We start from the raw sequence: 231,659 nt of genomic DNA on the forward strand, positions 1-231,659 counted from the left end.
CAGGGGCTGGATGGAGCTCCAGAATAAAGCAGGGATTCATTCAAAGCATCTCCTCCATGGATCCACCTTGGGCAGCACCAGAGCCCAGCCAGGGCTGCACCCAAGATCAACCAAAATGGCCCCAAAATGCACGGCCGGGCATGGGCTCTGTCCCTGGGATCAGTTCTGCTCCATTTGCACCTTGCAGTTCATTGTCCCATTCCAGCTTTAGCCCCTGCAGTCCCACCCTGCTTGTTTTTCTCTCTCCAGCCCACGGGGTTTGTGCTCCTGGGCTGAGATTTGGGTCATTTGTCTTTGGTGCCCAGCTGGAGCAGGAATTGTTTTGTCTCCCTGCTCTGAGTTCAGAGCTCACCATCCCCTCATATGAAGCCCAGACCCTCACACTAAAGCAGCACAGAATGTGAAAAAATAGAAAAGCTAAACCTGAGGCATCATGATCAGCAATTGTAATTAAAGTCTGACAGAGGATAAAACCATTAAATCAGTTCCACAGTTAATGTTGCCATTAGAGCTTCTCAGGACCCTGTGCCAGAGCAAGGAGCAGCCTTGGACACCTCCACAGCTCCTTGGGAAGGGTTGGAGCAGTCATGAACCAGGGGTTGTTTCACACCCACTCCGTGTGGGTGGTGATGAACAACTCTGCTGGTGTTGCTCATCAGCCAAACCAGCCCTGAGTGTTTGGGGAGAGAGAGGGGGAAGCAGAGAAATCCCTGAATCATGGAATGGTTTGGGTTGGAAGGGACCTTCAGGATCATCCAGTGCCACCCCTGCCATGGCAGGGACACCTTCCACCATTCCAGGCTGCTCCAAGCCCTGTCCAGCCTGGCCTTGGGCACTGCCAGGGATCCAGGGGCAGCCACAGCTGCTCTGGCAATTCCAGCCCAGCCAGGAATTCCCAATTCCCAATCTCCCACCCATCCCTGCCCTCTGGCACTGGGAGCCATTCCCTGGCTCCTGTCCCTCCATCCCTTGTCCCCAGTCCCTCTGCAGCTCTCCTGGAGCCCCTTCAGGCCCTGCCAGAGGCTCTGAGCTCTCCCTGGAGCCTTCTCCTCTCCAGGTGAGCACCCCCAGCTCTCCCAGCCTGGCTCCAGCCCTGGAGCAGCTCTGTGGCTCCTCTGAACTCTCTCCAGCAGCTCCACATCCTCCTTGTGCTGAGCCTCTTTGTCTGCCTCCTACACAACAGGAAAAATTCTGAGTGTTTTGCCATTGGGAAGCTTTCCTTTAACTTCCACAATCCATCCAACCCCAGGAAACCTCAGCAGCTCCTTGCCAGCAGTGAGGCAGCAGAGCTGGCATTGCCCTCAGCCTGCAGCAGCCCAGAATGGTGGGAAGGAACCTGTCCTGGGTGAAGGGAAGGTGATTCTGGAGAAATGGGCATCAAAATGGTCAAAATGCCCAAAACCTGCAAGGTCTGGCTACAGGCACAAAGCCTTTCCTGGATCCTTCATGTTTGTGATATTGGACAAAGATGCCACCTGTATTCAATGGATTCAATCATCCACAAAAATCTGGCATCTAAGGAGACTTTAGAAACAAATGGGAAAGGTTTCCAGCTTTCTGAGCTCCTGAAATGGTGCTCAGAGCAAATGATGTCACCAGCAGAAGCTCTGGAGGTTGTTCTGGGAGGCAGCTCCTGCCAGAACTCTGGGAGCCCTGGAACCTTTCCAGGCACGGTGCCAGCATTCCTGACCATGCTCCTGGCACCAGAGAGCAGAGTGACCTCAGCTGCTGTCCTGCTGCCAGGAGCTGTCCCCAGGACAGGGAAATCAGGATGTGGGTTAGCTGAGGGAGCAGGATGAGCTCAGGGATGCTGATTTCAAGGTCGTGCACACAGGGACTCACAAACGAGGATTGCTCCTGTCAGCCAAGAGCTCATCCTCTCAAAAGGATGGAGGAGGAGGAGGGCGTATTGGTTGGTGACAGGATGAATTATGAGCTGCCAATGTCTTGGAGTCATGAAAAGGCAGCTCCAAGCTCTGGCTGCATCTGCTGAGGGCACAGGGAGAGGTTTCCAGCACAAGGGGTTCTACAGGAGCAGCAGAGATCCTGTGTGGGGACCAGGCTGTCACAGACATCTTTTATGGAAAATCCTTTCCTTAGGATTTCTCCTCCTGAGAAGCTGGAGGCCTCAGGAACAAAATATAAACATTGATTGTCTGCTGCTGTGGAATGCAACAGGTGCATCTGTGATTGGTCTCATGTGGTTGTTTCTAATTAATGGCCAATCACAGTCAGCTGGCTCAGACTCTGTCCAAGCCACAAATCTTTGTTATTCATTTCTTCCTATTCTACTCTTAGCCAGCCTTCTGAGATGAAACCTTTTCTTCTATTCTTTTAGTATAGTTTTAATGTGATATATATAATAAAATAATAAATCAGCCCTCTGAAACATGGAGTCAGATCCTCATCTCTTCCCTCATCCTCAGACCCCTGTGAACACCGTCACACCACACACCGCGTGTGGGACCTCCAGGGACAAGAGGAGACACATTCCCAGAGCCTGGAGCAGGTTTCCCTCATGGCAGTGGAAGATCTGCTTGCATCAGACACCTGAGGCCTCTCTGGAAAGGTTCTGGCACTCCCAGTTCTCTCCTCTGAGGAGCTCTGAGCCTTTGTCTATTCTCTGATTTATCTGCTCAAGGTGTTCTGGGCATGGGATGAATAAAGAGACTGCAGAGTTGTTGTCTTGGTTCATTCCTCTTTTATTTATGAGCTCTAGCCCGGCTCAGATATTTATTACCATTCACCAAGAGGATCCAACAGCACTTATAGAGTCTAAATGACTTTAATTTATCTCAGCCCAGAGGTGGCTTCCACACTCTCCAGGCCAGAGCCTGGTTACAACAGGAGATGCACCAACAGCAGGAGATGGAGGAGCTTCTACAGCAGGAAAATCCAATAATTTTCATCATGGAAAGGGGGGTCAAGCATTAGAAGGGACCCCTGGGGTGGTTTGGAGTCCCCGTCCCTGGAGGTGTCCAGGGAATCACTGGGGGTGGCACATTGTTATTGTGGGGACCCAGATGAAGGAAGGAATGATGAATCTGACTCCATGTTCTCAAAAGGATAATTATTATTTTATAATACTATATTATATAAAATAATACTATATTAAACTGTACTAAAGAATACAGAAAGGATACTTACAGAAGGCTAAAAAGATAATAATGAAAACTCACGACTCTTTTTAGAGTCTTGACCCCAATTGGTCAATAAGTCAAAACAATTCCCAGAAAACCAATGGAACAATCACCTCTTGGTAAACAATCTCCAAACACATTCCACATGTGAGCACAACACAGGAGAAGCAAATGAGATAAAAATTTGTTTTCCTTTTTCTCTGAGGCTTCTCATATTCCCAGGAGAAATCCTGGGCAAGGGGATTTTTCCAGAAAATGAGATTGCCACGGTGGCACTGAGTGCTCTGGGCTGGGGACAAGGTGGGGATCAAGGCTGGACTCGATGATCCCAGAGATCTTTTCCAACCTCACAGATTCCATGGCTCTGTGTGAAGGTGAGAGCCACAGGAGAACAGCAGGAGCCAGATGAGAACAAGACAATTTCTCCACCCTCTAACTGACCCCAGCCACGTCAGACAAACCAATACTGAAGCTGGGTCAAGTAATTATTGAGAGCTGTGCAGCTCTCAGGGCAGGGACAAGTGTGACAGGGGCTGTGTGACAGCTGTAAATAAAGCACAGCCAGAGTGCGAGCAGACTCAAGCTGCAGTGCCAAGCAGAAATCAGCTCCATGTTCATGACCAAGGGCTGCTTCCAAAGGCACTGGCTGTGCTCCTCTCTCTGCCCATTTCCATGAGCAGCAGCATCACTCCAGCAGGAATGGCAATCCCAGACCTGCCAGGGTGAAAAATGGCCACAGGAAACAAGAGGCAAACGAGGAATGATGGTTTTATTTCAGCAAAAGGGCAGCTCGAGGAGGGAGAGCAGGGGAAAAAAATGAGCAGCTCTGAGCAGAGACACCATCAGGGAGCAAATGAGGAATGTTCAGCAGAGTCCAGGGGAAGCCACGGCCAATACAGAGCCTGAGGAAACAGAAAGGGAAGAACAAAGCACACTGGAATGGAAAAAGGAAGCTCTCAGGAAATCCTTTTCTCCTTATCATTTGTCCTTCCTTGTCAGGCTGAGAAATGGTGGTGCCTTCCTTGGGCATCTGGGCTTTTGGGCTTCCCCCCTGCCTGAATATCAGTGCTGGGAATTGCAGCTGCTCCCTGAATGCCAGGACCTGCCTGGCCCCACGGCAGAGGGGAAGGAGCCTCTCAGTGGGTCCTGGCAAGCAGGGGACTCACAGCCCTGGGTGCCAACCTGGCCTGGAACACTGCCAGGGATCCAGGGGCAGCCACAGCTGCTCTGGCAATTCCAGCCCAGCCAGTAATTCCCAATTCCCAATCTCCCATCCATCCCTGCCCTCTGGCACTGGGAGCCATTCCCTGGCTCCTGTCCCTCCATCCCTTGTCCCCAGTCCCTCTGCAGCTCTCCTGGAGCCCCTTCAGGCCCTGCCAGGGGCTCTGAGCTCTCCCTGGAGCCTTCTCCTCTCCAGGGAACATTCCCAGTTCTCCCAACCTGGCTCCAGCCCTTGGAGCATCTCCATGGGCTCCTCTGGACTCACTTCAGCAGCTCCAGCTCCTTCTGATGTTGGGTCCCAGAGCTGGACAAAACCCAAAGCCATCACAGGGGGCACAGAGCATCTGCACCAACGGGCAGCCCCAGATTTGAGCACAGAGAGAGGGAAATAGGAGATAACACAGCGGCATCCCGAGCAATCCCATTTTTCCATTGGCTGAGCAGGACCCGCTGTGCCGCTCTGTTGCCAGGAGGGCTTAAGACCTCAGCCGACCTTGGCAGCGAGCAGGGCTGAGAGGCAAAGCCGCGGGAGCCCCTCGGCGCCGCTGTCCCCGCTCTCCAGTGGCGGAGCGCGTCCCCACGGGGGCGTCCCAGCCTCAGCGACCGCGTCCCGCTGCCCACGCCGGGATCACCGCAGGGCACCGGGCACCGCTCCGCTGCCATCCACGGAGAGCCGCGGCACCGCCAGCACCACACGCGTGCGGTCACGCCAGTCACTACAATTACTCCCTCACGACCGCATCCGTCAGCGGGTCCCTTGCACTGCCTAAGTCACCTCGTGAGGGCAGAGGGGAAAGCGCAGGAGCGCTCCTGGATCCCGGGGAGGGGATGCTGCGGGCACCGCGGGGCTGTGGTGTCGGTTCCCGGGAGCCGGGGAAGGGAAAATGAGCGAGAAGATGAGAGGGAAGAGCAGCGGGAAGAGCGGCGGCATGCCCGGGACCGCCGCTCGCCCTCGCGGACCCCGCAGCGGCGCCGCAGCCCCGAGCGCAGCCCCCGCAGCTGCGCCGCGGGGCGGGCCCGCGAGTTGACGGACGGGCGTATCAGCCAATCGCACCGCGCAGCGCACCCCCGCGCCGGCGGGCGGGCCAATGGGGGGGCGGGGGGGCGGGGCCCGGCGGCGCGCGCGGCGGCGGGCGGCGAGCGGGCGGCAGTCGGCGCCGAGGCGCGGTGCGGTGCGGGTCGCTCCTCGGGCTCCTGCCGCGGCCGCCGGAGCCGCGCCGCCGCCCTCCTCCTTCCCTCCCCTATGGAAGAGATGGAAGAGGAGCTGAAATGCCCGGTGTGCGGCTCCTTTTACCGGGAGCCCATCATCCTGCCCTGCTCGCACAACCTGTGCCAGGCGTGCGCCCGCAACATCCTGGTGCAGACGCCCGACTCGGAGTCTCCGCAGAGCCGTCGCGCCTCGGGCTCGGCCGTCTCCGACTATGACTACCTGGACCTGGACAAGATGAGCCTGTACAGCGAGGCGGACAGCGGCTACGGCTCGTACGGGGGCTTCGCCAGCGCTCCCACCACACCGTGCCAGAAGTCCCCGAACGGGGTCCGCGTGTTCCCGCCGGCCGCGCCGCCTCCTCCCGCCGCGCTGGCGCCGCCGCCGCCGCCGCGCAACGCGTGCCTGACGTGCCCGCAGTGCCACCGCAGCCTGGTGCTGGACGAGCGCGGGCTGCGGGGCTTCCCCCGCAACCGCCTGCTCGAGGGCGTCATCGACCGCTACCAGCAGGGCAGGGCGGCGGCCCTGCGCTGCCAGCTCTGCGAGAAGGCGCCCAAGGAGGCGGCCGTGATGTGCGAGCAGTGCGACGTGTTCTACTGCGACCCGTGCCGCCTGCGGTGCCACCCGCCGCGGGGACCGCTGGCCAAGCACCGCCTGGTGCCGCCGGCCCAGGGCCGCGTCAGCCGCCGGCTCAGCCCCCGCAAGATCTCCACCTGCACCGACCACGAGCTGGAGAACCACAGCATGTACTGCGTGCAGTGCAAGAGCCCCGTGTGCTACCAGTGCCTGGAGGAGGGCAAGCACTCCAGCCACGAGGTCAAGGCGCTGGGGGCCATGTGGAAGCTGCACAAGGTGAGCCCCGGCTTGTGCCAGCAGCCCCAGCAGAGCCGCCTTGCGCCCACAGGTTCCATCTTCTCCGGCTGGCAGTGTGGGAGCATCTCCAGCCTCGGTCATCCTCATCCCTGGCCATCCCATCCTTGGTCATCGCATCCTCTCCTGTCCCATACTCGGCCATCCCATCCTCAGCCCATCCCATCCCCGGCCATCCTCATCCCCGGCCATCCTCATCCTCGGCCATTCCCATCCCCAGCTGTCCCATCCTCTCCCGTCCCATCCTCGGCCATCCTCATCCTCAGCCATTCCTCATCCTCAGCCATCCTCATCCTCTCCCGTCCCGTGTTGTCCCCTCGGCGTGGGGACCTTGGCATCGTGCAGATGATGCTCCCTGATGTGGGTCCCCAAAGGAGCTGGCAGGGTCCACGGGGGTTGCTCGGGGACATCCGCGCCGCAGGGCTGGGAAAGCAACAGGAGCGATGGTTTGGGGAGGAGGAGGAGGAGGGAGGCGTGAATGCACGGTGGGAGCCGCGGGGAGCCACCTCCTGCCGCACTCGGAGTCACCGGGAGGAGGAGGCAGCGGGCAGCCGGGAGCTGTCCATGAATACTGATCAGCTGCACTCGCTCCCCACGCGTCCGTGCTGGAGCTTGAGGCAGGGATGTGGCCATCATCATCATCTTCAACTCCTCCATCCTCTGCCTCCTCGCAGCAGGGGCCGAGGGAACTGGGGCAGAAGTGAGCGGGACACGGGCGGACAGGGATGGGCATCATTCCCTGCATGAACATCGCCCAATAATTGGCCCCGCTCCAGCAGATGGGAGCAGGTGGGGGAGACCTGTGACAAGGGGTTGGGGAGGGTGTGACCTCCCGGTGGGAGGGACCGGGCTGGGATTGCTTTCCAGGAATAATTCGGGATGCTCTGGCTGGATGCAGATCTCTGGGATGGAGCTCTGCACCCCAGTTGGGTCAGTGGGTGCATGCAGGGACAGGCTGTCACTGTCACAGTGCCCCAAAAAGGGGGTAAGCACGTTATGCTGTGGGGAGAAGGTTTGGTGGCGCTTTGGAAGGGTTTGATGGTGCTTTCCCGACCACCTTGTGCTGCGAGGAGAAGGTTTGGTGGTGCTTTGGAAGGGTTTGATGGTGCTTTCCCGACCACCCTGTGCTGCAAGGAGAAGGTTTGGTGGTGCTTTGGAAGGGGCTTTTCCTGACCCCTTTGCTGGGAGCAAACAGGAGCAGCTCCTCTCTAGGTTTTCAGAGCTCTTGTGGAGGTGTGCCAGACCAGAGCAGTTTGGTGCCCTTGTCCCCATCCATGGGGTGCAATCCCTGATCCCAGAGTGCTGGCACTGGTGTGGGATGACCCTGGGTGTTTCCTGACCCAGGGTCAGGGTGGCACAGGTGACAGGGGAGCTGCTGGCAGGAGGCAGAGGATGGAGCCAGGATCCTGTGGAGTGGTGCAGAGGGATGAGAAGCAACAGGCAGAGTTTGGAACACAGGAAATTCCACCTGGAGAGCTTTACTCTCATTGGAAAGGGCTTGGATCAGCCTGGTCTGCCCTGGTGGGAGGTGTCTGCCCATGGCAGAGAGGTTGGAATGAAATGAGCTTTAGCTTTTCCTTCCAAATCCCTTTTCCCAGGGGAGAGCTTTAGCCAAGTGCTGTTTCATTGATGTAGCTGACAGATGAGGATAATGTAACATTATTTCAAATGATGATCTTGGACAGTGGAGCCTCATCGGTCTTGAGAGAGCTGTGGTTCTGCAGGGGTTCACTGGTATTACCTGGTGCTAGTTTGCTTTTTTGGGGAGGGGAGGAGTCTATGGAATTAAATGGGTGTTAAGGAGCAATTGAAGGAGTGATTTCAGGGCTAGAACTCAGATTGTTACTTGAGATGCCATCTAACAAAGTCAGGGGGCAAGCTTATTTACCTTAATTTTTGTTGCGCACACACACACAAAAAAAAAGAAAAAAAAAAAAAGCCACCAAAAAACCAAAACAACCAACCAACCAAGGGAAAAAACAAAACAAACAAACAAAAACCCCAGAACCAATACCCACGATTTCCAAGTTTGATCCTGGTTGGGACTGGGCATTAGGAACCAAAGCACCTGTGGGCTGGAGTGGTGATCCTCTTGCAGAAGTGTCTGGTGGTGTCATTTTTTGAGAGCACAGTCCCTTGGCAGTGGGACAGATTTGCTGAAGGGGTGACTGTCTCTTTTTGCCTGATCTTTTCTCTGTGATGAGCAGTGTAATGATACCTGCAGCTCACAGGAGGGAATTATGGAATGGTTTGGGTTGGAAGGGACCTTTAATCCCATCCTGTTCCATCCCCTGCCATTCACAGGGACACTTGCACTATGCCAGTTTGCTCCAAGCCCTGTCCAGCCTGGCCTTGGACACTTCCAGGGATCCAGGGGCAGCCACAGCTTCTCTGGGCACCCTGTGCCAACCTCTCACCACCCTTCCAAACAATAATTCTTTCCCAATATCCCACCTAAACCAACTCTCTTTTAATTAACACCCATCAGGCAGCTCCTGAATTCTCTTGCGCCATTCCAGCACCTCTTGGTGTGAATGTTCTTTGGGATGCTCTTCCCTTGTGGCCCAGGGGGGCTGGGATTGTCCCCGGAGCCTGGCTAAGCTGTGGTTCCTGAAGGCAGCTCTGTTCATGCCCCAGTAGGTGATTGCCAGAGCCAGGGCGATCAATCCCTGCTAATTGCACCGTGCTCCCCTTGGAACCAAATCCAAAGGGTTTTTCACAGCCCTCTCTGGGAGCTGCCCCAATTTCCCCTCTCCTTCCTGAAGGTTCTCTGGGATGATCATTGGAAATAATCTCTGCTGAGACACAATCAGTTGTCATTCAGGGAGCTGGGCTTTCTAAGCTGGACACAGATTGTGGCAAATCCTCTCTGCCCCCGTCTTCCTCTCACTTGTTGGGAGCAGGGTGAATATTCAGAGAAGCACAGAGGGAAATGGGTTTTTAATCTGAATTGTCCCAGTTTTGCACAGATATTGCAGCTGTCTGGGTTTTTATCCTGACGAGCTGGAATGCTGCTTGGCATGCCAGGAGCAGGAGCACAAGATGGAGCTGAATCATTTATTCCTCACACATCTGAGTCCCTCTTCTGCTGGAAATGTGTGCAGAGTGCAGGCTCAGCAGCTGGATGGTGTTTTCATGGATGGATGGATGGGTGCATGGATGGATGCTTGTGTACAAATACAAACAGGCTGGGAGGGATCTCACTGATGCCTTGTGCAGGCTGCCCCAGAGCAGAGGCTGGATGGAGCTCCAGAATAAAGCAGGGATTCATTCAAAGCATCTCCTCCATGGATCCACCTTGGGCAGCACCAGAGCCCAGCCAGGGCTGCACCCAAGATCAACCAAAATGGCCCCAAAATGCACGGCCGGGCACGGGCTCTGTCCCTGGGATCAGTTCTGCTCCATTTGCACCTTGCAGTTCATTGTCCCATTCCAGCTTTAGCCCAGGCAGTCCCTCATTGTCACAGGTGTCATCTCATTGTCACAGGTGTCACCTCACTGTCACAGGTGACACCTCATTGGCACAGGTGTCACCTCATTGGCACAGGTGTCATCTGGGCTCAGCCCCTCCTGCCCCAGCACAGGTGCAATGAGGGATGTAGGTGATTCCTATTAAGAGCCAAAAATCCCACACTGGGACTTAATCCTGGCTGGCTTGGACGTCTGGGGAGAATCAGGGATGGGAAGCACTGCATGGGTCCCTCAGTTTGTGCCCAGGGGTCACCAGAGCCAGGACAGGGATGAGCAGAGAGGATTTTTCCTGTTTTCACTTGCCAGGGCTCTGTGTTGGCTGCCAGAGGAGCTTTGGAGGGGAGATTTGGACACTGAGAATGTGCTGCTCTGGTGTCCATGGCAATTCCTGCTCCCACAGCACTTGGGGAAGTATCCAGGGAGTTGCTGTATGACCAAGATCTGTTTGCACTTGCAAAGTAAAATATTTGCTGTTTAAAGAGAAGCAAGGAGAATCCTTAATGCTTCCCAAGCCTTTGTGTGATGGCCTGAATCCCACCACCCTTTTTCCATCTGCAGCAGCAGGATCCATCCTCCAAATGCCCTCCCCACCTCCTCCATCCCTCTCTGGCCAAATCCAGAGGGTGCCAAACGGCCTGAGAGGCTTTGAAGTCAGAAAAAGCCAAGAAATGTCAGGATCTGGAGCAGAAATGTGATGAGGAGAGGCTGAGGGAGCTGGGCAGGGGCTCACCTGGAGCAAAGGAGGCTCAGGGGACCCTTGTGGCTCTGCACAAGGAGGGGACAGCCGGGGGGGGTCGGGCTCTGCTCCAGGGAACGGGGACAGGACAACAGAAACTGTCACAGACACATTTTCTGAAAAATCCTTTCATTAGGATCTTTTCTCCTGAGAAGCTTGGAAGCTTCAGCTTCTCCATGTTTTGCTGCTTTGAAATGTGATTTGAAGAATTGTTTACCCAGTATGTGAATTGTTTTTACTTGATGACCAATGACAGCCACCTGTGTCGAGGCTGTGAGCAGCCACAAGATTTTATTATTCATTCTTTTTTTTTTGCTAGCCTTCTGATGAAATCCTTTCTCTATTCTTTAATATAGTTTTAATAAATAATTTTATCATTTTCTTTTGATATATATCATAAAATAACAAATCAGCCTTCTGAAACATGGAGTCAAGATTCTCATCTCTTCCTATGTTGAAGTTGCCTGCAAATTCCACAGGAAACCATCTCAGGCTGCTCCAGGTCAGGTTCAGGTTGGATATTTGGGAACATTTCCTCATGGAAAGGGTGGTTAGGCACTGGATAAAGCATCCCAAGGCAGTGCTGGAGTCCCCATCCCTGGAGGGATTTAAAAGCTGTGTGGGTGTGACACTTGGGGACATGGGGATTTAAATGACTTAAAAGCCTTTTCCAGCCTGAATGATGCTGTGATTTCCACCAGCCTGTGCCTGCCCAGCATCCAGAGGTGGTGCTGCTGATCCTGTTCATTTATTTGGATAAAAGTTTTCTGTCAGGTGGCTCTTTGCTTTGCACTCCCTGCAGTTGATGGAGTAAGGAGCAGCCCCAAACCCCCTGTAAATCAAAGGTGGTGTGGTACAGCAAGTTCTCCAGGGGTTTGTGGAGCCCAGGGGTCAGGGGGTGACCTCTGGGTTATCTGCAGATGGAAATGGGCCCAGGGTCATCTCAGAGTGAGTGGAAATCACTGCAGATTTTATTCCATTCCAGTGGGAAGGTTAGATTAGAGATGAGGAACAAATTCGTCCCCTGGCACAGGGTGCCCAGAGCAGCTGTGGCTGCCCCTGGATTCCTGGAGGTGCCCAAGGCCAGGCTGGAGCTCCCTGGGACAGTGGGAGGTGTCCCTGCCATGGCAGGGGTGGAATGAGTTGAGCTTTGAGTTTCCTTCCGACCCAAACCTCTCCATGGTTCTGTGTCCAAAAATACACAGATCTGACAGAGCAGAGCTCTGTTCCACCATCTGCCTCAGGCTCTCCACAGGCTCCACAAGCAGACTGAGCTCTGGTGGGGTCCTTCTTCATCTGTAAATATCAAACCCTTTCCTTTCTCTCCCCTATCTTCTCTTCTCTTGGCCAATTTCAAGGAAATTTCTGCAGTATCCATACCCAGAAATTCCCCTGTTAAGGTTTTTATTGACTCAGAGGTGGTGTTTTAAAAACGTTTATTCTGTTTTCAGTCTCATGTGAAGGATGAGGCAATCCAGATGTTATAATTGACACCATTATAATTAGAAGCTATTTTCTAATTACAATGCATTAAAAGTGGTTTTTAGCTTACATTACTTGAGAATTAAAATATATGAGAAAACTTTTACCAGAAAGTAGCTAAACAAGAACAAGTTTGTATACACTTACTATGTGAGCCTCCTATCAAGCTTTAAGAATTCTCTACAGATTCATTTCCCACAACCATATCCCTAGCCTGGAAAAACAGGAGAATGAGGAAGAGCAAACACTGTGCCTGGTGTTAAATAAATTACTTGAGAGTGTGGAAAGGCTTTGCTGTTCATTAGGCAGGTTTCACAGGATGCTTTCCAGGAGCTGACATTGCTACAGGGTGGATCTTTGTTGGGAAAATGTTCTCAGGAGGCTTTGGGGCTGCTCTGCATTGCTGATTCCTGTTCCTCTAAGTAATCCAGCACCCAGAAGTTTTGGCTTTTAAGGGGAAAACTTTGCTTGGTGTCACAGAACCCCAAAATGGGTTGGGTTGGAAGGGACTTTCAGGATCATCTCATCTCAAACTCTGCCATGGCAGGGACGCCTTCCACTGTCCCAGGCTGCTCCAAGCCCTGTCCAGCCTGGCCTTGGACAGAATTCCTTCCCAATATCCCATCTAAATCTTTCCTGTTTTTTCTTCTTGCCACCACCCTTTCCCCTATGACCACAAATTCCTTTTTGGAGTCCTGCTGTGCACTTTCTAGCAATCCAGCACATAGCACTGGGAGATATTTCCCTTCCCTGGACTTGGAAGGAACTTCCAGCAGCCTTTGATTAACTCATGTAACTCACACAAATTCATTTAGTTCAGAGTGCCTTCAAATTGCATTGCTCTTCCCAGCTGTATGAAAGAGTAATTAAAGAAAAATGTGCCTGAAACATAACAACTCTCAAAGCTGCTCTTTTGTCAGCCTTGGTCTTTGTTTTGTTTGTTCTTGGGACGAGGCATTTTACACTGGTAAATTGGCTTATAAATAAGCCAGCTCCTTCCCTGTTCATTCAGCTCATCCTGCAGGGATGAATTGGATAAATTTCTATTTAGAGCAGGCCCATGAGGCACAGAGAGCTGGGGGGATAAATCTCTGGTGACCCTGGCTCAGGTAAAGTCCTGGAAGAGATGGAATTACTGTGAGGAGTAAAACTCTGAGGGTGAGTTTCTCAAATCCAGTTGTAGCTGGGAAGAGCAGGGATGGTTTGGGGTCTGGGATCATAAATGGGAAATGTATAAAACTCTTCAACAGGGAGACAAATAAATAGAAATGAAGCCCAGCTCTCACCCATTCCAGTGGCAGCTCCCTGATTAATGCAGGAAGGAGAGCAGAGCTGAGAGCAGCAGGGCAGAGAATTCACCTTGCCTCTGTTGGAAGGAAAATTTTGTTTGCAGCCTGAACCAGCTCATATTTTGCCTTCAGAATTGGATTCAGCTTTGGGGGCAGCCTGACCTGGAGCTGGCTGGAAAAGCTCAGCAGAGGCTCTGATCAGGGCAGAATTTCTGGGTGGAAAGAACAAGACAGAAGTTGAGTTTGCAATTTTCTTGAGCAGCAGAGGGGTGACTGTGAGGGTGATGCCAGCCTCAAACACCATATGCACAGCATGGATTGAGGTTAGGGCCATGTTTTTGTATTTAATTAGCCATTAAATTCCCCGTGTCACAGAAATAGAGGGCTGTTAATAGGAGCCTGCTCAGTTCTGTAGCAGCAGAAATTGCCCTGGGAGGGATCTGGCAGTTGAGGGATTTCCCATCAGTGTTAATTACCCTTTGCCCTTTACTACCCTTATAGGAATTGATGGGTTTAGGATAAAAAAAGCTGGAATTGGATGTGAATAAGGCATGCATGGATGCTGCCTGGAGGCTGAGAGTGGAGCCACAGTTGCCATTCCCAAGGGGAGTGGGCTGGATCTGCAGCTGGGGTGGATGAAGGGAGCTCAGATCCATGGAAGCAGCTGCAGCAGCCACTGGCGTGGAAGATCACATTTGTGACTTCCAATGCCTCCTGAAAATCCCAGGAGATCTGTGGAGATGCCAGCCTGGCTGCCCACACTGGGGCTGCTGCTTCCTGCTTGGTGTAAAGCCAAAATACGTGGGAAATATCAGTTAAATTATTTGCACCACCCCCAAAAATGTGAAATATCTTTCAACCAGTGATCCTTTTTATTTCTTTTTGGTCTCCAAATGTACAAATTTAATTTGTATTAAATTCTGTCATTTTTCCCTTGCTCCTGGCCTCTCTGGATTTGCACGGTCAGTTCAGTTCCCTTCTTGTTGCAGTTCCCTGTGGCAGGATTGGGGTTTTTGTGTGTGAATTAATGATGGGTTATGGCCTTGCCTTCAGCTCAGTGCTGCATCCATGGCATCACTCCTGACAGCCTGTGCTGTGGAGCTGCTTTCCACCTGCAGCTCTTGGGGTTTTCTCTGGTGAAATCCCTCTGTTTTCCCAGATAATCAGTGTCAAGATGTATTAATTCACTGCTTCTGTTAACTCCACCATTTTCCTTCTCCCTCCTTCCTTTCCATGAGAGTATTTCAGGCCAGGCTGGACAGGGCTTGGAGCAGCCTGGGACAGTGGAAGGTGTCCTTGCCCATGGCGGGAGGTGGAACAAGATGGGATTTAAGGTCCCTTCCAACACAAACAATCCTGGATTCTGTGATTCCCAGGGTCTCTGCTGTGCCTGTGGGATTCCTGCTTGGGCAGGACCTTTCTGCCTGCAGTGGCAAACTCAGAGGTCTGAATGTGATCCTCCTTTCAAAACACATTTCTGTGACTCTGTGCCTTGGTCTCTCTGGCAGACTCAGAGGTCTGAATGGGATCCCCCTTTCAGAGCAGAATTCTGTGATTCTGTGCTTTGCTTTCTCTGTCAGGGGATGTAAAGCTGGCAGAAGGGGGGGTTGTGTCAAGCTTTGAAATGGATTTTTCCTAACAAGGCACATTTATTGATTTCCAGACACAGACTGCTTTGGGGGCAGAGTTCCCTCCCTTCCCTCTGTTCTTGCCCTGTTTCACCCACATCACCCAGGGATCCAGGCTGGAGCAGGGGTGGACTGGCAGGGAATTGGGGCAGCATTTCCCTGAGGATGCTGGAAAAAGGGAAGGGCTGGGCTGGAGATCTCCCTGGCAAGGATTTGCTTCATCCTGCTGGGCAAATAATTGCACAAAGCCCCTGTGTGTCCTCTCCCAGGAAATGTGTGTTTAGCACCAGTGCCCTTCCTCCAATTATGGTGGGAATTCATAACAGAACACGTGGAGATGAAGTGGGAATTTCCAAACTTGTGAGAGCTGGGTGAAATCCCATCAAGGACACAACGGGAGCATCAGCCTCCCTCCCTCCCTGGGAAAGCAGTTCCAGCCTTGCTCAGACAAGGATTGAAGTCACAGAGATTTGAGGGCATGACTGAAATGCTTTCTCACGTTGGAACATTGGAGATGATAAATTGGGAGAGCCCTGGATGTGCAAGCAATGCTGGATTAACGAGGTGCTGCGTGAGGCTGGTGCTGTCCCTTGGCTCGGTGACAAGTGCCACCATTCCCTGGGTGGCACAGCACTCATTCTTTGGCAGGGTACAATGTTATCATAGGGATTTGTACTGAGTAAAAGAATTTACTCCTTTTCTAGAAAAGGAGGGACGGAGACATGGGGTTAGGAATTAACTTGGGGTAGAAATCAATTTGGGATTTACATGAGGTGTGCTGGTTTGACTTGTTTAGTCTCTGGCTTGCTCACATTGATGCCTTGTGCAGGCTGCCCTAGAGCAGAGGCTGGATGGAGCTCCAGAATAAAGCAGGGATTCATTCAAAGCATCTCCTCCATGGATCCACCTTGGGCAGCACCAGAGCCCAGCCAGGGCTGCACCCAAGATCAACCAAAATGGCCCCAAAATGCACGGCCGGGCACGGGCTCTGTCCCTGGGATCAGTTCTGCTCCATTTGCACCTTGCAGTTCATTGTCCCATTCCAGCTTTAGCCCCTGCAGTCCCACCCTGCTTGTTTTTCCCTCTCCAGCCCACGGGGTTTGTGCTCTGGGGCTGAGATTTGGGTCATTTGTCCTTGGTGCCCATCTGGAGCAGGAATTGTTTTGTCTCCCTGCTCTGTGCACAGAGCTCAGAACTGCACATCATCAGAACAATCCCCTGATATGGAGCCCAGACCCACACACTAAAGCAGCACAGAATGTGAAAAATATAAAAGCTGAACCCGAGACATCAGCACAGATGAAGTGTGCTGTGTGTTTAACTTTAGTCTGTGAGCTTGCTGTGCAGAAGGCAGAGGTGTAGAACAAGCTTCAACCTCCTCAGCAAACGCTCTGCAGCTCAGCCCTGCTGTGTGAGGGAGCAGTGACAGCACCTCTGATTGTCCCCACGTCCCTTCCCTGCTGCTCCTTTGTAGCTCAGCCAGCTCCCTCTTTCTTGTGCCATTTCTGTTCTTTGTGGGGCTGTTCCCTCAGAGGAGCAGCAGTGCTGTGTTACTGTCATTTTTTGAAAAACTTCTTCACTAGGATTTTTTCTCTTGGGAAGCTGAGAAGCTTTAGAGAAAAATGAAAACAAGATTTGGAGTTTTTTGTGTTTTGTTTTTTTGGGAATGTAGTTTGGACATTGTTTACCAACTGGTCATTGTTCCATGTGAATTGTTTTAACTTAATGACCAATCACAGTTCAGCTGTGTCAGGAGTCACGAGTTTCATTATCTTTGTAGCCTTCTGTCTGTATCCTTTCTCTATTCTTTAGTACAGATATAAATAATATAACATAACATAACATAATCCTTTTAAGAACATGAAGTCAGATTCATCTTTCCTTCCAATGACAGAAACCCCAGAAAACACCCCAATGGAGGCTCCTGTCACGCTGTCACACCAAACCCACACAGCCCAGGCGTGGCTTAGCCTGTGCTGCCTCCATCCTGCACCAACACCTCTCCCATCCTGACGTTCTGTTCCCAGGAAATGAGGACCTCAGAGGGCATTTGCTGAGGTCTGTGCTGCCAGCAGCCCACACCTTGGTGAATCAGAGAGCTTAGACACCGTTTCTCACCTCTGAGATGATTTCTCACCTCCCACAGAGCACAGCAGTTAAAATTCGTGAATATATGAATTTTTATTTTTTTCATTTATCTTGATTTGGAAAGCCAGGTCTTTGCTAAGCAAGGCAGGAGCCTCCCCTGTAATGGAGAATGTAAACCCCTTCCCTCTGAATTGCTATAAATGTTAAATTAAGGGGCTCTCAGGCAAAAATATGGGAGCAGGAATAACAGTTCTTTATTAGAGAAGAAAATAAAGGATAAAATAAACAATGCAGTACACTAAACCAACCCTGACAGAGTCAGAACCCAACCTGACACCCTGTGGGTCAGGGTGTTGGCAGCAGTCCCACTGGAATTGTGGCTCAGCCCTCCTGCAGGGTCAGGGCTGGTTCTGCTGGAGCAGGGATCCTGGAGAAGGGTGCAGTCTTCCTCTGGAGATCCAGGGGAAGAGGGAAATCCTCTGGGAAATCCAGTGGAGAAGCCGTGCTGGTGTTCCAGAATCTCCAGATTATATCCAGGCAGGAATGCTTGGTTGGTGTTCCAGAATCTCCAGATCATATCCAGGCAGGAATGCTTGGCTGGTGTTCCAGAATCTCCAGATCATATCCAGGCAGGAATGCTTGGTTGGTGTTCCAGAATCTCCAGATTATATCTGGGCAGGAATGCCTGGCTGGTGTTCCAGAATCTCCAGATTATATCCAGGCAGGAATGCTTGGCTGGTGTTCCAGAATCTCCAGATTATATCCAGGTAGGAATGCTTGGCTCCTCCCTCTGGGCTCACATCTCCCAATGGGATGCTGTAGTTCTTATCAGCCATGCAGTGACATTCAATAGCTGTTATCAGCAGGTGTCTCCCTAAGGGAGGAATGGGTTTGAAAGAGATAAGGAAAACTGCCCGCTGAACAGAAGACAACTGCCATAAAGATGGCAAATAGAATAAAATTCGCTTGACAATCCAGGACATATTTTTAAATAAAAATTAAATAATTTTTTTAAAATAAATAATTTTTTAAATAAAAAATAAATAATTTTTGCCCCCTGGCAGTGGATGCTGCACCTTCCCTCTGCCCTAAGGACAGATGGAGGGATGGAAGGTCAGGGAGGATGGACAGCCCTGATGGAGGGGCACGGAGGTCACATCTGCTGGGCTTGGTGCTGGGAGCCTTGCTGTGCCCCTGGAGCTGCGGCCAGATGATCCATCTGTGGCTTGGGCTCTGCACTGACCTCCTGCCATGGTGCCAGGCTGTCAGATGGACAAGGACAGGCCACAGGCAGCTTCAGGAGGATCTTGGCTCCATTCCTGCCTGGCAGGTGCTTTGCCCATGTCTCTGCCAAGCTGCCAGCTGAGCACTGCCTGTTGCAGGTTTCTGGCTCCTCTTGCCATGCTGTGCTGTTTGATGGTGGCTGGGTGGCCTGGGATGGGATTCCTGCATGAGCTGGAAGGGGTAGGAAGGGGCCAGAGGAGCAAAGGAGGCTCAGGGGGGACCTTGTGGCTCTGCACAGCTACTGACAGGAGGGGACAGGGACAGGAGGAGAGGGAACGGCCTCAGGCTGGGCCAGGGGAGGTTTAACTTGGATATTTGGGGAAATTTCTTCATGGAAAGGGTGGTCAGGTGTGAGAAACACTCACATCAGATATTGAAAGGAGCTGCCTGGAGAGGTTTGGAGTGCCCACCCCTGGAGGTGTCCCAGGAATTCCTGGAGGTGGCACTCAGAGCTCTAGGCTGGGGACAAGGTGGAGATCAGCTTGGACTCCATGGGCTAGGAAGTCTTCTCCAACCTCAGGGATTCTCTGGGATGTCTCATGATGGTGGGAAGCCTGAAGGAACTGCAAGGTGGAAAGGTGGAAGAAGGAAAGGGGAAAGGAAATGGGATCCCACCCCATTCTCCATCCCCACCCCGCAGGGCTCCAGCACCTGCAGAGGCTTCAGGGGCAGAGATTCTGCTCAGTTTGTTCCAAACTGGGCTGAACTGGGCTTGGGGCAACCTGCTCTGGTGGATGGTGGCCTCAGACATGAGCTCTGAGCTGGGGAACACCTCCTGCCATTGTGGGATGGTTCTGCAGCTGAGGGGGAAAACTGGGATTGCTTTTATGGTGTGGTGGTGTTTGCAGGAGTCCCAGGATGAGGCAAGAGATGAGAATCTTGACTCCATGTTTTAGAAGGCTGATTTATTATTTTATGATATATATTACATTAAAACTACACTAAAGAATAGAAGAAAGGATTTCATCAGAAGGTTAGAAGTGAAAGGAATGGAATGATAAAATAAAAAATCATTAAAAAATGATAAAATCTTGGGACTGACCAGAGTCTCAACACAACTGGACTGTGATTGGTCACCAAGTAGAAACAACTCACACGGACTAATCAAAGATGCACCTGTTGCATTCTACAGCAGCAGATAATCATTGTTTTTCTTTTCCTCTGAGGCTTCTCAGGAGAAAAAATCTTGTCCAAAAGATTTTTCATAAAATATGTCTGTAACATTATTGTTTTTCTTTTCCTCTGAGGCTTCTCAGCTTCTCAGGAGAAAAAAATCTTGTCCAAAAAAGTTTTAATAGAATATATCTGTAACTTTATGGAGCTGCTGCAGTTCCTGGGATGGTCTGGGGTCTGACAGAGGCAGCGACAGGAGGGTGGTGCTGCACAAGGTCATTAGTGGCAATTAACACAGATTGTCTCCCAGAGACCTTGTGCCCTCAGCATTTGGCACCTGGGTTCATCTCCTGCTGCATCCAAAGGAGAGGCAAGGAGGAATAATTGATGGCAGGGCTGTGTGTGGTGGGATAAAACCCTTCCTGCCATATGCCAGGTTTGGCTTCAGCCAGGCTGGAACTGGGGAATTCTCATGGATCACAGCAGGTCCCAGAGCTTTGGGTTTCACCAGCCTGACAGTGAGCCTGGCAGGGAGGGACAGACTTTGTGACAGGGCCTGTTGTGATGGTTTTAAACTAAAAAAGGATGGATTCAACTTAATTTAAGGACAAAATTATTTATTGTGAGGGTGGTGAGGCACTGGAGCAGAGCAGCTGTGGCTGCCCCTGGATCCCTGGCAGTGCCCAAGGCCAGGTTGGATGGGCTTGGAGCAATCTGGGATGGTGGGAAGTGTCCCTGCCATAGCAGGGTGGGATGGGATGAGCTTCAAAGCCCCTTCCAGCCCAAACCAGTCTGGGATTTATTCAGAGTTAACATCAGGTAGGTCATGGCTCAGTTCCCTCCCAGCGAATGTGTTACAAACAAGAAAGTAAGTCTAAGTTAAACCAGCCAGTGGGGTTTGTGTTTATGCAGCCCTTCCTGAAGGGGCCACATCCCAGCAGGTCTACTGATCCCAGGAAAAATATACTTTCTTTGTACATGCCCCAGAATACAGCTATTTTAAATAAAATATATTATTCTATTAAATTATTGTAATTAATTATATCTATTATTACTATATAAGTAATATTATATAATATATCATAATATAAATATATAATTATATTAAAATATATTATATGTTATATATTATATAATACATATATAATATTCATTATATGTTATGTGATAATTATAGAATAATCAATATTTCATAATATAGAATGTAACATAATTTAAATATATAATAATATTTAATATCATTAATATTTATAATATATTACACATTATATGTTGTATAATTATAAAATATTTTTGATATTGTATTAAAATTATTCTATAATAATTGTGTAATTATTATATTGTTTATGTTATATTTTTAATTTTTTAATTATTATATTTTTTAAATTTTAAATTAAATATAACAAAGCTTATGGAGCCAACACCATCACATGCTGCATGTGGAGTTTAGGGGGGCTGTGCTGGTTTAGCCTGATTCAAACTCCACTATAAATCATGACCTGTTCCTAAATGTGCTTCACAGGGATCCAGAGCAGGGTTTTAATCTCCATCTCTGGGAAAAGCTTTTAACCTTGGTAAAACATTGATGAAATCAGTAATTATTATTTTATTGCAGCCATTTGATTTAAGCAGATTGCGTGGTTTGGGGTCTCCAGGTTGATTTGCAGTTACAATTTGAAGGAGCCAGGAGATCTCTGAGTACAAATAATGTCACAAATGTCACAAATGGGTGTCCAGGGTGGGATTTAAGGCCTGATTCTGCCTCCTGCATTTCTCCTGGCTGTCAGGAATATCTGTGGTAACTTGCAGTGATTGATTCCTTCAGCATGAGGTTGGTGGAGTTGGACTCTGAGCATTTCTGTGGGGTTGGGAGGTAATTTATGTAACATTTTATGTAACAGCTTGCTGCCTTCACCGCTTTGCATGTGCACAAATCCATCAGCCGAGCTCTTCCTGGAGCAGAATATTTTAAAATCAGGTGGTCTTGGTGGCTGCACAGCCCTGCAGCAAAAAATAGGTGTTTATTCTGAGGCTGGGGTGATGTAGAGATGCTGATTTTGGATGCCTGTTCCCAGATATTATGATCTGCAGTTAAATAAATGAGACATTGCTGGCCCTTGAGGGGATATGGAGATAATCCAAGGCTGGGAGAGCTGGGAATGTTCTCCTGCAGAGGAGAAGGCTCCAGGGAGACCTCAGAGAGCCTAAAGGGGCTCCAGGAGAGCTGGAAAGGTATGGTATTTTCAGGGTCACCAGGGTGAAGGAGGAATTGAGAATCTGACTCCAATGTTCTCAGAAGGCTAATTTATTTTATTATAATATTACATTACATTTTATTACATATTATATTACATTTATATTATAGAATGCTATACTAAAGCTATACTAAAGAATAGAGAAAGGCTACATCAGAAGGCTTAATAACATACTAATATTACATTATTATATTATATTATATTATATTCTCATTTCATTATATTGTATTTTTGTTACATTATATTGTATTATATTTTTATTCCCTTGTATTATATTTTTTATTATATTATGCTATATTAAGCTATAGTAAAGAATAGAGAAAGGATACATCATAAGGCTTAATAAGATACTACTTAAAAACTCAGAGTCCCGACACAGCTGGACTGTGATTGGTCATTAGCTTAAAACAATTTACATGAAACCAATGAAACAATCACCTGTAGGATAAACAGTCTCCAGACCACATTCCAAAGCAGCAAAACACAGGAGAGAAAAATGAGATCTTGTTTTCCTTTTTCTCTGAGGCTTCTCAGCTTCCCAGGAGGAGAAATCCTGGTGAAGGGGTTTTTCCAGAAAATGTGACAGTGACAGAGAGGGACTGGGGACAAGGGACGGAGGGACAGGACACAGGGAATGGCTCCCAGTGCCGGAGGGAGGGATGGATGGGAGATTGGGAATTGGGAATTCCTGGCTGGGAGGGTGGGCAGGTCCTGGCAGAGGTGCCCAGAGAATCTGTGACTGTCCCTGGATATCCCTGGCAGTGCCCAATGTCTCTCTAGGGCACACAGGTCCCTCCTTGGTGGCTCTCCATGTTGGAATTGCCAGTGAGAGCTCAGAATTCATGGAGCTCTTGGCTCCTGGTGCTGCTCCCTGTGCAGGGAATGGTTTTGGTGCTGTGCACGGAGCCCCCGCCCTGGGCTTGAGAGAAGCATGGGCCTGGACAAGCTTTGCTTAATGAGCTGCTTCTCCTTTGTGTGTTCAAAACTGGTTCTAAGTTTAAATGGAAACATCCTTAAATAAAGCAAAGCCTCCAAGGGAAAGGAACAGGCCTTGGCACTTCTGTGACTCAGCCCTCACCTTGGAAAAGCCAAGGAAAAATGGAAAAAAGCCACTGGAAAAAGGCCAAATTTCACATTTTGGGGTTAAATTGAAACCCCTGGTTCTCTGTGACATTTGTGTGCAGACCCTTTGTCCCTGTGAGGGGCCAGCAGAGCCTCCTGGCAGTGCCAGCGCTCCCAGGCTGGAGGTGAAGGCACAAGGGCTGGGTGGGACAGACAGGACAAAGGGCACCCATGGGACAAATCCAGGCTTGTCCTGTGCCTCTGGAGTGTCACTCCAGCGGGTCATGGCAGGGACACTCAGGCTGACCACCTGGGAGCTAATTAAAATCAGGGCTAATGAGATCAGGCTCACTGGGCTAATCCTCCTGTGCAGTGGACATCCCACACAGGGGACAAGAGGAAACAGCTTCCAAATGCACCAGGAGAGGTTTGTGCTGGATAATAGGACAAGTTTTTACCCAAAAAGGGCTGTTCAGTCACAGCACAGCTGCCTGGGGCAGTGCTGGAGTCCCCATCCTTGGAGGGACCAAAATCCATGTGGATGTGGCACTTGGGGACATGGAGCAGTGGTGACTTAGGCATCCTCAGCACTGTGAAAAATGCCACTTTAAAAAAAAAAAAAGTTGGTTTTTTTTTCCACTTGTTTTTAAAATTTTAAAAGTTTAATAGTAATAAAATTGTTATAAAAATAGCAATATAATTAGAGTAATAATTTAGACAATTTGGATTAGGACAATATGAGACAACAGAAACAAAGAGTTACAGACAGTCCGGGTACCCTTTCTGGGCAAAATAAGCCTGAAAAAGGCCCCACATTAACAGAGGATTAACCCTTAAAAACAACAGCCTGTTGCATATTCATACAGCTCATCCATGATGCATAAATTCCATTCAAACACAGGGTTCTGGCTGGGCAGTGTCAGCTTCTTCCTCTGAATCCTGACAGCGCCTTTGAGGACGGAAGAAGTTCGTTTCTTCTGATAATGGAGCAGTAAATTCTCTTTCTCTGAAAGATTCAGGTGTCCTGTGGCTGCTATCTCACTGCCAGTCCTTTCTTTAGAAAAAAACCTATCTTACATAGCACAGTTTCTATTTTAACATTGTGTTATAACCTGAAACTGTATTTAACACACTACGTAAGAGAATTAACATAGCATCACTTTCTAAAACAACACATACAATATTCGTTTGAATATTTGCAAAAAGCCAATCATAAAATACACATTTTTCACAAGCACCATGTTGTGTTACACCTGTATCTGTGACTCCTTTCCTCCTTAGCCTGGTTTTTGGTTTTTTTTCTTGAAAGGGTTTTCCCCTAGAAAAACCCACCTCTATTACTGAGGTAAATGTGAATTTTCCCTCCACTCCCGTCCCCTGATATTTCCTGGGTTCTTCTCCATAAATGCTCATGAATGATTCAGTGAGCCCAGCACTGGCTTCCCTGGTGACACCAGGATGGATTTCTCTGCTCCAGTGGTTCAGATTGTGGGGATGGAACCCCCTCACTCCTCCTTCTCTGTAGAAACACTGACGAGTTATTCATTACTTCCTAATTAGCCAGACATCCCTTCTTATTAAAGATTAATTTTTTTTAAAGGCAGTCATTATCTCAGCTCTTCCAAGGGTTATTGATTTATTCTTCTTCCTTTTTTATTAATGGATCTACAACCTCCTCATAATCCATCCAGTGCAGTGGTTGCCCTGCCTCTCATCCTCCTTTCCCTACACCATTAATGTAGGAAACAGATTTGTAGAGAATTTTAAAAGTTTGATAGAAGGTTTATATATGTAAATTTTGAGATAAGAAATGGTAACTTAGAAATTATATGGAATAGGATAGTCATTGTTGAGAGAGAAATGGAATTAGAAATGTTTGAAAAGGTGGTTTTATAAATAAGATTAGATATTTTGGAGAAATAGAATTATGAAAGATGTATTGTAGTAGGACTTAGGAAAAGTAATTTTAGATAATTAAAACATTTACAACATAGTGTAGCTAATGCTGATAGGCCAATAAATGCTTATAGTGTATTATAAATAGGAAATAGATGGCTTCTGATAGTAATAGCATAAATTATAACATCTGTATTCTCTCACCCTTCGCATGAGACTGAAAAAAAGTTTTTAAACACCTCTCAGTTACTCCATCTGTGGGTCAGAACGGGGAATAATCCAACACATTCCCAGTCTCCTGCTGCCTTCAGTGCTTTTCTCACTCAGTGCCTCTCTCTGGGCTTTATTTTCCTTGGGAATCTCAGTGTGGGTTCCCAAGGGGCCACTTCCAAACATCTGCTGAGCTTGAGGGAGTGGGATTTCCAAAGAGAGCTTGGGTTTGTTTTCCTGCGGCCATTCCAGCCCCCCGCCAGAGGAGGAAAAGGTGAAATTCCTCCTGTGCTCCCTGTCTCAGGTGGGATTTCTGTTTATTCTCAGTCTGGGAATGAGTTGCTTTCCCATCTCTGTAAATCCATCTCTCTCCATGTTTTGGAGCCCCTGTAATCCAGGCTGCCTTTTTGGGTATCTGCAGCACCAAATCTGCAATCTGTTTGCTGTCACATTTTGGGATAAATTCCAAATTCAGCCCTTTCCAACCTGGGATGCTGGCATCCAGCTGCAGGGGCTCAGACCCAGTGCCAGGAGGAAGGAGTTAACAGAGAAGAAAAGCTGAATTACTGTGTTTTTCCTGTGATTTCCTGCATTTGAGGGGAGATCTGAGCTCCCTGGGTGTGTTTTCCTGGCAGCATCCACCCAGCCCAGCCGTGGTGAGTGGTGCATTCCCAGTGCTCCAGTATCCATGGTGATGGGAAGGATTTCTGAAGGGCTGCTCTGAAGGAAATGTGAAATCTGCTCCTTGGACCTTCCCTTCGGTGTCTTGCAGAGCAGGACTGTGTGGGGCCCAAGGGGACTGGGTGGGCCTGCTCAGCTTTGTCCCCTCTGAAACCACAGTGGGGACAAGGTGGGAGCAGCTCTGCTCAGGCAAAAATGTTCCTGGCAGGAAAAATCTTTTTTTTCCAGTCACAAAGCTTTGGTCATAAAAAACTTAACATTAGGAGGGATCTCAGAGCTAAAACTTCTGCCCAAAAGCAGCAGCAGTAACTGAAGGAGTTTTCCAGAGTGATGTGGGTTGGAAGGGACCTCAAATCCCATCCAGTGCCACCCCAGCCATGGCAGGGACACTTCCCACCATCCCAGGCTGCTCAAAAACCCCAATTTCCAACCTGGCCTTGGACACTTCCAGGGATCCAGGGGCAGCCACAGCTGCTCTGGGCACCCTGTGCCAGGGCTTCTCCATCCTCACAGGGCAGAATTCCTTCCCAATCTCCCATCCATCCCTGCCCTCTGGCAGTGGGAGCCATTCCCTGTGTCCTGCCAGCTCTGCTGCTGAGAGCTCCACATCTTTCAGGCTGCCTGGAATGTTCTAGAGGCTCCTGGCCGAAAGCTCTCTACTGCTGAGATCTCCACATCTTTCAGGCTGCCTGGAATCTTCCGGGTTGTATTTGTCCTGCTGAAAGCACAGATCCAAGGTGATGCTCTCCAGGGAGCATTTCCCATCCTGTTAGAAAGGGGAAGAAATGCAGCAGCAAGAGCAGGTGATTCATATTTTCCTCCTCCTCCCTGCTGCTGTGTGAATCCAGCAATGTGATTAAAAGTAGCATCAAATTAGTGATAATTAGCTGATGAGCAGAGCAGAGATGCTGCAGTGGCTGTGAGTCAGGTGGGCAGAGCTGCTGGTTCCTGGAGATGTGAGGGGGAGCACAGGGATGCTGCTGGGGATGCTCAGGTCCCTGAAATGTGTTTTGCTGCTGGCTCTGGGCATCCTGGTTACAGCAAGGGCTTGAATGAGAGATGTGGGATTTTAGGCAGCTCTTCAAAATGCAGTTTATCGCATCTAAGACATTACAGCAGCCCAGGGTTGTGGGTGACAGAGCTGTGCCCACAGCTGTCAGCTCCAGCTGCAGGCAGGCCTGGAGTCACCCATTCCTTATTCAGGCCCTTACTAATGGTGCCCCACGTTGGGCGCCACTGTAAGAGCCTAAATGAGGGATGTGGGACTCCAGGGGCTCTCCAAATGCAGTTTATTGTACCCAAGGTGTCACAGCAGCCCAGGGCCGTGGGTGACAGAGCTGTGCCCACAGCTGTCAGCTCCAGCTGCAGGAGCCCTGGACACCCTTAGTTTAGGTTACAATGCATTATAGACTTTTCCGTGCTGAGCATCTTCATACAGCAGAACCAATCTATACCTTAACTTTTACCTATAGCCCATCATAACTACTGTAATTACCATAACTACTGTAATCACCATATTCATGTCACTGTTCTCCAGTCACTAAAAGTTAGCACATTACAGTTTAAGCTAGAAGATATTTTTCAGGTTTTTTGCAGTAGAAAATTCTGAGACCTTTTTTCTACTAGCAACATCAGCAAGCTTGTTTGCTTGTGTTATTTTTCTGCCTAGTAAAAACATCTTCTTGTTTGGGGTGCATTTATCCTTTGCTCTAAGCCATAAAAACCCCTTCTAACTAACACACCCTTTGCCTCCTTGGTCATCCAGTAAGACTGGCTCAGCAATTCTTTTCTTCTGGATCAAAACTTGCTTCCATCTCTAGCCCTTCTTCAGACTCTACATCCAAAAATCTTTCTGCTAAGCACACATATCTGTGAGACTTTCTTGTCAAACTTTCATCCTTCCCAACATCCTTCCTCCTTGGAGGTTGCAGCACTGAGGATTCTTTAGGAAATGCCAGGAGATGAGTGCAAAACCCCTTGTGGGGATGCTGGAGGATATTTGTGCTCCTTCCTGTCACCCAGAACATCTCAGGAGGTTTAAGGTGTCATTTTTGTGCTCCTCGGGCACTCACCATGGAGCACCAGAGCTTTGAAGCACTGGCCTGGCCAGGAGCAATGTTGAGTGAAACACCAAAAATGATGTTTTTAAGAGAACCCACATGGTCCTAAAAATGTGCCAGGCAAGCAGAGGGAGGGGCTTGCTGTGTGCTTGGAGGTCAGGGACACCTTCTGCTATCCCAGACTGCTCCAAGCCCTGTCCAACCTGGTCCTGGACACTTCCAGGGATCTGGGCACCCTCTGCCAGGGCTTCCCCACCCTCCCAGGGAAAAATTTCTTCCATATAGCAAACCTAAATCCCTCCTCTTTCAGCTGAAATCCATTCTACCTTATCCTGTCCCTCCATCCCTTGTCCAAATCCCTCTCCAGCTCTTTTGGAGCCCCTTCAAGCCCTGAAGAGGGCTCTGAGGTTTCCCTGGAGCCTTCTCCAACCTGTACACCCCCAGCTCACCCAGCCACTCACAGCCATGGGATGTGTTCCTTCCCTTCTTGCCTCAGTGATTGCTCATAACTGGAGAATCCAATACAATTTGCATTTCTAAGCAATTAAATGTCAAAGCAAAGTCAAGATGCTGGCGAGCTGTCAAGGCTGTTTATGGCTGAGGCTGGCTCCAGAGCCCAGATGGTAATTAAAGCTGTAGGACAAGACAAAAGGATGGTCAGGACACTCCCTGCAGGAAGAGGAATTGCCCCACAGGGCTCTCAGCCCTGGGTTAGGGCCAGGACTGGGGAAAAAATCATTGTTTATGCACTTAATCAGGTTTAAATTTAATGTAATCAGATTTCAAGACTTAATGCAATAATGGGATGGGAGAGCTGAAGTGTGAGTAACCACTGGAGAGGGATTGGAGCAGATGGAGCAGAATTTTAAGGCAGGAAGCAGCAGATCTGCAGGGTGCACATTCCTGGGTGTGCCTGGACCACAAACACTGCCTGGATGGAGTTGGAGGAGAAGCTGCTTGGTGCTCACAGGCAGTGGTGACCACATCTGTGTGTTCCTGTGCTAATTCTACCCCAAAATCTGGGTGTGCCCATCCCCTGACAGCTTCATGGCCTTGTTTTTTCCACAGCACCTTTATCCTGTACAGGACACAGATCTTTACTCATGAGATCATGACCCAAGTGTTTGCTTCCACTTGGTTTTCTTCATCCAGCATGGAGAAGAGCTGTGTCTGAAGAGACAGTGTTTGCCTGCTGAGACTTCCCTCACCACTCACAGCAATGTCCTCCAGATTTTTTTTTTTTTTTTTTTTTTTTTTTTTTTTTGAGTAGAAAGATGCAACAGTGATTTGTGTCCTTCAAACTCAGCAGGAGCCAACCCTTTCCCTAGCACTGACCTGGTTGGGAGTGGTTTGGGTTGGGAATGGTTTAGGTTGGAAAAAATGGTTTGGTTGGAAGTCATTTGGGTTGGGAATAGTTTAGGTTGGAAATGGTTTAGATTGGAAGAAGTGGTTTGGGTTGGGAGTGGTTTGGGTTGGAAATGGTTTGGGTTGGAAGAGATTTAGATGGGAAGTGGTTTAGGTTGCAAGAAGTGGTTTGGGTTGGAAGTGGTTTGATTTGGGAATAATTTAGGTTGGAAGAAGTGGTTTGGGTTTGAATTGGTTTTGGTGGAAGTGGTTTGGGTTGGGAGTGGTTTAGGTTGGATGTGGTTTGAGTTAGAATTGGTTTAGTTTGGAAGTGGTTTTGTTTGGGAATGGTTTGGGTTGGGAGTGGTTTAGTTTGGAAGTGGTTTGGGTTGGAATTGGTTTTGGTGGAAGCGGTTTGGATTGGAAGAAATGGTTTAGGTTGGGAGTGGTTTAGGTTGGAAGAAGTGTTTTGGGATGGAGTGGTTTAGGTTGAAAGTGGTTTAGATTGGAATTGGTTTAGGTTGGAAGAAGTGGTTTGGGTTGGAATTGGTTTAGGTTAGAAGAAGTGGTTTGGGTTGGAAGTGGTTTGGGTTGGAAGTGGCTTATTTCAGAAGTGATTTAGGCTGGAAGTGGTTTGGGTTGGGAGTAGTTTCGTTTGGATGTGGTTTAGGTTAAATGTGGTTTGGGTTAGAACTGGTTTAGTTTGGAAGTAGTTTGGGTGTCACAGATATATTTTATGAAGAATCCTTTCGTTAGGATCTTTTTTCCTGAGAAGCTGAGATGCCTCAGAATCAAAATGTAAACAATGATTATCAGCTGCTGTGGGATGCAACAGGTGCATCTGTGATTGGTCTCATGTGGTTGTTTTTAATTAATGGCCAATCACAGTCCAGCTGTCTCGGACTCTCTGGTCAGTCACAAGATTTTATCATCATTTCATTCTTTTCTATTCCTTGTTAGCCTTCTGATGAAATCCTTTCTTCTATTTTTTTAGTATAATTTTAATAAAATATATATCATAAAATAATAAATCAGCCTTCTGAAACATGGAGTCAACATTCTCATCTCATCCCTTGTCCTGGGACCCCTGTGAACATCACCACAGTTTGGGTTGGGAGTGGTTTAGTTTGGAAGTGGTTTGGGTTAGAATTGGTTTAGGTTAGGAGAGGTTTAGCCTGGACATGGTTTAGGTTGGAAGTGGTTTAGGTTGAAATTGGTTTAATTTGGAAGTGGTTGAAAGCTCCTTGACCTTCTCTGGCAGTCATTCCCCCAGCACTCATTTGTCCTGCATAAATAGGAGCATTTCACAGCAATCCCTGAGGAGCTCATTTCCTTCTGGATGAGCTCAAACCCTCAGGCCTGAAGCAGAAGGGAGGTCAAGTGGAGCAGTGCTTTTTTAGGGAGATGACAGCAGGTTGCTGAGGAAGAGAGAGGAGTTTGCTGCCTCCAGGATATAATTAAGGATGGCCATGACACTATCAGTGCTTCACATCCTACTTTTCGTGTTGTGGGAATCCTTGGGAAGAGCTGAGAACCATGGCTGCTCTGTCCCTAAATCTTTTTTTTCTTTTTTTTTTTTTTTCTTTTTTTGTTTTTCTCTTAATTCTAAAACTGGTGGGAGTTCATAGCTGGAAACACAGAATGGTTTGGGTTGGAAGGGATCTTCAAGCCTGTCCCATTCCAACCCTCTGCTCATGGCAGGGACATCTCCCACTGTCCCAGGGTGCTCCAAGCCTGGCCTTGGGCACTGCCAGGGATCCAGGGGCAGCCACAGCTGCTCTGGCAATTCCAGCCCAGCCAGGAATTCCCAATTCCCAATCTCCCACCCATCCCTGCCCTCTGGCACTGGGAGCCATTCCCTGTATCCTGTCCCTCCATCCCTTGTCCCCAGTCCCTCTGCAGCTCTCCTGGAGCCCCTTCAGGCCCTGCCAGGGGCTCTGAGCTCTCCCTGGAGCCTTCTCCTCTCCAGGGGAACATTCCCAACTCTCCCAGCCTGGCTTCAGCCCTGGAGCAGCTCCGTGGCTCCTTTGGACTCTCTTCAGCACATCCACATCCTTCTGATCCACTTCCCTTTTGTTCAGCCTCCTCCACTGCCCCTTATTTAATCCCAAACCTCCTGCAGAGGCAAATCCCTCTCTGCTGTGCCCTGGGATGTCCCTGGAGATGACACACTGGGATTTTTTGTGTGGCCACTGGTCCCTGTGAGGGTGACCCAGAGGGAGTTGTGAGCTCTGCACCTCAGAGGGCAGCACTGGAGGAACCAATGGAACCCCTGGAGCTGACCCTGGAGCTGAGGCCAGCACAGCTGAGTCTTTAATACCCATTCCCTTCTGTCTGCTGCCCTGTGGTGAGGGGAATCCAGGGCTCTGAGGCTTAGGAGTGAAGGGAAAATGCCACAAGGAGCAGGGATCAGCCATGGGGGGATTAGCTGCTAAGCAGCCTGCTCAGGAAATGCAGCTCTGGCTCCATTAAGGGCCTTTCTCTCTAATTAAGGCTCTGCAATGAATTTTTTGCTTATTAAGAACATCAGGAATGCTCTTTCTGTGGCTGCCTGAGATGGGAGAGATCTTCCTTGAGGATCAGGGATATTGGGAACTGGGATTCCTGGCTGGGAGGGTGGAGAGGGGCTGGGGTGGAATTCCCAGAGAAGCTGTGGCTGCCCCTGGATCCCTGAAGTGTCTAAGGCCAGGCCCCTGCAGGATCCCAGGACACAAGGAACAGCCCTTAGCAAAGTTGGGGCTCTTCTTGCCAGGGCTCAGCTCCCCAAAAATGCCAGACTCAACTCCAATGGATTTGGAATTCTCTTGTCCTGATTCTCCACCCTGATGTCTGTGCAGGGCTGCAGCACCTCCTCTCAGGGACACAACCTAAAGCATGGAGAGTGAACTTCATCACCAGCTCTCTCAACAAGGAGATATTTGGAGTTTTTACTTTCTGTCCTTACCTCATTTCCCCTCTCTGTACCTGTGGGAGAGCAGCAGCTCCTGGCTGAGTTTTTCTCAGCATCCTTGTAACAGATCCTGCAGTTCTGCCAGTGCTTTCAAAGGGTCCTGTGTCAGGTGCTGGCAGGGAAATCTAAGATCATTTTCTGTTGATCATTAGTGAAGCAAGCCAGGAATTAATTGGACAAAATCAAAGGGCTGTTGCGAGGTGCTTACATTTCTTCTCCCCAGAAATCAAAGCAAAGACTGGATCCTGTATCAAAGCAAGGACAGAGAATCTTTAATACATCCTCACAGCCAGGAGCAGCCAAGGACATCCCAGAACTCTGGTATTTGTTCGGCCTAAACACCAAGGACAGCCAAAAAAGTCAAATTAGTGATCCACACTGAGTGTCCCTGAGGGCAAAACTGGCCTTGCTTGGCTTCAGCCAACCTGGAAGTTGGACTTGATGATCTTGGAGGTGTCTTCCAACCTTTTAATGATTCTTGGATTCATCAAGGAGTCCTCCTAGAGCATTTTCCAGGGGGATGAGATAAAATGAGGCTGATCCCACTGCAGTGCTTGAGGTGGAGAGGGTCACGGCAGCTCTGATGCAATCTGGTAACTTCACCTGGTGCCTCCATGGGTTTGGAGGGCTGGTGTCTCACAGGCCACTTGGGTTTGTGTCTTCTGCTGGGGAACTCACAGAATTCACAGAATAATCACTGGGTTGGGAGAGACCGTCAAGATCATGGAGTCCAGCCCAGCTCCAATAGCTCAGCTCACCCCTGGCACCCAGTGCCACATCCAGGCTTTGTTAAACACACCCAGGCATGGGGACTGCACCACCTCCCCAGGCAGCCATTCCAGAACTTTATCACCCTTTCTAGAAAAACTTCTTCCTAATATCCAACCTATTATCTCAGCCTGTCATATCAACCAAAATCTCAACCACAGCTTGAGCCTGTGTCCTCTGGTTCTGTCACCAGAGAACCTCTGGTTCAACCCCATCTGAGAGTTTTGCATTCCTGGTTATTGTATTTTCAGGGTCCCCCGAGGCAGAGAGGAAGGAATGATGAATCTGACTCCATGTTCTTAAAAGGCTAATTTAATATTTTAAGATACTATATTATATTAAAGAATACTAAACTAAACTATACTAAAGAATAGAGAAAGGATACTTACAGAAGGCTAAAAAGATAATAATGAAAACTCCTGACTCTTTCCAGAGCCCCGACACAGCTTGGCCCTGATTGGCCAAAGAGTGAAAACAACTCACAGCAGAATCCAATGGAACAATCACCTGTGGGTAAACAATCTCCAAATTCCAGTTGAGCAAAACAAAGGAGAAGCAAATCAGATGATTGGTTTCCTTTTTCTCTGAGGCTTTTCAGCTTCCCAGGAGAAAAACTGTGGGTGAAGGGATTTTTCCAGAGATTGTGAATGCCACACCTGGTTTGCCCCTCAAAGAAATGGGATCTGAGAGCAGGGATGCTGGAGTTTGGGGGTTCTTTCTCCCAAATCCTGCTGAGGAATCACTGCAGGCTGCAGGGCAGCAGCTGGCCTGGCCTGGGAGCCAGGGAATAGCAGGTCCAAGTGAGCACAAGGATTCCCAGCAGGAACAAAACACTTTAAACACTTTTGCTGTTTTATTTCTGCAGAGTGTGACCTGTCCCTGAGCATCCCAGGCATTCCAGCCAGGCCCTCACCCATATGGCTCCTGGCAGGAGGGCTGCAGCCCAGATTTGTTCTTTCACAGCTCTGACATAATTGTTTTGTGCCTCAAAATCCATGGCAAGAGAAGAAATGCTGGGTTTTACCCTCCTGCTTCCAGGAGATTGCAGTGCAGGGCTTGGCGACCAAATAATTTTTAAAATATTAAAAATCTCCTTTCAGGGATGACCCCAAAGCTGGGGGCTGGTCAGGGTGTGGGGTGAGGGGCTCTGGGCAGGCAGCTGGCCTGGGCAAGCACAGATGGATGGCAGACACTGCCACTGCTGCGGGATTGTCACTGTCACCAGGCTGGATAAACCCTAAACCCAGCATGGCCTGGGAGAGCACCAAGCCTGCCCAGGGCCAGGGGACGCCACATGGGAGGCAGTGAAAGGCTTTCAGTAAGGTCATGCTTGAAAAGAATCTATCCTTGCTTTATTTGCAGGCTGGAGCTTTGAATCAGCTGTGCCTGCTGAGGGAACACAGTGCCCCTGTGTGTGCCTGAACAAAGCCAGGCCAGGGCCATCTGTGCAGCCGAGGCACAGCACACGGGGCTGGGGCTCCAGCTCTGCCTGGGCTCTGCCAGCACCACCCCACAGCGAGCTCAGGCCACCCTCAGGCAGGGGGAATTTTGGAAAGAATTCCATTTATTTTTAATAAATTTTTACAATTTATTTATCTTTCTGTATGAGCAGAAAGGGTGAGTTGGGCTCACATCTTCACTGTTCAGAAGGTCCCAAGACCCCTTTTAAGGATTTATTGACCAATAAAACACAAGGCTATTTATGTTTTTGACCCAATCCTTAAATATTTCTGCTTATTTCTTCTACATTGTAAGCTTTCTTAGTCAATCCTGTTATGGCACAGAAACCCACAGTGTTGCACTCTAAACTCCTTGTTTATCTCTGGAACTACTTTTATTTCTATATCTTGAACTCTAAAACTCTGTACTTTCTTCTTCTTAACTTTAAACTACAAATTCACATTCTCACTTCTAGCACCTCAGTTTGGAGCCTTTTCCAAGGCTTTATGGAGCTGCTCTCCCAGGGGCTGTCCCACCTGAGGATTTATATTTCACCTCCCTCCTGCACACCTCAGATTCCCTGGGGGAGCTGCAGTGAAGGAGGAGAACCAAGGCCCCTGTGGAAGGCAGCAGGGGAGTGGGATCCATGCCTAAAAATTCCTTTTTCTCCTACAGTTTGCACCCAGGTTTGTGCTCACAAACCTGCCTCTGTCTGTGTGTCCTTCTGGTGACAAGTGTAGGCACTTCCTTGATTTGTTGTTTGATTTGCAGCTTTTTGGCAGGCTGGGATATTGTATTTGGGGGGTGCCCCATGGCAGGAAGGAATGATGCATCTGACTCCATGTTCTCAGAAGGCTAATTTATTATTTTAAGATACTATATTATATTGAAGAATACTAAACTAAACTATACTAAAAAATACAGGAAGGATTACTTGCAGAAGGCTAAAAAGATAATAATGAAAACTGGTGACTCTTTCCAGAGCCCTGGACACAGCCTGGCCCTGATTGGCCAAAGAGTGAAAACAACTCACAGCAGAATCCAATGGAACAATCACCTGTGGGTAAACAATCTCCAAACACATTCCACATAAGTACAACACAGGAGAAGCAAATGAGATAAGAATTGTTTTCCTTTTTCTCTGAGGCTTCTCAGCTTCCCAGGAGAAGGATCCTGGGTGAAGGGATTTTTCAGAAAATGTGACTGCCACACTGGGATCACATCTTCTTGTGGAAAACCAGGGAAAGCTGAGCTGGAGCCATGTGAAATGCTCAGCAGCAGTGGTGGAGCTTTGGCAGAGGGACAATTCAGCCCCTGTTCCTGTCATCTGCTTTGGCTCCGTTACACACATTTGCAGCTGAGATTGCAGAATCACAGCATCAAGGAGTGGTTTGGGTTGGATAGGATGTTCAGGACCATCTCATTCCATCCCACTTCTGTGGCATTCACATTCTCTGGAAAAATCCTTTCGCCCAGGATTTTTCTCCTGGGAAGCTGAGAAGCCTCAGAGAAAAGGAAAACAATAATTATCTGATTTGCTTCTCCTGTGTTGTGCTCATGTGGAATGTGTTTGGAGATTGTTTACCCACAGGTGATTGTTCCATTGGATTCTGCTGTGAGTTGTTTTCACTCTTTGGCCAATCAGGGCCAAGCTGTGTCGGGGGTCTGGAAAGAGTCACGAGTTTTCATTATTATCTTTTTAGCCTTCTGTAAGTATCCTTTCTCTATTCTTTAGTATAGTTTAGTTTAGTATTCTTTAATATAATGTGTAATGGAATCATAAAAAAGTAAATTAGCCTTCTGAGAGCATGGAGTCAGATTCATCATTCCTTCCTTCATTGGGGCACCCCACAAATCCAATACACTTCCACCTGGTCCAGGTTGCTGCAAGTCTCATCCAACCTTGAGCTGGAGAGGGACTGGGGACAAGGGATGGAGGGACAGGACACAGGAAATGGCTTCCAATGCCAGAGGACAGGGATGGATGGGATTTTGGGAACTGGGAATTCCTGGTTGGGAGGGTGATGTGTCATTATAGGACACAAAATAAAATTACACAGACACACAACGCTCTAAGGTAAAAAAGAGGGAAGTTTAATTTCTGACTCTAACATTTATAGATTTCTAAAAGTGATAGTGGATTGGAGGGTGACAGTGCCACCTCTCCAGTGACACTGGACAAACCAACCATCCATCAAATTTCTCTCCTTCTAGAAAAGAATGCAAAACAATCAGTTATTTACATAAAGAGTGTAAAAACATTTGTTATAAAAATGTAAACATCAGAAGGCTTTAAAAAAACCCAAGTCAACAGTGGTGAAAGGCTGGGATGGAATTCCAGAGCAGCTGTGGCTGCCCCTGGATCCTGGCAGTGTCCCAGACCAGGCCCCTGCAGGGTCCCAGGATGTGGCACTGTCTGACCCCTCAATCTCAAGGGGCAGGATCAGCCCAGGCTGCAGCTCCTGGTTCCTTTCCAAGGGCAGCCTTGAATCCAGAGGTCAGGCACTGGAGCCAAAAGCCAATTAGCAGCAGTTTAGCTTCATCAACTTCCTGACTGAATGCGAGTGTTAATTAAACGACCCATTTTAATTAGGCAGCCAGCATGTACAGGGGGCTGGCCTCAAGACTCAGAGGCTGCAGGTCCTGTGCCTTAATTAAAAGGAAGATTCACATGAGTTCAACTCCAGCATCTGTGACAGCTCCTGATCCTTTGGAGGGCAGGAGAACAGCTGGGAATAGCTCCTGCTCTGCCATGGGGTTCTGTGGTGGTGTTCAGTGAAGGAAGAGATGAGAATCTTGACTCCATGCTTCAGAAGGCTGATTTATTACTTTATAATAATTATATTAAAGAATATTATAATACATGTCAAATATTATTAAATTATTATATTATGGAATACTATACTATACTAAAGAATACAGAAAGGATACTTACTGAATACAAAAAAAAAAAAAAAAATGAAAACTCATGACTCTTTCCAGAGTCTTGACACAGCTTGACACTTATTGGCCAAAGAGTGAAAACAACTCCCAGCAGAATCCAATGGAACAATCACCTGTGGGTGAACAATCTCCAAACACATTCCACATGTGAGCACAACACAGGAGAAGCAAATGAGATAAGAATTGTTTTCCTTTTCTCTGAGGATCCTCAGCTTCCCAGGAGAACAATCCTGGGCAAAGGGATTTTTCCAGGAATGTGAATGCCACATTCTGCACTGGCTGCTGCCATCCCTGTGTGGGGACAAGGCAGAATCAGAGAGTGACAGAAATGCCTTTGTCAGCCTGCCTGGGAAGGAGGAGGGTTATGGAGCTATTAGTGAGCACAAAGAGAGGACAGATTCTCTCCTAAGTGCTCTGGGGACAGAAAGATTTAAATGCTTAGCTGCCATTAATGCTGATGTGAATCACAGAGGTCTCTTCTTACTGCCTTGGACTGGGAGCATTGAGAAAAGAGGGCAGCTTTCCACAAAGAATTAATTCCCTTGATTTTACGGCACCAGGAAATGGGATTTTTCTTCATTTCAGACTCATTAATTCCCCTGCCTACGCTGGTTGAGTGCTGGGCTCAGCTCCACTCCAGCCCCCCATGATGGTGTCCCCAGACCAGGGTTCCCGACCCCAAAAAGCCACAGTGATTTTGTTGTCGTGTGGAGATGCAAAGTGCAGCACTCCAGGTGGCTGCAGCGTGCCAGAAATACTCACAGTTATTTGAATACATCACACAATATTCCTTTTGTGGAGGAATAAAATGCCTAAAGGAGCTCTAGGAGAGCTGGAGAGGTGTTGAGTTTGTGAGGGTCCCCAGGATGAGGTGAGAGATGAGTATTTGACTCCATAGTCTTAGAAGGCTGATTTATTATTTTATTATATTTATGTTTATATTTATATATATAATTATATTAAAATTATGTTATATTAATTATATATTATATTAATTTTATAATTATATTATTTTTAGATTTTATATAAATATTATATTATATTATATTATATTATATTACTATACTAAAACTATACTAAAGAAAGATAAGAATACAGACAGAAGGCTTAACAAGAATGAATAATAAAAAGCTGTGACTGACTCCTCAGAGTCCTACACAGCTGGCTGTGATTAGTCATTAAATAAAAACAATTCACATGAAACCAATCAAACAATGACCACAGTTTCCAGACCACATTCCAAAGCAGCAAACACAGGAGAAGCAATCAGATAATTCTTGTTTTCATTTATTTCTGAGGCTTCTCAGCTTCCCAGGAGAAGAAATCCTGGTGAAGGGATTTTTCAGACAATGTGACAGTGACAGAGAGGGACTGGGGACAAGGGATGAAGTGACAGGACAAGGGGGAATGGATTCCTGAGGGAAACCCATCTGGAGATGGGAATGAAGCTCTGCTGGGGAAAAGCCAAACCTTGGAGCTCCTGTGCCCACCCATGTTTAGGAACGGTCTTGAAAATTCTGGAAATCCTTAAAATTCTGGGGAAATTACACTTTTCACACTAGATAATGCTCTTCCCTCACTTGCCGTGGAGGCATCAGGAGTACCTGGAGCAGGGGGAAGGGCTGAGCTGAGACAGGGGTGCAGGGAGCCCACAGGCAGGGATGCTCTGAGCTCCTGGACCATCTTTTTGTGAGGGCTCCAAGCTTGCTGCACCAGGGGAGCTGCTGTGCTGTGAGTCTGGGGGTGCCTGGGGTGGAGGAACCTGCGTGGACAGCACACACAGGCACCACAGAGCTCTTATTAAATTTTAAGCCCACTTTTAAAAAGCTTTCCCATCAGGAAAGCCTCAAAGAATTATGCTGATCTAAAGATATCCTTTATGAAATTCATGTTAATGGGAAAAAAAAAAGCCTTTTAAAGACATTAAAGTAAAAAAAAAAAAAAAACAACCCCAACATGCTGCAATTTTAATGAGGAGCTTGTAAACACAACCAACCCCTGCTGATTTTTTCCATTAATTGCCTGTGTTATCAGGGACCTGGGCCCTGCAGCAGCACAGCTCTCGGCAAAACACCTTGCAGGGCTTGGGGCATCTCCCCAGACCCAGCAGGGCTGAGGAAGGTGATGGAGGCTCTGCAAGAGGCAGGGCTGGTTGTCCCTGCAGGGCCCTGACCTTGCCTGGGGAGAGAGGAGGGATGGGGGAACTGCTGAGCTGAGTTAGCAATCCCATTTCCATTAGAGATGCATTCCCTGATTAGCTCCACATCCCAAGGATAAATTACAAAGGGAATGCAGGAAGCACTCGGGTGAGATTAAAGTCTCCCCGGGAAGCAGCAGCGAGGTCATTTTCTGGGCCATTATTTCTGGGCCATTAAAGGGCTGCCACGGCTCTCCTCAGTAGCAGAGCTGGGTTTTACTCTTGATTTCAGCCCAGAAGGAGCAGAGCCCTTCTCTGTTGTATTTGTGGGGTTCCCAGACAAAGGAAGGAATGATGAATCTGACTCCATGTTCTCAGAAGGCAAATTTATTATTTTAAGGTATCATATATATTAAAATATTTGTATTATTATATATAAGTATATAAAATAATAAATTTATATACATATATTATATGTATATAAAGTTATTAAATTTTATTTATTATATATAATATGTAGATATTATATGTTATATAATATATAATATAATTATGTAATATTATGTCATATGTATTTATATTATATTATATTATATTATATTATATTATATTATATTATATTATATTTACTAAACTATACTAAAGAATACAGAAAGAACACTTACAGAAGGCTAAAAAGATAATAATGAAAACTCATTACTCTTTCTAGAACCTCCACACAGCTTGACCTTGATTGGTCATTAAGTCAAAACAATTCACATGAGACCAATGAAACAATCACCTTTTGGATAAACAATCTCGAAGCACATTCCACATGAGCACAACACAGGAGAAGCAAATGAGATAAGAATTGTTTTCCTTTTCTCTGAGGCTTCTCAGCTTCCCAGGAGCAAAATCCTGGGCAAAGGGATTTTTCCAGAAAATGTGAATGTGACATTTCTCCCCTTTCCCATCTCATTTCCCCTCTCCCACACTGGCATCCAGGGGGGCACAGCCCAGTGCCCACACCCTGATCCCTGGAAGGATGGGCACAGCAGAATTTTGGAGATTTGGGCACATCAGCCACCATCCCAGCACCTTTCTGTGTCTGCCTCAAAGAAGGATCACCCCCCAAATCCACGGGGTGTCTGCAGCCAATTTGCAGCCCACAAAAGAGGCAAAATCTCTCCCAGAGGAAAATTGCTGAGGGTGGTTTGGGCAGCTCTTGAGATAATCCACACACTGCTGTGATGGCAGAAAGGGGAGATGGGGAAGATTCCTGAGTGAGTGTTCAGAAAGAGCCATGGAAATGAAAAAGAAAAAGCATTTGATGAACATAATGATTGTTATTACCACGTTCTGCTGCTCAGGGCCAGGGCTGTGGGAGTGTTCCCACTCCAAAGGGAGAAGGAACAGTCAGTGTTTTGCAGGAAAACCTTTACCTTCTCTTGGATAATGTTTTTTTCTGACCTAGAGATGGGGTATCTGAGAGGTATTTCAAAACTTTTATTCCATTTTCAGTCTCATGAGAAGGGTGAGACAACACAGATGTTATAATTCACACCATCACAATCAAAAGACAACTATTTCTTAATTACAATTCATTATAAGTGTTTCTTGGCCTATCAGCTTTTGTCACACCATGCTGTAAATGCTTTAAAGCCAATCATCTAAAATTACCCCTTGTGAGTCTTACTACAATACATGTTCCACAGTTCTATTTCTCCAAAGTATCTAGTCTTTTTAGCAAAGCCATGCTTTAAAATTTGTTTCTAGCTCCATTTCTCTCTCAACAATCTCCATCCTATTCCATAACATTTCTAAATCAGCATTTCTCATCTCAAAGTTTTCATACAGATACATACTATATAATCTTTCTGTCAAGCTTTAATTTTCTATAAATCCATTTCCGCCGGGGTGTGATGGCTCACCCTCCTTTTCCTCTCCTTGCACTCAGGCACACCTTGGTGGGATGCTGGAGGCAGGGCTGGGCTGCAGCCCATCCCCAGCCCAAATCCCACACAATCCTATCTCTTGGGCCCATTTCAGATCAAATTAAATCTCCTTCTAGTCTCTTACATCTTGTGGGTGTCCAGTCCATCAGCAGCATTGCAGGAGCTCTGATCTGGGTGTGGTGGGAGAATCTGCCCACATTTCCATAGCTTGCCTGTTAGCAGGGCAGGGTCTGTGAGGATAACTAAATTGTGCATGTTGCTTTTGGTTTTCCCTTGTTTTTCCCTTGTTTCCATGGATTTTCCTGATTGTTACAAGCTCTGTTTCTGCCTGTTAGTTCCACTACTTAGAGGGCTTGAGAGGGAGCTCTGTGGAGTGAATTGTGTTTGTATTGGGGGATGGATGAGTCCTGGACATGGAAATGACCTTGCTCTTTGTTTCCCCTGCAGAGCCAGCTCTCCCAGGCCCTCAATGGATTGTCAGACAGAGCCAAGGAGGCAAAGGAATTCCTGGTCCAGCTCCGCAACATGGTGCAGCAAATCCAGGTACAGAGTCTGAACTGAGGAACTGCCCCTTCCCACCAGGATGAGCCATCCCTGTCCCCCTTCCCAAGCTGGGTTGGGTGGGTGCTCTCCCAAAATAACCTCCTTTTCCATATTGCCCCCCAAACCCTCCCCAAAACTGCTGATTGTGGAGGGAACAGCAGAGTCCTGAGCCCTTCCCATCTCTGCCAAGGGTGGATCCAAACCTGATCCTCACCTGCCAGTGATGCCTCAGGTTCAGCTTTTCTATTTTTCACATTCTGTGCTGCTTTAGTGGGAGGGTCTGGGCTCCATATCAGGGGATGGTTCTGATGAGGTGCAGTTCTGAGCTCTGTGCACAGAGCAGGGAGACAAAACAATTCCTGCTCCAGCTGGGCACCAAGGACAAATGACCCAAATCTCAGCCCCAGAGCACAAACCCCGTGGGCTGGAGAGAGAAAAACAAGCAGGGTGGGACTGCAGGGGCTAAAGCTGGAATGGGACAATGAACTGCAAGGTGCAAATGGAGCAGAACTGATCCCAGGGACAGAGCCCGTGCCCGGCCGTGCATTTTGGGGCCATTTTGGTTCATCTTGGGTGCAGCCCTGGCTGGGCTCTGGTGCTGCCCAAGGTGGATCCACGGAGGAGATACTTTGAATAAATCCCTGCTTTATTCTGGAGCTCCATCCAGCCTCTGTCCTAGCTCAGCCTTCTCAAGGCATCCCCACCTCCACATTTACCACCATCCCAGGCCGTGCAGATCCCACATCCAACACTGTGGATTCATGGGGGGTCACTGATGCAGCTGCACGTGATAAAATGACCCCTGTGGCACCATTAAAAGGGCAAACCCAGTTTTGCAGCTGGCCTGGGTTTGTTCCCCGGGCTGTGACCCCTCTGTGCCCACAGGAGAACAGCGTGGAGTTCGAGGCCTGCCTGGTGGCGCAGTGCGACGCCCTCATCGATGCCCTCAACAGGAGGAAAGCCCAGCTGCTCTCCCGGGTCAACAAGGAGCACGAGCACAAGCTGAAGGTGAGCCTGGGGTCCTGCAGGGGATGAGGACTGGGACGCTGTTTTTTGGGGAGCTCACTCCTTTTCCACGTGAATTCCATCTTGCTGCAGGTGCCCAGCCCACTCACAGCACGTCCCTGACCAAGTGCTGCTTCCTCCAGGTGGTTCCCACCAAGTTGTTGGGTTCATTTCTAGTCCTTAGGTCAGCAGAACCACATGGAAAATTACTTTGTTCATGTCACATGTTGCTCCCAAGCTTCTGGAATGATCCTGCAGGATCTGCTTGTAGCTTCTGCTGAAGCCCTGAGCCACTTGGTGTCCTGAGATGTCACCAGGAGCAGGCTTTGCTCTGATTTCTGTGCTGTCATGGCCTCAGGGTGGAGGTGGCACTGAGGTTTCTGGTGCTGGGGAGCAGCTCAGTGGGAGCTGTGGGAAGGGGCTCCTGGTTTGTGCCATTCCCATCACACCATGTCTTCCCAGCTGCTGTGGGGCTGGGAAGGGAAGCAAAGGAGCAGATCTCACCTGGGAGCAGTGGAACAGGGGCAGCCATGGCCAGAATTGTTGGACAGAGGAGTTGCACCCTGGCCATCAGTGATGGAGTCCAGCTGAGGGGTGTCACACCTACATTTGAGATTCCTCTTCCGAGGTCATTTCAGTGTTCTGCCTTCTGTGTCTCTTGGCCTTGCTTTGGGCCACCCAGGAGCTGCCAGAGGGATTCCTGGAGCTGCCTAAAACGAGGGTGAAAGCCACCAGTCCTGTCTGCATGCAGACCATGGGCAGCATGAGGACATTTCCACGGGACAGGGACAATGGCAGCTTTGTGGGACCATCAGTGCTCATTGCCACGACAAAGCACAGCCCCAAACAGCCCCAGCACAGAGGGACCCCCAGTGCCTGGTGGGCTCCCTGTCCCTCATCCCCTTCAGGGCATGCTTAGTTAAACTCTCACAAAGGCAGGCAGCACAAAGCAATTTCCCTGCTCAGCACAACCCACAGAGGCCTTTGGCTGAGGGAATGGATCTGCATCCCCCTGTTTGCTCCCATCCATGGATCTGCATCCAACTGCTTGCTCCTGTCCTGTCCATGGATCTGCATCCCCCTGTTTGCTCCCATCCATGGATCTGCATCCCACTGCTTGTTTCTGTCCCATCCATGGATCTGTATCCCCCTGTTTGCTCCCATCCATGGATCTGCATCCAACTGCTTGTTCCTGTCCTGTCCATGGATCTGCATCCCACTGCTTGTTCCCATCCATGGATCTGCATCCCCCTGTTTGCTCCCATCCATGGATCTGCATCCCACTGCTTGTTCTGTCCATGGATCTGCATCTCCCTGTTTGCTCCCATCCATGGATCTGCATCCCACTGCTTGTTTCTGTCCATGGATCTGCATCCCCCTGTTTGCTCCCATCCATGGATCTGCATCCCACTGCTTGTTCTGTCCCATCCATGGATCTGTATCCCCCTGTTTGCTCCTGTCCATGGATCTGCATCCCCCTGTTTGCTCCCATCCATGGATCTGCATCCCACTGCTTGTTCCCATCCATGGATCTGCATCCCACTGCTTGCTCCTGTTCCATGTCCTCCATCCCACCCCACCCACCCTCATTATCAGCGGGGCTTTGTCACCGCCCAGGCCTGGTCCTTAAAGCAAGAAGCAGCCCCTGGGTTTGTGACTGGGCTCCTAAATTAGCCCTGGAGCTCCCCAGCTGCACGTGCTGTGGGGAGGGCAGGAAGGGCTCTGTGCTGCCCTGGCAGATGTGGCACCTGGGCCTCATCCAGGCAGAATCAGAATCATGGAATGGTTTGGGTTGGAAGGGACCTTAAATCCCATCCAGTGCCACCCCTGCCATGGCAGGGACACCTCCCACTGTCCCAGGCTGCTCCAAGCTCTGTCCAGGGACATTCCAGGGATCCAGGGGCAGCCACAGCTGCTCTGGGAATTCCATTCCAGGATCTCCCCTCCCTCCCAGCCAGGAACTCCTTCCTCATGCTCATCCTAACTTGCCCCTGCAGTGGGTGAAGCTGCAGTGATCTCCACTCACTCTGAGGTGACCCAGGGCCCATTTCCATCTGCAGAGAAGCAGGAGGTCACCTCCTGGGCTGTGCTTTGGTGGAGCTGTGGGCAGGGAGAGCCCTGCAGGGCTGTGGGATCTGTCCTGGCCAGTATTCCCATCAGCACAGGACACATGGGCCACTTGTGCTGGGAGGCCTGTCCTGGATGTCCTTTTTTCACTGTCCTGTCCTGGAGCATCTTCCCCTGGGAGATGAGTGCCCAAAGAGCCTTGGCATGCCCAGAGAGCCTTGGCAAGCCCAGAGAGCATTGGCAGTGCCAGGGAGCCCTTCCAGGTCCCAGCTGGGACGGGGCCGCCGTGTCCTGGCTCTGTCCTGGAGTCTCCCCGGGCTGCTGCTCCTGCCCAGTGGGATTTTGGCCATCCTGGCACCGTGGGATGGAGGGAGCAGGAGAAGCACAGGGCACAGAGCCCTGGCACAGGGCCACAGGCACCTCTCAGGACACGTTCCCAGCCCCAGTTCCCATCCTTGTGTGGCTGGCACCGGGATTTGGGGTGGCTTTGGGTTTAGGATTGCCCTGATTTGCCCTGACACACATTTCATGGGGAAATCCAGCCTGGAACTGGGGTGGCTTTGGCTTTGGGGCTGCCCTGCCTTGCCCTGACACACATTCCATGGAGGCAGGCACAGATCCAGGCCTGACTCTGGGCCAGCACTAATTAATTGCTGCAGAGCAGGGAGAGGTGTGTGAGGACACCAGCTGGGAAGGGACATCTCCCTGCCCTTGTGCAGCCTCCAGCTACTCAAGAATGAGAACCTGGGCTTTAAAACCCAACATCTGGAGGAGCCCTGGGGCCGGGGCAGCTCCTCCTTGTGTGTCCTTCCCAGTGCTGGGCCTGGTTTCCAGAGGAGCAGTGGGTGATGTCCTCCCTTGGGCAGGTTTGTGCAGGGACACAGAGGCTTCCCTGGAGTGCTGTCCCTGGAAGAAATCTCTCCTCAGCTCACCACACACACAGACTGAGCTCTGGGTGCTCCTCTTGAAGCCCTCAGCAGCATTGTGAACCATTCCAGTCTTTTTCAGGCCATGGGATGCCTTTGCTCCATGATTTCTCCAGGTTGCTGTTTGCCACATTTCCCAGGAGAGCAGATGGCACAAAACACTCCCCAAGGCTTTCTGTCCATGGCACTGCCTCTCCATGGGTGAAATGCTGCTCCTTCTTCAGGGTTTCAGTGAGGATTTCCCAGTGGAACCAGGTTGGAACCTGTTGGATCAGGTTCCTGGTGGTGCCAGCACTGCAGCTCTGCTTTCCCAGCCCCTCTCCTGAGTCACCACGGGAGCACCCACCTGGAAAAAGCTCTGGCTGTGGGGTTCTGCACACTCAGAACCTCGCCAGGGTCTGCCCTGGGGGTTTTCCAGCTGGGATTTTTCCATCTGGGCGTGCAGGTGAGCCAGGGTGAGGAGGGTGACATCCCATCTGTGTCCTCCGTGTGACATTCCCAGCAGGACTCACCCCAGCACTGGGAAGGTTGAGTGCCTTGAAGTCTGTTATCCACCCAAGCACTTGAAAAAGGAGGAGGACACTTAAGTGGAGATGTTATTGCCTTCTAGGAGCTGTATTAAAATTAAAATGTAAATTATAGTTAATGCCATCTCAGGGAAGAAAAGCTCTTGAAGGAACTGTCCTATTTTAAGGTTGTTGTGAACTGCTGTGAGTGCACAAAAACCCATTTTATAGGCTGGAATTAGCAGCCAGATTCTGGCTGTCGCTTTATTTAGCACTTAAAGGGGGGGAAATTGGTATTTGGTAAAAAATGACCACAGAAAAAAAGTGGAGCTTCCCAAATCCCCTCAAAATCTGAGCCAGGCTGGGCTCAGTCTCTTCTCTGAGCAAACAAAGGGAAACAGCCTCAAGGTGCTTCAGGAGAGATTTAGATTGGAAAATTTCTTCATGGAGATGGATTTCCAGGCCAGCAGTGGGATCACCATCCTGGATGTGTTCAAACCCCTGTGGATGTGCCAGGTTTTCCTGAGAGTCCCTCCTGGCCCCAAAGCCTGCCCCTCAGCCCAGCACAGGCTCTTGCACAAATCCAAGGCAGAGGAACCCCCAGATTTCCCTTCCAGCTCCCTCCACCAACAAACTCTGCATTTCTGGGGTCCCAGGGAGTACAAATCCCTCCTGCATGAGGAGAATCCCAGGGTTCTGTGGCTTAGGAATCACAGGATTCAAGTGGCTTCATGCCACATGGAAAATATTTTGGCTTTGGTGACCCCACTGGGTTTAGACCAGGCCCAAATGTGTGAGAGATGTTGATGTCTTATTTCTAAGACCTTTAATTTTACTGATCAAAGTGACTGATGGGATCTTCCTGCCCTGTGTGCATCCCATTTCTCCTTTAAAGCCCCACTAGATCCCAACCAAGAATCCTTTTTATTTGCCTTAAAAGCACTTTGGCGCTGGTGAAGGCAACTTGGATTTCTGCTTTTGGCTTTTGTGCTGTAGAGATGGTGAAATTAAAATGCTGTTTTATGCTCTGGTTCTCCAGATGGGTGATGCTGGATCCCTGAGGGAATCAGAGTTAGAGAAGGGCTGGGACAGGGCTGCAGCTTTGGATTCACCTGGAAAAGGCTGCCCTGGGAGTTTGGAGTGTCTCTGCTGCTGGAGCCTCTTTTTTTCTGGTCTTGACCACCTTAATAGGAAAAAAAGCTTTTATTATGTCTTCACCCAGCAAATGCTGTTTCCTGGAGGCAGCAGATGGCAATTCTGCTGGAAATCCTTGGAAAGCAGCAGCTCCAGCAGGGAGAGGTTCACAAATTCATTATCCTGGGCAAAGCAGACAGAGACTTAAGCTGCAAAGAAGATAAGAAGATTGGTGTAGCAGTCCCATCTTTGCTGCCTTCCCAGTGGCACGTGCGTTTCCCCACAGAGGGGTCGGGGTGGCTTTTCCAGGCATTCCACGTGGGATCCCCTTCCCAGCAGGCAGGGAGTGCAAATCCTGCCTCTGCCATGGCTGGTGCAGCCAGGATGAGCCCTGACAGCAGGGCTGGACCCCACAGATTGGTTTTATCTCATGGTCTGCAGCTGGGAGACCCAAAATCCACACAGGCAAAAACCCTTCCAGGGGCAGAGGAGTCCTGAGCAGGAGGGGTCACACAAAGCCAAAAAGCTGCTTTGCACCTTCTGGATCCTGTCCTGGGGGACTGAGAAGGGAAATCCAGGGGCTTGCCCTCTTCCAGGGAGGTCAGGGTGGGAGTGGGATCTCCAGGAGCTGCTGTTGGCTCTGCTTTACCCTTGCAGGGCCTGAAGGGCTCCAGGAGAGCTGCAGAGGGACTGGGGACAAGGGATGGAGGGACAGGAGCCAGGGAATGGCTCCCAGTGCCAGAGGGCAGGGATGGGTGGGAGATTGGGAACTGGGAATTCCTGGCTGGGCTGGGATTGCCAGAGCAGCTGTGGCTGCCCCTGGATCCCTGGCAGTGCCCAAGGCCAGGCTGGACAGGGCTTGGAGCAACCAGGGACAGTGAAGGTGTCCCTGCCACGGCAGGGGTGGCTCTGGGTGGCTTTTATAGATCCTTTCCCATCCAAACCATCCTGGAATTGTGTGATTCCACCCTGGAATTGTGTGATTCCATCCTGGAATTGTGTGATTCCCTCCTGGAATTGTGTGATTCACGCCAGCAGAGCTGTTCCAGTGCACTCAAGCGTCACAAACTGGAATTGAATGAACTCCCCGCTCTAACAAGAGCAGTGTTTGAGCCAAACCCAGCCTGTGCAGGTCCAGCTCCAGCTCAGAGCATCTCCACCAGCCTCTGGACAGTGTCCAGGGCCAGAGGAGCAATAGGGGAGCTCCCTCTGCTGCCCTGTCCACCCTGCATCCCTTCCTCCCTCTGCCACAGCCTGGCATTGCAGAAAGCAGCGAGGAATGGATGCTCCCTCAAAATCTGCAGCTCTTCGGGAGAGTGGCCTTTAATGGCAATTCTCACAAGCTGTGTGTTGTCCCAGATCTCCCAGGGAACAGGATGAAAGGGAACAGCCTCAACATGCACCAGGGGAAGGTTTGGATTGGGTATTAGGGAAAATTTATTCATGGAAAGGTTTGTCCAGCCCTGACACAGGTGCTCAAGATCTCCATGTCTGGAGGGATTTAAAATTCGTGTGGACCTGAGGACTTGAGTCAATGTGGATTCTTTGTTTCCTTTTTTTGTTGTTGTTGGTTTTGGTTTTTGGGGGGTTTTTTGGGGGGTTTTGTTTTGTTTTTTTGGGTTTTTGGTGGGGTTTTTTGTGGGTTTTTTTTTTTCTTTTTCGTGGTTTTGGTTTGGGGTTTTTTTTCTTTTGTTTTTTTTTCTTTTTTTTTGTTAAGGTTGTGGTTAATAGTGTGAGATGTGTTTGAACTCAGATGTTTATAGGTTCTTATCTATGTCAAAGTCTCACAAGCCCTGAGTTCTACAGCACTTTACCATATTAAAAATGGAGTCATATCTCTCTCTCTACAAGGTCTTTTAAAGATAAACTGTTTAATTAAGCAATTATTAAATTATTTTAACTTAATGGCTAACTACTCATGTCCCACAATATGGACATTTTTATCCAATTACACAATATTACCTAAACTTATGAAGGATTAGCTTCTGCTTTAAAACTTCTGTCTTGTGTTATAAATATATATATATATATTACTACATATATATTTTATATATATTATTACATTATATATATATCACTACATTATATATATTTTTTTTACTACATTTTAAAACTCTAATCTCTACATTTTTTACTCTGTGATGCTACACACTTCTATTCAAACTCCACACCCATAATCTCAGTTCTATCATTTAATTTTGGAAGCTTTTTCTACAGTCTCAGGTCCGTGCAGTGTTCTCTTGGGGGTCAGAGCCTGTCAGCACAGAAATCTGAAATTCTCTGCAATTCCCAGGGTTCCACCAGGGCAGTGCTGGGGGCACAGTTGGCCTGGGTGGTCTTTGAGGGCTTTTCCAACCTGAAGGAATCTGCAAGGCTGGTAATTCTTTTCTTCCTGCTAGGTGATTAAGTAGAGGTGATTAAATCTTAATTAACCAACACGTGATGGCCCTGCAGGACTCACAGGTTCCCGCACTGTAATTCCTTTCCCCTGCCCATCCCTCAGACAGCAGTGCTGGCAGAAGGGGCAGCAGGCACTGAGCTCCCAGGAATGTCCATCTGTGGCACTCACTCATATTTTTTGGAAAAATCATTTTGCCCAGGATTTTTCTCCTGGGAAGCTGGAAGCCTCAGAGAAAAATGAAAACAATATTATTTCATTTGCTTCTCTTGTGTTTTGCTGCTTTGGAATGTGGTTGGAGATTGTTTATCCAACAGGTGATTGTTTCATTGGTTTCATGTGAATTGTTTTGACTTTATGACCAATCAAGGTCAAGCTGTGTGGAGGCTCTAGAAAGAGTCATAAGTTTTCATTAGTATCTTTCTAGCCTTCTGTAGGTATCCTTTCTGTATAATATAATATAATATAATATAATATAATATAATATAATATAATATGTATTATATTATATATTACATATACATAATAATAAAACATGTGTATTATTTTATATACAAAAACATATATTTACATATATTTTATGTATTTTTAATTTATATAAAAATATATATATTATTTTATTATATATATTATATCATAAAACAAGAAATTTGCCTTCTAAGAACATGGAGTCAAATTCCTCATTCCTTCCTTCATCCTGGAACCCCACATATACAACATTCATCCCTGTTTATTGCAGCTTTTCCCATCTGGCTGCAGCTGCCAAGCTCATCCTCACAGCTCATCCTCTCTGTAACACTCCACAGAGCTGCACAGCTTTGTTCAGTGCCAGTGGAGGGCTGTACACAGCTTTTTAAAGCTCTTCCACAAGTGGAAAATAAAAAATCTTCTGTGAGCACTTGAGCACATTCATCCAAGAATAAAATCTTTCTTCCTGAGCTGCTCTGCCAGTGAAATCCTGGACCTGCAGGATTCAGCGTGAAGGAGCAGCCAGCTTCAAATAAATAAATAAAAATAATCCTTGTGGCATCCAAATAAATCCTTGTGGCATGCAGCCTGGGCCCTCTGCTCCTTGCTGTGCTTCAGGGAAGGTCAGCAGAGCCCTGAGGCACCAGCAAACCTCACCCTTGGGATGCTGGAATGTGATTCCTTGGGGAAGGAACTGTGAGTGCAAGAGGTGCCTTAATGTGGAGCTTGGGCAGCCCCAATCCAGGCTGAGCTTGGATTTATTTTATTTATTTATCTCCTTTCCCTCAGAGCTCATCCCCAGTCTGTGGAGGAAAAAAAAGGGAATTCTGCAGCATGGTCCCTGCAGCTGCTGAGCATCTCAAACACATCCTCAGGGATGGAGCTGTGGGAGGTGATGTGTTCATCCCGCTGGCAAAGAGCAGCTGCCAGAGTCACTCCTCATCCTCATGAGTGCACTGCCCCAGAGCCAGCCCCACAACCTGGCTGCACGCCCAGGGATGGATAGGGCAGCTCTGGATCCATGGAAGTTGGCATTTCCTTGGCATGGAGCTCACCAGCTGCCATTTGGAAGCTGGCTTAATTAAAGGCAGGGCATGGAGCTGCCCTTCTGCTTTGAATAATTATGTGTGCTAATGATGATTTTGGGCTGAACAAAGCTTGTTAGAACAGGTTGCCCGGAGAAATTGTGGATTCCCCATCCCTGGAAGTGTCCAAGGCCAGGTTGGGCAGGGCTTGGAGCAACCTGGGATGGTGCAAGGTGTCCCTGCCATGGAAGGGGATGGAACACGATTCCTTTGGGTTGGAAGGGACCTTAAAAACTTCCTGTGATTCTGCACTGTTGTTCCCCAGGTTCTGAAGGGTCTGGAGCCCGGTGTGTGAGTGTTGACCAGCCCTGGTGACCCTGGTGTCCTTGTCCCCTGCAGGTGGTGAGGGACCAGATCTCGCACTGCACGGTGAAGCTGCGCCAGACCACGGGGCTGATGGAATATTGCCTGGAGGTCATCAAGGAGAACGACCCCAGTGGCTTCCTGCAGGTCAGGCTGGGGCCTGGGGGTGCTGCAGGGCTGGGGCTGCTCCAGGGGGGATGGCACCATAAAACCAGGGATCTGCCTCTGGTCAGCTCCACGTTCACAGCAGGGCAGGGACATCTCTGGAGGAGAGTGTCAGAAAAATTAATCCACAAACACCAGAGGTTTATGTCCAAAAAGGAGACAGAGCAGTCCTTCGGCTCTATTCAAATAAAGGGAGAGGCCATGGGGCATTCCCCTAGGATCCCTCACATTTTTGGAGGATACAGCCTCCTTTTTATCCCAGTTTCCTGGCTGCATTTCCCTTCTCTCTTCCCGATTTCTGAGGTACAGACTTCCCAAAACACCTGATACTAGAGATTTCCCTCTAATGTATAACCCTCCCTTTTAATTTTTAATTCTTACATAATTTAGGGGGTTTTCTTCCCCATTGTTTCTTTCATCTTTCAATGTCTAATTTCATTTATTAGCAAACTTAAAGTTTATTTCTAAAGGCAAATATATTTTTCCATTCAGCAATCAGTGGAATCCTTCCCATTGTTTATCTCCCAGTGCTAATTTTATCAATCAGCAGACCCACAGTAAAGACAAATCCACCATTCCTGTCAAGAGGGATGCATCAGGGGGTGGATGGTGCATCTCTGGAGCAGGGATCACACCGTGCTCCTGGCTCTCCACTGAGACACCAATACACCAGGCATTCCTGCGCTCCCTTTGCTGTGAGAAATGGATTTGTAAAGGATTCTCAAAGCCTGGCAGAAAGCTCACACAGCCTTGTACACCTGTGTGCAAATCTGAGATGAGGTGTGCTGGCTTAGGAAGGCCATGGAGTAGAGATGACATTGCTGAGACTGAACTAGAGACAAGTTTCAAACTATGGCCTTGCAAAAAGACCGGACATTTTAGAGAATTAGAACTGTGAGAGACGCATTGTGGGGAAAAATAATTAGGTGATTGGGGTGAAGTATTAGCAGCATTGTGTGGCAAAAGCTGATAGGCTGAAAAACATTTTTAAGGTAATAGGTTGGCTTCTGATGGAATGGCGTTGAGTTTTACATCTCTTGTGTCTCACCCTTCTATGAGACTGATAAGGGGATAAAATCTTGTAAAACACCTCCCAGTTGCCCCATCTCTGTAAAACTGGGGTTTTCCAAAACTTTAGCACAAAACCCTGCCATTAAATAGCAGCCAGCACTCCAGGGTGCCTCCTCCAGCCCAGCCTGCAGGGAAGAGTGATGCTGGAAACCTCGTGTGACATCCCAGCCTTCAGCTTGGGAGGCAGAGGGACAGGGACAGCAGGGTGGGGACAAGGCATGGGACACACCCACGGCAGCTGAGGCTGCTCCTGCCCTGCAGATCTCAGATGCTCTCATCAGGAGGGTGCACATGACCGAGGATCAGTGGGGCAAGGGGACGCTCACCCCCCGCATGACCACGGACTTCGACCTGAACCTGGACAATGCCCCTCTGCTCCAGTCCATCCACCAGCTGGACTTCGTGCAGATGAAAGGTAAGGATCCTTCCAGTGCCTTCCTGCCCGGGTTTGGAAAGCCAGGGGTCTGCTAAGGAGGGCAGGAGCCTCGCCTGAAATGGAAAATGTAAACCCCCTCCCTCCAAATTGTTATAAGTTTGAAATTAAGGAGTTCTCAGGCAAAAATATGGGAGCAGGAATAACAGTTCTTTATTAGGGAAGAAAATAAAGGATAAAATAAACAACGCAGTAAACCAAGCCAACACTGCCAGAGTCAGAACCCAACCTGACACCCTGTGGGTCAGGCTGTTGGCAGCAGTCCCATTGGAATTGTGGCTCAGCCCTCCTGCAGGGTCAGGGCTGGTTCTGCTGGAGCAGGGATCCTGGAGAAGGGTGCAGTCTTCCTCTGGAGATCCAGGGGAAGAGGGAAATCCTCTGGGAAATCCAGTGGAGAAGCCATGCTGGTGTTCCAGAATCTCCAGATTATATCCAGGCAGGAATGCTTGGCTGGTGTTCCAGAATCTCCAGATTATATCCGGGTAGGAATGCTTGGCTGGTGTTCCAGAATCTCCAGATTATATCCAGGCAGGAATGCTTGGCTGGTGTTCCAGAATCTCCAGATTATATCCAGGCAGGAATGCTTGGCTCCTCCCTCTGGGCTCACATCTCCCAATGGGATGCTGTAGTTCTTATCAGCCATGCAGGGACATTCAATAGCTGTTATCAGCAGGTGTCTCCCCTGAGGGAGGAGTGATTGTGGAAGAGATAAGGAAAACTGCCCAATGAACAGAAGACAAGTGCAATACAGATGGCAGACAGAAAACAATTTGTTTGGCAATCCAGGACACATCCCAAAGCTCAGCTTTGCTCCTGCTGGGAGCTGCCATGCCAGGGGAAGGGCAGAAAAGGAGAGTTTCTCCCCTCCTGTAAGATATTAATTCATAGAGAATTCTCCAAGCTTAACAGAAAGCTGTCATAGAGTGCATCTGTATGGAAACTATGAGATGAGAAATGCTGACTTAGAAATGCTGTAGAGTAGGACAAAGATTGTTAAGAGAAAAATAGAACTAAAAACAAGTTTCAAAGGCTGGCTTTGCAAATTAAACTAATTAAACTAAATACTTTGGAGAACTATAAAAGGTGTATTATAGTAGGACCCACAAGGGGTAATTTTAGATGATTGGCTTTAAGGCATTTACACCATGGTGTAGCAAAGGCTGATAGGCCAAGAAACACTTAAGAGTGTATTGTAATTAGGAAATAGTTGTCTTCTGATTGTGATGGTGTGAATTACAACATCTCTATTGTCTCACCCTTCTCATGAGACTGAAAATGGAATAAAAGTTTTAAAACACCTCTCAGTTGCCCCATCTCTGGGTCAGAAAAGGGCCTAATCCAACAACCTCCCAGCAGGGCTGGGCACCCCAGACCCAGAGTTGTGCCCATTCCTGGGGGTTTTGCATCCCTGGGCACCTGTGTGCCAGAGCAGGGTGCCAGGGGTTTGGCTTTGCCTGGAAAAGCACTCCTACTGCATTAAACATTTACTAGTGCATTAAAAAGTGCTATGACAAAGTTATTAGTGCACTGAAAAGTGCTCTGCAGGTCGGGACCTCTCTTTTGAGAGCAGCACAAGGCTTTTCCCAAACCTCTCCTCACATCCCCGTGCTCAGCAGCATCTGTCGCAGAGCAGATGTCCCTGCAAACAGAGCCAGGTCACCCAGCCTGGGCTCTGCCCTCCCTCCCTCACCTCCCTGTTGGTTTAGATCATCATTTTGGCATTCTATTCTATTCTATACTACTCTATTCTATTCTATTCCAGTTCTATTTTTCTCTATTTCCTTGCTGTTCCCCCTTCCCTCTGTGCTCCTTCTCCTGTCCCACCAAGGGCTGCTGCAGCCCATGAGGAATTTGGGGTTTGGGAAGCCCAGGGAAGCTGACAGAGCTGCAGAGGGGCTGTGACACAGGGAGGCTCAGGGGGACACTGAGCCTGGCCTGGACCTTCAGCCACCAGCCAGCTGCAGCTCTGGCACTGCTCTTCCCCCCACCACAGCTGGAACTGCTGGCCCAGGAGCTGTCTGCACAGCCCAGGGTGTCTCAGGGGCCAGGGACAGGCAGGATTTTGGCCACACTCTGTCACCACAAGGAGCATCCTCAGCTGATGGTGCTGGTGGCAGTGAGGAGCTGCCCGTGCTGGCTCTTCCTTAGCCAGGCTGTTCATCTGAAATGTCAGGAATATTTTTGGATAGCAAACCCAGGGAGGGCTGGATTGCTGTTTCACATCCCTGTGTTCCTGCCCTCCCTTCCTGCAATTTAGCCCAGAGGGTTATTTTTAATTAATAAGAGCAAATCTGCTGCTGGTTCAGCCGCCCACCCTCCTCTTATCAAATCCCTCCTCCTCATCCTCCCAGCTCAGCCTGGCTGTGCAAATCAGCTGTTGGTTTTGCAGACTTGCAGAAGGTTGGGTTTGCATCCCAAATCTGTGTCACAGCACCAGGGAAGAGAGGGCAGCACCTGAGGCCTCCATAAAGAGCAATGCCAAAGCATCCCACACCCTCTGCCAGCCTGGAGGATGCAGCCCAGGAGGTGGAGGAGTCACAGAGGGGGAATGCTGGGCAAATCCAGCTTTTTCCCAGGCATCCTTGGCTCCTCTGTGTCTGCTTCCAGTGGCTCTTGTCACTTTGGGCAGTGAGGATGAGGATGGTGGACAAGCAGCTCTTTGAGAGCTGTGTCAGGGCACATCTCCCTGTCACTCTTCCCTTGCTTTTCAGAGCAGGAGTGGGCTGTGGGACATGTGGAGATGCCCAAACACAGCAGGAAAATCCCTGGCAGTCCTTTCTGTCCCCAGTGCAGCTGATGGCAGCCAAAGGGGGTGCTCAGCCCCCCCAGTTTTGTTGCAGTGGATTTATTGAAGGGAAAAGCAGGGCTGTAGATAAGCCCAGAACCTGTGGGAGATTTGTCCCAGGTTTGGGACTGGCTGCATGAAAGGTCCAGGCAGCTCAAAACAGACACATTGTGCTGCCATAATTCCCCAAAATCAATTAGAAAACGGGAATAAAGCAGAAAAGCTTCACCAGGCTGGCAGGGGCGATGAATTCAGGGGGAGAAAAATCCTTTCTGCTGCCGTCCCACCCAGGCAGGAACTGCACCCTGCATCCCCCGGGGTCGCACTAATCGCGCTAATTGGTGATTAGTGTCGTCCCCAGTGCCGGCGCCACCGATCCTGCAGCTGGAGGAGTGCTGCACCCACAACAACAGCGCCACGCTGTCCTGGAAGCAGCCGCCGCTGTCCACCGTGCAGGTGGAGGGATACATCCTGGAGCTGGACGATGGCAACGGCGGCCAGTTCAGGGTACGTGTCTGGGACGGGGCTCTGCCCCCAGGGATTGCCTGCCATGGGATTGGGGGGATGTTCCAGCTCCAGGGATTCCCTGCCATGGGATTTGGGGGATGTTCTGCCCCCAGGGATTGCCTGCCATGGGATTGGGGGGATGTTCTGCCTCCAGGGATTCCTTGCCATGGGATTGGGGGATGTTCTGCCCCCAGGGATTGCCTGCCATGGGATTGGGGGGATGTTCCAGCTCCAGGGATTCCCTGCCACGGGATCTGGGGGCTGTTCTGCCTCCAGGGATTCCCTGCCATGGGATCTGGGGGATGTTCTGCCCCCAGGGATTGCCTGCCATGGGATTGGGGGGATGTTCTGCTTCCAGGGATTGCCTGCCACGGGATTGGGGGGCTGTTCTGCCTCCAGGGATTCCCTGCCATGGGATTTGGGGGCTGTTCTGCCTCCAGGGATTCCCTGCCATGGGATTTATGGGGGTGTTCCAGCTCCAGGGATTCCCTGCCATGGGATTTGGGGGATGTTCTGCCCCCAGGGATTCCCTGCCATGGGATTTATGGGGGTGTTCCAGCTCCAGGGATTGCCTGCCATGGGATTGGGGGGCTGTTCTGCCCCCAGGGATTCCCTGCCATGGGATTTGGGGGATGTTCTGCCCCCAGGGATTCCCTGCCATGGGATTGGGGGGCTGTTCTGCTTCCAGGGATTGCCTGCCATGGGATTGGGGGGCTGTTCTGCCTCCAGGGATTGCCTGCCATGGGATCTGGGGGATGTTCTGCCTCCAGGGATTCCTGAGACAGTATTTGGGGATGTTCTGCCTCCAGGGATTCCTTGCCATGGGATTTGGGGGATGTTCTGCCTCCAGGGACTCCTTGCCATGGGATTTGGGGGATGTTCTGCCTCCAGGGATTGCCTTTCACAGGATTTGGGGATGTTCTACCTCCAGAGATTCCCTGCCAGATTATCTGGGGGGATGTTTTGTCTCCAGGGAATGCCTGCCACAGGATTTATGGGGATGTTCTGCCTCTGGGGAACATATGGGGATGTTCCCTGCCCCAGCATTTATCCTCATATTATTTTTTTAGGTCCTGTCTTCCCTGCTGGGTTGCCCAGGGAAGCAGATGGTGCAGACACACTGTGGGGTTTGGGGTGCAGGCTGATTTGAGGGGGTGTCAATGCCTTTCCCGTGGCCACCTTGACTTGGAAACTCAAAGTTTGAAGCTCTTGTTACCCAGAGCAGCTGTGGCTGCCCCTGGATCCCTGGAAGTGTCCAAGGCCAGCCTGGACAGGGCTCAGAGCAGCCTGGGATCGTGGAAGGTGTCCCTGCCCATGGCAATAGTGGAACAAGATGGTTTTTAAGGTCAATTCCAATCCAAACCATTCCCTAAAATCCATATTTTTAGGCTGCTGAATATTTCATGCAAGGCATGCTAATTGCCATGAAAGCCTCATGGTTTGCCAGCTGCCAGCAAGCAGAGGTGTTTAAGGCCTGAGGGCTTTTAAATTGCTGTAATTACACAATTAAAATAAGATTTTTCTCTGATCCAACACGCCAGTAATTATCCTGGTGTGTTCACATCCACGGAGGGCAGGCACAGGAGCAGCCCAGTGCACTCTGAATTCACCCACAGTGAGCTGAGGGGTGGCACCTGCAGGGAAGGGAGCAGCAGGATGGGTGTGGGGAGGACAAGGTCAGTGCTTGCTGCTGGTAATATTCATCCCCAAAATCCACCCATCCCCACCCTCTGGCACTGGGAACCATTCCCTGGCTCCTGTCCCTCCATGCCTTGTCCCCAGTCCCTCTGCAGCTCTCCTGGAGCCCCTTCAGGCCCTGCCAGGGGCTCTGAGCTCTCCCTGGAGCCTTTTCTTCTCCCAGCCTGGCTCCAGCCCCTGGAGCAGCTCCATGGATTCCTCTGGGCTCTCTCCAGCAGCTCCACGTCCTCCTGATGTTGCACCCCAGATCTGGGGACGGAGTTCCATGTGGGATCCCAACTGAGCAGTGCAGAGGGGCAGAACCCCCCCAGCTCCTGCTGGAGCTGCAGCCCAGGGAACAAAGCCCACCTTGCTCAGCCTCAGCCCTCCCCAGCCCCCAGGGATGCCCAGGGGGCATCCTGTGCCCCCCAAGGCGTGCCAGGCTGTTCCCTGGGCTGGGGCTCACAGGGGTCCCAGGGGGGAAGAGATGAGGGTCTGACTCCGTGTTTCAGAAGGCTTGATATATTATATTATATTATATTATATTATATTATATTATATTATATTATATTATATTATATCATATCATATCATATCATATCATATCACATTATAACGTTACATTACATAATATTACACTATATTATTATAGTATATTATTGTATATTATATTATTATTGTATATTATAGTATATTATATTATATATTAACATATTAATTATTTTATATTTATTACTATATTATATTAGAAGTATATAATATATTAAAACTATACTAAAAGAATAGAATAAAGGATTTCATCAGAAGGCTTCAAAGGAAGGAAAGGAATGATAATAAAATCTTTTGATTCTCAGAGAGTCCGAGGCAGCTGTGCTGTGATTGGCCATTAATTACAAACAGCCACATGAGACCAACCACAGATGCCCCTGTTGCATCCCACAGCACAGATAATCAATGTTTACCTGTCGTTTCTGAGGCCTCTCAGCAGAACAGATCCCAGCGAAGGGATTTTTCATGCCGTGTGTCAGCAGCATTGCCATCCCTGGCACTGACAGGAGCCGTTTCTTGCAGGAGGTGTACGTGGGCAAGGAGACCATGTGCACAGTGGATGGGCTGCACTTCAACAGCACCTACAGTGCCCGTGTCAAGGCCTTCAACAAGTCAGGAGTCAGCCCCTACAGCAAGACCCTGGTGCTGCAGACTTCCGAGGGTAAGGAAGGGCCTGGGCACGGCCTGGGAGAGCCCAGCCCAGCTCCTGCTGCCCGCCCTGGGCCAGCCCTGCAGCAGCACCTGCGCTGACCCGGGCACAGCTGGGCACAGCTGGGGCAGCAGCCTCCAGCAGAGCCAGCAGCTCCATCCCAGCCTTTCCCTGTGCTCTCTGGGGAGGCACGGGGGGAATGTGGAGTGCAGGGACACCCCAAGGTCTGGGAGTGATTGGGGTCGACTCCATGATTCAGGATGCTGAACAATTAAGCTATTCTATATTGCTAATACTAATAAATATATAATTATTCTGTATTATAGAATAGTATTAGTAATATAGAGTATAGAATATGTATTCTATATTACTAATACTAATATATATAATTATTCTGTATTATAGAATAGTATTAGTAATATAGAATATAGAATATATATTCTATATTACTAATACGAATATATATAATTATTCTATATTATAGAATAGTATTAGTAATACAGAAAATATTATATATATTCTATATTACTAATACGAATATATATAATTATTCCATATTATAGAATAGTATTAGTAATACAGAAAATATTATATATATTCTATATTACTAATACAAATATATATAATTATTCCATATTATAGAACAGTATTAGTAATACAGAAAATATTATATATATTCTATATTACTAATACTAATATATCTATAATTATTCCATATTATAGAACAGTATTAGTAATACAGTATATATTATATATATTCTATATTACTAATACTAATGTATTATTAATACTATACTAAACAAATACTATACTAAAGAAAACTGTACTTATGTTTTATATTATACTAAAGAAAAACCCGTGGCTGTCTGAGCCAGCCAGGACACAGCTTGGAGTGATTGGTTAATTAACACAACCAACCATCACCAGAGCCCAATTACCAAATCCCTTCAGGTAAACAATCTTCCTGACACATTCCACATGTGCAAAAACAGCAGGAGCAGTGAATAGAGATAAGAATTGTTTTCTCTCCTTCCCTGAGGTTTCTCACTGTGTTTCCCAGGACAGGTCCTTGGGAAGTTGTGCCTGCTGCTCTCTGGGAAGGGAGTTGTTTAAAGCTGGGGTGATGTGACACAGAAGGGAAGCTCAGATGCTTCCATTGGGCCCATTTAAAGCAAAGCACTGCCAGCACTGCTCCTGCACAATGCCATGAGCACAGGATCCAGGCCTGGCAGGGCAGACAGGGAGCAGAGGGGCCATGGAGCAGTGTTTTGGTGTCCCGGTGTCCTTCCAGAGCCATGGAGCAGTGTTTTGGTGTCCCGGTGTCCTTCCAGAGCCAGGGAAGCCCTGCAGCATCGTCTGCATCGCCCCCACACCCACTCAGAATGTTAAACCCTCCCTTGCAGGCTGCAGGGAGATCTCCCTGCCTGCCTTTAAGTCCATTTGTCACAGCAGGCACTTAATCCATGGTGGAAAATTGGTTTATTCCTGCCGTGCAGGTGGAGAGTGGCGGGGCTGGCTCCGGGGTGGGAGTGGGGAGCTGCAGCTGGGCAGGCAGGGATCAGCCCCCTCCAGGCACAAATCCCTTCTGTGGGAGCTCTCCATGCTTGCTGCAATCCCTTTTCCTTGCTCCCAGGTGAAAATCTCTCCTTTCCAAGCCGTGTGAGGGTTTTTGACAGCAGCATCCAGCTGGCTGGCAGCTGGGATCAGAAGGGAACACACACAGATCATGGGGCTGTTGGGGGGTGGAAGGAAGGGGAGAGCCACAGAGCAGCCCTGGGGGCTTTCAGCAAGGAGAAAAATGGGATTTTTGCTGAAGAAATAGAAGACAAAAGCAGAGCAAGCTTGTTTCTCTTAGAGAAACTAAGCTACTTTCCCCTACTGCCTGCAGATCACCATTCCAGTTTGGAAAGGGCAGGTCAGCCAGGAACAGGATTCACTCAGAGCTAGAGCAGACAGCAAAACTGTGACAAACTTCTCACAGGAGAGGCAGGGAGGGCACAGCACAGCACAGAGGCCTTGGCACATCTGTCAGAGACACCTCAGTGCCTCTTTGCAAACTGAGCACCAGCAGCACAGGAGCTGCAGGAGTTCCTCTGGAGATCCAGGGAGGGGATGAGCTCCATCCAGCCCCGTGCCAGGCTGGCCAGGACTGCTCCCAAAGCCTGAAGGTCAACAGCTCCCACGCCAGCCTTAGCAGGAGACAGCAGAGCTGTGACTTCTCATCTCCTCTGTGCCTCACACCACACATTTGAGGCACAATTTCCTCATCAAAACCAGCTGGGCTTTAAGTTGTCCCGGCCAGGAGTTGACAGGGTCCCCTCTATGATCTTCCCAGCTTTGATTGCCTCTCAGAGGTGTTCTCACATTGAGCCAAGCTCCAAAATTCAAAGGAATCTGGGAGAAAATAGCTGCTTGTGGTCCCAGCAGGGCTGTGCCACCACGGAGAAGTTCCATCTCCTTGGCTGCATTCATTCAGCCTTTTCACTTGAATGAGCTCTTGCATTTGTTATTCCAGCACAAAAAAAAAGAGCAGGGAGAAAAAGTCAAACGGGCCTGGAGCATTTTGTGCTCTTAGAGGCTGCCTGAGCTCTTTGGGATTGAAAGAGAAATAAATCACATCTGTGTGTGCAGCTTCCGGATATCGCAGTGCCTGTGAAAGGAGCACATCACAGCCCTGGCTTGGGCTTTTATTCCTGGCTTTTAGAGCACCATCAGCCCTTCTTAAGAGCTATTTTGTCTGAAGTAGGCTGAGCTTTTCCCTTCAGCCAAGCTCTGCAGCTTCCTGCAAAGTGGTTGTGTGGGAAGAGGGGACAAAAAAGGGACAGGCTGGATGTGAAGAGAGAATCTCTCTGAACTGCTCTGAATCTCTGGCTGTCCTGCTCTAAGTGGCTCTGAGGAATTCTGGCATTGAAGAGCTGGTTTGTAGCTCTGGCCCATGAGATCTTTATCTGCAGCCTGTGGATGGGAACTGACGCCTTTCCTCTGTTTCCTGTGAGCAGAGGGTAGTGGGGAGCAAAAGGCCTTGCAGGGTTCAGCATCTGAGGAGAACCAGGACGAGAAGAAGGGGATGGGTCTGGGGCTCTGCCACAGCAATCCGTCTGTGGCAAACAGCCACAGCAATTGCCAGGTGGAAAATCCCATGGGAAGGCAGCACAGGCAGGAATTTGCAGCAGGAACATCTTCCCAGCCCATGGGAGAGGCACCTTCTGCTCATCCCCAGGGAAACTATGGCAGGTCACTCTTCAGAGCTGGTTCTTGGTGCCACCAGCAGGACAAGGCTGGGAGAAGGTCTGAGCTCCTGAGCCCTTCCGTGTGCTGGGGCTTCCCAGGGATGGAGATCCCTGTCCCCAGCACAGCCAAGGGACAGCAGGGGTGGAAGGTGACGTCCTTGCCTTGGACTGTGTCCCCTCCTGAGCTATTTGGGGCTCTTCCACACAATCCCTGGGATTGCTCTGTCACATCTTAGCCCAAGGCTCTGCCTTAACCTCTGTTTCTCCAGCACCTGAATGAAGCTCAGCTGTGGGCTGGGAAGTGAGTCTGGAAGTTCCCAAGGTGACCCAGGGCACAGACATGTCCCACAGCTTGGCTGGTGGCAGCTCTGCTTGGCTGCCCTGGGCTCTCTCCTGGCCTCCTCCTCCTCCCTGAGCTGGGCAGCCCCTGCTCTCCTGCTTTTCCCTCATCCAGCAGATTTCCTGGCCTCTGGCCAGACTCCTGCTGACCTCTTTCCATGCTCTGGGTGTCAGGATGAAGGACCAGGTGGAGAGGGAGAAATGGAGCTCAGCAGTGCCTCCCAGGCCTCTCTCCAGGCCCAGAGCTCCCTCCTCCCTTCCCCAGCCAAGCCAAGCACCAGAACCTTTTCTTTCAAGCCCAGCTCCTCATCTGGAGCCCAGCTTTAAATTCCTGACCATCCATGGAGTGACCCTGAGCAGCAACCAGGGTTTTTAAAGGTTGAGCAGCCCCAGGGGGACCAGCCTGCAGGGAGCCTCAGGGATGTGAGGGGTTAATCAGGGAGAGCCATGAGCACAGCCACTCGTGGTAGCAGTTACTCTCACTCCTGGTAGGGTTAGAAGCTAAACTAATAAACAAACTTTGAGCTCTGTTTATTGGCTGTTGTGCAATAATTTCTCTCCTCTGACCCCACTGACACCTTTGCTTCCACAGCCTGGGCCACAGCAGCAGCAGCGAATTGCAGAAGTTACAACCACCATGCAAGGAAATGTTCCCTTTTTTATCTGTTTTAACACAATTCCCAGCTCAATCCATTCTCACAGCAGAGCTGGGAAGGCTGGGGGATGCAGTGTGAGTGTGTGGATGGTGGATTCTACATTTTCATGTTAACACAATCCCGGAAGAGGTCAGGGAAGAAACTGTGGGAGGTGACTGTGGTAGCAGGGAACAGGAACCAATGACCCCAGAGGTTTCCTCTGCTCTGACATCATTTTTGCTGTGAATGCCGCAGGTTGAATTCTTGCTGTAAGGCTCAGATGTGTTTTGACAGGTACAAAGGGATACCAAGAACACAACCTCCCGAACAACCCTTGAGTAAGGTGGGTGCTTGGTGGTTCTTAGGGTGCTGGAGCTTAGCACAGCCCTGCAAAATGTCACCAGCTGGGTTTCCCACCCCTGGGAAAAGGTTTGGGATGTGTTAAAGCACGGTGGGACTGTGTGCATGGTAATCTGTGGATTCTTTTAGGTGCATTACTGTGAAGAGATGCAGAACCCTCCCCCTTTACAGAAAACCAGTTGAATTTTTGAATTTGTCACGGGGACACTTTGGAAGATGAACTTGTTTTCCTTGCTGCCAGGCTGCCCTGAAGGGTCTCTGTGGGCTGCCCAGCACCAGCCATTCCTCAGGGACCTCTCAGAGCTGTTTGCTGCTCTGTGCCCAGCAGCAGAGAGCCCATGTCTGATGTGCAGTTTGCCTTGATCTTACGTTTAGACACGCAGTCAGAAGAGCAGACCCTCCCTTTCCCAGTGCCTTTGGAAAGATCGCAGCTTCGTAGAATGAGTCCTTTCTCCTCCACCCTTAACCTGCAACCCAGCTTCTCGGGGAGATCCTACTTTGAGCTAAGATCTTCGGCCCACCAGCTGAGCTTGCATTCCTCCTTACAGTCCCTGAATTCAGCCGGTGAGCTGAGCGCCTCTGGCCTTGCCTCTTGGTCTGTGCTTCTGGGCATCTCCAAACTCTCTGTTTGTTCTGTTCTGTTGTGTTTGTTTTTGCCATGACATGCAGAATGGCGGTGGGAATTCTTTCTGTTTGTCAGTGGCCTGCTCCTGCCGCCCAGGGGGGTCAGTGGTTGCTTCTCCTGGGGTGTTTCAGGTGTGGGCTGATGGAGCAGCACAGTCATTCCTTACCTGGGTGCTGCTCTTGGCAAGGCCGAGCCCTTTGGTGATCAGAAATCCCTGAATGGTTTGGGTTAGAAGGGACCTTAAAGCTTCCAACCTCCTGGTATGGGCAGGGACACTTTCCTCTAGAAGATTCCTCATTTCTGGTTTGTGTTGAGCTTGTGTCAAGGGTTAATCAGAAAAGGCATTCCCTGGGTGAAACCTGAGGGAATATCCCCAAGCTTTCCTTTCTGAGCACAACCAGGAAACACAGCCTCTGCTGGGAGATTTGGTCTGTGAAATGAGTTTGGTTGGTTAAATCTAGACCCCTCTTAGGGAAGAAGCGAGTCTGGACACAGGCTCTGGCTTGTTGCTCAGAGAGACTGAGGACTCCCCATCCCTGGAGTGTCTGTCCCAGGCCTGGTTGGAGCAGCCAGGGATAGTGGAAGGTGTCCCTGCCCACAGCAGGGGTGTGGAATGAGGTCATTTGTGGAATGAGGTCATGTGTGGAAATTAGGTGATTGATTTGTGTCCCCTCCAACCCAAACCAGTTTGGGATTCTGTGATTCCAGCTCACAGCCCGACTTAGGGCCTGGAGACGTGGGCTCTCTTCTGCTCAGCTTTGAGCACTGGGCTCAGCTTTTCCAACCCCAGATGTGCCCATCCCAAGGCCCTGTTTCCTGCAGAGCAGAGGACACCACCCCTGTCCTGTGCTCCCTCTGTGGCCTGGCAGCCCCACACGAGCTCGGATCCGTGTGCCCAGAACTGCGGGCTGCGCTGGGATGGAGGCAGCTCAGGCACAGTGAGGGATGGATGTGGGCAGCCAGAAGGGAGTCACAGGGATCTCTCAGAGCTGTTTTCTAACCAATCTTTGCACATCTTCTGTTGCTAAAGATCCTGGGCCCTGATTCTTCCACCACTCTGGATTTACACCGCTCCAAAGGCGATCATTCCCAGCTTTCTCTGGTGGAAGCCCTGGAAGAATGGGGGCCCCCGATTGTTTGACTTCCATCCCATAACACGGAATGAGGAATGCTGCAGCATGACCCTTGCCAGAATAACCAGGGTGGGGTGGGGAGGACCCTGCAAACTTTCTTTTCTTTGTGCTTTTTGTGTTTGATTTCTCATCGTGCTGCTGTGAGCTGATGGCTTCCAACGCTGTTTTGTTACGGACGTTCCTTCCTTTGTGTCCGGGGTCCCGGGACCCTCCCGTGCTGCCCGTGAGCCAAACCCGTGTGTGCACCTTGCACCTTCTGCAGCCCCACTCTGGGGTGGGGGGACAGGGAAAATCGGGGTCCTGACAGCCACAACAGGGGCTGTGTGTCCCTCATGAGAGGTTGGAGCGCAGCGATGCGCGGAGCCCTGGAGGAGCGGTGCTGGAGTCGGGACACGGGGCAGGATTCATTAAAGCAGCCTCAGGAGGAGCCTCTTGGCACAGCACGGAGCACAGCCACAGCCAGGTGCCTTCCCACCAACACCCAGGGCAGGAGGGAGAGACCAGGCACAGAGCTGGGCAGGGCTGGCCCTAAAATCCAGGCACAGAGCTGGGCAGGGCTGGCACTAAAATCCAGCGCCCTTCGTGAGTGCTGTCCCACACAGCGCCAACACGGGGCTTGTGTTGGTGTCTCCTGGTGAGGATGAGCTCCTGGACCAGGACAAGCTCCTGGATCAGGACAAGCCCCTAGGTCAGGGCAAGCTTCTGGATTAGGGCAAGCTTCTAGGTAAGAAAAAACTGGATCAGGACAACTCCTAGGTCCTGATCCAGGAGGATCAGTACAAGCCCCTAGGTCAGGAAAAACTCCTGGAACAGGACAAGCCCCTAGGTCAGAACAAGCTCCTGGATCAGGACAAGCTTCTAGGTAAGAAAAAGCTGGGTCAGGACAAGCCCCTAGGTCAGGAAAAACTCCTGAATCAGAACAAGCCCCTAGGTCAGGACAAGCTCCTGGATCAGAACAAGCCCCTAGGTCAGGACAAGCTCCTGGATCAGAACAAGCCCCTAGGTCAGGACAAGCTCCAGGGTCAGTCCCTGGCTCCCATGAGGTGCATGCAATGAGGCACAGGAGCATGAAGGGCTTCCCAACACATCCTGCCCTTGGAGCTGATGAAGCTACAGCCCTTTGGGGTCTGAGGCAGGTGTCAGCCCCCAGGGATCTCCATTCCAGCTCCATCCCACCCCAGACCCATCAGGAGCTGCCTTTTCCTCCATCCCTGTCCTTCCAGGAGTGGTTTTTCAGTCCGTTTAGACAATCTTTACCAAGCAGCCAAGATACTCCACCAAGGCTAAAATTTCCTGCCTTTTTCTGGAGAAAAGCAGAATAATTTGGCATCCTGAGCAGTCAGACTTTATCCAGTCCACACTCAAACTCCCAGGCTGTGTTTGCCACCCCTCTCCGTGACCTCTGGCTTTTAATGAATCAGGCCTCCCGTGGCTGCTGGATGCTTAATTAGCAATGAAATGCTCAGAGTGTTTGTCGGGAGGTTGTTGTTCCTTAGCTGTGATGTGTGAAATGTAGTATCTCTTTATAGGATGCAATTTTGACTCACAAGGATCGCCTTACTCCCAATTAGGCAAGTATCTTAATTACAATTAACTGGCACCTCCTGCCTGTTGCTTCATTCTTTTTATTCTTTTTGCTTTTTTATCTTTTCTTTGGCGACTGAGCAGCGTTTCTCGCTCATACCCTGCTTGCAGAGCACTCCTGGATGTGACAGAATCATGGAATTGTTGAGGTTGGAAAAGCCCTCTGAGTCCAACTATTCCCCGGCACTGCCAAGGCCCACTGACCCCTGTCCCCAAGTGCCACATCCACACAGCTTTTAAATCCCTCCAAGAATGGGAATTCCACCACTGCCCTAGGCAGGAGGCAAATTTGGAGAAGTTATGGTGGCTGGATGTTGTAAAGGCATTTTGGTTTTCCCAATAATGGTTTTAAAGGGAAGCCTGAGGTCGGTGCTTTGGAAATGGCCCTGTAATTGAGAACTGATTCTTCTGCTCTCCTTCTCTTTTGAACTGAAAGAGGGCAGGGTTAGGTTGGATATTAGGAAGGAATTCTGGCTGTGAGGGTGGGCAGGCCCTGGCACAGAGTGTCCAGAGAAGCTGTGGCTGCCCCATCCCTGGAAGTGTCCAAGGCCAGGTTGGAGCAACCTGGGATAGTGGAAGGTGTCCCTGCCCATGGCAGTGGGTGGAACAGGATGAATTTTAAGGTTCCTTCCAACCCAAACCATTCCATGATTCTCAGTGCACATCCCTGCTCATTAAGGCACTTGAACATGGGCCAAATGCCCTGGATGCAATTAGCCCCTTTGCAGCTAATTAAAGCAAGGTGGCTGCTGCTTGCCTGTCCTCTTCAGACTGTCTGCAGGGCCAGTCCTGCCCATTCCCCTGGAGAAGGAGCCTGCAGCCCTGTGGGGTTCCCTGCTCACCCTGCACCCTCTCACAGCCCCAGCCCATCCTCGCGCCTCTCGCCCCACCGTGATGCAAACTGCCAACGGTTCCATGCTCTGGCTGGAGTCCCAGACAAGCAGGAATGGTTTCTCCTTCTCTCCCCACCCAACCTGACGTGCTGTTTTCTCTCTGGCATGCCTTTCCCTGGGGATGACCACAGTTGACATTAAAAAAATGGTGGCAGGTACGGCACCCCCGTGCGCGGGGAGCGCGGGCAGCGCGGGGCGGCCGCGTGCATGGCAGCTGTCCCGTGCAACCTTCCAATAAACCAGAGTCAACCAGTCTCACACGAGTGGTTCTGTTTTTCAAGCCGCCAGAGTGTTCTGTTGGATGTGTCAGTTCACGTTTTCAGCTGGAGGAAACCACCTGGGGAACCGGGCTGGTGGCTGTGAATGACTCCCTGTCCGTCTGTCTTGTCGAGGACGTGACACTGTGTCTGTCAGATTTGCAGTAACCAAGTCCTGTGCATTCAAACCAGCAGCCCTACGGAATCCTGGAGGTTTTGGGGCATTTTCCAGCCTTCCCATGAGTTCTTGTCTTAGGTGTGGCTCATTGCTTGGCAGGGAGGTTTCTTTGTGTGACTCCGTAAATGAAGATCTATGTGTGTGCTTTTGGTTCCCAAAAACAGCCCTTAAATACACACACAGAGTTTATCTGCTGATCCTCAGTCCCCTTCCCACACTGACCTGACTCTGCAAACTGATAACACTTGGTCCTGAGAGTAAGTTACATTCCAGGCCAGGCTGGACAGGGCTTGGAGCAACCTGGGATAGTGGAAGGTGTCCCTGCCATGGCAGGTGTTGGAACAAGATGGGCTTTAAGATCCCTTCCAACCCAAACCCTTCCACGATTCCATAATTCTGTTAGAGCCTGGAGACCTGGTGAGGATCACGTCTCCTGCAAGGGCCAAATTTTAGGAGGCCTTGAGGATCCTGCAGGCTCACGAGCTGAGACATTGGGAACCACGGAGCAGCAAGAGCGAAACTCCTCCAAGTCCTGGCCATAAAACCTCAGGCACACTGGCAGCTGCGGCCACAGGAGCTCAGAGCATCCCTGCGTGGTGGAAGTTGTCTCTCTGTGGTGGAAGTTGTCCCTCCCTGGTGGAAGTTGTCCCTCCCTGGTGGAAGCTCCGTGTCCTGCATGCAGCATGCCCCATCCGTGTCGCTGCCCGCGGCCCCGGCGCGTCCCCACCGCGCTAACCCCGCCTTGTTTGTGTGTTCCAGTTGCTTGGTTCTCTTTCGACCCCTCCTCTGCCCACGCTGACATCATCTTTTCCAATGACAACCTGACTGTCACCTGCAACAGCTACGACGACAGGGTGGTGCTGGGCAAAACGGGCTTTTCCAAAGGGCTGCACTACTGGGAGCTGTCCATCGACCGCTACGACAACCACCCCGACCCGGCCTTCGGCGTGGCGCGCATCGACGTGCTCAAGGATGCCATGCTGGGCAAGGACGACAAGGCCTGGGCCATGTACGTGGACAACAACCGCAGCTGGTTCATGCACAACAACTCCCACACCAACAGGTACGTGGGCAGCTGGGGTGGTGCAGTTTAGTTCAGTGGTATGCTCTGTCTCACCCCTTGAAAATGTAGGGGTTATTCCAAGCCTGTGATCCTCTCCCCTGAAGTGTTGTGGATCTGTAATCCCATTGGCCCAAGGCTTATTCTGTGCCCACTTTGAATCTCCCTGTTAAGCTTTGGGGGGAGACCAGACTCTCTCTTGGCCCTTTTGTCCCCAGGCTCTCCCTCTCTCCCCCTCCTCCCCTTTTCCCCCTTCTCCCTCACAAACCATGCTGCTTCTGGGGATGGGACCCCCAAAAAACCCTCATCTAATGAGCACCCTCAGAAGCCGTGTGGAGTCTCCTTGCCTGCCTGCTGCTACCAGCAAACACACAGCTTAGGGGGCCCCCAGGGATCCCCCCAAAGGAACTGCATCAGGCAGGGACAGGGGCTTTCCCCAGACACCACAGCCCAAAGAGCCTGTGCCTTTGAGAGTGGCACCTGCAAGTGTCCACAGGGAGGGTGGCATCAATCCTGGTCATCTCTGTTGGAGGATGTGCCCTTCCCTGAGTGGGGATCAGGCCCTGCCTGCTTGGTGCTGCCTTGTTCAGTGTTCCTTCCCTGCCTGCCACCACTTTTTCCATGCTGGCTCTTCCTGTTGGCATCCCCTTCCCAGTAACAGCCAAATCCTTGCAACTCCTGCAGCAACATTTGCCTTGATCCCTGTGCCACTGCTCGTGTTCCACGTGGGACTGGGGACTTTGGGGAGAGCCTGGGGTCACCTTCCTGCAGGCCTTTCCCTGGTGGATCAGCAGGTTCTGGTGTGGCTTTGCTCCATAGTTCCACCTGCTTTCCCCCGTGGTTGTGTGGCTGTAGCTGCTCTCAGGGTGGCTTTTCATGGCAAGAGGAGAGCAGCTCCATGGGAGGGTAAGAGGAGGGGGTTCCCAGGGAATGGTGAGCATGGCTGGGATGGGAGCAGGTCATGGCCTGGCTCCTGGGTGAGTTGTGGTGTTCACCATCATCAGTCCTTGATCTCCATGGCCTGAGCCAGGAGCCCAGGGGCCACTGAGCCTTTTCCCCCCACAGAACGGAGGGCGGGATCACGAAAGGGGCCACGGTGGGAGTGCTGCTGGATCTGACCAGGAGGACTCTGACCTTCTCCATCAACGAGGACCAGCAAGGGCCCGTGGCCTTTGAGAACCTGGAGGGCCTCTTCTTCCCCGCCGTCAGCCTCAACAGGAACGTGCAGGTACGGCTTGGTCGGGCTCTCTGGAGCAGGTGTGACATTGCCAGCAGTGGGAATGGTGACCTTGCTGTCACACTCCCCCTCATACTGCTGTCACTGCAGGAGCAGGAGGGTTCTTGTGCAGCAAGGGTGGCTTGGAAGGAGCGGAACTTGCACCTAAACCACCTGTAAGTCTCCAGAATCAGGACAGGTTCCCCTGTAGCCTCATCTCTCACTCCAGGTTCCTCCCTCAGGGCTGCTGAAGCACCAGGGTTCTCCAGCCCTCCTTGATAACTGTGTGATGCTCCCTCAGAAGAGCCTCAACAGTTCCTACAGCTCTCCCAGGTCCTGGATGGACCATCACCAGGGAGAGGGGCATCTTGCAAAGCCTGTTTGCCTCTGGGACATTTCAAACCCTTCTTATCTCCCTCTCTCCCAAGCTCTCAGCTCTCCTGAACATCCCCAAGCAGTGCCACCATTCCGGTATTTCCATCTTTCATTTCTCTTCTCACTGACCACATCCCTGCTCTCCTCTGTCCCAGGGAATCCTACACACCCTGGCCTTGGCACATCCCCCTGGCACTGCCTGCACCCCGACCCTGCACAATGCCCAGGCACATCCAAGGACACAGGATGGATCATCTCAGGGTGCCCAGTGGGTGTCAGATCTGGAGAGGGGCTTTGGAACAGAGCCTGGAGTGACAGGAGAAGGGAGAATGGCTTCCCAAAGGGCAGGAGGAGATGGGATATTGGGAAGAAACTCTTCCCTGTGAGGGGGGGGAGGCCCTGGAATAGAATTTCCAGAGCAACTTTGGCTGTCCCTGGATCCCTGGAAGTGCCCAAGGCCAGGTTGGACATTGGGGCTTGGAGCACCCTGGGATTAGTGGAAGGTGTCCCTGCCCATGGAGGGGGTGGAATGGGATGGGACTTGAGGTCAATTCCAACCCAAACCATTCTAGGATTTTATCATCACCTCTGTGCAAGGGCAGAGGCACCAAGTGGCCTCTGTAATCAGGGATCCATGGATTTGGACATGCTCTGCTCTGTCCATCAGGATCCAGGGCTTGCTGCACTGTCACCAAGGCAGTGACAATTTTCCAGCAGCACTGGGACAAAGGTGTGATGGGACCATCCCAAACTTTGGGAGCATCCTTGCCAAATTTTCCCACCCCAAGGGTCTCACTGGCAGGGGGCTCTGCCTGGCTTGGAGTAATGTTTAATTAGGAAACACTAACGAATCCCTTGTTGTCTATGCTGGGTTTAGAGGTGCTGTATTAATTTGGTGTGGTGAAAGCATCCTGCTGAGTGCTGGGTTTAACTCCTACCTCAGTCCTCTACCCTGCCATAAGGGACAAGGCATCTCTGGAGCCCCTTGGCTGTGAGAGTTCCCTGGGCAAGGCAGTGCCTAAATCCCCTGACAGCACAGGAATCCCTTGGGATGCTGATCAAAGGCTGCTAATTGAGCCAAGCCATTTATTATGCTTTTTCAGAGGTATATGCCTAATTGAAAACAACTCTAATTAGGAGGGAAATCTCTGTATTTTAGACAGTTTTCTTCAAATGTGTATCTGAAGGGGGAAATACTGCTGCTGCAATAAGAGGAGGAATTGTGCTCTCCTCCCAAATGAAGGGAGGTAGGAGAGGGAGGGAGCTGAATTTCACCAGTGCCTGTGTGAGCATGGCCCTGCCCCAACATCCTGATGCTGCTCAGCTTCCCCACCACAAAGCTCCCTCCTCCCTCCAGCAAAGAGCCACATCCCTTCCACTGTCCCTGTCCCCTCTCTGTCCCCATCCCCACTCAGCTCAGGGGCTTCTCCAGGATCTCCTCTGATGTCTTCACTGTCCTTCAGGTGCCCCTTTGTCCATCTCACCTGCACAAAGCCCCAGCTCCTGCCATGTCCCACCTCTCTGGCAGCCAGCTGTGGGATAGCCAGCTGGGAATATTTGGGGCTTGCTACCAGCAGTCCCAGCTCACTCCAGCAGCACAGAAAAGTGAGGAACAAGCCAGATGGAGCCACTGCCACACTAGTGGGGACACCTGCATCCCCAGTCACGCCCTGCCTGTCCCCAGCACTGCTCCTGCCCTCTCTGGGGACCATGTGCCAGCTGCCACAGCAGGCACGCTGGGACACAGCTGAGGCCCGTGTCTGTCCCTGCAGGTGACGCTGCACACCGGGCTGCCCGTGCCCGAGTTCTACGCTTCGCGCTCGGCCATGCCCTGAGGATGCTCCCGGAGCCGGCTGCCTCTTCTTGGGCTGAGAGGAGCCAGCCCGTTCCCTCCTGCAGGACAAGGCCAGGTCCCTGCCCAGCTGCCGGGTCCCTCTGGCCGGAGATGGGGAAGGAATCAGGAAGGAAGATCCCGGCTTTGGGCCGCCTCCGCTCTCCGGCCTCCGCGCTGTCCCGTGTGTGTGCGCTTTGCTCTTTAGCTCTCCTTGGCTGATGAAGTACCTAGGTAGCCTGAGCTGTTCTCCTGTGTCTGCTTTTAGGTTTGATTTTCCTGATTTGAGTTGGGGTTTTGGGGAGGGGGGCAGTTCTGTCTCGCTTTCCCCGCCCGTGGGGGCAGCCCGAGGGACCCCACACGGGAACGCTTCCGCCCACGCCAGCCTGGTTACTTTGCAGGATTATTTCTTTTCCCTGTGGCCTTTCTTGCAGAGCACCCTCGGTCATGTGTAGAGGTGGGCCCTGGATTACCAGTCAGTCTCCATGTCCTTACCAGAACACCCCACTCTGTCCTGTGTCCCCTGGAGCACCTGTGTGGGACAGGGGGTGGCCATCCTGTCCCCAGGTGCTCCGGGTGCTGGCAGGCCCTTGGTCGGGTGCTGAACGCCCACGGGGGGCTCTCCAGGGGCCCCCCACACCTCGGTGCACAGCCATAGACCGGAGAGCCCTCGCCCGGCTCTTTGGAGATTAGTGTTTATTTTTTTATAGTTGCCATATAAAGCCTAGCCTTAAATTGAACTGATAGTGTCCTTCCAATCACCGGAGAATTCATCCTGCAGCGAGGGTCTGACCGAGAGCCCGGGGGTGGGGATGGGATGGGATGGGATGGGATGGGATGGGATGGGATGGGATGGGATGGGATGGGATGGGATGGGATGGGATGGGATGGGATGGGACGGGATGGGACGGGATGGGGAGGGGATGAAGGAGAGCTGGCCACAGCCCCGCACTCAGGAACGCGCGCCTGCTGCCGGCAGCAGTTCCCATCGGCCGCCATCCCCTGCTCGACTTTCTGGTAATCCAGAGGCAGGAGAGGAACGGTGCCAGCCCCGTGTGGAGCCGAGAGCGCCTGCATGCGCTGTCCCCTCGCTTCCTTCGCTGTCCCCGCGGAGCCGGGACGGGCACCGGGAGCGCTCCCAGCCCGGCTCCGGGCGGGATGCGACGGGAGCGCCGGCCCAGCAGAAAGACAAATGTAAATAGCCCATTCCCTGCCAGCCTGCCCTCCTCTAGGACAGCCCCTTGTTGCTCTAGCATTAGGTTTTCTTAATTTATTGGATGGGTGCTATCTCGTTGACTCCCAGCGAGGGGTTCCTCCCAGCTGCCCGAGCCGTGTTGCGGGACAACGCCGGGCAGAGCTGCTGGGTGGATTCCTGAGGAGCCCCCGTGGCCGGCTCACCCGGGGCTCCTCCCTCAGCCTAAGTCATCCCCCGTTCTTTAGGGTGTCCATGGTGCTTCTTAGAGTCCCAGTGATTGTAAGAGTCGTCCCCCCGTTGCGCGATGGTAGCCGCACACAGCCGCTGTACTGACGACAATGTCATGTTTGCCGTTCTAATAAAGGACTTTTACCAGAGAAGGGCAGAGCTTCCCGAGCATCTCTGTGCCTCACTTCCCATCTCATCCCCCCCCCCGGTGCACATCCTTGGCCAGAGGCAGCAGCAGAGAATGGACAGAACTCGCTCAATGGGAGGGAATGGGCCGTGGGAGTTGATGGAGAAGGAATTCTTGGCTGTGAGGGTGGGAGGGCCTGGCACTGCTTGCCCAGAGAAGCCCCTGGATCCCTGGAAGGAGGGAGGAATGGATACAGAGCACCATCTCCCCAGGGAGATGAAAGAGATGCAAAATTCAAAGGGATCAGTGGAGGGGGAGCCATTTCCAAGGGAACAGCATGGAGAGTTCTCCCAGGGCCATGAGAAGGACTCGCTGCTGGGATATCAGTGCCTGCTCTGTTTTCCCAGAGTGGCTCAGGAGAGGTTTTCAATGTGCAGCCTCTGAGCTCATCACGGGCTCCAGTCCAGGGCTAAAGAAGAAAATGCTAATGCATGAAGTGCATCTCAGAAGGATGCTTGTTCCTTCCAGAGTGGGAATGTGCCAGGAACACCGGAGATACAGGAAACTGCATCTTCCCTGCAGCATGTAAAACCAGCCTGAAAGTCGTGTACAGCACAGGGAACAGCCCAGGGCCAGAGCATCTGTGGCACTGGGACAAGGGGGAATGGTTTTATACTGACAGAGGAGAGATTTAGATGGGTTATTGGGAAGAAATTCTTCCTTGAGGGTGGTGAGGCCCTGGCACAGCTTGCCCTGTGGCTGCCCCATTCCTGGAAGTGTCAAAGGCCAGGCTGGACAGGGCCTGGAGCAACCTGGGCTAGTGGAAAGTGTCCCTGCCCACGGCAGGGGGTGGAACTGGATGATCTTTAAGCTCTTTTCCAACCCAAACCATTCCATGATTCTGTGAGTCTGTTACTCTCTGGGTGGAAGCCTGTGCATGGATCTAATCTAATCTAATCTAATCTAATCTAATCTAATCCTGCCCTCTGGCACTGCAAAGCCATTTCCTTATCCTGCCACTCCAGGACTTCCTCCAAAGTCCCTCTCCAGCTCTCCTGAAGCCCCTTTAGACCCTGGAAGGGGCTCTGAGCTCTCTCTGGAGCCTTCTCCTCTCCAGGTGAGCACCTCCAGCTCTCCCAACCTGGCTCCAGCCCTTGGAGCAGCTCTGTGGCTCCTCTGGCCTCACCCCAGCAGCTGCACATCCTCCTGATGCCTTCCCAGGGCTCGGTGCAGCACTGCAGGCGGGGTCTCACCTGAGTGGGGCACAGCAGCACAATCCCATTTCCCTGCCTTGCTGCCCACCCTGCTGGGGATGAGGCCAGGACAGGGAAAACAGCCTGGGAAGCCTGGCTGGAGGAGGAGGAGGAGGATAAGGAGGAGGGGGAGGAGAAAGTGCTGCGTTGGAAGCTCATATCGGATATTTTTGCCCTTGGGAGGAACCGGAGGCAGGGCAGGGCAGGGTCCTGCGGGCAGCCACGGTGCGGGAGGCAGCCGGGAAGCGCCCGGAGCGGGGGAAAGCGACCCCACGCCATTTCCAGAGGGATTGCGGGCAGGCAGAGAACAGTGAGGAGACCGGGGGGAAAGGGAGGGGGGCGGGAAATGCTGCGGGGCACGGCGGGGGACACTCGGGCAGGAAGGGGCCGTGACACGGGGGTGGGACCGTGACGCGGGGGGAAGCCGTGACTCGAGGATGGATCACGACACGGGGGGACACAGCACGACCCTTTCCGGGTTTTCCCGTCACCTTCCTCGTACGTGCTCCGGCGGAGCTGCCCGCGGGCGGGGCCACGCGTGGGGCGGTCCCGGCCGGGGGCGGTCGCTCCGTGGGAAGCGCTGGGGGGCGGCGGCCGCGCCCGGAGCGCTCCGCTCCGCCCGGGGGCTCCGGCTCTGCCCCGGCCCCTCCTCTGCACCGGCCCGGGGCACCCCTTTTGCACATCCCCGCACGGGCCCCGTTGCGCATCCCTCTGAGACCCCCGGCATCCCCCCCTTTGCAGACCCCTCTGTGCCCCTGCGAGTTCTTCCTGTCTTTGGCACATCGCTCTGTCCGTACCCGGGGTCCCCCTCCCTTGGCACACCCCTCTGTGACCCTCGGGGTCCCCCCTTTGCACAGCCCTCTGTGACCCAGCCGAGGGGCGGTCCCCGGACACCCCCACACCCCCCGGCCACATTCCTGGAGTCCTCCCTTTGCACCCCACTCCGTCCAATCCTTGGGATTTCCCTCTTTGCACCCCCTCTGTAAATCCTCGGGATTCCCCCCTTTGCATCCCCCTCTGTCCCTCCTCGGGGTCCCCCCTTTGCCCCGCCGGTGGCGGCCGCCGCTCCCGCCCCACTGGTGGGCGGCCCTTGGCGGGGCCCGTCCCCATCGCCGTCCCCGTCCCGTTCCCGTCCCGTCCCCCGCCGGGGCGGTGCCAGCTCGGGGCGGAGGCGGAACGCGGCGGCGGAGCCCAGCCCGTGTGTCCGTGTGCCCCCTCCCCGTGTCCCCGCAGCCCCGCCGCGATGTCGCGGCCGCTGTCGGACCAGGAGCGGCGGAAGCAGATCAGCATCCGCGGCATCGTGGGCGCCGAGAGCGTGGCCGAGCTCAAGCGGGGCTTCAACCGGCACCTGCACTTCACGCTGGTCAAGGACCGCAATGTGGCCACCCCACGCGATTACTACTTCGCCCTGGCCCACACCGTGCGGGACCACCTGGTGGGGCGCTGGATCCGCACGCAGCAGTACTACTACGAGAAGGACCCCAAGGTGCGAGCGGTGGGGTGTTGGGGGAGCCCCCGTGCAGGGCGGGGTGCTGGGATCCCCCCACGGTGGTTGTGGCTGGGGTGGGAACCATGGGAACCCTGTGGATGGGAACCCTCCCTCGGCGCTGGAATAGAGGGATTGGCGGGGCTCGGTTTTCCGTGGGTTTGGGGCTGTTCCGGTAACTTTTCCGAGAGGAGGGACTGGACTTTACCAAGCGAGGCCACTGTCCTTTGCTCTGCAAAACAAACAGAGCCCGGCTTGGCCGGCAGCGGGGTGCAGGGCATGGGAACGCCGCTTGCTGTCCCGCGGCGCCGGCGTGGGTGCTGTCTACCAAAAGCAACTCCAAAGCCTTCCCGGGGGAATTATTGGAAAGGCTTAAAGGCACCCGAAAGCGACGGCAAACAGGTCTTGTTTAACACAAGTGATGCCAAGCGTGAGAGATCCGGTTTGTGCAGGAGTTGTTGTGCTGCTGCTCGTCCCGCTGCCTTGCTCCGGGCTCTGCCGGGGGGGATTAAGCCCTAATCCCCCTCCTGACACCTGGATGTCCCTGTCGGCATCAATTTCCTCCCTGCCAGCGCCTCGCTGGGAGCGTGCCAGCCGCGATAGCAGCTCAGCGCTCCCCGGTGCTGTGTAGGGCTGAGGAAAAGGAGCCTCTTGCGGGGTTTGGGGTTGGGATTCTCCCGTGCAGCCCAGGCGAGCCGGGCGCTGCCTGCCTCGAGTCGCTGCTCCCGGTTCTGCTGGAGTGAAACCAGTAAATCCCAGTGGATCCTGCCCAGCACATCCTGCCCGTGACAGGAGCGTTGGGACGAGGCGATTTGTGCAACCTCAAAACCCGAACCATTTCAGGACTCCAGGATTCTATCGCACCTCCATTCCCCGCCCGACCCCGCGCAGGTCCTGGGGAGGGAAAGCTGTGGAGTCAGCGACTTCCCCAGCCTAAATCCTTCCTTAAAACCTGCCGGTGCTGACGCCGGGGCTCGGCTTATACAGGGCCGGAGCGGCCGCGTCCTGAGCCCGCCGTGTCAGCGGCAGTGTCCCCACGGCCCCGTGTCCCCACGGCCACCGCCTGGCCCCGGCTTTGCAGCCCCGAGTGGCATTAGGGAACGGCTCCTCTTTGAAGTTTAACTTAGTGCTGCCACCGGTGACCGTCGTGGAGCTGTCCCCACCCTGAGACAGGGCAGTGGAGCTTTGTCCAAGTGAAACAGCCTGAGCAGGAGAAAGGCAGGGGCTGCAGGGCCACCCGGGAGCCACAAACCTGGAATTCCTGGTGCAAACCACCCTGCTGTGTTGAAGATGGGATTTTTCCCTGTTTGTTTTTGAGATATCACACAACAGCAGCTTCTGGAGTCCAGGAGAGCCTCTCCAGCCCTGGGCAAGGTGGTGACCACAGAGTGCTTTTCTCTTCCAGAGGATTTATTACCTCTCCCTGGAATTCTACATGGGGCGGACGCTGCAGAACACGATGATTAACCTGGGGCTGCAGAACGCCTGTGATGAGGCTGTCTACCAGGTGAGCATCCCATGAGGGCTGAGGACCTGCCCTGGGAGAGATCCATGTTTCCCAGCTCCTGGGAATGTCCATGTTTTGGTACATTGGCTGCAGACTGCTCCCTGAGCCACTGGGGATGGCTTAGGGGATAAAGGCTGCTCCAGAACCTGCCCTTGAAAGGGCTGGAGCTGCCCAGCCTGGCTGCGTGTTCTGGGAATGCAGCAGGATCCTGGCAGGACACTGGTGGTTCTGTGGATTAGGCTGTTCATGTCCATGATCAATGGCAGGGGGAATAAAACCTTGAATTAAACCCAGCACCAAGTGGCACTGTGGTGATCAGAGGGTTTTGGGTGGCTTCTTTTGTCCCCACCCCTGTCACCTCTTGTGTTCAACATCATCAGATGTGGCCAGGGTGGTTGCACAAGAGCAGGAACAGCTTTTGTGCAAACACTACAAAGGAGAGGAAGTTATTTTTAGGGGGGTTAAATTTTTATCCCCACTCGCTGCGACCAGGGGACATCAGGGCAGGGCAATGACCAAAGGTCTCCACCTGAGCTGCCCAAGGAGTTTTGCATAGGCAAAACCACTTCCTCCTACAGCAGCCTGGGCTGGAAAAATTAAATTTCCATGGAAAAGGGGTGTAGATGCTTCTCACCCTAAAGGGAGATGCCTGCAGTGGGAGGAAGGGCACCAGGTGCCTGTTCCAGAGGATGGAGGTGCTGAGGGAAAGGAGCACAGCACTTGGATCCTGTTCCCAAGGGATTGGGGTGCTGGGACAGCAGGAGGGTGGCACCCAGATGCCTTCCTGCAGGGAATAGGGGTGCTGGGAGTGCAGGAATATTCCATCTGGGTGGCTGCCTCAAGGGGTAGGGGGTTCTGGACCAGGTAGGGAACAGGAACCTGGTGCCATGGAGAGAGGGAGCAGGCCTGGGAATAACCTCTCAGAGCCCTTGGAAGAGTCTGGAACCCCAAGGACAGCACTCTGGTTATAGTTTGGTGCCACCCACCTCCAGATCTTGCCCATGGTGAGGTCAAGGGTGTAAATATCCCTTGTCAAGCCTGGTAGAGTGACCTTAAACATGGGACATGGTCCCTGCCATGGCACAGAGACAGAGCTGAGGGGAGAGCAGCTGCTTTGGGTGCAAATCACAGTGCCCCACCTGCAGAGATGGGTTTTGTGGAACTGGGTGCCTTTCCAGCCCTCCTGGAGCCCACCTGCAAGTGACTGTGTGCCAACAATGCCTCCCCTCTGTGGAGCTGGGCACCCTGACAATCTCCAGCCCTTCTCCTTTTCCCATCTGCAGCTCGGGCTGGACATGGAAGAGCTGGAGGAAATCGAGGAGGATGCTGGGCTGGGCAACGGGGGTCTGGGCAGGCTGGCAGGTGAGTGACTCCCCAGGTGGTGGGGACATCCCTGAGGGCTTTACATCCACTGTGGGAACTTCCTAATCCTGGGGGTTACTGCTCCAGCCTTTCCAGCACGGAGCAAGGTGCTGCTGGGTGGCTGCTGGCCCTGGCTCCTGTGGGACTGGCTGCTGTCCCTGTGGGGCCTGTGGGTGTCCCAAGGAGAGGGATCCATCTCCAAGGAAGGCCCAGCTCACTGCTCTCCCCTCTCCTGGCAGCCTGCTTCCTGGACTCCATGGCCACGCTGGGGCTGGCAGCCTATGGCTACGGCATCCGCTACGAGTATGGCATCTTCAACCAGAAGATCCGGGACGGGTGGCAGGTATGGATGGAGATGGGTGGCCCTCACTGTCCCCTGGCACAGCTGGAACCCCACATTCACCTCCTCCCCCTTTAACTGGGGAGTGCAGACACTTCCCCTCAGCTCAGAGGCTGCTGCTGTTGTGATATTTAAAATTTAGCAGATATTTTCATGGACAAATGTAACTTCTTAACCCAGTGCAAGTTCACAGCTTCATTCCTTGTCCCCATCCTCAACATGGGCCACCCCAAGAGCTCAGGGCCACCCCAAGAGTTGCTCCATGGCTGCCTGGAGCAGGTGAGGATGGAGCAATTGTGTTCCTCTTATGGAAAAGACTGGTTTGGAAATGCAACATTAGCAGTACACCTTGGGTTTATCCCCATGCCCATGGAAGGCAGAGCTCAGGGTGGTGCCTCCAGGTGACCCTGCTTTGCCAAAATCCAGGTTTAGGGTGGGCACACTCAGAGCATCCTCCCCTTTGCCATGAGCAGAGCCTTTCCCAGCCATCCTGCACGTGGGGTGTCCCCAGGCTGGGTGGCCCTGTCACTGCTGTGTCCCCCTGGCAGGTGGAAGAGGCTGATGACTGGCTCAGGCATGGCAATCCCTGGGAGAAGGCCCGCCCTGAGTACATGCTGCCCGTGCACTTCTACGGCCGCGTGGAGCACTCTGCCTCTGGTGCCAAGTGGATTGACACCCAGGTAAGGCTTGGGGACAGGAGTGTCCCTTGCATGGCTTGTCCTGTCATTTGGGGGCCTCTCCCTGGCCGGCTGCACCCCAGGGATGAGTCCTGCAGAATCTCTGCCAGGAAGGTTGGGCTGGGATGGAAAACGCAGTGGTGGGGCAAACTGGGGAGCGGATGGACATGGGGATGGAAAAAGCAAACTGGGGAGCGGATGGACATGGGGATGGAAAAGGCAGACTGGGAGGAGATGGACATGGGGATGGAAAAGGCAGACTGGGAGGAGATGGACATGGGGATGGAAAAGGCAAACTGGGGAGCGGGTGGACATGGGGATGGAAAAGGCAAACTGGGAGGAGATGGACATGGGGATGGAAAAGGCAAACTGGGGAGGGGGTGGACATGGGGATGGAAAAGGCAAATTGGGGAGGAGATGGACATGGGGATGGAAAAGGCAAATTGGGGAGGGGGTGGACATGGGGATGGAAAAGGCAAACTGGGGAGCGGATGGACATGGGAATGGAAAAGGCAAACTGGGAGGAGATGGACATGGGGATGGAAAAGGCAAATTGGGGAGGAGGTGGACATGGGGATGGAAAAGGCAAACTGGGAGGAGATGGACATGGGGATGGAAAAGGCAAACTGGGAGGAGATGGACATGGAGATGGAAAAGGCATCCTGGGAGGAGATGGACATGGGGATGGAAAAGGCAAACTGGGGAGCAGGTGGACATGGGGATGGAAAAGGCAAACTGGGAGGAGATGGACATGGGGATGAGGACAGATTTGGCTGCTCCACATCTGCAGTCAAGCTCTGCATCCCTGGAAGTGTCCAAGGCCAGGTTAGATGGAGCTTGGAGGAATCTGGTCTAGTGGGAAGTGTCCCTGCCCATGGCAGGGGGGTGGAACATGATGGACTTTAAGGTCCCTTCCAACCCAAACCGTTCTGGGATTCTCTGAAATACCAAAAGCAGCTCCAGCAGGAATAAATTAAACCTAAATTAAGCTGCTCCTGACCTTTACAAGCCCCTCTCCATGCCCTGAGCACTTCTGGCAGACACCAGCCAGCAGGCAGAGCCAGAGGGGTGTCCCCATGCAGGGGTACCAAGGACGTGCAGGGACACCAGGCTGAGCTCAGCCCTGAGCAGGAGCCCTGTGGGATGGCAGGGCTCAGGGGGGGCATGGGGGGGATCCCAGCCCAATTCCAGCTGCCCTGGGGATGTCCCAGGTGGTGCTGGCACTGCCCTATGACACGCCCGTGCCCGGCTACATGAACAACACGGTCAACACCATGCGCCTGTGGTCAGCCCGCGCTCCCAACGACTTCAACCTGCGCGACTGTGAGTGGAGATGGGCAGGGTGGGGCGGGCACAGCTGGGGGGGTCCCACGCCCGCCTCACCCTCTGCTCCTCCCCAGTCAACGTTGGGGACTACATCCAGGCCGTGCTGGACAGGAACCTGGCCGAGAACATCTCCCGGGTGCTCTACCCCAACGACAACGTGAGTGGGGGTGTTTTAGGGGGTCCTTTAGGGACGGAGGGGGAAAGGGAGCGGCTCCTTACTCCAGGATGCTGCAGAGATGTTTTGAGTTGTGTTTCAAGCTGCCTGCAGTGCTTGTGTGAGGGTTGCTGCCTCTCAGCAGGATGAGTCTGTTCCCCCGAGCTTTGCCCAGAGTGAGTGGGGATGAGCAGGCCCTGCTGCAGAAACGTTCCTTGAGTCTCAGAATGTAACATGAATCAAACTGCTGAACGCTGCTGGTGTTACCCTGGTGGCTCTTTGCAACCCTGGGACCAGAGATTGTGCCTCAGAATTGCTGTTTGCACCCAGCCCTCTTGCTGTGGGAGTTCCCGCCAGGCTGGCACTGAGGTGTGGTGGGACTCCCAACCCTTCCCTAGCCACAAACCAAGCTGTGGAGCAGGAAGAAAAAAACAAGGGAGGCTCCCCTTGCTCTGCAGTCTGTTTGAGCCAGGCCCTGATGGTGTTTTTCCCATTAATCCTCCTTCAGCCTTCCCAGCTGGTGAGGAGAGCTGGGGGCTCTGCAGCTCCAGTGGGGAGATTGTCTCCTGCAGCTTTTCCTTTGCATTTGATTTTTTTTGCTGCATGAATGGTGGTGAAATCCTCATCTTGGAAACATCTCCTATAGCTTCCCTTCCCATTGCCCTGGTACCTTTCCTTGCAGCCAAAAAAGTTGAAACCACTGAGAACAGGTTTTGACAATGCTCAGCTGGGATTTAACCTGTTTGTACCAGCACATCCCAAACCCTTGTGCTGGAATCTGGGAAGCAGGAAGAGCTTGGGATTACACCTGAAGCTCTCCTTGCCCTGCATCCTGTTTGAGGCAGGTCCTGATGGTGTTTTTCCCATTAATCCTCCTTCAGCCTTCCCAGCTGGTGAGGAGAGCTGGGGGCACTGCAGCTCCAGTGGGGAGATTGTCTCCTGCAGCTTTTCCTTTGCATTTGATTTTTTTTGCTGCATGAATGGTGGTGAAATCCTCATCTTGGAAACATCTCCTATAGCTTCCCTTCCCATTGCCCTGGTACCTTTCCTTGCAGCCAAAAAGTTCAAACCACTGAGAACAGGTTTTGATTTAACCTGTTTGTACCAGCACATCCTAAACCCTTGTGCTGGAATTTGGGAAGCAGGAAGAGCTTGGGATTCCAAGTGATGTTGGGGGAAGCACACCCTGGGAAAACCTTCCCCCAGGAAGTGCAGTGAGAATCCTGCAGCTCCCTGCTCCTCTGCCCACAGTTCTTCGAAGGGAAGGAGCTGAGGCTGAAGCAGGAGTACTTTGTGGTGGCTGCCACCCTGCAGGACATCATCCGCCGCTTCAAAGCGTCCAAATTCGGGAGCACGGACAGCGTCCGCACCGTGTTCGATTCCTTCCCGGACCAGGTACGAGCCAGGGCTGCTCCCACCTCTGCCTTGGAGCTTGTTCCCACACCTTCCAGATGATGCAGATGTTTGTTGGCCCTCAGTGGGGTGCCCAGTGTCCCCACGTGCCACCCTGCTCTCCCAGGTTGCCATCCAGCTAAACGACACGCACCCTGCCATGGCCATCCCTGAGCTGATGAGGATTTTTGTGGACATTGAGAAGCTGCCATGGGATAAGGTAGGGACACCCCACCTGGTCTCCTGCACTGGCACCCAGCTGTCTGTGGTGGAGGAGCCAGTTCTGTGGCTGCTGGGAATGATGTGGAGCAGTCAGGCTGGGTTGAAGTGGTGTGGACTGGGAGGAGCTGGCTGTGCTGTGCTGTTGGGAGTGGTGGGAGGACCAAGGGTGGGTTCTGGCACTTGAGGTGTGACTGAGCACTGGCTCTTCCCTGCCAGGCCTGGGACATCACCAAGAGGACCTTTGCCTACACCAACCACACGGTGCTTCCCGAGGCCCTGGAGCGCTGGCCCGTGGACCTGGTGGAGAAGCTGCTCCCCAGGCACCTGCAGATCATCTACGAGATCAACCAGAGACACCTGGATGTGAGTGCCTGGGAGCTCCTCTGGAGAGGGGCACGGGGATGTACTGTCAGGATGAGGGGCACACACAAACTGGTGATGTTGTGTGTGGGGCTGGGGGAGCTGCTGTTTTGGGAAGTTCATGTGTAGGAGAGCCCATTCCCACTAGCACATTGCCATCCTGCAGTTAGTGACTGTTGAGAGGCTTCACCTGCTGCTTCATGGACTTGAGAGCTGGCATGTCTTTACTCCCTAAATTCATCCTGGGCAAGATGATGTTGGGGGTGGTTTGACCTCCCGGTCTGACAGCACAAAGCTTTTGCCAAAATGGCCTCACTGGCCAAGTGTGTGTCCCCAAACCCCTCTGTGTGGCAGCTTAGGAGGGTCCTCCTATCCAGAGACATCCATGCTGAGAAAGGGATGTCTGTCCTTCCTTTGGAGGGAGTTTGCACCACCACAACAGAGTAAAAGCCACCGCTCTGGCTGGTGTGAGATGCACTGGGGACATTGCGGTGGCCCCTCCTCGTAAGCCATTGGGTGGGACACCCCTCAGTGCCACCCCCTCTCAGCACCTGCCTGGCTCCCCCGGCAGCACATCGCGTCCCTGTTCCCCAACGACGTGGACCGGCTGCGGAGGATGTCCCTGATCGAGGAGGGGGACACCAAGAGGATCAACATGGCCCATCTCTGCATCGTGGGCTCCCACGCCGTCAACGGCGTGGCCAAGATCCACTCCGAGATCGTCAAGACTCAAGTGTGAGTGAGGGGAGGGAGGTGCTGATGGGTCCCCCTGAGCTGGGGAGGGCTGCTGGTGCCAGGTGGGCAAGGCTGGAGCTGTGCCATCCTCGCCCTCGCAGGTTCGAGGACTTTGCGGAGCTGGAGCCGGAGAAGTTCCAGAACAAGACCAACGGGATCACCCCGCGGCGCTGGCTCCTGCTCTGCAACCCGGGGCTGGCGGAGCTCATCGCAGAGGTACCGGCATGGGGGGAACACCCTGAGGCCACCAACCCGTCCCTGCGGAGCCCAGGGTGCCAGGGAACCTCAGCCATTCATTTCTGGATGGCTGAGGAGTTCAGGGTCGAGGGAGGGGATTCTGCCCCTCTGCCCCGCTCAGGTGAGACCTCACCTGCAGAGCTGCCTTCAGCCCTGGGGTCTCCAACAGCAGAACAATGTGGGGCTGCTGGAGTAAGTCCAAAGGAGGCCACGGAGATGCTCCTGACTGTGCCTGGCTGGGAGTGTTCAGCCTGGAGAAGGCTCCAGGGAGACCTTAGAGCCCCTTCAAGTGTCTAAAGGGGCACCAGGAGAGCTGGAGAGGGACTGGGGACCAGGGATGGAGGGACAGGGGAAGGAGGAATGGATGTAAACTGACAGAGGACAGGGTTAGATGGAATATTGGGAAGAAATTCTTCCCTGTGAGGGTGGGCAGGCCCTGGCACAGGGTGCCCACAGAAGCTGTGGCTGCCCCATCCCTGGATGTGTCCAAGACCAGGTTAGACAAGGCTTGGAGCACCCTGGGATAGTGGAAGGTTGGGCAGGGGGCTGGAACTGGATGATGTTCAGGATCTCTTCCACCCCAAACCATCCCACCATCAGTATGTGCCCTTGCTCCTGTTGCAGAAAATCGGGGAGGACTACGTGCGGGACCTGAGCCAGCTGACCAAGCTGCACAAGTTCGTGGATGACGACCTCTTCATCCGGGAGGTGGCCAAAGTGAAGCAGGTGAGGGGCGTGGGCAAGGGGAGCACAGAGCGGGGCTGGTGTTCCCTGGGGGCTGACGTGGTCCCTGCCCTGGCCCAGGAGAACAAGGTGAAGTTTGCGCTGTACCTGGAGAAGGAGTACAAGGTGAAGATCAACCCCTCATCCATGTTCGACGTGCACGTGAAGAGGATCCACGAGTACAAGCGGCAGCTGATGAACTGCCTGCACATCATCACCATGTACAACCGTAAGCCACCACGCCCTGAGGGGACAGGGTGCCCCGGGGTTGCAGCAGCACCCCTGTGCTCCACATCCCACAGTGACCCTGCTGTTTCCTCCAGGAATCAGGAGGGATCCTGCAAAGCTCTTTGTGCCCAGGACAGTCATCATTGGAGGCAAGGTAAGTTGGGTCAGGGGTTTTAGAGATTTTGGAGGAAGTGTCTTGGGGTGGGATGTGGGTGCAGATGTCTCATGGGGCCACATCTCTACAACTCCCTGACAGGAAGGTGCAGCTGGCAGGGGTCGGTCTCTTCTTCCAGGGAAAAAGGGACATGACAGAGGAAATGGCCTCAAGCTGTGCCAAGGGAGGGTTAGATGGGATATTAAGAAAAATTTCTTCATCAAAAGGATGGTCAGGCATTGCCCAGGGAGGTGGTGGAGTCCTCATCCCTGAAGGAACTTAAAAGACATGTGGATATGGCACTTGGGGACATGGGTCAGTGGTGACCTTGACAGTGCAGGGGGAATGGCTGGATTTGAGGCCTTTTCCAACTTAAACAATTCCATGATTCCATGGTGTTAAGTCCACAAAGTTGTCCCAAAAAGCACAGGAGTAGCACTGGTGCTTCAACTCAAGCAAGTTTGTGTGAGGTTTGGACAACCGTCTGCTGTCTGTGCTCATGGAAGCCCCCAGAAATGTTGTGGTGTAACATGTTGGATTAGATGATGGGAACAGGGATGAACAGGTTGTCCCTTGGACACTGGGAGCTGGCTGTGCCTCACCTGCCCCTGGCACCAGCCCTCCTGGCTCACCTGTGGCTTTTCTCCCAGGCTGCCCCAGGATACCACATGGCTAAAATGATCATCAAGCTCATTAACGCTGTGGCTCAGGTGGTGAACAATGACCCCGTGGTGGGCAGCAAGCTGAAGGTCATCTTCCTGGAGAACTACAGGGTGTCCCTGGCAGAGAAAGGTACCTTGGGTGGGACATGCCCTGGGGAGGGGATGTCTCTCCATCCTGTGGCTCCCACCATGGGCCTTCAGCAGGGAGCAAACCCAAAGCTGGTCACCACGAGCCCCTGGTGTGTTTTGTTGGCAGTGATCCCCGCGACCGACCTGTCGGAGCAGATCTCCACAGCGGGCACTGAGGCCTCGGGGACGGGCAACATGAAGTTCATGCTGAACGGGGCTCTGACCATCGGCACCATGGATGGAGCCAACGTGGAGATGGCCGAGGAGGCTGGAGAGGAAAACCTCTTCATCTTTGGCATGAGGGTGGAGGATGTCACAGAGCTGGACAGGAAAGGGTGAGGGCTGGGGATGCCACAGTGCTGCCACCTCAGGTCCCTGGGGCAGCACCATTTTATGGCCTCCTTCCCTCCAGGTACAACGCCCAGCTCTACTATGACCGGCTGCCCGAGCTGAAACAGGCTGTGGACCAGATTAAAAGTGGCTTCTTCTCCCCAAATGACCCCAACCTCTTCAACGATGTGGTCAACATGCTCTTCCACCATGACAGGTGAGGTGCTGGGGTACCATCCATCCATCCATCCATCCATCCATCCATCCATCCATCCATCCATCCATCCATCCCCTGGGCTGGGACCATGTTGTGCATGGATGATGCTCCTCAGGCACAGATTCTGGCCATTGTCACATGAATGCCTTTGGGTGCACAGCCCTTCCAGATGATTTGAGGCATCTCAAGGGCTTTCCTGGCCAGAGCACTGGTCAGCCATTGGGATTGGAGAAATGCTTTTACTGAATTTCCCCCCTGGGCATCCAGGGTTCTTTACCAACAAGGTTTGAGGTGAGGTAATTTGGCTAGAGGAGTTGTATTGGTGGACACCTGTCAGAGACAGGATTAGATCGATGTCCGGAGCCGGTTTTGGGGTTTTTGGGACACCTCTGTGTGTGTGGGGCTGGGGTCTGGCCCGGCTCTCTGCTGAGGCAGTGCCCAGACCCCTCAGCTTGGCAGAGCTGTCAATCATGGCACTTCGTGTGTGGGGCTGTGCTAACCGAGCCTCTGATTGGCCGAGCTGCCAATCAATCATAGTAAGCAGCCTCTGATTGGTTCTGCAACAAGAAGTCCCGCCTAGGGGCGGGCCTACAAAGGGCTACGGATATAAAAGGGGCTGAGGGCGTTATGGCCGATCTTCCCCTGACGTCTTCCTTGGAGTTTCTGCCTCACCCACGCTGGAGCCCAGGAGTTGGTAGCTGTTTGTTTTTTCTGCACCTTTTCCATCTTTCTGTCTCTCTCTCCTTAATCCTTTTAGGCAGCTTTATGAGTAACATAACATCTTAAGGTTTTAAAGGTTTCCCAGTTAAATGGGCTAAGCAAATGCTAAATAAATCCTAAGTAAATGCTGAATACTAAATTAATGCTAACTAATGCTATGATAAATGGTTTTACATTTAATTCAACATTGTGTTTACTTTGAATACAGTGTTGTAATTTTTGCCAGTTTCCTTAATTTGCTCTGGTGGGGATTTCTCCTTTGTACTCAAAAAAAAAAAAAAAAAAAAAAAAAAAAAGGAAAGAATAAAGGAACCTTAAGTTTAACCCCTGGATTTAAGGGTCTGGGGTGTGACAATGCCTCAAATCAGGGCATTTCTATTTCTCCTGCTCTTGACTCCTCCTTTCTTTCCTGCTCCAGGTTTAAAGTCTTTGCAGACTACGAGGCTTATGTCAAGTGCCAGGAGAAGGTCAGCGAGCTGTACCTGGTGAGTGCCAGCCTGGGGACCGGGCAGGGAGCTGTGCTGGGTGACAGAACCCTGGGGACAGGGCAAGGAGCTGTGCTGGGACACAACTTCCCATCCTGCAGAAGGGACATGCTGGAGATGAGGCTGATCTCATCCTAGGGCATCATCCCTGGCTGAGAACCCGCCTTGGGGTCAACCTCACCCCTCTCTTTTAGAGAAAAGGAGACTCAGGGGTGACCTTATCACTCTCTACAGCTCCTGAAAGGTGGCTGTGCTCAGGTGGGGTTGGGCTCTTTCTCCAGGCAGCACTGACAGAACCAGAGCACACAGCCTTAACCTGCGTTAAGGGAAATACAGGCTGGATATGAGGAAAAATTTTTTCCCTGAAAGAGTGATACAATTTTTTTCACTGAAAGAGTGATAAAGGCCTGCCTGGGGAGGTGGTGCAGTCCCCATCCCTGGGTGTGTTTAACAAAGCCTGGATGTGGCACTGGGTGCCAGGGGTGACTTGAGCTGTTGGGGCTGGGTTGGACCCCATGATTTGAAGGTCTCTCCCAACCTGTGACCTCCTTGCAGAACTCCAAGGCCTGGACCAAGATGGTCATCAGGAACATTGCAGCAGCTGGGAAGTTCTCCAGCGACCGCACCATCAAGGAGTACGCGCGGGACATCTGGCACGTGGAGCCCTCGGACCTGAAGATCCCCCCGCCCAACGAGCCCCGGGACGCGGGGCAGGACAAGACCCCCAACGGCACTGCAGCCTAGGGGGGCTGAGCACACACCTGTACAATTCCCTGCTGTCTGAGTCTCTGTGTTCCTGCTGCTGCTGCTGGCTTTCCCTGGGGGTGGGCAGGAGGGGAGGGGTTTTTATAACTCAGGTGTCGTGTGGGAAGCGAAAGCACGTCGCCCCGTTGCTTGCATTAGGTGCTGGAAATAAAAAAGTGCCCTTGGAGTCCAGAAGGGGCTGTTTGCTGGAGGCTGAAATTAGGGCTGGGCTTGCTTCCACCACCTGGACACAGCTGGACACAGCTGGACACAGCTGTCTGGGCCCTCACAGGCACTGCTGAAACAGGACAGGGAGGTGCCAGGCCACCAGTGTCCCGTGGGATGCTCCCAGTCGTGGCTCTGGTGGCCCAGCCCACACGAGTGTCTCCATCCCTCCAGTAACCTGCAGCATCCTGAAGGCAGAGGGTGACTTTAAAAGTTTCTTAGTAGTTTTTATTACTTACAGCAGTAAGTTCAGTGCCATGGAGGGAGGAGGGGGTCCTGGAGTGGATTTGAGGGAGCATGGGATCAGTGCAGGCAGCAATTGGCATCACTTCATGTTTAAGAAGTCTCTGCAAGAAGATGTAATAAATCTTACACTGTGTCACTGACCCTCCTGTGCTGTGTCAGAGCCTGATTTGTGAGGGCTGAGCTGGGCTTGGAGCATCTCTGCACCCAGGGCAAAGAGGAGCTGGTGTCCCCAGAGCCACCTCAGCTGAGGACAGGCTCAGGGCAGGGGGCAGTGACTGAGGTTTGGAAAGTGATGCCAGCAGACACCGTGGGGAGGGAAAGGAGCAGGGGGCAGCAGTGAAAGGGAGGCCAAGGCTCATCCTGTGTGTGCCCCCCCATTTCTGTGGATCAGCACTTACTTCACCAGGGCAGGCAGCTCCGGGTGGAAGGAGATGTAGTCGTGGCCCAAGCCCAGCTTTTGGGGGAAGGTGATTAACTTCACCTTGGATTTGTCCCTGTAGGCCTGCAGTGCTGTCTCGTAGAGCTGCCACGGGGCAGGAGGGTGGTCACTGCACCAGCAGGGACCCCACACCCCTCCTGCTGCGTGGCCACCCCCTCTCTGGCCACTTCAGCCTCCAAAGCCAGGCTCAAAGCCCGGGTGGCCGGTGCCCACCTGGTGTCCCAGCTTTGGAGGCACGACTCCATCATCGTCTGCGTGCAGGATGAGGAGGGGGCAGCTCAGCACCTTCACACTGTGGGCAGCAAGCACAGCCCTGAGGATGCTCCCCAGAGCCAACAGAGCCCCAGGAGTCTCCCCAGTCCCTGTGAAAATTCCCACAGCACCCTGACCCCCCAGCACTGCCCCTCAGAGCCATCCTCATGCCCGTGCTGCTTGCCCTGGCATGGCAGCACCCAGCACCCCAATCACCTTAACCTCCCATTTCAAAAGCACCCATAAATCAAACCGATTTTGGGCAGGCCCTGTGTGCTACCAGGAACAGGGGTGCCAAAAAAAGGGTGGTGGCTTGTGGACTTTGCTCAATAATCAAACTGACATTATGCAAACAAAAAGTCACTTTTGAAGTATGAGTAAGCTGGGTAAACACAGGAGGGCAGGAATTTCAATGGGGTGACTGACACCTCTCCTCAGCCAGGTGCTCCTGGCATCATTCCCACAGCCCCTGTGCCCCTTCCCACCAGGAACTCACTTCTCATCACTGGGGAAGAACATTCCTGCCCGAGCCATGGAGTCCAGGATGAGGTACCCAAAACCTGGGAACTGCCGGAAGATCTGGCAGGGAGAGAGAGAGTTTGGGGTGCTAAACCATGGCTGGATCCGGCTGTGAGGGGGGAGAGCCAGTAATCTGGGGCTGACACTGCTGGGGGACCCCAGAGGCAGCCCCCAGACTCACCTTGGTGATGGGGATGTTGGCAGCTGCGTCTCGGATGTTGGTGTAGGGAGACTCCAGGACAACAGCACCAATCTGGACCCCTGAGGGCACAGGGAGGTGGGGGTGGGCATGGCTTTGAGGGGCTGTCCCCCCTGCCAGGCTGCAGTGGGGCCAAGATGTCCCCATCCCAATGGGGAGGGCTCCTCATCCCACAATCAGGCCAGGGCAGTGCAGAGCCTCAGGGTGACACTGCACGGGGACAGCCCATCCATGCTGGCCCTCACCTCGCTCCTCCTGCAGTTTCCTCGCTGCGTTGGTGGCAATCCTGTGACAGGAGAGGTGACAGTGAGGGGGAGCAGCACAGGGGGACACACAGCTCCCTCAGGTTCCCCCTTGTTGGCTGTGTTTGGCTGTGCAGGGGCCTCCACCAAGGAGCTGCTTGGTGCACCCCCAGGTGGCACCAGCCTGGCAGCAGCGTCACAGGGCAGAGGGTGGGCTCTGGTGTGTCCCCATCCTGCCCCCTGCACCTACCCTGTCCCCAGGGAATGTCCCCAGAAGAGGATGCTGCTGTTCCCACTCCGTGCTTTCACCCAGTCATAGAGTGCCAGGACATCTGTGTTGAAGCCATTCTCTGAGGGGTATCCAGTGGAGTCCCCATAGCCTGTGGGGACACAGCTCGGTGTCACAACCCTGTGGGGACAGGCCCCACGAGGGGGATCACCCAGCAAGAGGCAAGGGGACAACTGTACCTCTGTAGTCGAGAGCCAGGATGTGGAAGTCAGCAGCCCCCATGGTCTGTCAGAGCAGCACTGAGTTATGTCCTGCCAAGGGCTGCCCCCCAGGCCCCCCAGCACGGCCCGTTCACTCTGCACAGGGTCTCTGTGGGGTCCCCAGGGCCAGCAGGAGCCTCACTCCCAGCAGGTCCCAGTGTCCCCACAGGCCACCACTTACCTTCAAGAACTGGACACGGTGTCTCGCAGCCCTGATGGGGAAAATGGGGTTAGAGCTTGGGGGGACCCCTCCCCTCCAGCACCAGGGCGGATGAGGAACCTGATCCCAGAAGGGAAGAGCTGGATGCTGTGGGGTGGGTGGATTTTGACTTTTCCCATTATTTTATAGGGATTCTCCTTCACTGCTGGGGTCAGAGACCTCTGCAGCAGCCCCAGCCCTGCAGCACTGCTGCTGCTGTCTCGAGTTTGCTGCTTCTCAGCCCAGAGCAGCCACCCTGCCCTGCTCCTGGCCCTGCAGCAGCAGCTCAGGACCTCACCTGGTGCCCCCATTGCCGTGCAGGTAGATGATCACAGGGTGGGCATCAGCCAGAGCCTCCTCGTACCAGCGCTGGTCCTTGCCCTGTGCCTCGGCCCCTCTGCTGCTTGGCACCGTGTGCCTGGGGGGACAGGGGTCACCCTGGGGGCTCCACCAGGACACTGCTGTGCCCCGAGGATGCTGGGGATGTCCTGAGGCCATCCTGCTCACCAGATGCCAACTGTGACGCCCGGCTCGGTGGTGAGGTACAGGTTGATGGTGTTGTTCACCAGCAGCTCCGGCCGCCGAAAGTCCACGAAGAGAGGGAAGGACACTGATGGAGAAACCACAGCCATCATCCAGAATCCTCTTACCCAGCTGTTTCACACAACTCTTTCTAAATCAATGTGTTATTTGTTCCAGATTATCAAGGGCCACGCTGAGCCAGACGAGCCGAGCCCTCTGCCACCTCCTCCTCCTCCCACCCGAGTTCCCAGCCCCGCTGATGCTGAGCTTGCCTGGGCGTGCCGTGGCTGCAGGCAGCAATCAGGGTGGGCAGCAGCACCTAATTAGAGCTTGCAAAACACGGGCAAAGATCCTTCCGTGCCTCCTCTGCTAGCCCAGGGCACAGCAGGATTAACGCTGTCCTGATGCCACCCTGGCACAGTGCCACCCATGCTTTGGGGGGTCTGCAGCAGCCAGCTGAATCCCTGTGAGGGTTCTGAGGGGGTTCTCCTGGTGGGGACAGCCCTGGGATACTCACGGAAGTTCAGGTAGACAAATTTGTTGAGCAGGCTGGGGAAGAGGCGGATGAGGAAGGGAAAGGAGACGTAGGTGAGGAGCGGGGCCAGGAGGAGCGTGCGCAGCCATGGCAGCCACCAGCGCCCAGTCCTGTGAGGGAGAGAGACACCTTCAGCACATCCCTGCCCATCCCGAGGGATTTGGGGTGCAGCTCCCCAGCCCCAGTCCCAGCCATGATGTTGTATTGCACTAAATTATTTAGTTGTTGTGAGGAAGGGAAAGGTGTAGTTGAGGAGCTCCAGGAGGAGCGTGCGCAGCCATGGCAGCCACCAGCGCCCAGTCCTGTGAGGGAAGAAATGTCAGCACATCCCAGCTCATCCCCGCCCATCCCAAGGGATTTGGGGTGCAGCTCCCCAGCCCCAGTCCCAGCCATGATGTTGTATTGCACCGAATAGTTTATTTAGTTGTGAGGAAGGGCAGGGAGGTGTAGGTGAGGAGCGGGGCCAGGAGGAGCCACGGCAGCCATGGCAGCCACCAGCACCCGGCCCCGTGAGGGAGAGAGACACCTTCAGCACATCCCTGCCCATCCCAAGGGATTTGGGGTGCAGCTCCCCAGCCCCAATCCCAGCCATGATGTTGTATTGCACTAAATTATTTAGTTGTTGTGAGGAAGGGAAAGGTGTAGGTGAGGAGCTCCAGGAGGAGCGTGCGCAGCCATGGCAGCCATGGCAGCCACCAGCGCCCAGCCCTGTGAGGGAGGAATTGTTAGCTCATCCCCGCCCATCCTGAGGGATTTGGGGTGCAGCTCCCAATCCCCAGTCCCAGCCATGATGTTGTGTTGCACTGAATAGTTTGTTTAGTTGTTGTGAGGAAGGGAAAGGTGTAGGTAAGGAATGGGGCCAGGAAGAGCCATGGCAGCCATGGCAGCCACCAGCGCCCAGCCCTGTGAAGGAGGCACCCTCAGCTCATCCCTGCCCATCCTGAGGGATTTGGGGTGCAGCTCCCCAGCCCCAATCCCAGCCATGAGGAAGGGAAAGGTGTAGGTGAGGAATGGGGCCAGGAGGAGCGTGCACAGCCATGGCAGCCACCAGCGCCCGGCCCTGTGAGGGAGGAATTGTCAGCTCATCCCCGCCCATCCCCAGGGATTTGGGGTGCAGCTCCCCATTTCCCATGAGGGTTGGATACAGCTACAAGGGCCTGAGGGTGATCCTGACCCCTCTGGGGAATTGGATCCCCACATCCCCACACCGGTGCTGTGCTTGGCTTTTGGGGACGGAGCCGAGCAGCCCCACAGTGACATTGGGTGACACCGGCTCTGATTTGGTCCCACGCCCTCCCACGGGTGCCTGGAGGCAGGAAGGGCAGGGAACGTGCCAGGGCTGGGAGCTGCAAGTCAAACCTGCAATAAGGAGCAAGAGACACCCTGTGACAACACCCTGAGCCCTGGCTGGCCAGGCACAGCCAGACGTGCCCCAAGCCTGGCATTAAGAGCTCCTGCAACACTCCGGGGACAAGGAGGAAGAAAGAAAAAGGGCTCGGGGGTGATGTCCCCCAGGGCCACCAGCATCACCTCCCAACAGTGCCCTGCCATTCCAGGGCTGCCCCACAGTTCTGCTTAAACCAGGCCTCGCTGCTCCACAGGTGACCCCAAAACGCCACCAGTGACCCACAAGTGACCCCAACCCCCCTTAGCAACACATATGTGACCTAAAACCCCATTAGACACCGTCAAGTGCCACCCAAACCCCATAACTGACCCACAAGTGATCCCAGACCCATGGGTGACCCCAAACCCCATTAGCAACACGTAAGTGACCCATAAGTGACCCTAAAACCCCCTTAGTGACCCATAAGTGGCCACACAAGTGGCCCCAAACTGGCCCTTGCTGCTCCACAAGTAATCCCAGAATACCAAAACCTCTAAGTGACCTCACAAGCGACCCCAGGACCCCAAAAGTGACCCTAAAGCCCCATAAGTGACCCCAAACCAGCCCCAGGTGGGGAAGGAAAGCCAAGAGCTGCAGCTTTCCCAGCACCAACACCCCCGTGGGCGAACGGTGATGGGGAAATCAGTCTGGGCAAGGGGGATTTGGGGCAGAGGGCTGTGCTGGCAGCCAGGCACAGCTCACTCCCTGCCACACCAAGAAAGCACCTGGCCCACTCCCTGCCCCGAGGAAGGACTGCCAAGGGGTGCCAGGGCACGATGGCACCGTCCCCAGGGAATGGGGACATCCCAGGATGGTGTAGGGTGGCAGGGGCTGTGCTGGAGGCACGGGGAACCCTCAAATCCCGGTTATCCCACAGGACATGGGGCTGGGCAGCCATGGGACAGCCGGGAATGCCCTGCACAGGCTGCGGGGAACTGTCGGGTGGCCCCTGCACAACACCCGGGGCAGGTGGGACCGCGGGGACAGCCCCGAGTGGGACAACACCGGGTGACAAGGCACAGCACAGGAGCGTGGCCACGGCAGGGTGACACAGCCACACGGGGTCACGGTGCCGGCAGGGTGACACGGGGACACGGCCACACTGTGGAGTCGCAAGATGATCCGGGGACACGGCCACAAGGATGGGCTGGTGCCAGCCACAGGGTGACACTGCCACACACGGGGACACACACGGGGTCACGGCCCAGCAGGGTGAGCGGGTGACCAGGCCACGGCGTGGGGACACAGAGCACGGGGTGACAGCGCCAGCGGGACAGCACGGCCAGAGCACGGGGACAGAGCCACGCACGGGTGACAGCGCATGAGACAGCACAGGGACAGGGGACAGGGCTGGGGACAGGGACACACAGCTCGGTGTCCCCACGGTGATGTCCCCATGGTGGCCGGTACTCACCGCCCGTGCTGGGCCACGCCGAGCTTTCCCTCCGCCCGGACAATGTCGCCACCGCTGCCGCCACCGCTGTCGCCGACCCCGCCGCGCCGCCGCATCGCTGCGCGCACGACACCAACGACAGGCCACGCCCACAGCGGGGACACGCCCACGTCACGGGGACTCCGTGTCACCAGGACACGCCCATGACACGCCTCGGGGACGGGGACAGGGACGGGGCCACCCGCGGTGTCACCGCCCGCGCCTGCCTGGGGACCGGGGGGACACGGCCGTGCTGCAGCCCCTTGTCCCCCAGGGTGGCATCCCCTTGTCCCTGGCAGGGTGACATCCCCTTGTCCCCCAGGGCTGACCGGGCGTCTCTGGCAGGGTGACATCCCCTTGTCCCCCAGGGTGGCATCCCCTTGTCCCTGGCAGGGTGACATCCCCTTGTCCCCCAGGGCTGACCGGGCGTCTCTGGCAGGGTGACATCCCCTTGTCCCCCAGGGTGGCATCCCCTTGTCCCTGGCAGGGTGACATCCCCTTGTCCCCCAGGGCTGACCGGGCGTCTCTGGCAGGGTGACATCCCCTTGTCCCCCAGGGTGGCATCCCCTTGTCCCTGGCAGGGTGACATCCCCTTGTCCCCCAGGGCTGACCGGGCGTCTCTGGCAGGGTGACATCCCCTTGTCCCCCAGGGTCCCAGGGGCTCTCTGGCAGGGTGACATCCCCTTGTCCCCCAGGGCTGGCTATGGGATGCCATCAGGGTGGCAGTCCCCTGTCCCCCAGGGACCCCAGGAGATCTGCAGCCCCCTGTCCCCCAAAAGAGGCCAGGGGGAGGATGTGGCCAGCAGTAAGGTGACACACCAGGGAAAACAGCCTTGCCACGGGCAAGGAGCACAGAGGGAAAGGTTCAAAAATAAAAAATAATTTTAGATTCCAGGCTCAAAAACAAAAATAATTTTTAAAATGGTTGAACACCAAACGTGGTGTCCCCAGGACTCAGCAGGAAGGATGGGAACCTGCTGCTGCCTGCCCTCCCAGCTGAGCCTCCCACCTGCAGCTCTGTCAGGGTGAGTCAGGATGAAACCTCCCAGCAGGAGATAAATACCCCTGTTTCAGCAGGAGATAAATGCCCCTGTTTCAGCAGAATCCCCTGTGCAAGCCTGCCAGGTGCAGCAGGATGTGCTGCTGGAAGGCACCCACAGCTGGGCCAGCCCTTCAGCACCTCCACAGCAGGGACCCCATAAATCATGGGAGGGCTGGGGACAAAGATTTCCCCAGAGGAGCCACCACCCAGGCTGGCATTTGGAGCTGCTTTTATCCAAAGTAAGGCCTGTGCTGCTTTTCCTGATTTGAAATCATGGAATCCCAGAATGGTTTGGGTTCAAGGGGCCTTGAAGAGCATCCCATCCCACCCCTGCCATGGGCAGGGACACCTTCCACCATCCCAGAGCGCTCCAAGCCCTGTCCAAAAGGGCCTTGGACACTTTTAGGGATCCACAGCTGCTCTGGGCACCCTGTGCCAGGGCCTCCCCACCCTCCCAGGGAACAATTCTTTCCCAATATCTGATCTAAGCCTGCCTCAGCAGCAAAATGCAAACGCAGAGACAAACAGGTCCAGCGAAACCGGGGCTGTGGGCAGGCACAGCGCGTTCCCCACCAGCAGCTGCTGCAAGGAGGCGGCACAAGGCAGCCCTGAGCTGCTCTTCCCATGCCTCAGGGGCAGGAGAATGGGGGAAATGACCAACAGACCCAGCTGGTTTCACAGGCCAGAGTTTTTCCTTCTACCTCCAATTTCCCCCCATTCCCAGCTGCTTTCACAAACCAGAGCTTTTCCTTCCACCCCCAATTTTTCCCCATTCCCAGCTGCTTTCACAAACCAGAGCTTTTCATTGTACCCCAAATTTTTCCCCACTCCCAGCTGCTTTCACATTCCAGAGCTTTTCCTTCCACCTCTGGTTTTCCCTATTACCAGCTGGTTTCACAAGCCAGAGCTTTTCCTTCCACCAATTTTCCCCATTCCCAGCTGCTTTTACAAACCAGAACTTTCCCTTTCACCCACATTTTCCCCCATTCCCAGCTGGTTTCACAGGCCAAGCTTTTCCTTCTAGCCCAAATTTTTTCCCCATTCCCAACTGGTTTTACAATCCATACCTTTTCCTTCCACCCCAATTTTTCCCCATTCCCAGATGCTTTCACAAGTCAGAGTTTTTCCTTCCACCCCAATTTTTCCCCATTCCCAGATGCTTTCGCAAGTCAGAGTTTTTCCTTCCACCCTCATTTTTTCCCCATTCCCAGCTGCTTTCACAGGCCAGACCTTTTCTTTCCACCCCAAGTTTTTCCCCATTCCCAAATGTTTTCACAAGCCAGATCTTTTGACTGAACCCCGAATTTTTCCCCATTCCCAGCTGCTTTCACAGACCAGAGCTTTTCCCTCTACCCCCAATTTTTCCCCATTCCAAAAGAGTGCCGGGGCTGCAGTGAATTCTCATGAAGATGATGGGAGGGGTGATCCCCAAAATCTCCAGCGATGCCCACAAGGCTGGGCAAGATGCCAGAGGGGTCTGGAGCTCCTGAAGGGGCTGGCACAGAGCTCGGGAAGCTCAGAGCGCTCACCAGGACGCAGCACCCACCCAAATATTTCTCGCCATAAGGACCCAGCACAGCAAACGCGAGGTTTTCCCGGGCTGAAGGGGAAATCCTCGGCTGGAATGGGGCAGGACGAGGCCGGAGAGGCGGTGCTGGAAGGAGATTTGTGCGCCGGGAGCCGGACGGGGGATGGCAGCAGCGAGCCGAAGAGCGGCGGCGCCACTGCGGCTGAGCAGGACTCGTCTTTGTTTAGCGCAAAAAAAAATAGCAAAGTTTGGGCTTATGTCATTCCAAACTTCTCCCGGCACCAGCTGGGAGATGGGGAGGTTCCCTCCAGCTGTTTTTTGGTTTTTTGGTTGGTTTTTTTAATTTTTTTTTTTTCCTACAGTGTATTTTCCTTTTTCCCTTTATGTTTTGCTGATGGCTTCATGGCTTTTTTTTTTTCTTTTTTTTTTTTTTTTAATTATTCTTTTTTGTCTGAATTTTGGCTGTTTGACGACCCTCTTCCCCCTGTCCCGAGCGGGATGAGGGGCTCCTGTGCCCAGCAGGGCACAGCTGGGAACACCCCAGGAATGCAGGAGCAGCTCCCGGCGCAGGCGGCCGGACTTTTCCTCGCCCTGGAACAAAGCACCCCATTGTTCGGGGAAAATGGGAAGGAAAGCGTGACGGAGCGGCCAGAGCCAAGGCGGGCGGGAGTTCCTGCAGGAGCCGGGCACCCACGGCCTCGCACAGGGGTCACCCAGCGCCCGCCCCTGCTTTTGGGTGGCTCCGTGCCAGCCGCGGCTCCGTCGGTGGCAATGATGCCCCGCGATCCCTGTGTTTCCCACGTGTCCCGGTTTTTGTGACGCTGCCTGAGCCGAGGTTTCCTTCCTTCCTTCCTTCCTTCCTTCCTTCCTTCCTTCCTTCCTTCCTTCCTTCCTTCCTTCCTTCCTTCCTTCCTTCCTTCCTTCCTTCCTTCCTTCCTTCCTTCCTTCCTTCCTTCCTTCCTTCCTTCCTTCCTTCCTTCCGACACTTCCTTCCGACACTTCCTTCCGACACTTCCTTCCGACACTTCCTTCCGACACTTCCTTCCGACACTTCCTTCCGACACTTCCTTCCTTCCTTCCGACACTTCCTTCCGACACTTCCTTCCGACACTTCCTTCCTTCCTTCCGACACTTCCTTCCGACACTTCCTTCCTTCCGACACTTCCTTCCTTCCGACACTTCCTGGCTGTAAATGCCATCCCGGAGCGCAGCTGCTCGCTGGGAAGGGGGCTCCAAAAATAGGAGATTCTGTTGCGGCTCCCCAGAAACGCAGAGAGCCCCTTTCCCCTTTTCTCCTGTGGGAAAAATGTGAAAAACGCCAATCACTTGTTTTCAAAATTTTAAAAGCTTAATAGTAATAAAATTATTATAAAAATAGTAATATAGTTAGAGTAATAATAATTTGGACAAATTGAATAGGACAATATGAGACAATAGAGACAAAGAGTTACAGACAGTCCGGGTACCTTTTCTGGGCAGCTCGAGCCTGAAAAAGGACACCCGAAAAAGGACCCCCTTTAACAAAGGATTAACCCTTAAAAGCAGCAGCCTGTTGCATATTCATACAGCTCATCCATGGTGCGTAAATTCCATTCAAACCCAGGGTTCTGTCTGGGCAGTGTCAGCTTCTTCCTCTGAATCCTGACAGCGCCTTCGAGGCAGGAAGAAGTTCATTTCTCCTGATAATGGAGCAATAAATTCTCTTTCTCTGAAAGATTCAGGTGTCCTGTGGCTGCTATCTCAGTGTGAGTCCTTTCTTTAAAAAAAAAAATATCCTACATAGCATTGTTTCTATTTTAATATTTTGTTATAACCTAAAACTATATTTAACACACTACTTAAGAGAATTAATACATCATTGTTTTCTAACACAACACATATAATATTCATCTGAATATTTGCCAAAAGCCAATCATAAAATACGCATTTTTCACAAAAAAATAAAATCAGGATGCCTCTGCTAACAGCTGGTCCTAAAAAGGAGTCAGGAATTTGCGCTGGGATGATTTGCAGCGCTCCTGGGATGGGGACACGGGGACACCGGGCGTGCTGCTGTCCCCATCCCCTGCCCGAGCACGCGTGTGGCCCGTGGCTTTGATGGGGGACAGGGGGGACATTTCGGGGCTGTCGCTTGGATTAGAGAGGCAGGAGGAGGAGGAGGGGGATAAAGGTCCTGGCACTCGCTGGGCTCGCAACAAAACAAAGCACCAGATGGTTCCAACTTCAGCATAATACGCGGGGAAAAAGTGTTTGAAGCGGGGATGGAAAAGCAAATGTGGAAAGAGAGGGAGAAAGGGAAGAAAGAAAAACCCTCAGCAAGTGTCAGAGCAGGAGAAAGCGGCGGAGAAAAATGGCAAATGTTAAAAACCCAGACAAAAAGCCCTCGGCCGGCACAAAGCCACGGCTGCTGACATCTGTCCGGCAAAGGGCCCCTTCCCTCTGGTGTCACCTTGCCTTGCTGCTGTCACCGTGGGGACACGGCCACATCCCTGCACAGGGCTGTGCTGGGTGCTGGGCACACTGTGCCACGTCCCACAGCCACAGCGCTGTCCCCGGAGCAGGTGGCAGTGACACGCCAGGTGATGCGCAGCAGAGCTACCCCTAAATATTTTATTACAATATTTTATTACAATATTTTATTACAGTACTTTTGGAGCTCTTTACGCTGTCACCTCTCGTGTCCCAGATGTCCTCGTGTGGTGGCAAACCCACCCGTGGCTCTGCTGCGGGGTTTTAAGCCTGGTTTATGATCTGAGCGAGGTTTACCCAACCCCCTGTGCGAGGCTTTTGTGTTCCCCTCGCTCCTCCTTACGAAATTTCTTGAACCCGCAGCCCAGAGCCGCCTCGAAAAAGAGAAGAAGGCTAAAAAGTCACGTCGCCCCTGGCACTTTCACCAAAAAAAACCCCAACAAAATAATCTCATGCAACTGCTAGAGCGGATTGCAGCGTGGGTGGAACCCTTATTAGCCATCAGAGAGCCCACAGGCCTCGGGGACCGCCGGCTCCCTGCGGCTCGGCTGGCGCGGAGCAGGAGCGGGAGCGGGAGCGTGGGCGGGCGGCGGCTGCAGCCGGGACTGCCGGGCTGGAAATGAGGGATGGAGCTCGGCTGGAAATGAGGGATGGAGCTCGGCTGGAAATGAGGGATGCAGCTCGGCTGGAAATGAGGGATGCAGCTCGGCTGGGGCTCGGCTGGAGCTGGGACTGCTGTGTCACCGCCCCAGGGCTCCCCGGATCCCGCGGTGGCTCCTGGGGACAAAAGGGGGTCCTTGGTTTGGTGATCCCCCCAAAGAGAGTGAGGGCACGGGTGGGACCGTGCGGAGCCACCATCGGAGCTGGGGCGGTGCAAGGGGGGATGTCACGGCACAGCAGCTGTCCTGTGGCACGGTGACACAAGGAGAGTTGTCCCCCAGGCCCAGGGATGGCAGGGAGCCAGGGTGCCACGTCCCCAGGGTGGGGACAGCGATGTGCTGCTGTCACCTTCAGGCGAGGGACAGCCCAGGTGACGTGCCATTGTTTTTTTGGGACAATGAGGAGCTGCAGGGCCGTGTCCCCTGGGGTGCAGGACAGCGTGGAGCCGGGGTGATGCCACCCTGAGGGACAGGACAGTGGGGAGCTGGGGTGATGCCACCCTGGGGTGCAGGACAGTTGGGTGATGCCATCTGGGGGACAGGATGGAGCTGGGGTGACGCTGCTCTGGAGTGCAGGGCAGCAGGAGCCAGGGTGATGTCCCCGTGGGGTGCAGAATGATGGGAACTCAGGTGATGTCACCCTGGGGGAGGGACAGCAGGGAGCTGGGTGATGCCACCTTGGGGAGTGCGATGACAGGAACTGTGATGATGCCATTTGGGAGGATGGGACATTGCAGAGCCACTCTGAGGCGTGGCACAGTGGGGACCATGACGGTGCCACCCTAGGGGACAGGACAGGGGAGAGCTGGGCTGATATCACCTAGAGGTGCAGGACAGCAGGGAGATGGGATGATGCCACCCTGGGGGGGCAGGATGATGGGAACCGAGGTGATGCCACCCGGGGGGGATCAGGACATCGGGGACCGAGGGTGCAGGACAACGGGAAGTTGGGGTGATGCCACCCTGGGGGACATGCCAGCAGGAAGCTGGGGTGCTGCCACACGGGTACACAACACCAGGGACACATTGGTTCCCCAGGAGTGCGGACACCCCAGCAGACCCCGCAGCCCCCCTGCACCGCGGGGCGTTCCCGGGCGGTGCCGCACAAAGGCCGCCGGTGCCCCCGCCCCGGGGCCGTCCCGCAGCCCCGGGGCCGCCCCCGGTTCCCGGCCCAATAAACGCGGCCGCATTTGAACGCGGCGCCTCCCCCGGGCCCGCAACGCTCCGAGCGCTGCGCTGCGCCCCGCCAGCCCCGCGGCACCGGCAGCGGTGAGGCCCGGACGGGAACGGAACGGGGGCGGCTGCGGGCACGGGGGAGGAACGGGAAGGGAAAGGGGAACTACCGAGCCTGGGCGCGGGGGGAGCGCTGACCGGCCCGGTCCCTCCTCCGCGGGCGGTGCCGGGCCCTGCCCGCCCCTTCCCGTCCCGTCCCGTCCGTTCGCGGCGGGCCCGGCCGCGTGTGCGGGCAGCGGCACCGGGAGCGGCGGCGAGGTGGGTGCCGGGGAACGAGGGGCTCTGCAGGGCGGGGGGTGCTGCAGGGAAAGGGGGATGCCGGAGGGATGGAAGGGGGTAATGGGGACAGGGTTAGGGGTAGGTTTGCTTCCTCATAGCTGCAGCGCGGTTTTGGGGTGGCTGTGGGTGGGTGACACCCCAAAAGGTCCCCTCGGTGCTGGTGGCAGGTACCGAGAGTCACTCGCCCTCCTGCCAAGGGCACCGTCCCTGCTCCCGGAGGGATGATCCGGGCGCTGGGAGCGGGGTCTGCGCCGCTCCGGCCGGGCTGAGCCCTGGCAGCAGCCGGCTGCGGCCGGAGGAATTGATGACGGCGGTTGTTTTGTCATCGGCAGAGCTGTCGTTGTCGCCAGGGTGGCAGACAGCATCTGCTCGTGGGCCCGTCTCGCTTGGAGCATCCCTGTAGGGATGGAGCCAAAATCCACAGCCCCGGAGCACCCCGTGCTGGGATTTTAGTGGGTGACACTCTGGGTGTACCGTGCTCCTCTTCCTCATGTGCTCCCCGATACGGAGCCGAGGAAGGCTCTGGGCTCGTTTCGCCGTGATGCAGCAGAGCGGGGCAGCTCTTTCCGAGCTCCGCGGGGATTCCCGCATCCCGCGTTTCCCCGGGATGGATGGGTTCCCGCATCCCGCGTTTCCCCGGGATGGATGGGTTCCCGCATCCCGCGTTTCCCCGGGATGGATGGGTTCCCGCATCCCGCGTTTCCCCGGGATGGATGGATTCCCACATCCCGCCTTTCCCGGGATGGATTCCCGGGAATCGCTTTGTTTACTCCTGCAATAATCAGCTTTGTGCCTCCTCCACCTTGGGCTTTATCGCACCCGGGGCTCCCCGAGTCACCGCCGAGCCACTCCAGCCCCGTTTGCAAAATCAAACCAGATGGGCGCTTTGTTTTTCCTTTCGGAGGGAAGGCTGGCAGTGAAAAGCCCCATTACAATGCAAATACCGGCCTGGCGTGAATATTCAAACGCTGCGCTGCTTTTGAAGCTCTTTACATAAATTTATAGCCTTTTATAGCCAGCGCTGCCCTGCTAATCTGGGCTGGGACTTGGTTAACAGAGTCGCTGCCAACTTTGGAGGGTCTGGGGGTGTTTTTGGGGTGTTTTGAGGGGAAATTATGAACGTGGTCAATGGGGAGGAGGAGCTGCCAGCTGTAAGGGTGACTCTGGTGCTGACCCTTGAAGAGCTGGGCGTGCTGTCAAGTGATTTAGTGACATTAAGGTGCTTCATTGTCCTTTTGGGTTCTGTTTTTCCCTTTGGGGTCTCGGTGTGACCCTTTGTGGGGCTGCTGCTCCTAGAAGGGATGGGGTGTTGGAAATTGTCCTGACAGGGTGTGGGGATTTTGGGGTGGACACAGGGACAGGACACTGAGCTTTTCTCTCTGGTGACCAGTGACAGGACCCAGGCAATGTCTGGAGCTGTGTCAGGTTTAGGTTGGGTTTCAGGAGAGGTTCCTCCCCCAGGCAATGGTGACATTCCCAGGGCTGCCAGAGCTCCAGGAGTTTGGATAACACTCCAGGGATGCCCAGGGTGGGGATTTTGGGGTGTCTGTGCACGGCCTGGAGCTGGATTCCACGACCCCTGTGGGTCCCTTCCAGCTCAGGGAATTCTGTGGTTCAGCAGAGCTGCTGATGGCTGAGATGGTTCATTAGGGAGGGAGATAATGAGGGTGAGACAACCTCAGCTCTGCCTTTCCAGCAAGGGCTCCACAGTCTGCTTTTGGTGGCTGCTGGGCCTCTCATACAGCCCCCAGCAGTAAAACCTGGGCTCCTGGTGGGTTTTGCCAGCTGTGTTCACATCAGCCAGGCTGTCACAGGTGCACTGGGAAGGGAAAGTTGCTTTAAATTGCTCAGGTGTGGCCAAGAGTGCGTCCCCTCTCCAGCACAGGGGGACACTCAGAGCAGTGACATCCCATGGAATAGGTGCTCATGTTTTGGAGGTGGCCACGGGATGCTGCCCTGCTGGGTAATTACTGCTAATTACCAGGCCCTCATTTGAGTCGAGGCAATCAAGAGGAGCAGTAAAAACATTTTCCTCACTGTCCCTTGGAGGTGATGACTTCAGTGGAGGGCCGGTGGGGATAAGGGCAAGGTACCCACAGCCCTGGTTAGTGATGCAGAACATCCTCAAGATCCCCAAATCTCCCTCCTGTGCAGCAAATGTAATTTTGTATTGTCCTAGTGGAAGCTCGTGGCTGGGGGTTGGCCTGAAGTGGCCTTTAAGGTCCCTTCCAACTTAAATAATTCTGGAATTCTGTGATTCATCCTGCTTACAAACACCCCCCCACACCCCTCAAAAAAAAGCAATTGTGCTAATTGTGGTGTTTCTCCTTGCTGATGCCATTGATTGACCAATCTGTGTCTTCATTAGCTCCAGGCTAAAGTTGCTATCGATTCCAGGCACTTAAATATGCGAGGCAGTAATTACTGTTTGAGCCTATATTGTTAGAGTTAAATTTAGCTGAGAATTTAGTCCTCTCAGGCCCCTACATTGTGTGCAGTGAAGGTTATCTGGCTCTCAGGAGGGGGTGGATTTAAAAGCAGGAAAGAAATACCGGTGAAAACTTCCTCTTCTCATCATCATCATCATCATCATCCCGGAGCGCTTTGCTTCCCCAGGCTGCCAATAACGAGAACAGAAATAATCCAGAAATAAACCACACAGAATAATGTGGTGCTGGCTGTCCTAAACATGCACTTTTCAGCTCAAGCTGGTCATTCTGGAGGGGTTGAAGCAGCACAGAAGGTCAGCAATAAATCAGAACAAAGTGATGCCCTGTGCAGGGACCATCCCCTCTCCTGCTGGCGGGGGACTGGGGAGCCCCCGCTCAGCTGCTGCCTGCCTGCCCCTATTATCCCTGCTGCATCTCAGCTGCTGGCCCATCTGGAGCAGGGATGAAAGGCTGCCCTTTCACGGGGCTTTGTGTGCTCTGCCGGGTCCCCCCTTCCCCAGCACGGCACATGGATGGAGGTGGCAGCGCCGCCGGGCTCTGATGCTGCTCTCATTATCTGGCTGCTGCCCATGCCAGCTCCTCAGGTAGGAAGGAAGCTCTGGGTGGTTTATTTTCCCCTCGCTGTGGAAGAGCTGCTGAATAATTCAGGCAGGAGAGAGGAGAGGAGAGGAGGCATCTTGGGTCACCTTGCGCAGCCGGCTGCGTGCCGGAGCCGCCTGCCTAAGATGGAGGTTGAGCAGGATTGCAGGATGGCCGGGCTGCTGGCAGCTCCCGGGGCTGTCTGAGGCAGGTGGGCACCCAGCCCTGGCCTCCTTGGTCCTGGGAAACAGGGAACCCCTTCCCCAGGCTCTGTGGGGGTGGCTGGTCCCTATAAGCTCTGATTGTCCCTCGGCGCGGGGATGTGTGAGGCTGCCCTTGCCACAAAATCACCTGGGCTGTAGGGCAGGTGTGGCCATGCCCCTGATGCTCTTTTCCTTTAGGAATTGGTGTTTTCCTGTTTTTTGGGGGTTCCCAATGCTGGATTTGCCCAGGTGAGTTTTTGGGCTCTGTGCTGTTGTGGCATTGTGTCCCTCTAAGCTCTGGTTGTCCCCTGGCATGGGGATGTGTGAGGCTGCCCTTGCCACAAACTCACCTGGGCTGTAGGGCAGGTGTGGCCATGCACCTGATGCTCTTTTCCTTTAGGGACTGGGGTTTTCCTGCTGGTTTTCGGGGGTTTCCAATGCCCAGGGTGAGTTTTAGGGCTCTGTGTTTTTGTGGCGTTCTGTCCCTCTAAGCTCTGGCTGTCCCTCACCAAAAACTCACTGGGCAGGTGTGGTCCACGCACCTCATGCTCTTTTCCTTCAGGGACTGGGGCTTTCCTGCTGTCTTTTGGGGGTTCCCAATGCTGGATCTGCCCAGGGTGAGTTTCTGGGCTGTTGTGGCACTGAGAGGGGTGATCCCAGTGCTCCAGCAGCAGGGATGCTCGGGGATGTACTGGCAGGTGGCATTTATCTCTCTGCGCTAACTGGGGGAACTGGTTCTGCTCAGGGGCTGGAGACATCTCGGGGGGGCAGGAGGTGGCTGACCCTGTAGATAAGAGGTTCAGAGGTGCTTGGGAAGCTCTGTGGGGTGGAGTCATCCTGGCTGTGAGTTTTGGGGCGGCTGGAATGTGCAGGCAGGGCTCCCTGACACCAGCATCCAGCCACTGCCGGGCCCTGGGGGTGCAGGTGGGGAATGGGGTGGCTGCTGTGGGAATGGAAACAAGTTTGTTGCCTTCCTCCTGCTCACAGGCACCTGAGATTTTGGCTGCTGCCTCCTCCTCTGTGAATGTGTTGTTGAATGTGTCTGTGCCTCCCTGCTCCCCCCAGCGCTCGGGAAATCAGCTCAAGATGGATTTGGGGGGCGAAAATAGGACAGGGAGGGTGTGAGGCTCATGTGGAGGAGTTGTGTCCATCCCTGGAGTGCCCACAGCTGAGGAAGGACAGGCTGGGCTGTGGGCTCTGTCAGGGCACCAGCCCTGCATCCCTCAGCAGATGTGGGATCCAGAGGATGCTCTGCCCTGGCATCTGCTCCTGCAGCCAGGGAAATCAAGGACACAGCTGCTGCCCTGCCTGCCCTGGGGATTCCCGGGCTGGGCTGGGCAGGGCTGTGGAGCTGGCTGCAATGGAAGCAGCTCTGGGCTGTCCAGGAGTGCTGCTGGGGGCCCAGGGAGCCACAGGAACCCTATGAGGAGCAGGGGGGGTTGGGGTAGGGCCCCCTGTTTTGGGAAATGTGGCTGGCACAACCCTCAGCAGCCACAGAAGCAGAATTCCCAGGGCTGGCTGGTGTTGGGGTCATGGATGAGGCTGGGATGCCCATTTGGGGACACCAACTGCAGTGCCCATTGTCACCCAAGCACGGTGACAGTGCCTCTTGTGCCCCAGGGTAGTGGCACATCCACACCCAGACTGTTTGGTGGCACTGCTGCCACCCAAAGCCAGCCTGGAGCCCTGAGCAAACAGCTCCAGCCAAATCCTTCATTTCAGACAGGGAGTTTCCCTCTACCCCCTGCCAGAACAGCCCCTGGGGCTGTGAGCAGGATGAGAGGGGTGAAAGCCTGACTTGGAGGGGAAGATGGAGACCTGGGGCAAACGGGGTCTGGGTTTTGTGTGCCTGCTGCAGGACACAGGAACATTTTGGCTGTCCCCACGCTGCTCTGGGCTTGCTGCCTGTCAGACTCTGCCCTCAGCCAGGGCTGGACCTGGAACACCTGAGGGAGAGCAGCACAGGGAGTGTGATGGTGTTCACAGGGTCTTGTGTTGAAGGAAGAGATGAGGATCTGACTCTGTGTTACAGAAGGCTTGATTTATTATTTTATGATATATATTACATTAAAACTATACTAAAATAATAGAAGAAAAGGTTTCATCTCAGAAGGCTGGCTAAGAATAGAATAGAAAGGAATGATAACAAAGGTTTGTGGCTCACACAGAGTCCGAGCCAGCTGACTGTGATTGGCCATTAATTAGAAACATCCACATGAGACCAATCACAGATGCACCTGTTGCATCCCACAGCAGCAGATAATCAATGTTTACATTTTGTTCCTGAGGCCTCTCAGCTTCTCAGGAATCAAAAATCCTAAGGAAAGGATTTTCATGAAAAGATGTCTGCGGCACGGGGAGCTCTTGGCAGCTGGGCTTGATCTGGGGAGTTTTTCCCCAACCTAAAGCATTCCATGATCCCAGCTGTGCTTCAGGGGCTGTCTTGTGCTCCTGGAGGGGGTGGTTATGGTGGGGGGCTGCCCTGAAGGGTTTGGGCTGGGCTCTCCTGCCCTCCCCTCCTCAGCCTTTGCTCCCTGCTGAGCCCTTCTTGCCTTGTTTATCTTCTCACCTGCAGCACCTGGGGATCCCTGGAGCTCCAGGGAGCAATTTATCTGCTGCAGCTGAGCCAGACGAGCTGACAGGAGCGGTGGGAGGTGGCACACAGGGACTGTCCCAGCCACCTGGGCTGTCCCTCCCCAGGGTGTGGCTCTGCCTGGCTTTTCCCCCCGGCTCTTTCTGCTCTGTGGCTTCTTCCCCAGTGGGCTGGGAGAGGCTGGAGCATCAATACAGCCCCAAACAGCCTGGTGGGCATCTCCTGTGGGGTTTTTGCTGTCCCATGGTGCTGAGGGTGACCTGTCCTGTCTGTTCCCCCAGGTGAGCGAGGCAGGCTATGGGATGGATGAAGCTGAGCAGGACCAGTATGAAGCTCGCCTCAAGGAGCTCTTTGACAGCTTTGACAGCACAGGCACGGGCTCCCTGGGCCAGGAGGAGCTCACTGACCTCTGCCACGTGCTGCACCTGGAGGAGGTGGCCCCAGCCCTGCAGCAGACCCTGCTCCAAGGAAACCTCCTAGGCAGGGTAAGGAGCTGGGGGATGCGGTGCCTGCATGCATGGGGTGGTTTTGGGGGGAGATTGATGGGTGTGATTTGTGTCTATCCAACATTCCTGAGGCTCTGGTGCTGCAGGACTCGTGGGGTTTGGTCTGGTCTGTTCAGCAGGGTGGGCTCAGGGCACTTCCAAGAGCAGAATTTGGGATAGCAGGGGAGGGAACTGCTCTGTCTGCCCTGACTGGAGGTGGAATGAAACTCAGGTTTAGGCTGAGCCTTGTGCCCCTTGTGCTTTCCCAAGGCCAGAGCAGGTGCCAGCTCTGGCTGCCCTTGGCTCTCACTGTCTGTGTCCCCAGCTCTGCTCCTGGTGCTGCTGGCCTGGGTCACCTCCCCAAACCAGCTCACCAGGTGTTCAGACAGGCTCTGAGCCACCTGGGGTGGGACAAAGCCCTAAATCCAGGGCTTGAGCCTGTGATTTACCCTGGCTTAAGCTGTGGTTAGGCTGGCAGGGCTGTGTGCAGTCACGGGTGTCTCTCTGAGGTGCAGAATATTGTCCCACGCTGTCTGAGCCACCTCTGTCCCTATTGCCTGGTGCTGGTGGCTTCCCAAAGCCATTCTCCAGCTGTGGTTGTGCCTTTATGGGGTTAAATCACATAAATCCCAGAAGCTGCTGCCCTTGGGGGATCTCCAGGTTCAGCTGGGTGTCCTTGTGCTCAGAGTGCATCAGCTCCTTCCCTGGAAATCACCCTGAAATCCATCACTGCTCATTAAAATCACACAAATGTGGAGCAGGGCAGCCAGGCAGCCATCCTGGCTCCAATTCCCAATCAGACTGCAGCTCTCACAAACAGAATAATTCCTTTAATGATCAAAGGGGTTTTTCCTTTTTTCCTCCTCTTCCTCGCCTGCCCTGGGGCTGCAGCTCCTCTGCTGGCACTGAGTGGGGCTGGGATGGATGCAGGTGGAGGTTGTTGACCTTTAGAGCTGCAGTGTGGCATTTTCTGGAGCACCAGAGACTTTCTGTGCTGTTGCCATCTTGAGCATGGGGCTGTTAGCAAAGAATCCCAGAATGGTTTTGGTTGGAAGGACATTAAAGATCATCCAGTGCCATCCCTGCCATGGCAGGGACACCTTCCACTGTCCCAGGGTGCTCCAAGCCCTGTCCTTGGACATTTCCAGGGATCCAGGGGCAGCCACAGCTGCTCTGGGCACCCTCCAGGGCCTGCCCACCCTCCCAGCCAGGAATTCCTTCCCAATATTGAATTTAAATCTATTTTCCTTCAGCTTACAGCCATTATCCTATCCTGGCTTTGCCACCTGTGGGATGGTGGCACAGAGAGAAAAGGACAGATGTGGCTGTCAGGGCACCAAAACCCCCATTAAAGCATCCCAAATGCAGGGTCACAGTCACCCCTTCCCAAGCCAGAGCTCCACCCCTGCCATCCCATTTTATTTCACCCTCCCTTTGTCCCTGGGGATGAATTCTCCCTCCCAGCCTGGCACAGAGCCTCTGGACAATCCCTGTCCCGGCAGCAGCAACAGTGACCCAGGTTTAAGCACAAGCCTGATTTTAGTTTCATGGCCCTGGTGGCATCTTTGGGGTGTCCTGGGGAGAGCAGCAGCAGCCCCAGAGCCCCCTGAGCCCAGACTTGTTGCACCTGCCCCTCGTGCTGCAGATGGTCGCAGCCTTTGTGTGCCTGCACTTCCAGGGGCTGGGATTTATGGGAGAGCACTGGGAGGGGGCACTGGGGGAAGGTTTTGTGTGCTCAGGGGCTGCTCGTGGGGCCACGTGCTTGTCTTTGTGCTGGGGCTCTGCTCCAGGCATCAATGGATGCTCTGGGGTCGTGAAATTGTGGGATGGTTTGGGTTGGAAGGGGATTTTAAAGATCATCTAATTCCAGCCCTCTGCCCTGGGTAAGGACTGGGAGCTGAGTGTGACCCTGCATTTGGGATGTTTTAATGGGGGTTTTGATGCCCTGGGATCCAGAGAGGGGCTGGAGGTGCTGCCTGAGGTGGTTTAGGATTTAATGGGGTCTGGTGTGGGGGTAAATCCGTAAATCCTGCTCTGGCTCGTGGGCTGGAAGTGCTGCCTCCCCTGAGGTGTTTTGGGGATGAATGGGGTCTGGTGTGGGGTGTAAATCCGTAAATCCTGCCCTGATTCGTGGGCTGGAGGTGCTGGCTCCCCTGGGATGGTTTGGGATTTAACGGGGTCTGGTGTAGGGGTAAATCCTGCCCTGACCTGTGGGTTGGAGGTGCGGCCTCCCCTGAGATGGTTTGGGGGTGAAGGGGGTCTGGTGTGGGGTGGAAATCCTGTCTGACTCATGAGCTGGAGGTGCTGCCTCCTTGAGATGGTTTGGGAATTATTGGTGTCTGGTGTGGGGGGTAAATCTGTAAATCCTGCCCTGAGTCGTGGGCTGGAAGTGCTGCCTCCCTTGAGATGGTTTGGGAATTAATGGGGACTGGTGTGGGGTGTAAATCCTGGGGCTGGGGGTGCTGCCTCCCCTGAGATGGATTGGGAATTAATAGGGTCTGGTGTGGGGTGTAAATCCTGCCCTGTGGGCTGGAGGTGCTGCCACCCCTGAGGTGATTTGGGGATGAAGGGGGTTTGGTGTGGGGTGGAAATCCTGCCCTGACTCGTGGGCTGGAGGTGCTGCCACCCCTGAGGTGGTTTGGGAATTAATAGGGTCTGGTGTGGGGTGTAAATCCTGGGGCTGGAGGTGCTGCCTCCCCTGAGATGGTTTGGGATTTAATGGGATCTGGTGTGGGTGTAAATCCTGCCCTGACTCGAGGCAGAACCAAACCCCTGTGGGAGTGTTTCCCTCACACACTGTGCGTGCAGATGGTGCTCACAGCAGTTCTGGGGTGCCTCAGGAAGGTTCCTTCCCCTCACCCTCCATGCAGGAGTGAGGGCAGTCAGTTATGGGGTGCCTCAGGAAGGCTCCTTCCCCTCACCCTCCATGCGGGAGTGAGGGCAGTCAGTTATGGGGTGCCTCAGGAAGGCTCCTTCCCCTCACCCTCCATGCAGGAGTGAGGGCAGTCAGTTCTGGGATGCCTCAGGAAGGCTCCTTCCCCTCACCCTCCATGCAGGAGTGAGGGCAGTCAGTTATGGGGTGCCTCAGGAAGGCTCCTTCCCCTCACCCTCCATGGCAGGAGGGAGGGCAGTCAGTTCTGGGGTGCCTCAGGAAGGTTCCTTCCCCTCACCCTCAATGCCGGAGTGAGGGCAGTCAGTTCTGGGGTGCCTCAGGAAGGCTCCTTCCCCTCACCCTCCATGACAAAAGTGAGGGGATGGGTGTGGCTGGGCCTGTCTGTTTGCCCTCTCTGTGCCCTTTAATTAGCAGCAATCCAGAGGTGTCTTGGGGACAGTGCCGGGATGGGGATGAGCTCTGGGAGCCAGTCCCTATCCCTGGCAGTGCCCAAGGCCAGGCTGGATGGGCTGGGAGCAGCCTGGGACAGTGGAAGGTGTCCCTGCCATGGCAGGAGAGGGATGAGATGACCTTTAAGGTCCTTTCCAGCCCAAATCCTGCTGGGATCCTGTGAAGTTGGGCACTCCAGGCCCTGTCCTTGGGGCTGTCCTTGAGCAGGGATGAGGAGCTCAGGTTTCACCTGCACCACTGCATTCCCAGCCTGCAGCAAGGACAGCCTGGCTGGGCTTTCACTCCCAGCTCCCTGCAATGACCTCTTGCAAAACACCCAAATATCCTTCCCCTGTGCCTGCAGAGCCCTTGCTGCTCCCCTTGGTGCCCTGTGGGCTGGGGCCTGGGCTGCCCTGGTCTGATGGTGCTGCAGGAGTGGCTTGTTGGGACCTGAGGGGACAGCTGGAGCTGTGCCAGGGCAGGTTTGGGTTGGATCTCAGGGAAAGGTTCTGCTCCCAGAAGGTGCTGGAACTGCCCAGGCTACCCAGGGAATGGGCACAGCCCCAGAGCTGCAGGAGGGTTTGGACAGCACTGCCAGGGATGCCCAGGGTGGGATTGTTGGGGGTCTGGGCAGGGCCAGGAGCTGCCCTGGATGATCCCTGTGGATCAGGATATTCCCTGAGGGTCAGGATATTCCCTGATCCCCATCTCCCCCAGCAGACATTGCCCTGTGCAGCTTTCTGGCTGGAAGCAGTCTGCAGGCAGAGGCAGAGCCCTGGGGATGGGGTTTGTGCTGGGGACCAGGGCAGGGAGCTGCAAGGAGCCCCTGCTGCCTGTCCTGGCTGTGCCAAGGGCTTTGTTTGCATGGCAGGAGCATAGGTACCCTGGCACAGGCTCCCAGCCCTTTCTAGTGCTAATCAGCACGGCTTCACAGGGAGTTGGCTGTGCAGGGACATTGGGGTTTCTCTGAGGATTCAGGGTTGCTCAGCAGCACAGCTTTGGTTGGTCCCTGAGTGCCTGGGCAGGCTGGGCTGAGCTGGCTGTGCCTCTGCTGCTGGGTTTGTCCTGTTTGATTTATTTGTTCTGAGAAAATTCTCCTTGCTGGGTGCTGCCCTGGCTGTGCAGTGCTGCTCTGGCTGTGGGGTTTGCAGGGCCCCCAGGTTTCTCCAAACCCCATCCAGCCTGGCCTTGGGCATTTCCAGGGGTCCACAGCTGCTCTGGGCACCCTGTGCCTGGGCCTACCCACCCTCCCAGCGAGGAATGTGGGTGCTGTCCCTGATCCTGGATCCACATTGTTCATCACCTTCCCAACCCCCATCTCCTCCTGGCTGGCTGGGATCAGCCCCAGATTGCTGAGAGACCCCATGAGCAGACACACAGATGAGCAACACCAAAACAGAGTCATAAAACCAGAGTGGTTTGGGCTGGAAGGGACCTTAAAGCCCATCTTGTTCTGGAAGGGACACCTTCCACCATCCCAGGCTGCTCCCAGCCCATCCAACCTGGCCTTGGGCACCTCCAGGGATGGGGAACCTGTGCCAGGGCCCCCTAGCCTTGCAGGAGGATTTCTATAGGATTTCTGCAGCCTTTGTGGCTTTGCTGTCCCGTGGCTGCCTGGCCTGGCTCATGCTCCAGCCCAGCTCCCATTTTATCAGTGCTGTTTCTCTCTCTTGCACTCTGTGCCTGCACACATCCAAGGTCAGAGGTGCTCCACAGGCTGCTTTTGCTGCTCAAGTGCTGTTGGGAAAACCTCTGGCCCATCCTGAGGACAAATTTCCCCCCTGCTCCAGCTGGGACTCCACCTGCAGAGTGAGGAGAGCATTGGGGACCCCCCTGTGCTGCTGATTTGCATTTGCAGTCCTGCTGTGCAGCACAGGAGCATGGCCACGTCCTGCTCCTCAGCCTGATCTTCTCAGGCCTCCTGGGGGTGTCCTGCTCATGGAAAAATCTCAATGTGACCACAGGGCCAGTCTGCTTTATTAGACCTCAGAGTCTAATGAGACACCAGCTCTGGAGTGGGTTTTACTAAGCCCCACTTTGCCTGGGGCTGTAGGGAGCAGGGAGGGCTGAACCCATTTTATTTTTCTCTTTTTTTCCCCCTTTCCTGTTGATTTGTCAGGCAGACAATAGTGGGGGTGTGAGCAGCAGCATCTGAGCCTGCTCTTGGTGGGAGGAGTGGACAGCAGAGCATCCTCTGCTCTGGGGGGCATTTCCCCCTCTGCTCAGGGGGATTTTTGGCATTTTTGGGGATGAACAGCACACAGGGCTGTCCCATTGGCATCTGCTCCTGGGAAAGGCTTGATTTTAACGCCTTCATGTTCCTCCTATGCCTCTGTGATCGCCTGGGGCTTGAGCAGCTCTGAGGTTGGACTTGATAACCTTAATGATTCTTTTCCAACTTTAATGATTTTCCAACCCTTCCTGCTCATTTTTGGCTGGGAATGAGAAGCTGTTCAGCTCAGCAGTGAATTTCCAGCATTCAGGAAGCACGGATGGCTGCCTGTGTCCTTGTGCAAGGGCTCAGCTCCTCCTCCTCCTCCTCATCAGTCAGGCAGGAGCTGTGGGGCTCATTGTGCAGAGCAGGTGATGGCAGTGCTGCTGCACACCTGCCCAGGTGGTTTGATTTTATTTAATTCCACGTGAGGGATGCACAGTGGGTCTTGTTTTCCTGTCAGCTCCCCTCCAAAGCCATCCCCAGCACCCAAGCAAGGGATTGGCTCTGTCCATTCATTGCTGAGAGGATCCCATGGGGAGGGAACCTGCAATCTGAACACCCTCATCTTTTATTCATCCTCATTTGGTCTAAATGTCAAGTTTTCTTTATTTTAATGGGGGAAATTCTCCTCTCTCTGTAAACTGGCCTTTTTGAAGTACACCAGTGGCTGGGAATGGATGGCAGCAATTAGTATTCAGATGGAGGCATTCCTGATGAGCTTCTGTGCTGAACATACTTTTAAATTGTGTTTAAAAAAAAAAACATTTAAAACTGTTTAAAGCCTCAGGGGTGATTGGGACTGCTTGAGCTCCCTTGTACCTCCATGGCTCACCTCTGAGACTGACCAGGGGGCTTGTTGGTATGAGCTTGCTTGACCCCCAAAACCAAGCTGGACAACTTCAGACTTGAACTTTGCTGCTTGTGCAGCATGGAAATCCCTCTGAGTGCAGCCCTGCCAGCCAGATCAGCCTCTCTGTGTTTCTTTAAATACAAAATCTTCTTGTTCCTTGCTAAAAATTCTTCTAAGATTTATTTAGCCAAGAGAAAGGGCAGCAGCCAGCTCTGCCTGGCCACTGACCCATGTCACATTGCTCCTCCAGCTGTCCCCCAGGCTGGAATTGCTGACATTCCCCAGCAGGCTGGGAGGATGCTGCAGCCTGCCTCTGGCTACCTGGCAGGCAGGAGCATTTCCAGGAAGGCACAGATGGAAAAAAACTGAAGGAAAAAACCTCCCTCAGTGGCAGGACCATCTCTGTTTTATTCCCAGCTGCACTCCAGGCTTGCTATTTCAAGTTCAGCCCTCCCAGAATTAGAGGAGCTGCCCTGGGAAGGGAGGGATTTTTCTGCCATCCTCATTGGGAATGGAATTTGGAGCTAAATTAGGGCAGTGGAGCATTTCCACAGCAGCATATCCCTCCCTGCTCAGGAATGGCCTCACTGCAGAAGCCACTGACCCAGGCCAGGTCCCCTCAGGGGATGGGGATGTCCCTGCTCTTTTTCATGTTCTTTTGGTTCCTACTTGATAGAAAAACCCAACCAGTGCCTGAGATCTGTGGTTTTGGGCCCTCCTGTGTGGCAATAATTGTTCCCACATGCCTGCATGTCCCTTGCTGTCCCTTTGGCTCCTTTGTGCCCCTTGCCCAGGGGTGGTGGTGAGTGATCCCCACTGCTGCTCATCTTCCTGCTGCATTCTGGCCTCATGTTTAACTCCCTGCACCACCCCATTGCCAATTTCCTTCCTTTTTTTTTCTTTTCCTTATATTTTGGCCTCATTTTTAACTCCCTGCACCACCTCATTGCCAATTTCCTTCCTTTTTTTTTCTTTTCCTTATATTTTGGCCTCATTTTTAACTCCCTGCACCACCTCATTGCCAATTTCCTTCCTTTTCTTTTATTTTCCTTATATTTTGGCCTCATTTTTAACTCTCTGCACCACTTGATTGCCAATTTCCTTACTTTTTTTTTTTTTTGTTTTTCCCCCCCTGCAGGTCCACTTTGATCAGTTCAAAGAAGCACTTATCCTCATCTTATCCAGAACCCTGTCAAATGAGGAGCACTTCCAAGAACCAGGTAAATACTGAAATTACCTAAACTGGTACATTTTCATTGGCAAAGCAGCTCTGGGTGGCTCTCACAGAAGAACTTAGAAGAGAAGGTGCTTTTTAGGTGCTGCCATGCATGTAGAAAAGGCTGATCTTGGGAGAAAAAGTGTTGTGGTTTTTTTGTTTGTTGTTGTTTTTATAGAGATGAGGTAATTGAGAGGTTTAAATATAAGATTCATAAACATTATATATTAATATATCTATATTAATATAGTTTTTACATTAATATTTTTATATTTTAATTATTATATTGATACATGTATTAGTTACATTATATATATAATATAAATTATATTTATATATTAAGTGATCTATATTAATATATTATATTAATATATTCATCAATATTTAAATTTTTCTATTAATATATTTATATTAATCTAGTTATAGTATTATTAATATAATTGTTTATATTAATATTTAATTTTAATTATATCATTATATTAATATATTTATTGATAGATATAGTTATTTATATTAGTATATTATATTGGTTTATATTTTCATATTCATATTGACATATTTCTATTTATAGTTATATATTTGTCTATGTTAATATATTTTTATAATTTATTTTTTATTAATTTCATAAAAAATAGAATATGTTATTTTATTATTAGTTTTGATGAAGGGTGAGAAATGGATTAATTACAAAAAGGGAGCTGAGGTTTGTTGTGGAACCTTGCACAAAGGTGTTTTCAGGGCCATTGGGTATTTCTGAATTATTCTGAGTGATCTGAATGCCCAGAGAGGCCCAGGCTGGCTGTGAGCAGGGAACTGCAGCTCCCTCAGATGCTCAGGGTGGGACAGGGGCTCAGCTCCCTCATCCCACACCATCCTGCTGCCCAGGGATGACAAAAGGCTGATTTCCTGCTGCTGCTGGGGGTTTTCCCAGTTGGGGATGGTTTTTATATTTTTTAAGTCCATTACGCTTCCTTGTGTCTGACATGAGCAGGGTGTAGGAATCTTCTCTGAATTTCTCCCAGGAAAAACACTCAGGTTGCTCCAGAGGTGTTCCTGACCAAATGGAGCCCCTGAGAAACCAGATTGGGGCTGAATTTCAGAGAATTCCAGGATGGTTTGAGAGGGAAGAGAGCAGTTCCACCCCTGCTATGGGCAGGGACATCTCCACTATCCCAGGCTGCTCCAGGGACACTTCTAGGGGCTCTGCTGTGGGTCTTCAGTGTTCTCCTTGCTTTGTTTCTGTGTGCCTTGAAAATGGGGCATTTTCAGGCTTTCCTTGGCAGGAAAGGTTTCAGTTTTTATGTTTTCCCCCTGCAGCAGGGCCTGGGAGCTGTGGGGCCGTGCTGGGGCTGAGCCCTGCAGCTCCAGCTGGTGCCACACCTGTATGGAAATCCCTAATCCTGTCCTTGGAGCAGCAGGGGAGCCAAATCCCCCAAGGAGAAAACAGCTTAGTAGAGGGGGAGAGAGAATTCTCCAGATTTCCTCTCCTGGAGCATCGGTCTCAGCTGGAGCATCCCACTCTGCAGAGAGGAGCCTGCCAGCAAAATTACAACTTTCCCCTTTCCATAAGGCTGCAAAAACCACAGGGCTGGAGAGGTGTGATTGATGGATTATTTTTCTTTTTCACCTCCCATTTCCAAAGCTCTTTAATGCTGTGAGAGGGGTGATGGCAGCTCCTGTGCCCAGCATTGCTTAATGGAATTTGCAAGTGCAGCTCAGGGGGGAGCATTCCCTGCCAGCCCCTTGGGAAGGAGCTGGCACAGAGCAGGAATCAGCCCCAGTGAGGCAGAACTAATCCAGCATTCTGCATTTATTGGGGTATCATATGGCTGAGAAGCTCCAGCTTGATTGAAATGTAAATAAATCTCCCAGAAACAGCTAAATTTGGGGTTATCACAGGGGAAATTACCAGTGGAGCTGGAGAGCCCTCCTTGGGGATGCTCTTGTCAGAGTGGGGTTGGAGTGGCAGGAAATCAAAGGGTGTGGGGTGCAGGTAGGGAGCCAGAGCCAGGCAGGCCTGGGAGGCATTTTATTTTTAATGCATTTTGACAGGTTGGTTAATGCCAAAGTCTTTGCTTCTTTTAATTTAGATCAAACTGGAGATTTGGAGAAACAAGCTGCTTTGTGCTGTTGGTGTCAAGCTGTCAGGGAGTGTGGAAATGCTGGTGCTCCAGCCTGCCCCAGGCTAGGGGGAAAAATTGAGTTAAGAGCTCTAAATCGTATCATTTAAATGAAAATTTAATTTGGGGGGGATTGGAGGAAAGGAGGGAGGGAGAAGCAGAGATTTTAAGGCTGTTTGCAGCATCTGGGGAGGAAGAGGCTGTGGGGGTTTTCTCCAGGGATTTGGGTGATGGGGAGCACTGGGGGCTTTGTGCAGCCCCAGACAGTCTGGGGGACACAGCCAGGGGGGTGGCATGTCCTTGTCCCATGGGCATGTCCTTGTCCCCATGGATGCTGTCAGCTCAGGAGGGTGACAGGAAGGACAGGGAGCTGTTGGAGGCACAGAGGGATGCAGCCCCTCTGCTGCTCAGAGATTTGAGGCTGGAGAAAAGATTTGGGGACACCTTCCAGCCCTTTCCAGTGCCTGAAGGGAGCCCAGAAAGAACAGGGAAAGTGATTATGGAGTGACAGGACAAGGGGAAATGGCTTTGAACTGCCAGAAGGCAGGGATGGATGGGATATTGGGAATTAATTCCTCCCTGTAAGGGTGGTGAAGCCCTGGCACAGGGTGCCCAGAGCATCCCTGGCAGTGCCCAAGGCCAGGCTGGACAGGGTTTGGAGCCACCTGGGATGGTGTAACGTGTCCCTGCCATGGCAGGAGATGATTTTCAAGCTCCTTTCCATCCAAACAGATTCTGGGCCAGGCTCTGGGGTCACAGGGGCCTGGGACAGGGAACCAGAAGTGCTGCAGTTCCTGCAGAAGCAGCCACTGGGGTTTCCTCATTTCGGGAGGAAACGCTCAGGCTTGCAGAGAGCAGCTGATATATTTATATAGATTATTTTTTTGTCTTGAATTCCCTTTGTGGCAGGGAGGATGGTGCTGCAGGCAGAGCTCCAGAGCTGCTGTGATCAGCTCTGTCCCCTCGAGGGTGACACTGTGGGGACACAGACCCAGCTGTGAACCCGAGCATCAGCTGGGCAAAGCCACCTCTGCTGGGAACAGGGATGGGGAGATGCCAGGAAAAGCAGAAAAAAGCTTCAATGTAGTTTAAAATAATCATTATTTATAAAATACCGTTGCCGTGGGACAGGGCTGGGTGCTGCTGCTCTTTGTCCACGGGTCAGTGCAGCAGTGAGGGGACAATAAAATAGATTTAAGGGTGGAAAAAGGAAAAAAAAATCAGTTGTGTGGGTGATTAGGGAAGGAAAAAAAATCAGGTTTTTTTCCTCCCCATTATAGCAAATAAAAAGTCCACGGAAGCTGGGCTAGGGAGGGATTATGGGGTGGAGTGCAGGATTACAGGAACACCCAGGAGAAATTAAAGAGCACTTTGACGCCATCCTCCCCACAGTCACGAGGGTTTGGGGGTTTTTCCTTTCCTGTTTTTTCCTTCTCTTTCTGGAGACAACATAAGTGCCCTCTAAAAATGGGGCTGGTGGGGATGATCCCTTTGGAAGGGCCCCATCCATGAGGGAAAGCTTGTTCAGGTGAGGTAAAACCAGAGTCACAGCCCAGGCAGGGCTGCCTGATGCCACTGAGTATTTTTGGGTTGTGGTGACCCTGCCAGCGCTCCTCTCTCCCTCCAGTGCTGAGCCTGGATGGTGAAATAGGGCTTGGGGGGTTCAGACATACCTGGAGCCTCAGGGGATTAGGATTTAGCAGATCCTGGCTGCTTTGCCCAGCACTTGGAGCATCCCTGCCTTCCAAATCTTAAGCAGCAGAGAAATTAATTTCCCCTCTGAAGGCTGGGATTGTGGGATGAGGGGGCTCCTGCTCTAAACCCCCTTTTGTCTGAGCTGCAGGGCTTTGATGCTGGGCCCAGGGAAGCTCCCTCCCCATCTGAGGGCAGAGCAGGATTTTGAAATTACTTATCTGGTGCAGAAAGGCAGAAAATCAAGTGTAAATCTCCAGCCACGGAGGCATTTCAGTGGGATGGATGGGGGGAGTGAGAGAGGGAATTGATGGCTCCTGTCTGTGGTGCTTAAATCAGGGAGTGAAATGCAGAATTATAGGGGGGTTGTTTCATTTCAGGGGCTCTTGGAGGGCCACAAACCCTCTGGGCAGTGGCAGGAAGGTGAGAGGCTGCTTCTCTCAGCCTGGGGGCAGTGCAGGGGAACAGATCAGACCCCGGTGTCTAATTAGACACCAGCTCTGGAGTGGGTTTGACTAAGCCCGCGCTTTGCCAGGGGCTGTAGGGAGCAGGGAGGGCTGAACCCATTTTATTTTTCTCTTTTTTCCCCCTTTTCTTGGTGATTTGTCAGGCACACAATAGTGGGGGTGTGAGCAGCAGCATCTCGGCCTGCTTTTGGTGGGAGGAGTGGGAAGCAGAGCTCTGCTCTGGGGGGCATTTCCCTCTCTGTTCAGGGGGATATTTTGCATTTTTGGGGATGAGCAGCACACAGGGCTGTCCCATGGACATCTCCTTCAGTGAAAGACTTGATTTTGACATCTCCTGTGTAAGCACCTGGGACTTGAGCAGCTCTGAGGTTGGACTTGATCACCTTAATGATTCTTTTCCAACTGTAATGATTCTCCAACCCTTCCTGCTCAGTTCCTTCTCATTCCTCTCTGGGAATGAGCCTGTTCAGCTCACCAGTGAATTTCCAGCATTCAGGAAATGTGGATGGCTCCTTTTTGCTTTTGTGTGTGCCCTGAATATTGGGGATGGTGGGAACATCAAGGGCACCACTGCTCTGCTGGGGGGTTTGGTGGGGAAGCAGGAGATGGAGAGGCTTGGAGGGGGCTGCAGGTGTGGGAGGTGTCTGTGTCCACCTGACTGGAAAGGAGAGGGATTTGTGCTGCAGGATGTGATAAGGGAAGGGCTGGAACCCAGTGTTAACCAAAGCAGCCTGGCTGTGGAAGTTGTGATTTCAGGGTGCCTGTGCTGGGATCTCCTCAGGCACAGCTGGTTTGGAAGTTGGAGCAAACTCTCCTCAAGCTGTGAAGGGTCACCTCTCCCTCCCAGGGATGTTCTGGGGCTCCACAGTTCTTTAATTACAAAAGGCAAACAAGCTCACCCGTGGTGCTCAGAGCAGAGAGAAGACAGAAATCAGCTGCCAGCCTGAAAAATGCTTAAAGCACAACATGGGGAGAGGCTCCTGCTGTTCCCTTTGCTGTGCTCACAGGGGGCACAGCGTGGTGGCACTTGTGCTCCTGACAGCCACAGAGCAGAAGGGACTTTGAAAACCACCTCATTCCAACAGCAGGAACACCTTCCACAGACCCCTGAATTTCCAGCTGGTAAAACACTCTCAGTGTGGTGGGGATGGAAACAGGATTCTTTGGAAATTCAGCTGTGGCTTCACTAAATCCCAGCTTCTTCCCCCTCCTCCATCTCTCCAAAGGCAGATGGAGGTGCAGCTCTGTCTGAGGAGTAATAAAAATGATTTCTGAAGGAAAAACAAAGCCCCCAGCCCTCTCTTGTGAGGGAGGGAGGAAATAACTGGGTGAATGAGTAGCCACAAATATTAGCATTTCAGAGAGAGCTGCTGGATGGAGATTGTTCACCACCGGGCGGGCTTTAATAGGAGTGATAAGGTTTGCTTTTGTTCTGGGGCTCTCCCTTAATCAGCCTGTCTCCTCCTGATTTTTCTATCGGTGCACTCCATCAGCCCAACTTTCATGTGCTGAGTCCCAGCTGCAGCAAATCTTGTTAGAATGGCCTTGTTCAAACACAGGCACGGGGTTTGTTCCCTAGAGCTGCGCCGAGGCTGGATGGAGTGTGGGGCTGCAGGAATCAAAGCGCTCCTCAGCCTGTGTATTTTATAATTCATTGCATAGCTAAGTTGTGGAATATTATTTTTTTTTTCTCCCCTCTAACAAGCTTGAAGCCTTTTCTTCCATATCTAAAGGAATATTATCCGAGGAGGCATTTGGGTGAGGGGGTTTGGAGACCTGCTGCTTTCCCTGCATCCTTTGTCAGTGCTGGAACAGCTTCCCTGTGCCTTATTAGTATTGCACTCTTGCATTTCTTTTATATCACAGCCCTCTGCAAATAAAATTTTCAAAAGCTGCTGCTTTTGCCGCTGTGAGAGGCAGAAAATAAAAGATGATGGAGTCCTGGGGGGGTTTCAGCAGTCAGGTTAGCAAACACTGAAACAAAGCATGGCACCAAGCCTTCCCCTAATTGAATCCCTGGTTAATTTGGTCCTTGGTTTAATTTGCCCCCTGCTCCAGATTCTCACTGAAAACAGCCCAAAACGTGCTTATTTATTTTCTGTTTTGATCCTTGCCTGCCAGTGCTCCCGGATAATTCAGTCCCCAAAGGCAGGAGCTGCTGGGGGAAGCTGGAGCTGGGGAATGTGGAGCCCCTGTAATTAGAGGATGACTCCAAAGGGTTATTTAGATCTTGCAGTTGGCTTTGGCTGCTCAGCACAGGCTGGGACCTGCCCCACTGTCTCTCACATCAACTGCTCCCGTCGGGGCCCCCAGAGACTCCAAACTTGCCCAATTTTTTTCCACTCTCCTGCTTGTTTGGGCATTTCTAATGGAGCTGAAATTCAAACCCACAGAGAGCAGCAGCAGCAGCCGCCCAGGTGTCTGCAGGATCTGGAGACTTGAGCTGCCTCAGTGCAACTCGGTCCCTAATTAAACCTGCCTGGTGCTGCTAATGGAGATGAGTGCAAGGAGCAGAGGCCTAATGGACTTTCCATCCCAAGCTCCTGGCAAGGTTGTGGAGATTTTCCCTCCCCCCCCCCCCATCCTGTTAACTTGATCTGGGAAATGGGGAGGGGTGAGGAAGAGGAAGATTGCACTTTGTGATGGCTTTTTTTTGGCAGGGAGCAGCACCGATTCCAACCATCAGACCCAATGCCAGGGTGAGGGGTGTCACAGACATCTTCTATGAAAAATCCTTTCCTTAGGATTTTTCCTCTTGAGAAGCTGAGAGGCCTCAGGAACAAAATGTAAACAATTATTATCTGCTGCTGTGGGATGCAACAGGTGCATCTGGGATTGGTCTCATGTAGTTGTTTGTAATTAATGGCCAATCACAGTCAGCTGGCTCAGACAGAGCCAAGTCACAAACCTTTGTTATCATTCTTTCTGATTCTGTTCTTAGCTTAGCCAGCCTTCTGATGAAATCCTTTCTTCTATTCTTTTAGTATAGTTTTAATATAATATATATCATAAAATAATAAATCAAGCCTTCTGAAACATGGAGTCAGATCCTCATCTCTTCCCTCATCCTGGGACCCCTGTGAACACTGTCACAGAGGGTGGTGATGATCCAGAAGTGGAGCTGCCCTTGGTGCCATTGCCCACCAGGAATGGTGGCAGCAACTGGGCACTCAGAATCCTGCTGAGTGAGCAAACCAGCCCTGAGAGAGCTCAGCAATGCCATTCCTGCTGTGTTCTGTGCTTGGATTCCCCAGATTGCTCCCCAGAAGCGCAGCCCAAGTACATCAAGGGCGGCAAACGCTACGGGCGCCGCTCGCTGCCGGAGTTCCCCGAGTCTGTGGAGGACTTTGCCGAGGTGACAGTCATCGAGCCGCTGAGCGAGGAGCCACATCCTGCCCACATTGCTGCCAGCCAGGAGGTCAGCAGGGAGGGGAGGGTGTGGGGTGGCCTTGTTACCTCTGGGCATCGCTGCTGCCCTCATCCAGAGCGGTTGGGATGTGTTTGGGGCCTTCCCAGTGGAGGCATTGGCTGCTTTCCTAGGATTGGTGTTGGGGTGGCCTTGTTAGCTCTGGGCATTGCTGCTGCCCTCATCCAAAGGGGCTTGGGATGTGACTGGGGCCTTCCCAGTGAAGGCATTGACCGCTCTCCTGGGGTTTGTGTTGGGTGGCCTTGTCACCTGTGGGCATCGCTGCTGCTCATATCCAGAGGGGTTGGGATGTGATTGGGGCCTTCCCAGTGAAGGCATTGGCTGCTCTCCTAGGATGGGTGTTGGGGTGGCCTTGTCACCTCTGGACGTGGCTGCTGCCCTCATCCAGAGGTGTTTGGGATGTCCCAGTGCCTTTACTGGTCACTCTCCTTGTCTGTCCCTAGGTTTGGTGTTGGGCTGGCCTTGTCACCTTTGGATATGGCTGCTGCCCTCATCCAAAGGGGGTTGGGATGTGTTTGGAGCCTTCCCAGTGAAGGCATTGGCTGCTTTCCTGGGATTGGTGTTGAGGTGGCCTTGTCACCTCTGGACATGGCATTGGGGAGGCCTTGTTAGCTCTGGACGTGGCTGCTGCCCTCATCCAGAGGGGTTTGGGATGTCCCAGTGCCTTTCCCGGCCACTCTCCTTGCTGTCCCTAGGATGAGCCGTGCCAGGCGTGGCTCCCTTGCTCCCTGGGAAGTGGGAAGGAGCTGGGCCAGTGCTCCTGGCTGGAGTGTGGGCCAGCAATTAAGCAAGGGCTGAGCTGCTGCCCCCGTGGCTAACGAGATGTGGGCTGGGAGCAGCCTGAGCACGTCCACATCCATCAGTGCAGCTGCCAAAAGCTGCCCATGGCTCCAGCAGGAGGGATGGGGAGAAGGGGCAGCTGCTTTGGGACAGTGGCATCTTAATTGCTCCAAAAAATCCCCATTCCTGGGTTTGTGCTCCAGCTCTGTGGCTCTCTTTGTGCCGGTGAATCTCCTCCTGCTTCTCCAGGCAGGAGAGGCGGAGGAGCAGAGTGGTTGGGGTTGGTGCTGTGTGTCAGAGCCCTGCCCTGGAGCTGGGCTGCTGCCAGCCTGCCCTGCTGTGCCAGGCATTGTTGATTCAGGAGATGTGCTGGGAGTTTTTCCACTGGGAAGCAGAAGCACTGCTGCTTTCTCCCTCCTCTATCTCGTGGCCTCACTTGGAGCTCTGTTGTAGGGGGACACCCAGCCCTGTGTGAGAAACAGGGAAGGAATTCCCAATTCCCATGCTTTCAGAGTTATTCCTATGCAGCTGAGCTTAAAAATGATTAAAAAACCTCAAACCAGCACCTCAAAGAAAGGTTTTTCCTGCTGCTGGTGGCCTTTGCTCAGCACCACAGGGATGCTCATCCATCTCTGGATTTGGCCACATGGGCTGCCCTGACCTTGGAATTGGTGTCAATCCACCCACACTCCCCAGGGAATGATGTCCTTGCTGGAAGGAGCTGCTCCAACCTCACCCCTTGGTTTTAGCTGTCACAGAGGTGTAAAGGGCAGCCCATTAACAAGGTCAGTTAATTAACCCAGCTGGTGTAACCACACCGTGGCTGGGGGCTGGATCAGCCTCCTGCTGGCAATGCTTGTTGCACCTTTTGGGCTGCTGGGATGGTTAATTCCTCTGCAAGTGGAGCAAAAATCAGGCTAAACTTGTGAAACCCCCACTTTATCAGCAGATCCTCTTGGTGTGCATGGGAATGACTTGCAGGAAGGTGCTGAGGGAGTGTTGGAGGCTCCTGATTCCCTGGGATCTGGCCAGGGAGCAGCCCTTGCCCAGTTCTCTGTGCTGTGTGTGCAAACACAGCCCCAGCCTGAGAACTGGGGCAGGATGGCTTAATTGGTGCTTGCTCCCAGGCAGTGCCAATTAAAAGGGCTCAGGCTGTGTCTGAGAGGTTTCCCTCCCTCCCTGGTAAACACGGGGGAAAGGCTGGAAGGCAGCTCTGGGAGGGGAAAGGCTGGAAGGCAGCTCTGGGAAAGGCTGGAAGGAAGGCAGCTCTGGGAGCAGCTGCCCAGGGAGGCTCCACCTCCATCCCGGGGGCTTTTCAGGTGCTGCTGGATCAGGTGATGAGCAGCTGGGTGTGGATTTGGCACTAACCCTGCTGTGGTGGGTTCCTGAGGGTCCCTGTGACCTGCAGGAGCTTGTCCCCATGGATGGTGGCTGTGCTGAATTCCAAACCTGCCTGGGGAGCATCCATCCCTCCCCTTCCCCAGCTGCTGCTCTGCTCTGGGAGAGGTCCCTCCTACTTGCAGATTTATGGAATTTCAGAGTGATTTGGGTTGGAAAGGACACATCTCATTCCAGCCTTCTACCCTAGGCAGGCACAGTTTCCACCAGTCCAGGTTGCTCCAAGCTTTGAGGTTTTAGAATCTGCTGGCACATCCCAGTTCTGTCCCTTCAGTGCCACCTGCTCTCATGCTCTGTTTGTGAATCGTTTCCAGCATGGCCTGGCTCCATTGGGAGGGTTGCAGCTCCTGCTTTTTGGTCCTTGAGGTGAGATTCCCAAAGTGGGACCATCCTGGCAAAACAGGATTTGTGATTAACAGCTCAGGATAGTGCCCACTCCCAGAAAAAGTGCATTGCTGGTGTGACTGGTGCTTTGGAGCTGAAGGCAACTGACCAAGCAAGATGTGGGGATTTGAGAGCTTTTTTGGGGGGGTCTCTGCTCAGGCTGCTCAGCCCAGGGAGCTGCAGTGTAGATCTGGGATTTGGGAAAAGCAAAATCCATCAGTACTGGAAAGCCAGGATTTGTGATTAACAGCTCAGGGTAGTGCCTGCTCCCAGAAAAAGTGCATTGCTGGTGCTTGGAGCTGAGGGCACCTGGCAAAGCAAGGTTTGGGGATTTTTTGGGGGTCTCTGCTCAGCCCAGGGAGCTGCAGTGTGGATCTGGGAAGAACAAACCCCATCAGCACTGGAAACACAGGATTTGTGATTAAGATAGTGCCTGCTCCCAGAAAAAGTACATTGCTGGTGTGATTGGTGCTTTGGAGCTGAAGGCAACTGGCAAAGCAAGATGTGGGGATTTGAGAGCTTTTTTTGGGGGTCTCTGCTCATCCCAGGGAGCTGCAGTGTGGATCTGGGAAGAGCAAGATCCATCAGCACCAGAAAGAACAACATCCATCACTGGGAAGCCAGGATTTGTGAATAACAGCTCAGGATAGTGCCTGCTCCTAGAAAAAGTGCATTGCTGGTGTGACTGGTGCTTTGGAGCTGAGGGCACCTGGCAAAGGCAAGGGTTTGACAGCTTGTTTTTGGGTCTCTGCTCATCCCAGGGAGCTGCAGTGTGTGGATCTGGGAAGAACAAACCCCATCAGCGGCACCGGGGCCAGGGCTCACCTCGCGGCATGTGCTGCTGATCACCATGTTAATTAGCACTATGTTCCGGGGGAGAACAAAGCTCTGGCTGGCTGGAGCAGATGGCAGGGGGGACACAGAGGTGGCTGCTGCCTCATTGTGGGCAGGGCCCACGGCCCAGGCCGCAGATGCACTCGGAGCCATCTGCTCCCCGCACGCGCCTCCCCGGGGAGCAGGCACTGCTGGCACCCGCTGCTCTGACCCGGGCCAGCTGGGGCCTGCTGGGGCTGGGGGACAATGGCAGCCCGACGTGGGCACGTCCCACCCAGCCCGGCCCCTCTTTGTCCCCTCCCGGCGGTGGCTGACCCCGAGCACACACAGGGACAGAGGGAGGGAGGGGAGGTCACACGAGCACCCCGGCCCAAAAACGCCCTGGCTTTGTTCAGCCCCTTGGGGTTGGTGGTGGTGATGGGGTTGTTGTGGTTTTGTAGAATGCCAGGATGGTTTGGGTTGGAAGGGGAGTTTAAAGTTCATCCCAATCCCACCCCTGCCATGGCAGGGACGCCTTCCACCATCCCAGGCTGCTCCAAGCCTCATCCAGCCTGGCCTTGGGCACTGCCAGGGATCCAGGGGCAGCCACAGCTGCTCTGGGCACCCTGTGCCAGGGTTTCTTTATGCAGAACTTCCAAGGATGGGATTTAATGGCACCTGTTGCCTCAGCTCCTGCATTTTGTCCCTCGTGGGACGTTGTGGTGCTGTGGCAGGGAAGGGCCCTTGCCTGGTCCTGCAGCTGAAACAGGAACAGCAGCAGAGCTAAAAAAAGTCCAGGGCCTTAATTCAGTTTCCATGGCAACGTTGTAGATTAATGGCTTTTAGCTGTAATCTGAATGAGAGCTATTGAACTTTTCTGTGGTGATTTAGAGCCTCTTTATGTCCTGGGTGACTTTGACTCCAAATCCATCAGTCACGTGTGGGCAGAAGGATCCACTTGTCCCACTGCAGGAGCAACATCTGCCACTGCCAGAGCAAAGTTCATGAGGTGGGAGTAAATATAAATGCCCTGGGCTGCTGTAGGGGTGCCAGGGATGAGACAACGTGTAGTACATGAGGAAATCACCTTAAATGCTGTGCTTTTGCTCCTGGTGCTGCCTGGGCTCATGGGATGATGCCACAGGGAGCTGGATGGTTTAAAGACCACCAGAGAGTGGTTTATTTTCCCTCTGTTAAGCTCTTGTTGACAGCACAGCTCTCTCCTGATACAGAGCTGCCCTCAGTGCAGGAGGTTTGAATTGGGCTTGGCTGAGTGTGCACAGAATAAAGTGCTGGAAGGAAAGGATAACCCAGCTCTATGATCTTTCTGCATCCCCATCCCTTCTACCATCAACCCTCAAAGAAAAGCAGCATGGTTTGCTCAGAGGGCAAATCTCTCCCTTGCTCCCAGCACCCTGCCAGGCCCTGCTCTGTCCCCTCTGCTGGGTCACTGTGGGGCTTTGGGCCCCTCCGTGCTCTCCCACCATCACAGAGCTGCATGTGCCGGAGCAGGGCAGGATCCAAGAGCCCTGGATGCCCAGCCCAGCCTGCAGGGAGGTGAAAGCCTGGCAGCCCTGCTGGAGCCCTGCAGCTCCTTGGCTGCTGATCCCAGAGTCTCTGTCATTCAGGGGATGCCTTGCAATCAATCAATAACTCAGGAGCCTTTTTTGTTTTCTCCCCAGCACTGGAACACGCGAGGCAGCGAGGAGTACGAGGCCGAGGGTAAGAGCAGAGAGCAGCTCCTGGGTCTGCTTGTTCTCACTGTTTGTTCTCATTTCAGCTTTGAAGAGGGATCAGAGGGGCTCTGGGTGTGGGGAGCACCCAGCCTGGCTGCTGCAGAGCTCGGGGAGGTGCAGCTGGGGCATCCCCCAAGCTGTGGGTGAATGTTGAGGCAGGGCACATCCTGTGCTGTACCCCCCTGCCCTCTCCATCCCACTGTGGGTGTTCCTGGTCCCCCTGACCCCTGTCCTGCCCCCATCCTGCCCCGGGGGGCTCTGACTGTAGTGGAGCCTGGTGGGCACTAGATGTCAGCAGGGACCAGTCATTAAAAGTTCCTTAATTGTCACAGAATTGTAAATTCCTGGAGTGGTTTGGGAGGGAGCTTAAAACCCACCTAGTCCCATCCCTGCCATGGCAGGGACACCTTCCACTATCCCAGGGTGCTCCAAGCCCTGTCCAACCTGGTCTGGGACACTTCCAGGGGTGGGAAATTTCTCTGGGCAACCTGTGCCTGTGCTCTACCATCTCCATCAAAGAAGTGCTCTACCATCTTCATCAAAAACGTGTTCTATCGTCTTCATCAGGAGGGTGGCAGGAAGGACATGGAGCTGTTGGAGGCACAGAGGGATGCATCTGCTTCCGTTTAATTACATCGGCACCTCTTCCACATTTCAGCTGCTCTCTAACCCCTTCCCCATCCAAAGAAACCCAACTTTTTTCTCCTGAAGCTCCTTTTCCACCCCCATGAGGTGGCCTGGCAGTTCCCTCGATCCCATAACAGCCCAGGGTAGGGAGGGGAGTGCCTTTCCCATCCATGCCAGCAGCTGAGGAAGCTCTGCTGCCCTTCCCTGGCCACATTGGCCATCAGACTCATCCACATTCCCAAAGATCCTCCTGGCCACAGCCCCAGCTGTGGGAAGGCTCCCAGTGCCTGGCCAGGCTCTGGGAGGGATGAAAAGCTCTGTGGATGTGGCACTTGGGGACATGGTGGCCTTGGCTGTGCTGGGGAACTGTTGGACTCCATGGTCTTAGAGGTTTTTCCAACCCCAGCAATTCCATGATTCTGTGGACATGAGGTTCCTTACCCTGGTGGCACAAGGGAGTGAAAGCTGAGCAGAGTCTGGCACTGCTGGGCCCAGTATCCACATCCTAAACCCCAGAGTGGGCTCTGAACCCAGACAAATGATCCCTTGTGGTCTGCAGAGCCAGGAAGGAGCTGTGCCCACTGCAGCAGCAGCAGGTTCCCTGTGGGGTGCAGACCCCAGATGTTCTGCTCCTCACTGCAGATCCATCTCCCCCATTCCAGGGCAGCTGCGCTTCTGGAACCCAGACGACCTCAACGCCTCCCCTGGGGCCTCCCCGAGCCCAGACTGGATTGAGGAGAAGCTCCAGGAGGTCTGTGAGCACCTGGGCATCACCAGGGATGGGCACCTGAACAGGAAGAAGCTGGTGTCCATCTGTGAGCAGCACGGGCTGCAGGCGGCGGCCGGCGAGGTGAGCGACCCAGCCCTGCCCTGCCCTGCCTGGCCTTTGGTGTGAGCCCCAAAATCCCTCCTGGCATCCACCACAAGCACAGCTGGCTGCTTGGGAAGGGGTTTCCACCTCCAGCTGCTGGTTCTCAGGGAGGATTTTGGTCCCAAACCATCAGGAGAAGGCAGCTGCCAGGCTGAGCCGTGGTGTGCGTGCTCCTCACGCAGTCACAGGGGGATCTGGGATTTAACAAGCATGGCTTGGATTCCAAACGTGTCTCCTTAATCCTAGGAATTTTCTAGCTAGACAGCAAATATGGGTTAAATATTCATAGGTGGTTGTTTTTGCCTTTGGGAAGGCCTGTGGGTGTTTCTGTCCTGCAGCACGAGCCCACGAGAAAATGAAATCTTTAACAAAAAATGTCTCTTGTCAATTTAGGATTTAGTTTTATTAAAAAACTCAGATTTTTTTTGCATCTTAAGATAACATGGCTTGTATTAATTTCCTCCACAAAACATGTTCCTGAGCAGGTATTCCTTTGCAGCATCCACAATGAAATGTTTGCAGGGTATTAAGGCAGAGAATGGAAAAGATAAACTGTAGACAAAGAAACAGTGAGGGACTAATCTGAACATCTCCAGTCCTACTTTTGAGAAGGCAGCATGCCCTGAAGCATCAAACAGATTTATGATAACCTTGCAGTGTCTTAGAGGGTTTTTTTTGCCTGGTCACTTCCAGCTGCTCAGGGTTTGGCATCTCAGTACCTTGAGCTGAGTTCCTGAGGTCACAGTGGCTCAGGAGCAGAATGAAATGAGTTTTTTTTCCTTGCTGCCTCATTAAACAGCAGCTCCAAGATGACCAGGCGCCTTTTTTCATGGTATATGCGTGCCTGCAATTTTCCACATGGAGAATATGGAAATGTGTGTTAGGCTGATGTAGCAGGTAATTCTTGCTTTGCTCTTTTTGGAGCCTTGTGAATAGAATGTTTGCTCTGTGCCAGATTTTTTTGGCCTTTTACATGATTTCTGTCTCCTTGCAGGTGCTTGAGGAGGTGCTCCATAACGTGGAGCAAGATGGGACCATGAGCATAGAGGATTTCTTTTATGGCCTGTTCAGAAATGGGAAATCTCTCACCCCTTCAGCATCCACTCCATACCGGCAGCTGAAACGCCACCTCTCCATGCAGGTGAGAAAGTGAGAGGAGAATCCTGGGGTAAAAGGAGCAGGAGAACTCCTGAACAGTTCCCACCCAGCCTGCCTCCTCTTCCTTGGTGTTTGTCCCTGCAGGGGCAGCTGTGAGGAGCTGGTGGCAGTGAGCTGCTGCCTGCCCTGCTCCAAAGGCAGATTTCAAATTCTCACTTGGAAAAAACTCTTTTGGGGGAGACAAAACACAGAACACCCTCATGACAAAGGGGACATGGCTCCACTTTGAAGTTTTGGGGCTTGGAGAGGGCTCTGGCAACCTGTGGAGTGCAGTGGTGGAGCCTTGTAGAGTTCCAGGGTGGGTTGTGTTGGAAGGAGCCTTCAATCTCATTCCAACCCCTTGCACTGTCCCAGGGTGCTCCAAAGTCCCTCCAGCCTGGCCTGGAGCACCTCCAGGATGGGACATCCAGTATAAACTGGGTGCAGGGGGAAGCACTGCCTGGGACAGGCTGGGGACATGCAGCTCCCACATCTCTACTCCAATGTTTGCATTTTTCCTGAGAGTTTGAAATCTGCTCCCTGTCTTTGCCTGGAGGCTGAGGGCTCTACCCAAACCTCTCTACAAGTGCTCTCTGCAGCTGTTTTAGGCAAAGTGGCATTCCAAACCCAAAATAAACAGTGGCAAACCCTTCTGGAGCAGTGAGGGCAGCTCTGGAACACTGCTTCTCCTGGGATTTATCTTAAATCCCGAGTGCCTGCTTGAGGTCAGCAGCGATGCTCCCGCCAGGTTTTGCTTGGCAGTGAGATAAAACAGAGCTTAATCCTTAATCTCTGGAGCAGTGCTAGGGAAATTCCATTGGTAAAGCCCTGTGGGCCCTGCCTTTGCCCTGTCACACCCTCATCCTCATCCTCATCTTCTCCCACAGTCCTTCGACGAGAGCGGCCGGCGCACGACCACCCCCTCGGCCATGCCCAGCACCATCGGCTTCTCCCTCTTCTCCAGCCTGGATGATGGCATGGGCTATGGCTGTGTGGAGGAGGTCCTGGACTGCTGGCACCAGGAGGGCATCGAGAACAGCCAGGAGATCCTGAAGGTAACCCCCAGCTGCATCTCACCCCTGGTTTTATGTGTATTTTTTAATCCGTGTGTTGGATGCTGAGTTATTTTTTTCCTTTCTGAAGTCTCTGGTTTTTTCCCCTTTTAAAACTTCCCACGGAGAAGCTGTGCTTGTTCCATCCCTGGAAGTGTTCGTGGCCAAGCTGGACAGGGCTTGGAGCAGCCTGGAATAGTGGAAGGTGTCCCTGCACATGGCAAGGGGTGCAACTGCATGATCTTTAAGATCTGTTCCAACCCAAACCGTTCTATGATCCTATAAAAATTCCCAGTGCTAGTAACGAGAGTTCTGGGAAATTTCCAATAATTTCCTTTATGGTGCATCCCATTTTATCATTTTTAATTATAAAAATAGTGGAAGGTGTCCCTGCCCATGGCAGGGGATGGAACTGGATGATCTTTAGGATCTATTCCAACCCAAAGCATTCTATGATTCTATAAAAATTCCCAGTGCTAGTAAGAAGAGGTCTGGGAAATTTCCAATCATTTCCTTGATGGTGTATCCCATTTTATCATTTTTAATGCTGAAAATACACTGTGATTTCCAGCCTAGCTTGAAGAGGTCACCTACATTTGTTAGGAAGCAATTTGATTCCTTTTCCTCCCTGAATAGCTGTACCTGCAAACCTCTGAGCACTGGGGTGACCTGAATTATTGCTTGTGCTGAGGTGGAGGACAGCACTTGAAACCCTGCCCAGTCCTCAGTGTTCCATTAGGGAGAGTAAAAGGGTGATGGGGATGAAATCAGATACCTGAATAAATCCATCTTTGTCCACCTATTAGAAGCTGTGGGTGGCAGAAGATCATTTCATGTGACCATCACTGGATTCCCAACAGTGTGATTCTCCTGGCTTTTAAATATCCATGTGGGTAGAGAACAGCCAGGCTGGAATAACCCCTGCTGTGGCTCAGGATTTAAAACCCCCTCATCACCTTGCACTGGTTGAGAGGGTGGGACCAGCTTGCCCAGGTGTGGGTGTCCAGCTTGGTGTGGGTGTCCAGCTTGGTGTGGGTGTCCAGCTTGCCCAGGTGTGGGTGTCCAGCTTGGTGTGGGTGTCCAACTTGCCCAGGTGTGGGTGTCCAGCTTGCCCAGGTTTGGGTGTCCACCTTCACTTTGTTGCTTTCCCCTGTAAAATTGCTTTGTGCTGGTGTTACTGGGGTGGTTTCTCCAGTGTCTGCAGTGTTCCAGCCCCACCACGAGTGCTTCCTTTGTGCTCCTGCGGGGTTTAGGTTGGAAAAGTCCAGCTGTCAGCTCAGCCCTCATTCAATACTAAAACCCATCCCCAAGTCCCACATCTACATGGGTTTTGAACACTTTCAGGGAAAGAAAAGGCCTTTCCTCAATGCTTGGAGCAGCCTAGCATGGTGGACGGTGTCGCTGCCCATGGCAGGGGTCTGGATGACCTTAAATGTCCCTTCCAGCCAAACCATTCTGGGGTTTTACAAAATCCCGAGCAGCTGCTGATGATAACTTGCTTTCTGAGAGGTGGGATCCTCACCATCAAACTCCCCTGCAGGGCTGCCCCTGTGTTGCCTCTGTTGCAGGAACTGGTTTTGTTTGCCATGAGTATCCCCAGCCACCTCCTCACGACAGCTGACCCATGCAGAGTCCAGTCTCCTCAGATCCTGCAGGGAATTAGTGCAATTCATCAATCCTGGGCTGAATTTCCTATTACTTTGCAGCACAACCAGGACATTTCCCATCTCCACAGCTGGCAGCAGCTCTGTTGGAGGGAGGTGGCAGAGATGTCTGGTTTATTGCCCTCAGGGTGTTTGTGACAGATTAATCAGCCAGCAAAGATCTCTTGGAGCCTGCTGGTTCTGTGCTGTCAGTCTCTGCAGAAATGTCCCCAGCTCCTGCAGGAAGCAGGAGTGGAAGCTCCTCATTCCACCCCGAGGATTTGTTGTTTCCACAGGCTCTGGACTTCAGCTTGGATGGGAAGGTGAACCTGACGGAGCTGACGCTGGCGCTGGAGAACGAGCTCCTGATCACCAAGAATGGGGTGCACCAGGCAGCCCTGGCCAGCTTCAAAACCGAGATCAGGCACTTGCTGTGAGTCCCAGGGGTGGCTGCAGGTGCTGCTCCCTGCTCTGGTGGCCAGGCAGCAGCTGAGGGGTGCTGGTGCTCCCAGGGGCTCTGGGATGGCACTGGAAGGCTCAGTTCTCTGCTGAGTGCTCAGAAACTTCCACCTGTCTTGTTTTGTCTGGGAAAAACACTGAAACCTCCAAGGAGTGCAAAAAAGTGTGGTTTAAAATGAAGAATGGAAGCAGCAAGCTGTTCCCTGTCTGGGAGTGGTCACTGCTGTCCATGGTGGTCATTGATGGTCAGGGAATGCACAGCTCAGGGCAGAGGCTGGTGGAGTTTATCAGTGCCTTTGATACAAACTGATTTGGGGCTTTGCAGAGGTTCTGCCATGGGGTAGATGTGGAGGTGAGGTACAAAATCTGTACCACTGTAAATTCCAATGCTTTTCATTTGAAAGTTAACACGGTTTGACTTTGTGCTGGACTCACTGTGAAGGTTTCTCTATTGAGAAAGAATGCTTCAGGCAGAGCTCAGAGCCCCTGGCAGGGTCTGAAGGGGCTCCAGGAGAGGCTGGAGAGGGACTGGGGACAAGGGATGGAGGGACAGGAGCCAGGGAATGGCTGCCAGTGCCAGAGGGCAGGGATGGATGGGAGATTGGGAATTCCTGTGAGGGTGGGCAGGCCCTGGCACAGGGTGCCCAGAGCAGCTGTGGCTGCCCCTGGATCCCTGGCAGTGCCCAAGGCCGGGTTGAACAGGGCTTGGAGCAGCCTGGGACAGTGGAAGGTGTCCCTGCCATGGCAGGGAGTGGAATGAGAGGGTCTTGAAGGTCCCTTCCATCCCAAACCACTTCAGGATTTGAACTGGGGACTAGACCACAGCTGAGGGTCTCAGGATCTGTGGGGACACCAAGACCTGTTTTGGGTACAGGTTCAAATCCAGTGACTAAATGCAGTTGATGAGACCCTTGGAGACCTTTCCAAGCTTTTTGTCTTCTGTTTCAAATCCACTTTTTTGTGGGCTAGCAGTGAGGGCTGACCTAATGCAGGCTGGCTGTGCTCTGCTCTGCCCAGGGAGAGGTTTGACCAGGTGGCCAGGGAGAAGGAGAAGCTGCGCTCGGACCTGGAGAAGGCAGAGAAGCTGAAATCCCTGATGGCCTCGGAGGTGGACGATCACCACGCGGCCATCGAGCGCCGCAACGAGTACAACCTCAGGTGGGGCATCTGCATCATCCCTCCATGCATCCCTCCATCCCTCCATTGTCTCCTCCTGGCCAGGGGCTTGCTGGCCACCCAGCTCCACCCCCAGCAGTATTTGTCACCCTCTTCCTTCTGGGGGTGCCAGTTGTGGGTTTCTCTGGGTCTGGACTGAAGGCACTTGGGATAGTAATTCCTGTTCAGACTCAGGTGTTTATTATTTCACTGCTGTGAGTTCAGCAGCTTTTCATTAGAAGGCACAAAATGGCCAGCAATCTCTTGGTACAAGGTCTTTTAAGACTAAACCACCCAATTAAGAGCTGACACCTAGATTATTTTCCCTTTTAACCCAATAACTGACCCCACAGAGCCCACAATGGGGACTTTTCTGCCCAATTACAAAATGCCACCCAAACCCATGGAGAAGAAGCATGAAGAAGAAACCCAGCATGACACCCTGTGCCCTCCATCTTGCTTCCATCCACAACATGCTAAAAACCCCAAACCCTAAATTTCTCACCCAGTGATACACCTACACTGCTCTCTATAATCTATTTCACACTTTTGTGGATTCCAGTCTATTCTGGAATTCAGGAAACTTTCTCCATGAATGAGGGTCACAGTCAGTGCTCGCCTGGGGCTCAGGGCAGACACAGAAACATTCCCTGGGTTTCCACACCTGCTCTAACAGGCTGCTGTCCCCCTGGCAGGAAGCTGGATGAGGAGTACAAGGAGAGGATCTCTGCCCTGAAGAACGAGCTGCGCAGGGAGCGGGAGCAGATCCTGCAGCAGGCCAACAAACAGAGGCTGGAGCTGGAGCAGGAGATTGAGAAGCTGAAAACAGAGGAGAATTACACCCGGGACCGCCTGGGCCTGGCCCTGAAGGTAACAGGGGTGAACACAGCCAGGATTTCCCCCAAATCAGGAATTCCCTGGCAGGGGGAGTGAATCCTGAAAGGATGAGTTGTGGGCCATGTCTAGCTGGCCAAAAGCCATTGAAGCAGCAAGGTAGAGGCATGTCCATGAGAATTGGTGTTTGGGGCACCTCAGTGGGTTGTTCCATGGATTCCCAACCTCCAGAGATCTCAAATCTCTGCTGCCATCATGTGCAGTGTGTGTGTGCACAGCTCTCGATGAGCTGACTAGCCAGGAGATAAAACATCCTGATCAAGTTGAAAACCCTCTTTTAAAAACAACCAAACCCTGCCAAGCAGACTTGCTGTTAAACCTTTTGATAATTTATCAAAAGTTCAGTGTTCACTGTGGCAGGAGTGGGTTGTGTGTGGATAATAATTAATAATTCCTGTCATCACCTGAAGCTTGGAATAGTGTCATGCTGGGTTGGGAGTGACCCTTATTTTGCTGATTTTTCCTCCTCCAAGTGCTGATCTGTTGTGGGGTTTTGGTTTGCTGCAGGAAAACAGCCGCCTGGAAAACGAGCTCTTGGAAACAGGAGAAAAACTGGCTGAGTGTGAAAGTCTGGCAAGCAAGCTGCAGAGGAACTTGGAGAATGTCCTGGCTGAGAAGGTAAATCCCCCTTTTCCTGGTGGGGTTTCAGAATTAAATCATTTGTAAGTTGCTACATTACAGCTGCCAGTTTAGCGATAGCCAGAGGCTTTGGGGGTCTCTGTAGCCTGCCTTGGTGACATGGGCTGCCTTCCAGCTAAGGAAAATACAGATATTCCACCTTAGCAGTAATTTTATTCTAATTAAACCATGGAGCCTTAAAATGAAGCAATCATCTTGCAGATCTGCAGGGATTTTTATTTTTTTTCCCCAGCACAGAGTTTTGGATTGGCCCAACTTGCAGCTCCTTTCCAGGAGTGATGTTTTCCATGGCATCACTGCTGGAATTAGGTGAAAACTGAGGTGAACAGCTGTTCATGGCTGTATTACATTAAACTTTGAGAATATCAGCTTCTCCAAAGATGTTTGAATTTGTGCAGCCACAGCCTAACGTTCATGCATTGGGATTTCCAGCCTTCTTTAAAGCCTGGGATTATTTACCACACTGAGATGTGAATATGCTAAGGTAGAAAGCTGTGATCTGGAATCAGAATGAGCATGAGAGCTGTGCTAGATGCCAGACAGGTTTTTTAGGGAAGTTACTCATTCCCTGCTAGGAGGAAAGCAGTTTCTTTATTTAAAATAAAAATCCAGAGCGGAGAGAGGGAGTGCAGGCTGCAGGGCTGCTTGGGATGGCTCCACACTGTCCTGAGCAGGGCTGCAGGGCGCGTGGGTGGGTGGATAACTGGCTATTCCACTCCTGTGTTGCAGTTTGGTGACCTGGATCCCACCAGTGCAGAGTTTTTCCTGCAGGAGGAGAGGCTGGCCCAGATGAGGAGCGAGTACGAGCAGCAGTGCAGGGTGAGTGCAGCTGACACCTGGCTCCTGTGTCCACCAGAACCATTTAGGCTGGAAAATCCCCCTCAGATGGAGTCCAAGCATTCCCCCAGCACTGCCAAGCCCTGCCCTAAGTGTGTCCCCAAGTGCCACATCCTCACTGTGAGCAGCAGCACGAGGCAGGCTGGAAATCTCTTCACCCTGGCTGAGCTGAGGGGGTGAGGTGCCCCCAGGGTCCATGGGGCTCTGTGAATTCGGAGTTCCAGGAACTTAAAGGAGAAATAAACATCCGCATTTTGCTAGTTTTCAGACCAGAAACATTATTTTAAAATAAACCTGAGAACAGAAAGTTTGCTTTCTCTTCCATCTTGTGTAGTTGAAAGAGTTTAAGTTGAGCCTGCAGGTTTTCTATTTACACATCTGCTTGCTGATATCTGCAGAGGAACCAGCTCATCTGTTGCCCAGAGCAGCTCTGGCTGCCCCTGGATCCCTGGCAGTGCCCAAGGCCAGGCTGGATGGAGCTTGGAGCAGCCTGGGACAGTGGAAGGTGTCCCTGCCCAAGGAAAGGGGGTGGAATGGGATGAGCTTTGGAATCCCTTCCAACCCAAACCATTCTGGGATTCTGTGATCTGTTCTGCAGGATTATTTCCATTCAATAAGGAATTCCATTCAATATTCCATCCAATATTTCCATTCAAGGGCTGCCTTTACTGTTGGATTGGAAACAGAACAGCAGCTCTCTCAGGAAGCTGCAGTTAAAAAGCAAAAATTGTCCAGAAATAGGATTTGAATCAATTTTTCTCAATATGCAGCTGATTTTTCTCTTTTTGAGGATGGCAGACATAAATCAGTACTCAAGGTTCACTTCCTGGGCCTTTCAGAGCTGCAGGATTGTGTGTTTGCCCATTCAGGGAGTTGTTTTCCTCAATAGCTGCTGTTCCTGGAGTGGAGTGCACAGCCCTTGGCACAAACCCTGGGGATGTTCCCCTGGCAGGCAGGAGCAAGGACCAGATGGTAAATTCAGTAATGAGGGGATTTCCTTCCTAATTTGATCTTCTGCTTCTGATTTGATTTTTTTTCAAGTAGATGGTGTTTGAGGAGGCATTTCCCAACTGTTTGGAAATGTTACCAAAGCTGCTTTTCAATAAAAGGTCACAGGAAGAAGGAATAAAGGGAAAGCTCCTGCAGCTCCTGTTACACCTTCACCTTTGAGAGTTTGGGATTGTAGAATCATCAGAGAATCCCAGAATGGTTTGGACTGGAAAGGACCTTAAAAACCATCTTGTTCAATGGGCAGGGACACCTTCCATTGTCCCAGGCTGCTCCAATCCCTGTCCAGCCTGGCCTTGGACATTCCAGGGATCCAGGGGCAGCCACAGCTGCTCTGGGAATTCTATTCCAGGGCCTCCCCAGAGTCAGAGTCAGGAATTCCCAATTCCCAGTCTCCCATCCAGCCCTGCCCTCTGGCAGTGGAGGCCATTGCCCCCTTTTTGGCTGTGGTTCTGTGTTTATTGGCAACTCTTTCTCTGCTGTAATTCCCACCTGTGACCGTGTTCACAGGGGTCTGAAGTTGAGGGAAGAGATGAGGATCTGACTCCATGTTTCAGAGGGCTGATTTATTATTTTATTATATACATTACATTCAAACTGTGCTAAAAGAATAGAAAAAAGGATTTCATCAGAAGGCTGGCTAGGAATGGAATAGGAAAGAATGATAACAAAGGTTTGTGGCTCAGACTCTGTCCAAGCCAGCTGGGCTGTGATTGGCCATTAATTAGAAACAACCACATGAGACCAATCCCAGATGCACCTGTTGCATTCCACAGCAGCAGATAATCATTGTTTACATTTTGTTCCTGAGGCGTCTCAGCTTCTCAGGAGGAAAAATCCTAAGGAAAGGATTTTCCATAAAAGATGTCTGTGACACCCACTCAAATGGACTGGGTGGATGCTCAGCAGCCTTGGCTCCTTTTCACTCAGCTGTTTTTATTTTCCTCCCTGTCAGGAGCTGCAGGACCAGATTGATGAGCTGCACTCAGAGCTGCAGGAGTTCCGTGCCCAGGGCAGAGTGCTCAGGCCTGCCCTGAGGAATTCCCTGTCAGAGGAGTTTGACATTGACATGAAGAGCCATGGCACCAGTGGGATTGAGCCTGACCAAGGTAAAATATCCCTCCTGTAGGACTGAGATCTGGGATGCAGGTGTTTATAACATCCTGGAGGTCGTTCTGTGAAACCTTCCCAGTGAGAATTTATCCCCACCTCTAATTTGGTGTTTAATGTTAATCTGGACTGTGACTGCTGAACCAAATTTAAAGCTGAAATTGAAGTTTGCAGTTTCTTGGATGTGTTTGTGATGGGAGTTTGAGAGCTGCCAAACAAATTTGAATTGAGGAAGTAATTCTGTTGAGAGTTATATCTATTTATGTATTGTATATATAATTCATGTTTTTATAGTTATATAAATTATTACTTGATTACTTTTTCCAAAGGACTCGGTTCAGAAGACTGCAACCCATTAAATATGAGCATAGAGGCAGAAATGGCCATTGAGCAGATGAAGGAGCAGCACCACAGGGACCTGCATCACCTCAAACAGGAGCTTGAAGACACTGTAAGTGCTGGAATGAGGTGGTCTTGAAGGTCCCTTCCCACCCAAACCAATTTGGGATTCTGTGATACCAGGAAGAAATAAAACTGAGCACTTATTTATTCTTTCCAGGGAAATTAATATGAGATGCTGAAGTGTAAATCAAAATATTCAGTAGAGTGAATATACAAAACTAGATGGAAATATTGATGAAAACATCCCTGTAGGATATCCTGTGGAAAATGAACAAACCCATCCCATTTTCCTTCCTGCAGGTGAGCCATTATGAAAAGCAGCTGGATGAGACAAAAGCCCACTGGGAAAAGGAGCAGGAGGATCTGAGGCAGAAGTTTGCTGAGGAGATGAACGCCATGGAACAGCAGATCACTGGCCTCAAAAATCAAATAGCAGAGCTGCAGGGAGAGGCAGCAGCGCTCAGAGAGCAGCAGGAGAAGCTCAGCCGCAAACACAGCGAGGAGAAAAACAAATTACAGCTGCGTTTTGACGAGGAGAAAGCCAACCTGCAGGAGCTGCTGAGGCAGGAGCACGAAGCTGAAGTGAGGGCCAGAGTGGAGCAGCTGAGTGAGGGGTTCAGGCAGGAGCGGGAGGAGCTGACCCAGAAGAGCGCCTGGGTGCAGGAGGAGATGAGAGCGGCGGTGCAGAGCCTGCAGCAGGAGAAGGGGCAGCTGGAGCAGGGCTTCCAGGAGCAGCTGAGGAGGCTGGCAGAGCTGCACCGCCTGGAGAAGGAGCAGCTCCAGCAGGAGCTGCTGAGGAAGCACCAGCAGGAGCTGGAGGAGGAAAGGTGAGTGTCACCCCGGTGGGTGAACCCAGGGCAGAAACACCTCCCCGATGGGGAATCCCAGGTGTTCTGCTCTGTTCCACACCCCTGGGCTGCTCTCCAGGGGCTTTTCCCTCTTCTGACCTTTCCAAGCAGATCTTTAGGTTCATTTTTAGCTCGCCCAGAGGCAGCAGTTGTGTTAAAGCATAAGCAGGAGTGATTAACTCGAGTTCTGCTCAGGATCCCTGTGCTCCACAAATCCCTTTAAAGCTCAATAAGCTCTGGGTTTTCAGGGTTCTTTGCTGAAGAAGGAAAGGGGTGGCAGGGAAGTGCTTTTAGCCAACATGGAGTGTCAAAAGAAACTGAAGCCACCCTGGGGTGAGGGGGATGAGAGCAATTTCCCCCCCAAAATCTGAGCACAGGAACTGAAGGGCACATATTGCACATGAAACCTTTTCTGAGGACATTTCATGAGTTGTTACGCTTTTCCAAGGCAGTTTTTCCCTTTGAAGTTTCACCAAATTGCCTTGTTGCACTTTTCCAAAGCAGTTTTTCTTTTTGAAGTTTCACCAAATTGCCTCGAATTTAACTTGCAGCTCCCAGAAACACCCATCCAATAGTCAGTGGATTAAAAAAAGTAAATTTCCAACTTGTTTTATTCAGCCTAAAAAGCCAGTTTAATCTCTGAGGTAGCTTAGTAATATCTTATGTTAACCATGTCTAGGAAAAAAATGGCAAGTGACTATAACAGAAGAGCATCTCATGCACAAACTCAGTTTTCTGTGGACACACAAACCCTTGTGAATAAGTATGAAGAGACCCTGCAGAGCCTGGAGGGACGTTACCAGAGAGAGCTGCAGGAGCTGGCTGAGCAGCAGAGAGAGGAGAAATCCCAGTGGGAGTTTGAGAGGGATGAGATTGCTCAGGAGGCTGCTGAGGCCCACGAGCAGCTGAAGGAAAGCTTGGCAAGTGAGAAGGCTGTTTGTTGTGCCCTCAGCCAGGAGAAGGATCTCCTGGAGAAACATTTCAAGGAGGAAGTGAACAAGCTGGTGTGTGAGAGGGAGCAGCTGGAGAAGGAGCTGAGAGAGCTGAGGAATGCTGCCCAGGAGCAGGAGGAAAAGATGATGGAGAAGATAAACCAACTCCAAAATGACCACGAAAAAGAGCTGAAGGAGAAAGAGGAACAAATATCCACAGTGGAGCAAAATGGGAAACTGGTTAGGGAGAAGCTAGAGAGGCTGGACAGTGAGTATAAGCGAGAGAAAGAAGAGCTCAATTCCAAACTCCTTGCTCTGGAGAGTTTAAACAGAGACATTTGTGAGAGAGCAGAGACGGAGAAGGCTGAGATGGGCTTGGAAGTCTCAGACCTACGAGGGAAGATCCAGAAATTGCAGTGGGAGACACGGAGCTTCGCTGCCCTGCAGAGCCATTACAGGCTCCTGGAGAGTGAGTATGCAAAAGCCAGGAGCCAGCTCGCTGCTTTTCCTGGTGCAGCTCCCCTGGGAGACGATGGGGATGTTCTGCAGAGCCTGCAGAAGGTGCACGAGCAGGCAGTGAAGGAGAATGTCAGGATGGCTGCCCAGATCCTGAGGCTGCAGCACCGGCTGCGAGCGGCGGAGCAGGAGCTGCATCCTCCCAGCCCCAGCTGCTCCCAGCCTGGCTCAGAGCCAGAGGAAATGGAGCCCAGCTTTGAAGGGCTGCCCAGTGATTGCCAAGATGTGGCCGTGGGAGCAGATTTCAGTGTCCTTCCACCTCTGGAGGCTGATGCTACAGACCTGGAAGAAATGTCGGAGATGGATTGGGATTTGGAGGAGGAATGTGTGAAAGCCAGAGCTGGTGGCCACCCTGAGGCACAGGGGTGCTGGATCCAGAGAAATCCAGCAGCTCTGGATGCTGATGGCAACCAGGATGGTGACAAGAACCTTTCTTGGGTGCCTCTGCTGCCAAAAAAGAGAGACCTGGAGAAAGTTCCCAGGGTAAAAACGCTCCACAACGATGTCAAACAGCAGAAGGTTCATCTGCTAAATCACAGAATAGCTCCCAAAAATAAAGGGCTTGTTTCTGATGCTTTGAAGGTGCAGGTGGAGCTGGAGAGGGCTGAAGAACTGAGTGAAGACTCTCTCCTGCTGGATCACACTCCTGGGGCAGCAAACAGTGACCTGAAGAGTGTAATAGCTCAGCTTTGGAAAAAGATGGAAGAGCTGGAAGACAGATCCATGGCACAGGCTGAACTTCTGTCCCTGCAAGAAGAAATTCAGGTAGAAAATGAGGATCTGAAGGCTGAAGTGATGCAGTTAATTGAAAGAAATGGAGTGCTGGAAGAGAACCTGCGCAGGCTGAGGAGGCTTTGTTGTGAGCAAAAAGAGAGTGAGACGGAAAGCATCAAGTTTGAAGATGAAAACGGCGAATTCCTCATGCAAGGTAAAGAATTGGAAGGTATTAAAGAATTGGAAGATATTAGAGAATTGGAGGATGCCCAAGAACAAGATGCTCAAGGAGACCCAGATGTGCCCAGTGACACAAGTGGGAAGCTGGAAGAACATCCCACCACATCAATGGGCCAGCAGGGCAAGAACCCCCAAAGCGACAGCGCCGTGACCCAAGTGGGCAAAGCAGGAATGGGGGATCCCAGCCCCCAGGTGAAGGAGGAAGCTGTGGGTCCCCCAGAGCAGAGGAGGGCAGTGACCCAGGGCTTGCAGAGCACGTGCACTGAGCTGCAGCAGAAGGTTGACGTGCTGAGGTAACGTACCGCGGCGTTCGCCACTAACCCAGCGCTGCCCCGGCTGCTCCTCTAACCACCCTAGATTAACTCTGCCTTAACTGAGTAGCAAACACTGCCACGGACTCCTAACTCCTCTAGTCGTGGATAACAAAGACCACTGGAATCAGTAACTGTGTGTGCCTTGCTCCTCTCTGTGCCTGGAGCACCTGCCAGCTGTCCTGTGTGTGGATGTCACCGTCACCGTGTGTAGCTCGTCCTGCAGCACAAACCCATTGCCATCCCCGTGTCCAAAATCCATGGTAACACCTCCAGAGTGCTTTGTAGCTCTTACTAATATTCACTTCACTCAGTTTGTTCCCTTCTAGAGCTGAATGTTGCTCACAAGGCTGAAATTGCTCCTCTTTTGCCTCAGTGTTTCGGTGAATGCTGTAGGATTATGGTGATTTGAAATGCTAAAAGTGCTTCTATTTTTCTCAGTATTTGGGTTAATATTAGAGAATTATAGGGACTTTTCCCAGTTAGGAGCCCTTCAGGAGTGGGATATGGTAAATACAGTTATAAAACATATATTCATTATATTATACTCATCATAGGTTTTACCTACTTTTTCTAACTGCTATATTCCAGCAAGGATTTCCTTTTTTTTTTTTATGGTTAAAGTGGCTACAAGTGGTTTAATTATTCAGCACCAGCTTCCTGCAGGAAATTATTCTTTCAGGTGTCCCACCATGGCTAAGTTATTTCTTTGCAGTCTCCTGAGGACAGAAAAGACATTTTCCAACCGTGCTGTTCCCAGAATTCTGAATTCCAGCTGGGGAAACAGCTCACTCTCCTGGCAATCTGCATATTGTGCTGTTCAGTTGTTATTTCTAGCTTGAGGACTGAAAGATATGTAGGATATAGTGTGAAACTTTAGATTTTAACTCACTTCAAAAACATGCCCCAAAAGGGTTTTTTTTAAAGTTTGTTGCAAAATTGTGGAGTTTTTTTGAACAAACTGGGGAGCGCTCCTACTGAATTGGTGTAAACTATAAATCCACCATTAATACATAAAGCAAGGCATTGTTTTTGAAGCATTACAGGTAGCTCTGACTTGGGGGACTCTTTCCTCTCCAGGTGCCCCCCAGGAGCTGTTCTCACTTGTGTCCTGTCTGTGCCACAGGTGTGAGGCCGAGAAGCTCCGCGAGGAAAACGCCGTCCTGAAAAACGAGGTGACCTTGTTAAATGAGGAGGGGAGCGCTTCCAGCCTGAAACTGAGGGAGCTGAATGGATCCAGGGAAGAAATGAGGTGAGAATTCCATGGGCAATGCACCCTGTGTCTGCTCAGCCACAATGGGTTGACCCCTTCTCTCCAAGCTCCTTTGTGTGTTAGGTGCTGTACAGATCCAAAATGGGGTAGAAATCCAAAATGGGGTTATTTCATGGAAACCCAGCAGGTTGTCAGGTTATTCCTCATCCTTTTCCCTGCCCCAGCTTGTCCTGCCCATCCCCAGAGCCTGCTGGGGCTTAGCTGTAGGCATTGAGGTGACCCAGTAACACACACAGAGGGTTTAGGAGCTGGCCTGGTGCAATTGTTTGTGCTTCACCACAGGCAGGGAGAGGCTCCTCTGACAGATTATTCCAGTGGTTGGGTCCTTGCCAAGTGCAGAACCATCCCTGATCCTGGGATTGTTCTTCCCCTCTAGGAAAGACCCACTTGGGGCACCTTGAGAGGTTGAGCACTTCTGATGCAGAGCAGGGATGCTGAGCAATAAATAAATAAATAGCCACAATTACCATTTATGATGGTGTTTAAAAAAAACCAGCTTATTTTTGGAATCAATAAGATGGGAAAATACCTCCAAGATCTTCAAATCCAACCATTAACCCAGCACTGTTGAGGCCACCACTGCCCTGTGTCCCCAAATGCCACATCCACATGGATTTTAAATCCCTCCAGGGACGGGGACTCCACCAGTCCCAAGAAATCCTTCCTAATACCCAATCCAAACCTCCCCTGCCACAACTTGAGGTGATGTCCTCCTGTGCAATCTTGCAGTTATGTATATTGATAATTGATTTTAGTGTTAATGAGCTTTCCTTTCTCCATAGGCAGAAAATAGAGGCTGTGAGAAAAGAGAAAGTGGCTGTGCAGAAGATGGTGGACAACCTGAAAAAGCAGGTGTGTGGCAGCAGAACACCAGCATTTTATAAATGTAAACGTTTTGATAACTGTTTAATTGCACTTTGGGATTGATTTGAGGTCACTTGACCTGCTCATAACACAAAAGCTGTAATTGTCCAGCTCACAGGCTTGAGAGCACTTTCCACAGTCAACTTTTGTAGAAAAACAAAGTTTAAATCTTTTGTTTTGTAATTTTTGTGCAATTCTCTGCAGTAACCCACGGGAAATTGAGATTGTGATTCAACCTCTGCTCATTTCCCAGCTGGCTTGGTCTAGGAATTCTGCCAGTTGCATCCATGTGGCTGCTACTTTTATTTCAGGTGTGGCTTGTTATAATGGGTGAAATAAAAGGATTAATTACCTTTAACATCCATGCCATCTTGGTACTGCTTAGGAAAATATTTGCTTAGAGTAATCTGTTAGGATAACCCTCAAAATCCACACCAGCATGGCCAAGTGTTGGGTGACAGATATGACTGGTCTCTAATTAAGGCCAATTATGACAAATTATTTGTTTGGAGTCACTGTCAGAGAGAGACTTGTCAGATCCTTAATCACTTTAATAGAAAGGAAATATCCCAAATCTCATTCCTGGTGTAAAAACACTGCTGTCCCCTCTCAGGTGGCTGATCTGAAGACCAGGAACCAACAGCTGGACTCTGAAAATACAGAACTCAGCCAGAGGAACTCCAAAAACCAGGCAGATGTGCAGGATCTCAACCAACAGCTGGCAAGGCTGCTCAAGCAGAAGGAGAGGGAAGAGGGGAAGTGCACTCTGGAAGAATGGGAAAAGGAGAGGCTGCTGCTGAAAGAGGAGCTGGAAAACTCAAAAATCGAGGTACAGCATTTGGTAGGACAGCTGGGCCTCAGGGGCTTTGGGATTGGCATCCCTGTCCTGGAGTGGGGTTTCAAAGCTGAGCTTTGCTAAGTGCTGCCTTAAACACAGCAGCAGCCAAAAGGCAGGAGGGAAAAATGTGCAGGTTTGCCTTGAAAACATAGCTTGGTGATGCCAAATATTGCCCTGCATTTTCCATGTTGTTCACCCAGTGCCATCTCAGCTCTGTCCAGTGGCTGCAGCATCCTCTGCTCAAACTTTGCTCTGTGAGTCTCCTAAATCGAAATCTGAGCCTTTCCTTTTTTGCAGTCATCAAATATGGTGTCATCCTTGGAGATGGATTTGTCCAAAATGAAGGTTCAAGCTCATCTACTGGAGCAGGAGAACCACATCCTCAAGCAGGAGCTGGAGAAGACAAAGCAGGTGTGGCATCCCATTGCCCAGAGGAGCTGTGGCTGTCCCTGCATCCCTGGAAGTGTCCAAGGACACCCTGGAACAACCTGGGATAGTGGAAAATGTCCCTGTTTATTCCAGAGGGGTTGGAGCTTGATGGCCTTTAGAGGTCCCTTCCAGCCCAAACCCTTCTGGGATTTTATTTGAGTGCTATCACATTAATTTGCACTGTCTCTTAATGGATGAAAATGAAGAGGTGGAAATAGTTGATTTCTTTAAAGAAAGGGAATGTAACTCCTCTTCAAACAGTTTCCAGGTGCAACACACAATTCTTCAAATAAGGTTGGGTTCACTTAGACTTTGCCAAAAGATTTTGGGACTAGTGGATCTACAAAGGGAAGCTTTGGTCAAGATAAAGATTTAAAGTTCTAATTAAGGGATAGACAGAGAAAATGGGATGCACATGAGAACATTCCCCTGGTTAACTGGAGATATAACCCATTTTAGCTCTATTTAAGGAGTGAGCTCTTCCAGCACGTCCTGTCAGGCAGAATTCCTGTTGCTAAACCCATCTGGAGATCTGGGAGTCTCACAAGGTCTGAGGATAATTTCCTGGAGAGCTCAGTTATCTCCTGTACAAGCACAGCTCAATTGGCTGTAAATGTATGCTAATAAACACAGATAATGAAGGCTTCAAACGAGGCAGTTCCCTGATTAGGGCTCCACAAAGTCATTTTCTGCACGGTGTAAAACACTCAGTGCTCAGGGCAGATAATGCTCTTAAGAAGCAAAAGCAGCTGAGGCCTATTGAGGAAGGAGTGGATTGTGGAGTGTAATTACAGAGATGCAATGAGGAAAGGCAGGGATAAAGCACTGGGGCACTTGGGAAAAGGATTGGTTTTCCCTCTGTGTTTGGTGATTTCTATGGGATATTATGGAAAAATCCTTCCCTGTGAGGGTGGGGAGGGCCTGGAAGTGTCCAAGGACACCTTGGAGCAGCCTGGGATGGTGGAAGGTGTCCCTGCTTATGACCTTTAAAGGTCCTTTCCATCCCAAACCATTTGGGCATCCCCTGATTTGTCATGCCAAATTCTGTGACAGCACAAAAATGCAACTCTGAGGGGTTTTATTTCCCACAGCTGCCCAGATGTCCTGATCTTGCTGAGCTTCAGAATGAAGTTGCAAGTTTGATCACTAAAAATGAAAAGCTGCAGAAAGAGAAAGAAGCCCTGAGTGAGGAACTGAACAGATGCATTGAGAAGGTAAGAAAGGAAAATCCTCATCACTGTGTGCTGTAAAAGGCTGTTAAAATTCCTATAGCTGTGAAGCTTCTCTGGATGGTTTTTCCCCTCACCCTCAAGCCACATAAAGGCTTTGTTGCCACTGCCTGTTTTTTTTTTTTTTTTTCCCCTAGCTGGTTTTAGAGAGGAAAGCTTCAATTCTGGAGCACAGCTTTACTGTAATTTGATGATGTAGAAAATTCCAAACATTGCAAGGAAGAGAGGCCTGGATATAAATCCTGCAGCAGGACAAGGAAGACAGTGTTCTGTGTTCTTGGACTTCTATTGCATCTCTAACCCACTGTAACTCTGAACTGGAGCAGAGCACTCTGCTCACTGTAAATAATAATCCCATTGTGTGGGAATTCAGGGAGCTGAGGGGCTTTTGGCTTTCCTGCATTTTCCTTCCTTCCTTAGCATTAACTCCCTCTGTCTGGGGTAACCCTTGAAGTGAACTGGAGTCAAAAGCAAATTCCTGAGTGAGGATTCCTGTGCAATCTCATTGCAGGTGGCCCAGGTCAGCTGCCTGGAGAGTGCAGTTGGCAGCTTGGAGCAGGAGCAGAAATCCTGGGAGCAGCAGAGCCAGGCACTGAAAGCACAGCTCAGCCTCTCCCAGGACAAGGTAGGAAACGCTGATTTATGGTCTGACCCTGATAAAAGCAGTTTGATCATCTCCTGTAGTGCTTTTTCTCATGAAAGGCCCCTCCTGATGAGAATGGCTGCCTGAGGGGCTTTCCAAGTGATGTTCTTAAAGCACAAAAGGAAACTTGTAAAACACAAGGAAGGGTTTTTCTCTCTGCAGCCAAGTTACTTTTGCCAATTCCCTCTGCCTGGTGATTCCTAAAGTGCTGCAGAGACTCTGCTGTTGCTCCTCTGTGCTGCTGCAGGCTCATCCTTCCCCAGGCAGGGATGGGATCAAGTGGTTCCCTGCTTGGTTGAGTTGGAAGAATTCCTGCCAGGAAGAACAAACAATTCAAGGGAAAGCTTCTTTCCAGGATATCTCAGTGAATGCTCAGGGCTGGGAGATGTTTCTGGTGAATGCAGCATTGTGGCTCTATTTAAAGTGGGTGGCTGCGAGCTTGGAACAGAAAGTTGGAAAATGATTTGGAATTGTAGAGTTTTAAGGGTAGAAAATCCTTATAGGATTGAGTCTAATCATTCCCCAAGCACTGCCCAGGCCACCACTGACCTGTATCCCCAAGTGCCACATCCACACAGCTTTTAAATCCCTTCAGGGGTGGTGATGGCACCACTGCCCTGGGCAGCTGTGCCAATGCTCAAAATCCCTTTCCATGAGGAAATTTTCCCTAATATCCAATCTAAACCTCCTCTGGCACACCCTGAGGCTGTTTCCTCATCCTGTCCCTTGTTCCCTGGGAGCAGAGCCTGACCCCCTTCAGCTCCACCTTCCTGTCAGGGACTTGTGGAGAGCAATAAACTCAATTTAACATTTTCAAAGGGGAAAAATCAACGTTTTAACTTCACTCCTTCCATCAGAGATCCTAAATCCCTGGGATACCTGATGCACACAGGGAATGCTGACCCAGCAAAGGCAAAGCTGTGCTTTTGCTCTTTCCAGGTTCAGAGCCTGAGTGAAGCTCTGCAGAGCAGCAACCTCCAAATGTCCCGGCTGAAATCCGACCTGCAGCTGACACAGCAGGAGAAGGAAAGTCTGGAACAAGAAGTGATGGCACTGCACAAACAGCTGCAGGGCACCAGTGAAAAAGTAAAGGCATCTCAGGAGGTACCTGAAATTATTGGATATTGCATATAATGTTGTTTTTAGCTGGTTTTTAAAAGCTGTATTTTAAGTGTTAAACGTGGACAGGCAGTGATCAGTCCCCCTCTCCTAAATCTCCATTCTTCCCTAAAAGAAACCTTTTGCCAATAAAACCCCCAACTTTATGGACAATGCATTAATTTACACCTATCAACTATAACAATTAAACCAGTCATTGACAGAGGAGCTCATTTTCAGTGCAACTTGGGTTTGAAAGGTACAGAATTACTCCAACCTCTCAGCTAATGAGGATTTGTAACTGAAGGAGGTTGTAGACAGCAGTCCTGGGATTGCTGTTATGAATTCAGTTACTCATTTGGCTTGTTTGCCATGTAATTAAGGAATATTTAATGTCCACGTGGAAAAGAGGCTGTTTCAGAATTGTACAACAGGAGCTAAATTGCAGCTATTAGTGCATAATATAGAACACTGAGTTCTGTTTGGCTCTAAGGAGAGCATAAATTGCTTTTTTTGTGTTGCTGACCTCTGTGCACTCCTTGTGCACACAGCTATTATCCATGATTTTAGTGGAGGGAAGCACTTGGGATTTGCACATTGGATTTTTTAAGAACAACAGAGATTGGGCTGGGAGGGAGATGGGAATGCTGCAACTTTGGAGCCTGCACTTACTGAAAATCCACCTCAATCCCACCTGAATAGAGCAAATGTCTGCTTCTTTGTTGAAGGCCTAACCCTGCAATTCTGTCTGTCTTAAGAACCTGGTTCTGGAAGTGGCTGTGCCTCCCTCAGGGCTGCAGGAGCAGCAGGGGCCCATCCCCTGGGGTGAGCAGGAGCTGCTCAGGCAGGACAACGAGAGGCTGCAGAGGGAAGTGCAGAGCACAAAAACAGACCTGGCCCACTGCAGGGAAAAGGTAAAAACCTGGGCAGGCTGGGAGAGACACCACGGCAGGGCTGGGCTGGGAGATCTGGGGGGCACTCAGACCCCTTGGCACAGATCACAATGCAAGCAGGGTTTGAACATCTGAGACTCCACTACACTCTCAGGACATTTCTCTTCTTTAAAAGACAATCTTTGTAATTCTTGCCAATCCTAGTGATTCTCTGGAGGTCACTCAGACCCTTTTGCATAGATCACAATCCAAGCAGGGTTTGAATATCTGCATAGAATGAGACTCCACAACACTCCCAGAATATTTATTTTCTGTAAAAGACAATCCTGGTAGTCCTTGTCCAAGATTTCAGTCCAAATTCAAGGTAACAAAAAATTCTTAATATTCCTAATGTTTTTCCTATGCAATTTCTCCAGAGAATGAGACTCCACAACACTCTCAGGATATTTCTTTTCTTTAAAAGATAGTCCTGGTAATTCTCTGGAGGTCACTCAGACCACCTTGCATAGATCACAATCCAAGTAAGTTTTGAATATCTGAGACTCCACAACACTCTTAAGATATTTCTCTTTTTAAAAGACAATCCTGGTAGTCCTTGTCCAAGATTTCAGTCCAACTTCAAGTTGACAAAAAGATTCTTAATATTCCTAACATTCTTCTTGTGCAATTTCTCCAGAGAATGAGGCTGCACAACACTCTGAGGATATTTCTTTTCTTTAAAAGACAATCTTGTCTTTTAAAGAAAAGAAATATCCTCAGAGTGTTGTGAAGTCCTTCTCCAAGATCTCAGTCCTTTTCTAAGATTTCAGTCCAACTTCAAGTTAACAAAAAGATTCTCAGTATTCCTAACATTCTTTCTGTGCAATTTCTCCAGAGAATGAGACTCCTCAATGGTCCCAGAATATTTCTTTTCTTTAAAAGACAATCCTGGTAGTCCTTGTCCAATCTTGGTAATTCTCTGGAGGTCACTCAGACCCCTTTGCATTGATCACAATCCAAGCACAGTTTGAATATCTGCAGAGAATGAGACTCCACGACACTCCCAGAATATTTCTCTTATTTAAAAGACAATCCTGGTAGCCCTTGTCAAAGAATTCAGTCCAACTTCAAGTGAACAAAAAATTCTTAATATTCCTAATGTTCTTCCTGTGCAATTTCTCCAGAGAATAAGACTCCACAAAACTTTCAGGACATTTCTTATCTTTAAAAGACAATCCTGGTAATTCTTGTCCAAGATTTCAGTCCAAGTTCAAGTTAACCGAAAGATTCTTAATATTCCTAACGTTCTTCTTGTGGAATTTCTCCAGAGAATGAGACTCCACAACACTCTCAGGATATTTCTCTTATTTAAAAGGCAATCCTGCTAATTCTCTGGAGGTCACTAGACCCCTTTGCATAGATCACAATCCAAGCAGGTTTTGAATATTTGAGACTCCACAACACTCCCACAATATTTCTTTTCTTTAAAAGACAATCCTGGTAATTCTTGTCCAAGATATCAGTCCAACTTCAAGCTAACAGAAAGATTCTTAATATTCCTAATGTTCTTCTTGTGCAATTTCTTGGCTTGCAGTATTAAGTGGATTGTGGGGAGGACAGAGGGAAAGAAGGCCAAGATGTCAGAAATACCCCAGAGTTTCCCAGAGCAGCTGTGGCTGCTCCTTTATCCCTGGAAATGTCCCAGGCCAGCCTGGACAGGGCTTGGAGCAGCCTGGGACAGTGGGAGATGTCCCTGCCCATGGCAAGGGTGAAATAAGATGGGATTTAAGTTCCTTTCCAACCCAAACCACCCTGAGATTCTGTGATTCCAAAATCAGCTGGTATTTTCAATAAAGTGGAATTACCTGGGCCATCTTCTCCCATTTGTTCATCTCTGCTCTCCTCAGATCCGACAGCTGGAATCCACAATCCTGTCCCTAAAGCACCAGAAGCACCAAAGCCAGGCAGGGATTGTCAAAGCCATGGAGCAGGAGAAGCTGAGCTTGAAGAGGGAGTGTGAGCAGCTGCAGAAGGAGCTGTCATCTGCAAACAGGAAGGTGAGTGAGTTTTGGGTGGTAAACACACAGATCAGTCATTTCCATCTCTCAGAAGCTCCGGGGATTTTGAAATATCCCTTGAGACAGAAGCTGTATTTAAAGTGTTGAACATGCCCAGGCAATGATCAGTCCCTCCCTTGAGTCTCCATTCTTCCCTAGAAGAAACTTTTTGCCAACAAAACCCCCAAATCTGTGGACAATGCATTAATTTGCACCTATCAACTATAAAAATTAAACCAGATATTGATAGAGGATCCAATTTTCAGTGCAGCTTGGCTTGGAAAGGCACAGAATTACACCAACCTCTCAGCTAAGATAACTTTTCTTTTTTTGTGAATTTTGTGCTCTTTGCCTCTCCCAAATCTGTGTCTGAAGGAGCTGACAGGGCTCTGTGCATCTGCTGGGAGGCAGCTCCTGCAGCAAAGCAATTTTCCAAATATTCCTGATTTTTAGACTTGAGTTGTCGTGGTATTCAGTGGTTCATGAAGGGAGAAAACCAGATGAAATGAGAAATTGCTGCTTTTCTAAGGAAACTTTTTGTCTCTGGTAGATCAGTCAGATGAATTCTCTTGAACGTGAACTGGAAAGCAGCTCAGAAAATGAAGGGCTGAGAAAAAAGCAAGTCAAGCTGGATGATCAGTTAATGGAGGTACTTTTCAATCAGTGTTGACTTTATCACTATTTTATTGAATTTATTTTATTTTAAAACAACTTATGGATGTGTAGCAACAGAGAAAACTAATTGGAACCAGAAGAATTAACCTCTCTTCTTTCATGACCAAGCATGTTTTGTTTAGTCATAATTCACATTTGGCTTCAGATGGAAAATCAAACAGCAAAGAAAAAATTTGTTTCTGTACTTGAGGCAAGGCTGACACTTCCCTCTTCCTTCCTAAAACATGTCCCCTCAAATTTCCTATCTGATATTTGTGTGATGCTGCTCTTAATGTAGAAACCTGTTCTTATTTCCTCTGGGAATAATTTGCTGAATTTAAGCTTAATATTATCTAAATAGTGAAAAAATAGCAATTTTCACAGTTTACTTTTAATTTAAAGGCACAAGTGAAAACTTTAGTGGAGATTCTTCCCAAAGCTGCTGTAAAAGTTCTGCTGGAGATGGATCATCAAAATTTAGGAGTCCTTGGTTATAGGAATGGGCAATTTAAGTGTGTTTAGTGCACCCCATAAGGTCAGCCCAGACCTCCAAGCTCTCTCTCAGTAGTCTTGACTAAATTTGATGTCCTGGATTTGAGTTTAAAATATAATATTGAAAAAAAAATTTAAAACTTACAATTTTGACTTGTTCCATAAGTCAAAGCATCTTTTAGATGAGGCTTCTCTAACACTTTATAGATGGCTTCATGTTTTCCACCAAATGGGAGCCATGAGGCTGAAAATCCTATGTAATTAGTAATAAAACTGTAAAAACCTAATTAGGAAAGATGAGGTTCTGACAAGTTAATGAAAAGACTGTTTCTATTCCTTGTGAATTTATTTATATGGTGTTAATTAAGCTTTGGGAAAATGCCAAACACTCAAAGCCATAAACAACCAGCCTGGGATTGTGTTTTCTCCTGAAATGTGAATTTCAGCCATGCAGGGTTTTGGTAACCTTTTCCCAGCAGGTGTGTGCAACATTCACTCAGTGATTTGTGATTTCTAACTCTCTCTTTTGTGCCTGTTCTCCTTTCTGTCCATGGCTAACCTGGCTAGAACTCAGTGGTTGGAGCTAGCAGAGAAGGGGGCAGTTCTCTCTCTGAAATAGTGTGTGAAGGTAGAGCAATCATTTCTCATGTACCCCCATAGCATGGAGAAATTCATTCTTTTAAATTCATTTTAATGAATTCATTTTTTTAGTGATTTTTTTTTTCCTTTTTATTCCATGCATCTCTTAAGTGCAGAAGCCACTATTCATTTCAGGGTCAGTTTTGGACAGTGCACAGGTTTTCTGTGGTTAATGTGATGTGTACCCTCAGGATCTGTGTGTTCCTGAGGGGTTGCCATGAAAATGGAGAGAATTCACCCCATTGCTTCCAAAAGAATTAAAATTGGAAGTGGGAGAATGAAAAGTGGCTTCCTGCTCCCCCATTGCCTGTGAGGCTTGAAGGTGTTTGCATATTTACCTCTGCATGAGACTGTCCAATGTTTCCTCAAATTGATTAATTTCTCATCCCACTTGGTATCATCCTGATAGTTTAGCAAGCTCATGATTGTTCCATTTCTTTTTTCCACAGATGAATACAGCAGGGCTATATTGTTTTCATTGTTGTTTCATTAGTAATTATTTCTAAGATGCTGTTAGCACTAATTGACTGTTTCCTCAGTAGTTACTTGTGTGCATGACAGGAATCCTGAAGAAATCCCACCAAAACTCATTATTTTCACTGTTTATATTGTCAGGAAAAGAACAGCTCCTTTAAAAACAAAAAGAACCCCTAAATAGCTTTAAAATACAGAAATAATTTAATTTTGAAGCATTTTTAAACCTATTTTCTGTTTACCTGGACCAGCAGAGATAGGGATGGTAACAGGGCCAGAAGAGGTGCACCATTGTGAAAAATATTTAGAGATGAAATCAATAACTGAAATATTATCTATCCAAATTGATAATTTTGCCAGCTGTGAAAGGGAATTAAAACCAGTTGTAAAGGAAAAATGAAAATCAGGTGTGAAAGGGAATTAAAATCAGCTGTGATAGGAAAGCTAAAATCACCGAGATAATCTTATACACCTTCTCCTAAGGGAACAGAGTCATGGTTTTAAGGTAACAGGGCCTTTATGGTCTCGGGTTTTTTTTCTTTATGGGAAGAAATTACTAATTCTACACAAATCCCACCTGCAAATTAGTTTTTCTGAACCATCAGGGATTTTTACTGTCCAGTTCTGGTCCTTTTTAGTATAATTAACTCCTCCAGCTGTGAGTTACTTACCTGGGTTTTGCTTTAGTCTGGAAAAATTCTAAATTATTTCACCAGACTGTCTTAGCTCTTAATATCTCCACAGTTAGAAGTAAAAATTAGGAAATATCTATAGGGTGTTATATACTGAATTTTGAGGGTAATAGCAGAGTAAATGTTCCTTAAAGACTAGAAATAGTCAGCACAATTTGAGCCTTCCCCTTGAAATGGGAAATTATTGCTACTTAAAGCTCACCAACTAAACTTTGATAGGAATTCATCCAAAATTCAGTGATTTTATAATCAGTTAGGAGAGAACATTAGGAAATATCTGTAGGGGGTTATATACTGAATTTTGAGGGTAATAGCAGAGTAAATGTTCCTTAAAGACTAGAAATAATCAGAACAATACTCAGCACAACTTCAGCCTTCCCCTTGAAATGGGAAATTATTGCTACTTAAAGCTCACCAACTAAACTTGTGTAGGAATTCATCCAAAATTCAGTGATTTTATAATTCAGCCCTGAAATGATGAATCAAAGCCCAGCTTCCTTTGTGTGAAATTCCATTTTTTGCCACCTCTGTCACCAAGTCCAGCCTTGTTTCCCTTGCACATGAAAAATCTGAGAGCAGGCTGCTCCTGGGGCAGCCCTGGCAGAGGGAGCAGTGCTCATGTTGGGATTTGGGGTTTTCCTGATGTTCTGGAGCAGGTGCTGATGTTGGGATTTTGGGGTTTTGCAGATGGTTTTGGGGCACCCCTAGCAGAGGGAGCAGGTGCTGATTTTGGCTTTTTGGAGATTTGCAGAAGCTCCTGGGGCAGCCCTGGCAGAGGGAGCAGGTGCTGATGTTGGGATTTTGGGGTTTTGCAGATGGTTTTGGGGCACCCCTAGCAGAGGGAGCAGGTGCTGATGTTGGGATTTGGGGTTTTGCAGATTCTCTAGAGCAGCCCTGGTACCTGATTTTGGGATTTGGGGTTTTCCAGATGCTCCTGGGTAGCCCTGGCAGAGGGAGCAAGGTGTTGATGTTGGAATTTGGAGTTTTGCAGATGCTCCTGGGTAGCTCTTTCAGAGGGAGCAGGTGCTGATTTTGGGGTTTTGGGTTTTTCAGATGCTCTGGAGCAACCCTGGCAGAGGGAGCAGGTGCTGATGTTGGAATTTGGAGTTTTGCAGATGCTCCTGGGTAGCTCTTTCAGAGGGAGCAGGTGCTGGTTTTGGGGTTTTGGGTTTTTCAGATGCTCTGGAGCAACCCTGGCAGAGGGAGCAGGTGCTGATGTTGGGATTTGGGGTTTTGCAGATGTTCCTGGGGCAGCCCTTGTACATGATTTTGGGATTTGGGGTTTTGCAGATGCTCTGGGGCAGCCCTGGCAGAGGGAGCAGTGCTGATTTTGGGGTGTTGGGGTTTTCCAGATGCTTTTGGGGCCCCCCTGGCAGAGGGAGCAGTGCTGATTTTGGGGTTTGGGGGTTTTGCAGATGCTTTTGGGGCCCCCCTGGCAGAGGGAGCAGGTTCCAATGTTGGGATTTGGGGTTTTGCAGATGCTCTGGAGCAGCCAGGAGCAGGTGCTGATTTTTGGATTTGGAGTTTTGCACATGCTCCTGGGGCTGATGTTGGGATTTGGGGTTTTCCAGATGCTCTAGAGCAGCCCTGGTACCTGATTTTGGGATTTGGGGTTTTGCAGATGCTCTGGAGCAGCCAGGAGCAGGTGCTGATTTTTTGATTTGGAGTTTTGCAGATGCTCTTGGGGCTGATGTTGGGATTTTGGGGTTTTGCAGATGCTTTTGAGGCAGCCTGGCAGAGGGAGCAGGGGCTGATGTTGGGATTTGGGGTTTTCCAGATGCTCTAGAGCAGCCCTGGTACCTGATTTTGGGATTTGGGGTTTTGCAGAAGCTCTGGGGCAGAGGGAGCAGGTCTGATTTTTGGATTTGGAGTTTTGCAGATGCTCCTGGTGCTGATGTTGGGATTTTGGAGTTTTGCAGATGCTTTTGAGGCAGCCTGGCAGAGGGAGCAGATGCTGATGTTGGGATTTTGGGTTTTTCAGGTGCTTCTGGAGCAGCAGGAGCAGGTGCTCATGTTGAGATTTGGGGTTTTCCTGATGCTTTTGAGGCACCTCTGGCAGAGGGAGCAGGCCCTGATTTTGGGATTTTGGGGTTTTCCAGATGCTCTAGAGCAGCCCTGGCAGAGGGAGCAGGTGCTGTTTTGGGGTTTTGCAGATGCTCTGGGGCAGAGGGAGGAGTGCTGATTTTTGGATTTGGACTTTCGCAGATGCTCCTGGTGCTGATGTTGGGGTTTGGGGGTTTTGCAGATGCTCTGGGGCAGAGGGAGCAGGCGCTGATTTTGGGATTTGGGGTTTTGCAGATGCTCTGGGGCAGAGGGAGCAGGTGCTGATTTTGGGATTTGGGGTTTTGCAGATGTCCTGGCAGAGGGAGCAGGCGCTGATTTTGGGATTTGGGGTTTTGCAGATGTCCTGGCAGAGGGAGCAGGCGCTGATTTTGGGGTTTGGGATTTCGCAGATGCTCTGGGACAGAGGGAGCAGGTGCTGATTTTGGGATTTCGCAGATGCTCTGGGGCAGAGGGAGCAGGTGCTGATTTTTTGATTTTGGAATTTTGCAGATGCTCCAGTCCAGGGGGATGCATAGCCAGAGCTCCCAGCAGCAAGGCTGTGCCACGGTGCCCAGGGAACAGTTCCTGCAGCTCCAGCAGCAGCTGCTGCAGGCGGAGAGGAGGAGCCAGCACCTCCAGGAAGAGCTCCAGAGCAGAGCCTCAGGGACAAACATGCAGCAGGTAAGGCCCTCCCGCGGGGAAAGTCACCAATTTTGAAGAATTTGGTTTGGTTGTCTTGGGGGTTTTTGTTTTTTCTTTATCCTGGTGAGATCCTTTCTCTGTTTATGCCAGTTCAAAAATGAGATTTCATGGCAGCAAGGATGTGTAAAAATGCTGTTTTGGTGTGGTCAGCGCAAGCCAGAGCTTTGTTCTGAAGTCCTCTTAATTTTTTTTTGAGATCAAACCACTCCCATCCACATTTAACTGGCTTTTCTCCTTGTGCTCCATGTGCAGTGAGTGTTTATAGAGGCTTTTTTTGTTGTTTCTTTACCTAATGACCCTGTCTACAACTATTAACTTTAAAATACACCACACCAAATATTGCACAGGCACCCATCACATAAAATCCTAATTTGGGCTGCTGCTGTCACAGGGAATTGTGTCAGTTGTAGCAGAGCAGAACACAAATTAATCCTTTTTTCTGAGGTTTTTCCTAATCCTTTTTCTTCCTGATTTGGCCACGAGACAAGACACTGTTCCTGCTGTACAGAAACTTCAACATTTCTGAGGGAAAACCAATTCCAAGGCAGATTAATTCATCCACTCACTTTAGTGCTAACTTTGCACCCTATAAAACTGAATTTAGGCAATAAAAAGGTTTGCATCTGCCATAAAAAATTTCCAAATTATCCTTTTCTTCAAATTAATTGGATGTTTAAATGTCTAAAGCTTTGGCTCAGGCCAAATAATGTCTTAAAATAATATTGCAACTTTACCTTATAAGAAAAGATAAGGTAAAGTAAGGTACAGTTTAATTAACCTAAAATTATATGTAGTATTTGATCTGTTTTATATTAGATATTTATTTAGATTTACACTTAGACAAATAAATTAGATAAAATACTATTAGCTATTTATTCATCTGGTAGCAGGAAAAAAAGACCCCTCTTGTATTTTAAATTTAGCTTGCAGTTACATTTTAAATAATAATAATAATAATAATAATAATTATTATTATTATTATTATATTATTATATTAACTATTGATAATTTATTATTGACGATTCAGTAGTATTAAATAATAATTATTATTATTATTATTATTATTATTATTATTATTATTATTATTATTATTATTATTATTATTATTATTATTATTATTATTATTATTATATTATTTTTAATATATTATTATTATTATTAGTGCCACCAAGACTTTGAAGCTCAAATATCTCTGAATGCGGGAATAAATATTCCAGAAAAAAGGTATTACAGATAGAGTATAGGCAGTAACCAGTTTTTTAAGTATCCAAAACTTGGAGTATTTTTTTTTTAAAGAAAAGCATAAAATCAAAATGTTTCATTAAAAAATAAAAGCAAATCATTTCAGGTTAAGTAGAAATAAATTGATTGCAAGGTTCCTTTTCAGAAGTGCATCACCACAGGCTGATGTATTTGTTCCCATCCCATGGGGAGCAAAATGTGCAGTTTAATTTCAAAATCAATCAAAGCCATATTGCAGCAGTGGCAAATGGAATGTGCTGGGATTGCATGGGGAGTGATGAGTTTGTAATTTAGATTTTGGAGCAATCTGCAAGCGAGTCACATCCTGGAACTTGCAGTTCCAGAGATGAATTGCTCCTGCAGTTCCTGGAAAAGCTTTGGGAATTTAAAAATACTTAGGCTTTTAAAATATGTGCTGTCAGTGCGCTAATGCACTTAATCCTTTTAATTTTTTCCTGAAAATGAGTGAATATTCTGCTTTATAACACTCTTTTTTACTCCAGAACTTTCTAAATCATTATTAAAAGCCAGATTTATTTGTCTCCACTTTGTGAGCACCTCCTGCTTGAGTCTCTGTTGATTTTTCTTTGCCATCCTGATTTTTTGGGTTTATCATTTAGTTGAGCTCATGTCCCTTTTAATGTCCCCTTCAGCACCCTGAAAACTTCCATGCTAATCCCTCTCCATCATCCTTTCACCAGTGAGTACAAGGTCAGGTTGTGTCCATGTGTAAAATAAATAATTTATAAATAATTTCGTTCTGCTGCTTTGCTTTTTGCAGCTTTTTAGATCCTGTCTGAGGTATCCAAAGTTATCCCCTTTATTTTTAATAGAATTATTTTGTGTTTATCCTGCTTTGCAGTTTTCAGTGCCTTTTGATCCTGGTTGTCTGTGGCTTTCCATTTATTTTGCAGTCAGTCCTGAGTTATTCTCACCCAAAGGCTGCTGTTACATGTTTAAATTTCACTAAATTAAATGAAATTATAACTCCTGGGCTGTTTGTACTGTGTTAACCTGTCTGGACGTTTGTGAATTTCCAATTTTTGTTTCTGCTGTGCCAGTGCTGTGATTACCTCATATCCCTTTCTCATTACCAAATTTGGGAGCCTGTTAATTACCCAATGCTTCCCAAAGCTTGCCTTGCACTGATTGATATTTGAGTTGCTCAGTTTCCCCTTTGCAGAGTTCTTTATTTCAAATTCCATCTCACTCTGAGGGAAAAACAACAACGTTTGAGATAGAAATGCAAAGTTTTCAAAGGAGTCCAGTTTGGCTGCATTTTCCCCAAATACTTGGCAATCTGAGATTTTATATATTTTAAATATATATTTATTATAGTTATATATAATATTTAGCTACATTTTTTCCCAAATGCTTGGAAATCTGTGAGGTTTTATATAGATATAAAATATATATATATGCAGACATACATATATAAATCAAAATATTTTTATGTAGTGTTTGGCTATATTTTCCCCAAATGCTTGGCAATCTGTGAGATTTTACAGATATATTTTAAATATCTATATATTATAATATCTATATATTGAAATATTTATATATATATAAATATATATTTATATTTTTATATAATGTCTGGAGACACTTTCCCCAAATGCTTGGCAATGTGTCAGGTTTTATATATATATATATATATATAAATTAAAATATATATACATATATATATATAATATTTTGGTTTTTCCCAAAAGCTTGGCAATCTGTAAGATTTTATGCATATATTTTAAATATGTATATATTATAATATCTGTATATTTAAATATCTATATATTATATTTTTATATAATGTCTGGACACATTTTTCCCAAATGCTTGGCAATCTGTGAGGTTTTAAATATATATATATGTATATATATAAAAAATATGTATGTATATGTATATATATGTATGTATATGCATATATATGTATATATATATGTGTATATATATATAATATTTATATCTAATGTCTGGATACATTTTCCCCAAATACTTGGCAATCTGAGTTTTTATATATTTTTTTTTAAATAGACATATATATATATATTATACTTATATAAAATGTTTGGCTATATTTTTCCCAAATTCTTGGCAATCTGAGTTTTTATATATACTATATGAGATTTTCATGCTATAAATGAGATTTTTAGAGAGAGAGGAGGATTTCCTCTATAAAATTTTGCTACCTCAATCACTTACACTGATTTTTTAAAAACCATGGATGAGAGTCCTTAGATGTAGAAAACCCCCCTCAATCTCCCAGCTAATATTGATATTTACAGCTATAAAATAGAAAATATTGCAGTGCTGCTATCGATATTTACAACTACAAAACAGAAAATATTGCAGTGCGGCTATCGATATTTACGGCTTAAAAATAGAAAATATTGCAGCGCTGCTATCGATATTTACGGCTATAAAATAGAAAATATTGCAGCGCTGCTATCGATATTTACAGCTATAAAATAGAAAATATTGCAGCGCTGCTATAGATATTTACAGCTATAAAATAGAAAATATTGCAGTGCTGATATCGATATTTACGGCTATAAAATAGAAAATATTGCAGCGCTGCTATCGATATTTACGGCTATAAAATAGAAAATATTGCAGTGCTGATATCGATATTTACGGCTATAAAATAGAAAATATTGCAGTGCTGATATCGATATTTACGGCTATAAAATAGAAAATATCGCAGTGCTGATATCGATATTTACGGCTACAAAACAGAAAATATTGCAGTGCTGATATCGATATTTACAGCTATAAAATAGAAAATATTGCAGTGCTGATATCGATATTTACAGCTATAAAATAGAAAATATTGCAGTGCTGATATCGATATTTACGGCTATAAAATAGAAAATATTGCAGTGCTGATATCGATATTTACGGCTACAAAATAGAAAATATTGCAGCGCTGCTATCGATATTTACGGCTACAAAATAGAAAATATTGCAGTGCTGCTATCGATATTTACAGCTATAAAATAGAAAATATTGCAGCGCTGCTATCGATATTTACGGATATAAAATAGAAAATATTGCAGCGCTGCTATCGATATTTACGGCTATAAAATAGAAAATATTGCAGCGCTGCTATCGATATTTACGGCTATAAAATAGAAAATATTGCAGTGCTGCTATCGATATTTACAGCTATAAAACAGAAAATATCGCAGTGCTGATATCGATATTTACGGCTTAAAAACAGAAAATATTGCAGTGCTGATATCGATATTTACAGCTATAAAATAGAAAATATTGCAGCGCTGCTATCGATATTTACGGATATAAAATAGAAAATATTGCAGTGCTGATATTGCTATAAAATAGAAAATATTGAAGTGCTGCTATCGATATTTACGGCTATAAAATAGAAAATATTGCAGTGCTGCTATCGATATTTACGGCTGCAAAATAGAAAATATTGCAGTGCTGCTATCGATATTTACGGCTATAAAATAGAAAATATTGCAGTGCTGCTATCGATATTTACGGCTACAAAACAGAAAATATTGCAGTGCTGATATCGATATTTACAGCTATAAAATAGAAAATATTGCAGTGCTGATATCGATATTTACAGCTATAAAATAGAAAATATTGCAGTGCTGATATCGATATTTACAGCTACAAAACAGAAAATATTGCAGTGCTGATATCGATATTTACGGCTATAAAACAGAAAATATTGCAGTGCTGCTATCGATATTTACGGCTATAAAATAGAAAATATCGCGGTGCTGCTATCGATATTTACGGCTATAAAATAGAAAATATTGCAGCGCTGCTATCGATATTTACGGCTATAAAATAGAAAATATTGCAGTGCTGCTATCGATATTTACGGCTATAAAATAGAAAATATTGCAGTGCTGATATCGATATTTACGGCTATAAAACAGAAAATATTGCAGTGCTGCTATCGATATTTACAGCTACAAAACAGAAAATATTGCAGTGCTGATATCGATATTTACGGCTATAAAACAGAAAATATTGCAGTGCTGATATCAATATTTACGGCTACAAAATAGAAAATATTGCAGCGCTGATATCGATATTTACGGCTACAAAATAGAAAATATTGCAGCGCTGCTATCGATATTTACGGCTATAAAATAGAAAATATTGCAGTGCTGATATCGATATTTACGGCTATAAAATAGAAAATATTGCAGCGCTGCTATCGATATTTACGGCTATAAAATAGAAAATATTGCAGTGCTGCTATCGATATTTACGGCTATAAAATAGAAAATATTGCAGTGCTGCTATCGATATTTACAGCTATAAAATAGAAAATATTGCAGCGCTGCTATCGATATTTACGGATATAAAATAGAAAATATTGCAGCGCTGATATCGATATTTACGGCTATAAAAAAGAAAATATTGCAGTGCTGGTATTGATATTTACAGCTATAAAACAGAAAATATTGCAGTGCTGCTATTGATATTTACAGCTACAAAACAGAAAATATTGCAGCGCTGATATCGATATTTACGGATATAAAACAGAAAATATTGCAGTGCTGCTATCGATATTTACAGCTATAAAATATAAAATATTGCAGCGCTGCTATCGATATTTACGGCTATAAAACAGAAAATATTGCAGTGCTGATATCGATATTTACGGCTATAAAATAGAAAATATCGCGGTGCTGCTATCGATATTTACGGCTACAAAACAGAAAATATTGCAGTGCTGATATCGATATTTACCGCTATAAAATAGAAAATACTCTGCATGCTTTTCCCTGTGTGTGTGTATTTTTTCCTTTGCCCCGTGGTGCTTGCCTTGCCTGTTCTGGAGCTGGTTTTGGCTGGCAGTGTGGGTGTTTGAGGGCCGCTGGATGTCCGGGTGAAGTTTTGCCCCTTCCCTTGTCTCTGCAGGCCGTGCTACCGGAGCAGCGCGCAGTGCATGCGGATTCCTACCGCAGGATCGGGCACCTCTGACTCCTCTGGCTGCTCCCGACCCGTTCCTTTGCCATCACAGACACACACACACACAACTGGCATAAGCTCAGAAACTTGAGGATCAAATCTTTTTTTTTCCCTTTTTTTTCCCCCTATTTTTCCTTGATTTTTCCCTTTTTTTTCCCTAATTTCCTTTATTTTTCCCTTTATTTTCTTCCTTTATTTTTCCCTTGTTTTTTCCCTTTTTTTCCTAATTTCCTTTATATTTTTTCCTTTGTATTTTTTCCTTTATATTTTTCCTTTATTATTTTCCCCTTTATTATTTTTCCTTTATTTTCCCCTTTATTATTTTTCCTTTATTATTTTCCCCTTTATTATTTTTCCCCTTTATTATTTTCCCCTTTATTATTTTTCCCCCCTTTATTATTTTTCCCCCCTTTATTATTTTTCCCCCTTTATTATTTTCCCCCCTTTATTATTTTCCCCCCTTTATTATTTTCCCCCCTTTATTATTTTCCCCCCTTTATTATTTTCCCCCCTTTATTATTTTCCCCCCTTTATTATTTTCCCCCCTTTATTATTTTCCCCCCTTTATTATTTTTCCCCCTTTATTATTTTTCCCCCTTTATTATTTTCCCCCCTTTATTATTTTCCCCCCTTTATTATTTTCCCCCCTTTATTATTTTCCCCCCTTTATTATTTTCCCCCCTTTATTATTTTTCCCCCTTTATTATTTTTCCCCCTTTATTATTTTTCCCCCTTTATTATTTTTCCCCCTTTATTATTTTTCCCCCTTTATTATTTTTCCCCCCTTTATTATTTTCCCCCCTTTATTTTTTTCCCCCCTTTATTATTTTTCCCCCTTTATTATTTTTCCCCCCTTTATTATTTTTCCCCCCTTTATTATTTTTCCCCCCTTTATTTTTTTTCCCCCCTTTATTTTTTCCCCCCTTTATTTTTTCCCCCCTTTATTTTTTCCCCTCTATTTTTCCCTTTATTTATTTTTTCTTTAGTTCTTTTTTCTTTATTTATTTTTTCTTTATTTATTTTTTCTTTATTTATTGTCCTTTTTTTTTTCCTTTATTTATTTTTGTTTTCTCTTTTCCTTTTTCCCTTTTCTTTTTCCTCTTTTCTCCCTAAAAACCAGCAAAAAAAAAAAACTCTCCGCAGTGTTATTTTCTTATTTATTTGTCTAGAAGCTATTTTGTGAAAGCTCAGAAGCTTCCAGAAGCTTTTAAAAATTTGTTACAAACGGGTTTTATTTATGCTATTTAAAATGTGCAGTTGTTCAGTATGGGAAAGAGCCTATTTTTCTCAAATGGTACTAATTTTATATGAGATTTGAAGAAAACCTGGGGTATTTATACTGCATTTTTGTACAAGATGTATAAACTTTTTAACAGGGAAAGATGACTTTTTTTGATGTAAATGAAAAATAAAATCTTTTTTTTTAAGCATAATGTCTCTTGTCTTCATAGAAATCAATAATTTCCTCTTCAAGAATGAACAAGTTTTAGATAAAATATTTATCTTTGATGATGAACATTGTTATATCAGGACTTCTGGGAAATATTTGTGGTAGGGATGTGCTAGAGTACAGAAACTCAGCTTTTCTTTAAGCAGAGGGACCTGAAAATTTAAGAAAATGAGAAATCTTCTACTGCTGTGGCCATAAAGTAAAAAAGGGAAAATTATTGTTTATTGGACAAAATTCTGTAGTTTTTATTTTGTCTCAAACTAGGATTTTAATAAAATTTTAGTAATTTATTAGGATTTAGTTAATTAATTTAATCAAAGTAGGATTTCAATACTTTAATAGTTGAGCACAGCACCTCTTTAAGGCCTGCTTTTTTCATGCTGGAGCCATGAACCATTTCAGCTGTTTGCTTGCAAATATCTTTTTTTCTCCTATTTTAAATGACCTTAAAGCTGCTGCCTGAGCTGACTTCTCCCATTTAACATGAAATAATGGGAAGTGAGAATATTTAAGGCAAAAAAACCCAGGGATGAAAGGTATTGAGACCCCTCTGATTCTTATTTTCCACGTAATTACTCACTCAGGGCTCCTGCAACCAATGGAAAGTGGAATGGTGAATTCCAAGGTTTTGAATTCCAACCAAATTCCATTAATTCAGGAAAATATCCACTCCACCCACACAGTAAAACTGTTTTCTGTGTGCCTCTAATGTAAATTTTTTCATAAAAATAGATTATCACATAATCTCATACACAGATTTGAGTTTCTGGTGCTACAGCAAATAAAATGTTGAGTGAGATTAAATCAGCCCCCAAGGGGATCATTTTGTAGGGTTTAAATGAGGAACTCCCTGCCTGAAGCAGATTTTTATTTCTCCTCCTCCACAGGTGGGATGGGTTTGGGTTTGAAGGTGTTTTATTTTGGGTTGCTGCTTTCTCAGACTTTCATCTTCTCAAATGACTGCCTGGAATTTGAGTAACAAACCAGCATTAAAATCAAATCTCAAATTTCCTGCAGTCAGCGTTTAAAGTTCCTAAATGCAAAGAGGTTCTTTTGTAATTCCTGATGTTTGTTATTTATTTGGGAAAATTTCCCTCAGGTGTTTGTGTAATATGACACAGAATTAGGATGCTTTTAGTTACACTGTCACCTTGCTGAAGGAAAAGAAGGAAAACCAGTTTGGGGTTATGAAAACTAATCTAAAAAGATATAAAGAATGAAGTTTGGAATCCTACTTCTTTTGGATATTACTGAATTCTTTTGCAATTCCTGATCTTTATTATTTATTTGGGAAAATTTCCCTCAGGTGTTTGTGTAACAGGACACAGCATTATGATGCTCTTAGTTAGACTGTCACCTTGCTGAAGAAAAACCAGTTTAGAGTTATGAAAACTAAACTAAAAAGATATAAAAAAAGAAGTTGGGAATCCTACTTTTGGATATTACTCAAGTTCTTTTTTAATTCCTGATGTTTCTTTTATTTGGGAAAATTTCCCTCAGGTGTTTGTGTAACGTGACACAATTATGATTGTTTTAGTTACACTGTCACCTTGCTGAAGAAAAAGAAGAAAACCTAGTTTAGGGTTATGAAAACTAATCTAAAAAATCTATGTAAAATCTATGTAATCTATGTAAAAAATGTAGTTTATAATCCTTCTTTTGGATATTAGTCAGTTTGAAGGGATCTCTGGCATGGTAGAGTTACATTGTCAAACATGACCTTATAACTTCACCTTATTTTTATTCTAAAGTCATTAAATTGGCTTTTTGTTTCCCACGTTCATCAGAAATTTGGCAGCACCAAAGAACAAGAAAAGGAAATTATCCAGCTCTGTTACAGACCAGACAGAAGAAGTTCTGAATTTTATGTCATTTTTCCTTGATTTGGTAATTTCAAATGTAACTTGCTTGGAAAACCAGTGAAATGCTGAGAGAGTCCTTTAAGTGTTGCCATAAATATTTTGCTTTAATTAAAGGTTTATTAATTTAATTGCCTCTAAATCAGACTGAAATGTGGATGGCCACCTAGTTTTTGGAGCATAAACTGGAAAAAAAAAACCAGACTGGTGAATGGGAACTGATTTTAACTGATTTTCACATCAATGTTGCTTTCCAGGAGGGTCACGAGCAGCTCCTAAAAATGATGGAAGAGAGAATGATGGATGTGGAGCAGAAATTAAGGCTTGTGAAGAGGCTTCTCCAAGATAAAGTCAATCAGCTGAAAGAACAAGTAAGTGTGCTTGGATTTCCTCAAACCTTCCCCATTCCTTCTCTAAACCCCTAAGAAAGCAAAAATCTGCAAAGCTGTTGTTCAGAATAAAGTTAAAGGTGTTTTTTATTTAATTTTATTCTGAGCTTAACTGCAGCATGTTTGCCCGAAATTCATAAAACTCCAAATTGGGGACTGAATCCACTACTCATTAATTTCCTAAATCAAGAAACAAAAATCAAATTTCAGCTGAGGGTGCTAATTGAAAAAGTTGCTTAGAAAAGGAGGAAAAAAAAATTTCCTGAGGAGAAAAGATTGATTTCTGTAAGGCCTCCTGCCCCAAATTCATCCTTTGTTTGATGTGGTTTTGGGGCTTTTGGAAGTATCTTTGTGGGATCACTGGGCTTGTGGATTCTTTTGTGCACTAAATTTACCCTTAGAGGAGAAATGGTGTAAAGGAGAATTCACCTGACAAGGTTAATTTGAATCCCTCTGTTACCAACTCCATCTCCTTAAAAACCTTTCAAGTCTCAAAATTTTCAGAGCATCTCTAAAGACCCTGTGTTTTTAATGAGAGGAGTGGGGTTTTATTTTGATATTTGAATTATAATTGACACATTCATCTACTTCCCCACCTCCTTTTGGGTTTTTCTTCGCCTTTTGCTGAGTTCCTTGTCCCATTCCCACCTTTCCAAGAACACCAAGGGTCACCAACCCCAGCTCCTTAAAAACCTTTCTGGGTTTTCAATGAGAGGAGTGGGGTTTTACTTTAATATTTGAACTATAATTGACACATTCAAGGGTTACCAACTCCATCTCCTTAAAAAATCTTGTCTCAAAAATTTCTGAGCATCTCTAAAGACCCTGTGTTTTTAATGAGACGAGTGGGGTTTTATTTTGATTTTTAATTATAATTGACACATTCATCTACTTCCCCATCACCTTTTGGATTTTTTCGTTGCCTTTTGCTGAGTCCATTGTCCCATTCCCACCTCACCTTTCCAAGAACACCAAGAGTTACCAATCCCAGCTCCTTAAAAACCTTTCTGGGTTTTTAATGAGAGGAGTGGGGTTTTACTTTAATATTTGAACTATAATTGACACATTCAAGGGTTACCAACTCCATCTCCTTAAAAAATCTTGTCTCAAAAATTTCTGAGCATCTCTAAAGACCCTGGGTTTTTAATGAGAGGAGTAGGGTTTTATTTTGATATTTGAACTATAATTAACACATTCATCTACTTCCCCACCTCCTTTTGGGTTTTTCTTCGCCTTTTGCTGAGTCCCTTGTCCCATTCCCAGCTTTCCAAGAACACCAAGGGTCACCAACCCCATCTCCTTAAAAAACCTTTCTGGGTTTTTGATGGGAGGAGTGGGGTTTTACTTTAATATTTGAACTATAATTGACACATTCATCTACTTCCCACCTCCTTTTGGGTTTTTCTTTGCCTTTTGCTGAGTCCCTTGTTCCATTCCCACCCCAGCTTTCCAAGAACACCAAGAGTTACCAATCCCAGCTCCTTAAAAACCTTTCCAATCTCAAACATTTCAGAGCATCTCTAAAGACCCTGTGTTTTTAATGAGAGGAGTGGTGTTTTTCTTTGATTTTTGAATTATAATTGACACATTCATCTACTTCCCCATCACCTTTTGGATTTTTTCTTTGCCTTTTGCTGAGTCCCTTGTTCCATTCCCACCCCAGCTTTCCAAGAACACCAAGAGTTACCAATCCCAGCTCCTTAAAAACCTTTCCAATCTCAAACATTTCAGAGCATCTCTAAAGACCCTGTGTTTTTAATGAGAGGAGTGGTGTTTTTCTTTGATTTTTGAATTATAATTGACACATTCATCTACTTCCCCATCACCTTTTGGATTTTTTCTTTGCATTTTGCTGAGTTCCTTGTCCCATTCCCACCTCACCTTTCCAAGAACACCAAGGGTCACCAACCCCAGCTCCTTAAAATCCTTTCTGGGTTTTCAATGAGAGGAGTGGGGTTTTACTTTAATATTTGAACTATAATTGACACATTCAAGGGTTACCAACTCCATCTCCTTAAAAAATCTTGTCTCAAAAATTTCTGAGCATCTCTAAAGACCCTGGGTTTTTAATGAGAGGAGTGGGGTTTTACTTTAATATTTGAACTGTAATTGACACATTCAAGGGTTACCAACTCCATCTCCTTAAAAAATCTTGTCTCAAAAATTTCTGAGCATCTCTAAAGACCCTGGGTTTTTAATGAGAGGAGTAGGGTTTTATTTTGATATTTGAATTATAATTAACATATTCATCTACTTCCCCACCTCCTTTTGGGTTTTTCTTCGCCTTTTGCTGAGTCCCTTGTCCCATTCCCAGCTTTCCAAGAACACCAAGGGTCACCAACCCCATCTCCTTAAAAAACCTTTCTGGGTTTTTGATGGGAGGAGTGGGGTTTTACTTTAATATTAGAACTATAATTGACACATTCACCTACTTCCCCACCTCTTTTGGGGTTTTTCTTTGCCTTTTGCTGAGTCCCTTGTCCCATCCCCACCCAGCTTTCCAAGAACACCAAGGCAGATGCCATGGTCAAGGATCTCTACGTGGAGAACGCGCAGCTGCTGAAGGCTCTGGAGGTGACAGAGCAGAGGCAGAAAACTGCAGAGAGGAAAAATTATCTACTGGAAGAGAAAATTGCCAACCTCAACAGAATAGTGAAGAATTTGGCCTCCCCCTCCTTCAGCCCAGAGATCAGGTCATAGCAAAGCTGTTGTGTGCCACAGCCCCTGCACTTTACTGAAATGGGAATATTTCAGCTTCTCACTGCGTTGCCTTTTTTTACTGAATGAGTTTTGGTTACAAATGCCTCCCCAGAGAGCACAGAGCTGATTCCCAAAATGGACACTACCAAAGGAGAATTTTGTTGGTTCCCAAATTGGGTTTCTGCTAAGTTTTGCCTAAAAATAATCATCACTATGTAAAAAACTTCAAACTTCTGTTTTTCTAGGTTAACCTATTTTGATGCCTTGGCTTTCATTACAATCCAAATTCTGAATTACCTGTACTGGATCATCTAGATTGAAGCAAAGGCCTAAAGAAAACTCAGATTGTTGAACTGAAAACTTAAGATTTTCAGCTTTCTAAAATAGCTCCAAACCTAGAAATGCTGATGGTTCAGTCTTCAACACTCAGCAAAAATGTAATTGAAGGCAAGACTTTGCTGCTATGGGCTGTGTCCTGTGAACTTATTCTAGTTTCTCTAAAGCAATTATTCATCTGGTTTCTCTAAAGCAATTATTCATTAGGCTTCTGAGTTGTTCTTCATGGCTGTTCCTCTGCAGAGCTCAAAAAAAAAGAGATTTATTTCAAATACAGAACTAGACTACTGCCTCCAACTAAGTGTGACAATATTTCATCTGAAGAAATTTCCCAACTAGCAAATAAAGACTATTATTTCCTTTATTTTTAAGCTGTGCTGCCAGACAACTCTGAATTGTAGAGGCCTTACTGGTTTTGTATATGGAAATAAGTTAAACCAAGGAAGAGTCACTCAGCAGAAGCAGAGCTGGGAGCTTTGTTTATGTGATTTGTAAATTCAGTAAAGCAGTGCAGTGCATTTATTAAACTGCTGGCGGAAGAATGAAGAGGGGCACTGGGATGATTTTGTCAGTGGGATCCTGGTGTTGGAACCCTCATGAGCATGGAGCTTTGCCAGGAATGCAGCATTTGCTCTGACCTGAGGAATCATTTGGAAAATTCTTGTCTTTTGTGTTAATCCTAGTGCAGAATCTGTCATTAGTTGTGAAGAAACACATTCAGTGTAATCGTGAAGAACTCAGGGAGTAGCAGCCTAAATCAGCTTCCTTCAGCTATAAATGTGGGTATCAATGTCAGCAGAGGGAGATAAACACCCCTGAGGGCAAGCAGGACAAAACAAATTGGATTTGGGTGAGTATTTCCTTGGTGCTCCCTACCCAGGTTCCAGAGAAGCATCGAGGTTTGGGATGAGTGGAAAAATGAAATTTTTTGAGAACCCCTTCAAGACAGAGGGGTTTGCCAGAGGAGCTGGATGAGAGCCTGCCTGCTCAACGGGGTGTGTGTTATCCTGCCCTGCCTCCCCTGAAACAGTCAGACACAATTAAACACTGTAAATAAACTGGGGCCATTCTGGAGTACTTGAAACTGGACCTCGTTAAATGCAAGACTGGGAGGGGGAGGAAGAGGTGGTGTTTTGTCTCAGAGACCACTGGCAAGTGATCATTGTGTCAGGAGCCAAAATTCCTCCAGAAACTGGGGTAAAACTGCCTGCAAGCTGTGGGGGAGCAGATGGAAAATGAGATTTACTTTGTACTGATGTGGCTGAGAGGATGTTCCCTGTGTCTCTGGGGTTGCTTACCCATTTTGGAGGGGTTGTGGACTGAACCCACAAACCCCAAAGACACAGGGAGTGACTTTTTCCTCCTCCTTTTCCTCCTCTATTGCTTTGTGCAGGCAACAAAGTGGAAACGGAAGCAGAGTCATGGAATAACATCACGTTGGAGTCCTCATAAATTATTTCACTGCTGTGCTCTTCTAATTGCATGTAGTGGAGATTTCTCCAAGTCATCCCAAATTCAAGGATTTACAGATTTTTTCAGAGGCTGCAAAAATATTTTCACAAACTGAAAGTGTCTTAAAATGATAGAAAGCTGAGGGTTTGAAAAGCTGAAGTAGTGATTTATTGGTACTTGCATTACCAAATGGTGTGAGTTACATGTTAATAAATCTCTGTGTGGGTACCAGGGCTGTGTGTTGGCAAAGTGGGAACTGAGCACACCCTAAACCCATGCTCTGGAAATCAGCAAAGTTCCAAAATAATTCCAGGAAACAAAAGAAATAAGGTTCAGAACTGTATTTGTAAAAAAATACTATTATCTAGTATATTTAAAGACTACTTCATACCTTGACCTTGATTTACTTGTGTCTGTGACCAGAGTCTAAAAGAAAGGAATGAATATTTCACTGAAATTATTGTGCAATTATTTTCATGTTGCTCAATTTAAAGGCTGGACTAATTCTTTTAATCTCCTGGTAGTTACCAGGCTTTTATAAACCAAACATAGACATTGCTAGAGCACAGCACCAAAAAGGGAGAAGCAGAAATAGGGAAAAGGGACTTCGGTTTTTTTCCCTTTCCCCCCTATCCTACTTTGCTGTACCTTCACTAAACTTCAGAAAAAAACAACCACAGGAGAGAGGAGGAGGAAAACGTGCTGTTGGTAAAAGCTCCAGTTTCACAGGAAGATTTGTGTGGATTGATTCTCAGAAGTGCCTTTTGCCTTCCTGTACTGTAGTGGCTGGGGTGCCACGGGACAATTCAGGACAATCCCTTCCCACAAGGAGGGATCCCAGAGCAAGGCAGAGCTGCTTCCACACGTTGCTCCCGAGTTCAGTGTGGCAGCTCAGAAGGGAAGCTGTTGTTTGACAAAGTCCAGGCTACTGAAAATAAGCATAGAAACACATAATTTATTAAGCATTAGGGGTGTTTTGTGCATGAATGTGTCTCCTATGCAGAATAGGCAAAAAAACCAAAGTATTTAATGTTATTGTTGCAGTCAAAAATCACTGAACTTTTAGGCCTTGTTCCTACAACAGGTCCTGCCATGTCAGATATGAACTACTTCATTACCAGAAGGTGTTTTAAATGTTTTCAGCTCTTACTTTATGAATCACTGTGAAAATAAAGGCACATAGACATTTCAGGTTGGGGGTTCTGGAAGGGGACAGACCCCAGGTTAAACAGAGGTGTACAAAATTCACGCAGCTGAAGTGCTGCTTGTCAATTTAGAATGATTTAAAAGTCTACATTGTGGCACATGCTCCAAGTGGGACTTTAAATACAAGGAAAAATGGAGTTGTTTGAATTCTGCTTGGGGAAAGAAACAGGATATTAACATTTTTTATTTTAGCCAGGTTATGTGTTAGGTATAGCAGGGGGGAACAGTCTGGATTGATAAAGAGTAAAATCCTTTTGTTTACTTCCAGCAAATGCCATCCCTGTCACTCAGGTTTTCCATCATTTACCTGTCCAATCTCTGTTTGGTGTCATTTCATGACAAACAACTTGTGTATAAAGGAAAACAAATGTATATTATTTTTTTTCTATTGAGTTTGTTTTGTTCTGGTGTAATATATTGTCCTTAGAACATCATGTAAAGCTGAGAGATGAAGCAACTGATACATTATTTATAATGAGCATAAAAAATACATTAATGTACGATGCATACTTGTGTGTTTTGGTTTTTGCCCAACATGAAAATCATAGAATAATTTGGGTTGGGGGGACCTAAATCCCATCCACCCCTGCCATGGCAGGGACATCTTCCACTATTCCAGGTAGTTTCAAGCCCTGTCCAACCTGGCCTGGGACGCTTCCAGGGATCCAAGGGGCAGCCACAGCTTCTCTTCCCATGGATGTTGTAAATATTGCAAGTAGTATCAAAGGCATACACAATAATAAAAGGGATGGTTTGATGGCTATGAAAAAGCTTTTCGCATTATGAAAGTATGAAATTTAAGTGTAAAAACCTGACAGGTTGTGAACACACATTGGCTTATGTTCAGCTGAAGTTGCATCCCTACTCTTTGCCTTTATATTGAAATATTGAGGGAAATATTGAGGGTTTGTTGCAAGCTTTTCACAAAATCAAGGGGTGGGAAAAGCTGGAGGGGACCACAGTGGGTCCCTGCTTTGTCCTCCCTAGTCAAGCACTGCTGTCTCCCCTCTGGGCCCCTCATGACAAGAAACACTGAGGGGCTGGAGCGTGTCCAGGGAAAGGAACGGAGCTGGGGAAGGGAATGGAGCCCCAGGATAGGCTGAGGGAGCTGGGCAGGGGCTGCAGAATCCCTGAGCAGCTGGGCAGGAGCTGCAGAATCCCTGAGGAGCTGGGCAGGGGCTGCAGAATCCCTGAGGAGCCGGGCAGGGGCTGCAGAATCCCTGAGGAGCTGGGCAGGGGCTGCAGAATCCCTGAGGAGCTGGGCAGGGGCTGCAGAATCCCCGAGGAGCTGGGAAGGGAATGGAGAATCCCTGAGGAGCTGGGCAGGGGCTGCAGAATCCCTGAGGAGCCGGGCAGGAGCTGCAGAATCCCTGAGGGAGCTGGGCAGGGGCTGCAGAATCCCTGAGGAGCTGGGCAGGGGCTGCAGAATCCCTGAGGGAGCTGGGCAGGGGCTGCAGGATCCCTGAGGAGCTGGGCAGGAGCTGCAGAATCCCTGAGGAGCTGGGCAGGGGCTGCAGAATCCCTGAGGAGCTGGGCAGGGGCTGCAGAATCCCTGAGGAGCTGGGCAGGAGCTGCAGAATCCCTGAGGAGCTGGGCAGGAGCTGCAGAATCCCTGAGGAGCTGGGCAGGGGCTGCAGAATCCCTGAGGAGCTGGGCAGGGGCTGCAGAATCCCTGAGGAGCTGGGCAGGAGCTGCAGAATCCCTGAGGAGCTGGGCAGGGGCTGCAGAATCCCTGAGGAGCTGGGCAGGGGCTGCAGAATCCCTGAGGAGCTGGGCAGGAGCTGCAGAATCCCTGAGGAGCTGGGCAGGGCTCACCTGGAGCAAAGGAGGCTCAGGGGGCTCTTGTGGCTCTGCACAAGGAGGGCACAGCCGGGGGGGGGTCGGGCTCTGTTCCAGGGAACAGGACAAGAAGGAACAGCTTCAGCGGAGGTTTAAATGGGATATTTGAGAAAATTTCTCCACGGAAAACGTTGTCAGGAGCGCCCATCCCTGGGGGGGTGCCCAAGGAAGGCCTGGAGGTGGCACTCAGTGTTCTGGGCTGGGTGATGAGGTGGGCATCGGGCACAGCTCCGACTCGCTGATCTCGGAGCTCTTTTCCAACCTCAACAATTCAGTGATTGTGTCACTGTGGGGTTCTGTCACTGTTATTCTTGGTTTTCTGTTATTCTGGGGTTTCTGTTTTTCTGGGGTTTATCTCAGTCCAGGGTTTCTGTAATTCTGGGGTTTCTCTCAATCCAGGGTTTCTGTCCCTCAGGGGTTTCTCTCATTCCGGGCTTTCTGTCCTGGCGGGCTCCCGCCGCTCCGTGAGGGGCCGCGCCCTCCCCGCCGCGCGGGGGCGCTGTGGCCGCGCCCCCTCCCCTGCGCTGCCCCGCGGCCGTCCCGGAGGGCGGCGGCCGCCGCCTTCCCACAACGCCCCGCGCGCCCGCCGCGTCCCCTCAGCGACCCCCGGCCCGGTCCCGGTCCGGATCCCGATCCCAACCCCGCTCCTGGTCCCGGCCCGGCCCCCGGCGGCGGCCGGACCCCCACTCCCCGCCCTGCGGAGCGGGGAGCGGCGCCGGGCATGCGGGCGGTGGCAGCGGGCCGGGAGGTGGGATGCTGTCGCGGAAGAAGACGCGGACGGAGCTCTCCAAGCCGGGCGAGGTGCAGGGGAAGTACGTGAAGAAGGAGACGAGCCCGCTGCTGCGGAGTGAGTGTCGGGGGGAGCGGGGGCCGCCGGCTCGGGGGGCCGATCCCGAGGCCTTTGTGTGCGGCCGCTGCGGGTCCGGCGGGCCCTGGAGCTGCGCGGCCTTGGGGGGTGAGGGGCGTGAGGGGGAGGTATCCCCGTGGGTGTGTGTAGGGGCTATTTCTCCCTGTAAATGTGTGTAGGGGTTATTTCTCCCTGTAAATGTGTGTAAGGGTTATTTCTCCGTGTAAATATGTGTTCGGTCCTGTTATGAGCCCTGGGAGATGACGGAGGGAAGTTAAAACTGAAAAGGAAAGCCGAGTTTCAAAGGGAGCCCTGCACGCCTTGTTCCAGCGGGCGCTCAGCGTGCCCGAACTTGGTGGGTTTTGTGGGTTTTATGATTTTCTCGATGCCTGGTTCCTCAGTTTCAGCAGGCGGGAGTTCAGACATTGATTTTAAATGAAGCCAGGAGCTCCGGGGTGAGGCTGGCCGGGGCTCGGAGCAGCCGGGCACAGGGAAGCAGGGAAGGGGTCCCTGTGGCCCGGGGGATTTTCAGGGCTGCGGCTCCTGAATCCTTCCAGAACCGCGCTTGTTTTCCCCATCCGAGCACTGTGGGATGAGATAACTGTCCCGCCAGGCAGTTGCATAAAATCCCTGCATAAAAAATGCTCCAGGTCCTCTCCGTGACTCAACCTGGTGAGGTCACCTGGGCTGCAGGGATCTTCCCGTAGCCCTGTGCTCCTAGGGCTGGGCACAACACCACAAACTCACACTGAAAGTGTGCTTGGGTTTGGTTGTTTGTCTCAGAAGACAACCCGAGACTGAAATGGGTTTGTTTGCCCAATAAATAAATAAATGAATTTATTGCTGACGCTTTCTGGGGTGCACCAGATTTTAACCGTGAGTTGTAAGGGTTTATTAATAAAAGGTAATTAACAATAGGAATGACCTCGTTCTAAGCAAAAGTTATAATCTGTATTAATTTATCTGGAGGGAAATTACTTATTTCTATCATGTTGAAAGTAAAAGGGAGAAGAGGAATGTTTCACATACTGGAGGGAGGCAGTGAAATTCTAAAGGAGAAAGTGAAATATCTCCCTGATAATTTGAGGACTTAATGCATATGGAATGACATCGTTTTTTCTGGCTGAACTTTGTGCCTTTGGGATTAGTGGGGGCAGTGTGAATTCTGTTTCTGTCTTGGATTCCTGTGGGCATTAACATCTTGTCATTCCCAGTTTGTAAGGACAACATTCCCAAAGAAGCAGTAGCCAAGATATGTGGATTTTCTTGACCCTTCTCACAGAGAAGCACGAACCCTGACTGATTTAGCCACAGCACAGTGTGGGTGGTTTGGGTTTTCTTTTTCTTGTGTGGTTTTTTTGATGGGTTCGGGGTTGCTTTGTTTATTGCAGCTGCAGTTTTGCTCAGTGGGTTCCTGGTGTGGGGTGTGCTGGTTTCTGCTGCACCTGGACATTCTGCAGCTTTACCACCACATGTACACAGGTGTTACACAGAACCACAGAATGATGAGGTTGGGAGAGACCTCTGAGATCACGGAGTCCAACCTGTGCCTTGACACCTCACCCAGACTACAGCACCAAATCTTTTGTTAAACACATCCAGAGATGGTGATTCCACCACCTCCCTGGGAAGAGCATTCTAGTGCTTTATTATTCTTTCAGTGAAATTTTTTTCCTAATATCACCTATCCCTTCCCTGATGTAGCTCGAGGCTGTGTCCTCTGGTTCTGTCAGAGACCGACCCCACCTGGCTGCACCTCCCTGCAGGGAGTTGTTGGATGTGAAAAACGCCAATCACTTGTTTTCAAAATTTTAGAAGTTTGATAGTAATAAAATGGTTATAAAAATAGTAATACAATTAGAGTAATAATAATTTGGATTAGGACAATATGAGACAATAGGAACAAAGAGTTACAGACAGTCCGGGTACCTTTTCTGGGCAGCACGAGCCTGAAAAAGGCCCCACGTTAACAGAGGATTAACCCTTAAAAACAACAGCCTGTTGCATATTCATACAGCTCATCCATGATGCATAAATTCCATTCAAACACAGGATTCTGGCTGGGCAGTGTCAATTTCTTCCTCATAATCCTAAATGGCATCATCCTGCCGGAGTGAGGCAGGAAGAAGTTCATTTCTCCTGATAATGGAGTGATAAATTCTCTTCTTCTGAAAGATTCAGGTGTCCTGTGGCTGCTATCTCAGTGTGAGTCCTTTCTTTAGAAAAAAAGTATCCTACATAGCATCGTTTCTATTCTAACATTTTGTTATAACCTAAAACTATATTTAACACACTACTAAAGAGAATTAACACAGCATCACTTTCTAACACCACACATACAACATTCATTTGAATATTTTGAAAAGCCAATCGCAAAATACGCATTTTTCACATTAGAGATGCCTTAAGTGAATTTCCCCAGTTGCAGCGTGTAAATCTCTGCCCGGGCAGGGCTCTCACTTGTCCCCGTGCTCCCCGGCAGATCTGATGCCTTCGTTCATCCGCCACGGCCCCACCATTCCCCGGCGCACGGACCTGTGCCCTCCCGACCCCGCGCCCTCCGCCTACGGCCCCGGCGACGGCCTCGTGTCCCGCAACCAGAGCTTCCTGCGGAGCCCGGTGCCGCGGCCGCCCCACGAGATACTGAGGCGAGAGAGCAACAGACTGTCCGCGCCCTCGTACCTGGCGCGCAGCCTGGCCGAGGTGCCCCGCGAGTACGGCTCCTCCTCCTCCTCCTCCTCCTCCTCGCAGCCCTTCCTGGCCGAGGCCGGCGCGGGGCTGGAGAACGGCGATGCCCGCGGCTATTACTGCGAGCGCTTCTACGATGGCCACAGGAGACGCCCGCTGAACGAGCGCCTGCACGAGGACTACAGGTATTATGAACACAACAGTGATCTTTTCCAGAGGATGTCCCACAATCATGGCAGGCACGCTTCAGGTAAGGATTCCTTGGTGGTTTTCTTTAAAATCCGGTTTTGGTGACAGTTTGGGGAGTCTGGATGATCGGGGTTGTGTTTGAGGTGTGTAGGACGGAGCTGCTTTGTCATGGCATTTCTGGGATTTGGGTTATTGGAACTGAGGGTTTGTTCACATATTCCAGTAGTTCACACATAGCCAGAAAGGAAAAATAGATTTAAACCAGGATTATTTTCACAAATAAATGGAGTAAGGCCAAGCATGTTTTGTGTATGTGTCCTCTGCACATCACTTTTGGGTAATTGGGATCAAGGGTTTGTTCACACGTATGGTTTCTAAGGCTGGGTCATTGGAATTGAGGGTTTGTTCACACATATCCAGAAAGGAAAAGCAGATTTAAACCAGGATTATTGTCTTAAATAAATGGAGTAAGGCCAAGCTGGTTTTGGGGTTTTTAACACCAGGCATATGTACATCTCCTCTACACATCAGTTTTGGGTCATTGGAATCAAGGGTTTGTTCACACATATCCAGAAAGGAAAAATAAGACTTAAACCAGGATTATTTTCACAAATAAATGGACTATGGCCAAGGAAGTTTTGTGTACATCTCCTCTACACATCAGTTTTGGGTCATTGGAATTGAGGGTTTGTTCACACATATCTAGAAATCAAAAATAGACTGAAACCAAGATTATTTTCCTAAATAAATTGAGTAAGTCCAAGCAAGTTTTGGGGGTTTTTAATGCCAGGCATATGTACATCTCTTCTACAAATCAGTTTTGGAATTGAGGGTTTGTTCACACATACCCAGAAAGGAAAAATATACTTAAACCAGGATTGTTTTCTGAAATAAATGGAGTTAGGCCAAGCAAGTTTTGTGTATATCTCCTCTACACATCAGTTTTAGGTAATTGGAATTGAGGATTTGTTCACACATATCCAGAAAGGAAAAATAAGACTTAAACCAGGATTATTTTCTTAAGTAAGTGGACTAAGGCCAAGCAAGTTTTGTGTACATCTCCTCTACACATCAGTTTTGGAAATTGGAATTGAGGGATTGTTCACACATACCCAAAAAGAAAAACTAGATTTAAACCAGGATTATTTTCTTAAGTAAATGAGCTGAGGCCAAGCAAATTTTGAGGTTTTTAATGCCAGGCAAATGTGCATCTCCTCTACACATCAGTTGCTGGCTTGCAAGAAATTTTATTCATTGGGGGACATCTCCTATTTTCATGGTGTAGAGAATAACCAACAACTCGAATACAACATTGCAGCATTGTTATGATTATTGTTATCATTAAATTTTAATTATCATCTTATTACTTAATTTCATTGTTTTGAATTTGACCTCAATAATTAAAATAATTCCTTATAAATAGTCATAGGGAAGAATGACTGCTTTGTGTAATTAGCAAATTGGCATCTAATTAGTGTTGAAATTTACTTCCTAATCCTTCACTCCTTTCTTTTAGCTTTTAAATTTGTAAATATGATTGTTTCCCCCTCAGTTTCACTGTAACTTTTTTGTTTCCTAAAACTAAACAGCATAAGGAAGAAGAATCCATTCAATATTACTTTTCTGAAATATTTGACTCTGATATGACAAAAACTATGCCCAAGGAGGAGTTGGGAACAAACATTTCAAACCTGTAAATGATGTGCCTTCAGTATGAAATACATTGTTACCTGCATCTGTGAACAAAATTGTGATTAGTGTCTGATAAAACAAATCTCCTTTATAGCACAAGGAACCTGCCAGGGAGAGCATCAGCTTTTAGTGCTGCTGCCCTGGAGTGTGGGGTTAGAACCTGTCAGTGCCTTGTGCTTCCTGCCCCACACAAACACTTCCATCAGAATGGAAACGCCAGCCAGGAAATTCTCAACTGCTGGGGTTTAAGGCCTGCTACTTGAATCCTCCTTTGCTTTGCTAAATGTGAATCTCTCTGACCTAGCTGGATTTTGTGTGGATCTCTGCAGTTATTGCTCATCCAGCAGGCATTAAACATTTACCTGTGCAGGTAACGAGCACTGGGATTGTGCTGGGATGTTTTAGGGAGGAGAGGCAGGAGGGGAGGATTTCACAAATCAATCCCTCAGTTTAACCTTCAGAATTAAACAGCAGTTGGGTCTGCTGAGGAGATTCCCAGAAATGGAGCTCTGGCTTGGAAGTGGAGATTCACAGAGCAAATTTATTTCAAATTTGTAAAAGGAGCTCCATAGTTTGCTCAATTGTAGCAACATCTTCTTCCTAAATAGATTTTTTTGTGCTGTTTGTTGACCTTAGCCCTGGAAATCATAAAGGAGCTGCTCCTGTTTGCTTGGTTTGGTCCTTGACTCTCATACTTTAACATTTCATATTTTGAACAAGTTTTACAAGGTTTGGTGATGGGTGAGTATTTAATGTCATGCACCCATAGGGACAGACAAAGCTGAGCCTTTCAGTTGCCAGTGGTTTCCCTTTCCTCCATTTTTTTCCATCTCCATCTGAACACCTAAAATCCTCTTCCCTTTTTTCTTACAGAATTATGTGGCCCAAAATAAGAAAATTTTAGGTTTTGTTACTTCCTTCATCTCACCATTCAGCTTCTTTTTATTTGAACCATCCCATGCCTTCACAGCTTCAGTGTTTTCCTTGAGTTACCCAAATGTCTCTGCAATTCCTTGTTTCTTTTTCTTGCATTTCCAGAGCCCGTTGCTTTCACTGCCTTTGTCTAAATAACTTTTCTTTCCTCGTCCCCGTTGTTGTTTCTCTTCATGGAGATGCCAGAATTGCCTGGTGCCTGCAGTTCCAAACGAGCAGTGTGGTTTCTAGCTGGAGTTTGTAAATGCTGCCCCTCCTGTCCCTGCAGAGGTGCCTGCTCAGTGCTGCAGTGTTTGGGTGCATTCCCCAGGAGGTGTTGCTGGTGAGCCCGAGGTGTCCCCGCTCTGCTGCCGTTCCTGGTGCTCACCCCGAGGTGCTTTTGGGGGCAGTCTGCCCGTGGAGAGGTGCCTGTGCACTTCAGCTCTCCTTCTGACCTGGGATTCTCCTCTCTGCGGCTGGACAAGTTACAAACACGTTCTGCTCAAGGCTGCAGAGTGCTCAGGCAGTGCTGAGGCTGCCCTGGGCTTTGCAGCAGCTCTGTTCCAGCATTGCCCTGTCCTTCCATGGCATTGCTCCTTCCAGCCACGTTTTCTCTCTCCCTGTGCTTCACTTCTGCCATCTCCTCCTTCCCATATTTCATTCACTTTGTTTCTCATTACCAATCCAGTGCTGCTGATTTTCCTGACCAATATTTTCAGTTGAGATACCTCCTAATTTTACACATTTAGCTACCTCTGTGGCATTTCTTAAATTTTTAATTTCTTTTTTTATTTTTTTTTTTTAATTATTATGAGTGTCCTTTTCAAACTTTTAATTCTAAGAGACTTTTACCTGTCTTTCCTCGCCATCTCTTTCCTCTCTTCTAGGTTAAAGTTTTGGGGAGGTCTGTGGTTGAAGTTATACCTTCAGTGTAGATTGGAACTAACTTGTAACCAAGACCTCAGAGTTATTTGTGCCTGTGTGAGCGGTAAGCTGAACCATTCTTTGTGTCTATGACAATTGCTGAGCTTGAAATCAACACTCTCAATGTAAAGGCACTTGCTGCTGGTGGATTGTGATGAGTTCACTGGGATGTCACAGGAGAAAAAGCAATTTAACAGAGAATCCTCTGTGCTTTTGGTTCATCTGTTAAGTTGTACCCATGAAAAATTGCAAACTTGTTAAATGTAAGAGCAAAATAAATGAGATTATGACACAAAACCCATTTAGAGCTGAAATAGCCATATTTTTATTTTTCTGTGTGTGCCCTTCTCTCATTTTTAAACAAACGGCAGTTCCTGCCTTTTTCTTCTTTTGTGCTGATTTTGCAGGAATTTTGCAGCATAATTCTTGGTGCTGTCAGAGTTCTTCCTGTCATTTCCTATTTGTGAGTTTGTGCTTGCTTGGAACGCCCCATTCCCTCCAACAAGAGGTGCTTGTGCTCAGGAAGTTCCTTCAGAGCTGTGGACAGGGTTAGGAAAGGTGGGACCTGCAGACCTGGCTAAACAGGAGAGTTATTGGAAATTATTAGGTATTTTATTGTTAGTGATTCTTTTCAAATTAAACACTTTGTTCATCTTCTCTTCCTGCTCTGATGAGGGGAAGGGAGAGGATTTTGGCATCCTGAAAAGGCTCTCAGGACAATTGGGCTAATTGAAAACAAAGAGTGTTTTGTAAGATTTATTCTGCAACACTTTGGAAATGTGGGTGAAGTCACTGGTGGGGAGTTCTGAAATTTCTCTGCATTTTCTACCCCAGTGGAATTTTCTCCTCTGGATTTGCTCTTTGCCCTTTTTATGCTGGGGATGGGATCTCTCTGCTGCTCTTTTTACCTGCCCTGTGCTGGGAATCTTTGCTCCAGAGGTTTGGATTTCTTTCCAGGCAGGGTTCCCTCAGAAAAATCCCTTTTACTGGGAAGGCACTGACTTCATTCCCAGTTCCTTGTTCCTTCTCAAACACAACTTCCCTGAGTGAAGAACACACTGCAGACTGTTCACACCTGGCATTTATTTGGGTTTGTAAGAGAAGGAATTTTTGCATTGATAAAGTGCCCTGGAATGTGCTGCTGAAAGTCAAAATTGATAATTCAAAACCTTAAATTGAAGATAATGGATTTAAAAATGGAAGGAAAATTAAAGCCTCAATTTCAGTGTTGATATTCCTTAAAAGCAGCAGCTGAACCAAAAAAACCCCATAATATTATATTAATTATATTGATTATATTATATTACATTACATTATTATATTATATTTATTTATTTTATTATATTTATTATATTATTATAAACAGAATTACCAGATGAGGCTTGAAAAGGTTTTACAAATGCATAAATTTAATTAATTTTTGACCATCCTTGAGATTTGATAGTGCCACTCCAGAGAGTGCTCCTCCCTAAGCAGGGGAAAGGAGACATTTGGGAAAAGAGGATAATTTAACTTTATTTCTTGGGAAAGCAGGGAGAATGAGAATTTTTATTTGTTACAGCTAGAGGAGTGTGTGAGCAAGAAAACCCTGAGAGTTACAGTGAACATGCTCAGTTTATCTCATCCTCCATGCCAGGAAAATCCCAAGTTTTACACCAAATGTTTGTATAAAAACTCTTCAGCTTTTCTGTTTGTGCCACATAAATCTGGTGCCAGCCCCCAGTGCAGGGAACACCCCTGGTGCTTGCAGGGAAATCCTGTGTGGAGCTTTGGGGCTCAGAATTGAGCTGGAATTTAAATGCAGAAAATGTCATTCCTGGAAATTTGCCATGGAAAAGGCAGCCCATGGATTGAGGCTGTCTTGGGATTTTCTTCTTTGGGTTATTCTTTGCAAAAGATCACAGAGGAATTCACTCTTCCCAGTGTTGTTCAGTTGAAATTACAGGTGTGTGTATATATATATTTATAAATACATATAAAAGTTAATTTTCCTCTTCTCTTCAAAGCTATAGGAGGAGTTTTCCTCCTATGTGTGTATCCATCCTCCCACAAACCAACATCTGAAGTTTAGCAGGAAAACCAACAGACAATTTCTTTTGATCTCTAAAAAATTAATTTTATAGGAAAAAATGTCTCAATTTTAATAATTCCTGATTTTCATGCCACAGTGGTTGATGGCTTTAAGGCCCCACGAATATCAACATCTTAAAACTTGCAGCAGAGAGAATATTCCAATATAATCTGTGATAGAAGGGAAAAATTGATTGGTACAGCCATCAGTTTCCAGTCTGGCCTTTGATTTCATGTCCATGGAACATTGTTCAAAACTGGTCATTTCTGCATCTCTACAAGTTTATTTTAATGGTTTGGCTCTTTTAATGAAAATGGCAAAAGGAATGGATAAAATATTTGTGATCTGGTGTTATTTTTGTTCTTTGCATCATGGAAATTAAAAATAAGAGGCATTGGGAGAATCCACGTGTCAGGAGAGCTTCAGTGCCGAGGGTGGCAGCTCTTCCAATGTTGGGAATCATTAACCTTTACCTTTAGTAAAAATAAATATCTGTGGGTTTGAGGCCAGAATTTAAGGAGGAGGAGCTGTAAGAAAAATACAGGGATGTGCAGGTTTTAACAATAAACAGAAAAATAAGGATTCTTCTCCCCAAATTTGTGTGTTCAGCTCTCCTGGCAGTGCTGATTTAACAATCACAATTCCCACATCCCAGAGCTTCCTAATGGGGGAAAATCCTGGGTTTGTTTGGCCCAAACACAGCACTCTGAAGAAGCTGAAATATTTTTATTTTGTCACTGGCACGTGGAGCTGAACCAGCTTCCCTTGCAAAGGTCAGGAATGCTCCAGATGTTTCATTTCTCTGGAATTGAGCTCTGGGTTCAATCCCAATTAAAGATGGACACACTTCCCTTTCCAGTGCTGGCAAACAGGTAAGTCCTGACACCAGAGGAAATCCTGTAAGGCCACACAGTTCAGAACATGACAAGGGTGAGCACAAAGTTTTAAAGGAGGATGTTTGTGAGGGAGGTTTTAATTTATTTTTTATCTATCCCCTTGTTTTGGAGCCTTCCTGTAAGTTTATTTTTAATTATTATAATATTCTGTTAGGATATAGCTCCCCCAGGTTTCAGGGTGTCATTTTAGATGAGAGAGACTCTGACTTTCCCTTCTCTCACAAAATAACCACACCAAAATGTTATTCCTGAAGAAAAGGAGCAGGGGGTGTATTCCTGTCAGTAAATGTGTGTGGGGGTGAATTCTGACTTGTAAAAAAGTGTAAAAAGTGGCTCCCAAATCCCTTCTGCTGGCTGTGGGAAACAGCAACACACAAACTCTGCTGTTAATGGGATTGAATGGATGCATTTGGCTGTGGGATGAAAGAAAATTGGAATTTTCATTAAAGCTAGGTAGTGTGAGGGACTGGAGGGAGCTCCTTAAAATGAATTTTAAAAGAGAGTTGAATTTAGCCCAGCACATCCAGGAGGTAACAAATTCCCAGGGATGGAAAGAAACCTGCAGAATTCTTGATTAAAATTCTTGGTTGTCACTGAGGTTTTGTGGTTGGGTGTCTTGGGGATGTTTTTTCTGAGTTTTCTGTGCTTGCTCATCTGGTTTTATTTCTTCCCAAGTCTCCCTGGGGAGGGATGGGACAGGAGCTGTTTCTGTGGGCATCTCTCACCCTCCAGCTGCTAAAATCTCTGTAAAAACTGAGTGTTGCAACAAATCCCACATTTCAAAGAGCTGCTGAGCAGTCTCTCAAACCTAGTGCTGGATCAATCCCAGGGAAAAGGTGGGAATTTCATCAGCTGAGGGTTCCTGGCAGCTCTTGGACCCCAGCCCTGCTCGTCCCTCCTCTCTTGTTTACCTCGTCCTGTTGCTGCTCTTGCCTGGTTCACCTGAAAAGCCTTGGTAGTGATTTGTCTGGAGAGTTTTAATTTCTGGATAGTTCTAATTTCTAAACTTTTTGGTGTTTTGTTGGTTGATATATGAAATTTAACTTTGTTTGTTTTTGTTGATAAATGAAGCAGCCGTAACAATTCATGAACAAAAATCATAATTTCTATAAATCTCTCCCTAAACCCCGATCTCCCTTCGTTTTAGGCATCGGGAGAGTTGCTGCTACATCTTTAGGAAACTTAACAAATCATAGTTCTGAAGATTTACCTCTTCCTCCTGGCTGGTCAGTGGACTGGACTATCAGAGGAAGGAAATATTACATCGACCACAACACCAACACCACGCACTGGAGCCACCCCCTGGAGCGCGAGGGGCTGCCCCCGGGCTGGGAGCGCGTCGAGTCCTCCGAGTTCGGCGTTTATTACGTGGATCACATCAACAAAAGGGCTCAGTACAAGCACCCCTGTGCTCCCAGGTGAGCTCCCAGAGAACCCCCCGGGCTTCTCTTAGCCAGGGAGGAGATGGTTTTGTAGCATAAAACAGAAAAAAAAACGGTGTTTTCGGCTTTGGCGCTTTTGGCGGTTCGTCTGCTGTTGGTGGGGTTTAGAAGCAGGAGGGTGCTGCTGAACAAACAGAGCAGCTCTGCAGCTGCCAGGGAAACAGCAAAGGTGATGGGAACAGAATTGAGCTGTGCACTCAAAGTCTGATGGGCCTGGAGGTGCTCTGGATGTCTGAGATGTGAATTAAGTCTTGGCTGGGATGAAAATGGGTGTTTCAGCCACTCAGAATTTCAAAGTAAGATAAAACTACATAAATATACACACCAAATCCAATCTTAATTGTTTATCTACACCAAATCTAACAGTTAATTGTTAATACACACCAAATCCAATGTTAATTGTTAATATACAGCAAATTAACAGTTAATTGTCAATATGCGCCAAATCCAACTGTTGTTAATACACACCAAATTAATGGTGTGTGTTAATTGTTAATATACAGCAAATTAACAGTAAATACACACCAAATCCAATGTTAATTGTTAATATACAGCAAATTAACAGTTAATTGTCAATATGCACCAAATCCAACTGTTGTTAATACACACCAAATTAATGGTGTGTGTTAATTGTTAATATACAGCAAATTAACAGTAAATACACACCAAATCCAATGTTAATTGTTAATATACAGCAAATTAACAGTTAATTGTCAATATGCACCAAATCCAACTGTTGTTAATACACACCAAATTAATGGTGTGTGTTAATTGTTAATATACAGCAAATTAACAGTAAATACACACCAAATCCAATGTTAATTGTTAATATACAGCAAATTAACAGTTAATTGTCAATATGCACCAAATCCAATGTTAATTGTTAATGTACACCAAATTAACATTTAATTGTAAATACACACCAAAACCAATTATGATTGTTAATATACATCAAATCTAATAGTTAATTGTCAATATGCACCAAATCCAACTGTTAATTGTTAATATGCACCAAATTAACAGTTAATTGCTAATATACAGCAAAAATAACAGTAAATGCACATCAAATCCAATGTTAATTGTTAACATACACCAAATCTAACAGTTAATTGTCAATATGCCCCAAATCCAATCTTAGTTGTTGATATACACCAAATTCAACTGTTTTCATGTGCACTAAATTAACTGTTAATTGTCCATAGGCACCAAATCCAATCTTAATTGTTAATACACACCAAATTAACAGTTAGTTGTAAATACATACCAAATCCAACTGTTAATTGTCAATATGCACCAAATCCAATGGTAATTCTTACATTGTTAATCCCAATTGTTAATTTCTACTGCTCAGTCTGTTCTGCTGATACCCAGGAAGAGAAAGTTCTTCACCTTGTGGCACAAAACATAAATATATGGGGATATCTTTAAATGGAGTAACTCTGATCAGCTGCTGCCTGAATCCACATCAGTTCTGACTTGTTAAATGGTGGATTATATGTATCAATACTTTTAAAATTATTTAAAATCAGCTCCAGTGCTTTGAGTGGGGCTGAGGTGAATTTCACCAAAATAGCAGCAGCAGCAGCTATTGCTGAGTGCAGACTCAGTGAGGTTGCAGCAGCAGCCTTGGCAGTGGTGAGTCTGTGAATAGTGCTCAGAAATGGTGAGTCTGTGAATAGTGCTCAGGAATGGTGAGTCTGTGTATAATGCTCAGAAATGGTGAGTCTGTGAATAGTGCTCAGAAATGGTGAGTTTGTGTATAATGCTCAGAAATGGTGAATCTGTGAATAGTGCTCAGAAATGGTGAGTTTGTGTATAATGCTCAGTGTGAGTCTGTGTATAATGCTCAGAAATAGTGAATCTGTGTATAATGCTCAGAAATGGTGAGTGTGTGTAATATTCAGAAATGGTGAGTCTGTGAATAGTGCTCAGGAATGGTGAGTCTGTATATAATGCTCAGAAATGGTGAGTCTGTGAATAATGCTCAGAAATGGTGAGTTTGTGTATAATGCTCAGTGTGAGTCTGTGTATAATGCTCAGAAATAGTGAATCTGTGTGTAATATTCAGAAATGGTGAGTCTGTGAATAATGCTCAGAAATAGTGAGTCTGTGAATAATGCTCAGAAATAGTGAGTCTGTGTATAATGCTCAGGAATGGTGAGTCTGTGAATAATGCTCAGAAATAGTGAGTCTGTGTATAATGCTCAGGAATGGTGAGTCTGTGTATAATGCTCAGGAATGGTGAGTCTGTGAATAATGCTCAGGAATGGTGAGTCTGTGAATAATGCTCAGGAATGGTGAGTCTGTGAATAATGCTCAGAAATGGTGAGTTTGTGTATAATGCTCAGTGTGAGTCTGTGAATAATGCTCAGAAATAGTGAGTCTGTGTATAATGCTCAGAAATAGTGAGTCTGTGTATAATGCTCAGGAATGGTGAGTCTGTGAATAATGCTCAGGAATGGTGAGTCTGTGAATAGTGCTCAGGAATGGTGAGTCTGTGAATAATGCTCAGGAATGGTGAGTCTGTGAATAGTGCTCAGAAATGAAGGGTGAGTCTTTGTAATGCTCAGGAATGGTGAGTCTGTGAATAATGTTCAGAAAGGGTGAATCTGTATAATGCTCAGAAATGGTGAGTGTGTGTGTAATGCTCAGAAATGGTGAATTTGTGGATATATAATGTTCAGAAATGGTGAATCTGTGTGTAATGCTCAGGAACGGTGAGTTTGTATATAATGTTTGGAAATTGTGAATCTGTGTATAATGCTCAGGGATGGTGAGTCTGTGAATGATGTTCAGAAAGGATGAGTCTGTTATAATGCTCAGGAATGGTGAGTTTGGGTATAATGCTCAGGAATGAGTGAATTTGTGTATATATAATGTTCAGAAATGAGTGAGTCTGTGTGTAATGCTCAGAGATGGTGAGTGTGTGTATAATGCTCAGAAATGAGTGAATTTGTGTATATATAATGTTCAGAAATGAGTGAGTCTGTGTGTAATGCTCAGGAATGGTGAGTGTGTGTATACTATTCAGGAATGGTGAGTCTGTTATAATGCTCAGAAATTATGAATCTGTGTATTGTGGTAGAAAGGGTGAGTTTGTGTATAATGTTAAGGAATGGTGAATCTGTGTATAATGTTCAGAAATGGTGAGTCTGTGTGTTATGCTCAGGAATGGTGAGTTTGTATATAATGTTTGGAAATTGTGAATTTGTGTATATATAATGCTCAGAAATTGTGAATCTGTGTATAATGCTCAGGAATGGTGAGTTTGTGTCTAATGTTCAGAAAGGATGAGTCTGTATAATGCTCAGGAATGGTGAGTTTGTGTCTAATGTTCAGAAAGGATGAGTCTGTATAATGCTCAGGAATGGTGAGTTTGTGTATAATGCTCAGTGTGAGTCTGTGTATAAAGTTCAGAAATGATGAATCTGTATATATAATGTTCAGAAATGAGTGAGTCTGTGTGTAATGCTCAGAGATGGTGAGTGTGTGTATAAAGTTCAGGAAGGGTGAGTGTGTGTACAGTGCTCAGGAGTGAGTGCCTGCAGGGTGCATCCTGTGCAGTTGCAGGACTGACCCTGCCTGCAGGGTGCATCCTGTGCAGTTGCAGGACTGACCCTGTCCCCCTGTCCCCCTGTGTGTCCGTGTGTCCCGCAGCGTGCCCCGCTACGATCAGCCGCCCCCCGTGTCCTACCAGCCGCAGCCCCCGGAGAGGAGCCAGGCCCTGCTGGTCCCTGCCAACCCCTACCACAGTGCTGAGATCCCTGACTGGCTCCAGGTCTATGCCAGGGCTCCTGTCAAGTGAGATTCTGCCTTTTTTTTTTCTTCTTTTCACTCTGAAAATGCAGAAAAATTGAATTTCTGTGGCTGACAGCAGAGCTTGTGCTGTATTTGGTTTTTAGGCTGAGAGAGGGAGTTGTACCAAATGTTTATCACATTAATTTGCTTTCTTTCAGGCATTACTTGGAGTGATCACTTTGTGCAGCTCCCACAAAGCTCTGTCACAGGCTGAAGGATGTGTTTTGCTTTCAGAGTATTTACAAGAGTGGTACCACGTGCTCAGAAAATATGTGAAACATTTCTAGGGTGGAACTTCCTCATGTCTCTTTTAGTTCTTTTTAAACAGCACAGCTTTTCCTCCACCTTTAAGAGTTTTTAATCACAGAATCATGAAATTGTTTGGATTGGAAGGAACTTAAAAATCATTCACTCCCACCCCTGCCGTGGCAGGGACACCTCCCACCATCCCAGGCTGCTCCCAGCCCTGTCCAGCCTGGCCTTGGGCACTTCAGGGATCCAGGGGCAGCCCCAGCTGCTCTGGGAATCTGTGCCAGGGCCTGCCCACCCTCACAGAGAAACATTTCTTCCTAATATCCAACCTAAATGTACATTTTTCCACCTTAAAGCCATTCCCCTTGTCCTTCATCCCTTGTCCAAAGTCCCTTTCCAGCTCCTTTGGAGCCCCTTTAGGCCAAATGCTGGCTGACATCTGTATTTCTATTTCTATATTTCTGTTCAAGAAATTGAATTGAAAACTAAAGGCTAATAAAAAATCATTTTGTCAAAAAAGCTGCTGCAGGAACAGGGAGTCTGCTCCCAAAAAAGGTTTGAGTCAGCATCAAGAAATGAGATTTTCTAATGGGTGCAGCTCAGTAACACTGAATAGGAAGCAGTAAAATCCCAAATGTGGTGTAATAATTATTAAATCATGTGTATTCTTAAGGAGAATATGAAGAAATTCAGTTTTCCAGCAGTGAGGACAGCCTGGAACTGCAAATTCAAGCTGTGGTGTTCAGTGACTTCCACTAAAAAAATTCCTTTTTTTATTACCTGCTCCTAGTGACACAATTTGAATGAGTTTTATTATTTCTGGTGACTGCTGGGTTTGCCAGCAGCCCATAAAATTTAAATTGCCCTAAAATCCCCCAGAACACTGGGGCTCCACACTCAGTTCCTGTAGGATTTGTATCCTAGAAATCCTTCCAGGTTTTGGCTGCAGATCCATTCATTTGTTGAGGTTTTTGGCACATCCAGTGTAAATTTAAATAGCTCAGCCTGTGTTGTGTGGATTATTTTGGATATTTTCTTAAAAATTGAGAAACAACATAAGAGAAATTCAACAATGCATCAGGGATTTCTTTATAGCAAGTAGGCTGAGACAAGTTTTTAAATTTTTAATTATCAGCACAGTTTTGCACTGAAATAATTGGTTTCATTTTGTCATGATTTGTTACTTACCCCTAGCTCTGTAAATTGATTTAGCTGGGGGGTTTTTGTTTGTTTTTGTTGAGAGGAGTAGATAACTATGGGAAAAATAAGAATATTAGCTTTTGTTTTAACAAATTCCTCTAGAGCATAAAAATTAGGGTTAGAAAAAGCCTGAGAGAGAGTCTGGTAGGTGTTAACCAAAATAATCTTTGTTTATAGGAACAAATTCCTTCCTGTGAGGGTGGGAGGCTCCTGAGGAGTGGGAAAGAGAGGAGGGAAAGATGAGCAGTTCATTGCTAACACCCACCAAACCAGTGTTAATTGTTAATTGTTAATTGTTAATTGTCAATCCACATTGGCCATTTCTGCTGCTCAGCCTGTTCTGCTGATACCCAGGAAGAGAAAGCTCTTCACTTGTGGCACAAGTGCCTGAAAACTTCAACACAGAGCTCAAACTCCAAACAGCTGCAGTTGGTTATTTCTCTGGTTTTGGGGGGAAAAAAGATTTTAGCAGGGCAGCCCCGTCAGAATCAGGGATAACTTAATACAGAGGCTGTGCTAAGTTTAAGTGAAATTGTTAAAATTCCTCAGAGCATCTTTGGAAGTCACCTGCACCTCCTGGTGCTTCTGTGGTGCCTCTGGAATGTGACTTTCAGTGGGGAATGCAGTTTATTTCCAGAAATCCACTGATATTCCAGCCTCAGCCTGCTGCCAGGTGAATCCATCTGCTCCTGTGCCTCAGCTGCATTGAGTATCTCCAATATTCCAAATATCTCCATTATTCCAAATATCTCCAATATTCCAAATATCTCCATTATTCCAAATATCTCCATTATTCCATGAGTTCCTCCTGTTCTGGGACAGGCAGAGCAGGCAGCTCCCCATTTCCAAGCTCAGGCAATCACATTTTGGGTGGGCTGTGTGAGGGAAAAGCAGGAAAGGAGGGCAGGGCAGTGAGCCTGGAACCACAGCAAGGTCATGGACACATTTTATGAAAAATCCTTTTGTTAGGATCTTTTCTTCTGAGAAGCTGGGAGGCCTCAGAACAAAATGTAAACATTGATTATCTGCTGCTGTGGAATGCAACAGGTGCATCTGGGATTGGTCTCATGGGGATGTTTGTAATTAATGGCCAAGCACAGTCAGCTGGCTCAGACTCTGGTCAGTCACAAGATTTTATTATCATTCCTTTCCTTCCTTTCCTTGCCAGCCTTCTGATGAAATCCTTTCTTCTATTCTCTTAGTATAGTTAATATTTAATATATCATTTTCTTTTCATATAATATATATCATAAAATGAAATGAAACATGGAGTCAAGATTCTCATCTCTTCTCTCGTCCTGGGACCCCTGTGAACATCCCCACACTGTGAAAATTGTGTATTTTATGATTGGCTTTTGCAAATATTCAAGTGAATGTTATATGTGTTGTGTTAGAAAGTGATGCTGTGTTAATTCTCTTAAGTAGTGTGTTAAATATAGTTTTAGGTTATAACAAAATGTTAAAATAGAAACGATGCTATGTAGGATACTTTTTTAAAGAAAGGACTCGCAGTGAGATAGCAGCCACAGGACACCTGAATCTTTCAGAGGAAGAGAATTTATTGCTCCATTATCAGAAGAAACGAACTTCTTCCTCCCTCAAAGGCGCTGTCAGGATTCAGAGGAAGAAGCTGACACTGCCCAGCCAGAACCCTGGGTTTGAATGGAATTTATGCATCATGGATGAGCTGTATGAATATGCAACAGGCTGCTGTTTTTAAGGGTTAATCCTCTGTTAACGTGGGGCCTTTTTCAGGCTCGAGCTGCCCGGAAAAGGTACCCAGACATCTGTAACTCTTTGTTTCTGTTGTCTCATATTGTCCTAATTCAAATTGTCCAAATTATTATTACTCTACTCTAAACCATTTTATTACTACTAAACTTCCAACCTTTTCAAACCAACCGCTTGGTGTTTTTCACTACACCCTCCAGATGTTTGACCCACGCCCGTGTCTCCCGCAGGTACGACCACATCCTGAAGTGGGAGCTGTTCCAGCTGGCTGACCTGGACACGTACCAGGGCATGCTGAAGCTGCTGTTCATGAAGGAGCTGGAGCGCATCGTGAAGCTCTACGAGGCGTTCCGGCAGGCGCTGCTGGGGGAGCTGGAGCAGCGGCAGCAGCGGCAGCAGTGGTACGCCCAGCAGCAGCAGCAGCAGCAGCAGCAGCACAGCGCCAACTACTGAGCTCCCGCCGCGGCTCTCCCGGGAAAAGCGCTTCTGGTTGAAAAGGCAGCTTATTTTTGTTGACGTTGCACCTTTGTTATTATTATCCTCTTGAATATTTTTCTACATGTATTATGTGTTGTTTATAAAAGAAGTGGAAATTGTTTGTTAATCTTTTTTGGCCGTGCCGGGAGTAGTTTGTTATCCTGAGAAACCAGCAAGTTCCGTGGTGCCCTGCTCCTCCCTCCCCGGCCTGGGCCAGCTGCAGTATTAGAGCTGGCTGTGTACTTTTGAAGGGCAGTAGTCACGTCCTGGCTTCCACACGTTGTCCCAACGCAGATGCCTCGTTCAGGGAGTGCCCTGGGGTTTGGGATCCCTCTCCTGAGAGCTCTGCCCTTTGTTTACAGCTTTAATGTACAGACCCGGCCCGGCCGCTGGCTCCCGCCGGGGCTGATCTCACCCCGCGAGCCGCGCTTCGCCCAGGTGAAGCTGAGTTGCCTTATTTTTTACTTTAGCTCATTAGTACTCCAGCCTCACTCCTCATTTCCACACAGGTTACTCAGAGGGGGACACTTGTACCTTCCCAAAGACCAAGATCTCTAAGCAGAGTGGTTTTGATCCTGCGTTTCCCAAAACCTGACCCGCTCCAGTGGAAAGGCAGCAGCACTGGCTGCCCCGCTGTGCCACCCCAGGGGGAAAATCAGGGATGTAACAGCAATTACTGGGTTTTTTTTTTTTTAATGAGCTTTTGTCTTAAAGCTCCTCACTTGGGGAAAAATCTTTAATTGTCCAGTTACCCTCTCCAGTAATTTCATTTGGTTCATTAATTGTCCTGATATGTTATTTATGGGTTCTTTTCAGTGCAATAAACACTGCAGACAAAAAAGTACATTTCTTGTAAATCCTACGAATTCAATAAAAATCATTTTGTTCGATGAACGAAGGCTTTGTGTGACTGATTTGTGGCCTTTCACAACTTCAGATAAACCATTCTCAGCAGCAGGAAAAGCCCCATGATTGAAGCTCTTGGTGGCACCGAGCTCTGGGTCTGTCAGTGGATCAATGACCCTCAAAAGACCAACCCTGAAATCCCAAATCAAACCAAACATGTGAAAAAACCCAGAGGAGAAGCTCTTGCTGAGGTAATAAATAATTTCACTGTAGAACCAATTTCTTAGGAACCAAAAGCAAACTTTAATAGTCTTGACAATAAAAGAATAGAACTGTACCACACATCCTATGCACTATCATGGATAAATATGTACAGAAATACAGAGAAACTTCCTCCAAAACAGCTACAAAGTGACACTTTGTGCAGACAAACAGAAACGGTTCCTCACAGCACCCTTAACAGACCACAGCAAGTGCCCTTAACAGTGTCTGATAAAGCAAGTTAACACTTCCATTATGTTCATGGCATTAAACAGTTAAACGAAGGAAACAAACGCGGTTACATGTTAGAACTTCTTCAAGTACCTGAAATAAACTGCCTTTTGGACAAGCTCCGGCCATTTTAGTTGCGGTATCACGTCAATTATCGTTTCCTCGGTGGTGACTAATTAAGAAGGGGGAAATAAGGCTTCATAAACGAGCTGGGAGTCGCTGGCAATGACGGACCAAAGCTCGGGGCTGCGGCAGCGCCGTCTGTACACAGGGACGGGGACAGGGACACCCGTGCTGGCCCCGCTCCCGGCGGGCTGGGGACGGACACGGGCGGGGGCGGCGATCCCGGGGAGCCCCGGCCGGGCGGCACCGGGGGCACCGGGACCCAGCGGGACCCATCGGGACCCATCGGGACCCAGCGGGACCCATGGGGACCCAGCGGGACCCAGCGGGACCCAGCGGGGCCCATCGGGACCCAGCGGGACCCAGCGGGACCCAGCGGGACCCAGCGGGACCCAGCGGGGCCCAGCGGGGCCGCTCCTAGAGCTGCTTCCTGTCGGCGGGCGGGCCGGGCTCGCTGCGGGGCGCGGGGAAGGCGTGCTGGTACAGGTGTCTGTGCGTGGCGGCCGCGCTGTACAGCTTGTACAAGGCCTGCGGAGAGACGGCACCCGCTGAGCGGCTCCTTCCCACTGGGGAATCCCAGACACGGGGAATGCCGAGCCCAGGGAACCCTGAACCCAGGGAACCCCAATCCCGGGGAATCCGGATCGCCGGGAATCCCAAACCCAGGGAATATCAATCCCAGGGAATTCCAAACCCAGCAAATCCCAAACGTAGGGAACCCCTATCCCAGGGAATTCTGATCTGAGGGAATCCCAAACCCAGGAATTCCAATCCCAGAGAATCCCAAACCTACAGGATCCTGATCCCAGGGAATCCCAAACCCAGGGAATTCCAATCCCGGGGAATGCCAATCCCAGAGAATCCCAAACCTATGGAACCCCCATCCCAGGGAATCCCAAACCCATGGAACCCCCATCCCAGGGAGTCCCAAACCCAAGGAATCCCGATCCCAGGGAATTCCAATCCCAGGGAATCCTGATCCATCCCAACCCCCTGTGCGTTCTGTGCACCAGATTTTCCAATTTTCCAAGCACCTCATGTCCCCCAAGCTCTATCAATCCTTCATTTGGACCATGAGTGGGGCCTTTGGGTTTTTTTCCCTGTTTTGGCTCCTGCAGCTTCAGCCTTTGCTCCGTAACTGCCTCAGCCCCAGGGCTGGGGGTGGCACAGGGGTGGCTCTGGTCCTTGTCCCCATCATCTTCCTGCAGATGATGGGGATTTTTTCTTTCTGATTTTACCATTTTCCTTCTGATTTTATCATTTTCTGTTTGTCCTGGGACCAGGCCAGGCTCAGAACAGGCAGGAGCAGCTGTGGGGCTGCAATTCCCACATGGAACCGACAGGGCCAGGTGACATCTGACCCCATGAGGTGACAGTGGTGACACCCTCGTGTTCCTCCCTGCCTCCTCCTCACCTTCATCCCACGGCAAATGGCACAGGAGGTGCCAGGACACAGCTCAGGACTTGGTGTCACCGACTGTCACAGCTCTGACATGGCCGTTTCAAACGGAATTGGGGTGGAATAAACCAACCCCAACCCCTCAGCTCCTGCTGGGAGTGCTGGCAAACCGGGATCAGCTCTGGGAGGGCTGGGAAGGGGCACCAGGACCCCACACACGGCCAGGGTGAGGAGTTCTGTGTGCTCAGGGGGTGAATGGAGCAGGAGAGGCTGAAGGGGCAGTGAGGAGGAGGAGGGTGAGGATGAGGAGCCTCCAGAGGTGTCCAAGGGGATGCTGATCCCATCCCAAATGGGATTTTGGGAACAGAAGGGGTGGTTTGGGATTGTTTGGGAACACAGCGGAGAGGCAGAAGAGACTTCACACAACTTCTCTGCTTGTCTTTCCTGACAATTCACCTTCAAGCCCCATCCAGGTGACTCTGCAGCATTTTGTGCTGTTTTAGGGGTTTTGTGATGCCAAACCAGTCCCAATTTTACATGGCAGGGTTTGTTCAACACCTCATCCACAGCAAATCCTGTGCTCTGCCCCCTGTACCCGAGGAACCGCCCTGGCTGCTGGGAGGGATGGGATGGGATCAATGGGATGGGATTGGGATCAATGGGATGGGATTGGGATGGGATTGGGATTGGGATGGGGATTGGGATGGGGATTGGGATGGGATTGGCATGGGGATTGGGATGGGATTGGCATGGGGATTGGCATGGGATGGGGACTGGGATGGGGATTGGGATGGGGATTGGCATGGGATGGGGACTGGGATGGGATTGGGATGGGATTGGGATTGGGATGGGGATTGGCATGGGGATTGGGATGGGGTTGGGATGGGATTGGGATGGGATTGGGATGGGGATTGGGATGGGGTTGGGATGGGGATCGGGATGGGGTTGGGATGGGGATTGGGATGGTTTTTAACAGCTTCAATTTCCTCTAAAGGAACTGCCCCAGAACTCAGGGGCTCAGGAGGTGGCACTGCCACTTTGGGGACACAGTGAAACATGGAAATGTCTGGGCCAGCTGGGGAGGCTCTGGGACCCAGAGCTGCAATAAGTAATGCCCATGTGCACGAAGTTTGGCTTTTTTTTTTTTCGTTTAACCAGATCCTGGTGAGGCTCTGCCCCAGGAACATTCCAGAAGCTCCCACTGGGACCCTGCAGGGCTGGGCAGGAGGAGCACAGGGAGCTGAGCTGGGCACACACAGAGTCCCAGAGTCCCAGAATGGACTGGCCTGGAAGAGACCCCTAAAAACCTAAATTTAGTTCCAATGCCCCTGGAATGAGCAGGGACACCTCCCACTGTCCCAGGCTCCCAGTGTCCAGCCTGGCCTTGGGCACTGCCAGGGATCCAGGGGCAGCCACAGCTGCTCTGGCAATTCCAGCCCAGCCAGGAATTCCCAATTCCCAATCTCCCACCCATCCCTGCCCTCTGGCACTGGGAGCCATTCCCTGGCTCCTGTCCCTCCATGCCTTGTCCCCAGTCCCTCTGCAGCTCTTCTGGAGCCCCTTCAGGCCCTGCCAGGGGCTCTGAGCTCTCCCTCTTCCCCAGGGGAGCACCCCCAGCTCTCCCAGCCTGGCTCCTGTGGCTCCTCTGTCCCTGTTCCAGCAGCTCCAGCCCCTCCTGCTGCAGGCAGCTCTCAGGGTCTCACTGAGTGGGGCACGATGTCCCTGTCCCATCCAGGTTTTCCTGTTCCTGGAGGGCTGGGCAGGAGCATTTCCCCTCAGAGCAGGATTCCATTGCCTGTGCCCCAGGGGGTGCTGGGGATGATGAACTCTGTGCTCTGCACTCAATCCAACACGGGCTGGTTTTCCCCACAAACAGCGCCCCCAGCAATTCCAGCAGCACTGAGAGGCCTGCCCAGCCCTGGGGGCTCCCCAGCTCTCCCTGCCTGCACCACGACAATCTGGGCTTGGGGTTGGGTCTGACCTCCGGGCACAGCAGGAGAATTGCAAACAGCTGATGGGACAAAGCTGAAAATCCCAGTCGTGCCCTGCCATCCCCAGCCAGATCTCTGTCCCACCCGGCTCCTGCAGGGCAGTGCCCACACCCACACCCTCCCCAGCCCCAGAGCTGCTGCCCGAGCCCTCTGGCTCCCATCCATCCCCAGCAGCCCCAGGGAGCTCTCGGGGCCAGGGCTGGCAGCATGCAGGGAGCAGGAGCCACTTACCTCGTTGGTGCTTCCCTGGGAGAGGCAGGGCAAGGGGGACAGAAAGAGAGAGAAACAGCTCTGTGGATCTCAGTGTCCATGGCAGCTCATCCCGGGGCTGCTCACCCCAAATCCCTGCTCTGCTCCCACTGCCAGGGTCACAGCAGCTCCCCTGTGCCACAAACCCTTCCTGGGAGCACCTTCCCTTTTCTTGGGAAGCCCCAGGGCCTGTGGGAGCCAGGACAGCTCCAGGCACTTTCCCTGTTTGCTTTCCCCCAGCTGGATGTGGTGCAATGGGGCAGCACCTTCTGCTGCCTGGCTCCTGTTCCTGCTGAATTCCCATTGCTCCTGCCCTGGGATGGAACATTCCAGCACATCCCAAAGGCTCCTGGGCAGGGTCCCTGGGCAAAGGGACACTTGGGGGCTGGGGACAGGATGAACCCAGCTGGGACAGCACCACTGGCCAGCTCTGGGATGGAGGAACATCACTCAGTGCTGCCTCTCTTTGCCCCAAAGCTGCATGGGCAGCAGGAATGTGCCTGTTTCCCATGAAAACCTCTCTGGTGGAGGAGAAGGGCCCTCCCTGCCAGAACTCAGGGCTGGCATGGCTCCTGGGGGATCCAGGAGCTGCTCCAGCTCTGCAGGGGAAGAGCAGGAGGGCACTGCAGCCTGTGGGAGTGTGCCCCTGGATGGGCAGCAGGGCTCAGGGGGAGTCTCTGTGGGCTTTCCCTTTCCTGCAGTGGGAAATCAGGGTCTGGTGCCAAAACTGGCACAGCCAAGATCTGGCCTCGACCTCTGGCAGAGCTGGGAGAGCCCAAACCCCTCTCCTGAAGCAGGGACAGCCCAAAGCCCTGCCCTGAAGCAGGGACAGCCCAAACCCCTGCTCTGAAGCAGAGAAGAGCCCAAAGCCCTGCCCTGAAGCAGGCACAGCCCAAACCCCAGCCCTGAAGCAGAGAAGAGCCCAAAGCCCTGCCCTGAAGCAGGCACAGCCCAAACCCCTGCTCTGAAGCAGGCACAGCCCAAACCCCTGCCCTGAAGCAGGCACAGCCCAAATCCCTGCCCTGAAGCAGGCACAGCCCAAAGCCCTGCCCTGAAGCAGGCACAGCCCAAACCCCTGCCCTGAAGCAGGCACAGCCCAAATCCCTGCCCTGAAGCAGGCACAGCCCAAACCCCTGCTCTGAAGCAGGCACAGCCCAAACCCCTGCCCTGAAGCAGGCACAGCCCAAACCCCAGCCCTGAAGCAGGACAGAGCCCTGGCTGCTCCTCTCTGACAGCCACAGCCATGCACACACCAAGCACACACAGCAGGATCCTCCCCCAGAGCTGCCCAACCCCACAGGGCCCCACAAAACCGCAGCTGGAGGAAAGAAAGAGGCAGAACCAAAGAGCTTGCTGGGAGTTTTCTCAGCTCTACACAAGCTTGTTTTCCACACTGCACAGAACTGGGGGCTCAGGGACAGCTCCAGCCTCGCTCACCCCCCTGTGCTGCAGCCACTGGGCAGCCCTGTGAGCTCCCCCTTACAACAAACTGCACAAACTCATCTGCAACAACTCCTCTGCCCCTGCTCTCCCCATCTGGAAGCTCTAAGGAACAGATAAAAACTTCAATTAAAACTGGGAAGGTGCCCCTGCACTGATCTAACAACCCTAAAAACCAAAACCATCTCAAAGGGGGAGGAAAACCCCCAGGAAACTCAATGCTTAAAAACCCAACCAACCCAGCAGGGCGCAGGGAGGCCACTTTTGGTGTCATTTTTTGGAAATCAAAAGCTCTTTATCCTACCTGGTCCCACAAGGCTGCAGCCACTTGGTCTATTACAGCTCCCAGTTCTCTGTACTCCCCAGAGTATCTGATATAAGCCCAGGTACAGAGTGTGATAAGTGTCAAGCCCAGGATCATGTTGCACAGGCTGGCTATGATGTCCAAGCCAATGAAGCCGGTGACGCCGGCCAGCACGTAGGTGATGAAGATGACGACGAAGAGCGTGGCCGGGGTGCGGGCGGCGTGGAAGATGTTCTTGCTGTCGTTGTGCTTGATGTACTGGATGTAGAGCTCGTCGATCTCGGCCTCCAGCTGCTGCAGGTAGCGCCGGCTGAACTCCTCCCCTCCCATCTTCTTGACGCCGCGGAACAGCCGCACCGCCTCCTCCCGCAGCTCCGAGTGCCGCGCCTGCAGGTCGCTGGGCGCCAGGAAGGGCTTGTCCCCCCCGCACACCTGCGGGAACACGGGCAGGGACGGAGGGACTGAGGGGGCGGCTCTGGGAATCATTGCTGAGATGGGGGAACCATCCCTGACACTGGGAAATCATCACCGAGATGGGGAAATCATCCCTGACACTGGGAAATCATCCCTGACATGGGGAAATCATCACCGAGATGGGGAAATCATCCCTGACACTGGGAAATCATCACTGACACTGGGAAATCATCCCTGACATGGGGAAATCATCCCTGACACTGGGAAATCATCACTGACACTGGGAAATCATCCCTGACATGGGGAAATCATCCCTGACACTGGGAAATCATCCCTGACATGGGGAAATCATCACTGAGATGGGGAAATCATCCCTGACACTGGGAAATCATCACTGACATGGGGAAATCATCCCTGACACTGGGAAATCATCACTGAGATAGGGAAACCATCCCTGACACTGGGAAATCATCACTGAGATGGGGAAATCATCCCTGACATGGGGAAATCATCACTGACACTGGGAAATCATCACTGAGATAGGGAAACCATCCCTGACACTGGGAAATCATCACTGACATTGGGAAATCATCACTGAGATAGGGAAACCATCACTGAGATAGGGAAACCATCACTGAGATAGGGAAACCATCACTGAAACGGGGAAATCATCACTGAGATAGGAAAACCATCACTGAGATAGGAAAACCATCACTGATACAGGGAAATCATCCCTGACACAGGGAAACCATCACTGACACAGGGAAACCATCACTGACATGGGGAAATCATCACTGACATGGGGAAATCATCACTGAAATGGCACTGCTGGGATGGCAATGCTGGCATGGGGAAATCATCCCTCACATGTTACTGCTGATACAGGGAAATCATCACTGAGATGTCACTGTTAATACAGGGAAATCACCCCTGACATAGGAAAATCACTCCTGAAATGGCACTGCTGACACAGGGAAATCATCACTGAGATGGCACTGATAGCACAGGGAAATCACTGCTGGCACAGGGAAATCATCACTGATGTCACTGTTGATACAGGGAAATCATCTCTGACACAGGGAAATCATCTCTGACATGGCACTGCCAGGATGGCACTGCTGGTGCACGGAAATCACTGCTGGTATGGGGAAATTATCCCTGAGATGGCACTGCTGACACAGGGAAATCATCTCTGACATGGCACTGATGGCACAGGGAAATCATCCCTGATACAGGGAAATCACTGCTGGCACAGGGAAATCACCCCTCACATGGCACTGCTGATAGAGGGAAATCATCACTGAGATATCACTGCTGGCACAGGGGAATCACCCTGACATGGGGAAATCATCACTGAAATGTCATTGTTGATACAGGGAAATCATGACTGAGATGTCAATGCTTATACATAGAAATCACTGCTGATACAGGGAAATCATCCCTGAGATGGCACTGCTGATACAGGGAAATCATCCCTGACACAGGGAAGTCATCCCTGACATGGCACTGATAACACAGGGAAATCAAACCTGACACAGGGAATCACTACTGGCACAGGGAAATCATCCCAGAAATGGCACTGCTGATACAGGGAAATTACTGCTGGCATCACTGAGATGTCACTGTTGATAAAGGGAAATCATCACTGAGGTGTCACTGCTTATACATGGAAATCACTCCTGAAACATCACTGCTGACACAGGGAAATCACTCCTGAAATGGCATTTCTGACACAGGGAAATCACTCCTGAAATGGCATTTCTGACACAGGAAAATCATCCCTTATACACAGAAATCACTCCTGAAATGCCACTGCTAACACAGGGAAATCACTCTTGAAATGGTGAAATCATCCCTGAAATGTCACTCCTGACACGAGAAAATCACTCCTGAAATGGCACTTGTGACACAGGAAAATCACTGCTGAAACAGGGAAATCACCCCTGGCATGTCACTCCTTATACACAGAAATCCCTCCTGAAACATCACTGCTGACACAGTGAAATCACTCCTGAAATGGCACTCCTAATAAAATCAGGGAAATAAAATGGGAAAATCACTCCTGAACTGTCACTCATGACATGCTGAAACCACTCTCGACACAGTGGAATCATCCCTGAAATGTTACTCCTTATACACAGAAATCATTCCTGAAACATCACTGTTGACACAGGAAAAATCTAAAATTAGGGTTAGGGACTAGGGGTTAGGGTTTGGGAAGGAATTCCTGGCTGTGAGGGTGGTGAGGCCCTGGCACAGGGTGCCCAGAGCAGCTGTGGCTGCCCCTGGATCCCTGGCAGTGCCCAAGGCTTGGAGCACCCTGGGACAGTGGGAGGTGTCCCTGCCATGGCAGGGGTGGCACTGGGTGGGCTTTAAGGTCCCTTCCAACCCAAACCCTTCTGGGATTCCATAAATCTAAGACAGGAGAGCCAGGACACAGGGGCAGGAAGGGGCACACTCATCACCACCCACCTCTTCCATCCTCCTGCTGTAGGTGTCTTTGGCAGTGGCAACTGCTGCTAAATTGTTGGCTTCTGCTGTGGCCTGTAAGGGCAGAAGGGACAAAACATTTAGGTGCAGAAGGGCAGGGCTAAGCTGTGCAAGTGACACAGCCAGGACATGTGTGTGGCACCCAGAATCAGCCTCCAACCAACCCCAAATAAGCTCATCCCATATTCACACATCCTGCATGAAGAGAGGATTCCTCCCCTCCAAGCCAGAGCTACAAAAACTCTGGCTTCAGCTGTGGGAAGCAGCAAGGAAAGAGATAAAAGGCTCAGCCACAAATAAACAGCTCCAGCTGCACTCCCAGCTGGCTCTGGCAGCCACCTCCATGTGTCCCCTCCCTGTGTGGCCCCTAGGATGCCATTCACCTGCAGGGACACATTCAGCTGAGCTGGCTGGGGCTGTGTGCAGCCAGCAACTCCCCAGAGCCCATCCCAGCTGGGATTGCTCAGCCAGGTCAGGCTCCTGATGCCAAACTCTTCCCTTGGGTGGTTACACTGAGGCATTTGGAATAAAGTCCCAGCAGCCCCACTGTGCTGGACACCTCTGCCAATTCCTGGGAATTATTGGCAATTCCAGAGCAGGAATTCCCACAGCTCCCACTCACACCTACCTGCAGCATGGACTTGGGGTGTGGCAGCTCCTCCCCTTGGTAGATCTTGATGTAGGCCTGGAAAAGAGCAGGGAAAAGGGAATCATGTGGAATGCAGCACACAGGAGCTACAGCAGCCACCCCCACCAAGCTCCAGACAGGATTCAGAGGCAGGGAAGAGGAGGATGCTCCAGCACAAGATGGCTTTGGTCAGATAATGCCACTCCTTGGGTCAGTCACTGGAGCTCTCCCTCCTCCTCTCACTCCCAGTGTCCCTCCCAAAGGATCTGCACCTACCTCTGTCCCTTCCCTGCAGGAGAAGGAGCCAAGGTAGCCCTGGGAGTGGGTGGTGAGAATTACTCACCAATGTCTCTCATGGAAATGTCCCAGTAGCCATGACAACAAAAATAAGCTTTTTCCAAAGGCAACTGGAATACAGCCCTCAGCTTATCCCCCTCCAGCCCTCAATTCTCCAGGAAAGGGAAACAGCTCCTCCCACTCTCTGGGCTTGTTGTGTGGTCAAATAAATGACCATGAGGTGTTTGCCCTCTGCTGCAGTGAGTCAGGACTGTCACTGCTCCTGCCTGCTGCTGCTTTCCCCTTTAACAGGAATAAATCCACTTTTTCTGAAATAAATACCTTAAAATACTCCACAAGGCCTCGACAGGTGATGTGGTTGCCATTGATCTCCTTAACATCCAGGTTCTCAGGACTAAGGAGCCAAGGAATCAAAATCTTCAAGTTCTTGATGAACTCATCATCTATTTCTGGGGAAAAAAAAGGAAAAAAAGAGGCATCACAGAGTCCCAGAATAGTTTGGGTTGGAAAGGACATTAAAGACCATCATGTTCCAGTCCCCTGCCATGGAAGGTCCTTCTCCCAGAGGGTGGAAGGAACTGGGAATGGGCACAACCCCAAGGCTGCCCAGAGCTCCAGGGGGATTTGGACAAAGCTCTCAGGTGGGGTTTTTGGTGTTTCCATTAAATTCAACTGTATAGGACTGAAGGCAGAAAAAAAATCAATGCAACAGCCAGGAATTTGGAAAGCAGGGAAAATCCCCCACATTTTTTCCACCAGAGCACAAAAAGCTGAGTAGAGCTCTGAGGCAACAAGAAAATTGTGTCAAGCAGCTGCTGACAGCTCCTGTCTGCACACAGCAATTGTTCCACACTCTCAGCACCTGAGATGAAGGGGGAGCTCCAGGGCTCAGCTCAGTTTCCCCCAGCACATCTCCCTCCTGCTGCCTTGCTGTCCCTCCTGCTCTGCACAGAGCAAGTCTGAGCCAGACAAAACCAGGGGAAAACTCACATCTTTGCTTGCTAATTTAATTTTAGTAGTTAATGGTCCACTTTATTGCTAAGATTGCAGCAGCCTGGAACCAGCCACGCTGGTGAGGAGCTTACAACAAACACCTAAAAATATCCCCAGCATGTGGCTCCTTTTGGGGTGGAGAATCTCACCACAGCTCTCTTCTCCTTCTCTCTTGTTTTTAACCTGCTGAACCAAGCCTGCCCTGTAGGGAAACCACTGATCAGATAAGTCAAGGCAGATTAAATATTCCCTGGAAAGCTTTTCAAAGGGAAATAACTGTTCTGAGAGCTTGTGGAACCAGCCTTTCACCCAGCACAGGCAGCAGCCTTGCAGCAAGCAGGCTCTGCCTGTGCAGGTGAGGCACAGGAATTTCCTGCAGCTTTAACACCACATCCACAAACATCCAGAGTCATCCCTGCCCTTCCCAGTATTCCTGTCACTGGTATAGCAACCTTTTCTCCCTCCACATTGGTCTGCTGCACTGGGGAGAAGCAGAAGGGAGTGTGAACAGCACTGGGAGGGGGATCCAACTGCTCTCCCAGGAGGTTTTTCATGGAAAACACTTTTGGGGGTTTCAGGAACAATCAGGACAGTCTGCCAGGGTTTCCAAGGAATCAGGGTAGAAAGCAGAGCTCTGCCTTTGTACCTTTGAGTTTTCCATCGAAATTGGGGTTGGTGGCGACTTTGAGGCCGGGGTGGGGTAAGAGGAAGCAGGAGATTTTGGTGAAGCAGGAGTGGATGTGCTTCCTGACATTCTGCAGCTCCTCGTGCTGGTTGCCTGACACCTGTGGAGACAGGGAAGCACAGAATATCCTCAGCTGGATGTGCCCACAAGGAGCAGAGCCCAGCCCTGCAGAGACTCCCCAGCAATCCCACCCTGGGCATCCCTGGCAGCTCCTGGAGCTCGGGCAGCCTCGGGAATGTCACCATTCCCTGGGGCACCCTCTGGATGAAGAACCCTTCCCTAATATCCAGTTACACTCCCCTGGCACAGCTCCAGCTCTTCCCTCAGGTTCTGCCAGTGGTCACCAGAGAGAAGAGCTGGTGCTGCCCATCTACTTCCCACAGTTTGAGTTTCCTTCTGATAGGAATACTGGGATAAAGCTGGCAGGAGCACAGGGTACTCCACACTGTGGGGGAAAGGAGAGGATTCCACAGGCATGAGGACAAAGAGAAGGAACTGGAGTATCTCTGCCCACATGCCCTGGAGCACGTTACCATCATCTGGGAATTGCACGTGGCCATGGATGACTGGAACACAAAAACATTTGGGATTTCCCACCAGGGCCTTGCTTGTCTCACATATAATTAGGTCTCTCCACTACCAGATCAGCCATGCATTTCCTGACTGATCCCAAGCAGCCCTTGCCCATCATTTTGATTGTCCAACTCCCTAATTACTAAAGCATCATTCCCAGTCTCTTGGGAATCTGCTGACTCCCACTGCTTTGGGCTCTCCCAGAGAGTTCCAGGGAGCTGGGCTTGGGCAGAACCCTGAACATGGCCAGGAAATTCCCCCTCCCCAAATGGCTCCTCTGGGAAATCCACCCTCCCCAAATGGCTCCTCTGGAAATTCCCCCTCCCCAAATGGCTCCTCTGGAAATTCACCCTCCCCAAATGCCTCCTCTGGAAATTCCCCCTCCCCAAATGGCTCCTCTGGGAAATCCACCCTCCCCAAATGCCCCTTGTGGCATTTTAAGGCTCTGGGTGTGACCATAACCTGCACTGCAGCTCACAGCTGACCTCCAGGGCTGAGGCCATGAAGCTGAACAGGAAAATCATGGAATCACAGAGTGGATCAGGGTGGAAAGGGCCTTGAAGATCATCCCTTCCACTATCCAGAACCCAGAGCAGGCAAAACATACCTTCAGTCGCTTCTCCAAAAACCTTGCACCCCCATCAGATCCATAGGAGAATTCATAAGGGAAGCTCCAGTCACGAACAAGGAATATGAGGGACTGGAAAACACAAACAATGGGGTCAGTGCTGCTCTGAGCCCACAGCACCCTCATTTCACACACCAAAACCTGGCCCTGAGTCTCCTCCCAGCCCCAGCAGCATCTCCCACCTTTCCTGGTGGAAATGAGAGGTCCCAGGTGCAGGGACTGAGATCACCCCACTGTCCCAGCCCCAAATTTCTGCACCAGTTTGAGTCCCTGGCTGGGAGAACATCAATCACCCAAAGTGCCCAAGAAAAGGGATTGCTGCTAACCAGGACAAAAGGCAGCAAGCTCCCTAATCCCAGCCACATTTAGTTCCATCCTATGGGAATTCTACAGGCTCATTTTTTCAGCCTTTTTCACTGGGCAGTCTTCCAGACAGACTTTTAATGAGAAGCAGATGCAGAGGAATGAGGGTGAATAAGAAATCATTGGCTTTTGTAATCTTTATTGAGGCATTCAAAGTTCCTGGGCAATAAATAAATAAATACCAGAACGGTCAACTTTGAATCTTCAAAAAAAAATTAAGTTTTCAGAAAAAAATGAGGTCTCCACTGCCTCATCTGTACAAGATCCCATGTAGGAAATAAAGGGTTTGGAGGGGGAAATCCTGAATGCCAAAGCCCAGGAGGGCCTGGCAGAGGTGCCAGAGTTCCTCTCAGGAACAGGGATAAACAGCTCAGCAAGTGGAACCCATTTCACTGGAATTTCCCTAAAGTTTATCTATGTTTAGAACAAAAATCTAATGGAGGGAGGGGAAATATTCTTGCTATTTCTCTTTCATAAAACATCAGAAAAAGTTAAAAAAAGAGGAGAGAACAGTGAGTTGGCCTTTTTGAACTGCAGGAGAAGCCACAGTGAGTGCACCCAGTGAGCTGGTTCAGGACATGCTGTTCTCAAACACCAGAGATGCTTCAGAGACATGCCCATGCTTAGGACTTTTCCACAAACACATGATGCATGCCTTGAATTTGGATTTTTTTTTTTTTTTTCCTGAAGTAAAATTGTTCCAGACAGGCTGTGCTTACCACTGCCTTTGAGAAGGCTCCACTTTCAGGGCCTGCCTCTGGTGAGGGCTCCTCAGTGTGAGGAGAGGAGGGAGACAAAGGGAAATGTGAATTTTCCACTGCCAAGTCTCATTTCCCTTCCCTTCCAGCAGGATCAGTGCCACTGCATTTATTCACCATCGCAACTTGGAGAATCCCAGGATGGTTTGGGCTGGAAGGGACCTTAAAAGTGCCATGGCAGGGACACCTGCACCATCCCAGGTGGCTCCAAGCCCTGTCCAGCCTGGTCTTGGACACTCTCAGGGATCAAGGGGCAGCCACAGCTGCTCTGGAAAAACTCTGCCAGCACCTCCTCATCCTCCTTTTTTCCTGCTTTCCCATCCACCCTGCCACATTCCAAACAGGTTCTGCAGGAAGCAGCCCATGCTGGATGCAGACAGGAGATCATTTCTCACCTGGCCACAGCACCACTGACCCCTCTGCCACATCTGTCACACCTACAAGGGTTCCCAGTTTGATCATTTCCCCCTGATCATTCATGAAGATGACATTGAGCCTGGGGGGATCCCAAGGAAACACTTCTGAAGGATGATGATTCCCCACAATTAGTTCCAATTAGTTCAGCGTGCTCGGGCATCTATCAGTTAATGAGTTTTTAATCCATTAACTATGGATTAAACCAGACAATGCTGACTTCATTTGCTTTCCATCAGCATCCTGGAGAGATAAGGCTGACAGAAGGCAATGGATCATGGTGAGAGTTACCTTTATCAGCCCAGCTCTTTCAAAAACTGATAATGGGATTGTTTGACAAGACTCTCCATCCACAAACTGTGCCTTGACAGCATTTACAGTGTTTGGGAAAATCAGAGCCTCTTATCCAGCCCTAATGAGTTAAGCATGTTTAAGTCTCCCCTCACAGCCTCCTTTTCACTGATGGAGTGGGAAGTATCTCAGTTTCACTGGAATATTTGGCTACATTAGCCCCCAGTATTTAAATAAGGAGCAGGAATATTTATTTAATGTCTGGCTTTTTGCTGTACTATGTTACAACATTCTTCAGGCTCTTGCCTGTCATATATTTTTACCATTTATCACAACAGAATCCAATACACCTGAAAAATCTCAATTTGTCCATTTGTTGTATTTTTTAACTTTTTAATTTTATTTCCACTTCCTGACCACAGACACCTTATAAACCCCTCAAGTCCTTCCAGGACAACAATTCTCTTTTTATGTGGGAAAGCAAACGTAAAATAGCTGTAACTCATTCCCAATTACTCTCTGGATTTCTACAGCATGCTTTGTTCTCTGCTGGGTATTATTTTAGGTTGGGTGAGGGTTTGTGAACTTCCTAATCAAAACATTTCTGTGTCTCTAAAAACAGGAACCAACCTCACCTACTGTGAATGCCCAATGCTCTCTCTTTATTTTACCACCAGCTTTTCCCAGGCTGGGGAGCAGAAGGATGAACAGATGTCCCTAATTTGAAGCTAAAACCCCACTCACACCGAGTTTTCCCACAGCTCTGCTAATCCTTATCCTCTCATTTGGCCAGGAGCAGGGATTCCCAGGGCAGGTGAGTTCAACCCTCTCAGAACAAAGGCTGGGCAGAGTTCCTGACAAACCTGCAGCAACACAAGCTGCTTTCCAAGCCTGGCAGGACAGGGCAGAGCTCTTGGCAAGGCAGGGGGTGAGGGAGGAAAAAAAAAGAGGTATTTTGGATGTATTTGGAAGCACAAAGGCCTTCCTTGGAGCAGTTGAGCGATCCCCAGGCAGTGCCAGCTCCTCCCACGCTGCAAACTGCAGTGACACCTCGTGGCGAAGGCAGCGGGACACACGAGCAGCCCAGGGCGCTGGGACTCACCTGGAACGGCTTCTGGAACGTCTCCTCCATGGCCAGCCGGCCATACTCGGTGAAAAGCTGGAAGGAGAAGGAAAGGACAGGACAGGAGAGTGAGTTTGGCACTGTGGGACACAGGGACAGCAGCACTGAGCTCTGTGACAGGGACAGGACCCAGGGGGAGGCTGGAGCTGAGCCAGGCCAGCTCCTCTCCTCAGAATCTTGCACCACCATCAGATCCATAGGAAAACTCATAAGGGAAGCTCCAGTCACGAGTAAGAAATGTAAGGGACTGGAAAACACAAACAGTGGGGTCAGTGCTGCTCTGAGCCCACGGCACCCTCATTTCACACCCCAAAACCTGGCCCTGAGTCTCCTCCCAGGGTCAGGATGGATCTCAGGGAATGTTCCTGCCCCAGAGGGTGCTGGCACTGCCCAGGGCACGCCAGAGCTGCAGGGGGGTTGGGACAGCACTGCCAGGGATGCCCAGGGTGGGGTTGGTGGGGTCTGGGCAGGGCCAGGAGCTGATCAGTGATCCCTGGGGGGAATCCTCTGATTCCCTGGAGCAGCAGGGGATGTTTATGAGTGAGCAACACCAGACACAAAGAGGCTCTGGGCTCCCAGCTGACATCCCAGAGGCACAGGGAGCTGCTGTGGAACCATCACCCTGCTGAGCTCTCATGTGAGAGATCCCAGCCTGGAGCTGCTGCCTGCCAAATCTGTGGGAAATGGCTCAGATCAGCTGCTTGCTGCTGGTTTCACACCAACCAGAAACTCCTCGTGCTCCAGGGGCTGCTGGAGCCCTGCTCCCTGCAAACACTCCAGGAAGGAAAGGAAATGAATTCACAACTAAGTACTTTCCCTGCAAACCCCTGCTGTGCAAAGACTCCAAAATCAGCCTAGCAGCAAAGTTTGAGGACTCTCCAGTCTCTCTGCACTCTAATTTCTAACTGAAGGCACAATAATGTGTTTCACATATGCCTAAAAATGGGTCAACTTGTTAAACAGTCATGGCTTAAAATCCAAACTGAAAGATCAGAGCTGCACTGAATAAATTCAGTGTTAAAGAAGTGTTATTGCTAATAATATTTATGGACTGAGATAATTCAGAAGTATTCAAATGCTGATTTTTTCAGCTGGACTTTTGCTTTTCTTTCCTTTCCTTAAGCTCCTGGAAAAACCTATTAATTAATCAACCAATCAATCAACTGAACAGAAGAGAAAGCAGGAGGTAATTCCAGGAAATAGGCAGGACACCTGTGTCACAAAAATCCCATTAGCTGCTTGTCCCCAACAGTCAGGGCTGGAATCACCCTTAGAGGGTCACCTGTACTGAGGCAGCACCAGATGGCAACATCCAGTGGTAATTCACAATCACAGAATGAAAAAAAAGGTTTGGGTTGGGAATGGACCTGAAATCCCACCCAGTTCCAACCCCTGCCATGGGCAGGGACACCTTCCACTATCCAGGGCTGCTTCAGCTCCCATCCAAGCTGGCCTTGGGCACTCCCAGGGATGGGGCAGCCACAGCCTCTCTGGGAAACCTGTGCCAGGGCCTCACAGGCAGAAATTCCTTCCTTTATTCCACCTAACCCTGCCCTCCAGGAGTGGAAGCCATTCCCTGGGGTCACTCCATGCCCAATTAGGTTACCCCAAAGCTTCTCTTACCTGCAAGTGCTGCAGATCATCCTCCTGCACGTTCTGGGACAAGTTATAAACCTGCATTGAAATAAAAAACCAACTTCAGATCACTCAGAGCAGCCTGTCCTCGGGGCTAACACGTGGCTGGTGTGGCCAAAGCTGTGACATCCCCATGGGGACAGGGCAAGGTCCCAGTGGTAGGAAGGAAGCCCTGACAGGCTCTGTAGCTCCTGGGGCTGAACTCCTCCAGCCCAGATTTCTTACCTGGATGGAGCTGATCATGGTGCTGAGGGCAAACACGGTGGCTGAGTCCCTGAGGGTGGACTGGCTGTCAAAGGTGCCCTGGGTGTCCATCAGCAGCACTGCAACCTGTGGGGCACAAAGCTCCTGTCAGCTCCTCACATGCCATGGGGGCAATGGCAGCTGGGGGGCTGTGCTGGGGCCTCACTGCCTCAGCCTCCTCACTGCTGGGGACACGGCAAAAGCCACTCCTGACAGCAGGGTGACCCCAGCAGGCAGCAAAATCAGTGCTCTGCAGGGCACTGAGGGAACTGCTCTGCTCCTCTGACACCGGCTGAGTCTGCACCAGAAACCAAACACAAACTGCACCTCCTGAACCCAAACACAAACTGCACCTCCCGAACCCAAACACAAACTGCACCTCCCGAACCCAAACACAAACTGCACCTCCTGAACCCAAACACACCCAGCCAGCGTCAGGAATCACACCCTGAATGCCTCAGGGTCACTTGGGTGCCATGCTCTGAGCTGAAGTGCATAAATACATATATTCCTGATAAACGCAAATATTCCTGGTAGGATGCTCCAAATCCACTGTGACAACCTTGAATGAAGAAACTTCACCTTACAACTCCTGCTCTAGGAAAGGAAGGAGTTTGCAAGGACATGAGATTCGAGATTTTTGGGAATAGTACAGAAATAAACTCTGGGATGCCCAGAATTGAGGGACACTTAGAGAACATATCAGGGACACTTGGACATCACATCACCTCACTTTGTTAAACCCATCTTTGTGATGGTGTTCACAGGGGTCTCAGGTTGAGGGAAGAGATGAGGATCTGACTCCATGTTTCAGAAGGCTGATTTATTATTTTATGATATATATTATATTAAAACTATACTACAAGAATAGAAGAAAGAAGGCTGTCTAAGAATAGAATAGCAAAGAATGATAACAAAGGTTTGTGGCTTGGGCAGAAAGTCCAAGCCAGCTGACTGTGATTGGTCATTAATTAGAAACAACCACATGAGACCAATCCCAGATGCACCTGTTGCATTCCACATCAGCAGATAATCAATGTTTACATTCTGTTCCTGAGGCCTCTCAGCTTCTCAGGAGGAAAAATCCTAAGGAAAGGATTTTCCATAAAAGATGTCTGTGACACATCTTTAACATGTGTTTTTCACAGAGGTGTGTACAACTTCCCAGCAGTTCTACAGACTCTCAATTACATTGAAGTTTTTACATCACTTCCATAAATGCCTCCCATGCAAAATCACCACATTCCATCCTTCAGCTCTGTGAAATACCCATGTTAAAAATTATTATCAAAATTACGTTCTCTAAAAAAATATTTTTATATCACTTCCTTTTGTTATTAAACAGAGACACGGTATTGAAAACCTTCCTTAGGGAAGGTTTGGACAACCACCTAAGACAAGGCAGGAGGGTCTCAAAAACTGGAAAAGGAGGGAAATGAGCAGCAGAGACACACACAGACCTTGGTACCATCGGGCTTGTCCACCAGGAACACCTCGCTCCAGATCTGAATCCCGGTCGTCTCCCGCTCGGAGCCGCCCCTCCAGGAGAACCCGGTCAGGGGCTCGTTGTAATCCCCAACCCAGTCCACTGCCTCCTGCAGGCAGGAACACAAACAGTTGCTGCAGGTGGCAAAAAAGGGCTAAGAACCCCATAAAGGAGGTTTTTCTTTCCTTTCACTCTCAAGGCACCTCAAATCCTGGGCTCAGTTTTGGGCTCCTCACAACAAAGACAAGGAGGGGCTGGAGAGTGTCCAGGGTAGGGAACGGAGCTGGGAAGGGGCTGGAGCACCAGGAGGGGCTGAGGGAGCTGGGAAGGGTCTGGAGCACCAGGAGGGGCTGAGGGAGCTGGGAAAGGTCTGGAGCTCCAGGAGGGGCTGAGGGAGCTGGGAAGGGTCTGGAGCTCCAGGAGGGGCTGAGGGAGCTGGGAAAGGTCTGGAGCACCATGAGGGGCTGAGGGAGCTGGGAAAGGTCTGCAGCTCCAGGAGAGGCTGAGGGAGCTGGGAAGGGGCTGGAGCACCAGGAGAGACTGAAGGGGCTGGGAAAGGGGCTCAGCCGGGAGAAAAGGAGGCTCAGGGGGAACTGTCACAACTCCCTGACAGGAGAGGGTAGCCAGGTGGGAATTTGGCTCTGCTCCCAGGAAAAAAGGAAACATTTTGATGTTACACCAGGAAAGGTTTGGGTGGGATATTAGGAGAATTTTTTTTTTTCACTGGAAGGGTGGTCACACATTGGAACAGGCTGCCCTGGGCAGTGGTGGAGTGCCCATCCATGGAAGTGTTCAAAACACACAGATAAGACACCTGAGGATGAGGTTCAGTGGTGAGCAGGGTGATGCTGGGTTAGCAGCTGGATTCAATGATCTTCCAGCCTAAATGATTCTGTGATTCAGGGCAGCAGATGTGAACATTCCTGCTCCAAAGCTGAATCCACAAGAAACTTCTGCCTGGGGAAGGATCTGCTCTGCTTTATTCTGTGAATCCCACACTCATGAGAGCCTTGAGCCTTCCCAAAGCACCAAACCCAGCTCATCCCTGAGCAGCAGGCCTGGGAAGGGCCCTGAGCTGCAGCCTTACCTTGTTGTACATGTAGCGCAGCATGAAGTCCATCAGGAAGGATTTGCCTTTCCTGAAAGCCCCAGCCACGGACACAGCCACCACCTCCTTGTCCCTGACAGCCTCGGAGAGCAGGATGCGGTTCAGGGCGGCCTCGTCCAGCTCGAAGGAGTGATCATCCTTGACAATGAGCACCTGCACCGGCCCCGCCTTCCTCACCGACTCCTCCTCCTCAGAGCTCCACTCGTAGGTCTTGTCTGCAAAGCTGCCTGTGGGAACAGGGAAAACAAGCAAGAGGGCTTTGGTGCCTCCTCTGCACTGTGAGGGGTCAGTGATCCTGTGTTTGTGGGGCTCCCAGAGGCAGGAATGATACATCTGACTCCACATTCTCATGTTCTAATTTATTATTTTAAGATACTATATTATATTAAAGAATACTAAGCTATACTAAAGAATACAGAAAGGATACTTACAGAAGGCTAAAAAGATAATAATGAAAACTCCTGACTCTTCCCAGAGCCCTGACACAGCTTGGCCCCAGTTGGCCATTGAGTGAAAACAACTCCCAGCAGAATCCAATGGAACAATCACCTGTGGGTAAACAATCTCCAAACACATTCCACGTGTGAGCACAACACAGGAGAAGCAAATGAGATAAGAATTGTTTTCCTTTTCTCTGAGGCTTCTCAGCTTCCCAGGAGAAGAATCCTGGGCAAGGGGATTTTTCCAGACAATGTGACAGTGACAGTCAGTGACAGCGGGGCTGGACAGGGTGCTAAGAGATCCAAAAACTCAAATATCCACCCCAAAATGGCACCATCCAGAGCAGATCTGCTGCACCTGGCCTCAGATATCCCAGTGGAGACTCCATGCTTCTCTGGGGTCATCTGACCCTGTGCCCCACACAGGAAAGCATTCCCTGCTGAAACCTCCCTTGGTAAAACACATCCCTTTGATTTTATCCTGCATGGAAAACAGATCCCTGCAACTCCCTACACAAACAGGGCCTGCCACAACACCTCCCTTTGGCCATTTCTCAGCTGGAAAAGTGAAATCCAAGCCTTCTCATCATCCCTTCTACCACATTATCTAGGGTTCTGCTCTCCTCTGGTCCTCCCTGAAGGCTGACCCAAACAGAAGCAGCTCTCCAGCTGAGGTGTCCAAAGGTCTCACAGCTCTACCCAAGGATGCTGCCTTTGTGTATCCTGTGCCACTGCTGTTCCTGTAGCAACACGTTCCTGCTCCATCTGCAGCCTGAGCTGATGCTCCAAGTGCAATCTGCTGTTCCTGCCATCAGCCTCATCATGAGCATCCCCCAGGACACTGCCAGCAGGAATCAGGCCATGCAGACACAAACCCATCCTGCTAAAAGCCACTTTGCTGCTCCCAAGTGGGAAGCACACACAGAGCACAAGCACTGCCCCCTTTCCCACTTGGAAATGGCCAAGTTCCCCGTGGAGCTCCTGGGCTGTGCAGGGCTCGCAGGAGGCTCTCACAGGAGCCAGATGCATTTTAAGAGCTGCAGCTCTGGGGTTTGCAAAGAGCAGGCTGGCTCCAGTACTTTTCCTTTGCTGGTCTTTCCAAACTTTGCAGCACAGGGAAGGGATGCTGAAGGTGATTACTGTGCCAGTCAGCTCACCCACAGCCACTGAAACCTCCCTGCCAGATGGAAAGTTCCCCCCACATTCCAACAAAAACTTCCCAGTTTGTGCCTCAGGCTGTCACTTCCCCAAGTTTTGCCTCAAGTTCAACCTGCCCAGTCTCTGTTTCAGCCCCTGACCTCGGGGACCCAGCTCTGAGCTGTTCCAAAGCACAAGGACTGTGTGTGCACACACTAAAAGAGAAGTTATAAATATCAGGAGGAACAGGAGTTGCCCATTCTGGGCCTCTCTATAAAGAAGCCTCCAGCAGTAACTCCATATTTTAAATAACAGCAGCACTTTTGTGATTTCCTAAGATCCTGCAAGGAAGTACCAGGATCATTAGGCCTGGTTGCCAGGGGATTTCTGGTGCCTCTTGGACATATACTGTGAGCTTTCTTTGCTGAGAGACAAAGATCTTTTCTTTCCATTGCTTGGAGGTTTTTTAACTAAACAAAAGTCCCAAATGGTGTGAAAAGCAGATTCTCCACCAGACTGCAGCACTAAAATCCCTCCTAGCACTGTGTCACTGCACAAGGGCCTCCAGGAAAATTTAAAAAAATCCTCATTTCAAATTTCTGAGAGGAGGAACACCCCAAACACATTTCCCAACAGGTAAGGACAGCCAGATGCCAAAGGTTGTTTTTAAGCCAAGCTGCAAGGGCCATATAGAGGATAAGGAAATGCTTCCTCTCTCTTGTGGTGTTTCCCAAAGCCCTGCTCAGCTAAGCCACATCCTATTTTTATTTTCTTCTTCCAGCTGCACAGAAAGGAGAGTAGAGAGATCCTTGCATAGGATGTGACTCATGGTGGGGGCAGGAAAAAAATTGTAAATCAAATTAAACTTAAATATTTCTGACTCTAACTCAGCCACCAGGGTGCAACAGCTGTGCCACCTTCCCAGACAGACAAATCCCACCTTGGGCACAGAGACAGAGGGAGGTGGGAGCAGAACTTGGGCTGGAGCCCCCCTGCTCTGGAGCAGGCTGGGAGAGCTGGGGGTGCTCACCTGGAGAGGAGAAGGCTCCAGGGAGAGCTCAGAGCCCCTGGCAGGGCCTGAAGGGGCTCCAGGAGAGCTGCAGAGGGACTGGGGACAAGGGATGGAGGGACAGGAGCCAGGGAATGGCAAATGGCTTCACACTAAATGAGAAGAGATTTAATTAGATTTTAGGAAGAAATTCCCAGCTGTGAGGGTGGACAGGCCCTGGCACAGGTGCCCAGAGCAGCTGTGGCTGCCCCTGGATCCCTGGCAGTGCCCAAGGCCAGGCTGGATGGGTTTGGACACCCTGGGACAGTGGGAGGTGTCCCTGCCATGGCAGGGGTGGCACTGGCTGAACTTTGAGGTCCCTTCCAACCCAAACTATTCTGGATTCCATGATTTATGTGTTTACTCATCCTGCACCAGCAGAGAGTACCAGGATGGGCACAAATCCTTGGATGCCCCTGATCAGAGAACGGAATGGACCTCCCAGAGCTGGGGGCTGAGGAGAGTCCCCTGCCATGCCCTGTCACAGGGACAGCTGGGGACAGAGCCCCTCTCCTGGGGACAGATCCCCTCTCCTGGGGACAGATCCCCTCTCCTGGGGCCTGGCTGGGATCTTCCACATCTTCTTCTCACTCTGCTCTTTCCAGCAGCTGAACCAACAACCAGTGCAGAGGAGAAGGGATTGTTCTGTCCCTTCAAATCATCATCATCTGAAGGAGAGTAAATTTTTTAAGCAGACATGAACAGATTTTGGGAGACACATTAGTGGCCATGTTCTCCTAGGGGACATCCTTGTTTCCACCACCTGAACACCAGGAGAACCAGGCTGTCTGCACAACACAAAGCATTATGTGCAGGATATGCTGATTCCCCAGGTCCTTGGAGACAACAGGAAGGAGAGATTACATTAAGCAGATCTCTGAACTAATTTCATCCCTACCTCTGCTTCTTTCATGTAGGCCATCTGCAGACAAAACTTTATTTTTCATATTTATATTCATATTTCCATGTGATGAAACTTCCAGGTTCTGTTTGTTAGATTATCTGCCCCACTGCAGAGCCGGGGATTATTTTATACAATGCCTGCACACTACTGGGAGTCAATGATTTTAACTGGTCTGTCTGGCCATAAATGAGTTTTTTGCCTTGAAGGAAGCTGTACCTGGCAGTGGCAAAAACTCCTGCAGCCAAAAAGGAAAGGAAGGAGAGCTCAGCTTTGCTGAACACACTCCTGTTTTCGCTCCTTTTCTGAGCTGACTCCTCCTTTCTCTCGGCTCTGCAATTACGTCAATTCTCCAGCTGCTCATTCAGAAATTCACAGGATAAATTCACAGGATCCTTCTCCCCATTTCATAACAGCTCATTCCCGAGTGGGGTGGAAGCCACAGCACTTTTCCATATGGCCACTGCAAGTGGGAAGGGGAAGGAGAGCAGGATTTGCTGTCAGACAGCATAAAAAAAGCAAAGAATTCTTTTACTGGTCTAAGACTTGCTTTGGACTAAATTAATTAATTGAAACAGCATATTTCACATTGTGCAGACTCACATACATGTCTAATGTAATTGACTTAATTTATTCTTCTCTAGGAGTTAATTACAAGCCACTAACTATGCAATGTTTGGTGAGTGCTTGCTGGAGCCTGCTCTCCCTCAGCCATGGAAGAACAGGTCACAGAAATGCTGAGTGCCACAAAGGAACCAGCCTTGTCCTGGTGTGAGCCTGCACAAGAAATCCATTTCATTCCAGAGCACGAAACACAGCCCTGTCCCACCATCAGTGCAAACACAGCCTGAGGAGAGCCTGAGGAGGCCAATCTGCCAGCCCTGCTCCCAGGCTCTCCTGCATCCCAGGATTTCCTGTGGAAAGCAGGAGCTGCAGCCTGGCCTCCAATTCTCCTGCTGAAATCACAATCCCAGAAGAGTTTGGGTTAGAAAGGACCTTAAAAATCATCTTGTTCAACCCCCTGCCATGGCAGGGACACCTCCCACCATCCCAGGCTGCTCCAAGCCCTGTCCAGCCTGGCCTTGGGCACTGCCAGGGATCAGGGGCAGCCACAGCTGCTCTGGGCACCCTCCTCACCCTCACAGAGAAGAATTTTTTCCTCATATCTAATCTAATCTCTCCTTTTTTAGTTTAAATCATTTCCCCCTTGTCCTACCACTATCTGCCCATGTACAAAGTCACTCTCCACTTTTATAAGCCACTTCAAAGTCCTGGAAGGCCACAGTGAGGTGTCCCCGGAGCTTTCTCTTCTCCAGGCAAAACAGCCCCAGCTCAGATGTCACACACACACAAACACCAATGCCAGGCAGTGCTGCCATTCTGAGGGCATTCAAACCAAATTACTGCAGGGAAAACAAACCAGCAAGGAGAGAAAATCGAGGCTTGATGGGAAGCCTGAACTTGCTTGTTCCTTGGAACAGAGTACCCTGTACGCACCGTGTCAGGCTGCTTATCAGCAGCTCTCAGGGGATCTGTGTGACCAGCAGTGATATCTGTGTGGCTCCTTTCTGGAGTTTCCATCCCATATCACACTGCCACCAAGAGCACCAGAGCCAAGCCCCGAACAGAGGCTGCAGTCAGGCTCCATCCCTCTGGATGCTCTCCAGAGAGCTGCGGTTTGCAGGAAGCTTATCTGCCCTGCACCACAGCTCAGGTCCCCGAGCATCTCCCCTGCCCTGGGCACGCTCAGCCGGGCTGGGCTGGCACACGAGGCCTGATCTCCCGGTGCCACAGCGATCCGAGCAGGCTGGGAGGGGCGGGGAGCTCCGAGCATGCAGCAGGAATTCCCTCCTCCCCTCCACGGCTGGCAGCAGATCCAGCCAACCAGGAAACACGGGAATGAAGGGTGGAAGCGATGGGTGTGCAGGGGAGAGGCAGGGCAGGGTGGTGCCCGCAAACCCTGCCCTGCTGCTGCACAAAGGAGGCACCCCCAGAGCTGAGCCTGGCCCCACGCATTCCCTCAGCACGGGCTGCCCGAGGTGTCTGGCCCTGAGCAGGGAACCTGGCTGGGCAAAGCCCTGTGTGACAGCCACCCTGCACCGCACCCCCAAAGGCTCCGGGCCAGCAGGTCACAAATCCTCCCCAGCTGGGTTTAACCACACACACACACTCACCACGCCTTGTTGCGGCACAGAATCCCGGAATGCTTTGGGTTGGAAGGGATCTTAATGCCCAGCCAGTTTCAAGCCTTACACAAATAACACCTTCCACTAATCCCAGGGTGCTCCCAGCCCTGTCCAGCCTGGCCTTGGGCACTGCCAGGGATCCAGGGGCAGCCACAGCTGCTCTGGGCACCCTGTGCCAGGGCCTGCCCACCCTCACAGGAATAACTTTTTCTAAATGTAACCCTGCCCTCTGGCAGTGGGAAGCCATTCCTCCCTATCCTGGTACTATGTGGTCTTGTAAATAAATAAGTAAGTCTCTCTCCATGCTTCTCCTGCACCCAGGGCACAGCTGAAGGCACAGACACACAACCTTCCCTTTACTCTGCTCACACCTCTGCTGGGATTTTTGGCATGTCCACAGAAGCAGAGAACCCCAGATCCAAGCAGGGGAAGCACCAAATGCTGCCCATGCACTGACCAGACCCACGGGGACCTGGGAAGTGCCACATGTCCCTCTGTCAGGCTCTTGCCATGCTATCCCCTTCCACATGGGGCTGCTGAGCTGGGAAATGCAGCAAGGAAGGGGAAGGCAGAGCCAGAACTTACAGTGCCCACCTAGGAAATCATCTGCACCTCCTCAGCCTGGCTGTAACCACAGCTGCCATCAATCTGTGGAAATGATGGATCAATGACAGTCCCTGGAGCTGCAGGGCACCAGAAACAGGAGAAGAAAACCGTTGTGGAAAAAGGAGCCCTGTCATTTGGCAATAAGAATGGCAGATAAACAGCAATGGACTGTTCAGGGACGTGGTGGAGTCACCACCTCTGGAAAGGTGGGTGTGGCACTCAGTGCCAGGTCTGCTTCACCAGCTGGTGTTTGGGATTTGATGATCTCTGAGGTCTTTCCAACCTAACTAACTCTGTGATCTGGAAAAGGCCACACTTGCAGTGTCCCTTTGGGATCCCCAGCTCCTCTCCACAGTCAGCTCCCAGAGCTGAGCTGCCCAGCTGTGTTCCCGGCTCTGCCAATCCCATGTGCACTCCCACGTTCTCCTGGCAGGGACTTTGCTCTGCCAGGCTTCATCCTCACTCACCCTTTGCTTTTTTTGGAGCAGTGCAGATGTGGAGTGCACCTTGCTGCTGCCAGCCCTGAGTCACCCAGCTGGCAGCAGCACAGCGTCAGCTCTGCCCGGCCAGCTCAGCCCCTTCTGCCTCTGGCACAGGGAACAAGGGATGAATGACTCTGCTGATAGCAGGAGTGCTTTGGGACCTTCCCACTGCTGACAGGAGCAAGAGCTGGGATGATAACTGGCCCCCAAACCTGCCTGTTACAACATCCCAAATGCCAAAGTACAATGTGAAATTCCTCATTACAACACCTACTACGTGAAGCTGCAGTGCTTAGCTGGCTCTGAAGCAAGAGCAGCTCCTACTGCTGTCAAATTCCCAGGCTGAGCTTTGGACACTCAGGCAGGAAACCACCTGGGGAAAGAAGCAAATCAGAGTTTTTTGTAGAATTTTTTCAGCAAGTTTGAGGTCAGGTCAGACAGTTACGTGGCCGTGCCCATGACAGCTCAGGTAGCAGGAATGGCTGAGTCAGAGGCAAGGTGGACACCTCCCACAGGCAAAGCACTGTTGGAAGAGCACCAGCAAAAAGAAACCATGATCTGTTTGTCAGGTGCAAACCCTGGCCTGCTCCCTTTCCCTCATTTAAGCCTATTCCCATATTTCCCATAAATATTTCCCATATTTAAGCCCACATTCTCCAGGGTAACACAGAATCCCAGAATGGTTTGGTTGGAAGGGAACCTACAGAACACCTCATTCCATCCCCTGTCAAGGGCAGGGACACTCCACTGTCCCAGGTTGCTCCAAGCCCATCCAACCTGCCTTGGACACTGCCAGGGATCCATCTCCAGAACTCCCTCTTCCCTCCCAGCACACATTTTCTGCATGGTCCTTCATCTGCCATTTGTCAGCAACAGCCTCCCTTCATCTCCACCACCAGCACTGGATTTAGTTTTTTCTGACATTAAATTATTTTTACCCTTTTGTTGCTAAAATTGTCTGAAAATAAAGTTTGGTAAACACGCCATGAAATTTTAGGATAGAACATGAAAAGTAATTACACTCTGCATGAAATGCTTATGTATATAAAGTGCTTTAAATGTGCTCTATGGGCTTGGCAGAACTCAGCCCCTTCTCCAAAGTCTCCACCTCATTTGGGAGATCTGTGTTCAGTTATTTTCCTTCACTTTTCCTGCTGGCAAAAGGGAGCATTTCTGGCAGGAGCAGAGGAGCTGGAGGCTCTCTAGAGTGAAGTGACTTTCAGCAGTGATCTGTGGGACACTTTGTGCCTCACAGAGTGCGACAACACCTGCCCCAGCCTCCTTCCCCCACTGGAGAAGGTTCCAGTCAGTGATTCAGGGGAGCTGATATAAAACCTGCTGCCTCTGAACATCACCCAGGCCCTAAACAACATTTCAGTGTGCTGTTTGTCACCCCTGGAGCAGGGAAACTGCAGCAAGACACAACCAATGAATTCCCACTCCCATGAATCAGGGGTGCAGGCAAGGCCAGAGCCACTCCTGGCATGGACATGGCACCAGGCAGGACAGGGGCACCATGTCACTACTGCCAGGCAGGCTCAGCCCATCCTGGTTTTCCCAAAAAAGAGAAAGTCAGGCTGCTCTTGTCCTGCTTATCCAGCTATTCCAGTTCTCTGTACAACCATCATGGGAGAACGACTTTGGGTGAGAGCCTGGAGGGCCAGGACACAGGGAATGGCTTCCCACTGCCAGAGGGCAGGGTTAGATGGGATATTAGGAGAAATTCCTCCCTGTGAGGGTGGGCAGGCCCTGGCACAGGTGCCCAGAGAAGCTGTGGCTGCCCCTGGATCTCTGGAAGTGTTCCAGGCCAGGTTGGATGGGACTTGGAGCAACCTGATCTACTGGAAAGTGTCCCTGCCCATTCCATGATTCTATAATCACATTCAGCTTGAAATGTTGACTTGTCTCTTCTTTCAAGTCCCAGCACTTCATTTTCTTTTCTCTTTCACAAGCCGCTCGTTTGGTTGTGAATATTTCTGGCTTTTTGTGTGAAGGCCCCTCTGTCTGAAACATCTCAGCTTTCCCTTGTCAGGTTCCCAGCATTCAGAGTCACAAAGAAATGCCAGGAAGTGGAAACTGAAAATCCATCATAAAAGGGCAGAAATCAAACAACAAACACAAAAGATGTAAACGTGGTTTAAATGAAAAACAACCTAGCAAAATCATGGTTTTCTTCTCAGTTTAACCCATTGTGTGCAGTGTAAGATGGGGCAGGGATGATCCCTGGCCTGTGCTGGAGAGGAGCCCCTTATGCTCAAAAGAGTTCCTTGGCTTTTCCTGGCTCCCTTTAGGGGCTCTCCTAAATCCCCTGTCCACCTTGAAAACCCTCACCAAGAAGTATCTGCAACCTCTGTAATCCCTTTTATGGTTTTAAAACTGAATTCTTGCTAGGTGGACCGTTCCAATTTCAACACAAAATTGGCCATGATGGGGAACATGAGATTTCACACGATTTGTTCCAGTCTGTGCTGCTTAAAGGAGTGACTGGGAGCAGGGATCTCACTGGATCACAGGGACCAGGCTGCTGAACATCTGCCACTGCCAAGCACAAAGAATTTCAGACAGAAATCAGTGTAATCTACTACAAACCTTCAGGAGCTGGCTGGACTTCACCATGCCAAGCAGAACTTGGACTAACAATCCTTTTTTTGGGCAAAGCAGGGTCCAATACTCACAGCAAGGAATTATTTGGGATTTTTTTTCATCTGCAGCTGCCTTAACCATTGAACTGGCAGCAGTTGTGAGGTCTGTGCACCACTTGGCACGTTCAGGAAGAGCCTCAAATGAGGCATAACCTGATGCTGACCTCTAGCCCAAGGCTAAATCCTACTCTGGATGCATCACACACCCCTACAGAGCTCCTGGGGATGTGACAGCGACCCAGTTATGACCAGGGGCAATCCCACACACTCATCCTAATTTGCTGTGTGAGCTTTAAAAAAGCAAATTATTTTTATGAAACAAAGGAAGGTTACACTAAGCAGCTGCCTGTTCCCAGGCCTGAGTAACTAGGGCAAAGTTTGATCTGTTTCAAAATAGCGTTAATATTTTTAATGACCCATAAGCCCACTTTCAGAACAAAGCAAGGACTTTCTCCTTTCTGCCTTAGTTTCAGGAAAAGCCCAAGCCTCCTCCTTTGCCAGCTGAAAAATGTAGCAGTGGAAGAGTCACCCCATGGACTGATGTCACCACACAATGCTGCAGTCACTGGATGTAAACACAGCTTTCAAGGCAATGAGGTTTTGTTGTATAAATAGAATAAAGAAATGTATAAAGGCAGCTTTTTCTTTTTCTTTCCTAGTTAAAAAAAAAAAAAAAAAAATTGAAGCATTTCACTCAATTTCTTACTCACAATGTCAACCAGCCTGGCAAAAAGCCAGGGAATCCTCTAGGAATAGGTGAATGTCTGTGGGATAATAGAGGGAATTATTCTGAGCTGTGGATGGGCGGCAGCAGAAGGCAGCTGATCCCACAGAGATCCACCTGGATCCATGGATGCTTCCAGATTCTCGCAGAGAAGCTCAGGAAGAGTTCCCCCTCGGTGACACATCACATTTCCCGGGAGCAGGATGAGAAATGCGCCTCGATCCCTTGCCGGGTGCAGGCTGTGCTTCCCAGGGCGATGCTTTCTCCGCTTCCCTCCGGCATCATTTGCATTCGCTGCTGCTGCTCCCGGGGCGTGCAGGGAAGGCACGGGCGGCCGGACGTGTGTGCAATTCCCAGCACGCACGGAGTCAGGGCTGCCGCGTCTGTCACACGCTCCGCGAGACAAAGCTGAGAATGGCACCACATTCCCTGGCAAGCTTTCCCCCCGCTTTACCCAAGGATCTGAGCACCTTCATTAAGTCACAGCTGAACCCATCAAATAAGCTTGGCCCATTTTGTCCCCCCCCTCCATCCCAAAAAAACCCCATCACCGGATCAGCAGCTCCGTTATCCCAGTGCTTCCTCCAGCATGCCTCCGAGCTGTTAATCATTGCCATGGGAAATCCTACGCTCATCTACACAAATTAAAATGTAATTTGTGTATCTAAACATCACAGCTCAGCTCACCCGCTCCGCCTGAGGAGCCGGGATACCGCCGGCACCCGTGTGAGTGAGCTCACATGGAATTACGGCTCCGGAGGAAACGGCAAATTACTCTGCTCAAATAACGGGAACTGGCTGGATAAAATGGGATTTCCTACGGAACAGCGTGGCAGTGGGAGTGGGTAAAGCCATCCTTCACAAGCAGGCTGAAGGTGGAGGAGCCCCTTGCTGGTGCTACCCACCTGTGGGACCAGCCGGGGCTCCATGCAGGGGGAAGCAGGAGCTGCCGGAGGATCCAGGAGGATCCAGGCGCCTCTGGAGGAACCGAAGCCTCGCAGGAAGGCAGCACAGAACTTCCTCCTGCCGTCCCCCCGCTCCGCTCCCCGGCTCCCCCGGAATCAGGGGGCTGCCAGGGGTGGGTTCAAAATGGGCCCTGACTGGAGGGTGACTTGACAACTAAATCCTACAGCTTCCAGAACGGGAGAAACCCCTCTGGAGGGGTGACAAGGCAGGGTGGCCTTGTGGCTCTGCCTGCGGAAGGCGGGGTGAGCGGGATCGCTGCTCCCGGATGAGCTGGGGTGGTGGCTGAGGTGTCACCCCCTATCAGGGGCTGAGGGGACGGCAGGGCCGGGCTAAGGGGTGTCAGGGCAAGCCGGAGGAGCAGCCCAAAGGCTCCCCAGGGAGCTGCCGGGGCTGTCCGGCCCCAGGAGTGTCAGGGGGTCCCGCCGCAGCCCAGCCGAGGGCGGTGACCAGCCCAAGCCGGGGACAGCCCGCCTCAGGAGGCCCCGGAACCAGGGGCGCCCATCCCGCAGCCCCGCTCCCTGTCACGCTGCCGGGGCGGGACGGGCGGACCCCAGGCCCCTCAGGGATAGCGCGGGGGTGTCCCAGACACCCGTGTGTCCCCTCGGCACCGGGCAGCCCCCCGTCCCGCCCGGGCCAGCCGAGCCCCCCGCCCGCGTCCTCCCGCCGCAGCCCCGCCCCGGCGCGGCCCGCGGCCGCCTCAGGCCCGGCATTGTCCGCGCTGCCCCCGCTCCCCCCCGGTTCTGCCGCCGCCGCCCTACCCCAGCTGCTCCTGTCCCGGCGGTTCCGGGCCATGGCGGCGGCTGCGGGAGGCTCCGTGCGCGCTCCGAGCCGCGCTGCGTCTGGCGGGGCTGCGGCGGCGGCGCGGGGCGGGCGGGGGAGCCGGCGGCGGCGGCAGCGGCAGCAGCATCCCCGCCCGCCGCTCGGCGCGGCACCGCGGCACGGCCCGGCACGGCACGGCCCGGCCCGCCGGGACACCCGCCCACGGCACCCGCGGGGCCGCCCCGGCACCGCCGCTCGGGGTGCGCGCAGCCAGGGGGCCCCGCGGGCGGGGCGAGCCGCACCCCCGGGGGCGCTGAATCCCCTCCCGAGGGGGCGGATGGTGGTGGGGGGCTCAGCACGGATAGGAGACATCCAGGGTAGCCCTGCCAGGGCGCTGGGATCGTGAGGGGCACCACCAGCGGCGGCCATGCAGTGGGCATGGATGGGGGGCTCAGCAGACAGGCTGATCCAAAATCCAGGTTATTCCTGCCAGAGCAGTGGGATCGTTGGGGCACCTGGAGTATCCAAGCCTGAGGGCACTGGGTGCACTTGGAGGCACCCACACGCTGGAGACATCCACCCCAGGGCAGGGCACCTGGCTCATGTGGGGCACTGAGCACCCCTGTGGGCACCCACCCACCCACCCACAAGGGACCATGGCTGGGAGGGGAACTCGGCACAAGCAGGACTGTGGTGAGTGTATGGGGACACCTGGATCACCACAGGGATGCTGCCCTGGGGTGCAGTCAGCCAGGCCCTGCTCCCCAGTCCTGCCTGTGCGAGGAGCAGGAGACGCTCACCATGCAAGCGGGGCACAAAGGAGGCCGGGTAAGGGCTGCACTCGGACACCTCTGGGGAGGATTTAAGTGCAGCACAGTTGATAATGTAGAATTCCAGAATGGTCTGAGTTGGAAGGGACCCTAAAGCTCATTTCATTTCACCCTCTGTCATGGGCAGGAGTCCTTTTCTTTTCCTTTCCTTTTTCTTATCCCCAATGTCCAGCCTAGCCTTGGACACTTCCAGGGATCCGGGAGCAGC

The 231,659-nt window shown here is 50.0% G+C and overlaps 6 protein-coding genes across 35 annotated transcripts; 4 read left to right on the forward strand and 2 right to left on the reverse strand.

Moving 5' to 3' along the window:
• The first annotated feature begins 5,604 nt into the window (after positions 1-5,604).
• On the forward strand, positions 5,605-73,978 carry TRIM9 (tripartite motif containing 9). Of its 28 annotated transcripts, none has more exons than XM_058806536.1 (14): positions 5,605-6,420; positions 41,657-41,752; positions 42,638-42,760; positions 51,681-51,791; positions 53,142-53,295; positions 56,448-56,605; positions 59,354-59,492; positions 62,477-62,509; positions 64,420-64,608; positions 67,332-67,373; positions 68,411-68,434; positions 69,474-69,777; positions 70,840-71,002; positions 73,138-73,978. In XM_058806536.1, exons 1-14 carry the CDS (start codon positions 5,605-5,607, stop codon positions 73,198-73,200), a joined length of 2,415 nt encoding a protein of 804 aa, XP_058662519.1. In that variant the 3' UTR covers positions 73,201-73,978. The 28 variants fall into 28 exon arrangements, with proteins under 28 accessions (XP_058662519.1, XP_058662526.1, XP_058662527.1 ...); XM_058806543.1 differs by having other exon boundaries at positions 69,474-69,723; XM_058806544.1 differs by having other exon boundaries at positions 62,480-62,509; positions 69,474-69,723.
• Positions 73,979-76,224: 2,246 nt separating this feature from the next.
• On the forward strand, positions 76,225-90,787 carry PYGL (glycogen phosphorylase L). The gene is made up of 21 exons (XM_058806263.1): positions 76,225-76,309; positions 77,233-77,485; positions 78,891-78,992; positions 80,276-80,354; positions 80,594-80,697; positions 81,243-81,374; positions 82,583-82,694; positions 82,772-82,854; positions 84,103-84,246; positions 84,371-84,463; positions 84,682-84,828; positions 85,397-85,560; positions 85,662-85,776; positions 86,422-86,523; positions 86,602-86,749; positions 86,844-86,902; positions 87,553-87,694; positions 87,821-88,028; positions 88,106-88,240; positions 89,379-89,445; positions 90,001-90,787. Exons 2-21 carry the CDS (start codon positions 77,243-77,245, stop codon positions 90,187-90,189), a joined length of 2,568 nt encoding a protein of 855 aa, XP_058662246.1. The 5' UTR covers positions 76,225-76,309; positions 77,233-77,242; the 3' UTR covers positions 90,190-90,787.
• Positions 90,639-96,970, reverse strand: ABHD12B (abhydrolase domain containing 12B). The gene is made up of 13 exons (XM_058806265.1): positions 96,858-96,970; positions 94,039-94,166; positions 93,507-93,609; positions 93,298-93,417; positions 92,982-93,012; positions 92,780-92,825; positions 92,562-92,691; positions 92,315-92,355; positions 92,052-92,131; positions 91,848-91,930; positions 91,313-91,391; positions 91,059-91,183; positions 90,639-90,761 (listed from the first exon to the last, which is right to left on the reverse strand). Exons 1-13 carry the CDS (start codon positions 96,950-96,952, stop codon positions 90,740-90,742), a joined length of 1,083 nt encoding a protein of 360 aa, XP_058662248.1. The 5' UTR covers positions 96,953-96,970; the 3' UTR covers positions 90,639-90,739.
• A 13,242-nt stretch (positions 96,971-110,212) lies between these two features.
• On the forward strand, positions 110,213-174,318 carry NIN (ninein). Of its 2 annotated transcripts, XM_058807232.1 has the most exons (31): positions 110,213-110,395; positions 117,921-118,002; positions 125,532-125,695; positions 130,762-130,801; positions 132,105-132,292; positions 133,308-133,454; positions 134,338-134,505; positions 136,442-136,578; positions 137,622-137,762; positions 138,455-138,629; positions 139,161-139,271; positions 140,022-140,111; positions 142,093-142,246; positions 142,577-142,698; positions 142,950-143,476; positions 144,177-146,192; positions 147,337-147,462; positions 148,266-148,335; positions 148,961-149,176; positions 149,483-149,596; positions 150,706-150,828; positions 151,355-151,468; positions 152,426-152,572; positions 153,343-153,498; positions 155,364-155,513; positions 156,064-156,162; positions 158,056-158,065; positions 160,458-160,477; positions 161,027-161,188; positions 170,974-171,087; positions 173,602-174,318. In XM_058807232.1, the coding sequence occupies exons 1-31, from the start codon at positions 110,213-110,215 to the stop codon at positions 173,803-173,805; spliced, it is 6,270 nt and encodes a 2,089-aa protein (XP_058663215.1). In that variant the 3' UTR covers positions 173,806-174,318. The 2 variants fall into 2 exon arrangements, with proteins under 2 accessions (XP_058663215.1, XP_058663214.1); XM_058807231.1 differs by lacking the exons at positions 158,056-158,065; positions 160,458-160,477 and having other exon boundaries at positions 161,018-161,188.
• Positions 174,319-179,229: 4,911 nt separating this feature from the next.
• On the forward strand, positions 179,230-198,651 carry SAV1 (salvador family WW domain containing protein 1). The gene is made up of 5 exons (XM_058807204.1): positions 179,230-179,485; positions 181,968-182,423; positions 190,005-190,275; positions 193,957-194,100; positions 197,511-198,651. The coding sequence occupies exons 1-5, from the start codon at positions 179,392-179,394 to the stop codon at positions 197,731-197,733; spliced, it is 1,188 nt and encodes a 395-aa protein (XP_058663187.1). The 5' UTR covers positions 179,230-179,391; the 3' UTR covers positions 197,734-198,651.
• Positions 198,652-198,916: 265 nt separating this feature from the next.
• On the reverse strand, positions 198,917-230,765 carry ATL1 (atlastin GTPase 1). 2 transcript variants are annotated; one of them, XM_058806448.1, is made up of 14 exons: positions 230,621-230,765; positions 218,710-218,957; positions 217,597-217,731; positions 216,119-216,223; positions 215,882-215,932; positions 214,238-214,294; positions 211,289-211,381; positions 210,070-210,208; positions 208,752-208,879; positions 208,134-208,190; positions 207,488-207,559; positions 204,602-205,033; positions 202,840-202,854; positions 198,917-199,746 (listed from the first exon to the last, which is right to left on the reverse strand). In XM_058806448.1, the coding sequence occupies exons 1-14, from the start codon at positions 230,652-230,654 to the stop codon at positions 199,636-199,638; spliced, it is 1,677 nt and encodes a 558-aa protein (XP_058662431.1). In that variant the 5' UTR covers positions 230,655-230,765; the 3' UTR covers positions 198,917-199,635. The 2 variants fall into 2 exon arrangements, with proteins under 2 accessions (XP_058662431.1, XP_058662432.1); XM_058806449.1 differs by lacking the exon at positions 202,840-202,854.
• Between the last annotated feature and the right edge of the window lie 894 nt (positions 230,766-231,659).

The sequence above is a fragment of the Ammospiza caudacuta genome, chromosome 6, assembly GCF_027887145.1.
Source record: "Ammospiza caudacuta isolate bAmmCau1 chromosome 6, bAmmCau1.pri, whole genome shotgun sequence".
Lineage (NCBI taxonomy): Eukaryota > Metazoa > Chordata > Aves > Passeriformes > Passerellidae > Ammospiza > Ammospiza caudacuta.

Excerpts from the sequence above, each read along its gene's own strand:
- PYGL (XM_058806263.1), top strand. The coding sequence starts at position 77,243 with ATGTCGCGGCCGCTGTCGGACCAGGAGCGGCGGAAGCAGATCAGCATC. Across the intron at positions 80,698-81,242 it reads AGATCCGGGACGGGTGGCAG|GTGGAAGAGGCTGATGACTG; the intron begins GTATGGATGGAG and ends TCCCCCTGGCAG. Across the intron at positions 85,777-86,421 it reads TGGCGGAGCTCATCGCAGAG|AAAATCGGGGAGGACTACGT; the intron begins GTACCGGCATGG and ends CTCCTGTTGCAG.
- SAV1 (XM_058807204.1), top strand. The coding sequence starts at position 179,392 with ATGCTGTCGCGGAAGAAGACGCGGACGGAGCTCTCCAAGCCGGGCGAG. Across the intron at positions 182,424-190,004 it reads TCATGGCAGGCACGCTTCAG|GCATCGGGAGAGTTGCTGCT; the intron begins GTAAGGATTCCT and ends CCTTCGTTTTAG. Across the intron at positions 194,101-197,510 it reads TATGCCAGGGCTCCTGTCAA|GTACGACCACATCCTGAAGT; the intron begins GTGAGATTCTGC and ends TGTCTCCCGCAG.
- TRIM9 (XM_058806533.1), top strand. The coding sequence starts at position 5,605 with ATGGAAGAGATGGAAGAGGAGCTGAAATGCCCGGTGTGCGGCTCCTTT. Across the intron at positions 56,606-59,353 it reads GCAACGGCGGCCAGTTCAGG|GAGGTGTACGTGGGCAAGGA; the intron begins GTACGTGTCTGG and ends CGTTTCTTGCAG. Across the intron at positions 64,609-67,331 it reads ACAGTCCCTGAATTCAGCCG|GATGCAATTTTGACTCACAA; the intron begins GTGAGCTGAGCG and ends ATCTCTTTATAG.
- ATL1 (XM_058806448.1), bottom strand. The coding sequence starts at position 230,654 with ATGGCCCGGAACCGCCGGGACAGGAGCAGCTGGG. Across the intron at positions 214,295-215,881 it reads ATGATCTGCAGCACTTGCAG|CTTTTCACCGAGTATGGCCG; the intron begins GTAAGAGAAGCT and ends TTCTCCTTCCAG. Across the intron at positions 205,034-207,487 it reads ACAGCAGGAGGATGGAAGAG|GTGTGCGGGGGGGACAAGCC; the intron begins GTGGGTGGTGAT and ends GTGTTCCCGCAG.
- ABHD12B (XM_058806265.1), bottom strand. The coding sequence starts at position 96,952 with ATGCGGCGGCGCGGCGGGGTCGGCGACAGCGGTGGCGGCAGCGGTGGC. Across the intron at positions 94,167-96,857 it reads GGCGTGGCCCAGCACGGGCG|GACTGGGCGCTGGTGGCTGC; the intron begins GTGAGTACCGGC and ends TCTCCCTCACAG. Across the intron at positions 93,013-93,297 it reads CACGGCAATGGGGGCACCAG|GGCTGCGAGACACCGTGTCC; the intron begins GTGAGGTCCTGA and ends TTTCCCCATCAG.
- NIN (XM_058807232.1), top strand. The coding sequence starts at position 110,213 with ATGGATGAAGCTGAGCAGGACCAGTATGAAGCTCGCCTCAAGGAGCTC. Across the intron at positions 140,112-142,092 it reads AGTACGAGCAGCAGTGCAGG|GAGCTGCAGGACCAGATTGA; the intron begins GTGAGTGCAGCT and ends CCTCCCTGTCAG. Across the intron at positions 142,247-142,576 it reads TGGGATTGAGCCTGACCAAG|GACTCGGTTCAGAAGACTGC; the intron begins GTAAAATATCCC and ends CTTTTTCCAAAG.